This window comes from Rhinopithecus roxellana, chromosome 11 (assembly GCF_007565055.1).
Source record: "Rhinopithecus roxellana isolate Shanxi Qingling chromosome 11, ASM756505v1, whole genome shotgun sequence".
NCBI lineage: Eukaryota > Metazoa > Chordata > Mammalia > Primates > Cercopithecidae > Rhinopithecus > Rhinopithecus roxellana.
This window is the reverse complement of record NC_044559.1, coordinates 35124913-35330981: the sequence shown is the minus strand read 5'-3', so window position 1 is coordinate 35330981 and position 206069 is coordinate 35124913. Positions and strand designations below refer to the sequence as shown.

General features: G+C 42.0%; 4 protein-coding genes and 1 pseudogene across 7 annotated transcripts; 2 read left to right on the top strand and 3 right to left on the bottom strand.

Annotated features, from left to right (window-relative positions):
- Positions 1 to 1451: 1451 nt before the first annotated feature.
- VWA2 (von Willebrand factor A domain containing 2) lies at positions 1452 to 58345 on the bottom strand. Of its 2 annotated transcripts, XM_030941326.1 has the most exons (15): positions 58241 to 58345; positions 56254 to 56456; positions 46139 to 46200; positions 40298 to 40372; positions 38973 to 39106; positions 32702 to 32811; positions 22035 to 22229; positions 21039 to 21172; positions 14043 to 14175; positions 10294 to 10349; positions 7982 to 8089; positions 6423 to 6995; positions 3473 to 4024; positions 2609 to 2734; positions 1452 to 1751 (listed from the first exon to the last, which is right to left on the bottom strand). In XM_030941326.1, the coding sequence occupies exons 3-15, from the start codon at positions 46188 to 46190 to the stop codon at positions 1654 to 1656; spliced, it is 2346 nt and encodes a 781-aa protein (XP_030797186.1). In that variant the 5' UTR covers positions 46191 to 46200; positions 56254 to 56456; positions 58241 to 58345; the 3' UTR covers positions 1452 to 1653. The 2 variants fall into 2 exon arrangements, with proteins under 2 accessions (XP_030797186.1, XP_010361513.2); XM_010363211.2 differs by lacking the exons at positions 56254 to 56456; positions 58241 to 58345 and adding an exon at positions 56003 to 56226.
- Positions 58346 to 61616: 3271 nt separating this feature from the next.
- Positions 61617 to 115841, bottom strand: TDRD1 (tudor domain containing 1). 2 transcript variants are annotated; one of them, XM_030941010.1, is made up of 26 exons: positions 115751 to 115775; positions 106904 to 107234; positions 104071 to 104129; positions 95516 to 95660; positions 93311 to 93416; positions 91903 to 91966; positions 91030 to 91134; positions 90607 to 90786; positions 89995 to 90138; positions 89335 to 89506; positions 87900 to 87986; positions 83122 to 83289; positions 82905 to 83012; positions 81842 to 82012; positions 80289 to 80531; positions 79770 to 79907; positions 76535 to 76645; positions 75614 to 75784; positions 73343 to 73618; positions 72693 to 72800; positions 71469 to 71585; positions 67919 to 68086; positions 66849 to 67076; positions 66200 to 66246; positions 66026 to 66118; positions 61617 to 62781 (listed from the first exon to the last, which is right to left on the bottom strand). In XM_030941010.1, the coding sequence occupies exons 2-25, from the start codon at positions 107226 to 107228 to the stop codon at positions 66026 to 66028; spliced, it is 3534 nt and encodes a 1177-aa protein (XP_030796870.1). In that variant the 5' UTR covers positions 107229 to 107234; positions 115751 to 115775; the 3' UTR covers positions 61617 to 62781. The 2 variants fall into 2 exon arrangements, with proteins under 2 accessions (XP_030796870.1, XP_010361514.1); XM_010363212.2 differs by having other exon boundaries at positions 62339 to 62781; positions 66030 to 66118; positions 115751 to 115841.
- A 5033-nt stretch (positions 115842 to 120874) lies between these two features.
- On the top strand, positions 120875 to 171091 carry CCDC186 (coiled-coil domain containing 186). Of its 2 annotated transcripts, XM_010363214.2 has the most exons (17): positions 120896 to 121092; positions 121831 to 121955; positions 131759 to 132454; positions 137369 to 137495; positions 143947 to 144075; positions 149451 to 149663; positions 150609 to 150728; positions 157854 to 157958; positions 158969 to 159067; positions 159234 to 159320; positions 160158 to 160300; positions 163334 to 163589; positions 164180 to 164369; positions 165874 to 165954; positions 168462 to 168672; positions 169991 to 170210; positions 170880 to 171091. In XM_010363214.2, the coding sequence occupies exons 3-17, from the start codon at positions 131820 to 131822 to the stop codon at positions 170961 to 170963; spliced, it is 2700 nt and encodes an 899-aa protein (XP_010361516.2). In that variant the 5' UTR covers positions 120896 to 121092; positions 121831 to 121955; positions 131759 to 131819; the 3' UTR covers positions 170964 to 171091. The 2 variants fall into 2 exon arrangements, with proteins under 2 accessions (XP_010361515.2, XP_010361516.2); XM_010363213.2 differs by lacking the exon at positions 121831 to 121955 and having other exon boundaries at positions 120875 to 121092.
- A 7909-nt stretch (positions 171092 to 179000) lies between these two features.
- Positions 179001 to 180937, bottom strand: LOC104662235 (annotated as a pseudogene).
- A 4773-nt stretch (positions 180938 to 185710) lies between these two features.
- LOC115900461 (60S ribosomal protein L21) lies at positions 185711 to 186246 on the top strand. The gene has a single exon (XM_030941353.1). The coding sequence runs from the start codon at positions 185748 to 185750 to the stop codon at positions 186228 to 186230; it is 483 nt and encodes a 160-aa protein (XP_030797213.1). The 5' UTR covers positions 185711 to 185747; the 3' UTR covers positions 186231 to 186246.
- The last annotated feature ends 19823 nt before the right edge of the window (positions 186247 to 206069 follow it).

Below are 206069 nucleotides of genomic sequence, written 5' to 3'. Positions count from 1 at the left end.
TAGGAGGCCGAGGCAGGGATATCACCTGAGGTCAGGAGTTTGAGACCAGCCTGGCCAACATGGTGAGATGCTGTCTCTACTAAAAATACAAAAATTAGCCAGGCATGATGGCATGTGCCTGTAATCCCAGCCACTCAAGAGGCTGAGGCATGAGAATCACTTAGAACCTGGGAGGCAAAGGTTCCAGTGAGCCGAGATTGTGCCACTGCACTCCAGCCTGGGCAACAAGAGCGAAACTCCGTCTCAAAAAAAAAAGAAAAACGATAAGGTGTCTGGAGTTATGTCAGAGCTCTAGGAAGATTTCTACTGAAAATCCAACTCTAAACAACACAACTAAGGAGAAGACGTAATTCCTAAATACTGCAGGGATAGTAAGTAAGTATCTAGTTTGCCAGAGAATATTCCAAATATGCCTCTTTGCTGCATAGGTACAAATATCCCTGTTTAGTAAATAACCAACATTTCTTGAAATATTTCTTTAAAAACTGTGTAGAAAAGCAAAGCAAAACAAAACTAAAACCTAGGCAGCGTAAGATCAATGCTTTAGAAAGCAAAATCTCTTGTTAAGTTTCTTTAGCCTATATTTTTAAGTTTAAGAATCTTCTCTTTGCCCCACTAAAAGGAGAATAAGGAAAGAATTCCATAAACACACCACAATCCCTCCTAAGTATTTTTTTTTTTTTTTTTTTTTTGACAGATTTTCACTCTTGTTGCCCAGGCTGGAGTGCAGTGGTGCGATGTCGGCTCACTGCAACCTCCGCCTCCTGGGTTCAAGCCATTCTGCCTCAGCCTCCCAAGTCACTGGGATTATAGGCATCTGCCACCACGCCCGGCTACTTTTTGAATTTTTAGTAAAGACGAGGTTTCACCATGTTGGCCACAATGGTCTCAAACTCTTGACCTCAGGTGATCCACCTGCCTTGGCCTCCCAAAGTGCTGGGATTACAAGCGTGAGCCACAGCCTCCAGCCGTAACCTCTTTTAAAGGAAGACCTTTCACGTGGACACTGCTCACTACGCAGAACAATTTCACGTGGTCCCTCCAGACCTGGGCCAATTGCACACTCAGCTCCTCCCCCATCATCAAACAAGCTGGTTAATTGGTCACATTTCAGTCTGGGACCATTCCAAGTCTCTTCCACACACAAAAGGCAGTCACCAGAAGTCAAAAATGTCCCTCAAGCCCCCTTTCAGACTCAATGCAAATGCATCCAGGATGTCTATGGGGAAGCAGAAAAGCCGCTGCTTTCCATTTTGAAAGGCTGTGGCCTTCACCGTCCAAAGGATGCTCTAGTAAAGGCCTCTGCTGGGCATTACTGTGTCAACAACATTCTAGCTAGCACTGATTGTGGGCAAAGGAATGTCAGGCCACTAAATTTAAGTCTTCGGGACCCCATGTTTATCCTCAAGGAAAAGGTGGCAGATGTCATAGCCTCAACAAGGCACAGCAGATACAGAAAGTCAGTGTTTACTTACACATCAAAAGTTTTCAACATCATTTCTGGGTGACATCAGCTGCTTTCTTGTCTCTAAGCAGCATGGCTACAGCTGGGACATCCTCCTCCCTCCCTGAGAATAGTGGTCCTGGCCGCAGCGGGAAGCAGACATTGTAAGGACCCCCAGGGCACAGACGTTCCAGAAGGCAGGCGCCATTTCAATGCCCAGGCCTTCTCTGTAGTTGCTGGGAGGGGTACGGCTGCTGCCCTCCTGCATGGGAGCCACGTGCCTCGGGGGCGTCTCCTCTCAAGAATCCTGGGGAAGGAAGTGAACTCTGAGGACAGGAGTGTCTGCATCCCCTTCTCAGCCCTCCAACAGCCTCTGAGGACCCCTTCAGGTCCTGATCCTACTCTACAACCCACCTCGCCCCCAGCAGAAGATGCCAGATCAGAGACCCCATCAGATTGTCCTCCAGAGCTTCTCTCTGGCCTTAGGAAGCCAAACTCTGCCCATGGCCAAAAAAGCAAGGCTCCGACTGGACTTGTCTTCTGATTTCTGGCTGTTCTTACTTCAAACTCATGAACGGGAGCCACAAGTAGACCTCTAATGCCTCCCAACAATCACTCTCTAGGCCCTAATCTGTTACCCTTCTCTTGATAGTCATTTCTTTTCTCTCACACCTCTAGCACCTCCTCCTCATCCTCACTTAGCTGTTCTTCCCATTTTACTGAGCAAATAGAACCCCAAAAAGAGCTTCCAGCAGCTCCCACCACTGCATTTACCCATCCCTGCCTCTGTCTGCCCTCCTGTACCCTGGATCCACTGTGCTCCTAACTGTGGCCTCCCTCCTAGTTGTCATGACTTTCTCTAGGGTGCTGAGCACCGTCTAACACACATGTTGTATTACACTTAATTTGCTTATTGTCTGCCTCCCCATTAGAATGGAAGCTCCATGAGGGCAGAGGTTTTATTTGTTTACTGCTATGTTCCTGCACTTAGAACAATGCCTGGGATGCATGAGGTACTCACTAAATGGTTTGTGGGGAAATGATTGAATAATTCCTTCCACTGAACGAATGTTTTAGAACCTGCCTTCAGCTGAGTTTGTGGGACTTGGCAGGGCTCGCAATACCATCCCTGGCTGACACATGCAGAGCAAGAGTTCTACTCACGGTTCTCACAGTGGGGGCCCTCCCAGCCATCCCGGCACTCGCAGCGGTAGCTCCCGTTCTGCAGGACGCAGCTGCCCTCATTCACGCATGGGCTGGGTTTGCAGAGGTTGACTGGCCGCTTGGCTTCTGCAATGGAGAACACACCCACCAGGCCGGCCGGGCATGGGTTAGACCTGAAAACCCCCACCCTAAGTAAGCCCAGTAGAGGTGCAAGGCTACTAGAATCATGTCTCCCTTTGCCCTGGTAGCTCATGGTTGGTGCTGCATACCACTTGGCTAGGTTAGTAAGATCCAGCTGTCCTACAGACTTGTGGAGATTCCATTATTCAGATGTGCCATACACATGGCAGACTTGTTTGTTTTTGAGGTGGAGTCTCCCTCTTGTTGCCCAGGCTGGAGTACAATGGCGCGATCTTGGCTCACTGCAATCTCCACCTCCTGGGTTCAAGTGATTCTCCTGTCTCTTCTAAGAAGGTGAAGAGGAGGTCACTGGATTTGGGCTGGCTCTGTTTGCTCTGGGCTCTGTTACTGCCCAAGTCAGTGTCAATGTGGGATCTGTAGACCCTTAGGAAGCTTGTGGATATCCTAAAAGTGGGTTCTGTTTAAAGGGAATGCGTAAATTGTCAAGTTTGGGAGGGAGTTATCTATGTTAGTTAAACTTTCTATACCTTAAATGTCAAATGGGGATGGTTATACCTACTGTAGGATTTTATGTGAGCATGGGATTTAGCACAGAACCTGGCAGTTGGTAACCAAGTGCTCAGTAGCTGGGAAGAGCTGCCATCCTTGTCATGATGTATGTGAAGGCTCAGGCTGAAGGCCTGCCATAGCGATAGCCCTGAGGATGTGAATTCCCCCACTCACCTCCACACAGCCACTCAATGAGCATGTCCTGGTGGTACCGCAGGTCGGTGTAAGCTGCCACGTGGATCAGGGAATCCCGGGGACCTGCAAGCCTCCGCAGACCCTCACTTAGGACAGGCCCCACGCCCATGACCAAGACAGAGATGCCGTTGTTCCTCAGCTTCTGGGCAGGGACAGCCGCGTCCTCTGTACCTCTCCCGCCTGTGAGCACCACCACAGCTTTGGGGACACCAGGCCGGGCGCCCCTCTGGACAGTCATCACTTTGTCATAGATGTGCAGCAGGGCGGTGCCAGCTGAGCCCACCCCACCCAGGTAGGGGGCCTGGCTAATGGCCCGCAGCAGCGCAGCCTGGGTGGGTTTGGTGTCCAGCCCAAAGGCAGTCTGCACCTGGCTGCCATACACCACCAGGCCAACCTGTGTCACGTCAGGGTTCACCTCAAACTGGAGGGCACAGCTTCTCACAAAGCTCTGCATCTGAGCAAAGTTCTCAGGCCCTACTGAGGCAGAGGTGTCCAACATGAAGACGAGGTCCAGGGCTTGTGTCCGGCACCCTGCAGGAGCAAGCAGAGGGGCTTCAGCAGTGGATCTGCCAGTCAGAGCCCCCCGACGGGACCCAGGGACTGCCCAGTTGGGTATGGCCCAGGTCAGCCAGGGTGCTCTGTTCACGGCAGAATCCACCCCCTATGTCTTCCTTTTAGCCACAGAACAGAACTTTCTTAGAATATTAACAGGAAGATGAGTGCCTGGCCAGACCACATTTCTCAGCCTTCCTGGCAGCTAGGGTGGCCACGTGTCTTAAGTTCTATCTGACGGACGTGATCAATTTCAAATTCATGCAGCTGGAAGCTGCTTACCTTCCACTTCCCCTCTCCCCCTTCCTGCTGGCTGAGAAATGGTGACCTTGGACCTCAAGGTGGAAGCCATAAGATGACCAAGCCCTGCTGGCCCGGGCCACTCACCTCTGAACTGTATGTGAGAGAAATAAGTTCCTGTCTTATGTAACCCATGGGGCTTCTGGGCAACCCTTTGTGACAACATCTTTACCTGTGCCTTCATCTATCCCCAGTATGCAGAGCACTAATTAGATGCTGTATGGACAAAATAGGCCCATTCCTACTGTCAACAGGCTGACAGTCTAGGGGAACAGACATGAAATGAACATAGAATTACAAATGATGTTGGCAGCCTGGAGGGAAAAGCAGGGGACTTATGTTACCAGTAGGGTAACATAACAAGACTGGGAGAAGGGGTCAGAGCTTCTCTGGGGAAGTGACATTTCACCTAAGAACTGAAAGACAAGTAAGTATGAGCCAAAGGCCTGTCCCATGCAGGGGATGCAGAGAGGCCTATGGGGACCAGGCCACGGAGAGCTCTCAGAAGCCAGGGGATAGAGTTTGGGTTTTATTCCAAGTGCAAAGGGGAACCACTGGAAATTCTAAGTGTGAAGTTAGAGGATCTGATGCTCTGATTATTGGTTTTTAAAACCACTCCCACACCAGGAATATCTGAGAAACTATCACAGCTACAGGGAAGGTGGCTGACTACATATACTGTGGGGTCCTGGATGGGATTCTGGAACAGAAAAAAGACATTAGGTAAAAACTAAACAAATATGAATCAAGCATGGATTCACTAAATAATAATGTATCAATACTGGTTCATTAATAGTAACACTGTGCCATATTAATGCAAGGTGTAAATAGGAGGGGAAACTGGGTGTGGGGTATAGGGAACTCTCCACTATTGTCCTTTTTTTCCCCCTATAAATCTACAACTATTATTTAAAAAAAAAATCCAACCAAACAAAGAAGCAGAACAAAAGCACTTAGGCCAGCCTAGAGGGGCAAGGTGGGAGTGGGCAGCCAGTCCCTGTCCTTCCACCTTACAGGAGGGAATGCTTCTCACCTTGGAGAGAGTGGTGGCATCAGGGCTGAGAAGCAGATTCGCATCTGTAGCTTCCCATGCCCACCTACCAAGGGAGAACTCCAGGAGCCCTATAAAGGATGCATTTCACTCATGCCTGTAATCCCTCCACTTCGGGAGGCTGAGGTGGGAGGATTGTTTGAGCCTAGGAGTTCGAGACCAGCCTGGGCAACATAGCAAGACCACATCTCTATAAAACAATTAGCTGGGCATGGTGTTGTGCACCTGCAGTCCTGGCTATTCTGGAGGCTGAGGTGGAAGGATCACATGAGCTCAGGAGTTCGAGGCTGCAGTGAGCTATGATCGTGCCACTGCATTCCAGGCTGGGTAACAGCGAGACCCTGTCTCAAAAGAAAAAAAGGACGTGTTTCAGCTATGACATCTCTGGCCACAGGCCAGGCCTCTGCACGGAAGCAGTGTTCTCTAGAGTGCCTTCCAATAGGGTCATAAAAAATCAACTTCATGGTTTGCAAAACAGAACAGAAGAGAAAAATGTCAGAATCCCTCCTGGGTAGACAGGGTAAGTATCCTCTCAGGAAGCATTTGTTTCCGTTGTGTGTGGCTGAACCAGCGGGTGTGCATGCACGTGCATCTGTGTGTGTGCATACATGTGCATGTGTGCACCAGGAATGCACTTCTTCCTGTGGATTGCCATCAAAGGAGCTGGCAAGCTGCTGCTCTGGAGCCTGCTTGGTAGATTCAGAGGTCTTTGTAACAATAATAAAATCATGATTAATAATAACAGCAACACCTAGAGTTTGCTGAGTGCTTACTCTGTACTAAGCATGTATACCGCCCATCTTTCTTAATTCTCACTAAAGGTCTCTCAGGAGGTACTACTATTAGTCCCATTTTTGTTGACAGGTAAACTGAGAAATTATTTATGTGACTGGTACCTGAAAGAGTGGGGCTGTGGTTTCAGCTCCTAGAAGGGGCACTGGCAGAGAATGATGGTTAAGTGGTGGCCAAAAGGAGGAAGGACCTGCCTGCTGACCAGCGGCCCTGGGTCAGGCACCGGGACCTTACCTGGCCGCTGCCGGCTGCACAGCTTCCCCTGCAGCTCAGGGATTTGGTTGAGCAGATCCTGAGGGTCCGAGTAGACCATCACATGCTTTGGGCTGCCCATGATCTCCTCCAGCTCTGCCTGCACGGCCTCACTGCCTACACCCAGCAGGAGCAGCTCTCGCGCCCTTGCGTATCGCGCTGGGCCCGCGACCTCATCCTCGGAGCGTGACTCAGTGAGCAAAACCACCACTCTGCGTGGCCGGTCCTGCCCTGTCCTGGTGGCGCTCCCAAAGCCACGGTCTGCTGCCTGCCGCAAGGCACTGCCCATCAGGGTGGGGCCACCACGGAAGGGAATGCCATCAAGGCTCCTGACCAGGTCAGGCACATCCTGGTACTCTCCAACAGGCACCACCACCAGCAGCTCCCTGCTGTACGTGGCCACACCCACTCGGGCCCGAGAGTCCTCACTCAGCACGGCCTGCACAAACTGCTTCACGAAGGCTTTGGCCCGCAGGAAGCCGTCCAGAGTGGTGCCCGCAGAGCTGTCCAGCAGGAAGAGAAGGTCGACCCTGCATTCCAGGCTCAGCTTCGGGGCTGCGGGGATCATAGCAACACCCACGGTCAAGCCATGGCCATGCAGCATGTGATCTGTCCCACCCGAGACGCCAAACTACCACGCAGAGCAGGAGAAACTCCGTCCCAGGAGGGAGATGGGGCAGAGAAACTGTGGGCCCCAAGCTTAAGTGACTGGTGCTCATCACGCAGTTAGAGACAAGGCCAGACACGGCACTCCTGGCACTCACTAAGGGTCTCCATTTAGCCACTTAAAAAAAAAATGCCATCTACATTATCACTTTTTTCCATTATGGTTAGTCCAGTGTGTGTCCTGAGAAATCTTTGTCTACCTCAAGATCATGAATATATGCTCCTGTGTTTGCTTCTAGAGGCTTCACTGCTTTGCCTTTTGCATGGAGGTCTATAGCCATGCTAGAATTGACTTCTGGTAGGGTTGTGAGGTACAGGGTCAAGATTAATTTTTTTCATATAGATCTTCAACTAACCCAGTTATCACATTTTTATAAGTTATTATTCAGCAAGCCCTTATATGCGTCAAGCATGATACTAAGCACTTTGCATAATCTTATTTAAAACTCTCAACCACCCAATGAGGTAAAGCCTACTATTATCTTCATTTCACACCTCTAAAATCAAAAGGAGTTGGGGCTCCTTTCTCTGCTTTCATAGAATAGAGAAGAAAAGACTGCCCAGGACTGGGAGCCAGAATTGGGTAGACTCCTGCCTTCAGCTGGGCTGGGCAGCACTCAAACTTCAAGCAATGACCATTCTGCAGCTAATAAGCTGGGAGCCACTGTGTCATCCAGAGCTCAGCCACCCGAATTATCTACTCACGGAACACTGAGAGGCTGCACCACGTGAACCGCAGACCAGTGGTGCACTGAAAAGCAGATGGCTTGAGGGCCAGTTTCTACCCAGAAGCTGGAAGGGTGTGCAGTGAAAAGGGGAGCCTGTCCTCTCCTTGCTCCCCAGTGGTCAGTCTTACAGGGCCGGTGCATACCTACCACAGTTAGCCTCCCCTCCAAAGGCCAGCGGGCAGAGGCATTGGTACCCGTCCAGTCCCTCTGGAACACACGTGCCTCCATTCTGGCAGGGCTGCGAGTCACAGGGGCCTATCAGAGAGATGCCCATTAACCGCTAAGCACCACAGCACAGGGGAGTAGAGGACTGGCCAGAGGTGTGGGTGCAGCTGGCTTCCTGCTCTACCAGTGGCCAGCCCCTTCCTTCCCTCACAGTTCACCAGGAAACCTGTAGCAGAGGGGAAAGCACTGCCGAGTTCATAGAGGAGGAGTTGGGCACGGTTGGTAAAGGATGCTCTGTAGCAGGCTTTGTAAGGTGCCGTGTGATGAACTGGTGTTAGACTGGAGCTTGACAAGGAGGAAGCTCTCCGTGACATCAAGTGTGGGTGCTTCAAGACAGAGAGAGCTGCGGTGCCAATGGGGCCCTGTCTTCTAAGTTCTACACAGGGTTGTCTTAATGGCCTCTGCGCCTGGCACAGCAAAACACACCAGCCTTCGGATCCTGCGGTCAGGCTGCTGAGCACTGAACGTGGCCCTTCCACTTCCTCCAGCACCTTAATTAACATCTCCCATCTTCATATCCTCATCTCAAAAGGAGTGATGGGAACTGAACTTGTTCTGTGGGGTTATTGTGAGGATTAAATCAATTAATCCGCAGAAAATCTCAGTGCTAAAAAAACACTCCCCAACAGGTAATGACAGTACTGACTTTTAGATATGAGATGCAAATTATGAGCAAGGCCTCTTCAAAGCTGAAAGTTTACATGGGAAACCACAGCCTGTGTCAAAATCTGACCCATTCTGAAGTGTCTGATCTATGATTCCCTGTGCTCCATGCCTGAGCATCTCATCACTTTCCTTGTCAATTATTACAAAATGCAGTTAAAACCACATGACCTCCTTCCCAGGGTTACAGAAAACAAACAGGGTCTTCATGTGATTGTGTATTCCAAGGGCTGAAGAAGCAGTTGAGTGTGGTCACAATTGGGACTGGCATTTTCTTGTCCTTTTTGCTTAAAAATATTAATCTGTTACTTGATGGCCACATCATTATAATTAAAGTACAGACTTTTCAAAGGCAGAAAAGATTAAAGCTAAGTCTAGGCACCTCACTGGGGCTGCAGTTGTATCAGCCGGAAGACTGGAAATAACTGGAGGCTCACTGACATTGGCAACAGTGGCCTTTAACTGAGCATCTAGCATCTATTATGTGCCAGGGACTGTGCTAAGCACAATACTCTGCTTTTCTCATTTCACTGTCACAACCTTAGGTAGGAACTATAAAAACCCTATATGACAGATGAGGAAGCTGAAGCTAAATGAATAGAAGTCACATGCCTTAGGTCAGATCATTGGTAAGAGGTAAAGCTGGGATTGAAAGCCATTTCACTCTAGTTCCTAAACCATAAGTCCTCAAACCCTAATTACTGAGCAGAAACAGCTCCACTCTCAGATTCTCCTATGCTTCAGAGGCCGTGGTGCTGGAACTGCAAACCTTGAGAACATACTGAAGGGATCACCTAACCCCAAATAGGGACGCTCACTACCCTGCCTGAGTGTCTAACTGCTCGCTACCCTGCCTGTGTGTCTAACTGCTGGCATTGTTTCCGGGAGACAGGCTACTCATCAGGAGTAGCAAATCCACCCCAGCACTGACACCTACCCATTCAAGTGCAATTTTGAGCTCCCAGGTCAGTGGGGTCACTAGCACCCCAGGTGAGGGATAGTGAGGGACTGTGAGGGATGGTGAGGGACCGTGAGGGCACACTAGGGAACCATGCTGAATGATGCATAATGGCATCGATGATTCCTCATGTTAATTTGGGATTTTACAGCTGAGGGATTACTTCCACGGGCATTATCTACCAAATCTTTACCAGGACCTCATATACGATGCCTCCTTTCATATGGAGGAGGGAAATGGGCTTCCAGACATCGGGTAAACATCACCCCATTTTATAGAGGAGGAAATCATTCACGTATCTTGCCCTGAGTTTGGTGCTGGCTTTGAGGATGTCTGCAAAGCTGGTGCTCAGTGCCTGCCTTTCTCTGCCTCTCACCAATGCACATAACACTGGTTCAGGGGAGTAATCCCAAAGCCGCCACTCCATTCTTAATGAGCAAACACCATGGAGTAAGTGAAGAGCACACTCTCCTCCGCCCGCCAGGTGCCCCAACCCTCTGTCCTAGAGCCAGTCGCAACCCCACCCTCTGTCCCAGGATTGTAAAAGCCCCTTCACAAAGCAGCCTGGGTCCGGGGCCCTGAAAGAACCGGTAATCCAAGAGGCAGATCATACCTGGGCAGGTGGTCCTGTAGCAGGTAGTGGGGTGGGCTAGGAACACTCTCTTCCAGCTACAATCCAAGGAAACAGAACGATAGACAGATCAGAGATGTAAGGGGAGGGCAGAAAACGTAAGATGATTTACAACACCAAAAGCGGATAGAAGATTCCAGTGCAGAAATAAGAAAGACTTCCTGGTTTTCTTTTTGATTCTACCCTAACTTTTCTCTGCATAGAGTAGGAAATGTTTCAAACTATACAGTGACATTAAAAAAAAAAAAGGCTAGGTGTGGTGGCTCACGCCTGTAATCCCAACACTTTGGAGGCCAAGGTGGGCAGATCACTTGAGGTCAGAAGTTCGAGACCAGCCTGGCCAACATGGTAAAACCCCACCTCTACTAAAAATAAAAAAATTAGCTGGGCATAGTGTGCCTGTAATCCCAGCTACTCAGGAGCCTGAGGCAGGAGAATCGCTTGAACCCGGGAGGTAGAGGTTGCAGTGAGCCGAGATCGTGCCACCGCACTCCAGCCTGGGCAACAGAGTAAGACTCCATCTCAAAAAGGAAAAAAAAAAAAAAAAAAACAAAAGAGGTAACATAAGCTAGCTATCACATTTGAAGACAGAGACATCCACATGCAAAACCTCAAACTGTAGCAACAGCTTTTTATTATAAGTTACTTTCTGAGGCTCACAATGCAGTAGGGAGAGAAATATTGGGAAATGGGCAACTGGATTTTGGCTGTGTGACCACAGACATGTTACTTTCCTCCTATGGTCTTCACTTTTCTCTTTGTATAGTAATTCTACCTGCAGTTTCCAACTGTATTTCTCAAAGCTCTGATGGGGAGAGAAGAGGACTGAAGGAACAAGGCCCCAGGCCTCCTGCAGTGCCCCATCCCCTCCCTCCACCCCAGGTGTGCTGCTTCTATCTGCTCTGCACAACAAGTGTCCACATGAGGCTCTGCAGGTCAAGACACGCAAGCCACTGGACTCAATGACTCCTCAGGTCTACTGGAGAACTGACGTTCTGTGATAACACAGCAGCCACCATTCCTGGGCTGGCTTCCACCCACGGGTGTTCCATTAACCACAGCTACCTGAAGAGATGGTTCCCTCCATGTTCCAGATAGGGAAATGGGTTCTGAAGGCTGACTTAGGTCCCCTGAGGTCACATAGTTACTGGAACACAGCAGAGCTGGGGTCCAAATCCTGATCATGACCCCAAATCCCCCCACTCTGCCCTCTGGGCCTCGTCCTCGCCTCTCCTGAGTCTCCGGGGCCACGTGCCCTGCTGCCACAGGAGCAGTTCCTCATCCGGGGGCAGAAAACCCACTCCGGGTTGGCAGCAATTCCTGGGATGGCCTCACCTGAGGAGACTCTTGGGCCTTGGCATAAACGTTCCCTAAAGTTCTCCAAATAAGGCTTCTTCCAACAAGATCCTGCCCTGGGCTGCCCACACCAGGGGCAGGCCAATCAGGTGCTCCTCTAGGGCAGGGTCTTCCCTGGGGTAAAATGGAGTAAAAGCCAAGTCAATTAAGAGCTCATGGAGTTGCTGAAATAAAGGTTGCCAAGGCTGGGCGTGGTAGCTCATGCCTGTAATCCCAGCACTATGAAAGGCCGAGGCAGGAGGATGGCTTGAGCTCAGGAGTTTAAGACAAGCCTGGGCAACATAGTGAGACCCCATATATATTTTTAAAAAAACAAAAAAAAAACAAAAAAACCTTAAAAATTAGCTGGCCACAGTGGTGCGTGTTTGTAGTCCCAACTACTAAGGAGGCTGACATGTGAGGATCACTTGAGCCTGGAAGTTTGAGGCTGCACTGAGCCATGATCCTGCCACTATACTCTATCCTGGTGACAAAGCAAGACCTTGTCTCAAAAAAATGGTAATAATAAAAACAAAGTATGCCAAACTGCCAGCTCATTCAAGAGAAATCGTCTTCTCTTCCATGTCTATCCTAGCGACCTCATAATAAAGCCACAAGTCCTAGCCCAGAAAGCTCCCTGGGCCCCTCCCGCTCCCTGACTCGGGCCTCCCTGGGAATCGGCATTTATGGTGCAGACACTACCCATAGGGCTTTGCAGGGACCTGCACACAGTTTGCTCCCCACCTCCCTCAGGTCTGGATACAAATGCTACATGCTCTGCAAGGCCCTCCCTGGCCACTCCATTTCAAACTGTGACCTTGCCCCAGTGCTCCCGCCTACCCCACCACATCTCTTCCACAACACCTGCTACCACTGAACAGTTTATTTTCTGTATTCATTTTGGAATGGCTGCCTCCCATCACTGGAGCACCAGCTTGTGAGGGTAGATGTGTTTCTGAGATGCTGGTGCTGATTCCCCAGGACTTGGGTGAGTGCCGGGGAGCACAGGACGCCCTCCGTGGGTATTTCTTGAGTGAGGAAATAGATAAAGAGCTCCCAAATGCTTCATTCTAGGAGCCTGCAATATTAACGCATCTACCTATTAAATCACCGCATGCTCTCAACAACCCTATAGGGCAGTTATGATTATCATCACACCCCTTTTCAAACGTAGAAACATGCAGTGGTAAGTTCACAGCTCCCTAGTGGTGCTGCTAGGATTAAAAATTCAGCAGCCTGACAGCAGAGTCTGAATGCAAGGCCCAGGAAGTATACACTGCGGCCACCAGCCTCTCCCACCTGCTCCCAGCTCTGGGCACCTTGCCCACTGCCACGGTTCCAAATCTTGCAAAACTGCTTGAGTGGCCCCTTCTCTGTGACATCCCAGAGAGGACAGACTCCACCCCAGCACCTAGGATGCCTCAGGGTGGCCTCTGGTCTCCTTTTCCAATGCCCTGCTCTAGACCACGATTCCTTGGGGGCAGCAACTGTGCTGTCTCCTTATCACATATTGCCTGGCTGAGCAGGCACTTAGAACGTGGCCACCAAGGAGCAATTCAGCTCCTCCTTTCACTTGAGAGCTTGGGTTCTGAGGAAAGCCTCTGGTGGCCCTGACGTGGCATGAGGCCCCATCTCCTCTGACCCTCTTGCAGGGGACTGACCTTTCCCAGAGAAACAGTCTTTGGATTTTCCATCAGCCCAGCACAGCCCTGAGGCTTCTCAGCCAATCAACTTCACTGCTGTGTGCTGTGCTACGAGCTCATCGCTAGAGGAAGACCAATGGGCAAAGATGTAGCTGATTCAAACACTGCCCTGGCCCCCCAGAGAGGGAGAGTAGCAGGGTCACTGGACTCCGGACAGAGGTGCTGAATGGCAGATAGTCTAAAGAAAGTGCCCAGGAATGGTGTGGGGAGTGTTTGGGAGGGATGGGCTGGCGGCCGGGCAGCAGATGCTCTTGGGTGCCTGGGCTCCAATCCTGAAGAACCCAGCATCCCACAGCCTCCCTGATTGGAATTCATCTTGATCCTCTTGCCTCACTCAGCCCCCATAATGTGGAAACTGGTGCTCAGAGGAACCAAACTACCAAATCAATATCACAAGTGCAGACCACTGCCCTGCAGGGTCAGCACTTGGTTCACTCACCAGCCTTCCAGAATGCCTGTGACCCTGCCACCGGTGCTCGCCCTGGGTGCCTGGGCTGTGTGTTAAGGGATGCTGATACCGAGTAGCTGTACCTCTCCCTGTTCTCCCATGGCTATGTCCTCGGCTCCCTCCCAGGTCTGCTTCAATCCCCGTCACAGTCTCCATGGCGGGGCCCCAAAGTGCTATCCTCCCCGCAGCTCAGGGGTGGGGGCCTTCATCTCCACCCAGGGCGAGCCCAGACCTTGCAGACCAACCTGTAGAAGGGACAGTGTGCAGCCAGCACCGCAGGGGTCCGCCGTGATCCTCTCCAGCACGGGGCATTGCCGGCGAACTCCCGGACCATCTCCAGCGTCCTGCGCTCACAGGGGTGCGCTTCCACCCTGCAGTCTGTCCACAACACACACCCGCATCCATGGAGGAGACAGGGTTCCACTTCCTCCTGCCACACACGCTCCCCCAGCAGCTGCTCCTGCTCCTGGGAGTTTCCACCACACCCCCAGGCTGGCCACCTTCTGCTCTCTCAGGTCAGGGCACATCTCCAGGTGAGCGGCCCTGCTCTGCCTGTTCAGCAGGGCATCCAGTCTCTAAGCATCTCCTCTGCTGGGCCCCACCCGACACAGCTTTTACATAATGTGCACCCATGTACATTCCACATAATGGCATCACTCTGGCTCCTGGGTGGACCCTGACAAGGACAATTAGAATGCAGGGATCTTGGGGGCGGAGCAAGATGGCCGAATAGGAATAGCTCCAGTCTCCAACTCCCAGCGCGAGTGACACAGAAGACCGGTGATTTCTGCATTTTCAACTGAGGTACTGGGGTCATCTCGCTAGGGAGTGCCGGACAATCGGTGCTGGTCAGCTGCTGCAGCCCGACCAGCGAGAGCTGAAGCAGGGCGAGGCACCGCCTCACCTGGGAAGTGCAAGGGGGAAGGGAATCCCTTTTCGTAGCCAGGGGAACTGAGACACACAACACCTGGAAAATCGGGTAACTCCCACCCCAATACTGTGCTTTAAGCAAACGGGCACACCAGGAGAATATATCCCACACCTGGCCGGGAGGGTCCCACGCCCACAGAGCCTCCCTCATTGCTAACACAGCAGTCTGCAGCGATCTATCCGCAAGGCAGCAGCGAGGCTGGGGGAGGGGCACCCGCCATTGCTGAGGCTTAAGTAGGTAAACAAAGCCGCTGGGAAGCTCGAACTGGGTGGAGCTCACAGCAGCTCAAGGAAACCTGCCTGTCTCTGTAGACTCCACCTCTGGGGACAGGGCACAGCTAAAAAAACAACAGGGGAAGCAGCAGAGGCCTGTGCAGACGCAAATGACTCTGTCTGACAGCTTTGAAGAGAGCAGTGGATCTCCCAACACGGAGGTTGAGATCTGAGAACGGACAGACTGCCTGCTCACGTGGGTCCCTGACCCCTGAGTAGCCTAACTGGGAGACATCCCCCACTAGGGGCAGTCTGACACCCCACACCTCACAGGGTGGAGTACACCCCTGAGAGGAAGCTTCCAAAGGAAGAATCAGACAGGTACACTCGCTGTTCAGCAGTATTCTATCTTCTGCAACCTCTGCTGCTCATACCCAGGCAAACAGGGTCTGGAGTGGACCTCAAGCAATCTCCAACAGACCTATAGCTGAGGGTCCTGACTGGCAGAAGGAAAACTATCAAACAGGAAGGACACCTATACCAAAACCCCATCAGTACGTCACCATCATCAAAGACCAGAGACAGATAAAACCACAAAGATGGGGAAAAAGCAGGGCAGAAAAGCTGGAAATTCAAAAAATAAGAGCGCATCTCCCCCTGCAAAGGAGCGCAGCCCATCGCCAGCAACGGATCAAAGCTGGTCAGAGAATGACTTTGACAAGATGAGAGAAGAAGGCTTCAGTCCATCAAACTTCTCAGAGCTAAAGGAGGAATTACGTACCCAGTGCAAAGAAACTAAAAATCTTGAAAAAAGAGTGGAAGAATTGACAGCTAGACTAATTAATGCAGAGAAGGTCATAAACGAAATGACAGAGATGAAAACCATGACACAAGAAATACGTGACAAATGCACAAGCTTCAGTAACCGACTCGATCAACTGGAAGAAAGAGTATCAGCAATTGAGGATAAAATGAATGAAATGAAGCGAGAAGAGAAACCAAAAGAAAAAAGAAGAAAAAGAAATGAACAAAGCCTGCAAGAAGTATGGGATTATATAAAAAGACCAAATCTACGTCTGATTGGGGTGCCTGAAAGTGAGGGGGAAAATGGAACCAAGTTGGAAAACACTCTTCAGGATATCATCCAGGAGAACTTCCCCAACCTAGTAGGGCAGGGCAACATTCAAATTCAGGAAATACAGAGAACGCCGTAAAGATACTCCTCCAGAAGAGCAACTCCAAGACATATAATTGCCAGATTCACCAAAGTTGAAATGAAGGAAAATATCTTAAGGGCAGCCAGAGAGAAAGGTCGGGTTACCCACAAAAGGAAGCCCATCAGACTAACAGCAGATCTCTCAGCAGAAACTCTACAAGCCAGAAGAGAGTGGGGGCCAATATTCAACGTTCTTAAAGAAAAGAATTTTAAACCCAGAATTTCATATCCAGCCAAACTAAGTTTCATAAGTGAAGGAGAAATAAAATCCTTTACAGATAAGCAAATGCTTAGAGATTTTGTCACCACCAGGCCTGCCTTACAAGAGACCCTGAAGGAAGCCCTAAACATGGAAAGGAACAACCGGTACCAGCCATTGCAAAAACATGCCAAAATGTAAAGACCATCGAGGCTAGGAAGAAACTGCATCAACTAACGAGCAAAATAACCAGTTAATATCATAATGGCAGGATCAAGTTCACACATAACAATATTAACCTTAAATGTAAATGGACTAAATGCTCCAATTAAAAGACACAGACTGGCAAACTGGATAGAGTCAAGACCCATCAGTCTGCTGTATTCAGGAGACCCATCTCACAGGCAGAGACATACATAGGCTCAAAATAAAGGGATGGAGGAAGATCTACCAAGCAAATGGAGAACAAAAAAAAAGCAGGGGTTGCAATCCTAGTCTCTGATAAAACAGACTTTAAACCAACAAAGATCAAAAGAGACAAAGAAAGCCATTACATAATGGTAAAGGGATCAATTCAACAGGAAGAGCTAACTATCCTAAATATATATGCACCCAATACAGGAGCACCCAGATTCATAAAGCAAGTCCTTAGAGACTTACAAAGAGACTTAGACTCCCATACAATAATAATGGGAGACTTCAACACTCCACTGTCAACATTAGACAGATCAACGAGACAGAAAGTTAACAAGGATATCCAGGAATTGAACTCATCTCTGCACCAAGCGGACCTAATAGACATCTATAGAACTCTCCACCCCAAATCAACAGAATATACATTCTTCTCAGCACCACATCGCACTTATTACAAAATTGACCACATAATTGGAAGTAAAGCACTCCTCAGCAAATGTAAAAGAACAGAAATTATAACAAACTGTCTCTCAGACCACAGTGCAATCAAACTAGAACTCAGGACTAAGAAACTCAATCAAAACCGCTCAACTACATGGAAACTGAACAACCTGCTCCTGAATGACTACTGGGTACATAACGAAATGAAAGCAGAAATAAAGATGTTCTTTGAAACCAATGAGAACAAAGATACAACATACCAGAATCTCTGGGACACATTTAAAGCAGTGTGTAGAGGGAAATTTATAGCACTAAATGCCCACAAGAGAAAGCAGGAAAGATCTAAAATTGACACTCTAACATCACAATTAAAAGAAGTAGAGAGGCAAGAGCAAACACATTCAAAAGCTAGCAGAAGGCAAGAAATAACTAAGATCAGAGCAGAACTGAAGGAGATAGAGACACAAAAAACCCTCCAAAAAATCAATGAATCCAGGAGTTGGTTTTTTGAAAAGATCAACAAAATTGACAGACCGCTAGCAAGACTAATAAACAAGAAAAGAGAGAGGAATCAAATAGATGCAATAAAAAATGGTAAAGGGGATATCACCACCGACCCCACAGAAATACAAACTACCATCAGAGAATACTATAAACACCTCTACGCAAATCAACTAGAAAATCTAGAAGAAATGGATAATTTCCTGGACACTTACACTCTCCCAAGACTAAACCAGGAAGAAGTTGAATCCCTGAATAGACCAATAGCAGGCTCTGAAATTGAGGCAACAATTAATAGCCTACCCACCAAAAAAAGTCCAGGACCAGATGGATTCACAGCTGAATTCTACCAGAGGTACAAGGAGGAGCTGGTACCACTCCTTCTGAAACTATTCCAATCAATAGAAAAAGAGGGAATCCTCCCTAACTCTTTTTATGAGGCCAACATCATCCTGATACCAAAGCCTGGCAGAGACACAACAAAAAAAGAGAATTTTAGACCAATATCCCTGATGAACATCGATGCAAAAATCCTCAATAAAATACTGGCAAACCGGATTCAGCAGCACATCAAAAAGCTTATCCACCATGATCAAGTGGGCTTCATCCCTGGGATGCAAGGCTGGTTCAACATTCGCAAATCAATAAACGTAATCCAGCATATAAACAGAACCAAAGACAAGAACCACATGATTATCTCAATAGATGCAGAAAAGGCTTTTGACAAAATTCAACAGCCCTTCATGCTAAAAACGCTCAATAAATTCGGTATTGATGGAACGTACCTCAAAATAATAAGAGCTATTTATGACAAACCCACAGCCAATATCATACTGAATGGGCAAAAACTGGAAAAATTCCCTTTGAAAACTGGCACAAGACAGGGATGCCCTCTCTCACCACTCCTATTCAACATAGTGTTGGAAGTTCTGGCTAGAGCAATCAGGCAAGAGAAAGAAATCAAGGTATCCAGTTAGGAAAAGAAGAAGTCAAATTGTCCCTGTTTGCAGAAGACATGATTGTATATTTAGAAAACCCCATCTTCTCAGCCCAAAATCTCCTTAAGCTGATAAGCAACTTCAGCAAAGTCTCAGGATACAAAATTAATGTGCAAAAATCACAAGCATTCTTATACACCAGTAACAGACAAGCAGAGAGCCAAATCAGGAATGAACTTCCATTCACAATTGCTTCAAAGAGAATAAAATACCTACGAATCCAACTTACAAGGGATGTAAAGGACCTCTTCGAGGAGAACTACAAACCACTGCTCAGTGAAATAAAAGAGGACACAAACAAATGGAAGAACATACCATGCTCATGGATAGGAAGAATCAATATCGTGAAAATGGCCATACTGCCCAAGGTTATTTATAGATTCAATGCCATCCCCATCAAGCTACCAATGAGTTTCTTCACAGAATTGGAAAAAACTGCTTTAAAGTTCATATGGAACCAAAAAAGAGCCCGCATTGCCAAGACAATCCTAAGTCAAAAGGACAAAGCTGGAGGCGTCACGCTACCTGACTTCAAACTATACTACAAGGCTACAGTAACCAAAACAGCATGGTACTGGTACCAAAACAGAGATATAGACCAATGGAACAGAACAGAGTCCTCGGAAATAATACCACACATCTACAGCCATCTGATCTTTGACAAACCTGACAAAAACAAGAAATGGGGAAAGGATTCCCTATTTAATAAATGGTGCTGGGAAAATTGGCTAGCCATAAGTAGAAAGCTGAAACTGGATCCTTTCCTTACTCCTTATACGAAGATTAATTCAAGATGGATTAGAGACTTAAATGTTAGACCTAATACCATAAAAACCCTAGAAGAAAATCTAGGTAGTACCATTCAGGACATAGGCATGGGCAAGGACTTCATGTCTAAAACACCAAAAGCAACGGCAGCAAAAGCCAAAATTGACAAATGGGATCTACTTAAACTAAAGAGCTTCTGCAGAGCAAAAGAAACTACCATCAGAGTGAACAGGCAACCTACAGAATGGGAGAAAATTTTTGCAATCTACTCATCTGACAAAGGGCTAATATCCAGAATCTACAAAGAACTCAAACAAATATACAAGAAAAAAGAAACAACCCCATCAAAAAGTGGGGAAAGGATATGAACAGACATTTCTCCAAAGAAGACATTCATACAGCCAACAGACACATGAAAAAATGCTCATCATCACTCGCCATCAGAGAAATGCAAATCAAAACCACAATGAGATACCATCTCACACCAGTTAGAATGGCAATCATTAAAAAATCAGGAAACAACAGGTGTTGGAGAGGATGTGGAGAAATAGGAACACTTTTACACTGTTGGTGGGATTGTAAACTAGTTCAACCATTATGGAAAACAGTATGGCAATTCCTCAAGGATCTAGAACTAGATGTACCATATGACCCAGCCATCCCACTGCTGGGTATATACCCAAAGGATTATAAATTATTCTACTACAAAGACACATGCACACGTATGTTTATTGCGGCACTATTCACAATAGCAAAGACTTGGAATCAACCCAAATGTCCATCTGTGACAGACTGGATTAAGAAAATGTGGCACATATACACCATGGAATACCATGCAGCCATAAAAAAGGATGAGTTTGCGTCCTTTGTAGGGACATGGATGCAGCTGGAAACCATCATTCTTAGCAAACTATCACAAGAACAGAAAACCAAACACCGCATGTTCTCACTCATAGGTGGGAACTGAACAATGAGGAAACTTGGACTCGGGAAGGGGAACATCACACACTGGGGCCTATCATGGGGAGGGGGGAGGGGGGAGGGATTGCATTGGGAGTTATAGCTGATATAAATGATGACTTGATGGGTGCTGACGAGTTGATGGGTGCAGCACACCAACATGGCACAAGTATACATATGTAACAAACCTGCACGTTATGCACATGTACCCTAGAACTTAAAGTATAATAAAAAAATAAAAAAAAAAAAGAATGCAGGGATCTTGCACCAAGCAGAAAGCCTCCTTGTGCTCCTCTGTGTGGACCAAGGCAGGGGGAGGAGACTTGGCTCTGTCTCTTGAGCAGGGGACAGGGAACCTACTACGTCTGAGTCTCAAGCCCTGGGCCTCTCTACCTCCGTGAAGACAAGCTCGGGGCTCCTAGCTGGGAAACCCACAGGGCAGGGCACAGGGAGACAGCAGAGTGCCCAGGGTGGAGGCTGCCGGTCTTTCTCTTGCCTGCCCTCCCTCCCTGGGAGGCTCCTGGGTCCTGACCTCTTGCCTCAGGGGGCCCTCCCCGACCCCACATGGCACTTCCACTCCCTCCAGGCTGGAAGGTCTTACCTGGCGTGGTGCTGGAGCAGATGGCAGAGTTGCTGAGGGTGCTGAAGAGGCCGTTGGTGGCGTCCTCCACCTGCTCAGCCAACAGCACATGCTGCTCTCTCGGCTCGCTGGCCAGGGCATGCAGCTCCTCCCACCTGTGCCAAGGGGTTGTGACAGTTTGTGGCCCTGTACCCACCCTTCTCCTGCCCACTCATCTCCTAGGCCATGGGTTCCTTGTGGATGGCAGCACAGATTTAGTGTCTGGTTTTGTCAGACCCATAGCTGGTGAGGAAAACAGTTAACCAGAAAGGAAATGAAAGAAAGTGGTTCTAGGTGACAGCAAGTAAAGAACAAGCAAGCATAGCTGGTAACAGAATGGATCTGTAGCCTCCTCTCTTCTAGGAAAGCCTATTTGCCCAGCAGCTAGACAAATGGGGTAAAGGGGAGTGGCCAGCCAGACTCCCCCTCCCCTGGCCCCAAGAGTGGGCTCTGCCTCAGGTTGATTAGAGTATTTTCTTGGATTGTTAAACTGTGGAAAGGGGTCTTTTCTCTCCAGGGAGGAGCTCTGAAGACGTGAGCTGGGCGCCATCCGCAGCTCCAGTTCCAGCTTCCTAAGAAAGTCAGCGTAAGAGAGGAGGCAACAGGCAGAGAACAGCAGAGATGTGTGGAAGAATCTGGATCACACTGAAGTCCCTGGCTCCTGCCCACCCCGAGGGACCCCCATCCCACCCAGTGAATGAGATGACTCCATGAATTTCCATTTTTGCCCAAATAAATTTCAGCAGAATTTCTGGCACTTACAACCAAGTGTTCAAACAAAACCAAAGTCAATGCAAATGCTTAGGCTCCCAAAGATTGAAGCTTCCTGTGCCCTGGAGCCAAAATGGCAAAGTGAGGAAAAGACAGATCCCGGGAAGGACCCGGACAGCTCTTCCCGTCCCCTCCCTTCCCATGGCCATGACACGATCCCCAGGCTGACCACCTGAGGGCTTGTTCCAGGGTGACCGAGGCTCTTACCTGGGAAACCTGACCCCCACAGCAAACACAGTGACACCCTTTTCCTTCAGCTGCTTGGCTGGCAGTGCCACATGTCCCTGGGACTTCCCATCAGTGACAATGACAAGGATCTGGGGCACAGAGGCATTTCTGCCTCCAGGGAACCCTCTGTTCAGAAGGTATTTCAGAGCAAGTCCCGTCTCCGTGCGCCCTCCTCTGTGTACACCCAGAAGGAAAAAAGAAAGAAGCAAAGTGAGTGATGCAAAGAGGTGAAGTTGGGATGAGAGCCTGAAATTGATGGGCTCTTCCATTATTAGCAAAAGGTCACCTTCTCCTAGCAGAGGCTCAAAGTGATAGTTCTACCATCTAAACCACAACAACAATGGACCGAAACTACTTTTTCCATGCACTTGAGATTCACCCTGCAAGTCTCTGTTGTATTCTGTAATAATGTCATTCTTCGTGTGTTGGGTGTGTTTATTTTCTCCTCCCTGAGTGATGACTCTGGGCCGACAGCTCTTGTCATTTGTCTGACACCTGCCTCCCATCTCCTCATCCCTGCATCATCATCTCCTTGTTACAGCTCAACATCTTGGGTTGGGAAAGCAGATAACTGAGCTTGGGAAAACTGTGTGAGGAAGGATCCATAAGAGTGAAGGACAGGGCTTCAAGGCAAAGGTGTGATGAGAGTCTTTTCTGTGATCCAGGCCTTTGTGGGCCATGTCCAAATTCAGGGTTGGGAGCTGGTAGGCTGAGCTGTCTGACCACCTCCAGATCAGGGCAGGTTACAGGGGTCCCATCTCATCGGGATGCCAGTGGTGCTCTATTTGCCATGGCTTGAGACGCTCTCATCCTCACAGCTCAGTTATAGGAACTGTTGACCAGTCCTGGAATCCCAGAGCAGTATCTCTGCTAAATCCCAAATTAGGAGACTCCTGTAAGTGTCCTGTCAGAGACAGGACTGCCAGCTTGAGTGTCAGCTGGGCAGAAAGTAATGACTCACTACAATGGATTTTAGGTTACTGAATTGTGAGTCAGTCCCTGTTGCAGCCAAACTATTCAGTGGTTTGTAGCCCGTCCAAACATGATCAACAATGTGAGGCTGATGGAATTACTGTGGTTATCAACTGTACACACAGAAAAAACCGTATGGGAACATTATTCTGAAATAGTGACTAACCACAGACTCTAGATGGGGGACACATTTACACTCAGATTGTACCAACCATAAATTAAGGCAATGCCTACCTTTAATTCAACCCTAACTATGGTCATTCTTCTAATGTGAAAACATCCAACTGACAAGAGGCATGGGCATTGCCTGCTCTGTGTGTGTGTGTGTGTGTGTGTGTGTGTGCGTGTGTGTGTGTGTGTGGTTTTTCATGCAAGTCTGACATGAGTCCTCCTGCCCAGGCATCTCTCCTGGTTGGCTCCCCTCCAAGCAGCTACTCAGGAATCCAGGCTCCTTTCATGTTGTGGTTCCACCTTCCCCTCAGTCTTCAAAATGCTCTCCATTCAGCAGGAAGACAGGCAAAGAGCGTGAAAATCGTGCTTGGGAAGGATTTATAGACCAGGCCTAGAATATTCTTCACTTTTATTGCTTTCTAACATAAGCAAGCTCTTAAAGGGCAGTTTTCTTTGCGGTGCTCCATAAAGTTAAAAAATGTCAACAAGAGCTGACAACTCCTAGAATTAACAATCTTGCCTACAATATATATATTGACATTTGCATCGGTTAAAAATTCACTTACTTGTTTTCAACCCATGAGTATTTACTGTGGATCCACTAGAGGGAAGATAGTGAAATGGAGACCAGGAAGTATAACCACGATCCTGCCCCTTAAAGAACTCCCGGTCTAGTTGAAGATACAGGATCTACAAGACAGCGAGTAAACAGGAATGCTACAAGACAGCAAGTAAACAGGAATGCAAGGATGCAAATAATAGGAATTCGGAGGAGCAGATTCATTGTGGGGTGCAGCTGTCGGGGAACAGACTTCAGAGGGGAAAGAGCTTTTAAATGGGGTCTTGGTGAATCTGCTGATGAGGAAAGGAAGGGGTTACAGGATTACTGGCTCCTGATTACAGGAAGGGGTTAAAGCAAAGACACAGGTGAGCAATACAACCTGTGTTCTGGAGCTAGTGAGCAGAGCTTGGCTTGGGCAATGGGCTTATGAAAGAAAAACAGAGCATACCAACACAGGTGAATCTTCGAAGAGGAAGACTGCACCCACGCCACTGACTCCCAAGCGCCCCTAACTCCTCTCACACCCTGCTGGATCACACATTAGATACCAAAGAGCACCAACCCAATTCTGATTCCCACTAATCCAGTTTCCTTCACCAAAGGGCTCTTATATTTAAAAAGAGTGTTCTTCCAAGGCTCCTGAGAGCAGAATGGCTTCCATTTCTAAAGGATAATATTAGTGCTGACATTTTACTTTATGTCAGACACTTCACACACACACCTGTTACTGAATGTAATCCTTACATCCGTGGTAAAAAGTACTAAACACTTAACAAACGAGGAAACTCCAGAGAACAGTGGTAACTGCTAATATTTCCCGGGCATTTAGCATGTGCCAGACACTGTGCTCAACCCATGTTTATCTATATATGTTTAGCATATTATCATGTAATTCTCGCCACAGCTCTCTAGAATAGGGGAGTCCAGAGAAGGGTCTAAACTAAGGTTATGCTACTCATGAGTGGTGAAGGCAGGACTTGAACCCAGGGCCCTCCACTTCCAAAGCCCAAGTTCTTCAACAGATAGTTACATACTCGTGAAGGCACGTGACTCTCATCTGGCTAGTGGAGGTCGGAATTGGAGTTTTAGCCCAGTCTGGTTGATTTTGAAGTTGATGCTCTTTCCTCGCCAGGAGTCAGCTCAATCTGGCCTGCTGTCCATTTTTATAAAGTTTTATTGGAAAACAGCCATACCCACTGATTTATGTACTGTCTACACAAAGAGCATTGGCCTGAAAATACATACAATTATTTACTATGCAAGCTTTTACTGAAAAAGTTTGCCATCCCCTGTTCTAAACTGTCCTGCCTAAATGCTCACAAAACTTTCTTCTCATCAAAAGCCAAGGTGCTTCGGTGGCTTTGAAGCAACCTGCACCTCTACCCACTGGCCAGTGAGCCCTATGACCTCCTGGCTATGTTCTTGGATTCTGAGGTTCTCAGCCAGGGTCCTTGCCTTCTCTCCCCAAAGCCTTCCCTCCTGTGTGGTCCATCTGATCATTACCACTCCTACAGGCTCACAGCTTTAGGAATGAAAAGAAAAAGTACTTGTTCCCCACACTCTGTTCTGTTTCTCACAGGGGTCTGCCCTTGGGCCCCTTCAGAGTTAAACTGGTTTTCCTTTCCATCTACCACCTTCAGGGGAAGGCTTGGGTTCCATCCAGATTTTGTTTTCTTATTTTTTGAGATGGAGTCTCACTCTGTCACCCAGGCTGGAGTGCCGTGGTGTACTCTCAGCTCACTGCAACCTCCATCTCCTGGGTTTAAGCGATTCTCCTGCCTCAGCCTCCCCCGAGTAGCTGCGACTACAGGCACTCACCACCATGCCCTGCTAATCTTTGTATTTTTAGTAGAGACAGGGTTTCACCATGTTGGCCAGGCTGGTCTCGAACTCCTGACCTCAGGTGATCCACCTGCCCTGGCCTCCCAGAGTGCTGGGATTACAGGCGTGAACCACCACACCTGGCCCATTCAGATTTTCTAGTGGGTCTGGGCTTCCCTCTTCACAACTACCAGCCTGTGGTTACAGAGAAATTAAATTTCAGGGACATGAGAGCCCAGGCTGCCCACTGCACAGGCCTTCACATTGCTCAGCACAGTGATACCGACGCTGTCACCCTCTCTACCTCAGCACCCCTGTGAAGGCTTTCCCACAAGAACCCTGTCTGCTGGCTTGCGACCAAGGTAAGGTGAGATTCCTCATGGCTGGACCTCTGAGACGTGAGAAGAAATCTCTCCGCCTACTCCAGGGAGCATTTCTGCCTGAGAGTCTGTTCTGAGCTCAGGGTCTACTTTCACATTTAACCAACGAGGAGACCCCACTCAGCGAATAGTGGTAATAACTGCTAATAGTTCCTGGCCACTTAGCAAGTGCCAAACGCTGTGCTCAACCTATGTTTATCTACATACGCTTAAGCATATTCTCACATAATTCTCACCACAGCTCTCTGGAATAGGAGTCCAGAGAAGGGTGTAAACTAAGGTTATGTCACTCATGAGTGGTGAAGGCAGGACCTGAACCCAGACAGGGGGGCTCTGAGGCCAGAGTCTCACCAGGATTTTTCTAATTTCTCTCAAATTGGACTAAACTAGGTTACAAGTTGAAAGTTCACAGATCAGCTACTGTCTTGGGGGTTATGACTGCCACGCATGAACTTTTGGAGAGGGGCGGTGGGAGGGCTAGAATCAAAACATTTTGCTATCAGTGCAGACAAGTAATTAAGAACATGAGTTCCAGAGGTGGAGGGGCTCAAGTATTAGTTCTGCAATATCTTAGTAGGTAAACTTGGAAAAGTTACTTGACCTGAGTCCCAGTTTCCTTCCATGTTAAAATGGAAAGAAACAGTATTGTTAGAGGATGAAATGCTGGGTCCAGCACCTCTGAGGACCTAGTGGGTGGCTGTTACCAAAATGAACCCACAGCGGCCTACTGTAAGAAGTTTATCTTTTGAGTCTAGTCTCAAATTCTAGTGTTCATAAAAATCTCTCAGGAGACTTAATGATGTGGATTTTCAGGTCCTATTCCCTGACAGTCCAAATTGGTGGGTCTGCAACCTGACCTGAGAATCTAGATTTCAAACCAGCACTCCCTCCCTCCCTCACCTACCTGCAAGTCATTCTGATGTCAGCAGGCCACAAAACAGACTATGAAAAATAATTCATAAGAGGCCAGGCACTGTGGCTCATGCCTGTCATCTCAGCATTTTGGGAGGCCAAGGTGGGCGGATCACCTGAGGTCAGGAGTTAGAGACCATCCTGGCCAACATGGTGAAACCTCATCTCTACTAAAAATACAAAAAAAAAAAAAAAATTAGCCAGGTATGGTGGCAGGGGCCTGTAATCCAGCTATCAGGAGGCTGAGGCAGGAGAATCGCTTGAACCAGGTAGGCGGAGGTTGCAGTGAGCTGATATCACCCCCACTGCATTCCAGTCTGGGTGACAGAGAAAGACCCTGTCTTAACAATAATAATAATTCATAAAAACCCAGCTTGTGCGGTGGCTCACTACTGTAATCCCAGCACTTTGGGAGGCCGAAGCGGGTGGATCACTGGAGATCAGGAGTTCAAGACCAGCCTGGTCAAGATGGTGAAACCCCATCTCTACTAAAAATACAAAAATTAGCCGGGTGTGGTGGCGGGTGCCTGTAATCCCAGCTACTCAGGAGAGTCTGAGGCAGGAGAATCACTTGAACCCGGGAGGCGGAGGTTGCAGTGAGCCGAAATCGCGTCACTGCACTCCAGCCAGGGTGAAAGTGCAAAACTCCGTCTCAAAACGAAAAGAAAGAAAAGAAACCCCACTGTAGGTACAGTGATGTTAATTACATCTTTTTTTCTCAACAACAGACAAAAATTCTGGAATCAACCTAAATGTTACCTTTTAGGAGATTAAATATATTGTGATAGCTGAACTTGGATTATTAAATAATCATTAAAAAGGATCAACGTGAAAAATAATACAGCTTTATGTAATAGCACATACCAAATAATATTAAGGAAAAACAGAGGACAAAATGCTTTGTAATTCTAACTAACCTAAAAGCCACATTTCAACGTTAATGTGGTTTGAAAGAGGCCAGGGAAGGCCATCAACAGTTTTGTGCTAAGGTAAAGCAGAGACAAAGCTATGGAGGGAGTCCAAAAAATTCAGTCACAGTAAACACAGGGTTGTGTTACTACGACATTAATGAAATGAGCAAGGCTGGGCAGCCAGCAGGCCAGAAGCTCTGTGCATTCAGGAACCAATCAGCAGCCAGGTCTTATCTTGATTTTATGTTATCGTGGGATGCAATGTTGGAAGGTTTGACTGCGATGTTTTTTAAACTTCTTGCAAAGTAGCAGTAAGGTGGCTGTCAGAGTGGTTTCTTAACTACCTCAAAACATACTTTTGGGGGATTGCGTTGGTCTGGAAAGACAAGTGTCCTGGGTTTGGGTCGAGCTGTCCTAATCAGTCAAGCATTTAACATTTCACTGTCACTCGAGGGGATGGATACCCCATTCTCCCTGATGTGATGATTACTCATTGCATGCCTGTTCCAAAACACCTCGTATACCCCATAAGTATATACACCTACTACGTACCTACAAAAGTTTAAAATTTAAAACAAAACTTCACTGTAGAAAAAGAATAAAGTGCCCCGGGAAGGTCATCACTCTCATTTGGCCCATGTTCCTCCGTTCTGATTCATAACAGCCTGTCTTCATTTTTAGTGTCCTCAGTAACCCCACAACTGGGGCCAAAAGTCAGCGCCTCCTTTCCTTGTTTGTTGTCACTTACAGTTGTCCTAGGAAACATAAGTGCTAACCATACACAGCCCCAGAAGAGCTGACCTTGTTCAGACACATAAGAAGTCTTCATTCTCCACCCTCAATGCCCTCAATCTTAGTGTGTCTCTGCATTTCATATGTTATAAATAATGCTCTCAAGCCCTTAGTTATGACCTCAACACAGCTGAAAAGCAGCTCAACTAATCATCTGGGGGGTATGGGAGAGGGAGCATGATAAGAGGTGGGAAAGGACAGCTGGGTGGGGCCTACTGGATTGGCAGTGTAACCCACTGATCCTGGCCAGGGCACCTGTTTCTTCCTCCTCTGTAAAATAAGCGATGGAAAACATACTAGATGATCTCTAATGCTCCTTGCTCCTTTTGTACCGATTCTTTGAGATTCAATTAGTTTTTCAGACAAGAGCAGAGCTGAATTTTTTGAGTCAAAGTCACTCAAATGGTCTTTGACTTTTAGCCTTAAACTTATACCAACAGTCTTTTTCCTCTGAAAATGCATACTGCATATAATGGGTAAATTTTTGTAACTACTTTATTGATATAACTTATATAACACAAAATTCACACTTTTAAAGTGTACAATTCAGTGATATTTAGTATATTCACAAAGCTGTGCAATCATCACCACTAAGTCCAAAACATATTCTTTACCCCCAAAAGAAGCCCTATACCCATTAGCAGCTGTTCCTCATTCCCGTCAGCCCCTGGCAATGACCAATCCACTTTTTAATCTTCATGGATTTGCCTATTCTAGACGCTTCATAAAAAGTAGAATCATGGCCAGGCGTGGTGGCTCACGCCTCTAATCCTAGCACTTTGGGAGGCTGAGGCAGGTGAATCACCTGAGGTCAGGAGTTCGAGACCAGCCTGGCCAACATGGCAAAACCGCGTCTCTACTAAAAATACAAAAATTTGCCAGGCGTGGTGGTGGGTGCCTCTAGTCCCAGCTACTCAGGAGGCTAAGGTAGGAGAATCGCTCGAACCTAGGAGGCGGAGGTTGCAGTGAGCTGAGATCACGCCACCGCACTCCCACCAGGGTGACAGAAGGAGACGCCATCTCAAAAAAAAAAAAAAAAAAGTGGAATCATATAGTATGTGACCTATTATGCCTGGCTTCTTTCACTTAACCTAATGTTCTTTCACTTAACCTAATGTTAAGATTTCTCCATGCTGTACCATGAATCAGTACTTCATTCATTCTTACAGTTGAGTAGTATTCCATTATTTGGATATGCCACATTTTGTTTGTACATGCATTAGTTGAGGATTTTGTATTGTTTCCGTTTTGGAGCTGCTATAAATAGCACTGGTATGAACATTAGCATACAACTGTTTTTGTGTGCACATGTTTTTAATTCTCCTGAAGTGGAATTGCTGGCTCATACGCTAAATCTATGTTTAACATTTTGAGAACTGCCAAACTTTTTTCCAATGTGGCACGCACCATTTACAAACCCAGAAGCAATGGATGAGGGCTCTACTTTATCCACAGCTTTACCAACACTTGTTTTTGTCAGTCTTTGAGCCACCGTAGTGGCTATGACATGGTAGCTCACTGAGGTTCTGATCTGCATTTCCTTAATAGTTAATGATGTTGACAATCTTTTTGTGTACTTATTGGCCATCTGTCTATCTTCTTTGGAAAAATGTCTACTTACAAGGTTTCTTTGTGAGGTGATAAAAATGTTCAAAACTTGATTAGAGTAAAAGTTGCTTAACTCTGTAAATATACTCAAAACCACTGAATTTCACATTAAATGTGTTAACTTTATGGCTATAAAATATATCTCCATAAAGCTGTTTTTAAAAAATTAGTGTGTATAACAATCACAGCGGAGGGTGGGGAGAGGCCTTTTAAAACTGCAGATTCGGCCGGGCGTGGTGGCTCACACCTGTAATCCCAGCACTTTGGGAAGCTGAGGCGGGCAGATCACGAGGTCAGGAGATCAAGACCATCCTGGCTAACACAGTGAAACCCCATCCCTACTAAAAAATACAAAAAATTAGCCGGGCATGGTGGCAGGTGCCTGTGTCCCAGCTACTTGGGAGGCTGAGGCAGGAGAATGGTGTGAACCCGAGAGGTGGAGCTTGCAGTGAGCCAAGATCACGCCACTGCACTCCAGCCTGGGCAACAGAGCAAGACTCTGTCTCAAAAAAAAAAAAAGTGCAGATTCCTGGCTGGACACAGTGGCTCACACCTGTAATCCCAGCACTTTAGGAGGGCAAGGGAGGTGGATTGCTTGAGCTCAGCAGTTCAAGACCAGCCTGGGCAACATGGCGAAACCCCATCTCTACAAAAATAGAAAAATTAGCCCAGTGTGGTGGCGCATGCCTGCAGTCCCAGCTACTTGGGAGGCTGAGGTGGGAGGATGGCTTGAGCCTGGGAGGTGGAGGTTGCAGTGAGCCAATATAGCACCACTGCACTGCAGCCTAGGCAACAGAGTGAGACTGTGCTTCAAAAACCAAGTGCAGATTCCTAAATATACCAAGAGCAGAGAGTGATTCCACAAACCTGGGAGGAAGCCCCGGCACTGTGTGTCTTTGTCAAAGATACGGAGCAAGGCTGAGACTATTCTCTGCAAGAAGCCAATTCTTGGAGGCCCCAAGGGCACAAGCCTCCAGGGGAAGAAAAGCCCAATGTGCACTAATGTATTTTGTAAACACATATTAATGAGCTCTTTCCTTTTGTACTTTCTTGCATGATGACTTGCCCCTTAATCTGTTCAAGGGCTGGGATAGATAGTCCAAGATAAAAGTCAGTGAGGGTTACTCGGACTTTCTTGAGGTCTGCAGGGCTCCCAGAGTCCCTGATGTACCCACTGTGGGGCCTCAGGTTTCCTGAGAGCAGCGACAGAACTACAGAGGCTTGCAACTGGAAAAAGGCCCTCAGAGCTCAGAGCCTTTGCAATGGGAGGAGACAGCCAAAAACGGCTCTGACCATGGACTTTGGGGGACTTCAGTGGACACTAGGACAAGTGGCAACAGGAGCCCAGCGTGGATCCAGAGACCAGAATGGCAAGGGGCAAGTCAAAGTCATTATTCTGTGAGGGCTTGTGAAGAACATTATATTTGTGTATGTATATACATGTACGTGTAAATATGTGCATATGTATATATGTATATATCTATGTATCACATGCGTATAGATTATATGTATGTAAAATATACATAAAATATGTGTATAAAAACATATGAGCATATACACATATCATATTCAGATGCACACATCAGCTAACTTATAATGTAAGTAAACATATCACTATATATATATATTTAGAGGGTGATATTGTTTGGATGTTTGTTGCCTCCAGATCTCATGTTGAACTGTAATGCAGTGTTGGAGGTGGGGCCTGGTAGAAGGTGTCTGGATCATGGGGGCGGATCCCTCATGAATGGCTTAGCACCATCCCCTTGGTGATGAGTGAATTCACATAAGATCGGGTTGTTTTAAAATGTGTGCCACCTCCTCCTCTCTCTTGCTCCTGCTCCCGCCATGTGATGCACCTGCTCCCCCTTTGCCTTCCACCATGATTGGAAGCTTCCTGAGGCCCTTACCAGGATATGTTGGCATTATGCTTCCTGTACAGCCTGCACAACCATGAGCCAATAAAAGTTTTCTTCATAATTTACCCAACCTCAGGTATTTCTTCATAGCAATGCAAGAACAGACTAACACATAAGGTGTGTATATGTATGAGCACATAACCAGACAGTCATAATTTTTAAAGCACTCTCAATAACAGAGGGGCACTTACTCTTTTTAGACCACAAAAATGAGGCTCAGAGAAGTGTGGTGAACTGTCCAAGCTGCAGTGGTCACAAGAGACAGAAATGGGGTTAAGACTCAGTGTTCCTCCTATTCCTCCAGGCTCTTAACCCCATTCGTGACCTTCAATAGCACTTTCTCCCAGGTAATTGACAACTATACATCACAGCAGCCAATTTTTTTACTTGCATTTAAATTCCTACCTGGGACATTATCATGCAATAAGGAGGGGCAGCCTTGAGAATGGAATTCGTGTGACCAACTGTGCCCAGCTGGGCTCCTGAAAGCAGCCCACAGTCCTCTCTGTGAGCCCAGAGCAGGACCAAACCCTTCAATGGAGCAATTTTAAGAGCAGCTGGCATCACCCTAACCACAGCAGTATCTGATCATACCTACTTGAAAACCATCCTCTTGATTTTTGCCTTCACTTCCTGTTGGGTTGAAAATGAATCCAAGGGGAATTCCAGATGAGGAGTGGAACTGAACTGGAACGCTCCCACTCTGACCTGCAGTAGGAGACAGTGGGCTCAGGGCCCCGAGACTGGGGTCAAGTCAAAAACATTCCTAAGAGGAAAGAAGGGGCAAGAAAGGTTAACAACCCTGCCTCCCACCCACTCAACAAACACCAGTGCCAGAGCTTTCTCCTGTCTCCCTAGGAGGAGGTTCCAAAGACCCATTTGGAGAACCTGGAAAAAAAAAACCAGCCAAATCTGTTTGTGTTCTGCACTGACGACCCCAATTCAAGCTTCTTGATTGACCTTCTGCTAGGCAGCTGAACGTTCTGGCAGCGTTCTCAGCTAAGCTTGTGCATCTTTAGGGCAGGGTCTCTGCTCACTTTTACCAACTGCCTCCCAGCTTCCAGTGCTATCTTGAGCAGTTTCATGCACTATCTCATTTAATCCACAGAGTCACTATTAACACCCACATTATGGGTGGAGAAATCCCAGTGTGGAGAATATATATGTCTGGCCCAAGGCAAATGCTTACTTGCCCAAGACTAGTAAGAAAGGCAGCCAGGCCATTGGACTTTGTGCCTATGGTCTTCCCTAAGGCCCAGTTATAACTCCTGCCTTCTCAGCAGCCAGCACAGGCCAGCAGCAAAACACTTACTGACCCAACTGGGGCTGCTGCAGAAGCTAACCACAGCCATCATCATTGATAACTCATGACTAAGCACAGCCACCCCACAACCCAGTCCTTCACTGGGTGGTCAGCCCCGCCAGACCTGCTCCTGCCAAGCTAGAGAAAGTCCAGGTCTCTAGACCATAGTCAGACTTGGAGGACAATCAGCATCCACAACTGAGACGACCAGCATTGGGGCTGAAGTTCTTCTGTAATGAAGGAGAACACTGGTGAATCCACATAGATTTTGTGTCCTAATTGAGGAGGCCATAGGAGATCCAATGCCTTGCAAAACTGGAGAAAGGAAACTGAGTAAAGTCGCTCTCTGCATCCTTAAAGCACTAGCATGTCTTGAGCAGAGAAGGCTACAAACATTCAGGTTTCCTCCCAAGGGCCCAAGGCCTGCACCTAATCATTGGTTCTCCAAAACCCCTGGAGAAACAACATTCTCTGTTACTATTCCCAAAACTAACCCTAGTTCTGGCCAAGAGTGCAAATGGGCCAAGTGAGTCATGTTTAAGCAATGATGCTGCCCTCTGCTCCTCACTTGAATTCCCTCACTGCCGTTCCCTTGACAGGCCTGGGACTTGGGAGTGATGGAAACGCCCTGCCACACCAGGCCAGCGGCATCTGCTCCGGATCAGCTGGGTGGGGTTCCCTTTTGCAGGCAGGGTGCTCTGGGCAGGAGCTCTTCGGCACCTCAAGCAGAATGAAATCTCAGTCTTTAGTGGGCACATGGGGGAGACGGACACAGGAAGACAGACCAGTAGGTGATCCCGGGAAGAAGCTTCTGGGAAGGAGCACTTCCTAGGTTTTCCTTGAAGTTAGTGTGTGATTAAAAAGGGGCATCTCAAACCAGGGGGAAAAGATGATCTAGTCAGTCAATGATATTGGGACAACTGAAGAGCAATCTACAAAAAATAAAGGATAAACTGCAAATGAATTCAAGATTTTGGGGTGAAAAATCTAAACATGAAATTTCTAGAAAACCTCAGGAGAATTTCTAAAATTTCAATGTGTAAAAAGACCTTACTTTCTATTACTTAAAAGCCAGAAGCCATAAAGGAAAGACTGATAAATGTGACTGCACGAAAGAAAAAACAACTTCTGCGGGATGAAACATACCTTAACAGAATAAAAAAATAAAGACAAAATGGAAAAATTATGTGCAATTCATGTTAAAGGGTTAGCTTCCTCAATATATAAAAAAATGAGAATCAACCTACAAAAGACCAACAATCCAACAGAAAATGGGCAAAGGATTTGAACAGAGATCACAGAACAGGAAATACAAATAACTCTTTAATGGAAAGATATCTGGCCTCACCATAATGAAACAGCATTTTTCCCCATCCATTTAGCAAAAAACCATATACAATGTTTCCAGGGTGAAACGAGCATTCTCAAACATTGCTTGTAGAAATGTAAATTGGTACAGCATCCATGGAGGGCAATTTAATATTTATTGAAAATTTAAAAAAAGAAAATTAAAAAAATGCATAGGGCTACTGGAAATGTATCCTACTTGTACGTGTGAAATGATGTTATTTACAAGATCACAGTATATTTGTAACAGCAAATATCCATCAATAGGGGTTAATTAGACCTTGATAAATCCTTATGATGAAACATTTTAATGACCTGTAAAAAAAAATTATACCTGTATACAGATATGAAAAGATTTCCAAGAAAATGTGAGGAGAAAAAAGGCATGAGAGAACAATGTGTGGTAGGCTACCCTTTGTGTAATAAGGGAGAAAGAAGAATATTTATTCATATTGCCTGTATTTGCACAAAGTGATTCTGGAAGAGACTCAAGAACACAAGTTGAGGGACAGGCCAAATGGAAAATGTGTGGGTGAAAGGGAGACTTTTCACTGTACATCTTTTTATTGAACCCATGTGAATGAATTACTTAGTTGAAAAAATAACCTCCCCTGAGACCAACAGCTGGGTATGTTTACTTGAGTTAAACAGGAAGAAATATAACTTCAAAACAAGAAGGAAGCAGCTTAAGCCAGTAGTTAAAGCATTTTGTTTAATTGGTGGTTTGGGAACAAAATAGTTGCCTTTTATCTTCAGTTTACTGTACGCTCAGAAACAGGCCCGCCCAGCTATCTTACCAGCCATAATCACTCTGCCCCAGTCACTACATTAGAGCCAGGAAGTGAACCTCTCAGCTTTTAAGTGTTAAGAGGAAGACTTCAAACACCTTAAATCCACCTTAACAACACAGCATCCATAAAAGTCTTAATTTACAGCTACTTGACATTTCTTCTTGAAAACTAAAGTTAAAGCAAGTAAAACATGGCACAAATGAAATCCCTTGTACACGGAGATAACAAAAAGAGAATACAAAAAAAAAAAAAAAAAAAAAAAAAAAAAAAAGCAGCAGCAAAAACATAAAGCCTGAAGCCACAAGTCAGACTAAACCATCTTAAATCGCCCTCATTCAAAAACCCTTCTGCAGCATGCCAAGGGGTCTACCTGACCTTGGGGGTCAAGACACTAATTCACTCACCCAAGTAAACAATTCCTCTGCTTCTCAAGTCTTGCTGCGAGAAAGCTTTTCTCAGGTTAAGCCTGAATCTAACTCCCTGAACACCCAGATTCTACCCTTAAAAAACAGAGCCATTGTCTGCTCTCTTTCACATGAAAATGATCCTCAGGTTCCCTCATTCATAGAGGTTTCCAGGCCTCTAGCTGTCCTGGCTCCCTCATGGGCACTGACTGGCCCATGTCTAACCAAGAAATCAGCCCCCAGAACCCAATGACACTTTCTAGATGTGGTCCAGCAACGCCCAGATTAAATTCCCCGAACTCTGGGATCTGCTCCCAATAGCATCAGCCAGGAAATTTCTTGTCATGGTTTTCTTACACCACTCCCACACACACACACACACACACACACAGACTGCCACACTGTTGGCCATTTGCTGTGTGATAGCAAGGTGTGAATTTTGAGGGCTAAGACAAATGGACTAATGGAGCAAGTCCTGGGCTGAGAGTCGAGTCCCAGTTCTTCCACACTTAGCTCTCTCCTGAGGTTGCTGTGTGACCCTCGACAGTCACTTAGCCTCTCTGAGTCTGTTCCCTCATCTGTGAAACACACGCTAAGAATCCATAGGACCCTACATTTCCAACTAGCCAACCCCAGGGTCTCCAGGCTACTCATTTCAGGACACACTACATCAATGCCAAGGTCAACAGTGTTTAACTCTTCATGCTACTTCTCTTTATGTTATTCCTCCCCGACTAACTAGTGACACTTTATAAGGAACTCTTTTAAAACAGGGTCCTGTGCAGAGGGTGGTGGGGAAATGGCACTTTTTGGCCCGGCCCTTTCAGGGTCTATGCTGGTTTAACATCATGGTTAGAAAACTTCTGGGCTGCTTGTGCTTAGATTGAATGAAGCTGCTATGGAGTCCTCAGGCACAAGACGGTCTAAGGTCCAGGGAGTGTGCTCCAGCTAATAAAACGACACACCATTCTGCAGAAAATCTGGCCCTCATTAAAAGTCATGTATTCTCCTAAATCCTAGAGGTTTTACTAGGATTAATCTAGGAATTTTATCTTGGAAAACCACTTCCTTCCTCAACCTGTATACAACTGGTCTCTCATCCAAGTAATGACAGCTTTTCCAGGCTACATCCTCTCAATCTTTTTTTTTTTTTTTGAGATGGAGTTTCACTCTGTCACCCAGGCTGGAGTGCAGTGGTGCGATCTCAGCTCACTGCAAGCTCTGCCTCCTGGGTTCAAGCGATTTTCCTGCCTCAGCCTCTCAAGTAGCTGGGACTACAGGCACGTGCCACCATGTCCGGCTAATTTTTTGTATTTTTAGTAGAGACAGGGTTTCACCATGTTAGCCAGGATGGTCTCGATCTCCTGACCTCGTGATCCGCCTGCCTCGGCCTCCCAAAGTGCTGGGGGCGTGACCCACCGTGCCCGGCCTCTCTTAATTTTTAAGTTGACTTTTGAGTAGGTTCACATGATTCAAAATCCAGAAAATATTTAAGACTGTATTGATGAGTCTGTATTGATGAGTCTCCCTCTGGCCTTGTGCTGTCAACTCACTTCCCAACCTCCCCCTTAACGAAAACCACTGTTCTCAGCCTCTTAATAAACCATCCAGAGTATAAACAGATACAGGAAAATATAAAGATAGATTTTCATTCATCCCCCCTTATCTTTTACATAGAAAGTAACATACACAGCATTTGCACCTTACTTTGACACTTCGCTTGTTCTGGTGTTTTCCCATATCAGAGAGCTTCCTCACTCACTCTCTGGAGCTGGCTAGTATTTCAATATATGAATGCATCATAATGGATTTATCTGTCCCCCTCAATGTACGTCTGGATTGCCTGAAATCTTTTACAGTTTATACATATAATGCTGCAATGAATAACTCTGTATGGGTACTATTTTGCATGGGCGTGTGTATTGTAGAATAAATTCCTTGATGTTGAATTGCTGGGTTAAAGGATCCAAGCCTTTGTAACTGGGATGAATACTATTCGACTCCCCCCCGGAGGCTGCACCATTTCACACTCTACCAGCAGTGTATGAGAACACCAGTTTCTTTCAAGATTTGCCAGTGAAGCATGTCACCAAATTCAGGATTTTTTTTGCTAACCCAGTAAGTGAAAAACTGTATGTTAGGCAGACGGTTTGCTGACCCTCTGAGTGAGTGAGGTTGGGTTTCTTTTCGTATGCCTAAAGGCCTTGCGTGTTTCATTTTCTGGGAATTGTCTGTGTTCCTTGCCCATTTTTCTGTTGGATTGTTTAAAAAAAAAAAAAAAAAAAAAAACCCTTTTAGAAATGAGAGCCACCACAGCTACCACACTCTGCTACATTTAAGACCTACTATTTGAAGAATAAGAAATGAGGATACTGTCTGGATCCACTCAAGCAGGAGTAGTTTCTCTCAAGTGCAAGAGAGGGTAGGAGCTGTGCTTCATGTTCAGTCTGCTGAGGTAGTAACAGCTTTAGTCTGCTTAGCATGCTTTCCCTTTCCCACTGTTCTGCAAACACAACCCAATCTCTCTTTCTAGAAGAAAGTCAAATCCACTCCCTACCCGCAAAACATGGCAGAGCTTTTGACTGAGGTCTGGCCAGAAACTCTCTTCCCTCTGACTGCTGTGATTGGTCAGTGGATTATCATGTGACCTAGGCCTGCCCAATCAGAGCCCTCCCTGGGGCTCTGACCAGCTCTATAGAGAAAAAAGTCCCCTTAATTTTTACTGGGGTCACTAGCTTGAGGAACAATGCAGGACAACTTGGCTATGTCTGGAAAACCTATCTGGGAAGGAAGTTAACCAAAAGAAAATAAAATTGAGAGAAGGAAAAAAAAGAGAGAGAGAGAGAAAGATGCCTTATAGCCTCAACTCAGCCCTGGGACCCCAACATGCCAGGAACCAGGATTCAGCCCCTTGGTCTTCCCAGCTCCACAAGCCAGTAGATGCCTCCTCTGCTTGAGACCAGGTTTCTGTCCCTTATCACAGAAGACGCCCTAACACAAACATCTACAAAGACTTGCACTCACCCTCTCGGTGCTGATGTCCAGAGCGTCACAGACTGTGATGGCAAAGTGCTTGGACCTTTCAAAGCTCCCTTTCCCGACGCTGTTAGACCCATCTAACAGAAACAGGATGTCCACTGCAGCGGAGCACCACATCACTAGGGAGAGCGGGACAGACAGATGACAACCGGTAGCAAGTGGGTCTCACTTCCGAAGCAGAGTGAAGGCATAAACAGCCTTGTGATGGGCCAGGCTGCTGCCCCTCTTAGCATGAAAGGGGAGAACTAACCTGCAGAAGGCGGCCCTCCTCTGAAGCAGGAAGCACAGGCACCACGGGTGTGATGCCCACAAATGGGCCCTTACATGAAAGCCTTTGTGTTATAATAATGGAAGAACCTAGTTCAACAATGCCAATTAAGCTCTATGAGGGGGTCTACTGGGCCAGTGAGCAGCACTGAAAAGGCTTGGTCCCAGGCCTTGGAGGGCCACAATCTAGTGTGGACACGGGCACCCCGATATGTGAGGCCATATTACCCAAGAGTTCAGTAGCAGTAACAGCAGTCATGTGGAGGGATACTGATTAAGGTGGAAAAGGAAGGAATATGGTGGGAGATGGGCATGGCAGGTAGTCACTCCATCACCTGGTGAGCAGATAACAGAAAACCTTGAGGCACAGGCCAAGTAATTCAATAATAAAGATTTACTAAGGCTGGGCATGGTGGCTCACACCTGGAATCTCAGTACTTTGGGAGGCCAAGGTGGGCAGATTGCTTGAGTTCAGAAGTTCAAGATCAGCCTGGTAACATGACGAAACCCCGTCTCTACTAAAAACACAAAAAGTAGCTGGGCATGATGCATGCCTATGGTCCCAGCTACTTGGGAAGCTGAGGCAGGAGGATCGCTTGAGCCCAGGAGGTCGAGGTTACAGTGAGCTGAGATTGTGCCATTGCACAGCAGATCCTGGGCAACAAGAGCAAGACCCTGTCTTTAAAACAAAACAAAAAAAGGTTTACTGAGCTATTTTGTTTGTTTTTGAGATAGAGTTTCCCTCTTGTTGCCCAGGCTGGAGTGCAATGGCACAATCTCAGTTCACTGCAACCTCCGCCTCGTGGGTTCAAGCAACTCTCCTGTCGCAGCCTCCTGAGTAGCTGGGATTACAGGCACCCACTTTTGTTTGTTTTTAAACCAAGTAACTTGGTCAGGTCGCTGTTTGGGGGCAATGACTGGCCACAGCATGAAAGAAAGATAGGAAAGGGGCAGAAATTCTCTGGGAGAACACGGTTCTCCTCCAGTCCCTCATGCAGAGGTCTGAATGGGCATCCAGAGGGTCAAGAAGAACCTGGGCTTACTTTTGCTGGCAACTGAAATCTTCCCAATGGTTTCTCTGCTTACATGGACTTCCTGGAGAGGGAGAGATGGGGGCACTAGGAGAGAAAACACCAGAAGCAACCATTAAAATGCTGAGAGGGGAGGAGGCTCAATCTCCACAGTAAGTGACCGGACTGAACAGGTAACAGCAGGGAAAGCTAGAATGTGGGGGAGTGATGATTCTTGCATCTCAAAAATTACCAGATGGATAACATAAAGAAACCCCCCAATTACATCACTTCTGTGAGGTATCTTTGTATTTAAATGTGGGTAGTTTTAAGAGAAAGAATAAAAATAACACATAGTGGGGCTCTAGAGAGCCTGTGATTCTGAAAACTTGCCCCTGGTCAGGTGCAATAACCACAGTCTCCTGCTACCTCTAGGCACATCCTTGGAAGCTCCCTCACTACCCCTGCCAGGCCCCTCAGGAAATACATCTCACTGCCTTAAAGATTAATCTTCATGGCCAGGTGCGGTGGCTCATGCCTATAATTCCAGCACTTTGGGAGGCCGAAGTGGGTGGATCATGAGGTCAAGAGATCGAGATCATCCTGGCTAACATGGTGAAACCCCGTCTCTACCAAAAATACAAAAAATTAGCCAGGCATGGTCGTGGGCGCCTGTAGTCCCAGTTACTCGGAGGGCTGAGGCAGGAGAATGGTGTGAACCCGGGAGGCGGAGCTTGCAGTGAGCCGAGATCACGCCACTGCACTCCAGCCTGGGCGACAAGAGTGAGGCTCCATCTCAAAATAAATAAATAAATAAATAAATAAATAAATAAATAAATTAATTAATTAATTAATTTAAAAAACAAATTAAAAAATAAAAATACAGAAATTAGCTGGGCATGGTGGTGTGCACCTGTAGTCCCAGCTTCTCTGGAGGCTGAGGGAGAACTGCTTGAACCTGGGAGGCAGACGTTGCAGTGAGCGGAGATTGAGCCACTGCATTCCTGCCTAGGTGACACAGCGAGACTCTGTGACAAAGAGGGGAGCAAAGAGGGGAGGGGAGGGGGGAGGGGAAATTGGAAGGCAGGGGTAAGACCCCAAGGAGGTCACAGGATTGCTGAACAGTGAGCCACCCACGATGGAAGTCCTAAAGACAATAAGGGGTCCCCAGAAGGGACGTTTGGAAAGACCAAAATCCTCTCCGCAACTGCAGCTGGTAGGTGTCCAGTGGCAGAAGAGAAGTACACTCAGATGCTTTGTAAATGTCAATGTGCAGCGACTAAACACAGAAGAAACAAAGCTAGAGAGGCAGAGCCTAGGAGCAGCCAGGTCACCGAAGCAGGGCAGAGGAAGGAACACGAGCAGGCCGGGTGTGGTGGCTCACGCCTGTAATCCCAGCACTTTGGGAGGCCAAGGTGGGCCCATCACCTGAGGTCAGGAGTTCAAGACCAGCTTGGCCAACATGGTGAAACCCCATCTCTACTAAAAATATAAAAATTAGCCAAGTGTGTTGGCGGGCACTTATAGTTCCATCTACTCGGGAGGCTGAGGCAGGAGAACTGTTTGAACCTGAGTGGCAGACAAGCATGGGGACTGCTGTGAAGAGAGGTGAAGGAGAAACAGCAGGGAGGACAGGAGGAATCACACAGTACAGGGCACCTGGTCTTAAGGTTTGCACCTGCCAGGAAAGTGATGACAAGAGAGACTCCAAAAGAGGGTTTCAGTCTGGGGGAGTGACAGCAGTGACCCACATTATTGGTCAACCTGCTAACTCAGCACCCTCTTGGCTGGTTCCAGCTCTGTCTTTCCCAGCTCCTTCCCGTTCACTAGTCCCCCATGCAAACTAAACTAGTCTTTCTCCATACCATATCTTTGAGCAGACAGTTCCTGCTCACCTAATACTCCCTCCTCCCCTCAATCTCTACTCATGGAGATTCTAAGTCAATGTGCTGAGCCAGCAGTCAGGTCCACAGCCAAAAGCTGCCAGACAAATCTCTCTCATTAGATCTGGCACAGTCTGCTGCTGCTGTTTTGCCACCAGAGACAGAAACAAGACTTAGACTAGAAAGAAAGACAGTAGACATAATTAAAGAAAAGAAAATCCACCTGCATTAAAAAAATGGCAGCTATTGGGACAGAGGCAGGGGCAGCATCAAAAACAAAAACAAAAACAAAAACAGGCTGGCGGGGTGGCTCAGGCCTGTAATCCCAGCACTTTGGGAGGCCGAGGCAGGTGGATCACCTGAGGTCAGGGGTTCAAGACCAGCCTGGCCAACAGGGTGAAACCTCAGCTCTACTAAAAATACAAAAAATAGCTGGGTGTGGTGGCAGGCACCTGTAATCCCAGCTACTTGGGAGGCTGAGGCAGTTGAATCACTTGAACCTGGGAGGCAGAGGCTGCAGTGAGCCAAGAGTATGCCACTGCACTCCAGCCTGGGTAACAGAGCAAGACCCCATCTCAAAAAAAAAAAAAAAAAAAAAAGAATTACAGGCTTTCTGCTCACTGCATTCAGAGATCACAACCATGCCAACTCCTGGGCCCACTGCAGCCCACCCCATAATGTGGTGCTGTTCCCACGAGCCCCTCACCTGGCTGCCTGGAAGCTCCCCGACGGCAGGGACATTTCCACCCAGTCCTCCACAGAGCCTCGTCCAGCCCTCTGCATACAACACACAGGCCCTAAGCTTTCCTGAACTGAGTCTGTGAATTATTCTCCTGGCAAAGGGCCCAGTAGCTGAGGAATCCTCAAGACCCCACAAAGAACAGAAAAATACAGTTTCTTTTTAAATATGTTACCAGCAAATTCTCCAGCTGAAGGCAGGCCAGCCATCTGCCTAGGATGGGAAAGTAGGGGAGCTCTGTGAGCGGAGACCACTCACTAAAGATGTCACTCAGCTAACTATGCCTCTGTGCCCTGTGCTCAGCTGTCATGGCAGGTGGCAGGCTTCAGGTGAGCCCACCTTGAGCCCGGGTGACATCCCCAATGCTCCCTGTGAAATGTCCTCAGAACTGCAGAGGCTCCCCCTGAACAGGCAGCTGCTTCATGTGTGATTGCTGCTGCTTTTTCCAACGAAGGCAGCAGCCCCCCTGAAGACCAGCTGCCTGGACTCCGGAACGTCAATCTGCAGGATGGGTGACACTATTGAGCTGGCAGGGTTGAGAATCACTAATCTAGTCAAACTCTTTCACTTTACAGATATGACAGCCAAGTCTTAGAGAGAACTTTTGTACATTTCTTATCTTTCCAGAGAAGCCGAGTGGTACGGCCAGCCCAGGAGTAGGGAGAACTGGGTGTTAGTCCCAACTTTGCTACATAGCTGTGTGACCTTGGGCAAGTCACAGGGCCTCTCTGGGCCTCCCCTGCCTCATCTGTACAACCCAAGGATGATGAGATCAAGTGTACGTGATTGCGATCGGGAGGCTGGACAGGGCCACAGAAGGCAAAGGTCCATGACAAGCTGGAACAGAACCTGGACTGTGCCCGGGAATGCAGAGACTTCATTCAGGCCCTGGCCCCAAACACATCTCACCACTCCCCAGCCCCTTGGCCATGAAGCTGCTGTGTCACACTTTCCATCCACCCGACCTGGCTTAGAGACAGAGGGAAACAGCTGGGCTGGGCAGCCAGGCTGGAGCCACCAGCCTTTCTGATCCCCGCGAGGTTCCAGGAAACAGGCAGGTGTTAACAGTAGCCAATTCAGCAGAGAACAAATATCTATCTATCTATCTACTCATGGAAACACAGACCAAGGAGGAATTGCAAAAAAGAATCCCAGAGGCCACTGTGCAACCCCTTGGCTTTACAGAAGAGGACCCCGAGCCTCACGAGGCTGGGACAGCTTGGCCGCCCAGTCCACCTGTTCTTACTTATAAGACAACAATCTGCAGACACATTAATTCCTTCCTACCTTCTCATATTTCAAAGAGGCTAGAACTTGAAAGGGACAAAGTGGGAAGTAAAAAGAAAGTGAATTTGCTCCATTATTTATTCATTAATCTATTTCTGGAGCATAAACTGTGAGCCCTGCCCAGTGCAGGCCCTGAAATAATACAGTGGTGAATAAAGAATGTTAAAGAATGTACAGTCTCTTTCCTTGAGGAGCTTACGTCTTATGGAAAAGACGTCATTTTAAAAAATGCACGCAAAACTCGTATCTGTGTTAAGTGCTACAGAGCAGGGGCTACAAGGGGTTTGAAGAGGGGATGAGACATGATCTAGAGGTCCCAGGGGAATTGTGCTGGGACCAAAGGATGGGGAGGAATTTGCCAGGGTGGCAGTGTTTGGGCGAGGGGGTGATCCAAGCAGACAGGCAACATAATTCAGAATCTTTTTGGTGGCAGGGAGCAAGGATGCAGGGCAGGACTGGAAGGAGAGTGGGCTGCTGTGCAAAGGGCACAGAGGGGACTCACGATGGCCAGGGGTAAGATGAGACAAAGCCTCTTAGGAGCCACAGAAAGTTGGCCGGGCGTGGTGGCTCACGCCTGTAATCCCAGCACTTTGGGAGGCTGAGGCGGGTGGATCACGAGGTCAGAAGTTCAAGACCATCCTGGCTAACACAGTGAAACCCTGTCTCTACTAAAAATACAAAAAAATTAACCGGGCATGGTGGCGGGCGCCTGTAGTCCCAGCTACTCAGGAGAAGGAGGCAGGAGAATGGCATGAACTTGGAGGCAGAGCTTGCAGTGAGCCGAAATCGCACCACTACACTCCAGCCTGGGCGACAGAGCGAGACTCTGTCTCAAAAACAAACAAACAAAAACTAAAAAAAAAAAAAAAAAAAAAAGCCACAGAACGTCACCGAAAAGTTTTAGTTGGGGGTGAAGAGGGGTCCAGACATGATTCGATTTGCATTTTGAAATGGCCGCTGTGAAGATATGGAATCAACCCAATCAATGATAGACTGGACAGAGAAAGTGTGGTACATATACACCATGGAATACTACGCAGCCATAAAAAGGAACGAAATCATGTCCTTTGCAGGGACATGGATGGGGCCAGAAGGCATTCTCCTCAGCAAACTGATGCAGGAACAGAAAACCAAACACTGCATGTTCTCACTTGTAAGTAAGAGCTGAGGGCCGGGTGCGGCAACTCACGCCTGTAATCCCAGCACGTTGGGAGGCCAAGGCGGCCAGATCACCTGAGGTCAGGAGTTCAAGACCAGCCTGACCAATATAGTGAAACCCCATCTCTACTAAAAATATAAAAATATAAAAATTAGCCGGGTGTGGTGGTACGTGCCTCTAATCTCAGCTACCCAGAAGGCTGAGGCTGAGGCTGAAGCAGGAGAATCGCTTGAACCCGGGAGGCAGAAGTTGCAGTGAGCAGAGATCGTGTCATTGCACTCCAGCCTGGGTGACAGAGTGAGATTCCATCTCAAATAAATAAAATAAGTGGAAGCTGAACAATGAGAACACATGGACATGGGGAGGGAAATAACACACACTGGGGCCTGTTGAGGGGTGGGGTGGGGAAAGGGAGAACATCAGGATAAATAGCTAATGCACGCTGGGCTCAATACCTAAGTGATGGGTTGAGAGGTGCAGCAAACCATCATGGCACACACCATAGCACACGTTTACCTATGTAATGAACCTGCACATCCTGCACATATACCCTGGAACTTAAACATAAAAAAAGAAATAGCCACTGCATGGAGAATGGTTTGGAGGAGGTCCAGGGGACCCAGGGAGACCAGCAGGAGGCTTCTGCAGTGATCCAAACATGAGATGACATGGCTTAGACTAGGGAGGTAGCCACGGAGGGGAGATGCAGGTGGATTCAAGAGACCTTTAGAATTGAAAATCAACAGGATTTGAAGCAAGAAACCCCTCCACCCAACACCTCAGTACTTCCCCACCACCAGTCTTACCTCTGGAAAACAGGAAAATACAGACGGTTTCCAGCAACAGGAAAGGGGGCATGTTGATATAACTACAGAGACGGGAAAAGAAGGAAAGAATCAGCAATTAGTTCTGTGAACGCCCCAAGTCACACTGCCAAACAAGATGCCAACTCAGCCTTTTCCAGGTCACAGATATGTCCCCAGAGGCCCTCAGCACAATAACTACAGTGGCCTGGAAAAGTCCCCAATTCCCAAAAAGTCATGGAAGACTTTACTATAATTACTTTCGTTTTAGACACCAATCTAACATCTTCCCCAGGATACCTCTCTCATCCACCCTCAAATGCACCCCACCCCCCACACATCCTGGGAAGGTGTGCTCTCCTGCTCTCCCCGGAGTTAAGAGGCCCGGGGTGTTGGCTCTGCCTGGGTCCTGACTAGCCATGTGACCCTGGGCAAAGTCACTCCTTTCTCAGGGTCTCCATTTCTTGATGAGGAGTTAGAATTCAACAGGCTGAAGATCTGATTTTCAATGTCCTCATCTTCTGAAACCTTCTAATGCGGTTAACAAACCTTTCCCTAGATAAGACAACATCTGAAGAAAGCCTGCACTATCTAAATTATCCACTAGTCATCACTAATCATCTAAATTATTTATAAATCATAATCTGGCTGAAGGAGGAGGAAATTTTTTATTTTATTTTATTTTTTTATTTTGAGATGGAGTCTCACTCTGTAGCCCTAGCTGGAATGCAGCAGCGTGATCTTGGCTCACTGCAAACTCCGCCTCCAGGACTTAACATGATTTTTGTGCCTCAGGCTCCCGAGTAGCTGGGACTACAGGTACACCCCACCACACCTGGCCAGGAAAAATGATTTTTTAAGAAGTTTTTTAAAAAAACACTTCACCACCCAGGCAGCAGCCACACCTGCCCCGTGGTGGCAGAGAGCCTACATGAACCCAGGGACCCTAGTCCTCATCCTGGTGCCCTGTGACCTTAAGAGAGGCTGCGGTTCCTCCCTTACAAAGTGAAGAGAAGGGCCCCGATGTGGCTAAGCTGTCTTATAGTTTTAAAAGTCCCATTGGATCCCTGCCTCCATCGTGAACCTATGATGTTTGGACCTCAAGATACATCCAGCTCCTTTTTTTTTGACGTACTTATTTGCATAAAGTTTACACACATGCCGTTAACTCTGAAGTTTTTTTAAAAATAAGACCTTCGGGCTGGGCATGGTGGCTCAGGCCTGTAATCCCAGCACTTTGGGAGGCCGAGGCGGGAGGATCATGAAGTCAGGAGATCGAGACCATCCTGGCTAACACGTTGAAACCCTGTCTCTACTAAAAACACAAAAAATTAGCCAGGCGCAGTGGCGGGCGCCTGTAGTCCCAGTTACTGGGGAGGCTGAGGCAGGAGAATGGCGTGAACCCGGGAGGTGGAGCTTATAGTGAGCCGAGATCGTGCCACTGCACTCCAGCCTGGGTGACAGAGCGAGGCTCCATCTCAAAATAAATAAATAAATAAATAAATAAATAAATAAATAAATAAACAAATAAATAAATAAATAAATAAAATAAAAATCAACCCTTCGTGGTGGCTCACGCCTGTAATCCCAGCACTTTGGGAGGCCGAGGCAGGTGGATCACCTGAGTTCAGGAGTTCACGACCAACCTGGTCAACACGGTGACTACTGAAAATACAAAAAATCAGCCAGGCATGGTGGCAGGCACCTATAATCCCAGCTACTCAGGAGGCTGCGGCAGGATAATCACTTGAATCCGGCATGTGGAGGTTGCAAGTTCCTAAATGGAGGTCGAGTATGTGTTCCTATTTCATACACTCTCATATGGGAGATGGTTAAGGAGGACTAGAAACCCAACCAGGCCTACCAGGGTGCTGGACAGACACAGAGCATTCCTAAGGGAATGTCACCAGAGAAAAAAATACAAATCTGTACAAAAATCTTTACTTTTTTTTTTTTTTTTTTGAGATGGAATCTCGCTCTGTCGCCCAGGCTGGAGTGCAGTGGCGCGATCTTGGCTCACTGCAAGCTCCGCCTCTCGGGTTCACGCCATTCTCCTGCCTCAGCCTCCAGAGTAGCTGGGATTACAGGCGCCCACCATCATGCCTAGCTAATTTTTTGTATTTTTAGTAGAGACAGGGTTTCACTGTGTTAGTCAGGATGGTCTCGATCTCCTGACCTTGTGATCCCCCTGCCTCAGCCTCACAAAGTGCTGTGATTACAGGCGTGAGCCACCGTGCCCGGCCAAAAATCTTTATTTTCACACTTAAAAAGAATCACATCCTCATTCCAACAGCTTTACTAGGCTTGGCCAACCCAGTATGTTACACACTCATTCAGGTACTTGGAACATTACTGCAGAGCTCCTTAACCAATCGAGTCAGGGCAAAGTGGTCACTTACCCCACAGCCAGACTCTGGATTTGTCTCCTGGGAAGACACCATGCCTGGCACAGGCTGAGGGGGCAGCTGCAGTGGAACTTTGCCCCCAGATTACGAACCAGTGTAAGTAGCACAATTCTCATGGCTAATTTCACTTCAGATTGTCATGTTTATTGATGTGGAGCTTTCTGAATAGGAAGGTTGAGGCACTGCCAGGTGCTCAGTAAAACAAATATTTCTTATAGCGCTCTAGATTGAGGGCAGCAGTCAATGGTAAAATAAATTTCAGTAGCATGTTCCTGACAGGTTATATAGCAGCCCTGGCTCAAGGATTTCTCCCCCTGCACGATTTCTAAGACTGTTTGCTAGTTGATTCTTTGTTTTGGGAATTTGATGGTTTTGATGAATTTGCTGTGATCCAGGGGTGTTCAAGTACTTCTCTGAGCATTGGCCTCTGGCTGGGATTGTGCTTCAACAGTCTTGAAATGAGGTCCCTGGGTCCCTCTGTTACAGTCAGGGAATGTGAATTCAACTCGTGATACTTTTTTTTTTTTTTTTGAGATGGAGTTTCTTTCGCTCTTATTACCCAGGCTGGAGTGCGATGGCACGGTCTCGGCTCACTGCAACCTCTGCCTCCCAGGTTCAAGTGATTCTCCTGTCAGCCTTCTGAGTAGTTGGGATTACAGGCATACGCCACCATGTCCAGCTAATTTTTGTATTTTTAGTAGAGACGGGGTTTCACTATGTTGATCAGGCTGGTCTTGAACTCCTGACCTCAGGTGACATGGCCGCTCGGCCTCCCAAAGTGCTGGGATTACAGGCATGAGCCACCGCGCCTGGCCCAACCCGTGATATTCTTTTGTAGGTCTCTTGGTATGTGTTTGCCTCAAAAGGAGGCTTCCCAACTAAAAATTTATAGCAAAGTACACCAAGGCTCCAGAGATCCACCTTCTCATCATGCATCTGACCTTCAATCATCTCGCGGGGGGTGGGGGAGGGAGTCCAGGGTGCCACAGAGAGTGGTCCTCCTGGGGGATGGAGCATGTACTGACCACACAATATTCTCAGGCTGTATGGTTATTTCCATGATGCCACCAGATTCTACCTAATTCTAGAATATGCACCACTTGGAACAGTCTATAGAGCTCCTTGGATTTCAAGGCAATCCTAAAACAAACTATTATAAAACAAATATCCCCACCAGCCGAGAGTCTTCGTGCAGGGTCTTCCTGCTTCAAATAACTAAGAGGCTCAAGTCTTCCCCTGATTTAAGTGAAAATGAGACACCTAACATGGCAAAAGCCAGGATGTCAGGACCTCTCCAGACATGATCAAAGGGAGAAAGGTGGCGGGAAGGATATTGGCCTGCAGCACACACTTCCTGCTAGCTTCCAGCCCTGCGCATGCCAGCAAGAAAGACTCATGATTTCCCTTTCCCCTAAGGACATGTTTGTTTTTTTTCTTCTCTTACTCCACACCACAGAGGCAGAGCAAGCCCCCACCTGCCACCTGTGAGTCACACAGGGGCGAGGCATTGAGGATGCGGTGAAGAGCTTCTCAATGCTGTCTGTAGTCCTTAGGTTCAGGATGATCTTCTTGAGTTACAGCTTCTGACCCTGGGCACTGGCAGGAGACTAAGGCTCAGGCCTGTTAATTATTTATAAAACAAGGATTCTAGCAGCCACTTCCCCAGGCTGCTGTGAGGATAAAGTGGAAGGAAGTACAGAAGGTTCCTGCCACGTAGGAAGGCACCCAGTAAACACAGGCCCCTTCCCTGCATGCTATGAGACCAACTTAAGCAGCCTGATCTCGATCCACTATGTGCCTCTGCTTGCCCAGCTGCATGTTTTTCCCAAGTCGCCCGTTTCTGCTCATTAAAATAGAATGTATGTTGGCAATCTGCAAATACACACAGGAGGTCAAATGCCTTCTCCTAGTTGTTTGGTTCAATCAGACGGTGTTGACTCTGCAACCTCTGCGGCACCTCCCTCTCCTGTCTCCCTCAATGCAACCCCTATCGTCACACAGCCCATGCTGAAACTACCGGTGATACGTTTGTCTTGACTGCCAGGTGGCAAATGCCTGAGACTACAGACTGCATCTAGTCTCTGCTGGAACTCCAGAGACCTACATGTCTGCTCCTTGCTTGCTAGATAAACGAAACACCAGAATACCTCCTGCAGGAGGGCTAGAGGGACACTTCCAGGGCACTGTTGCACTCACTGTGTTCACTGCATTCTTTTTTATACCAAGATTAATGAAATGAATGCTATTGCAATGCTGGTGAAGTATTGTTTGCACTCTATTCCCACCCAGTCATCTCAAATAGGCAGCTCATTCCCCTCTTATATCAAAATTTTCCTACGATACCAATTTGACCTCCAAAATACAGCCCTACACCTGGAAAGCTTTTTTTTTTTTTAAAGGGTGAATTCCACAGTAAAAATCAACAGCTGCTACCATGTAATGAGCATTTCTTGTGTGCCTGCCACCAGGCTCAGCCCTTCGTGTCTTCTCTCCTAATCCTCGCAGCCAGCCAGGGAGGGTATATTATCCCCATTTCACAGGTGAGAAAGCTGAGACACAGAGAAGTGAAGTGTTCTGCCCCAGCTTACACAGCTTATCAGTGGATCAGACTCCATTCTGGCCTCCTAGCATCACCTTCACGGTTCTGGGGAAAGCTGCCACAGAATGTTCAACAAGGGAGAGGTGCTGGGGCTGCTGGTAAGAGGGGACACTCTGGCAGAAGTCCAGGCTCCAGAAAACAGGCTATGAACTAAGTGCAGTTCAGAAGCACAGTTTTAAAAATCTGTCACCCTGAATCCTGCACGTTGGCAATTCCATCCCCTGTCCCCCCACCCGCCATCCACCCCCCCTCCCGCCGGCTAATACCTGCCAGCAGCTCCCACACTCCATCTGGCACAAGATGAGATTTACCAGGGCCCTCTGGTTTCCTACAAAGTAGTTGGGAGTGATCTGCAAGCCAGGGGCTGGAACAGACCACCCATTCTCAGGTACACCTAGCCAAGCTTTTCCATTACACCTCGCTCATCACCTTGGTCCCCTCTGTTCCATTACTCATGCTAATCCCATGCGTTATTTCTGGCTTCTGGAGTTCTCATCCATGGATATAGATGCTCCCCACGCCCCCGATCTCCTCATCAGAGTGTGGCCTTCGGATCCTGGCTCTACGCAGCACCAGCCGCACTTGGGACAGCAGGCATGTGAAGTCTGTTGCAGGATCCCACAAAAATTTCCACTGTGCACTACCCAGGAATTACATTTCCCATGACACAGGAAGAAATAAAAACCAAAACAAAACTACTTTTTAAAAAAAGAAGAGCTGGATTGGGGATAGCTGAAGGCAGTTTTGCAGGATAATGTCTGCCTTCTCTACCATCAGAAATGAAATGAGTGTAGGGAAAAAGAGGAAACCATTTCTACCTCCTTACAAAATGCAATTCCAGTCCCAAATACATTAGCCCTCGGCAGCCTCCTCCAAATCAGCAGGATGGAAATCGGAGCCCTTTACAAGAACAGCATACACCTGGACGGGAAGGCTAAAGTCAGAGGTAAAAATCTCCGGTGGGGAAGTCTTTGCTGTAACAATCATCTTGTAACCTTTGACAAAACATTTGGCTCAGGCCCAGAGTGTCAGCAGATGTGGAGGACACATTTCTACTTTAATACGGCAGAGAGCATTTTAAAAGCTGCTTGGGGAAAGTCATGCTCCCCCTAAAAGAATTAGTCAAGTTTCAGAACCCAGTGGCCTGACAACCAAAAGTCAGCACCAGGGAATGAACTACATGCCATTTCCCTGGAAATGCGAATTCCCCGGAGGGTTAGGGAGAAAAGCCGGGAAGATAGGCACAGATCACAAGCCCTCCCACACTCTGCATCTGCAGACATTTTTAGCCAGAAGAGAGTTCATGTTTGTTTTGATGGATATCTGAAAATGCTTTAAATTGTACACAATCCGAATTCACTGTGCGGGACACTGGGATTAGCCCTGAGGTGTGGGAGAACACACACAGGACCCAAAGTTGAGAGACAGGATTCCAACCTAGCTCTGCTCCTAGCAGCTGGGTGACTGCAAGCAATAACCTACCCCTGCCTTAGTTCCTCATCTGCCAAATGGGGAGAATCTCAGTTTCATAAACTCCCCCAGTGTTCGTTGTAAAGATTCAGTGAGAAAGGGTAGAAAAGTCTCTGCTAAATAGTAAAACGCTTCTAAATGAGTGATGTTAAAAGTTTATCATTACCTTTAATATATTCGTTTCATTTAATAACACTCATAACCTGTAGGGCAGGTATTACCATTTCCATTTTTACAGATGAGGAAATGATCTTGGAGAAGATGAGAGCCAAGGCCACAGAGCGAGAAAACCCCAAGCTTAGAGTCCAGCCCAGGGCTTCTCAGCTATGACCACAGGCACGCGGTACACAGATGCACCGGTACACAGAGGCACGTGGTACACAGAGACATGCGGTACACAGAGGTACCAGAACGCAGAGGCACACGGTACATATAGGCACCGGTACGCAGAGGCACCCTGGTATGCAGAGGAACGTGGTACACAGGGACATGTGGTACACAGGGACACGTGGTACACAGAGGCATCGGCACGCAGATGCACCTGGTACTAGGAGGCATACAGTATGCAGATGCACTGGAAAGAGCAACCATCTGATGTCAGGACACCCGAGCACAAGCCTCCTGGGTAAATTTCTTCACTTCAGTCTCTCAATTTCCTTCTCTGTAAAATGGAGGTAACACCATCCATCCCATTTTCCTGGAAATGTTGTCGCCAGGATCCCATGAAACCACGATGTGAAGGCTCCCAGGGAAAGGGCAAAGTTTCCTAATTTGAGAGCGGGGAAATCTAGTTCAAGAGAAGAGACTCATGATCAGGAAAGGAAGGGGAGGACTGAGGGTAGTAATCACATTCAAGGGAAGTCAGCAGGTAATGTTGTGGATGGAAGAGGAAAAGTAAGCAGTCCAGAGCTGTTTAGAAGATGAAATGGCACAAAAAGGAAGGACTTCAAATGTATTCAGCTGTCCCAGTGTGCTGCCTTGGGGTTATACAGACACACTTTGCAGGGAATGCACACACACAGTCACCAAGAGACTTCCAATAGCTTCCTCGATGATGGGAGGTGGGGACTTGTTTTATTTTAAAATAGCCTTATTGGATAAAATTTAAAATGAGCAATTGTGTTGCAGCCCTCCCAATTAAACTAGGTTTTCATTTACTGATATGTTAATTCAAAAGTTTGAGGCTAGAAAAGAGGTTGTTCTAAAACAACCTCGTAGTGTTGCTGACCCTCCCCTTGCTATAATTATATGAAATTTCATTTATCCAGTAAAAAGTATTAAGCACCTGCCCTGTGCCCAGTACCCTTCCAGGTGCTGAGGATGCAAGGACAATGCTTTGTAAGATGCACACACGTCAGGGGAGTTATTATCAAAAGGCATTCTCACCAGGAGCTTATCTCTGATGCCATCACTGCCAAATAACGATTCTGTTGTTTATGATGCTCATTAAAAAGCCAGGAGGGGAAATGTCAATGTATATTACTGAGGAAAAGACACCAATCTGAGAAGGCTACATGCTACATGATTCCAATCATAAGACATTCTAGAAAAGGTAAAACTATTGAGACAGTAGAAAGATCAGTGATTACCATGGAGTGTAGAGAGGGCAGGATGCACAGAGGATTTTTAGGGTAGTGAAACTATGCTGTTTGATACTATAATGGTGGATTTATGTCATTTTACATTTGTCCAAATGTAAAATGTACAACAGGACAAACCCCAGTACAAACTGTGAACTTTGGGTCATAATGACGTGCCAATGTCAGTTCATCAGTTGGAACAAATGTACCACTGCAGTGGGGGATGCTGATAATGGGGGAGGCTGTGCATGGGTGGGGACAGGAGGTATATGGGATATCTGTACCTTCTGCTCAATTGTGCTTTGAACCTAGCACTCTAAAATTGGGTCTCGGTTTTCTCATCCATAAAAACATGGGCTTCTGACTATGATTCATCCCAGGGGCTTGTGCCTATTGAAGAGAGGGGAAACAGTGGCTGTAATCTCTGGATGGTAGACCAAAAACCAGATTTAAAGAAAATACACTGATGGTTTTCAGCCAGACAGAGATGATGAGGCAAGCAATCCTCTTCTCCAACCTGGGATTTGCCTGGGGACCTAGTCTGAGAAATTCTTATACTACTAGGAGATGGCTCTGGGCTGGATTTCTACAAAAGAAGAGTAAGGCCTGAGGAGCTCTGTACCCCCATCAGTCACAAGAGAGGATGGCTTCAGTCTGCTGAAAGCCAGCAGCATTTACAAATTCATGCCTGTGGCTTTTGCCAACTCTAGTGGTACCTTTCTGACCTCTTCACTTCTCTTTCCTGACTCTTCAATAAATCAACATTTCTTAATATAGTGTCACCTTGAGAGCAAAAGAGACCTTGAATTTTTGGGACTCAATCTATAAAACACTTAGAGGTTCTGGGATTTTACTTAAAGCAGCTTATAATTTGAAAAATGTACACATTCTAATTATTCCAATCTCCAAGACATCAAACGCATAGCATGGTGTCCCCATCGCAAGGCCCCTCTCAGCTGGAGCCCTTGATTCCACAATCACAAGCGGCAAGGTGCCCTCCTCCCTACTCTTCTGTCTGGTGCCCCCACCAAGTTTTCAAGGTGCAGTTCTGAGACTCTCCCATTCACCGTCCCAGCAGGTGGGAGGGATGTGTGGGAAAGGTCGGCTTAGCTACATAAAGTTTTGTTAGCCTTATTGGAAGGGAAGGAGACACGCAGGAAGCAGGGCTGAGCCAGGTGGGGGAAGTCACCAGAATGATAAATCCCTGGACTTCCCATTGCCCAAGCGCGAGGACTCTCTCAGGGCAGCCCTCTCAGGTTCTGCTTGCAGACACTTCGCTGGGGGCACTCGTTTTGCCTGGGAAAACTGCCCCAAGTCCGCCTTAACACCTGTATATGTCCTGTAATGGGGTGTGGGGTGGAGGCGAGCATGTCACCAAATACTTTATTCAAAGCGCGAGTCTCTTTCCGCGGTCGCCAGGGAAGGAGGCCCCGCGACTGTGCCAGGCAGGCAGCTTGGGTTTAATACATGCCCTTCTCCACCCCTGTACCCAGAGCCGCTACCCCCTTAACCTGCTGACCGCACCCCTCCCAAAACCCCGCCAGCTCGCCCGGGTCGGACCACGAGGGGCTAGGAGGCCGGCGCGCGCCAGGTGCGCTCTTCCCCCGACGCCGCCGTCCCGGGAAGGCCGCACTCAGGTGCGCTCAGACAATGCGAACAAAGCCCGCACCCTCTGCGGGGCCGCGCAGCCCAGGTGCTCTGAGTAGGGGTGACCGGGCTGAGGGGGCCCCAGTCCGGGGAGCTCGAATCAGTCATCGGCAGCCCGCGCTGGTGGGCACCCGGGCGCCAGAGCCAACTCGAGGCTAGGACTCACCCGGAGGAGCGCGGCGACCAGCGTTAGGTGCCCGGGCAGCTCTGCTCACAGGCGCACGCGCGGCTGGGGCCAGGGGGCGCTACCGGACCACAGGAGGGGCGCCCGGGGCGCGGCTGCCACGTGGGACACCTGTTTGTCTCTCCCGGGAGAGGGCGGCACGACCCGACCACTACCGCCAGGGAGGTGCATCGAGCCCCTAGGGTTTTTTTAACGCTGAATCAGCCAAGGTCTGCAAATAAACAAGTACTTACTTCTTCGCGGGTCACCCGGCCTCTGAGCGGTGCAGCAGCGAACACTGTGCCATCAGCTGACTCCTCCACGGGCTTTATAGCTCCTTGAAAAAATGGTGACTTTGGCATCTCTTCTATTTGTCGTGGCAACTGCCTTTAATTACCTGTCCCTCCTATTATTGTAGTTCGGTAATAAGCGGACTTTTTGGTCATCATCCTTAAGTCTGGAGGGCATTTGATTTAAAAAAAAAAAAAAACAAAAAAACAAAGCACAATGCCTAGCATGATGCTTTATACAAAGTAAGCTCTCAATGAACGTTGACTATGACTGCACAATCTATAATTTCCACACTTCATTTAAAAACTGTCAGTGCATGCCTGTTCATTGCATTAAAAAAAAAGAAGAAAAAACAGTAGGCAAACTGATAAATCACTCATTTTCCACCACCCAGAGATAATCACTGTTAACATTATGGTGTATATTCTTCTAATGTCATTCTATCTATGCAAAAATTTGTATATTTTTAGTTCATTCGATACAAAATGTACATTACTCAGATTTTCCACTTCCTTTTTTTTGAATGTCTATGTTTTGAGCCACTATATAATGTTTTAACATACTTAACCTATCTGCTATTGTTGAATATTAAACTTTCCATTTTAATACAATTAGATGTATTTGTGCTTTTGTCCAATTACTTCCTTGGAATAAACTACAAAAAGGTAAATTTCTAGGATACAGGTTTTATACAATTTAAGACTTTTGATGCATATTATCAAATTGTCCTCAAGGAAGGTTGACCTGCTTCCTCTTTTCCATGCTCCTTCCTGTTATTCTTGTAAATGTCAATTTGATAGGAAAATAATTTGCTTTACACCTTTCCTGTCTGTAATTCTCAGTTAATTTCCAAGCCTCCTGACATTGACAGCTAGTGAAAGTGGCCCATGGTGACTTTAATGTTGCAAACCTCATTGAAGGAGGCTGGGGGAAGGACTCATTTATTCCTGTATTTCATTTATCCCAGTAACATTTACTGAGCGCCCAAAAATAAAAACAGGACCACACCAGAGCAGCAGACATAATGTACCACCAGCATGCCATCCCCACAGGGGACAGCAGTTGGTCTTGAGGTCTAACTGCTGGGGAGGGATAGTCTCTGCCTCTACATCAGCAATGCCCCAGAGAAATACTGCACAAGCCACATGTGTAATTTTCAATGTTCTAGTGGCCACATTTAAAAAGAAAAGAAAGTGAAAAGAAACAGGCAAGCTGGATTTCAGTATTAACCTAAAGATCCAGAATATTATCTCAACATGTAATCAATAAAGATGTTTATACTGTCTTCAAAGTCCATTTGTTTGTTTTTGAGACACATTCTCACTGTTGCCCGGGCTGGAGTGCACGGGCACGATCTTGGCTTATTGAAACCTCCTCCTCCCAGGTTCAAGTGGTTCTCCTGCCTCAGCCCCCTTAGTAGCTGGGATTACAGGTGCCCGCCACCATGTCCGGCTAATTTTTGTATTTAGTAGAGACGGGGTTTTGCCATGTTGGCCAGGCTGGTCTCAAACTCCTGACCTCATGTAATCCACCTGCCTCAGCCTCCCAAAATGCTAGGATCATAGGCATGAGCCACCACGCCTGGCCAGTCCTGTTGTATTCTATACTCACAAGCACATCTCAATTTGGAGTGGTCGCATTTTTAAGTGCTCAATAGTCACATGGGGTTAGTGGCCTGTACTGCTCCAAAGGAGATGTCCAACAAAGACAAATCTCAGGGCCTCAAGAAAGTGGAAATTCTACCTATGACAACCCTTTCCCCGCACCCCTTATGCTGTTTTAAGTTACCAGCATACTTTGGCCTAATCAGGTTTACCTTGGAGAAGCCACATTTCAACACTGGTTGCTCCTGAAGTATTTGGCATATCTTTAATTTGGGGGTGGGGGTGGTATTTCACATTTTCATTCTGTGATTATGAAGAACTGAAAGTATAACTACAGTGAAGATACCTGTTGCTTCAGACTTCAATGTATAATCGGTCTGTCCGGGATGTGCACGCCAACAGGAGGGTACAGGCCGTGGTGAGTGATGAGTGATGAGTGGGTGACCAGCAGGGGTGGAGTCTTTTTATGCAGAAAGCTGGATAACTACTTTTGTCATCCATGACATCCCTTCCTTTGTGAAGATTTACAAGGATTCAAAAAACAAAGTTATTATGAATTACCATCATCCTAAGGGGCATGTAAGCTTCTTGCTTCCCAGGAGCTTACCTTACTCATCTTTGCAGCCCAATGCTTGGTAACTTGCACACAGTAAATGCCCTCAGAAATAAATAAAAATCCCATGTCCTCCACTGACTGAAAGGACCCCCTCTTGTCCAAGGGGACCCCAGAGAAATATTTTTGAGACTTAAGTCTTGCTCTATTGCCCAGGCTGGAGTGCAGTGGCTGGATCTCGGCTCACTGCAACCTCTGCCTCCCAGGTTCAAGCAATTCTCATGAATCAGTCTCCTGAGTAGCTGGGATTACAGGCGCCCACGACCAGGCCCAGCTAATTTGTGTACTTTTAGTAAAGATAGGGTTTCACCATGTTGGCCAGGCTGGTCTCGAACTCCTGACCTTAAATGATCCGGATAAATCTTAAAAGCAGAGTTCCCAGATAGGACTGGAAGAGAGGTGGGACACAGCTTGTTATATCTGCTCCTTCACTATCAGCCATTAGGTTTTTTTTTGAGAAAGGGTCTTGCTCTGTTGCCCAGCCTGGAGTACAGTGGTACGATCTTGGCTCACTGCAGCCAAGAGCTGCCTTGACCTCCTGGGCTCAATTAATCTTCCCACCTCAGCCTCCCTAGTTCGAACTACAGGTACATGCCACCACACCAGGTTTTTTTTTTTTTTTTTTTTTTTGGTAGAGATGAGATTTCCTTGTGTTACCCAGGCTGGTCTTGAGCTCCTAGGCTCAAGCAATCTGCCCACCTCGCCCTCCCAAAGTGCTGGGGTTACAGGCATGAGCCACAGTAACCAACCTTCTTTCTTAAGGGTTAAACAGAAACCAACCCTTTGGGAAAGACTTGCTCCAGCCCTGTTATCTTTGAGGGTCTCACTGTATCCCCCAGGCTGAGGGACAGTGGCACAATCATAGCTCACCACAGCCTTGCTGTTCTTGACTAAGAAACCATCCCCGAGGAAACAAAGAGCCTGACTCAGAGGTGCTCAACAAGTGGCAAATTAAGCCAGAGCTTAATTTGGTCTGTGGCTTTTGACTGTGGAGCCGAGAACAAAGTTGCAGGCAGAGACAGACACAGGACGTGAGGAACAGAAATACTGCCATCTCCAAGCCAAAGCCACTTAGGTGTGAAACAGGCAGCAATTGTTCTAAGGGTTAATGCATCCATCCAGGCTCCTACTTAAGACAGTGAGAATTATGCACAAAGTTGTATTGGATTTGCTTTTGGGAAACGTGCTTTCTGGCTGAATCAAGTAAACATGGAACAAAGGCACAGGCTTGTGTAATAATCACTCAGCCAACATTTGAAATTTTGTGTAAGTGCTCTACCTCAACCTGTCAGTACTTCCATGTTATTTCCACCTCCTCTCCAAATTCCCAGTATCATGAATTTTAGTTTTCACATGTCTGCTTTAACTAAGTATTCGTGGAACACATTTAGAGAGGCATCTGGGTGTACCCTGGAGGCAAAGTAGGCACCTGCCTTATAATAAGCATCGGAGTCTGTCTCACTGCCTGGAAGGTTCTCATCACAGGAGATAGGGGCCTCTTCATCAAAGGTTAACACCACAAGGTGTTAAAAACAGCATCCCCTCAGGGTGTTAAGGGAAGCAAGCAAGCATGGAAAAAATGGCTAAGGCTCCACAACTAGCTAATACCTTAAATGAAGCCAGTTTTAGCTTATCCGAAGCTACAGCCAAAATGCACGAACTTTCCTAGGAAAATCAGACTGCAGCGTGTATATAGGGCAATACCAGAACGTTAATGGTTGGTTCTCTGGGAGAGCCATGTGCAGTTCTCACCCTGTGAGATTGGGCGGTAATTTACTTCTAACAGAACTTCACCACCTTAATTCCGGCAAGGAAAACCATTCTACCATTCTTTCTTAACTGCCTGCATGTTTAGAACCACAGGTTACTCTCCAATTTCCTTTATCTGGAAAAACAACCACTCTGACAATTTTGTATTAAGAGCTATTTGGATGCAAGTTGGGCCACAAAACCACCTACTGGTGAGGAGCCCAGGTGTCCTCTTTGGCTGATCCCAGAAGAGCTCAACTTGCCAAATCCAGGCAGCTGTGTTGGTGAGGAGCCTATTAGGTAACACTAATGATCTATTGCTGGTGGCTGACAGTCTCTCAGCAGTGAGCCTCACAACGACTTAATTTCTCTCTGAAAATTTGGCAGCTTAGGGTCCCCGCTGGTGAGGATCTTCATGTGTTGGTTTCCAGAGCTGTTATTACATAGCAAGAGAGATCAATTTCAGAATAGTAATCATCCTCATTCACAATTTTGAGACTTACATTTCTAGCTGCTGCAGCAAAAGAATTTTAACAAAACAAGAAGCGTATCAAAAACGTCCCTTTTCCCCTTGTCAACCCCCAGGAGTTCACTTTTCCTATGATAGAAATCTCCTCCCTGGCAAACGGGATAAGATTTAATATTTACAAGGCCTCCACCCAAGACTAAATCATTTGCTCAGATATATGGTCTCAGCTCTACTATACTTATGACCAAACCAGGTATTTTGAGGGGATCTCAAGACTGAAGCTCTACTGTACTTATAACCAAACCAGATATATTTTGAGGGGATCTGAAGAACCTATCAGCTGGTATGATAGAGCTATGCTGGCCCTAATAAAAAATCTGGCACATACCTTAATGTCAGACTCATAGCGGGAGCTCAATAGTCACTGAATGAAACATGCAGCTGGCACATTAATTAAAATCGGAAACATGTTAAATCTACTCAGAAGGAATACCTGCTGATCTACTACGTCTAATTAATCCAAGAGACATTTAACCCATATCTCTATTTGTGAGGCTAGTGCTATAGATATTAGTCTGTTTTGGAGAACAAGGCAAATTAGCTGAATCAGCAAATAATATTAAATTCCATTTAATTAAAACAGTTCCTATTCAAATGTCTAGCACCATAGGATAAAATGTTACAATCTGAAGACAAATGTTGACTCCTGATTTTTCTGTGTTCCTTGACTTTAAAAATGGCAATTGTGTGATTGCATATTCTTGCACTACCTCCGTGGTTACAATAAAGCAGACGGTATGAACACATTAAGCCTCTAACTCTCCCAGTATGTACAAGAAAGAAAAGGAAATTGGCAAAAATGCCTGCAATAAGAAAACAAGAGAAAGCTGGTTGGGAAGTGAAATAATTTTATTGGGCAAAGCAGCGTGAACTTTTATCTAACAGAAGCACATCAGTGTTTTAACAACTTTTTACATGAGGAAATATTCCATTTAACAGATTAGACAACATACATTGCCAGTAAAAGCAAAAAAAAAAAAAAAGTGTCTTTTAAGTATTTGCTATGAGTTGGTGAGAAACATCTTAGGTTTCATAGTCTGAGGGTTAAATCACGAAAAAATTCAAACTTTGGGGTTGGCAGGAAAGTCAGCCGGCCCATAATTCTGCATATGTGTGGTTTAGGAGAATTTGAGATTATTTTATATGCTTCAGGAAAAATATATACTTTTTTTTTTAAACCTTAAACTGATAAATGTATTTGGGTTTCAGAAACAGTAAATTCTATCTACAACAACAAAAATCTAACTAGCTACAGATTTCTAACTGTGTGGACACAGCAGTAGAAGGAACATAAAGTTCCCTCTCCAGTTAGAGTGGTCCAGAGGTCAGACTCTGTGCCCAAAGGCCGAAAGAAAAGTAACCCAATTAAGGACGGAGAGAAAGAAATTGATGACCTCCGAGTCAACAGGAAAAGAGAGGGTAACAAAACATGAAAGCAAAGGACATTATGTGGAAGAGGCAGAGGACAGAGAATGCAGGGAATATTGCAAAATATTTCAAATGGACAGAAAATAAAACTCATATCCACTAACTACTTATTTTTTCTTTTTTTAAAGACAAAATCTGTCGCCCAGGCTGGAGTGCAGTGGCGCTATCATAGTTCACTGTAACCTTCAACTCCTGGCCTCAAGGGATCCTCCCACCTCAGCCTCCCAAAGTGCTGGGTGTGAGCCACCACACCTGGCCCTTCCTTCAGTATCTTTAAGTAATAAAGTTACATATATAGTAGAAAGCCACTATGTATTCCTTGCCAGTATTCTCATAGATTTGGTATGAATTTTTTATGTAATACTTATTTGGTGGGAGGAAAATAAAAACCACCAACCTAATAGGAGAATGGCAGGCAGCAAAAACAGAGGTATAGAAGGTCATTACAGAGAAAGAGGACAAAAAAAGGTTCCCATAAAGAAAAAAACCAGGTGCTGTACTTTATCTCCTAAAGCTAGCCTTTGCTGTTTCCTGTCTCATAAGGGTTTACCTCCAAGAGAGGCTGTTTCTGAAAAACAAAAAAATCAACTATCATTATGCCTTATACAAAAACTCAATTGCTATGGCCTTTAATTTCAAATACAAGCAAACCAAATATTCACTTTTAACTGAAATTATGCATTTGTCAGACCTGTCAGTTAAGAAAATTAACCACCACAATAACATAGAATAATATACGCTAAGTATAGCTGTTTATACTCCTCTTCACAAATATAACATACAGTTGTTCGCGCTCTCTTTATAAATAAAAGGTATCTGACACTAACTTGTGTGTTGAAACATCACTTGAGCAACAGATTAGAGGATTTTATGTTCTTATCACCACCGCACTTCTGTTTTAGCAATTTTACAATTAAATTAACAAATTAACAATTAAATCTCTCCAGAGAGATGATGAAATACATGTGTTTGTCTTTATTTTTTTTATACAGGGTCTCATTCTGTTGCCCAAGCTGGAGTGCAGTGGCACCATCTTGGCTCCTGGGTTCAAGCAATTCTCCTGCCTCAGCCTCCCCAGTAGCTGGGACTACAGGTGTGTGCCACCTTACCTGGCTAATTCTGTATTTTTTTTGGTAGAGATGAAGTTTCACCATATGGGCCAGGCTGGTCTCAAACTCCTCGGCCTCATTCGATCTGCCCACCTCAGCCTCCCAAAGTGCTGGGATTACAGGCCTGAGCCACCATGCCTGGCCAAAATACATATTTACACCCATTCTACGTCAAATAATTTAAAGGAGTAAATATTCAGCTCTATTTTCACCACAATGAAGTAATGCTTAAGCAACCTTGTACATTGTTTTTTCCTAATAATATAACCCTCTAGTTTCATGCCCTATGGAACTGATCTGATCTAAAAGGATACTGTACATGTAGCAGCTAAGGGAAGTTGAGAGAACTGTTTTGAGTCGTAAGACCTAGTTTCAGCCTGTGTGTGATTTTGTACAGTCTTATAACCCTCTCTGAGCCTCAGCTTCCTTAACTGTAAAATGAGTCCTACTTTCTTTTCAAGGGTATTGTGAAGATTAAGTATGTGAGTAGATGTAAAAGTGCTTTGTAAATATGCACTACCCAAAACAAGGTATTACACTGTATTCAAATGTAAATAAAATTACCTATTTATTCCCACAGTAAGGGAAAATCCAGTTCAACTACTATGCTTTATATCAAATTTTCTTTTGAAAGCTACTAAGCCCTATCTTAAATCTATCGAGAAACAATGAACTTTTACTTTAAGTTGTATGTGTAAGCACTTTCAATATCCTTAGGAAAAAGGCCTATCACACACATAAGAAGAACCTACAGGCCAACCAACTTGGTTAAAAATGTAACGACTTGGTGGCCGGGCACAGTGGCTCACGCCTGTAATCCCAGCAATTTGGGAGGCCAAGACTGGTGGATCACGAGGTCAGGAGATCGAGACCATCCTGGCTAACACCGTGAAACCCCGTCTCTACTTCTCTACTAAAAATACAAAAAAATTAGCTGGGCGTGGTGGTGGGCACCTGTAGTCCCAGCTACTAAGGAGGCTGAGGCAGGAGAATGGCGTGAACCTGGGAGGCAGAGGTTGCAGTGAGCCGAGATCGCACCACTGCACTCTCAGCCTGTGTGACAGCAAGACTTCGTCTAAGAAAAAAAAAAAAAACAACTACATATAATGACTTGGTACTAGGACTAAATTCCAGAAATCCATGTCATTGCATGTTCCTTAATCTATGAAATTAAAATCACCATTAAGTTTAAGATTAGCCAGGCGTGGCAGCGTGCACCTGTAGTCCTACCTACTCGGGAGACTGAGGTGGGAGAATGGCATGAACCTGGGAGGCAGGGGTTGCAGTGAGCCGAGATCACACCATTGCACTCCAGCCTGGGTGACAGAGGGTAACAGAGCAAGACTCCATCTCCAAAAAAAAAGATTAAAAGATTTTAAGCTCAAACACACAAAACAGTATTAAGACAATGTATTAGAAAGGATTGAAAGTTGTAATAACCCAAAATGCGTAAAAGGAAACTTAAGAATCAAGATAGTTCATCTTGTATTAATTACATTTAGCTTATAATTCAGTTGACCTTTCTTAAAAAACAAAGAAACCGTCTATTACCACATGAAAGATATGTTTTAACACAGTTGGTTCCTGAGTCACTACACCCATAAAAGATTCATGAAGAGTAATACAGCCACCTCTCGAACTCTTTCCAGTCTAACATAAACTTGTTAACCAACAAAAGTTCCTTTGTTTTTGGCTGGAACTACAACAACTCAACGTGGTGAGGAGGACAACTTTATTCTGAGATTAGAAGTTGCTTTTGGTTGTTTTTTTTTTTTTTTTTTTTGAGACAAAGTCTTACTCTGTCACCCAGCCTGGAGTATAGTAGCACAGTCTTGGCTCATTGCAACCTCCACCTCCTGGATTCAAGTGATTCTCCTGTCTCAGCCTCCCAAGTAGCTACGATAACAGGTGTGTACCACCACGCCCAGCTAATTTTGTATTTTAAGTAGAGACAGTGTTTTGCCATGTTGGCCAGGCTGGCTTCGAACTCCTGGGCTCAGGTAATCTGCCTGCCTCAGCCTCCCAAAGTGCTGGGATTACAGGCGTGAGCCACCACCCCCAGCCCTGATCACAAGTTCTAACTGGCTCTTAACCAAAAATGTATTTCTGAGAGCCATCTTACAACGAAGGATCCCAGACATTTAAAAAAAGGGGGTGGAGGGGAAGGAACACTGGTTTAAAACTCACCAGTATGTTCTTCAGACACTAGAATCACCACAGCCAAAAGCAGGCAGTATGTTTTGTTTTGAAATAAAAAATACCCTCAGTGCAGCCCACTTTCTGTTCCTGGCCCTTCAGATACCCCTCACAAAAAGTGCTAAACATATTTACAGCAATGTGCACAAGTGAGAGCTGAGTTAATTTCAAATCTAGACAAAAGATCTGAGGCTAAGCTTTATGTCACAACAAGTTTTACAAGTCCCTCCACGTATCAGTAACATAGGCATTCTTCAAATCCAACAACAGTAAGGAAAGGCTATCACAACTGGAATACCCCTGGGGGTTCAGTTCTGTTAGCAGTGGCAAAGGAAAACGATCAGATAAACCTATAAAAACAGCAGAAGCATTATGACCAAACCTCAGGTCATTAAATCACAAAAGTACAGCCTTACAATAGGTTTCACTCCGTGAGCTCTATCCTGACAATATGCCTGAAGATGTCCTGTTGGTGATCATAAAAGAGGCGAAAACATACAATTTAACTTACTTTTTTAACAGTTTTTTCATTTCAATAAAGTTATTTTGATTTGTTGAATTGTTTAAGAGGAAAAGAAGAATATGTTCATGTTTTTCAACCTGTGGGTGAAAAAGAAACCGTATGATTTAATTTCTAAAAACGTTAAGAGTATAATTTCACTTAAAGGAAATGTTACCTACTTGTTTCTGTAACTCTGTGCAGCAGCACCTCATGCTATACATCTTTTCTAAAAGCACAAGAAAAATAAGCCATTAGGTAACATATAATGTAAAGAAGAAACTTGGGAGTCTAAACATACAGATAGCTCTCCCCCTTGCACATGGGTTCCGACTACAGAGACCTGGATGGATCCATTTGGGCTCTGAGACGATCCACTACCGTGGTCTGAATTTGACCACATTAACAACCCATGTCTCCAAGGTTTCGGCTGTCTATCATCTCTTTTTGGTTGAGGCCAGGTCTGTCAAACATACATCTTATGAAGCACCAAGAAGATGGAATCTCAAAACTATGACTTCTCCTTTTGATCAGGATAAAAGTAAATTGGAAATAAGGACATGCAGAATGCCTGGCATTTTCAAAGCCCTTGGTGTCAATTCCCACAGCAGTGCTGACAAGTCTGATCTAAGGACTATCTGGACTCGGAGGACTGCCTCCATCAAGGCGGTCCTCTCAGGCAGCCATGGGAATCAGAATCCCACCACTGGATTTGTGGAGGAGGAGGAGACAGTATGGCACAGGGAGTGAGAAAAGGTCAAGTCAACTAAACTGATTATCTCTTATTCCTCACACTTAACATCCGTTATTAATAACACTTGAAAAGAATACCTCTATTTAAAGCACTCTGCCCTTGAGGTGTGATGTTTTTTGCCAGACCAAACGTCACCAGCTTATCAGCTACATCGACAGTCCCATTCTCAGAACATTTCTCAACTGACACTGTATGGACATTCTTTGTAATTCCTTTCACAGAAAGCATTACATTCTGATTCAACATGAAATTTTTTAACAGCATTATTATTAATTGAGAAGAGCTTCCATTCAATTCCATTAACCCTGGAAAAAATGGATATTATAGTCTTTTAGTCCCTTTTAAAAAGATATAATTTGGATAAATTATCTAATAATAATAAGCAAAAGGCTTACTGGACTTCAGCTGGATTTAGGTATGCTTTGATGTACTACTGCTGTTGCATTACCAAAGGCAAATTTATTCAATACATATTTATTGATCCCCTAACAAGGCATCAAGCACTAATCTTGGACTAGAGGGCACGAAACAGACACATCTGTCCTTCATATATTTCAACAGGAGAAACAAACAACAAAGATAATTTTCCAACTCTGAGTCAAAACCTAAGAGGACCATGAAGCAACTGGTATGGTATTATCTGCAAGTCCTCTGCATAAGGACATCAGGAGCGACAGTAAAAAGCTACTTTAAGTATTTTTGTTCACTTATTCAAATTTCAACTAAGAAGCTGAATATATGAAGATTTATTATGCATAAGGTAGCCAAAAATGGTGTCATCTGAATGCCTTTAGTCCCTAAAGAGATGTGACAAAGCAGAAAGACCCCAAATGAGAGGTCAGACACCCTGTTTCACATCCTGGCCCTGCCACTTACTAGCTTAGCAACCAGGGCCAAAACCGAATCTCTGAACCCTGGCCCTCTGAAATTAATCTATAAAACAAAGACTGATTGAGTACAGTTTTTATGAGAATTCGATAAAGAATAAATAATATGAAACTGATTTGAAAATTCTTAATATTTAAAAACATTAAGGCAGTTACTGGAAATATCCATTTGATTCAGACTTAGAGCTAGGAAACACAAAGAGGAAAAAAAAAGAAACAAACCCCAGACACCTAAATTGGAAAGTGACTTAGCTGTCTACCTTCAAGTGAACATCTAATAATTTGGAAAGGAAGTGCCAGGTGGCTAGAGGTGATTGGTTGCACTCTGCAAAGAGGCACGGTTTCAATGTTTCCATAGTCTGCATAGAGCACTTCCACATCAGTGTCTGATGTCCCCAGAACAACTGCACGATACCAAAAATCATCACCTGAAAATAGAATGAAATCTCAGGTAAGAACTTATAGTCAGTGACTCCTCCTACTTTAAGATGGTTATTCATAGTTATATTTACTTCACTTAAAAATCCATGCCAAAATTTCTGGTTAGACTTCAAATTAAATATAAGCATTTACCTCTACACTCCTATGAAAAATGTAACAATTTTTTTTCTTTTTGAGATAGGGTCTGGCTTTGTAGCCCAGGCTGGAGTGCAGTGACACAATCTTGGCTCGCTGTAACCTCCACCTCCCAGGCTCAAGTGATCCTCTCACCTCAGCTTATCGAGTAGCTGGGACTACAGGTATACACCACCATGCCCAGCTAATTTTTTATTCTTGGTAGAGATAGGGTCTTGCCATGCTGCCCAGGCTGGTCTTGAACTCCTGAACTCAAGCTATCCTACTGCCTCAGCCTCCCAAAGTGTTGGGATTACAGGCGTGAGCCACTGCGCCCAATCCCTAACAGGATTTTTTTTTTTTTTAAATGTGTAAAACCACAAGAATAGAGAACAAGAGAAAAGACCACAGAATATTGGAAGCTGGAAAGCAGATGCCTGAATGAAAATGATTTAATAGAGCCATGGTAGCTCAACCAAAGTTGGCAATGGGGAAGCCAAGAAGCATCCCAGCTCGCATCACAAATCCCCAATCCCTAAAGTCTCAACGATTGGTGTTACTCATTCAACATTAGGAGTTAAGATGGAGTTGGAAATGAAGATTGGCCAAGGAAGCAGAGTTACTTGCAAAGACATCTGAACAGGCTTTGATTCATACACTTATTTACATATAACACCTATTTTTAAGTTGCTAAAGAGAATGGTGAGCTTTACATTCCCATGTTTTAATGATGCTTCTACTTGAGGGCAGAAGACTGGAGGTTTCCTCTCCAGAGACAATGAACTACAGAGGCCATGGACTGGAGAGCGTGAGGCAGAGCAGACCAGGGAGAGTTTAACACTGGCGGGCAAGCTGTGCACTCCAGGCAGGAGGCAACCAGCCCATGTGACAGCCCATCAAGATGGCAACACTGGGAGCCTGCAGTCAAATGGCAGAGCCAGATCACCCACAGTGAAGGCCATCAGTGGATAAGCCCCTGCCCACTCTCAAAGCAACTTCCCAGTAACTTCTCAGTGCCCCATCTTAAATACAGGAACAGCACAGGATCACCAGAGATTTGCAGAAAGCCTCTAAGAGGAGACCAAAACAAAACAGGACCTTAGGGAAACCAAGGCAAAGGAGGAAGATGACAATGAACATTAGAAGACTGACAGTAATATCCTTGGAGAAATGACATTCCACCCTTGAAAGAACAGGGTAGTATTAAAACACATACACATGAAAAACCAAAAAAAAAAAAAAAAAAAAAAAAAGCTATTGAAATTAAAAATGTGCTGGAAATGAAAACCTAAATTTAAAAAGTTGGAAGGCGAAATTGAGGAAATCTCTTTAAAAACAAAAAAGATGAAAGAGAGAAGAGGACATTTAGCAGAAGAGTCCAAATTAAGCATTAGAAGACTTGGAGCTCCTAAATGAACAGAAAACAAAAGGAACTAAAAGCATTAATTCAGGAAAGTTTCTCAAACTGAAACTCATGAATTTCCAGACTTAAGGGGTCCACCCACTGAGTGCCCAGCAAAATAGTAGAAAAAGAAACACCATTCTAAGGTCATATCATAAATTTCACAACAGGTGAAGAGAACACTAACTGTTCCAGAAAGGGGGAAAAAACATACGAAGTTTGTGGAATCCAGAATAACATTAATCTTTTGACCAGAAACACCAACAGCTAAAACACAATAAAAGCAGTGCCTTCAAAACTGTAAGGGAAAAACCATTTCCAATCTAGAATTCTGTATCCAGGCAACCTATCAACATTAGGCTAAAGACTTTTTCAAACATGGGAGGTAACAGAAAATTTGTGTTACATGCACCTTTTCTCAGCTTCTGGAGGACAGGATCCACCCAAATACTGGAGTAAATCAAAAGGGAAGCCAGGGATCCAAAAAACAAAGTGGGAAGAGGGAGGAAGAAATCTAGCTAACACGGTGTAGGGGGCAGAAGCACCATCCAGGAAGTAAGGGGGTCAGGGCTGAAACGATCTCAGCATGGTGAAGAAAAACCCAGGATAACAGCTCAGGTCTGGAGGACAAGCAGCCTGTGCAGAAGCAGACTGGAAGGCTGAAGATGCCTCCAATATAGTAATAGTTGATAAAGTACATATCGTGTTCTTTGCGGGAATTTGCACTAATGCAGAGCACTAGAAATAATTAGTGAAAGTCTATAGAACACTAACAACAAAAGTGGCAAAAGAGAATGTAACTGTAATACACTACACAGCTCAGCTGTGAACAGTGCTCATGCAGTCCTAACGAAGTAAGGCAGAATACTTACAGAACCAAAAATTATGATTTATCCTGGGAAGAAAGGGAAAGTGTAGATCCAGTTCTCATACAAAAGAAAAACAAAACTATGCGTGATATCTGCAAGACCATGAAATTTGAAGGTCCCTAACTTGTGCCCCCCAAACAAAAGCAATTTGATGCCCATCTAACCACAAAAATGCCTTTGTGAGAGGTTTGGGATCCAGATGGGGGTTCTAAAATGCCATTGGAGCCCAAGATTGAGGAAGGCTCTTTGAGAAGGCAGGCCCATGCCCCAATGCAGACTTTCAAGACCCTGTTCCTAGCTACTGACTGGAAGCAGCCCTGTCCCCAAGTGATCTCAGCTCTTGGCCCATGTGGCTGCCATCCTGCCACCAGCCATCCTGCCACTAGCCACCTCTGCCCAGGGACTGGCAGGAGCCATGCTTATCCATGACCCCCAGTAACAGGCCTGCCAATTGGACCTGAGTGCAGACCATGAAGCAGCACTGTAACCTGGCTCCGCTCCCACTTAACCTTGATCCCAGAAGCAAATCCAAGTGTTATTTATATTAGCATAGGAAATTTGTTAAAAAGAGATATTAAAATGGAGAAGGATCAAAGTATACCCTTATCAATGAGCCTGACTCCGAGGCATTTCATCCTTTTTTAGTACATTCACATATGGAACCCTATGAATTCTTTGCAACCCCTCCATAAATAAATGTAATATGACTGATCCATTAGAATAGTGTGATTATCTCGAGCTGGTTATCTGTAAGTACTGACAGATTTGTAGAAATCTACCTATATCCTTGCCTAAAAATAATCTATATAGAATCAAAAAGCTGAATGACCAATATATGAATTAAATCCACAACACTGCCTTCCTTAATTTCTCTCCCTAAACCAAATGAAATATGCAGCTAAAATACCAAAATCTACATAGTATCATGTAAAAGAAAACAGACTAAATACCTTTCCTCTAATATTTTCCCTAAAACAACCTTACTTGTGTATTTGGCACAGCATGCATCTCCAATTCTTGGTCTATAGGGTGGTCGACTTTTCGGAGCATTGCAGTATTCTAATAATTCAGCTGTCAATATGCACAGCTTTTCCTGATTTTCTAAAATATACAAAAGCAATCTTTTGTGAAGAAAATTTCCAATGCTACTATTAACAGTATACAAAAGAATGGCAAGTCTAATCAATCAAAAAACCCTGTGTATTAAAATATGCATACTGAAAATATATACATGTATATAAAATATACATTATATTTGAAAATAAATATACCCACTATTGGTTGCCATTTGCAGAAGGTATGCAATCAATACTGGGAGGGGGCAGAGAGGAAGCCTCCAGTGGATCAACTGCTTGATCAGGGTGGTTATACTGGTTTGCTCACTCTGTGAAAACTTACAAAGTTGTATTTTTACAATTGTTTAGTGTACTTTTCACAGTGAGTGCTATACTTAATAAAATTATCCTCAATAGCATTTCCAATTCATCATACCACATGTTGTCAGAATCAAATAACCCTAAGCTCCTGCTTTTTAGTCACAGAATAAAGATCATTTTGTAGTATTAGAGATAAATTTAAGAGCAGTTATTGGCATTACCACAGTTCTACCTTTGAAAATTTGAAACAAAAGGTTCATTATTTTCAGCTTTAAAAGTGCCTGCAAATTATTCTAAAAAGCACTCAACTTGCACTAACTCATCTTCAGATACTACAAGGATAAAGTCATATACATTTAAGAGATTCCTTAATTGTAACTTCCACGAAAGAACAAAAGAAAATTAAAAATAAATTTTTATATGCAACTTTTCTTCAAGATTCGTTCTAGTATGAAACATCTAAGTCTCTAAGGTGTAGTAAAGCTATGATTACGAACGGATTACAAAGTCTTTCGATATATCTAAAGCACTAAATATGATTCAACATAGATAACGTGTTTTTAAACAAGAAATTATACAGTAATTAAGGACACTTTTGTTATAAAAAGCTGTAGACCAGGCTACTGGGCAGGCAGGTGCTGCCTGTAGTAGGGCTTCCCTTCATGTTCCCACTCGTGTTTCGTAACTAAATTGGCCTTAAGTGTTATGATCAGTTCTTCCTTAAAACAGTGAGCCTCTTCTCCCCTTCATTTCCTAAGGAATTCAAGACTGGCACTTCCATTTTACAGTTTAAAAGATGAGCATAAATATTTCTCAAATTTTGGTTTCTTACCTGGCATCCCGTTTGGTAGAGCATAAAACAAGTTTGGGCTTATGATTTCTAATACATTTGCTTGCACAGTTTTATTAACTGGCAATTCTATCGTCTTCCATTGCTCAGCTGAAGCGGTAGCTGGAAGCATACAAAACACAGGTGTCACACATGGAATAAAAAAAAAAATGTACTATTGTTTTCCTCAGTAACATATTTAATTCAATCATTTGTTCATCAATTGATTATCAACATTTCCAAATCCCCAAAATAAAAATCTGTATTTTCACAAAACAATCTATTCCATTTGAGGGATTGTGTGGGCAGTACAAAAAAGTTCAGTCTACAATGAAATCCTTGAACTATTACATTCCTGTAGTGTATTTCTCTATATTTCCATCTCTGTCAAATATTTAATATAATTCTTACAATTTACTCAAGCTTCTAAGGGAGATTATCTCTGTATAATACATGTTTATCTGATAATTACATTGAAAGGAATGTTTGTTCAATAATTATCTTTCAATAATACAATTAATATTAACCTACTAATCTATGTCTGTAAAGCCTATCTCTACAGGAAAATTGTCATTTATGATAGAAAAATTTTCATAGTCTCTGAGAGCAAAGAATAACAAATTTAAACAAATAATATGGTTTTAAAATGTTACCTTGAAGTCCCTGTACATGAACTTGAAGTTCATGTTTATTAACAAGTCTGTCATTTGGTAAATCTTTATGTGGTGAAGCAGATTTTAAAACCAGATGTTCATCAATCAGAACATCACTGATTATTCTGGGATAACAAGTGGAAAGATCAGTGAGTTCAACTCCTGTCCCATTTTCAGTGACTTCAACCACTCTGGCTTGCAATTTTACCCCAGCAACACACATCTGGAATCTTGTTATGGCTTCTTCAGACCAATGTTTGTTTCTAGACTGTATATCTGGAAAATAAGGACAGCAGTAAAAAGAATCCTATGCACAAGCTTCAGTTTTGCTTTAGTAGTACCCGTACCCAGGACCAGGTCTTTGCCAAGTTTGCTTTCAGGTCAGCAAACCTGAGTATCTTCAATATTCAATTACACACCTACATCTTGCATGCGGATAATGCATTTACTAATACACCCTAGGGTTTTTAGGAGGCTCAGAATCTTTCCTTACTTTCTCTGCTAACATATCTTTACCTGGCATTTTCCAACAGAAAAAGGAGTACTGTTTTAGAATTCACCATCATGTTCTGTTATGTATAAAATCATGAGTTAACCATTATGCTGGTAGAAGATGTCAGCTGATATACTGCCACTTTTGTGGACAGCTTTCTAGTAACATCAAAATGTTTTTCATTATGTAAGCAAAAATTATTTTTCTTGGATAACTTTGGCTTACACCCTTGTTTTCTTAGCAGCAATTTTCAAACTTGAACATGTATCTCAACCACCTAGAGACCTTGTTAAAACACAGACTGTGGGGCCCTACCCAGAGTCTCTAATTTTGGTAGGTCTGGTCTAGGGTGGGGGCTGAGAATCTGCAGTTATTAACAAGTTCCCATGTTGATGTTGCTGGTTTGGAGGCCATAATTTAAGCAGCGCTGGAATAAAATATAGTAATTAAGAACAATAATCTGGGCTGGGCACAGTGGCTCATGCCTATAATCCCAGCACTTTGGGAGGTGGAGGCAGGCGGATCATCTGAGGTCAGGATTTCAAGACCAGCCTGACCAACATGGAGAAACCCCGTCTCTACTAAAAATACAAAAAATTAGTCAGGCGTGGTGGCATATGCCTGTAATCCCAGCTACTCAGGAGGCTGATGACGGAGGAGAACCGCTTGAACCCGGGAGGCAGAGGTTGCAGTGAGTCGAGATTGCGCCATTGCACTCCAGCCTGGGCAAGAAGAGTGAAACCTCATCACAAAAGAAAGAAAAAAAAAAAAAAAAACCAACAATCTGAAACATATTGTAAAATAAATAGAAACAGACTAGCAGAAGAAATAAATCCATCTGTGCTGCCTGACTTTACCACTGTTCACATTTTGGAATCCAACCACCCACACTTTTTATGTGCAGATGTCCAAAATACACACATGCACATATACACATATTCTCTCATATAATCTATTCTAAAGTTTTTATAATAACTGCTACTATAGGTATAATGCCAAGCCCTGTTAAGTGCTTTATATTTTTCTCTTAACAACTCGTTGAGTAAGGTAGGAATAACTTTCAGATAAGGAAACAGAAGCACAGCAAGTTTAAATAATTTGTCTAAACATCTCACAGACAGCAAGCAGCAGTTGGCTCTGAAGTCTGTTGTCTTCATCACAACACTCTTTTATAACCTGTTTTCTTCACTTAAATCATGAACAATTCTTCATATCAGTAACACATATTTAACATCATCCATAATGACTGTGCAATAGACAGTTAAACATGCAGAACTTTGGGTGCCAGACCCTGTCCCTAAGCCTTCATTTAATCCTGCCAAAAACCCTACGAAATAAGTACTGTCATTATTCATTTTATGGATCATTTACCCAATCCGCTATTATTGCCTATTTATGTTATTTTGTCATTATTAACAGCAGCGTAATAATTTTTTTGGTAACCTACTCTGTGCAATTCCCGGATTTCTCCGGGAAAAATTACTAGGAGGAAAGTTACTAAATCAGAAGGTATGAACACTGGAGGTTCTTAAGGAATCCTGCCAATGCCTTCCAGAGGATCAAGGAGTTTTTATTCCCACGGTCAGTAAAGCAGCGGCTTCCCTACTCTGACAACACTGGACGTTTTGGCCAATATTGTAAATAAATTTCTAAGTTTTGTAATATGAAGCAGGATCTTCTAACTCACACAAAATATTAATATTTTAGATATTAACACTTACATTATAAGCCGCAAGTATTAGAAAGTAGTTGAGAAAATTTCTTATGGTATACCATACCTGCTAACCGGCACCGTATCCCCTGAAAGGGGAGGTTTAAAAATGTTGACGATATCATTCGGAGTTCATCTGCAGTAACTTCTTCAATGTTTCCATAATCCACAAAATATACTTTAACATTTCCATTTGGTAAGATTTCCTTGACTAAAGCACGATACCAATTACCATCACCTAGGTTTAACACACAGTTTGTGACATGGAACATTTCCTTTCTATTGGCACTTGAAATACATATCTTGAAAAAAAGCCACCCTTTGTCTAAAAGCAGGTAATAAATTTGCTTATTTCCCCAAATCATGCCTTTCATTTTTCAAAATTCCAAAATCTCTAGAATGAAAAAAGTCTCAAAATCTATTTTTAGACTATCTCCAAAATGTGTAGTACCATACTTTTACATTTGATATGAATTAAAGATTTCATTCATAACCTATCCAATAAACAGAATGTGAAGGTGAAGGTAAGACTTGAATATACTTGTCAGTTTTGGAGATGTGTAATACTCTTAGCACTAATGGCTCAGATTATTTTACTTGTTATGTGGTAAAATAAGTACTAAATAGTAAAAAAAATTATTGTAATGAAGATGTCTCAAATAGATTTTCAAAATACTGTAAACACTTAGAGTGACAGGAAACACCCTGCCATGAACAGCTCTTCTATGAGCTAACTTAATATTACCAGAAATTCTGGAAAAAAAAGCATTAAAATAATGTTTAATGAAGTTTAGGCAACAAAGCATCACTTGGAGGGTCCTTGTTACAAAGAGAAGGAAAAACACATGCCATCGTAAGCATTCATTTAGTCTTGGCCATGAAAAAATATTTGCTTAAACATTAAGAAAATGTGCACTTATAAAAATAAGAGTTGAATGTTAAGAAATGTAAGGTTCTAAAAGTCAAGATTACATCAACTGCAACTTACCTGCAAAAAAAGCACAACAAGGTTGTCCTATCTCTGCCTTGAAACCATTAGGTAACTTCTGCTGGCAATGTTCTGCTAATGACTTGTTCAAATCATTCAGCTTCTTTAAAGCTGAAAATAAAATACATATAGGATTAAAAAATTAAGAACAAATTAAAAAATAAACAACATAGATTTTCCTTTAAAGTCAGAAAATGTCTTGATCATAAAAATCACAGGTACCACCCCAAACTACTATTAAGTCTACCCAATGCTTTTCCTTATTAAAAAACCATTGGGCAAATAAGTTACTTAGTTAATACTCTCAATAAACCCAACACCAACGATTTACTGGGCAAAAAGAAACAATTAGAGCGTGATTATCAGTACACTCAAGTATGAACTTTGCAGAGATAAGAAAACAGCATACAAGCCCATACAGATGCTACATAAAAGCTGTCCTGAAAGTGACTTTAATCACTAAATGGATGGCACAGGTAATGTGTAAGAAGTCAGAGCTCACGAGCTCTGCATGCTGGAGGTTTCATAAAGAAATTCGAAGTACACCACATTTGAAGGAGAGGGTATTTCCAGAAGGAAGACATGGCTCTCAGACAAAGGACAGAATTATGAAATTAGGCAACCGAAAAGTGGGCAGCAGGCTAGCGAAGCACAGAAGTGGAAAAGTGGCCACTGGAGAGTGACATCGGAGCTGTACCTGAAAAATGCAGACCACGGAGAGCTTCTGAATGCGGAAGGGATCTGAATCACTTAGTAGTAGTAAAAGAAAAGCAAATGCCTTTTCAGTATGTAACAAAGGCTCACTTACTAAAATGGAAAATAAATTCTAATGTTTCAGAAGTTTCGCCTTTCAGATTAGCCTAAATAAAGTTTAAGGACACGCTATAGACAATGATACACTCTGCTGCTAGGGGATTGTTTGCCTGGCCTCTGAAGAACACTAGCTCCCAAAAGCACAAACACACATATTCCTTTGACTTAATACTCTAGTTACAATTTCAGCAACTTGTCCCAGGGATCTACTCCTAAAGTAAAAATAACAGTACAAGGATTTGTTTTAGTAATAAAAGCTTGGAAACCACTAATTCTGTATTTATCCACACTTAGTAGTGTGTATTTATCCACACCAAATAGTATTTATCCACACTTAGGTTAAATCTCACAACTATGGGGTGAGAAAGCACCCTATCTCTAGTTTAATGTCCTTATTATCTAGTTTAATGTCCTTATTTAACAAAGAAAAACCAATATTTGGAAAAGTTAAGATCAATGATGCTCACCAGAATGGCTCAAACAAAAAAGAAAACACACAATGTTTGTGAGGATGTGGAGCAACTAGATGTTAACTTAGGTTAATTAAATTAGGATAAACCCACACAGTGGAATACCATGTAGCCATGAAAAAGAAGTGAGACTAAACAGCAATGTGGTATCACAGAGTGGCTCCTGAACAGAAAAAGGACACTAGTGGAAAATCTAGCAAAAACCAAATAAAGTTTGGAGTTCAGTTAATAGCAATATACCACTGTTGGTCTCTTTGTTGCAACCAATGTGTCACGATCACCTGCTAACTACAGGAGAAGCTGGGTGAGGGGCATACAAGAACTCTATGTACCATCTTTGTGATTTTCTGTAAACCTAAAATTATTCCAGAATAAAAACTTATTTAAAAAGAGACTAGAGAAAACAGTATGTGAACCGATATCCAAAATGTAGTGGAAGAAAAAATGCAAAACTTACCATTTTATACTATTTATAGATATAGAAAAGGATTATATGTACTCATACAAGCATATGTATAGAGTATCTCTGAAAAAAATATTTGGAAAATTGAGAAAAGGAACCAGGAAACTTACTTTCCACTATATACACTTTTGTAACTTTTGAAACATGTTTTCATGTTTCCTTCATCTTTAGAATTTTTAGATGATGTTAGTATAATCACCTACAAAAATAAAAAGGAACTTCAAAATTGTAAATTTTATCCTATATGGAATGGTGGCCTACCCACCAGATGATTCTGAATGAAGAAATGACAAATCTCACAACTATGGGGTCAGATAGGGCCTTAGTTATCTAGTTCAATGTCCTTATTTGACAAAGCAAGGAAAAATAAGATACAGATAACATGTAACATACAATGGAACACTATGCAGCAAGGAAAAACAAGGTACAGATACATGTAACAATCTCACAGTGGAAGAGCCAGCAGTAAGGCACAGAGGCTCACATAGTGTGTAATTCCATTTCTAGAAAGTTCAAAACCAGGAAGAACTCATCTACGCTATTAGAAAGCAGGATGTTTACTTTTGGGAAAGCGAGAGGAGGTGGCTGGGCACGGTGGTTCACGCCTGTAATCCCAGCACTTTGGGAGGCTGAGGCAGGCGGATCACGAGGTCAGGAGATCGAGACCATCCTGGCTCACGGTGAAACCCTGTCTCTGCCAAAAATACAAAAGAAAAAAAAATAGCTGGGCGTGGTGGAACGCTCCTATAGTCCCAGCTACTCAGGAGGCTGAGGCAGGAGAATTACTTGAACCTGGGAGGCGGAGGTTGCAGTGAGCCGAGACTGCGGCACTGCACTCAGGCCTGGGCAACAGAGCGAGACTCCATCTCAAAAAAAAAGAAAGGAGAGGTAATGATGGGAGGGGATAGGAGGGAAACTTCTGAGATACTGGCAATGTTTTATTGCTTGATTTAGAGGCTGGTTATACAAGTGTGCGGAGATTGTGATAATTCATTATGTTGTACTCCTATATACACGTGTATCTATATGTTACATTAATACTTCAATACAAGTTAAATTTGTTTTTTTGTTTGTTTTCCAGAGACAGGGTCTAGCCCTGCTGCCCAGGCTGGAGTGCACTGGTATGATCAAGGCTCACTGCACCCTTGAGTTCTTGGCCTCGTCATCCTCTTGCCTCAGCCTCCCAGTGTTGGGATTATAGGAGTGAGCCACTATACTAGGCCGAATTAATTTCTGTAAATGAATTTAGGAGATACTCTATGACATGTAAACTGGTTTAAATATAAAGAGGCATTGTTGAAAACAGAAATAGTGGCTTAAAAGAGAACAAAAGCTAACTACGTATAACCAAATCTTTCTTGGAAATACAAATACCCACTTGGCCCTTCTTGGAAAGAGGTACTTTTATCACTCAGTAACAAACTCCTGTGAAGTTATTATCTATGCCAATGTATTTGTAAAAAGAAACAAATGACAAGGGTCAACTTACCATCCTCTTTAAGCACATGGCAATAAAATTCTCCAGGACTATATATCATACAGACCGCAACATCTACTGTTTGGTCAACAGCAAGCTCAACCCATGTCCACTCCAATGGATCTACTTTTCCTTCCACACCCAAGGGAACTGTGAAAATAATTAAACATTAAATGGACATAGTGGAGGAGGGATGTAGCAAGGTTGGGGTGGCTGGGGAATTCGCTTTTGAAGAACTGAATTTCCACTGACTTTTTAAGTGACTTTATAGGAATATTAACCTTAAAGTCAGTCTTACAATTAATTATCTAAGTGATTTCAGATTTACATTTCTGATCATCAGCTGCTGACAACCTATAAAACTCACAAAATTTTATTTTTCAAACATTCTTACAGGTACTTAGATGAATGCTTGATTTAAAAAGATGAAAGGCTTTCAACATAAATTCTTTTTGTAAGTACAAAAAACTACTTATTTACAGAACCGTCTGAACTCCAGAACAGGCATTATCCAGTAAACATCTGACTTACCAATGGCTTCTTTCATGTCACTGGGTTTATCTGTCACCATCCTCTGTTCTCCCACAGCCAAGCCTGCATCTATGAGAACTCTGCTAACACTGACATGAGGCGTCTCGGATTTATCAATAAGCTCCACCAGGGAACTGTTTTCCAACTTGTCCACCACTTCCACTGTGATTATTTTGTTCTGTACAAGATTTTTCATGAGACAAATAGCTTCTGGAGTCCAAATTTCTAATGATGGCTTCACTCCTAACAAAGAATTTTGAATGAATGTTACAATTATTCTTAAAGCACTTAGAAATTTAGCTCCTAACTGCCCCACGTTAAACTTAAGAAACCTATGGCAAACACTGGAAAGGAAACGTGTCACTTAAAAGGAACATAAAAATGAACACAGAATTAACAAAGAAAAAGACTGCTGGTGTGCAATGGCTCATTCCAGCACTCTGGGAGGCCAAGGCAGATTTGAGATCAGCCTGTGCAACATGGCCAGACTCACATCTCTATCAAGAAAAAAAGAAAAAGCTTGTAAAAAGCTTCTACAATATGTAAAACAAAAACCACGTTAATTCCATTGATATACAATGTCCAGAAACACAAATCTACAGAGCCAGAAAGTAGATTAGTTATTACCTGCAGAGCAAGGACTAACCATAAATAGGCACGAGAGACCATACCGGGTTGATGGAAATGTTCTAAATCAGATTATGGTGATGTTTGTACAACTCAGTAAATTTACTGAGAATTACTGAATTGTATAGTTAACACCTAAAGTGAACACTATGGTAGGTAGGTAAATTATAGCCCAATAAAATAAAGAAAGCCATAAACAAAAGTACGAAACCATCTCTGAAGAAGTACTGGTCCCTTATAAACATATGAAACATTGGTGGCACTTACAACTCAACACTGAAAGGGCACTTACAAATCAGCAATCCAACAGTTATGCTTCAGTCAGTTTATGAAACGCAAGGGCCAAGCAACTTACAAAAAAAAAGTTTAGCCTCACTGGTAATAAGGTGAATTGAAATGATTTCACCTTTAGCTTATCAAAATTGGCCAGGATGAAATAATATGGAAGCATCCCTTTGCTGCACCAATGTGTACGAGAATGGACTCTCTCATACTTTTTTGTTGGCAATGTAAACTAGGTCAACCCCTTCTGGAAGAAAATGTACAACACGTATTACAAACATGAAAAGAAGGAGATTACTGACTTGTTCCACTTGTGGGAATATAGCCTAAGGAAGTATTTTGGGATATAACTACATTTTGCAACATAGCCTAAGGAAAAGATCTTGGATACGCTGCAGATGTAATTATAATACCCTTCTGAGATAGGATATTCTTTCTAAATTATGGTATGTTTGAATGAAACCAACTGACTGACATGGAACGAAATCTCTGATCCTAGTGGGATAAATGACATATACAGTAACTTCTAAGCATCTGATCATGTTGTTTTGAGAGGCAGCTTTTCCCTATTTATCTCTTCATGTTTTCATGTTTCTTCATCTTTAGAATTTTTAAAGAATATGGAGGCTATAAAAATTTCATACCTGCTAGCACACACTTTATAGCTTGCATTGGCAATTCCAACAACTTTGGGATTATGGGACAAAGTCTCATCAAACTAAGGATTTCAAAGTTTCCATAATCTACATATCCGACCAGTACAGATTCTTCAGAAGCGTAAGCCAGAACGGAGGCACGGTACCACTGATCATCCTCTGAAAAAGGGAGAGACTCAATCTCAAATGATTTTTCCACTGCAGATGTAAACAAAAACCTTTCCTCCTCAAATTAGAGATGGTCATTTATAGATTTTTCTTTGATAGATATCAAGCTTATAGAACAATGTTTACTAATTTTGCTTATCAGAAGCCTTCAATTCCTAAGACGTAACCTTTATTAATAGCTTACTACAGTAATTATGTCTTATGCTGTCATTATTAGTTTACATGCCTTGTCTCTCCAGTAGAGTTAGCTCATTAGGACAGAGAACATATCCTGATCATGTGAATCACAAGGTCTCAATAGATGAAGCATTCAATAGCAAGACTAGTTTTAAAACACCTGGCAAATATGGGTCAACCCACTAACCAAGTAATGAGTTTACTGAAGGATTACTGCATCTCCCCTTCCATGAGGCCACTGGGCCTCCCTTCGGCAGACAGTAACAGAACCTGGTTATCACAAGGCAGGACATGTGCCGTCCAAAGGCTGCACCATGACAGCTCCACACTTCCGGGCCCTCTTGCTATTTCAATAAAACCGGTGAAGATATGAACCTGGGAGGCTCCACATCCACCTATTAACTTAAACAGAATTATCTTCACCAGTCCCCAAAAACCGAAAGGCTGACAAAATTATCCAAAACACCTCCTTTATTTCTCCACCTCCTTGACACACACAGACCCTCTGCCCTTACCTAGGTCAGACCACACTCCTTTCAACCAGTTTAATTTGATCTATTTAAAAACATGATTGTTTCACTCTAATATTGAAACTTTAAGTCCAGCCATCAGTGCAAACCAAAGACTCTCTGTTTCAACAGTTTTTACTCAATTGTAAGTAAAAAATAAAAATGAATTTTAAAAATCAGTAATACTCTTTCCTTACCTGAGAACTGAGCACAACATATATCACCAATGGCTGGATAAAAATCAGAGCGTGGAGGCAACTGACCACAGTACTTGCTAAGCGATGCCTGAAGTTCAGCAAGCTTTCCTGAAGATAAAGATGACATTTTAAAGAAACACACATCTATACATTATTTCTACATGTCATCTCTCGAAGTACTTTAGCTTGATAGAGCAAATCAAGAAAACTGACTTACGGCCACTTTGCAGTTGTTGACAAAAGAAGTCTTCTGGTGTTTGAATGTGGGCAACCACACCACAAAACTTATCACCCACATTAAAAGTTAACACTTTCGGGATTAGGTCACTTTTGTCTATGACAATTTTGTTTTCAGTTGTCATTTTTCCAACATCTTCAGGATCACCTTATCAGAAGAAAACGGAAAAGTAAGGCATTTTATTTTCATCCAAAGTAAAAAAAAAAAAAAAAAAAAAAAAAATTATGCGCGCTTTAATCATTTTAAAAAGAGTATGACCATGACTGCAGGGTTCCTGGAAGATGGCAGTCTGAGAGGTCATGGTGTTTCTTCTTCCCAACAATAAATGTTTGTAAGTGCAGTCTTCAATGCCACCAAAAGCTAGACTGGTCCAAGAAAGAAAATCAGCGACTTATAAAAGACAAGTTCAGATCTAATTAAAATGCTCTATAATACACTCTTTATAGTCCCTAAAAGAGTTCAAGAAAATGTAATTTGGAATAGATATCCTCTCATTATACTCAAGTAGAAACACATCAGATTAGATTAGGACCTACTCACTCTAAAGTGAACATGATAAACCCTATAGGGAACAATTTATTAGGATAAAATTGTCAGAAATTTAAAATGCATTCAACAGTTCAAAAAAGATACAAGCAACGTAAGTAACAAGTCAAGAGAAAAATAATTCGGGCTAACCTAAGAGTTTAAGAAGGAAAGGCTTCAAAAGCACAATGAAGAATAACTCAGAAGAGAAAACTCACAGAAATGAAAAAAGTACATGGTTTATAAAATTCCAACTATTCAAGCAATGTATTTTTAGCATCAAGATTTAGAGACATTATGACAACAAATCAGAATCCTGGAAGACAAAAACCACTACTGCTTTAAGGAACTACAGGATAAGATACCATTCACATAAAACTAAGGTTGACTTCATTGTTTTAAACACAGAAATACGAGAAAATAATCATCTAGATTATAGACTAATTAAAGGAAATGGTTCTCACCATTAACCTACAGGTTGACTCTGAAGACCAAGGGGAGGCTGGGATACCCCACAAAAAGTGGAGGGAATTTGCTATCTAGGAATGACCTCGCAGAATGTATTACAATGGATTCTTGATGTTAGAAATCCCACTGAAATGGATAATTGACTCAAAACAGTAGCCAAAGTAAATTTAATGATCTCAAGTGTAAAAGGTAAGAGATAGGCTCAAATTAAAAACCATTTCTTAAAATGTTTCCAAAAGAAATCACAACATAAATAAGGGAGAAGACAAGAGAAAAACTTAATAGCAAGGAAAATGAACCATTGTCCTGTTGTTTCACAGCACAGTATGCATAATGGTGAAAAGAGCACTAAACTAGAGTAAGGGGGCAAGATTCTGGTTCTCCATCTCTGGGCTTAAGGTAACCCACTGGACCAGTCAGCTTCTGTTTCTTCATGTGTACATAGGTGGAGTGGGAGATCTGGACAGTTTGTTTCAGCTGCATGGGTCCATCCTAAGATCCTCCATGAGTTATTGTTTAAGAGACAGGGTCTTGCTATGTTGCCCAGGCTGGTGTGCGATGGCTATTAACAGGTACAATCATAGAACACTGGGGGCCTCAAACTCCTGGTCTCCAAGCCCTCCTCCCATCTCAGCCTCCTGAGTAGCTGGAACTAGAGAAGAAAGCCACTGTGCCAGCTTTTAAAAATTGTATCTGGCCAGGCATGGCTCATGCCTGTAAGCCCAACACTCTGGGAGGCCGAGGCGGGCAGATCATGAGGTCAGGAGATGGAGACTATCCTGGCCAACATGGTGAAACACCGTCTCTACTAAAAATACAAACAATTTAGCTGGGCATGGTGGCGCACACCTCCCACCTACTAGTCCCAGTGACTCGGGAGGCTGAAGCAGGAGTATCACTTGAACCCAGGAGGCAGAGGGTGCAGTGAGCTGAGATCACCAGCACTGCACTCCAGCCTGGTGACAGAGCGAGACTCTGTCTCAAAAAAAAAAAAAAAAAAATTATATCTTAAGCATCTAATGTATGTCAGATGCCATACTCAGCAATGGGGAGAGGTAGTTAAGTAAAAGGTCACAGTCTTTGCATCTAGATATTCTAAATCTTTTTTTTTTTTTTTTTTTTTTTTGAGACGGAGTCTCGTCCTGTCTCCCGGGCTGGAGTGCAGTGGCCGGATCTCAGCTCACTGCAAGCTCCACCTCCCAGGTTTACGCCATTCTCCTGCCTCAGCCTCCCGAGTAGCTGGGACTACAGGCGCCCGCCACCTCGCCCGGCTAGTTTTTTGTATTTATTTTAGTAGAGACGGCGTTTCACCGTGTTAGCCAGGATGGTCTCGATCTCCTGACCTCGTGATCCGCCTGTCTCGGCCTCCCAAAGTGCTGGGATTACAGGCTTGAGCCACCGCGCCTGGCCGATATTCTAAATCTTGTAGGAGACAGAAGATGTTCAAACAAGAGCTACAGTGTGACAAATATCACAAGAGGGTGCACAATCATAATGCCAGGCTGAGTGCAGCTGGGCTTAGGATCACAGTAGGAGGAGAGGGGACAAAAGTATGGTGATGTTGCTGGCTCCGTACGCTGACATTAGAGACCAAGTTGTAAAGGCTTTCAGCTAGGCTAGGCCAAAAAGGGGCAGGACAGGAGGGCTGATTTAATTCTGTGACACAGGCACAGCTAAATTTTTAAGAAGGTGGTTTAAAGGGAACTCTTAATATCCCATATCTCATCTTTTCTGACTTCCAAATCTGATTCTCCCATACCCACCAACATTACTTGAATCCAAAAAACTGAATACAGAGGTGTCTCAAGCCTTCATTCTCTATGTTGGCTTCAGAATCGTGTCCAACCCCCTTAACATAGCTCCTGCGACCTTTAATGATCTGCTCTAGCTTACCTCTCAACCTATACTTTCCCCATCCTACATACACCTCTTCACCAGTGGTCAAATCTAGCTGTACTTATTTTTCAGTTTCTCAGGCCTGATCATGCTTTTTCCCATCTCTAGGCCTTAACACATGTTCCTTTTCGTGCAACATACTCCCCACCTGCAGCACCTGGTTATTTCCTGCTCCGTGTGGCATCACTTTCAGATGGCTTCATTCCAAGTCTTAGGTACCCTCCCACCTGCTTCCGTTGCACCCTGCACTTTCTCTATCACACCTAATTTCTCTATCCCACATAATTTCTTCTGCTTGTCTGTACTGGTCTTAGCCTTCATGAAGGTACCTTCATAGTGCCTTAGTGAAGAAGATACTGCTCAGTGGATTTCTTGTTCCTTCCACTGGACACCTTCATAGCATCTGATATTACTGATGACTCCCCCTCCTGGAAGCATTTACTCTCTGTTGCTCTGGCAAGGTTTTTCCCATTCTGTCCCCACCTTTCCTATTACAGCTCCTCACTCCACGTTGCAGGTGGCCCCAGCTTCCTCTTCCTCATTATTCTTCCTCACTCTATTGCACCAGAACTTACGGTTTCAACCATGACTACCGCAAGACCACTAACTCTTCTGGTTTCCTCCACCAAATGACAAGGAACTGAAAACTTTTCATCAGAGCTGCTCCACCAAGATTTGTGTATCAGGCATATCACATAGGCAAGTACTCTAAGAATAGAGATAGGGAGATAAACTATGACATTGGAAACTTGTTTCAACTGTCCATGAATGATGAGGATTCCTGAGCTAAGAAAATGGTAGTGGAGAAATAAAAAAAGACATATGCAAGGGATACTTGGGAAGAAGAATCAATAAAGACTTGGCAACCAATCAGGGCAAAGGATGGGAGGTAAGGAGGAGGGAGATTCAAGGATGATTCAAGTGTGCTCATGTGATAGGATGTGTCCAACCATGGCACTGTCAATCTAGCAATCACCTCTGAATGAATGAGCAAGAGTCAATGAATTGTATCTACTCCTAAAGCACTCAGTACAGGAGCAAAGGATCAAAAAGACAATACTAACACAGGTGACTAGGCAATGAGGAAATAAAATACTAAAAGCAAAATTTCTTGGTTCTCTTGTTAATCTAAATAAGCCTCACACACAAGTTTTTACAGAAGTAAAAAACCATCAGAAACACCGTCCTGCTGGAAAAGAATTTTACAGCCCTATTAATTACTGGCGGAATACCCAAGAAGGAAGAAAAACAAACTAAGAAAATGTGAGCTAAAAAGCCCTAACTTGGAAGGGAGTGGTGGCTCACACCTGTAATCCCAGCACTTTGGGAGGCTGAGGCATATGAACTGCTCTAAGGTCAGGAGTTCAAGACCAGCCTGGCCAACATGGTGAAACCCTGTCTCTACTGAAAATACAAAAAATTAGCTGGGCGTGGTGGTAGGCGCCTGTCTGTAATCCCATCTCCTCCAGAGGCTGAGGCAGGAGAATCACTTGAACCAGGGAGGTGGAGGTTACAGTGAGCTGAGACCATGCCACTGCACTCCAGCCTGGACAAGAGTGAAACTCCATCTCAAAAAAAAAAAAAAAAAAACAAAAAGCCCTTACTCTCAAGTGTTATAATATTTAGTATGTCAATCTCTGATGATTACCATGTTAAGGATTCGTGTGCAGAACAGACAGAGGAGGAGAACAGGCAGGAAAGATTGAGATTAGAAATGAGATACTAAATACAAAACAGCATATTTAAATCTTTCATAGAATGTTCATCGTTAACAAGTCTTAACAGGGATAAAGTTGTGCCTTTGTTTAACAGCTAGACGGTTTCAATAACTGAAACTTCTATACTGCTCAATATCAATCTATACTCACTTTGATCTGCGTTTTCCTTCTTAGAATCTTGTCCGTTGGGTTTCAAGCCATATCCCATTTCTATAAGTACATGGTCTAAAAGTTTTCCTAAAAAGTGATTAAGAAAATATGCTTCCATTGAGAAACTATACAAAGAATTATGGGAAAAGCATAAAGAAGAAACAAGTCAATCATATGACTCACGTTCATAGCTATTAATAGGCTGACATGTTTTGCCAGTTCAATTCCTATGGGCAAGCTATGGTAATGCCCAGCTTAAAAAACTGAGGCAAAATTACCATAGTCACTTGACAGAATTTTTTCTCTGAAATCTAATTTTTAAAATTTTTGTGGGTACACAGTAGGTGTGCATATTTATAGGTTACATGAGATGTTCTGGCACAGGCATGCCATGTGAAGTAAACACACCACAGAGGAGAAGGTGACCATCCTCTCAAGCATCCTTTGAGTAACAAACCATCCAATTACAGTCTAAGTTACTTTAACACGTACAATTATTATTGACTACAGTCACCCTATTGTGCTACCAAACAGTAGGTCTTATACAGTCTTTTTAACTACTTTTTTTTTTTTTGTACCCATTAACCATCCCCACCTACTCCCAGCCCTCGACTACCCTTCCTGGCCTCTGGTAACCAGTCTTCTACCCTCTATTTGACAGAAATTTTAACGAAAAGGTTTCACTTTGAAATCCTGAAGAACACGAAAGATTCATTTACCACCTCATGAATATGCTTAGAATGACCACTGTTTATGGGAAATAAATTTAAGACATAAGTATGGCTGAAACAAGGGTCAGCATGGACCCAAACTTCAAGTTCCCTGAAATAATATCCAAAAGCTGAAATCATAACATGAAACATAGCAAACAACAGGTTTTTTACTTAATTTCACAAGAGATTAGTTGATTTTCTACCAATTCAGCCATGATGCCAGATCTCTGAAAGCAGAGGGGTGATACCCTGGAAACTGGGAGGCACCCATCACACTGCGAGAAGTCATTTATCAAACAGGTGAAAGGCCAGAAGGGAAGAAGAGAATTCTAAAGCATTTCCATTTCCACAGCTTAGCTACTACGTACTAGCCAAATGCAGTTCGGTGAAGGTTACTCCAAGAACAAGCACTGATAAGGACGAATGAATTCGGAGAACTTCAGGAATTTTCTCAATAAAGGGGCCAACATTCAGGAGTAGATATTATAATGGCTCTATTAAAGGGATAATAGTTATGCTCACATGAAGTCTAAATCTAGCCAGCCACCTAATTCTATGAATTTGTGCCACGTCTTTGACAAACTGCCAATTTCAAGAATGGGTTCAGTCACAATCTGACTCCAGAGGGCAGTTTACCTGGCCTCACTTCATGTTTCCGTTTCTTCTGAGTAATAGGTGGAAACTACATATCCTATTAAGTACTCAATTTAAAAAGATCTTACCTGAATTTGGCAGCTCAACTTCTACAGCAAAGGTAACCACTTCCTCTTCCAAGATGTCGACAATCTTTATGGAGCAGTACTGCTCCATTAACAGTGGTTTAGTAGCTTTGATACAATCATTGCTCCAATTCCCTTCTGCTGGGATAACATTGGCTACAAAGCACTTTATGGCCTGAAAATTTTTATGCAGGTTACTTACAAAAATTGCCATTTAAAAATGATTTTTTCTAATTATTTGTATAAAAAAGAATTTATCTCATGCTGAAAACTTATCACAAATCTTCAAGTACTAATCAGACAATTTTATGTATAATTATTATTAGCCTCTGCTAGTACTGTATTCATAATGCTTACTTTTGGTACTTGAAACTTGAAACTTCGTGAAAGAATAATTATCCTTCAATTACACATAAATTAAGACCACTTTCAGATACTATAATAAACACAGAAATTATTATTTTGAGGAGCAAATTGAAAAGATGTGCCTAAAAATGTTAGTTTCTCACCTTGGGCAGTACTTAAATAAGGTCAAGATAGCCAATGAGTGTTCATTTACATAGTACAGGTACAATAACACAGAACAAACACTGTGCCCATCAAAACATTGAAAACAGCTCCTTTGGGACACTATTAAACATCTAGAAAGTAAAAAAGACTCACACAAGGAGGAAACAAGTCAATGTTCCTGTTGAGGTGGTAAATTCTGTTTAATGGAATTATTTCTTCAGTTCCATAATCAACATATAAGACATGTGCCTTCTTTTGCTGCACATCAACGTTTTGTATGATCACTCTGTTCCAGGTCTGAAAGTGAAATATAAACAGCATTTCACCATCTTAGATTTTAAAAACCCTCAATCGATCTATAGAACATGCAAAAAGTCAACTTAATTTTCTAAGAATCTTGCTAAGAAATCCCTAAAATTGTCTAGTAGGACATGTTATTAATAATATACACAACTATTCCAAAGCTATTTCTGTCCCATGAGACTATCACACACTAATGCCTCAGCTACACAAATAAAACACAAGCTCTAAGACTAGCCAGCCATTCGGCTACAACCAGCAATTCAGGAACCCGTCAACAGAGTTGGAGAGGGGTAAGACAGAGAGGAAGCAAGCTGAACAGGGCATGGGATACTGAAGAGGAACAGAAGTGTGATCAGAGGCTGGCTTTAAGCCTTGCCATGCATCATTAAAAGCTCTGGTGTTCAGTTCATACTACCAAAGTTAGCTCAAACGTTTTAAATAATTCATTTCATTACGGATTACCTGATCAACAGTGTACTTGGCAATACAAACTTCCCCCTTAACAGGAATATAGTCTTTTTCATTCATATTTGCATATGTTTCTTTTAAGCTGGCAGAGAGTTGTTTCATGTATTCTAAAACTTCTGAAGAATATAACTGCACATAGAAGTCCCCTGGGTGTTTGAATTCGGTAACTGTACCCTTTCAAAGATAAAAAAAAAAAAAAAAAAAAAAAAAGGAATAATTCCTAAGGCACAAAAGGAAACATCAATTTCTTCAAGCTTTGTAACTGAGATACAAACAGCATTGTAGATAGTTTTTGCGATGTTTATTAGTTTAATCAGATATGTTTTGTAGCTACCACATGAACTCAAAAGCAGGAAACAAGAGAACAAATACAGTTCTCTGGATCTCTGTCTATGGAGATTGAAGAATAACAAATACCTTTATTTCCATGGTTTTCTGGAGTTGTAGACTTCTCAAATCAGAAAACATTATTCTCTCAGCCCAAATGGCTATTTCCTTAGTAACTCCAAGTGGACAGTCACTCTGGTTTGAAAAATACCACAGAAGCGAGTTACTTAAAAGCACATGTTTCAATGATTCTATGGCCACTACACGCCGGAACCGCAACCACAATATCCTGACTCTTCGGCTTGAATAAAAGAACATAGAAATAGGGAAGGCCTCCAAGAGTCACTGAAACCCACTGTCCACAGGCAGTGTGCACAGCACTGGGGATAACCCAAGAATAAGGCCATGCGGGTGAAGAGAAGGATGACTTTATTTTTAGAAAATGAAAGTGGTGGTGGTAGAGGTTATTATTTTAAATCTGCACTTGTTAATGCTTTCTGTAAGAATGAATACTTGAAGTCACCTTTTTTAAAGTAGATGCTAGAAGCAGCTAAAGAAAGCTAAAAATTATTCATAAATATGAGTTGGACGTGACAGATGTTTTTCAGATTACAAATAATTCAGCCCATGTTGTTGTCTAAATGAGGAACTGCTATCAGAAAGCCTCCTTAGATAACCAGGCCCTATTAGAGTACAGCACATAAAGCTAAAACCTGTGCCCGCAGAGGCTAAAGAGACTCTTTAATCCACATGATTTTACACTGAGATACTACCACATCCTTTTTGAGAAAAAGATTAAGTAATTTTCAAAAACCCCTGATTGTATCACTATGGTGTACATATTTAAATAGGAAACTTACTTTTAAATATTGATAAAATGCAGAAATAAGCCCAAACTATCTCACATCCTCTTAACTCAATAAAGAGGAGTCATTCAAAATTTAAAGACAAAGTATACCATACCTTATTGTTTACCTCCACATCCTTTGTTTCAATAGATGATTTATTATCTTCAAGTTTGTGGAAACTGCAATAAAGCAACAGATTACAATATTTATACTATACAGGCAATTAACATAGGGGCTATCAATCACAATTACGGTAAATTCTCAACGAACAAAATCCTGAAAGAGCAAAACAGCTTCTTCCAGAATCACAGTGGTAACGTCAGACTCCCCACTGCTGGCTATACAGTGGTCCACACCCTGTGTGTGCATAGGTGTGCTTCTTCCAAAAGCCACCTAATCAGACAGAGACTGAGAGTGAGAGAGTATCTTCAAGCCTCAGTTTTCTTATCTGTAAAATGGAGATAATTCCCGGCTGGGTGTGGTGGCTCACGCCTGTAATCCCAGCACTCTGGGAGGCTGAGGTGGGTGGATCACCAGGATCGAGACCATCCTGGCTAACATGGTGAAACCCCATCTCTACTAAAAATACAAAAAATTAGCCGGGCACGGTGGCGGGTGCCTGTAGTCCCAGCTACACGGGAGGCTGAGGCAGGAGAATGGCGTGAACCCAGGAGGCTGAGCTTGCAGTGAGCCGACATCGCCCCACTGCACTACAGCCTGGGCAACAGAGCAAGACTCTGTCTCAAAAAAAAAAAAAAAAAAAAAAGAAAGAGGTAATTCCCTACATTACTTACACAGAATTTTGAGGTCATATGTTAAACTGTTTTGTAAAACTGGTAAATGCCATGTAAGTACAATTTATGTATTTACAAATAAAAACACAACTCAAGAGGCAGTTAAGAGTTCTAAACTTACTAAGATCCAGGAAAGTACACATGATGAAAATAAGGCATTCTAAAGCTCTAAACATTAAAGAAAAACTCTTTCAAGGTTATAAATCTTCACATGTACTACCCAGTAAAACAATACACATGAAAATTAAGTTCACAGAGCTGTTCACTTCAGATTTGTACACTTCATTATAGAGCTTAAAAAAAAGGGCCGGGCGCGGTGGCTCAAGCCTGTAATCCCAGCACTTTGGGAGGCCGAGACGGGCGGATCACGAGGTCAGGAGATCGAGACCATCCTGGCTAACACAGTGAAACCCCGTCTCTACTAAAAATACAAAAACTAGCCGGGCGAGGTGGCGGGCGCCTGTAGTCCCAGCTACTCGGGAGGCTGAGGCAGGAGAATGGCGTAAACCCGGGAGGCGGAGCTTGCAGTGAGCTGAGATCCGGCCACTGCACTCCAGTCCGGGCGACAGAGCGAGACTCCGCCTCAAAAAAAAAAAAAAAAAAAAAAAAAAAAAAAAAAAAAAAGTAACTTCTACTTGGTTGTGGTCTGCTGAACTATTGGATGCTTATTGTATCAGAAAAAGACCTTATACATAATCCATAATGAATAAAAAGACCATAAATCCTTACTTTGGCTGAACAGGCTTGCACACGATGCTGTGTGCAGACCAGTCTCTTCTCTGACATGCTGTGGAACAATAGTAGGTCTGCTTGCACTGAGAGCACCTCAGCGATCCTAGAGAACATCACCCACAAAATAGTTCAGATGAAGATCAAGACATTCTCAAGGTCCACACTTGATCAAATACTCTATTAACCATGGCAAGAAGACTATCTGAAGAGAATTGTGCTATTTAGGATTAAGTATTCAGATTATACTTTTAAACTCTCAGAATACAGAGAAAAAAGGCCTACAAAGATTTAAAAAAGGGAGATCAGACTGGGACATATAACTGAGTTTCCTAAAAATAGACCTCAGAATACATGTTATAAAAGCAGCAAGCAGCCAGGTGCAGTGGCTCACGCCTGTAATCCCAGCACTTTGGGAGGCCGAGGCAGGCAGATCACTTGAGGTCAGGAGTTCGAGACCAGAATGACCAACATGGTGAAACCCCCGTCTCTACTGAAAATACAAAAATTAGCCGGGCACGGTGGAGGCACTTGTAATCCCAGCTATTGGGGAGGCTGAGGCAGAAGAACCTCTCGAACCCAGGAGGCAGAGGTTGCAGTGAGCTGAGATTATACCACTGTACTCCAGCCTGCGTGGTAACAGAGCGAGACTCTAGTCTTTAAAAAAAAAAAGAAAGAAAAGAAAAGAAAGCAGCAAGCAATGGTGCAAAACGTGCAATGGCTCACGCCTGTAATCCCAGCACTTTGGGAGATCAAGGTGGGGGGATTACTTGAGGTCAGGAGTTTGAGACCAGCCTGGCCAACAATGGTGAAATCCCGTCTCTACAGAAATTAAAAAAAAATAAGCCAGGTGTGGTGGTGCACACCTGTACTTGGGAGGCTGAGGCAGGAGAATCACTTGAACCCAGGAGGCAGAGGTTACAGTGAGGCAAGATCAAGCAAAGTAAACAAAACTTTCCTGTAGTGAAAACAGACTTGTACAAGTGACTGAAATGGCTGCGTATCATGAGAAAAACAACAAAAAACAATGAGAATCACATCTAGAAAAACCCAGGGAGATTTTGAAACAAAGAATTTTTTTTAAAAACCCTATCAGTGTTCATGCTAAAGAAACAGGTTATCTAAAAAACAAAAACAACAAAAAAAAACCCACAAAGAAGTAACCACCAACCCAGTCTGGCCTCAAATGCTTCCACACTAAAACTTAAAAAAAAAAAAGTTACATATCCAAATAGCCAGTAATAAACAGAAAAAAACTGCTCAAGATCACTGATCACGAGAGCACTGCAAATTTAACTGTAAACTGGTAAATGCCATGCAAGTAAGACTTATGTACTGAAAAATTATAACTCAAGAGGCATATGACAATTCCAACTTATCCACGAAAAGGGTTATAAAAACACAAACACCAAACGTGGACGAGGATGTGGAATAACCAGAACTCCCTCCCAGGGGGAATAGAAAATGGGACAATACCTTGGAAATGGTTTGGTAGCTTCTTAAACAGTTAAACATACACCTACCCTTTGACTCAGCCATTCTGTGTCTACCTGTGCACCCACAATAAATGAAAACGTTATGTCCACACAAACATTTGTACAAAAACGTTGAGAGAGCTCTATTCCTAACAGGCAAAAGCTGGACACAGCCAAAACGTTCATCAATAGGAGAACAGTTCAACCATGGTATAACCATACAATGATACTAGTCAGCAATAAACAAAAAATAATGGTGCGTGCAACAGCATGGATTAACCTCAAAAGTATTATTGTATATGAAATAACCTTGATACTAAAGAGTCCATGCTGTGTGATTCCACTTAAGCGAAATTCTATGACAGGCAAAATTAATTCATGATTAGAAAACCAATGGTTGCTTCTCAGAAGTAGGGACCGGGATGGGACATGAGAAAACTTCCTGAGGAGACAGAAACATCCTATATTATGACAAGGATGTAAGTCTGTGCATTTCAATGCATGTGAGCTTCCCCTAAAAAAAACTGAGGAAAACGTCCACTGAGGAAGCAGGAAGAATGGGAAGGGATGGGTGAAGAGGAACGGCAGGATGCTGACAGTGGCTGAGGCTGAGATGGATGTGTGGCATGGGGACACTGTTCTAACCACACTTAATGTTTATCATCTGCCACAATAAAAATGATTTTCAAATATGTAGAAGAATTCAGACACCTAAGAACAATATGCTTACCAAACAGGCCACAGCGATGGCAAGTTGTGGACCGAAGAGGAGGTCCTGAGGAGGTAAAGAGCCCTGGATTACTTATGGACAAGGAATTCTCGACCAACTTGTTTAGTTTTTTTGATTTTGCAGGACGCACATTATTTCCAGGCTTCTATTAAGAACAGAGAAGAGCAATGTTAGAATTTGGCAATAACTTTTCCATTTAAATATTAGATTTGGGACTAGATAAGATCAAGTAGATGTACTTTTCCTTATTCCTTCTATTAAGGTAAACTAAAATTCTGAACTTATATATAAAACAAACATAAGGTGACTGTGAAAGTGGGAGAGGAGGAGGTGGGCTGACTGGCAACCTGGAGACCCAAAGAACGACATGGCAGTAAGGTGTCTGGGTTCTCTTTTTGCCTCATATATACCAGACTGGGTGCTGGAGAAGCCAGCAACTCAGAAACACCAGAAGGCAGAGATGATAAAAACTCCAACAAGAAAAGCCCGACTCTCTAGCTGGGTGTGGTGGCGGGCACCTGCAGTCCCAGCTACTTCCGAGGCTGAGGCAGGAGGAACAGTGGAGCCCAGGAGCTCAAGGTTGTAGCAAGCTACGATAGTGCCTGTGAATGGCCACTGCACTCCAGCCTGGCCAACATAGTGAGACCCTCATTATTTTAAAAACCTGCTCTGTCTAGCCAAAGGACTAGGAAAAAAAGGCAGACCAGAAAGACAGAAAACTTAACATTAACTGCTCTACTCCAAACACCACAGACAAAACTGTGGCCCCACTCCCACCCACAGAGGGAGAGTGTGGGGCCAAGATTTCCACCCTCACCAGGCTACAATGAGGTGCCCCAACCTGCTCACAAGTATGGTATCAGAGAAGGCCAACAGAATAGGGTGCCAGCACTTCATCCCCGAAGCGGAAGGATGACATCCCTGCCTATGGAGACCACATGGCGAACCTGGATTTCCACCTGGCAGCAACGAGGTGCCCCCATGCCCACCAACGTGGTGTCAGGAAAGGCCTAGTGGAGAGTCCGAACTTTCCACCACAATTCAATACAAACTAGTCCCTCCTAACACCGTCTCTTTCAGTCGGCCCTCTCTCCACGCGTGTCACTAGAGACCAGATGGGGAGCTGTAATGAGGCACTCACCACTGTCAGCCAGAAAGCAATCATTTGAGGCCTCCTGTGAAGCTGGAACTCCCATCCTCACCCAAAAGAAAGAGCTCCCCAGTTGAATATCAGAGGCCGAGTAGGGAACCTGGACATATACCCGCAACCTGGCAGTAACAAACCAGCAGCCAGAGCAGTGTCGGAGGAAGCCAGCTAAGACAGGAAGTTTAAATAAGATAGAGGCCGGGTGTGGTAGGTCACGCCTGTAAACCCAGCACTTTGGGAGGCTGAGGTGTGCAGACGAGTTCAGATCAGGCCATGAGTTCAAGATCAGCCTGGCCAATATGGCGAAACCCCATTGCTACTAAAAAATACAAAAATCAGACAGGCATGGTGGCACATGCCCATAATCCCCGCTACTCAGGAAGCTGAGGCACGATGATCGCTTGAACCCAGGAGGTGGCGGCTGCAGTGAGCTAAGATCATGCCACTGTACTCCAGCCTGGGCAACAGAGTGAGATTCTGAATCAAGAAAAAAAAGTCTCATAATACCCAAGATATCCCAGTTTCAATAGAATTCAATAGACAATAACTCACTGCACCAAGAATCAGGAAGATCACAAATGAATGCTGGAATAAAAAAAAAAAATCAAGCACCCAACATCAACATGACAAAAACATTTATCTATAAAGATTTTAAGGTAGTCATCAATACGTTAACAAGCAATTACGAATAGGCTTGAAACAAATGAATAGAGTCTCCCTAAAGAAATAAAAGATATAAAGAACCAAATGGGTATTTTAAAACTGAAAAGTATAACCAAAATACAAAACACAATAGCAGGCTCACTAGCATAATGGAGGGAAAAGAGGCAACAATCAGTGAACTTGAAGACAGAACCACAGAAACACCTGATCTGAACAACAGAATGAAAATGAAGTAATAAACGAATAGTCTCAGGGACCTGTGAGACTATAACAAAAGATCTAGCATTTGTGTCTTCAGAAAGGAGAGAGAAAGTAGGGCTGAGAAGTATTCAAAAAATGACTGCTGAGGCCGGGCATGGTGGTGCACGCCTGTAATCCCAGCACTTTGGGAGGTTGAGGCTGGTGGGATCACCTGAGGTCAGGAGTTCGAGACCAGCCTGGCCAACATGGCGAAACGCCATCTCTTCTAAAAATACAAAAATTAGCTGGGTGTGGTGGAGGCCGTCTGTAATCCCAGCTACTTGGGAGGCTGAGACAGGAGAATTGTTTGAACCCAGGAAGCGAAGGTTGCAGTAAGCTGAGATCACGCCACTGCACTCCAGCCCAGGCGACAAGAGTCAAACACTGTTTCAAAAAAAAAAAAAAAAAAAAAAAAGACTGCCAGAAACTTCCAAATTTGGCAGAAGATATAAATTTACTAATTTAAGAGGCTGAGTGAGCCCCAGAGTAAACTGAGACTAAACACCAAGACACATCTTAAAATTCTGAAAATTACAAGCTTGAAAGCAGAAAGAGGAAAAGAATCCCTTACCTGGAAGGCGGGGGGGAGGGGATTTTTAAAAATTCATTCTATTAAGGTAAACTAAAACCCTGAACTTATATATAAAACAAACATAAGATGACTCTGAAAGTAAGAAAGGAGGAGGTGGGCTGACTAGGAACCTGGAGACCCAAAGAGCGACATGGCAGTAAGGCGTCTTTAAAAAGACAGATTTCTCATTAGAGACCATGGAGGCCAGAAGAAAGTGACAAAACATTTTTCAAGTTCTGAAAGAAAACTTATCTGAGAAACTTATCCAAGGAAAATATCCTTTAGGAATGAATGGGAAATCAAGACTTTTCAGATGAAAGAAAATTAAGAGAATTTGTTACCAGCAGCTTTATCCTAAAAGAATGGCTTAAGGAAGTTCTCTAAAGAGAAAAGAAATGATAAAGGCAGGAACACTGAAATAGAGAAGAAAAACAACAGGCCGGGCTCAGTGGCTCATGCCTGTAATCCCAGCACTTTGTGAGTCCGAGGTGGGAGGACTGAGCTCAGTAGTTCGAGACCCGATAAACGAAACATATTAATAAGTACAATAGACTTTCTCCTGTTGAGTGTTCTAAATTATGTTTGAGAGTTTGAACAAACATGATAAACGGTCTGAAGGAGTTGTAAATCTATGAGATAGAATATGTAAGACAAATGGGTGAAGGTAAAGAAATGCACGGGGAGGTTAAGGTGTCTGCACTAAACTCAGATTGGTAAAATGGTAACTGTCATAAGTTGTGTATACATGATGTAGTATGTAGAGCAACCACTGGAAAAGGTATACAAAGACACGCTCTTGAAAACACCAGATAAAAATCAAAATTATAGAAAGTATTCAAGTAACCCACAAGGTGGTAGGAAAAATAAACAGAACAGAAAACAAAACAAATGGCATAAACTCTCAAGTATCAATTACATCAAATGTAAATTGTCTAAGTATACCAACTGAAAGACAGACTGTCCTAGTGAATTAAAAAACATTACCCAAATATATGGTGTCTATAAGAAACTCATTTTATGTATAACAATATAGACCGAAAGTAAAAAGATGGAAAAATATGTAAATGTTAAGATAAATGAGTGACTGTATTAATATCAGATAAAACATTACAGGGAAAGAAAAGTACCAAAGAGAGGGACATTATGATGACAACGAGTCAACCCAACAAGACACGGCAATCCTAAATATGCATGAACCACAGCTGCAAAATATAAAGCCTAACTGAACTGAAAATAAACAACCCAGGATTATAGAGACTTTAATACCTTCTCAACAATTGACATAACGAGATATAAAATCAGCAAGAGGATAGAACTCAACATCACCAATCAACAGGAGCTATTAGATATTTATAGATCGTCTGACCCAACAGACAAGGCACATTCTTTTCAAGTGCCAAGAGAATGTATACCAAGACCACATCCTGAGCCATAAAACAAACCTCAACAAACTTAAAAGAACTGATGTGATTCAGAAGCTGTTCTCTGACCACAATAGACTCAAACCAGTCATCAGTAGCAGAAAAAATACTAATAATCTTCAAACACCCAGAAACTAAAGCACACTTTTAAATAATATGAGTTAAAGATGAAGTTTCGAGATAAATAAAAAGATACACTGGGGCTGGGCAGGGCAACTCAAGCCTGTAATCCCAGTGCTTTGGGAAGCCAAGGTGGGAGGATCACTTGAAGCCAGGAGTTTAAGATCAGCCTGGCAACACAGCAAGACCCCCATCTCTACAGAAAAAAAAAAAAAAAAAAAAAATACCCAGGTGTGGTGGCATACACCTGTGGTCCCAATTACTCCAGGAGGCTCAGCAAGTGGGATTGCTTGAGTCCAGGAGTACAAGGCTGTAGTGAGCTATGATTGTGCCACTACATTCCAGCCTGGATGACATAGGGAGACCTTGTCTTAAAAAACCAACCAACCACCAAAAAGACAAACAAACCCCCCCCCCCCAAACAATGACCAAAAAAATGCCCAAAAGCAGTAGAGACAGTAAACATAAAGAAGAAATTCATTTTAAAAACAGGAATAAAATGAAACAAAGACCTATTTCTTTGGAAAGATCAATAAAACACAAACCTGTAGCGAGACAAACAAGAAAGAAAGAAATTACCAATATCAGGAATAAAATAGGGAACATTACTACAGACACCACTAACACGAAAATACTGGGGACACTTCCACATATAAATTTGACAACGTAGACAAAATGAACAAATTCCTTAAAAAACGCAAATATAATATGAAACAGTTTGAATAGACCTCAATTATCAGTATTAAGGAAACTGAACCATACCTTTAAAACTCCCCCAAAAGAAATCTCCAGGTCCAGATGGTTTTCATTGGAGAATTCTACCAAATGTTTAAAGAATTAACACCAGTTCTATACAATTTCTCTTCCAGCAAACAGAAGAGGGGACACTTCCCAATTCATTTCATGAAACTAATATTACCTTGATACTCAAACCACACAGACAGTATAAAAGAAAATTACAGACCAAAATCTCTCATGAAAACTTATGTAAAAATTCTTATTAAAATATTATCAGATAGAACTCAGCAATACATAAAAATAATTATACACCATGACCAAGCATAGTTCACTTCAGGAATGCAAGGCTGGTTAACCACTCAAAATATCAATGTAATCTACCAAATTAACACACTGAAGGAAAAGAAGTCACTACCATATCAATCAATACAGAAAAAGCATTTGATAAAATTCAACACCTATTCATGATAAAAAGGATCAGAAAAGCAGGACTAGAGAAAACTTCATCAGCTTGATAAAGAACATCTACAAAAACCTACATCTAAACTTAATGGTAAAAGATTGAATGCTTTCTCCCTAAGATTAGAAACAAGGCAAGGTGTCCACTGTCACTCTGATTCAAACCTCGTGTAGAAAGTTCCTACAGTAAATGCAATAAAGCAAGAAAGGAAATCAAAGGCATATACACTGAAAAAGAAAACATAAAACTGTCCCTATTTGCAGATGATATGATTGGCTATGTAGAAAACTGCAAGGGATCTTAAAAGGACTTCAATGGCTGGGCCCAGTGGCTCACGCCTGTAATCCCAAGCACTTTGGGAGGCCAAGGCGGGTGGATCACTTGAGGTCAGGAGTTTGGGACCAGCCTGACCAACATGGTGAAATCCCGTCTCTACTAAAAAATACAAAAATTAGCCAAGTGTGGGGGCACATGCCTATAGTCGCAGCTACTTGGGAGGCTGAAGCAGGAGAATTGCTTGAACCAGGGAGGCAGAGGTTGCAGTGAGCCAAGATAGCAGCCCAGCAGTCCAACCTGGGCAACAAGAGCAAAACTCCATCTCAAAAAAAAAAAAAGAAAAAAAAAAAAAAGATCACAGAAGATAAACATAAAAAACCAATCATATTTCCAGATAATGAACATGGGGACAGAAATACAACAGTATTTACAATTACTCAAAAAAAAAAAAAAATCAAATACTTAAGTGTAAATCTAGCAAAACATGCACAGGACCTGTAAGCTAAAAACTACAAAACGAAAAGAAATCAGAGATCTACATAAAAGGAGAAACACTATGTTCATGGATTGGAAGATTCAACACAGCAAAAATGTCAATAATTCCCCAACTGATATATAGGTTTAATGCAATTCACATGACAATCCCAGCAATATTTTTTGTAGAGATGAGATTATTCTAAACTGCATGTTGGAAGGCAAAGGAATTAGAATAGTTAAAAAAAAAAATTTTAAGAAGATAAATCAAGTGGAAGTAATCACTTTTCCCAATTTCAAAATTTATTACACAGCTCCAGGAATCAAGACTGTGTGGTACTGGAAAGACAGACACATAGATATACAGAAAATGAATAACTTCAACTAGACCAACACAAATATGTCCAACTGAATTTTGGCAAATGTGTGAAAGCAATTCAGTGAAGAGAATTTTCAACAGATGGCACTGGAGCAATTGAACATCCACAGGCAAAAATAAACCTCAACTTAAGTTTCTTAACTTAAAATCTTAAAATTAACTGAAAATGGATCAAAACTTAAATGTAAGAAGTGAAACTATTCGGTGGCTCACGTCTGTAATCCCAGCACTTTGGGAGGCCGAGGCAGGCAGATCATGAGGTCAGGAGATCGACACCATCCTGGCTAACATGATGAAACCCTGTCTCTACTAAAAATACAAAAAAAAAAAAAAAAAAAAAAAAAAAAAAACAATAGCCAGACACGGTGGCAGGCGCCTGTAGTCCCAACTACTTGGGAGGCTGAGGCAGGAGAATGGCGTGAACCCAGGAGGTGAAAGTTGCAGTAAGCCGAGATCATGCCACTGCACTCCAGCCTGGGTGACAGTGCAAGACTCCATCTAAAAAAAAAAAGTAAAACTGCCGGGCGCGGTGGCTCAAGCCTGTAATCCCAGCACTTTGGGAGGCCGAGACGGGTGGATCATGAGGTCAGGAGATCGAGACCATCCCGGCTAGCACGGTGAAACCCCGTCTCTACTAAAAAAATACAGAAGGCTAGCCGGGCGAGGTGGCGGGCGCCTGTAGTCCCGGCCACTCGGGAGGCTGAGGCAGGAGAATGGCGTAAACCCGGGAGGCGGAGCTTGCAGTGAGCTGAGATTCGGCCACTGCACTCCAGCCTGGGCGACAGAGCAAGACTCCGTCTCAAAAAAAAAAAAAAAAAAAAAAAAAAGTAAAACTATCAAATTGTTTGGGGAAAAAATGAACATTTTCAGGATCCAGAGTATCAAAAGCACCAAAAACAATCCATTAAGGAAAAACTTACTTTATTAAGATGAAAAGACAAGCTACAGATTAGGAGAAAATATTTGCAAATCACATACTTGACAAATGACTAATATCTGAAAATTACAAAGAACTTTCAAAACAGTAAAAAAAACTCAGAAAATATATAAAAGACATGAAAACATTTCACTAAAGATGTACAGATGGCAAATAAGCACATGAAAAGATGTTTATCATCAATCATGAGGGAAATGCAAGTTAAACCACAATGAGATAGTACTACACATCTGTGATGAAAATGGGTAGAATAAAAATACTGACATCACCAAATGCCAATGAGGATGCAGAGAAACTGAAGCTCTCATACACCCTTGGTAAGAATGAATGTAAAATGATACCGTCACTCTGGAAAATATTTGGCAGTTTTTTATAAAACAAAGTATGGGACTACTCATCAACCCAGAAATTATACCCTGGACATTTATCCTGGAGCATTAAAAACATGTTCACATAAAATTCTGTACATCAATGGATATAGAGTTTTAGTTTTAAGAGCCAAAAAGTAGAAACAACCCAGGTGTCCTTCAATGGTTAAACAAGTTGTCCATACCATGGACTACTACTCAGCAATAAAAAGGATCGAATGATTGATGCATACAACCTAGATCAATTTCTAGATAATTATGTGAAATGACGAAAGCCAATCCCAAAAGGTTACATACTGTCTGTACGTAGCCTTTTATGTAATATTCTCAAAAATGACAAAATTGTGGAAATATGCTTATCAGTGGCTGCTATGGATTAAGAGGGCAGGGGCAGAAGGAAAAGTGGATTGGCTACACCAGAACATAAGCAACAAGGTATATAAGAGACCCTTGTGGTGATGGAAATGCTCCATATCTTGATGGTGTATCAATAACCCGGTTGTGATACTGTACTATAGTTCTGCAGCATGTTACCATGGGGGAAACAGGCAAAAGACTACACAGGATCCCCATTATTTCTTACAACTGCATGTGAATCTACAATGACCTAAGGAAGTTTTCTTTTTAAAAAATGTACATTAAATAAAAAATGTCTGATCTTGAATGATACCTACAAATTGAACACTTCTTTATTAAATAAATACCAAAACATGTTTAGAATCTTTTACCCAAACAAGCAAACACACAATAAAGTAACTTACAGTATTCACTTCTTTGGGTGGTGAATTACTTTCTACACTTGGTGATGACACTGAGTTTCCTGGGAAGGAAAAACACAATTTTAAACAAAAGCCAAATAATACTTTTTATTGCTAATAATGAAAAATAGTATAATTAGGTGATATTCAAGTAATAGGGCTATACCACAATGACCTTATAGCTACACCAGAACCTAAGCAACATCCTACTTTGCCCAACAGAAAATAAGGACTTAGCCAGGCACAGTGGCTCACCCCTATAATCCCAGCACTTTGGGAGGCTGAGGGAGGTGGATCACTTGAGTTCAGGAGTTCAAGACCAGCCTGGCCAACATGAACATGGGCAATACAAAAATTAGCTGGGCATGGTGGTACACACTTATAATTCCAACTACTTAGGAGGCTGAGGTAGGAGAACCACTTGTACCTGGAAGGTGAAGGTTTCAGTGAGCTGAGACAGTGCCACTGCACTCCAGCTTGGCTGAGTGAGAGACTCTGTCTCGAAAAAAATAAAAATATAAACAAAAGAACTTGTCCAAAATTTTGACTAGTACTCCTCTCATTGTGAACTTTTCTCCATTCACTAAGGCAGCAGTTCTCAAATTTTCTGGATTCAGAAACCCTCTGCACTCTTAAAAACTGAGGAGCCTGCAGAGCTTTTGTTTACACGGTTTATTTCAATCAATATTTACTGTATTCGAAATTAAAACTAAACTTAAATATCCATTTAAAAATAAATGCATTACATGCTGACAATTTTTGAAAACTGTATTTTTCAAAACAAAATATAGAAGGATTACACATTTTTGCATATCATTAATGATTGGCTTAACAGAAGACGGCTGGATTCATATATAGTTTTTGCCTTCACTCTGTGAAAAGTTGCTTCTGGTATTTGAAAAAAAGAAAGTTTGGCCTCCCAGAGACAGGTATTTGCAAGAAGGAGGAATACTTAATGTCCTCCTCTGTTAATTGTGGATATTTGCCTTTAATAATACACCAAAACAAGTGGTACAGGGTTAGAAGCAATGTGAACTCTAAAATCACATTAAGGAACTTTTCATATTGTTACATTAAAATTCACTGATTTATCCCACACTTTGGATTTCTGCCCATGCATGACAGCAGTATCATGCACTGGTCATTTGGAAAAGACAGGTTCACTGAGTTATACAGCATTTCCAAATGTTGACATATTTCATTATGCAATAGCAAAAAATCATGAGTTAGGGCCTGTTGTGGTGGTTCATGCCCATAATCCCAGGGTTTTGGGAGGCTGAGGCAGGAGGATCGCTTGTGCCCAGGGGTTTGAGGCCGTAGTGAGCCACGATTGTGCCACTGCACTTCAGCTTGGGTGACAGAGACTGTCTCCAAAAAAATAAAAATACTAATATTCGTGTGTTAATATCACCATGCATCTCACCAGAAAAGTCTGTCTTGGGAAGTTCTTAAGCTCAAAGTGGCAGACACAAGTTTCCTAAAATCCGAAATTGCTTGAAAGCTTGAACTTTGTCATTGACAAAATACTGTCAGCTGTTTTTCTTGAAGTAAAGGGCTCACTTTAATTTTTGAGAAAACGCTTGCCAGGTAAATCTGAATAACCAGTATGTCATCTTTTCAAGTAAAAAGTATGTTCCAAGAAGAGTTTCTCTTCAGCTCACAACTCAATTGCACACATGCTTTTCCTACTTCAGAAGATAAAAGTTAGGAGTAATTCCCATTTCATCACACAAATACTAAAAATACTGCACACAATGGTCAAGATTTAACAGAATACTTGAATACTTTTTACTGCTCAATCAAGGGCATTTTTAACTGAAATTGCCATTTCTGGTTTTCCTTTTAACTGGAAGTGCATGACAATGAAAAACTCAATGAGCCCTCACCCAGGTTGGCGCTCCTGCCTTAAGCTGAGCTAATAATTTGCTTTTGCACTATCAGTATAAAGCTGGCATAGCAGAAAAGGCAATAATGTAAGGAAAACAGTTTTGACATCTTGCGGAAGCCCAGAGGCCCAAGGGCACATTCTGAGAATTATATCGCCATGTTAAAAGATCACATCTCATATACCTTCACAAAGAAACTAAATTCTACCAGGTCCTAACCGCCTTAGAAAGGTGTTTTTTTTTTTTTTTTTTTTTCTTTTTTGAGACAGAGTATCGCTCTGCCACCAGGCTGGAGTGCAGTGGCATGATGTCAACTCTGCAACCTCTGCCTCCCAAGTTCAGGCGATTCTCCTGCCTCAGCCTCTCAAGTAGCTGGGACTACAGGTTTGCGCCACCATACCCGGCTAATTTTTGTTGTTTTTAGTAGAGATGGGGTTTCACCATGTTGGCCAAGCTGGTCTCTAACTCCTGACCTCGTGATCTGCCCCCCTCGGCCTCCCAAAGTGCTAGGATTACAGGCATGAGCCACCACGCCCAGCCAAAAAAGGTTTTTAGAATTGGAACTAAAGGAATGATAAATCACATGAAACCATTTAAAATCTTAGCTATATCTTTGTGATATATGCATAAAGTTTGCACAGTATTTTTAAGATATGGTCAATCTTTAGAACACCCATAAAAAAGCTACAGTGTTTCCTTTCTGCATTCCTAGTCCTCTGTGGGGGAAAAAACTCATTCTCTCCCCAGGAATTTTCTCTGAGATTAATGAAGCCAAAGGCAGCCACTTGGTATCTGGTTTTTCCTTCTAAATTAATAATTAAATGCAAATACGGTAAGGGAGTCATGTGCCTGTTCTGTTAATAGCCCACTGGTGTGTGGTTATATATACTTCTGGTAAGTCACAGAAACCACGAGAATCAAGAAGTAGGAAGCCTGTGGTTTTCACTCACCTGCTGGCAATTTTTTCCTGTCTGCTTTGGAACCAACCACTTCTCCGTTGATGCCATTAGGCTTTGAAGAAACTGAACTGTCTTCCTGACTAGCCAAATACTGTTTGGTTTGCTCACAAAGCAAAAAATTGTTCTTTTTATTTCCATTCTCTGAGCTTTTCAGCCTGAAATTAGGATGGTTAGGAAGTGTTCCAGGACTTCTTAAAGACTCATGTGGTGGAAGCTTGTTTTCATTTTTCTCAAAATTAAATGGCTCTGTCATCTCAGAAGGAGGTACTTCCAAATTGTTTCTTGACATCATACTAAATGGCGATTTAACACTCATAGAGGCCTAAGGAGAGAAATGTATTGAAAAGACAACTTTTAATTTCAAAATTTCAGAAGAACTGAAGGCTCAGAGGAATTCTCCCAAATATATTTACGTAACAGATAATTCCTATAAAATGATTCCAAAGCAGGTATAACCATGACATCAAAACTTGGCCGACAAGGCACAAGAAAAACACCGATTCTCTGTAAGTATGAACTCTCACAGAAATCAACAGACCAACTCATGAAAAATCAAAAAAGTAAATCTCAGCATTCAACACCATTCCTTACTCGTAAAAGCTTTTGAGGCAACACTAATTGAAAAGGTCTTTCATGTTTTAAAAGAAATATTCCCAACCTAAAGCTTACACCTTAATAGCAAATGCAACAGAAGAGGTCTGTTTAAATCAGGTTGTCACCTACCTTTCTACCTTCTCAGAATCCCTCTACCCTCTCCTATATCCAGTCCTTGAACATGCTGAACGCTCTACCCAGAATGCCCTCGCACTCACTACCTGACCATCCTGCGCAGGCTTCACAATCCATCTCAGCTGACCCCTCCTTCCTCCCATTTTGCCAAGGTCTCTGCTTTTATCATCTCCAGCTGAACTTCCACAAATTGTAATTTATACCTACTGCTTTTAAGGGCCTATCTATGCATCTTTCTCTGAAAGTGAACTGGAAATGTTGCAAGCTTTCCAAGTTTAATTTGTCATGAAGTGTCTCTGAGAAACCTCTATCCAGAAAGGATGCTGGCTTGTTTTTCTATTACTCTTAAAGAATGCTAAGTGCCCTGCCCAGGAGAATTAAAAGGGACAAACACCTCTTCTTTCTCAAGTAGTGACCGATAGCTTTGTCTGCTCCCGGAACAGCTGAGCAGGAGGAAAAATGTCACTGCTGAAACTAGCATGAGTAATATCTAAATGTTGTTTAACATGGTCTTGAATAGAAAAATATAAATAGCAGTTGGTGTCCTACAACTTATCTCATTTCTTACTTTAAATTAGGCCTAACCTAATCTAATGAGAATACAGACAAGATAATGAAATAAAAACAAAAATATACAGGCACACACAAAGGTGAGGAACTCTTATTGGACTGACCCTGAGAAGATCCCTAACAGATTGACTGCAGATGGGTAGCGATGGGGGCGATACTGCGGCTGCCAGGGGAAGTAAAACTGTATGGATAAGCACGCCTAAATCGAAGGGACAGGCTGAGAACTGCAATGTTTTGTGTATAAAAGAGCATTGTCGTTCAATTACAAAAGAAAAATAAAGGCCGGGCGCGGTGGCTCGCGCCTGTAATCTCAGCACTTTGGGAGGCTGAGGCGGGCGGATCACCAGGTCAAGAGATGGAGATCATCCTGGCTAACAGAGTGAAACCCTGTCTTTACTAAAAAATACAAAATATTAGCCAGGTGTGGTGGCAGGCGCCTGTAGTCCCAGCTACTCAGGAAGCTGAGGCAGGAGAATGGCATGAACCCGGGAGGCAGAGCTTGCAGTGAGCCGAAATTGTGCCACTGCACTCCAACCTGGGCAACAGAGTGAGACTCCATCTCAAAAAAAGAAAAAAAAAAAAGAAACTCCAGAGGAATCAGGTGGTGGTGCGGCGGGGGGCGGGGGGCGGGCGGTGGGGGGAGGAATAAAGTGTAGACTCTGTACAAGAAATACAAAGAATGTGCATTAAAATATTAGAGTAACTGCCAGACAAACAGAAACAGATATGTAACTTTAAAATCACAGAAGAAAATCTTAATCCAATAGAAAAAAAAAAAAAATTCAAGTACAGAAAACATCAAATAAGTTGACAGAATCAAGCCCAAGTAATCCAAGTACCAATGAGTTAGTCTTAGTTAAGAGAGAAAAAAGAGATAAACTCAGAAAGAAAATTATTCAGTAAAATGTTAGGCACAAAAGGCATACATATAACCAAATCATATGGTAAGGTTCCAAATAAAAGGACTAAAATATGCTCTATGCAAACAGCTAAAAGATGTAAAGTTAGGCCGGGCACGGTTGCTCATGCCTGTAATCCAAGCACTTTGGGAGGCCAAGGCAGGTGGATCACCTGAGATCAGGAGTTCAAGACCAGCCTGGACAACATGGTAAAATCCTGTCCCTACTAAAAACACAAAAAATTAGCCAGGCATAGTGGCGTACACCTGTAATCCCAGCTACTCGGGAGGCTGAGGCAGGAGAACGGCTTGATCCTGGGAGGTGGAGGTTGCAGTGAACCAAGATCACAGCATCGCACTCCAGCCTGGGCAACAAGAGCAAACTCTGCCTCGAAATAGAAGAAAAAAAAGATGTAATGTTAGTATCAGTAGCACATAAAATCAAACTCAAGATAGAAACTATTAAGACACATGAAGATATTTTACATTGATTAAGAAAACACAGGCTGGGCACAGTGGCTCATGCCTGTAATCCCAGCATTTTGGGAGGCCAAGGAGGGTGGATTACTTGAGATCAGGAGTTTGAGACCAGCCTGACCAACATGGTGAAACCCTATTGCTACTAAAAATACAAAAATTAGCTGGGCATGGTGGTGAGCATCTGTAGTCCCAACTACTCGGGAGGCTGAGGCAGGAGAAGAGCTTGAACCTGGGAGCCAGAGGTTGCAGTGAGCTGAGACAGTGCCACTGCACTCCAGCCTGGGTGACAGAATAAGACTCTGTCTCAAAAACAAAAAACAAACACTCCAAGGAGATAAAGCAGCCAGGAATCTTTGAATCATTATAATGTTGTTTTGAGGTGTGTAAAAAAAATCTGACTGAAGGAGAAGAAATTCAATCCACTATGATTAGGACGCATCTATCTTAGACAACCACTACTCAGAAAACAGGCAGTAGTAAAGACTGTATGAGTTAACAAACTTGACCTAATTGGGACTAATACAACCAAGAACATTCCTTTTTTTCAACACTGAGTGTACACTGGACTGCAAAATCCATCTCGAATACAAAAAAACTAGTATCACACAGGCCACATTCACTCATCACAATACACACAAATCTCCATCTCAGATTATGCTTCACAGAGAATCAGCCTGCAATAGCCACGGGTGAAGGGTTTCTTTTGTTTAGTTTAAAAGTGGTTAAAACAATCACAAAGGAAATGATAGCAAACATAAACACGTGACAATGAAAACTTACCAAAATAGTAAGCAGTCCAGGAAATACTATCACAAAGATGACAAATTTGATACCTTTTCAAAAGTGGGATAAATATTAAGAACCTCCAGATACTGTAGCAGACTCAAACACCATTCCACCTCTAATTTGCCAGCTAGAGTTAGCAACGATACTGGCCACAGAGTTCTCCTGAGGTGGCTTCTGAGAAAGCTCTTCCCTACCCTGCAGAACAGGGACAGATGTGGCTAGCACAGTCCTTCACCCCTTTCTTCCTGCAACACGGTCCTGAGGCCTGGCGACTTATCACACATTTTGTAATCAGGGAGTAACAAGCACAGCCTGAGGATGGTGAAGGAGCAGATGCAGAGCCAGGTGTGTCTGGTGGTTCCTTCACGTCGCCACTCCAGCTCTGGTTTGCCTATGCAGAGACATGCTGAGGCATCAAATAAGCTGTTATTTGCAGGCCAATACAGTAAAATGAATGACAAAAAGGCATGAACAGAATGCAGAGAGGAAGATAAGTTCATAAACACAAGGGGAAAAACATTCAACCCTATAGTTAAAAAAAAATTCAAATTGAAGCAAATATGCAGTTTCCATCTAGTGAGTGCAATTAAAACATTAAGCCACTTATTACTGAAGGGAGTATCAATTAATATGCTCTTTCTGGGAAGCAATTTAGAAATATATATGTATATACCTATGGGTTTTTAAAAAGCCTTCCTAGCCACTGACTTGGTACCTCTACATCTAGAAATCATGCCATTGAAATAATCCTAAATACCAAAAAATCCTATATATAAAAATGTCCATCTAAAATAGCAGAAAAGGCCCGGACGCAGTTGCTCACACCTGTAATCTCAGCACTTTAGGAGGCTGAGGAGTGGTGGACTCCTGTAATCCCAGCTACTCAGGAGACTGAGGTGGGAGAATCGCCTGAACCTGGGAGGCAGAGGTTGCAGTGAGCCGAAATTGTGCCACTGCACTCTACCTTGGGCAACAAAGCGAGACTGTCTCAAAAAAAAAAAAAAAAAAAAAAAAAAAAAATTAACTGTGATGCCTTTAACAGACAGACTATTACACTAGCATTCAGATTCTTAGTTTCCAGAAACACTGTTAAAATGTCTGTTAGAATGGCAAATGAGGCTGGGCGCGGTGGCTCACGCCTGTAATCCCAGCACTTTGGGAGGCTGAGGCGGGCGTATCACGAGGTCAGGAGATCAAGACCATCCTGGCTAACACGGTGAAACTCCATCTCTACTAAAAAATACAAAATATTAGCTGGGCATGGTGGCGGGAACCTGTAGTCCCAGGTACTCGGGAGGCTGAGGCAGGAGAATGGCGTGAACCCGGGAGGCGGAGCTTGCAGTGAGCCCAGACAGCGCCACTGCAGCACTCTAGCCTGGATGACAGAGTGAGACTCCATCTCAAAAAAAAAAAAAAAAAAAACAGAATGGCAAATGAAAAAGCAGGAAAAACCCTGTATATTCAATATAATTATAACTGCAAAAGAAAATCAAAACTGCAGGTTAAAAAAGATGAATGAAACATATTACGTTATAAATAACAATGAGTATTCTGGAGTAGGTGGGTTGATGAGGATATCTTTTTCACTGTCTTTCATATTTTCCAAATTATATTGAATGAATCGTTTTTATAGATAAAAACATTTTTAAGACTGAAGTATCTAACAGTAAACCTTTTTTCCAAAAATGTGGTAACTTAATTCTGAATCAAGTAAAGGATCACAGCAATATTTAAACCATAAAACTAGCGTACAGTTATCTTCTTCTCAAGACACTGAGTTGCATCCTCAGTAGGCTGCTGTGTTACACCTGAGATAGTCTTTCATAACACTATATTTAGTAACTCAGGCTGCCAATCAGTCTACAGTCAGCGCCTCACTACCCTGTATTACAGTTACCTATAGACAGTTATATCTGTCATTTAAATTATTTTAAGTTGCTTGAGTGCAGTACTCTTATTTTTAAAAATCTAAACAAAAATACCTCTGATTTCCTGCAGTATCCACCACGGAGCTTTATAGAACTAGGCATTCAAAAGATATTCATATGATAAAAACTATTTTAAATGCACTATTGCACTGTTTTCATGCCAACCTGTTCACTGAAAATGACACTTGCTGTCTGAAATGACATCTGGCAGTCTTAAGTGATGTGCTTAAGTCTTAAGCACATCAGGCTATGAAGTTTACTGAAATTTAATAACAAACTTCATGTCTCACAACGATTCCTCCAAAATCCAAAAATTAGTAAAAAAATTTGACTTTAGAAACGGCATCAGCGTTAGACTTACTATAAAGTTTAAGTAGCAAATAAAGAGGATTTATACTTAAAAGGTTCACCCTATGGTGGAATATTTGGACAATGTTTGAAGGACTCACCCTATTCAGGAATTTTCATTACAACACCCAGTGCAAATACACATCTACACCTATTCTGGCACCACAAACTTCTGGTTTCATTTGGGACAGCCAATCGTGCTGCATTGGAACCATTTTGTAAAATTGTTCCCTTCCCAACTGTTGCTGCCCTGTAACCACAACCTCTCAAAAACACGAGACTCTTATACTGACATGACTCTCATAATGGAACACAGGATCCCAGACACAGGTTGGCAGCCTGTCAACAGGAAAGTCAGAATGTCCCTGACTTTGAACACTACTACCACTTATGCATTAGCTTTTGGAGCAGGTGGCCAGTACTACTGTGAATCCAGATAAAACGTTCAGTCACCTAAAACCTTTTGGAATTTATTTTTAAATATGCAATTATCATACCATTACACGTACACTGATTTACAGTTTTATGAATGTAATGTAAGCATAGACTTAGGCAGCCACCACAACTGGGATACAGAACAGGCTCTTAATGGTGAATTTATTTTTTTTTGAGGCGTTGTCTCGCTGTTGTCCAAGCTGGAGTGCAGTGACACGATCTCGGGCTCACTGCAACCTCCGCATCACGGGTTCAAGCAATTCTCCTGCCCCAGCCCTCCCAATTAGCTGGGACTACAGGCATGCTCCACCACGCCCGGCTAATTTTTTTATTTTTAGTAGAGACAGGGTTTCACCAGACTGGTCTCAAACTCCTGACCTCGTGATCTGCCCGCCTCGGCCTCCCAAAGTGCTGGAATTACAGGTGTGAGCCACTGCACCCAGCCATAAATTTTTAACATTACAAAACACCAGTAAGACTGAGCATCTATCCCTACTTGGTTTCATCCTGTGTCAACCACTGAGAATATCTGAATCACAAGTAGGCAGGCCCTATGGCATAATACTCTGATTCCCAACCTCACGCTTTAGATTTGATACCCAGGTAAACAAATGTGACAGATTATTGCCGCAAAGGCCCTGAAACCACATGGGTTAACCTCACCCAGTTTTAAAATAAGTAATTTCCCCTATATACAATCTACTACTTTTACATGCTACTAGTGATAAAAATAATATTTAATCATTCTGGAATCCACAGTATTTAAATGTTGATTTAGCTAACACAAAAGGTTAACTAGAAGGGTCTCAACATTTCTTTACGTTAGAGAGTACCTGACTTTCTTAGAATTGGGAATCACTGATGTACCAAAAGAGTAGTGAACTGCCTCATTTCTATAATGCTACAGGCAAAAATGAGGGCTCATATTTCTAGATCTCTTTGTTCTGTACTTCACGCTTTGAACCCACTAAGACCTGAAGCTCCCTAAGGGTAGACCCTCTCTTTTCTTCGGAATCCTACCGGTCCTCCCTGATATTGCTGGGAGCTTCCTAAGATACAGTGGGGGTAAGTCATTTCTTTTCCCTCTAGGACACCACAGGCTCGAGTTATTTTAACATTAAAAGTGCACGCAGAGATACTCAGCTGTCATTTTTTTCCTTCTCTACTGTTTCCTTTCATTTTCCTGGCAATCCTATGTATTTTGCAAGAACCATTCCACTCAAACACTCCGGTTTCGGCTGGACGCCATGGCTCACGCCTGTAATCCCAGCACTTTAGAGGCTGAAGTGGGCGAATCACCTGAGGTGAGGAGTTTGAGACCAGCCTGGCCAACATGGTGAAACGCTGTCTCTACTAAAAATACAAAAAGTAGCAGGGCGTGGTGGCTGGTACCTGTAATCCCAGCTACTCGGGAGGCTGAGGCTGGAGAATCGCTTGAACCCAGGAGGCGGAGGTTGCATTGAGGCAGAATTGCGCCATTGCACTCCAACCTGGGCAACAAGAGTGAAACTCCGTCTCAAAAACAACAACAACAGCAGCAGCAACAAAAAACACTCCGGTTTTAAAGCGACAAAACGCAATGGTTCAGTAAAGCATGAACTCTGAAGTTAGCCAGATAAGTCTCGTCTTCCTCATTTAGCCACACTATCTTGGGGAAATCACTTCATCTTTCTAGGATTCAGCGACTGTAAAATGCGGAGGGCAGTAGTTAACTTCCTCATAAATCCTAATCACGAGGATTAAATGAGAGACGACGTAAATAAATCACTTGGCACAGTGGCTAGTACTTCCTAAGGGCTCAAAGGGCAGCTATTATTTCTGCTTTACTTTTATACCACTCCTACAAGCATAAAATTTCTTCCATTCCTGTGGAACCAGCTTGCAAGTTTAAGATGAAAATAATTTGAGGACTAAAGTATTTTTATTTCGTTATTCCTACAGATAAACAAGGCAGACGTGGGAAGCTGGAATAACTTCCCAAACCCCCCCAGGGCGAGCACCTTACACAGTTCAGATGAAAACGCAGGTCAGCCTCCACGGCCTTGCATTTTAGCACACAGCACCGTGCTGTGCTGCCTCACTAAGGAAGCTGGAAGTATCAGTTCCCTTAGTGCAGAGGCCCAGCAGGGCTAACGTTATTTATAGTAAGGACCCCAGGGCCCAGAAAAGCTATTGGCACACAGCAGGCACTCCTTAAACAAACCAGCGCCAGCTGACCCACATCTAAGTGAATGCCCTAGCGCATCTTCCTTTCCTATAGGAGGAAGGTGGGGGAAAAGAAAGTCTAGTGTTAATATTGTTTGTATTGCAGTTTTTAGTCAAACGAAGGCAGTGAATCCACATGCAAGTTTCTCTTAGAGAGAAGGTGAACGTTTGCATTTGAAGGAGTGATGCCCAGAAGTGCTATTTCCAAACTCAAAGAGAATCCTCCCACACCAAACCCTCCAATCTTAGACCTGCCCGTCGCAGCCAAGGTTCCAAATCTCCTCTCTCCACTTCCATGCCCCTTGTACCCGCTCAACGCCCAACCTCAACGTCCAGCGCCCAACGTCTGGCCCCCAACGACCGAAGTCCCCTCCCTTCCCCTTCATGCAGGCCCTCTCCCTCCCCTATACGCCTGGGAACCCTCACCTGGAAAGGGGCAAGAGGACCAGGGACCCGAACCCGTCTCTGCGGCCTGGCTGTGGTGACGACTGCCTATGCTGGGAGCCCCGCCACCTGGGATGCGCCCGGCACTCCCCTCGCCTCCGATCCCGACTGCGCCCTCCTAGCTCCAGCGCACGCCTGCGCACTCCGCGTCCACGTGCAACTCAATGTGCCCACGTGCTCCCTCCGCCTTCCCCGGAAGCGGCTTGTGGTCTAGTTGCAGGCTCAAAAAGTTCCTTTGCAGAAACTTTATTTTGTTCTAGCTTCTTCTAGAAAGATATCTCTGGCAACGTCCTCGGCACATTTTGGGCGCAAAGATGCAGACTTTGTCTCCTTGAAGGTCACTTGGGTCGCCGTACCCACTTAAAGGTCTTCCAAGGTTTTCCAAATCAACTGCCTCTGCCTGGTCTTAGAAGTTAAACACACACGTGCTCATACTTTTTTTCTTTTCTTCCTGACTGAGGGCATGTGGTTATACCTGTTGGTGTTACTTAAAGACAAGCTTTTTAATTTTTTTTTTTTGCTATGGAACTCTTCTAACAATTTCATAGGAAGGGAACCCTTGTGTACCTGTCATCTAGTTTCTACCTTATCAATTCATGGTTAATCTTGTCTACATCTGCACCCCAAGCACTCTTCCGGCAATGTTTTGAAGCAAATCCGAGAATTGTAAATGTGAGACAAAGTAGCAAACGTCTGCTTCTGGCCCCCAGCGTAGTCCTCCCTCACTGTGAAAAAAGCTTTGTTCATTGTGTTTGTCAGCATGATTTCAGACCGCCTCACTTAGTAACTTCTCAGCCCTCCAGAAGAATCCCTTGAAGAGTGCGTAAGCAGGCTGGAACTCAGGTTCCCACCTCTCAGAATCACTGCATTTTTAGAAAAGATACATTCAGAGATCTAGCCTTTGCCTTTTTCTGTACATAAGGGATAGGATTAATGATGATGCCTAGACTTACTCTCGCACCCAACCTTTGAAGAGATTTTTATCTTATATATAGCTTCTGGGCACTTTTAATGTAACCACTGGGCATAACCTCTACCACCTAATATTTAAAGTGTGCTGACACACTGCTTTGGAGTAGTTTAACAGAAATTTTGTGGGATCTCCCTGGTTGCAGTCCTCTGTAAGACTCTGAATGAAACTAACTTCAATTATTTAAAAGCCTGATTTTTTTTCTTTAGTTGATATATTTTTAATACATTTTATTTTTTAGAGCAGTTTCATATTTACAGAATAGTGAAATTAAAGTGCTGGCTGGGCGTGGTGGCTCATGCCTGTAATCCCAGCACTTTGGGAGGCCGAGGCGGGCAGATCACTTGAGGTCAGGAGTTCAAGACCAGCCTGGCCAACATGGTGAAACCCCGTCTCTACTAAAAATAAAAAAAAAAATTTTAAAAATTAGCTGGGTGTGGTGGCAGGTGCCTGTAATCCCAGCTACTTGGGAGACTAAGGCAGGAGAATCCCCTGAACCTGGGAGGCGGAGGTTTCAGCAAGTGGAGATCATGCCACTGCACTCCAGCCTGGGCAGCAGAGCGAGACTCTATCTCAAAAAACAAAAAACAAAAAACAAAAAAAAAAAAAAAAAAGAAAGGAAAGTGCTGGACAAAGTTCTGACAGAAGTCACATCATTTCCCCTATTATTAGCATGGTCTATTAGCATGATACATTTGTTACAATTAAGGAACCAACATTGATACATTATTAATTAAAGTCCATCCTTTTGATTTCCTTAGTTTTTACCTACTGTCCCTTTTCTGATGCAAGATCTCATCAGGATATCATATTTCATTTAGTTTTCATAGATCCTTAGGCTCTTCTTGGCCACGGGACTTCCTTAGACTTTTTGTTTGGATGACCTTGACGTCAAGCTTCCAGGAGTACTGTCAGGCGTTTTGTAGGATGCCCTACTTTTGCAATTTGTCTGATGTTTTTCTGCTGGTAGCAAAGGAGTTATGGGTTATTGGAAGGAAGATCACAGAGGTAAAAATGCCATTTTTATTGCATCATATCAAGCGTACATCCTATGAATATGATTATGACAATTGATGTAGGACTTGGTCATCTGACTGTGGTAGTGTTTGTTAGGTCTTTCTACTATACTCTTTTTTTTTTTCCCTTCCCTTTTCATACTATACACTTTGAGAGGAAGCTATTATTTGAAGCCCACATTTAAGGAGTAGGGAGTTATGTTGTCCCTCTTTGAGGGTGCAGTATCTACAGAAATTATTTGAAATTCTTCTGCACGGGAGATTTGTCTCTTCTCCATTTACTAATTTAATAATAGACTCATGGATATTTATTTTATACTTTTATAATCCAATACTACTGTATTTCCTTGCTCAGATTTTTCCAGCTTTGGCCACAGGGAGCTCTTTCAGTTGGTTTCTGTTCTTTCATATGCTATCATCAGGTGGTATTTTATTTGTTAAGCACTTTATTACTTTCTGGGATATTGTATCTTTTCATCCAAAAATATTGTAAGTGGGCGTCTTTGAGATTACCACTTTTAAGTAACATCACCAAAACTTATCCCAACTTTAAAAACGGTAATTTCTCTTGCTTTCCTTTCCTTTCTCCTTTTTCTCCTTTCTTCTCCTTTCCTTTCTCTCTGACAGGGTCTTCCTGTCGCCCAGACTAGAGTACAGTGGCAGAGTCATAGCTCACTGCAGACTTGAACTGCTGGACTCAAGCCATCACCCCGCCTCAGTAGCTGGGATTACAGGTGTGAGTCATAGTGCCTGGCCATAATTTCTTAATATCATAAAATTAATACTAAACATTTCCAGATACCTCAAATGTTATTTTTTAATTTTCTTTTTAGAGATGGGATCCCACTGTGTTGCCCAAGCTGGTCTCAAACTCCTGAGCTCAAGCAGCCCACCTCGGCCTCCCAAAGTGCTGGGATTGGAGGTGTGAGCCACCATGCCCAGCCATTCAAGTGTTATCTTAAATTATTGATATGTTCAAATCAGGATCAAAACATCCTGTTTTGCACTCAGTGATTTATTTTTAAAATAGGTTTATCTTTAAATACTGTACTTCTCTTGCAATTTATTTATTACAGTAACTGCAGGGTTTTTTTTGTTTTTTGTTTTTTTCCCATTCAATTTTGTTGATTGCATCCCCCGGCAGGACTACTTCACAGGTGGTGGTGTGCTTCTCTATTGCAGCATTTCAGAAAATACATAGCATGTAGTGGGTTCACTTTGGAGGATATTAAGATTGATCTAGTACGTTCAAGTGGTGTCAGCCCCATCCATCCATTACAATACGAAGCTTCCTATCAGTTTTTCATCTAATGGTTCTAGATTCACAGATGATCAGTACCTAGATCCATTAGCTCGTCAGGGTTTGCAAAATGGTGATCATCTATCTTTCTTTCTGCAATTATTACATGGAGTTCTATAGAGAAGAACTTCCCCACATTGACTATCTGACTGACATTCAGTTTGCAACAGGAAAGGTAGGATGAATGTTTGATTCTTTACCTTTATCAGTTCTCAGATTGTAATGTCTTGTTGTCATCTTTCCAAGAGGGTCAATGACATTAAAAAAATAAATGCACTCACTGATTTTTTACATAATGTATAACCCATTGCTGTTATTATTTTTGAATGCTAAATTTGTCCTGTTTGAGAAGTTGGAGCATCTTTGAACTGCCTTCTGAGTCTTTTGGGCACAGTTCATGTTATCTTTGCTTTCTTCCTTGCTTTCTGCTACAACCAACATGTCCTAGGCTATCTTGCATATTTCTTGCCCCTACTGGGAATCAGCACTTAACCTCCAAGAGGAGCCAAAGTAACTTTTTCTGGGAAATGCTATTTAGAGATCATAATCTGGAGAATAGGAGTGTGCAATGGGTTGGTCACTGTTCTAGGAGTTCTCAGTGGACACACCTTTTTTCATGAAAAAATGTACAATGAGTTAATTCTGATTTTTGTAAATTCAAATATAGGATTGCAGAATTTTAATGTAATGTCTTTGGTTTATATTTGTGTATCTTTTATAGTGAAAAACTTGGTTCACAAAGATATATATACTTTATACTAATTATAAATTCAGTAATATTCAGAAGTAGCAATACCAATGTTATTACTGACAAGTACTGAAAACAGCTTAAGGTTTCTTCAGTTTTTTCCACTTGGATTAATGTCTCCCTAGGAAGATTTGGTCGATTTGTTTTAAAGTCAAATCATTCATTTTCTGTGACAAGACACTTTAACTTCAAAATGTGCTTCAATGTAGTACCTTCATTTGAGGAGTGAGGTGCCATTACACCTCCGTGTGGGTTTGCCAACAGTATCGGAAGAAATTTAACAGAGCAGTAGTAAGTTTTGCTTTACAAACTCTTACATTGCAGAATCGTCTGAATTAGCTATTTTCATTCATGAGATGTGTGTAAGTCCTAAACCAAAGAACACTGTTTCTCCGGACTGAGGAGGTTTGCAAAACCTGCAGAGACTGAACTGCTGACCTTCCTTCTCTGGCTCCGGCGAGGCAACTGTACCCAATACACTTTTTGTTGCCATGCTGCGTGCCAGGTTACCCAGCCGCGAGAGGACACTTCCTACCATCAGTGCGCTCAGTCTGGAGCCAGAGACGAAGGCACCGACAGTTTATTATTAAACAATGGTAGCAGCGCCACGCTGAAGACACGAACGCCCTCTTATGGAACCCCCCGAGGTCTCCCCCAGGGCTGAATCGTCGACCTGGCAGGTAGCCTGCTCCAGCCGATTCCGCCCACGTAAGGTGCAAGGTTTACGCACCAGAGCTGGGAAGCCACCAATTTCAAATTCTCTTTTATTGCTTTATGTCCCTGACTCATGCAGGCCAAAGGGTGAGGAGGAGTAATAGCCAACAAGAGCGTCCTGCAGAAAGAAACAACCTGCGTGACTCGGAAGGAGCGTTAGAGGAAAGACAAAACCAAGGAGCAAGAGAGTCTGCTTTCCAGGTCGCGGGGGCGTGGGTGCCCAGTCCGGTTGAGTGCTGGGCGGGGCCTCCCGGGCGGCGAGGTGGGAGGTGAGCTCCGCCGGCCCCGCCTACTGCAGACAGGTTACCCGGGACCTCAAGGTGTGCCGCGTCACCCCGCCCGCGCTGCGTTGATTGGTTCCTCCAGGGAGCCCCCGCCCCCTCAGCTGTAACCGGGCCGGCTTCAGCGTCGCCGCCATCTTTGTTGATGTGTCAGCTCCGCAGGGGTTTGGGGAAGCAGCGGCTGAGAGAGTGAGGCGTCGGCTGTGTTTCTCACCGCGGTCTTTTCCTCCCACTCTTGGCTGGTCGGACCCCGTTATGGAAAAGTTGGCCCCTGAGCCAGAGCTCCAGCAGCCTCGTTAGGGTGTGGCCTGAGGCTTGGAGAAGTGGGGTGAGTGTCTGAGGGGCGCTCGGGGCAGACCGGGGAGTCGCGGTCTCGGTGCCGTGAGGCTGCCAACCTTCCACTCCTTCCTCAGGTCCCAGGGCGGGGGCGAGGGCGAGGGCTAGGTCGAACCGGCTCTCCGCCGGGCTCCTTCGAGGGCGTGGAGGAAGGGGAGGGCTGGGGAACGAGTTTCTAGCCCCTTCCTCTCCCTGCCTTCCTCCTTCGGTTCCGGGACCTTGGAGGTGGCGAAGGGGGTCAGCGGGGGTCGTGGGGGCTGTGCTTCGAGAGCGTCCGAATTCGAGCCCTTTGCCTGGGCTGCGTGTGAACTGCAACCAAGCCCCACCTGCTCGAGAATCTTTCCTAGACTCAATCGCCGATTTCGCTTCTCGTCTCGAGTTAACCATATGTGGGTGTTCTATGTTTACTGTTGTGATGACTTGTTACCCTCTTCCAAACACTTCCATTACTGTGACTCTAAGTTCCTTAGAAATGATTCGTTTGGAGTGTGGATACTGTTCTTTATGTGGTCTTTCAAGGACATCAAGGCATTTCATAAACCTTGGTTTGTAAGGACGGGGTTTCAAATTTATGTCTCCATCAGTAGTGAAAAATGGTAAAAACAAAACAGAAACCCTTCCCCGTGTCCCTAAAGTAGCAATCTTGGGAAACAGTGCAGGTGTGATTATTGCTTAGCTGTTAACAGTTTAACAACTTCAGCTAATACATTCCCATCTTGATTTTGTTTAGAGGAAAAAGTCCTGGATTTGGAGTCAGAACATCTGGATTAGAATCCTACTTCTTTCACTTGATAATCTTGTTACCTATGGGAATCAGAAGAGAGAATATAGTAAAAATACGCAGTGCAGTCCCAGGTACTTGGCCGTTTTCTCTGCATGTGTGTCATGTTCCTTTGATGCCTAGCTTTTTGTTTCTTCCAAGACGATAGGCCGGGTGTTGTCTTCTCAGGTGTGCAGTAAATTAGGGTTTCAGGAGGTGGGCTGGTAGTCATTCTGAAGAAATTAATCTGCTATTATCTATTTAGGTATGCTAAATAGGTGGGTGTGGCTTTCCCAGCGACTAACTACACCTTAATATTTACCTAAGTGTTCATCTCGTGGGAAGGATTCAGGTTCTAGAGAGATTGATAGTGAAACTGAACTATCTCTGTGTGTAATGTACACTGTTCCCTGTGTAACTTCAATTCTTTATCCAACATTACACAAATAAAAAACAGTAGTGATTGGCCAGGTTCATTTTTCTGTTTTATTTTTGGTCTTTTCATGTTATTTTTAATTCAGTGAAGATATTACATCACGAATCTTTCAGTATTAAGAATTAAAACTTCTTTTTACAGCATAATAGGCAAACGTATAATTACTGAAGATTCTCCCTGGAAATTCATGGATTGTGTTTATTTTTTTAAAGGCCCTGTTAAATTCAGAATAACTGCATATAAACTTAAGGTTTCTTTAAACAGTGGAGATTCCATAGTGTGTCATTGGCTTTTGAGTCCTATTTATTGGAAACGGAAAGGGTTGGCTGGTGTGTATCACAGTGACCACGCTGACCTTTTAGTTTTTTCACCCATAAACTGAAGAGTTGTTCTTTAATGCTATGCAGTGACAGCATAGCTGATGATGATTGCTTAGTATGTTCAGTTTAGAAACATCTATTTGCAGCTTTATGCTGACATCATGGAGTGAAGATAAAAGCGTTGCAGTATACTGACTCTAGGGAAGAGACAGTAGGTTGAAACACAAAGCAGCTTTATTTGGAGATTTAGAAAATAATCTTTCCCTTTGAAGAAGGACTAGTAATCTGCACTAGTTTCTCAAATTCATGCAACGGTTTTGTGTTAAAGAAAGAATCCTTACTCTGAAATTTTTTTTTTAATTTAGTAAAACTTAGGTTTTTCTTTTATCTCTACCTTAAAATAACTAAAGCTGGTTCTTCAGTTTCTCATAAACATATCATTGAGTTTACAGTATTGCAAATGTTATACTTAGTATTCATTTTAGGGGCAGCAGTGAGAGCATAGATAATCTATTGTTTCAAACTTCTTTGAACTTTCTTAGCTACTGAGATTTTAAAAATGTATTTGGGCTAAAAAGTAAAAAAAAAAAAGGGCAAATACTGAGGTGAAGGGACAGTAGACACAAAGTGGAAATCAGCCCCAGCATAGTTTTGATTGGATTGTGAGTTTATTATTAACATTCGTCTATCATTAAGACACATGAACTGATAGTTGTAGGATTATGTAGACTGTGTAACATCTACCACACTTAACTACATAATCCCACAGTAGACTATCAGTTCATGTATTTAATAAACTAGAGCACACCAAATTAACCAACCCTGGCCAAAGGTGGCTTCAAAATTTAAACATTAACCCAAACTTTTTAATATAATGCAGGCTTATAACTTGAAAAAAATTTTTTTAAAAGATGTTAGCCTTCGTTTTGTTTAGTGTTTTGAGACAAGATCTCAATCTGACCCAGGCTGGAGTATAGTGGTATGGTCACAATTCACTGTAGCCTTGACCTGGGCTCAAGCAATCCTCTTGCCTTAGCCTCCTGAGTATCTAGGACAACAGGCACAGGCCACCATGCTAATCTTTTTAATTAAAAAAATATATATTATTATTTTTTATAGACCAGGTCTTGCTGTGTTTCCCAGGCTGGTCTCTTACTTCCTGGCCTCATTTGATCCTCCCATCTCGGCCTCCCAAAGTGCTGGGATTACAGGTGTGAGCCATTTGTTTTACCTTCTTTATTAGTTTTCAGAGTTGGAAGAAAATTAGCTGATAATACTTTTCGTGTTTTCTTCGACTCATTGAAGTGCAAGTGCAGTCTTCAAAATAGATTTCTATATTAGTGGGCAATTATTTCTGATAACTTTCTGCTTTAGTATTTTAAAGTATTTATAGGAGATATGTAAAATTACTGAGCTGATATGACATATATGGCGTAACTTGATAATGTAAACTATGATGTAGCCACCGACCCTCTTTTTCATGGAATTTTGATGGACCATAATTTCTCTTTGTCCTGTTATCCTATCACAGGATTTGGTACTATTTGGGAGTTGGTGGAATTTGGGGGTCTTCCCTCTTCTATTGCTCAAGTCTTTTTTTTTAAAACATCTTTTTGCGTGTGTCTGTGTGTGATATAATGCATATATCATAAAGTTCTTGCCTTGCGCCTTAGGTGTAAAGCTAAACGTACCTCCATAGGGATAAATAACCGTGGTCTCATAAAACAGACTTTTCAAACTGGTGAACTAAAGGAAACTTTCTTATTCTAGTGCTGTGTTTCACTTAAAGGAAACTCAGTATATTACAGTTAAATTTGTGCCAACCATGGTGGCTCACATCTGTAATCCCAGCACTTTTGGGGGGTTAAGATGAAAAGATTGCTTGATGCCAGTAGTTTGAGGTCACCCTGGGCAACATAGCAAGACTCCATCTCTACAAAACATTTTTAAAAATTAGCTGGGTTTGGCGGCATGTACCTGCAGTCCCAGCTTCTTAGGAGGCTGAGGTGGGAGGATCAGTTGAGCCCAGGAATTTGAGGCTGCAGTGACCTCTGACTGCACTCCAACCTGGGTGACAGAGCAAGACTCTATCTCTAATAATAAAATAAAAAGTTAAATTTTACCCAAAAGCTTAATAGGATGTGACTACTTTAAAAATCATGTCTTCCTTTTTGTAGAGCTTACAGTTTTTTGTCAAATAGCCCCCTTGGTTTTTATCTTTTAAAAGCAGAATTTTATCTGCATAAATTCACCTTGTATGAAACTTAAGTGTCAGATGTTTTCATCACATGAAACAACATTTTCATGTTTCTTACACAAGTTCTTTTCCATCCTATTATTCTGTTTTTAAAAAGCTAAGTTAAAAATATTAACTGGGTAAAGTGGCATGCACCTGTAGTCTTACGTACTTGGGAGGCTTAAGTGGGATGATTGCTTGAGCCCAGAAGTTTGAAGCTGCAGTGAGCTATGATTGAACCACTGCATTCCAGCCTGAGTGACAGAATGAGACCCTATTTCTAAACATAAATAAGTAAATAGCTAGCTAGCTTTATCCAGAAAGTTTGTCTTTTAAAGTTAATTATTTATCAAAAATCAGTTATTTGGGGGTTGTGAGCAGGTTACGTTGAACTATGTGCATACTTTGTTGATTTGATTTTAGTTCTGACATTAATTGCAATATCGAAATCTTGATAGAACTAGTCAGAAAGATGTTATTCTTTCGTTTATGCTGCTTTCAAGGTGTTTTTGGAGAATACTTTAAAGCTCTTTTGATGTAGGTACTTTTCCTACAAAGGACAGTAAGCCGTTATATTGAAGAACAGGAGTGGTCTCAAGTTCAGTTTGCTTAATGGATATTACTTGAGAAGTACACAGCTGGTATTATTTAAGAATGGTATGGGCTGGGCGCAGTGGCTCATGCCTGTAATCCCAGCACTTTGGGAGGCTGAGGCCGGCGGATCACTTGAGGTCAGGAGTTCAAGAGAGCCTGGCCAACATGGTGAAATCCCATCTTTACTAAAAATACAGAAATTAACTGGGTGTGGTGGCACACCCCGGTAATCCCAGCTACTCGGGAGGCTGAGCGGGAGAATCGCTGGAATCCAGGAGGCAGAGGTTGCAGTGAGCCAAGATGGCACCACTGCCTTCCAGCCTGGGTGACAGAGTGAGACTCCATCTCAAAAAAAGGAATGGTACTACAGTTTATAATTTAAAAATTTATGGTCTGTGAATGAAGCCAGATTTCTCTTAATAGACTTAAAACACTTAAGCATTTCTTTCTTAGCTTCTGATGCAGCCCTGGCAAACCTTAAAGTTAAAATACTGTAACATTAAATACTGTAGAATTCATAATACTTTAGTGTTTATTGGCAGTAAAACACGAAGAATAAAATGAGGATTTCTATTTTATTCACTGCCATGTTCCCAACACTTAGAATAGTGCTTGCACATATTAATAGATGCTCAATATGTATTTGGTAAAAATGAACATCTAGTTTGGAAATGTGTTTCTTAGTACCTTTGTATGAGACTAGTTTGTTTGATAACCTGTTACTGAGTGTCTGTGAGTTTGTTGTATCACCTCATAGGTTCTTGCCTACTGCACAGATAGAGGCAGTTTACTGAGATAGCAATATTGCAATAGAGAAGGTTTAATAAATGCAGAGCCAGTCAAGTAATAGTAAGAAGTTAATTACTCAAATCATTCTCCCTGAAAATTAGGAGACTAGAGTTTTTTAAGGATAATTTGGTGGGCAGGGGGCTAGGGAATGGGGAATGCTAATTGGTTGGGTCGGGGATGACTCACAGGGGGTTGAGGCTGTCTTCTTGTGCCAAGTTACAAGACCAGTTGAGCCAGTTTAGTGGTCCAGGTGGCAGGCACTAGCTGGTGCATCAAAATGCAGGGTCTGAAAAATACTTCGAACACCAATCTTAGATTTTACAATAGTGATGTTATATATAGGGGCAATATTTGCAATTTATCAAATAAACCTAAATTTTTTGTTGTTTATACTGCTAATTAGAAAAACAGGAAATGGAACCAAAAGACAGTGTTTTCATTTATATGGTTCTTGTGTAGAAATAATTTTGTAGAAATGTGAGTTCTAAAAATAAGTTCCAGAGTGGGTAATGGTTGGCTTTAAGGCAAGTAAAAGTTGTTTCTTGACCAGTTGCCTACAGCTGATGAGCTCCAGTAAGAGCGAAACCAGTTCTCACCCACTGAAATGATTTCGAAGTGTGAATTGGTCCTGTAGTACTGTGTCAGAAACAGAAACAACTCTAGGGGAGAAAAAGTACTTGCGTTAAAAGAAATTTTGTGACTGTACTGTATTAAATACAGTTTCTCCTAATGAGTAAGAGTTGCTAAGAGGTATTATAATCTATAATTGTAATTACTATATATATATATATGAGTGTAAATTTGCTTTGTACAAGCACTTCTTTTTTTTAGAGACCTACTCTCACTCTTGTTCAGGCTGGAGTGCAGTGGTGCCATCATAGCTCATTGCAGCCTTGAACTCCTGGACTCAAGTGATCTTGCCACCTCAGCTTTCTGAGTAGCTGGGACTACAGGTACATGCCACCATGCCCAGCTAACTTTAACAAATTTTTTTTTTTTTTTTTTTTTGTAGAGGTGAGGTCTTGTTATGTTGCCTAGGCTGGTCTCAAACTCCTGATCTCAATCAGTCCTTCCACATCAGCCTTCCAAGGTGTTGGGATTACACACTGCACCCCTGATGTACCAGCACTTCTTAAAATAATGTTACAAATGAATGTCTTGTTTTACATCCTTCCCCTTTAGTCTACTACCTGCCATTCTATCCTTAGTAGCCTCGATGACGGCTCCCCTTTTACCCCATACCCCTCTCCCCCCAAAAAACTTGAATAGCAACCAAATTGGCCTTCATCGGTATTGTCAACTGGAGGCCTACATGAGGACTCAGCCAACTGTTTTTCTTCTGGTTAACTGTGGACATAATCAAGTTCATTGCTTTTTCCCCTGATCTGCTGCCACTCTTGTGCAGCTATTTATGGTGATGGCTTTGTTGCATGTATACACATAGACCATTGTTAACCCCCTCCTTTTCCTTTGGCTGCCAAACAGTATTCATTTGAGCATCATCAGAAGGTGTGCAAGCGGCCAGGTGCAGTGGCTCATGCTTGTATTCCCAGCACTTTGGAAGGCCGAGGTGGGTGGATGACAAGGTCCAGAGACAGACCATCCTGGCCTATATGGTGAAACCCCCTATCTTACTAAAAATACAAAAATTAGCTGGGCATGGTGGCTTGTGCCTGTAATCTCAGCTACTTGGGAGGCTGAGGCAGATGAATGACTTGAACCAGGGAGTCGGAGGTTGCAGTGAGCCGATGGTGCCACTGCACTCAGCCTGGCAACAGAGTGAGACTCTGTCTTTACAAAAATAAAAAAAAAATAAAAAAAATAAAAACCAGCTTGCAAGCTAAGTAGTTATCACATGCCAATTTACATGATTTTCTAAAGGTCGTGAGCATATTGCCGAGAGAAGTTACAGAAAGTACTTGCCTTTTGAGGTTAATCTGAGTCTTCCTTAATTTACAGGAGAAGGATATATAAAACAGATTGTAAGCTTAGGTAACCAAATAAACAGCTTTTTAAATCTAGATGAGTATCCAGCAGGGTGACACATTTTTTGTTGTTCTATACTGTCTTGCACATTGTCATCTTACAACCTGTTTTCCATCCACTGAATGCTGTTTGCTCCCTAGATCACTGTGTAAACCCGGTTGGCCCCACCTTCATTTTTATAACCACTGAAGAGCATTTGCAAAAATGCGTGTTAATGTAGTAGAGAACATGTTTGTTAGATATATTATTACTATTATATTGCATGAGACTTAAGAGTTTGATTCAGTTCAGAGTGAAGTTCCATCTTCATGCAAGGACAAAGATCATTTAAAAGGCTAAAGCTGCCTCGTCAAAAAGGTCACAAGAAAGGCTCTATGTGCTTGATGAGTATAAATGCAGTGTTTTTTAATTTACCCTGAGAGACTATTTTTGTACTTGTGATGAGAAAATTTGGAGGAAGATGTGACATTAGAATTGGTCCTTTAAACATAGGCTTTAGATAGACCTAAGGGAAGAACATTCTAGATGAGAACAAAGCCATTGAAATGTTAATATGCAAATTGGGGGAATCTTTGAGTTAGACTGGTTTGGCTAGTGTAGTGAAGTGCCAGGATTTCAGGAATGTGTTGAGAGATAAGAATGGAAAAGTAGTACAACTGGTTTACTGAGGAATCTTAAATCTGGGATATAAACATGAAATGGTTTTATTTTTTCCTTACTAGGTCTCCAGTCATACAGTGTAAAACACTCCTAACCTCTGTACTTCCTTCTGAAGTGCAGTCCTTTTAAGAATCTCTTGGTCTGATGTAACTATTACGCCACTTTTGGTTACTACAAAAAACTTATTCCAGAAATTAAGACAGGTTCTAGCCATTAAAATAAAAGAAATGAAGTCACAAACTCATTGTTTTCTCTGAAGAAGAGTTGAAGCTGTTCCCAGCTGCTTGGCATGAGGAGGTGTAATTTGACTCAAAGACGTGCTCCTTCTCCTTATTATTTTTTAATTTTTTTAATTGTTTTTGAGACAAAGTGTCTCACTCTGTTGCCCAGGCTGGAGTGCGATGGCGTGATCTGGGCCCACTGCACCCTCCGCCTCCTGGGTTCAAGCAATTCTTCTGCCTCAGCCTCCTGAGTAGCTGAGATTACAGGCACCCACTGTCATGCCTGGCTAATTGTTTTTTGTTTTTGTTTTTTGTTGTTTTGAGACAGTCTTGCTCTGTCTCCCAGGCTGGAGTGCAGTGGCGCAACCAACCTCTGCCTTCCGGGTTCAAGCAGTTCTCTGCCTCAGTCCTGCGAGTAGCTGGGATTACAGGCAGCTGCCACCACACCCAGCTAATTTTTGTGTTTTTAGTAGAGACGGGAGTTTCACCATCTTGGCCAGGCTGGTCTTGAACTCCTGACCTCGTGATCCGCCTGCCTTGGCCTCCCAAAGTGCTGGGATTACAGGTGTGAGCCACCACACCCAGCCCACAAGTTATATCTTAAAGTGAGTTACTTTGGGTGAGGTAATTTAGGTGGCAGTGCCTCTGAGAATTATTTTATTTTGTCCTAGATTTTGGAATACAGAGTACTTACGAGGTCTTTTATTTACTCCCTTTCTTTGTGTTGTCTAAACCAAGCCTTTAATACTAGTGTGTGCTTTGGCTTGGTTATAAAATACCTGCAGCAAGATAATGATAATTTGGTTGTTTGGAAACATTTATATAGAGAGGTAGAGTATTTAGGCCAATGGCTGTATTAATTGATGCCTCAGAGGGCAGTCTAGAAATTAGCATATTTAACAAGCTGGTCTGCTTTTCCTTTCTTACACTTATTCCTCCCATTTTTGAGATTCCTAGAATAATGTTTCTCAAATACTAGTGTTACCATTTCTGTGCTTACAAGCTTTAATTGAACAAATATGTGAGAACCCACTATGTGCTAGAAACTCTGCATTATAATTAAGTATACAAGTCTTTTCTGATTTACCATGATTTGTTCTTAACAAAATTCACTCCTGCTTAGCCTTCTATGGAGTCTACCTGACCAGTCTTCTGTCTCTCTTTTCATCATCCTCTGATAACCACCTTTATCCCAGCCTGATGTAACCATGCACGTTTTGTTACTTAAAAATTTAGTGTATCTCTCCATTAGTTTTCCATTAGTTTATATCTCGTGTATAAACTAGAGGTATTTTCCATTAGTGTTTCTCTCATCTGGAATTATTGCTCTGTTATTTCTGTCAAAACTATGATCTGCCCACTTTTTAATCTAACCTCACATGGTTTCAGTAACTCATGACCTTGTACATGCTTTGTTGATACCTGACAAAAGAAGTCAACAATTTTTTTTTATCAAGATTGTGGAAATATTTTATAATTATATGTTGTAGGATAATATTTGAAGATGACTAATTTTCATGAAATGGCTAGAATAGTAACCTCTGTAAACAATATAAAAATATATTCTAGGCTGGATGTGGTGGCTCACCCCTGTATTCCTAGCACTTTGGGAGGCCAAGGCAGGTGGATCACCTGATGTCAGGAGTTTGAGACCTCTTTTACTAAAAATACAAAAAATTAGCCAGGCGTAGTGTTGGGCCCCTGTAGTCTCAGCTACTCAGGAGGCTGAGGCAGGAGAATTGCTGGAACCTGGGAGGCAGAGGTTGCAGTGAGCCAAGATCTCACCATTGCACTCCAGCCCGGGCAACAATAGTGAGACTCTGTCCCCCAAAAAAAGATACATATATATGTGTGTGTGGGTATATATATGTGTATATATGTATATATGTGTGTGTGTGTGTATATATATATATTCTAACTTTGTCAAATTAATTTTTAAAGTTGTTTTTATTGACCTAGGCAGTGCATATGGGCTCCATTTTATTTGTACTGGACATTGTTTTTTTCCTGATGAGAATGTTTGAAAATCACCATGGTACTTCGTGAATTCCTGCCTGGATGGAAAACTAATTTCTACCAGGGATTCTTCATACCCTGACTTCATTATGGCTCAAATCTAGATCTCTGGGCTATAGATAGTTGTGTCTTGTTATTTAGGTTTCCTTCTTAGTAAATTTTTATCTTCTTTAATGTGCATTGTTTTGTTATCTTGGTTTGTGATTTCTCTCCTCGTGCTTTGATTGGTGTATTATTTCTCCAGTGTTTTCTTACAGATTTATGAGGTAGTCTTTTTTTCTTTACAGAGCTGAAGGAATTCTTAGCATTCTTTGGCACTCATCTTCTAGTTGCTAGTGTTACTCCTTACCTAACATCTTATGGGGATGATTGGAGAATGGCAGACTACAACTGAAATAAATTAATGAAGTTGTTTGAATTGAGGGAGGAAAGACAGACTTTGCAATGGCCTTACTGCTTGTAGCTAGCCAGCTTGGGTTAGCTGTCCTAGTCCTTTTTCTTTTTCTCAAGGAAAGGCTTTTAAAGGAATTATTAGTGATAAAATTTGTGGTGTTAGTTATTCTACATCACAGAGTGTGTTCAAGCTTTTATGGGGTTTTGATTTAAAGTGGTTTTTAATTTTGATGTTTCAATTTCTTAGATGTAAAACGAAGATCAGGAGCAGATTTGAAGAATTACAAAGTGAATTGGTGCCAGTCAGCATGTCAGAGACAGACTACATAGCCTCTGCTTCCTCTGATAAAAATGTTGGGAAAACACGTGAATTAAAGGAAGACTCATGCAACTTGTTTTCTGGCGATGAAAGCAGCAAATTAGAAAATGAGTCCAAACTATTGTCATTAAACACTGATAAAACTTTATGTCAACCTAATGAGCATAATAATCGAATTGAAGCCCAGGAAAATTATATTCCAGATCATGGTGGAGGTGAGGATTCTTGTGCCAAAACAGACATGGGCCTAGAAAATTCTGAACAAACAGCTGATTTTCCTACTGGAAATTTTGCTAAACAGATTTCAAAAACAAATGAAACAGAACAGAAAGTAACACAAATATTAGTGGAATTAAGGTCATCTACATTTCCAGAATCAGCCAATGAAAAGACTTATTCAGAAAGCCCCTATGATACAGACTGCACCAAGAAGTTTATTTCAAAAATAAAGAGCGTTTCAGCATCAGAAGATTTGTTGGAAGAAATAGAATCTGAGCTCTTATCTACGGAGTTTGCAGACCATCGAGTAGTACCAAATGGAATGAATAAGGGAGAACATGCATTAGTTCTGTTTGAAAAGTGTGTGCAAGATAAATATTTGCAGCAGGAACATATCATTAAAAAGTAAGTTTTTTATACCTTTAGGTTATTTTTTTTCCCCCACAGGGATTTGAGATAGAATTCTTTAAAGGAAAATACCATTTTGTCCATTTTTACTTCCACATTAGAATCACGCACATAGTAGTTGAACAATAAATGTATAGTTACTGAATGTATGAGCAAATGTCGAGTTTTTCAAATATCTAATATGTTAAATAGTGTAAATGTATAAATGTGCTAGAAATTTTTATAGACAACTCAAATTCACTTTTGAAAGAATGTAGAAGTATAATATTGTCAGAACTAAGAGAAACTCAAAAGGAAATGACAAGTCATAACATTCCAAAACTTTTTCTTAAAATCTCCATTCTAAATTCATTGGTTTAAAAAATTAAAATTTAGAGAACAGAATAATTGTCATTCAGTAAATAATAATATATTTTTAGACTTTTGGATTTGTGAAGTTCTGTTGTCATGATAGTTTAAAATTTACCATCACCATTTTTATGTGTACATTTCAGTAGTGTTATTATATACTCACACTGTTGGACAACCAGTCTGCAGAACTTTTTCACTTTGCAAACGTGAAACACTGTATTCGTTAAGCAACAACACTATTTCCACTTGCCCTTAGCCCCTGGCAACCACCGTTCTACTTTCTGTTGCTGAGTTTGACTACTCATGATACCTCATGTAGGTGACAATCATAAGCTTGTCATTTCATGACTGGCTTATTTCACTTAGCCTAATGTCCTCATTTATCCGTGTCATAGCATGCCAGAATTTCATTTCTTTTTAAAGCTGAATAATATTCCATTGTATGTATATACCACATTTTGTTTATTCATCCATTAATGGACATCTGGGTTCCTTCTGCTTTTTGACTGTTGTTAATAATGCTACTGTGAACTTGGGTTTGCAAGTACTCCAAGGCCCTTCTTAATACTACCCCCTGCTATTGCTATTCATTACTGAAATACTATATTATGTGAATAAACTATATGCTTTTGTACTTGAACCATCAGCGCTGCTGCTGTTCTTGCATTTTATAGGGTAACTTTCTCATTTTCCTGTAGTCTGTACCTAATCTTTTAGACCTTCCTCTTGAGATTATCTCTGATGCCTCTTCCCACTTTACTTAGATCTAGACTCTTGCCACTTTCATGTATAAATTATAAATATACCTTATAAATTATAAGATGTTTTACATTTAATAATAATAGCGGTAAACATGTATATGCTGATAATTATGTGCCTGCTATATTACATACATTAGTTCATGGATTCTTCACAAGAACTCTCTGTGACATGTATTATTATCCCCATTGTACAGATGAGTTACCTGAAGCTGAGTTACCAGAGAGATAAAAAGTAACTTGTTCAAGGCCATATGCTAACAAATGCAGAGTTAAAATCTAAGCTTTGTTAGTGGGACTTTAGAGCTTTTTAAAATACGGTTATTAGAAATGAGCCAGTTACAAGTTGTTAAATGTATCTGAAAATACTAGAAATAGAGTGGAAAACTGGTTTCTCTTTTTTGCTTCATCCTGTCAGAACAGTGGCAGAACAAGTGAGTAGAATAATCATAATTCTGATGTCTGGTATTTGGAAGATACCCATTGGCATTTGCCAGCTCTGTTGTCTTGGCCAAGTCAGCCTTTTTGAGTGAAAGATTTTTTCACCTGTGACAGTACTTACCTGATGGAATTGTTTGTGGACATTAGGACATTACACAAATGTCAAGTGTTATTTTAAATTGAGGTTAATCTCTGGTTATACACATAGTGTTTTAAATTCCAGATAAAATTTTGTGTGATTCAGGTTAGCTCTAAAACAACTAGATTTTTTTCTTAACTTTTTTTCATCTAATTTTCTATGAAGAAAACTTCCTTTTACTTTCTTTGAAATTTTCATGAATGCATCTATTTCCAGATATCTTTGTGTATACACCTATTCCCCCATTTTTGCCCCAGCTTTATTGAAATATAACTGATAAAATTGTATATATTTAAAGAGTACAATGTGATGAATCGATATACATTGTGAAATGATTACCACAATCAAGTTAGTTAACACATCTGTCACATCACAGTTACCTTTATATGTGTAGTGAGAACATTTAAGATCTACTGTCTAAACAAATTTCAAGTGTACAATATGATGTTATTAACTGTTATCACCATGGAGTATATTAGATCCCCAGGACTTACTCATTTTATAACTGAAAAGTCTGTAGGCTTTGACCAACATCTACCCTTTTCCCTCACCCCCTGTGCCCTCGCAAGCACCATTCTTCTCTTTATTTCTGTTCCTTGATTTTTGAACCCATCAATATTACTGTCTAAGCTTCCAACCAAATTCTTTTTTTTTTTTTTTTTTTTTTTTTTTTTTTTTGAGGTGGAGTTGCGCTTTGTCATACGGGTTGGAGTGCAGTGGCGCAACCGCAGCTCACTGCAATCTCTGCCTCCTGGATTCAAGCAGTTCTCCCACCTCAGGCTCCCAAGTAGCTGGGACTACAGGTGCCTACCACTACACCCAGCTAATTTTTGTATTTTTAGTAGAGACAGGGTTTCGCCATGTTGGCCAGGCTGGTCTCAAACTCCTGACCTCAAGTGATCTACCCGCCTCAGCCTCCCAAAGTTCTGGGATTACAGGCGTGAGCCCCCGCGCCTGGCCCAAAATTGTCCTTTTTTTTTTTTTTTTGAGATAGGGTCTTTCTCTCTCTCCCAAGCTGGAGTGTAGTGGGCGTGATCTCAGCTCACTGCAGCCTCGACCTCCTGTGCTCAATTTGTCCTCCCACCTCAGCATCCCAAGTAGCTGGGACTACAGGTGTGCGTCGCTATGCTCAGCTAATACTTTTGTGTTGTTTTTTTTTGTTGTAGAGATGGGGTTTCACCATGTCACCCAGGCTAGTCTGGAGCTCCAGAGCACAGGCGATTTACCCACATTGGCCTCCCAGTGTGCCAGGATTACAGGCATGCACCACTGTGACCAGCCCAAAATTCTTTTTTTTTTTTTCTTTCAGACGGAGTCTCGCTCTGTTGCCAAGCTGGAGTGCAGTGGTGGATCTCGGCCCACTGCAACCTCCGCTTCCCAGGTTCAAGCGATTCTCCTGCCTCAGCCTCCCGAGTAGCTGGGACTACAGGCACGCGCTACCATACCCAGCTTATTTTTGTATTTTTAGTGGAGACAGGGTTTCACCATGTTTGCCAGGGTGTCTCGATCTCTTGACCTTGTGATCTGCCCGCCTCGGCCTCCCAAAGTGCTAGTATCAAAATTCTTAATTAAGAATAGTTATATGCATTTGGCACATAAGTAACAAATTGAGTGTTTACTGCTCTTCACTTCCCCCTCCCTTTTGTTCGCTTGTGAACTATGGCCAGGACTCTTGTGTGTCAAGCAGTTTTCTTTAGCACATTAAGTGTGCCTCACATAAATGATCTAAGTTAAACCACTGTGTCATAAAAGGCTTGAATAAGCATGCATATATTTGCCTTTTTTCCAAACATTTATATGATTGTTTCCTCACCATATTCCTAGACTCAACTGTCGTCTTCTCAGAGAAGCCTGTCTGGACTACTTATCTAAAATAGCAGCTCAAGTCACTCTCTGGCTTTTCGCTCTCCTTTATTTTTCTTAATAGGACTTAATCACCAGCTGACATTTTGTTATATATCTAGGGTCTATTTTTATTTTATCCCCTAGAATGAATGTAAGTTCCACGAGGGCAGGGACTATTTGCTGACATATTTCCCACATAAAATAGATGCCAAGTAAGTACTTGTTGAGTTAATGAGTGATCTTCAAAGTGGAAGGTGGAAAGTCCTGGGGCTTTGGAACTATACCTGGATCCAAAACAAAATTCAAAGTTCAACTGCTTACTAGCTGTGTGACCTGGAACAAGTCTTAGGCTTCAGTTTTGTTTTGCTATTAATATTTTATTTTTAGAGACAAGGGTCTTACTCTGTTGCCCAGGCAGGAGTGCAGTGGAGCTCACTGCAGCCTGGAACTCCTGGGATCAAGTGCCTCTCCTGGGACTCGTGGCGTGAGCCATCATGCCTAATTAGTTTTTTTTTTAATTTGTAAAACAGAAGGGATAGTAATAATTTCATAGACTTATTTTGAATACTAAATGAAATAATACACTTTTTTAAACTAAAAAAACTAAATTTAACCAATAGCAAATGTGCAATAAGTGTCACGTTACAGCTAAGGCCTCGAGTACTTGCTGTTAACTTTCTTAGGTATCTTAGCACTTTGCAGGCAGTTTTTGAGATTTTGTTTCTGTTTTTCTAGGGGAATTCAAGATGATATTTCTGCCTAGATTTTGCTGTTTTACATTGACTGTACATTATAACTATTAGAATATCATTAAAATAGTGTTAAAATCTGAAGCAGGACTTTTCAGCTTTAGCAGTATTGCGCTTTGGGGCCAGATTCTTTGTTGTTGTTGGAGTTGTCTTGCGTGTTGTAGGATGTTTAGCAGCATCCCTGGCCTCCATCCACTAGATGCCAGTAGCAGCCCCTACCCCTGTTATGACAACCAAAAATGTTTTCAGACAAATTTGCCTGGAAGGGCAAAATTGCCCGTCGTTGAGAACCACTTATTTGAAGAATGTCAGTGCTGACAGGATTGGTGCATAATTGAGATACCCGAAGGTATACATTTGGAAGAGTATGCTTTTCGTTCATCTGATTATATTTTGATTTGAAATATTCATATTTCTAGGGAAAAGTTAATAGCCTAATTAGCCAGAGAATCTTTTGCAAAGTATTATGTTTCACTATAAAATGATTATTTAGGAATGTTAATTTATTAACATTATAATGAATAGTTATAGATATCTATACCCTAATCTGTAAACAAATTATATTCTACATATTATTTTATCTCCATTTTAAATTATGTTTTACATATACTGCCCTTTTTATATTTAGGTTAATTAAAGAAAATAAGAAGCATCAGGAGCTCTTCGTAGACATTTGTTCAGAAAAAGACAATTTAAGAGAAGAACTAAAAAAAAGAACAGAAACAGAGAAGCAGCATATGAACACAATTAAACAGGTAAAAAAGAAAAAAATCTTCAAAGACCATACTTCAATTAATAAAATAAATACATTCATGGCAACTGGTTGTGGCAGCTCTCGCCTGTAATCCTAGCACTTTGGGAGGCCAAGATGGGTGGATTACTTGAGCCCAGGACTTTGAGACCAGCCTGGGCAACATGGTGAAACCCTGTCTCTACAAAAAAAAAAAAAAAACCAGAAAATTAGCTGCATCTGGTGGCATGCGCCTGTAATCTCAGCTATTCAGGAGGCTGAGGTGGATGGACCACTTGAGCCTGGGAGACTGAGGCTATAGTGAGCTGAGATCATGCCACTGTACTCCAGCCTGGGTGACAGAGTGAGACCTTGTCCCAAAAAAAAAAACAAAAAACACTTTTGTATAAGTTGAAGTTCTATAAGGTAAATCATACTCTAAATGCAGAGAATTGCGTGGCATTTAAACCATTCTCTTTTACAAAGTAGGACTCATAGCCTGATGTATTTCCTTTTATGTAAGTTTATTCTTATATGTGTGACTGCTGTACTACATATAGTAGAACACATTCTGTTATGTTCAAAATAAGCAAAAAGACGATTTGAGTTGACAGTCAACTAGACTGTTTTTGCCAACAGGGAGGAAGCAATAGAAATATAAAAGTTTATGTCTGACATTAGGATGTTTTTAAGTTTATATTTTGGTATGGTTCCATTCTCAGTATTTTTAAAAACTATGTTGTGAAGGCTAGATTGCATCTGGCTTACTGGCTTTCCTAGCCTGTCCTTTTCTTTCTTTTTTTTTTTTTTTTTGCTTTTTATTTTTCTTTGAGACAGAGTTTTGCTCTCATCATCCAGGGTGGAATGCAATGGCACAATCTCGGCTCACTGCAATCTTTGACTCCTGGGTTCAAGTGATTCTTCTGCCTCAGCCTCCCAAGTACCTGGGATTATAGACGGCCACCAACCACACCCAGCAGTTTTTGTACTTTTATTAGAGACAGGGTTTCACCATGTTGGCCCGGCTGGTCTTGAACTCCTGACCTCAGGTGATCCACTTGCCTTATCCTGGCCTCCCAAAGTACTGGGATTACAGGCATGAGCCACTGCCCCCACCTCTTTCTAGTTTTTAAATGAACTCTGATGTGTGAATCAACAAAGTGAATATTCAGACTAATAGCAAAGCTGAGCTGCTCTTTATTTTTGAGGTGCTTTTTCTTCTGTGAAAAGGATTAGAAGCATTCTAGCCTTAATAGTATTTTATTTTGTCTCATCTTTCACAGAAAGTTATATAACGAAAATAACAGTAAACAATTGGTAAAACAAGTTTTCACTTGATGCATGATTGGAAGGTGACTGTATTTGTAAAATAGTTTGTATTTAATCCTGATTTTTATGTGCTCTAGGGCCCCCACATATAAACCAAAGTTAGAATGGTAAAGTGTGAGGGAGCCTTAATAACGGGCTGAATCCGTATTTTGGTAGTCAGGTCACTCAGTGACCAGAAACTTCAGACTGAACAGGTAGAATGGAACCAGAGCCTTTCCTTTCACGAGCTTATTTTTGTTTTTTTCCCAGAGAAAATTGGATTCACCTTTCTTTTGCTAGCATTTCAATAACTTTATACTTCTAAATAGAAAATCAGTATAACAGACTTTTCTTTCTTAATTTTATCTCTAGATCTGCACTATCTAATATGGCATCCACCAGCTGCATATAGCTATTGAGCACTTCAAATGTAGCTAGTCTAAATTGAGAGGTGCTGTAAGTGTAAAATACACATGTAACTTAGAAGTTAGTATAAAAATAAAACAACTCATTTTTTTCACATGGATTGATAATATTGGAATGATAATATTTTGGATATATTGGGTTTAATAAACTATTTCACCTGTTTCTTTTTACTTTTTATTTTTTATTTTATTTTATTTTATTTTATTTTTGAGATGTGATTTCGCTCTTGTTGCCCAGGCTGGGGTGCAGTGGCGCAATCTTGGCTCACTGCAACCTCCATCTCCCAGGTTCAAGCTATTCTCCTGCCTCAGCCTCCTGAGTAGCTGGGATTACAGGCATCTGCCACCACGCCCGGCTAACTTTTGTATTTTTAGTAGAGACAGGGTTTCACCATGTTAGCCAGGCCAGTCTTGAACTCCTGACCTCAGGTGATCTGCCCATCTTGGCCTCCCAAAGTGCTGGGATTACAGGCATGAGCCACTGCACCCAGCAGTAAAAAGAATTTTACTTTTTAAAGTATGACTACTAGAAAGTGTAAATTCCACATGTGGCTTGTACTTCTATTGCTCAGTGTTGCTCTAGATAATTTTGTAATAAGGAAAATTAGTATATGTGTACGATAAAGTAAGATTTAGGTCTCTTTCAACAGGTTTATTGAGATATAATTAACTTTCCACACAGTTCACTTATTTTAAGTGTACAGTTCAGTGACTTTTACTTGTACAACCACCACAATTATAGAACATGCCATCACCCCAAAAAGAAATGCAGCACACATTAGTAGTCACTTCTTGTTTCCCTCCAACAGTACTCCCTCAACCCTGCCCTAGGGAACAAGTAATCTTTTGGTCTCTACATATTTCCCTATTCTGGACATTCCATATAAAAGGAATTATATAATAAGTACCCCTTTTTATCTAGCTTGTTTTATTTAACATAGTGTTTTTAAGGTTTCATTCAAGTTGTAGCATGTATCAGTACTTCATTATTTTTAATGATTGAATAGTAGTTCATTATATAGATATATGACGTTTTAATGTTTTGTTTACCCCTTCATCAGTTGATGGACATTTGGGTTGTTTCTGCCATTTGACTGTTATGAATAATGCCTCTGTGAACATTGACGTACTAGTTTTTATGTGTACATATGCTTTCATTTCTCTCAGGTGTATACCTAGGAATGAGTAGAATGAGTTGGGAAGTGTTCCTTTTTGGGGGAAGAGCAAAAATTTGTGAAGAATTGGTATTAATTCTTCTTTAATTGTTTTAAAGAATTTTATCTGTGTAGCCACCTGGGACTGAATTGTTCTTTGTGGGTAGGTTTTTGTTGTTGTTCTTTTTTGTTATTCTGATTCAATCTCTACTTGTTATAGGTCTATTTAGATCTTCTGTTTCTTCTTGAGTCAGTTTTGGTAGTCTGTGTCTTTCTAGGAATTGTTCATTTTGTCTCTAAGTTAAATTGTTCATAGTATTCATTCAATTCTTTTTATTTCTATAAGGTCAGTAGTAATGTCCCTCTTTCGTTTTGATTTTAGTAATTTCAGTCATCTTTCTTTTTTCCTCAGTCATTCCAACTAAAGGTTTGTCAATTTTCGTCTTTTCAGAGAACCAATTTTTGGTTTTGTTTGTTGTCTCCATTTTTCTTTTTCTTTTCTTTTTTTTTTTTTGTTTTTTTGTTTTTGTTTTTGTTTTTTTTTTTTTTGAGACAGGGTCTGGCGCTATCACCCAGGCTGGAGTATGGTGTTATGATCTTGGTTCACTGCAGCCTCTACCTATGAGGCTCAAGTGATCCTCCCACCTTAGCCTCCTGAGTAGCTGCTGCTACAGGCATGCACCACCACATCCAGCTAATTTTTGTATTTTTTTGTGGAGACGGGTTTTCACTATGTTGCCCAGGCTGGTCTCGAACTCGTGAGCTCAAGCGATCCACTGCCTCAGCCTCCCAAAGTGTTGAGATTACAAGCATGAGCCACTTCACCTGGGCTTGTCTCTGTTTTTCTATTCTTCATTTCATTAATTTCCATTCTAGTTTTTATTATTTTCTTCCTCCTCTTGGTATTCGGTTTAGTTTGCTCTTTTTCCAGTGTCTTAAGATGGAAGTTTGGGTTATTTATTTGATACCCTTTCTTCTTTTTGTTTTTGAAACAGCATTTTACTCTTGTCACCCAGACTGGAGGGCAGTGGCGCGATCTCAGCTCACTGCAACTTCGGCTTCCTGGGTTCAAGCGATTGTCTTGCCTCAGCCACCTGAGTAGCTGGGATTACAGGCGCCCGCCACCACACCCAGCTAATTTTTGTATTTTTGGTAGAGACGGGGTTTCACAGTGTTGGCCAGGCTGGTCTCGAACTCCTGACCTCAGGTGATCCTTCTGTCTCTGCCTCTCAAAGTGCTGAGATTACAGGCATGAGCCACCACACCTGGCCCCCTTTCTTCTTTTTTAATATAGGTATTTATAGTTATAAATTTTCCTCTAAGCACTCATTTAGATGTGTCTCCTAAGTTGTGGTATATTATGTTTTCATTTTCATTAGTCATCTAGTACTTCCTAATTTCCCTTGCAGTTTCTTCTGTGTTTATTTAGGGAGTATGTGGTTTAATTTTCACAAATTTGTGAATTTCCCAAATTTCTTTCTGTTACTGAGGTCTCATTTTATTCCATTATGATAGGAGAACATACTCCATATGATTTTAATCATTTAAATTTATGGAAGCTTGTTTGTAACCTAGCGTATCCTCTGTCATGGAGAATATTCCATGTGCACTTGATGAAAGTGTATACACTGCTGTTCCTGGGTGGCGTGTTGTGTAGATGTATTAGATTCCATTGTTTTGTAGCGCTTAAGTCTCCTATTTCTGTGTTAATCATCTACCTAATTCTATTCGTTATTTGAAAGTAGGGTAGTGAAGTCTCCAACTATTGTTGACTTGTCTGTTTTCCCTTTTATTTCTGTTAGTTTTTGCCTCATGTATTTTGATGCTACGTTCTTAGATGCATATACATTTATCTGTTAGATCTTTCTGATGGCTTGATCTTTTTTTATTTTTATGAGCTATTCTTTATCTCTGGTAACATTCTTAATTTTAGTCTGTTTTTTATGTAAGTATAGCCACTCTTCCTTCTTTATGATTGCTGTTTGCATTATATATGTTTTCCACTCTTTTCAGTTTGTTTGCATTTTGAACCTAAAATGCCTTCTGTAGACAACATATAGTTGAATCTTGTTTTTTTAATTAAGTCTGTTAATTTCTGCCTTTTTATATGGTTATTAAATCTACTTTCATTTAATGTTATTATTGATGGTGGGATTTATGTCTGCCATATCGTTCGTTCCATGTTTCAAGTCTTTTTTTCCCCTATTCCTCCTTCACTGCCTTCTTTTGCATTAAGTGAATGTTGTCTAATATAACATTTACATTTCTTTCATGATATTTTCTCTATACAGTACATTAATTCCCCCTTATCTGAGGGGAATTTCTTCCAAGATCCTAAGTAGATGCATGAAATTGTCAATAGCACTGAACCCGATTGCCATTAATCAGAATATGTTTCTGTTTATGTCTGCCCCTGACAAATCAATGCCCTTTTCATTTTCTTTTTTTTTTTTTTTTTCAGAGACATGGTCTCATCACTCTGATGTCCAGGCTGGCGTACCATGGTGGGATCACAGCTCACTGTAGCCTCAAAATCCTGGGCTCTAGCAATCTTCCTGCCTCAGCCTCCTGAGTAGATGGGACTACAGGCATGCACCACCATGCCCAGCTAATTTTTAAATTTTTTTGTAGAGATTGGGTCTTGCTGTGTTGATTGTGCTGGTCTTGAACTCCTGACCTCAGGCAATTCCCCCTCCTCAGCTTTCCAAAGTGCTGGGATTACAGGCATAAGCCACTGCCTGTCTCCTTTCCCATCTTAACAAGGCACTCATGCAGTGTGGCCGTAACTTCTGAAGTTTGAGGTGTGACAGCAAAACTAGCATGAATTTGTTTTTCCTTCACAGTTTCATGGATAGAAGATTCATTCTTACTGTAGATTTTAGCAACCTCAGCATATTATTTTTTTTCTTTCAAGTCACCATTTCACTTAAAATAAGCACTTTAAAGCCTCTCTTTGGCACTTGTGAATCGCCAGCATCACTATTCTTATACTCTGGGGCCACTAATACGTAAATAAATACTTACTTATTTATTAAGGGCTAAGTGTTGCTGCACACAAGCACTGTCATCCTGCCATAGTCAATCTGGTAACTGAGATGGCTGCTAAGTGACTAACTGGCAGGTAGTATGTACAGTGCAGACATGCTGGACAAAGGGATGACTCACAGTCTGAGTGAGACATAGTAAGACAGCACAAGATTTCATCACACTATTCAGAATGTCATGCAATTAAAAACTTGTGAATTGTTTATTTCTGGAAGTTTTTATTTAATATTTTTGGACTGTGGTTGATTGAAGGTTGCTGAAACCGTAGAAAGTGAAGCCACAGATAAGGCAGGACTCTACTGTGTTTCTTTGCGTTATTCCTTAGTGGATATTCTAGGGGTTGCCAGATACCTTAACTTAACGGTTATCTCCAGATTTTTACTAAATGCCAATGAGATATAGAAGCATTGCTGAAAGTTTTTATTTCTATAGCTGAAGTATATTCGTTGTATTGTTTATGTTTATTTACTTTGTTTATATTTGCGGTATTCGTGGTCTGTTTGATATAGCTATAAAAATAATTTGAAAATAATTTTATTTACAGTTAGAATCAAGAATAGAAGAACTTAATAAAGAAGTTAAAGCTTCCAAAGATAAACTAGTAGCTCAAGACATTACAGCTAAAAATGCAATTCAGCAGTTACACAAAGAGATGGCCCAACGGATGGAACAGGTATTTCTCACATCGTTGTCATTATTAACTTGATATTCTGGTGACTCTTGTTTGTTAAAATAAGCTAACACTGTTAGACTATTTTGGACCGCACTGTTATATTAATACTAGGTAATTCTTTTATATAAAAATAAGCCATTAGGCCGGACTCGATGGCTCACGCCTGTAATCCCAGCACTTTGGGAGGCTGAGGCAGGCAGATTGCCTGAGGTCAGGATTTTGAGACCAGCCTGGCTAACATGGTGAAACCCCATCTCTACTAAAAATAAAAAAAAGTTAGCCGGGCGTGGTGACACAAACCTGCAGTCGCAGCTAGTTGGGAGGCTGAAGCAGGAAAATAATTTGTACCTGGGAGGCGGAGGTTGCAGTGAGCCAAGGTTGCACCACTGCACTCCAGCCTGGGTGACAAAGCAAGACTCTGTCTAAAAAAAAATAATAAAATAAGTCATTAGAAATTCTAAATCAATTTGTAAATACATACAGATGAATAAATTAAAGCATATGGAATAAAAAGTGAATTTTTAAAAAATCTCTATGTCTTCTTCCCTTGCCTGCAATCCTTTTATATCCCATTCCTTGTTCCATAGCTAATTATTGGTATTTTGGTTATGTATCTTACTACATATACATGTACAAGTCACACCTGTTTATTTGTGCATGGTCATATACTTTTTTCCCCCTGCTTGATTGGAATAATACTGTACATCTTTTTTGTAACCTTTTTTCCCATACTTAATATACCTTGGTATTCTTTTTGAGTTGGTATATATGATCTCAGAAGAGGTCATTTTAAGCAGTGCTTTTTTATTATTACTTGCCTGAACTCTATGCATGACATCTTTGTTATCTTCATTTCTGTATCCACAAAACATAGCACAGTATCTGACCAACAATTAGTCCTCACGATGAATTGAATCTGAAAGGTTTAACTCACACCTTCATTATTTGACTGTGGTGGATCCCACCCTTTCTACCCTGAAGCTGCTACTGTAGATGGCATTCTGGAAGGAAGGACTTTAGGCAACACATTATCCTCAGCCTTTATTTGGATGATTCTTTAAAACATGCTGACCCCTTGCATTACAGATGTTATGTTTAAATCTCCTCCTATCAGTTCTGGACCCTTTTGTACTAATTGAAGGGAAATAAAGAGCCGAGGAGCTTAAGAAGTAACTGGTTTGAGCAGGCCCAAACATAGCCAGCCAATCATTAGAATCAGCTGGTGAGCTTTCCTTCCTTCCTTCTTCCTTTCCTTTTCCTTTTCCTCTTCCTTTTGCCCTTGCCCTTCCCCTTCTTCCTTCCTTCCTTCCTTGTTTCCTTCCTTCCTTCCTTCCTTCCTTCCTTCCTAAAACTCTCTGAAGCTTAATATTTAAAATAAAATAGTAGTTGGTGTACATGATAACAATTCAAACATTTGAAAAAGTCTTCTTCCAAACATTTTACCCCCTTCCTAAAGGTAACCACTGATGCCAGTTTCCTGTGTATCCTTCCAAAATTGTTTGTTGCATAGACACTTGTGTATTTTTCTTTTTTCCTTCCCTGCCTTTTAAAAAACAAATGGCAATATACTACACTCACTACTACATAGGTTTTCTCCTTAATGATGAAGAGTGTAGGTGATGCTGATAATAGTAGCTGATATACTGAGTTTTAGCTGTGTGCAAAGCCATGTTCAAAATACGTTACAAGTGTTAACTTGCTTGATCTTCACAACCCTAGGAAGTGGATATTATTAAAGTAGATTTTGGAAAACTGATCTATTTAATTATTAATAGATCTGCCTCATTCCTGTTTTCCCCTAACTTTTCCTCCCAGCTTTTTGAGAATTTTCAAGCATATAGAAAAGGTGAAAGATTAGTAAAATGAACACCTGTTTATCTTTCACCTATTGTCACTAAACCTAGTAAGTTTTGTTTAAAAATAGATTCCCATGTGTGTTTACCCATGTTCATGTGCACACACACATTCACCCGCTGTTTAGTTTCCAGATTGAGGTTTCCTCATTTCTTTTTTTATGAGACAGAGTCTCACTCTGTCACCCAGACTGGAGTGCAGTGGCGCAATCTCAGCTCACTGCAACCTCCACCTCCCAGGTTCACACCATTCACCTGCCTCAGCCTCCCGAGTAGCTGGGACCACAGGCACCCGCCACCACACCCGGCTAATTTTTTGTATTTTTAATAGAGTTGGGGTTTCACCATGTTAACCAGAATGGTCTTGATCTCCTGACCTCGTGATCTGCCTGCCTCGGCCTCCCAAAGTGGTGGGATTACAGGTGTGAGCCACTGTGCCCGGCCAAGGTTTCCTCATTTCATAGACCAGATAGGTAGAATGAATTTGAACTCTACTTACTAGAGGGTGTAGCTGTATTATAAAATCTCAGGGACTTGATAACATTTCCCCCACCCACATCTCCCATGGCCTGATATTAGTAAGTATCACAGGGCAGTGAAGGTTTTATAGCCCTAGTATACCATTCTGGATTTCTACTTTGTCTTACATCTTTTAGCCCTGGAAATTTCCCATACTTTCTTGTGAGCTCAACTATATATTAAAAGATATTTGTTATTTTTCATCTAAAACTTTTGGTATTTATGAGGAGGATTTATCTGCCATACTTGTAGAAGCTACACTTCATTTATTTTATCTGTTGGTTATCTTATTCATGTTTTACTTATCTTTATCCAAGTCAATGATAATCATCTTATAGTGGATAAATCCAAATACCTTAATTGGCCTGTCTTCCTTTATTTGTGCCATAAATGGACTTTCTATAATAGCTTAAATAACAGTTATTGTATTGTCTTGTGTAATACTCCCAATAATACTATGAGGTAGGTGCTTCCATTAGCAGAATGGGGCGGGATCCAGGAGTGTGAACTTTAACAAGCACCCCAGATTATTCCTTTGCAGTTGATCTATGGATGACCCCACGAGTAACAGAGCTATTATCTGGTGCACCATTCCTTGCTATAGTAAAGACTCTCATAATGTTTTCCATTTATTTTTTTTTTTTTTGAGACAGGGTCTTTCGCCCAGCCTGGAGTGCAATGGTGCAATCATGGCTAACTCAAGCCTCAACCTCCTGGGCTCAAGAGACCTCCCGCTTTAGCCCTCCTGAATATCTGGGACTACAGGTGCACATCACCCTGCCCAGCTAATTTTTTGTTTTTTTTTGTAGATACGGGGTTTTGCCATGTTGTCCAGGCTGGTCTCGAACTCCTGGGCTCAAGCGATCTGCTTACCTCAGCCTCCCAAAGTGCTGGGATTACAGGCATGACCCCTTGCACCCAGCCAAGACCCTCATAATATTTCACTTTATCTATTACAATTGTCTGTTTTCGATTATTTTCTGCCCCCCATCTCTCAACTTCAGAAAAGCTCCCGTGCTGCTACCAGTTATCTTACTAAAACACACATTTTAATTAGAGCTTCTGATTCATCAATTCTTCTTTGACTTTACGTTGACTATGGAATAAAACCTCAACTGATTACCATGATTACTATGACAGAAGTAGTTCTTCCTTTCAGGATCTAATCTACACTTCTTTTCGTTTTCATAACTGCTTCCTTCCCACTCCAGCCAACACACCAAATTTAAGCCCTATAAAATAACCTGATATCCCCTAAATGTGTCATGCTGTTTTATACTTTTAGGTGTTTGCACATGATATTCACTCTATTTTTAATTCCTGTCCTTGATTCACCCCTTATATTCTATTGAATTCTTCTTAGCCTTTAATACCTAGCTCAAGTATAGCATCTTTTACCCTTCCTGCCAACTCCTCCCAGGGAATGTAAGTATTTTCGTGTTTTGAAGGACTTTGTACATTCATTTACTGTAATTTTTCGTATTATATTATAATGTTTGTTTATATGTCTTTCTCACCAGATGGTGGTCTTTCAGAGGCCACAACTGCTACTTTGTTTCCAATAGCCGATACATTATCTGAATATTAAATTATTATGAAACCAGACTTCTCTTAAAGTTGATCATGAACTATTGACTTTTTCTAAGTACAGATACTCAGTTGTCTAAAAATCTAATTCTGTTGGCCAAGTCCAGCATAATTTTCTCAGTCCTTGTCTACAAGCACATTGTTACATCCTCAGGGGCCTATCATATCCCTAATTCAATGTCTTTCTTAAGTTGAAGATTAGTGGACTATTTCGATGGAAACAAATCCCAATTGGGAGATTTTTAAACTACTTATATGTATGTGTATAGCATTCTCAGTGTTGACTAGATGTGTTTATCAACAGTGCCAGAACTTTATGAAACATTTTTGTCAGCCATTTTTCATCAAAGCATAGAAGCTTTTCCTACATTCTGCTAACTTTAATAATTACCTTCTTCAATTCAGTTGCATTATCAGTGTGTATTTACCACAAAAGATATTGAAAATTCCTAAAATTTGAAGTTCTATCTTTTGTAAAATAAATATGTGCTTCACCGTATTTGCAAACCATGAGTTTACTTCAAAGAAGGCCTATTTGTAGAAGTTTTCATTCTGTGAATTTCAGAATATGGAGTTCTGGTTCATACTAAGAGACAATTTTTAAATGAGTATATAGTTTTCATACTTAATCCAATTAGGTATTTCTTATTAAGTGTAAAATGCTTCAGAAAGCTTTTCATAAATAGGAAATTAAATGGTCATTTGTTAGCATATGGCTACTTAATTTTCGAAGGGGAGTTAAAATTTTAGAAATTGTCAGCTGTACAGTCAGGGTCCTGGCAGAAAACAGATTGCACACTTAAACTGGTGTTGAAGATAACTTAATAAAAAGACTCTTTGTCAAGGTGTGAACAGGATTTAGGGAGCCCAAAAAGGGAAGATGCAGAATTTCAGGGCTGCTGGACAAGGAGCAGGTATTACACCCCAGAGGGTAGTTGTATGGAGAGGCTCTCAGCCAACCTGTGGGAACTCTGGAGGAGCCAGATCTCACTCTGCCTACATTCCCAAGCTTCTGCCTACTGCCTTCTGTTGGCTGAACCCAACTGGAAGTTTGAGGTCAAGAGAGCTCATTGATAGGGTTCATGATGTCATGTTCCTGGGACACCAGGTGGAATAAAAAAAAAGTGGGAAAGGGGATCTGGAGGAGTACATGAAAAATAGCAACCATATTAGCCAAAGTAAAAGAAACAGGAAAGGGTAAAGGCAAATGCTAGGGATATTGTACAATTTTTCTATAATTTTGAATTTTTTCTTTCATTTTAAAATTTCATGGCACAAGTCCTGGGAATGTTGTGCAAAAAAAAAAAAAAATGCATTGGTAATATAAGAGACAAATACCATGTATTTCGATATTTCGATACATTTCCATTTGGAAAATTACTTTTCATTAATGCTAAGTAATATTTTTTTTTGAAGGCCAACAAGAAATGTGAAGAGGCACGCCAAGAAAAAGAAGCAATGGTAATGAAGTATGTAAGAGGTGAGAAGGAATCATTAGACCTTCGAAAGGAAAAAGAGACACTTGAGAAAAAACTTAGAGATGCAAATAAGGAACTTGAGAAAAACACTAATAAAATTAAGCAGCTTTCTCAGGAGAAAGGACGGTTGCACCAGCTGTATGAAACTAAGGTATAATTTGCACTATTTGAAATACGTTGACCTTATTTGAAATTTGTTCTCTTTGCTTTTCCGTATTTAATCAAATAATCATAATTTAACATGGTTAACACTCAAATGTAAAGTTATTTTTATTAGTTTAGCTTCTAAAACCATGAATATTTTAGTAATTCAAGTGTTTTATTACTTGTCTGCAGAGAAAAAGTTTGCTAGGGAAAAGATAAAGTGTTGGCACAGGTTTATTAGATAACTTTTTCTTGAGCTTTCTAAAAACTTTCTTTTAAAATCTGTATGTTGGAGAAATTTGTTTGCTTCTCAAGGGAAGATTATATTTTGGTAAAATATGTATATAGTAGTGTCAAATGTGAATAGTTTTAGAGCCAGAAGTATAATTTTATATAATCTTAATGTAACACTTACCACCATAGAAGAGAATTTATGTTTTTCTTACGAAAAGCATGTCTTTCTTAGATACTGTCTAAAGAGATTTCGTTACTGAGCCACCTATTCAGAACCCTTCCTGTTAACTAGCAGCCTCTCAACGGTCATATTTCCAGTGCATTAGCATTTTTCAGTGATAAATGTTATTTTTTTATTCATTAGCTTTTAGTTCAGGAATATTGTCATCATTCTCAGGAATTCTGACAAAACCAATTTAGTTCATATTTCACCTTAATGCCAGCCAGTTAAGAATCATAAAGGTATGTTGTGTTGACAACACATCCAGTTGGTTAAAATGTAAATGTTAAACATCTTTGTTTCTATTAATTGGATTTAGGATTTTACTACCCTCTCATCATTTGGACTTTAAATCAGTTTTATAGTCTGTGGGCCATAGTTTGCCAGCCCTTGATTATAGTATTACTGGACTGATTACGTTGTGGGAGATATAAAAGATAAACACGTAATTAATTGATTATATAAATGCAAATATATGATCTAGTGATATTATTTTAGGAAGGTGAAACGACTAGACTCATCAGAGAAATAGACAAATTAAAGGAAGACATTAACTCTCACATCATCAAAGTAAAGTGGGCACAAAACAAATTAAAAGCTGAAATGGATTCACATAAGGTACGTACTGTAATACAATGGAATAATGATTAGAGTGAGCTTCAAGAGCAAATGCAATAACAGTTAATGAGGTATGAAGCTTTGTTTAGTGACCCTTGCAAGTTAGTTTGGACCTGAATATTTGGTGATTATGAAAAAGAAATGTCCTCACGTTATTTACATATTAAATGAGGTGGAATGTTAAATTTTACTATCCATAGTTTACAACACCCAAATTTGCCCTGTTCTTTAAGCATTTTTTGATATGCAAAATTTAAATAACATTGTGAGAAATTGGACGAGGGAGAACGTGTGTGAATTTTCAAATTTGATTGTAAACTCTAGAAATTTTTAAAAGTCGATGCTAAGATTTTATACTCAAAAAATATAAATTCTTATTTAAATATAAAGATTTTAAGAATAAGTTGCCTTAACTTTTTTATAAATATAATTTCATTGGTATTATGCCTAGTGAATATAATTAAAAAGCTAATATAAGTAATTATAAAGGCTGATACCTGATGCCATAATTTTAAGCACTAACTGAGCTGATATTAGAGGTAATAAAAATCTGAAGATGATAGAATGTGAAGTAAAAGAACAACTCTGAATTGTGACTTAAGAAGTGCAAGTTTATGGAAATATCAGTTTCCAGGTTTTCACAAACAGGATTAATGATAATGGTTAAAATCATAATCGTGGATTACCTCATTAAATAGTTCTAAATCAGTAGAACTGTTAATAACCTTTGGTTATATTGTATTCTCTGGTACAGCATTATCAGAGAAAACTGTAGGAGGAGTAGTCTCTGTTGACAGTGGTCAAAGGTAGATTAGAGAATAGTGGGTTTCCCTCAAGTCTGAAGCTGACCTACTAATCAGCACATGTGTGTGAGGAAACTACCAAGGCAGAGAAAGAATTTTCAGAAAGGAGGAGGATGACAGTCCCTGGAGCTCAACACAGCTAAACCATTTAAATTTTCCCTTTGAGTTACAGAATGAGGAATTGGAATTCCAAATTCATAAAAACAGTAATGATTCTCAACTGCCTGAGTTGCTTCAAGATCAGAACATAATACTTGGTCATATCTGATATCTGTGGTACTTTCCTCATCTTCATCTAGAGTGCTAAGAGACAGGATCCTGAAACCTGTTAGAATACTAGCACTGAGGAACACAAGAACTATTAAAAGATGTATGTAAGAGATTCTTAATGGCAGTTTTGAGCTCAGATGAAACCAGATACTCTGTAAATAGGTTAGAGAAGTGGTTTAAGGCTGACTTCTGTAAGGTTACGTGGTGCAGATTGCTAGAAAATGAACAAGCATATATTGACTTGGTATGTAGAAATTCACTAGTTCTTTTTAACTAAAGGTGTTTATTAACCAGCAAGCTTTGTGCATAACACTGTGTTAGATAACTTGGAGGCTATAAAAGCCTTAGGAGACACGGTCGTTACTTCGAAAGAGTGTCCGAGATGGGCTCCTGGTTACTTGTTTTAGGTATTTACCTATTGGATGTTGGAAGGAGTCCCTGGATCAAAGGATACAAGATTTAATAATCATGTGGTTAGTATAGTCTACCTCTTGAGATGTGTGCAAGAGACATGAGACACTTAGTAAATTTTTCTTGAGGCACCCTTTCTAGTTTCTGATTCCTGTCCACCAAGTCTTAGGTACTAATAATACTGCAGTCCTGCTGGTTACTGGATCCATTGTGATCAGTAGCTTCTGGTCAGACCCCCTTTGCATATTCCCAGAACTTAAGAGTAGGTGGACTGGCTACCCAGATCATCAGAGTACCCAAGAGAAACAATTTGTTTCCTTCCCTAAACTCCTTTAGCATTTAACTGAAAATGTGTTTTTAACACCTAGCCTCTAAAAACAGAAGCCTTTTATTTTGAGTACAGTGAATAAAGATGAGTTTCCCCCAGTATACGTCATCTACTTGTTTACCTACCTGGTTGCTACTTATTCACCTACCTGATACCAGGATAAGATAATCTCACTTGAACTGTTGTTCAGTAGTTCAGTGGAGATTGAACAATAGTTCAAGTGAGATTATCTTATCCTGATATCAGGATAAGCCTGCTAGCAATAGATGTGGCTGTGGTTCTTTGGCTACCATGGGTTGGCTATGCTGGGTGCTTGCCAGATGTTACTGCTTCAGAGAAAGCTAGAAGAATAGTCTTGGACCCAGCAGCTAGACCAGCAGGAGGCTGTAGATGGTAATATTTTACAGGCCTACTGTGTGACAGGGGCTTGGTATATTTTATATGTTCTGTACACTAGGTCACCCGAAGTAAGACTGTTGCTTAATAAGCTCTTCTCCCGAAGCTGTTGAGGCTGTCTGTCATGTTGTTGCTGATAGTGTCATTCTTAACTGGTTTGTTTACTCGGAAGGCCCAATCATTAGAAACAAGTGGGCTTCCTATTTGCTTTGCCATTTTATCTCAGTAAAACTATTCTATGTCTGTTCTATAACTCTGCTGTTCTATCATTGTATTCTATTGACTATATTGCATTATGGAATAACAAGATCCAGGTTTACCCTTCTACCTTAAAAAACAAAAGACAAAATATATGAAATGAAGGCTTTCAGACTTGAGACAACAGGCAGCACAGGACAGTGATCTCTGAGTGAAGGGAAATAAAGGAGGTATTCCTGCAGAACAAAGAGAAGAACCTAAACAGCGTAGCAGTCTACCTGAATTGAGGAGACAGAGTTCAAAATATGGGGAACGAAGGCAGAGTCCCAGGAAAGAGAAAAATACAATCTGCAGTGAGTTCCCTTCAAGTCTTCAACTGACTACTGATCAGTACATGTGTACGAGTGTGTGTGTGTGTGTGTGTGTGTGTGTGTGTGTGTGTGTGTGTGTGTGTGTGTTAAGAAAGGAAGCTACAGAGGAAGGGAAAGAAATAGGGTCAACAATCCCTAGAGCTCCCACAAGGCTAGGAAATTGTTCATGTTTCCATCAGTCGAAGAGAAATGACCTATCAACACACATCAGGCAGGGCTGCATCGGGCAGCCCCCAGAAGGTAATTGCTTTAGTTGTGAGGATGCATTTGCCTTAGATTAAGTCTGTTATAGATCTGCCTTAACAAAACTTTAAAAGCAAGCTTCAAATAAATTGTTTCAAGTAAATGCACTATGTCCCAAAACAAAGGCCCAAAGTATTTAAATGACTACAGAGAATTCTGGCACCTAAAAGCGTAAAATTTACTCTGTTTGGCATCCAATAAAAAATTACCAGGTATGCAGAGAGGCAGGAAAATGGAGACCATCATGAGAAGAAAGGAAAACTAGATCAATAAGAACAGATCCAGGTGCGGTGTCTTATACCTGTAATTTTAGCACTTTGGGAGGCTGAGGTGGGAGGATTGCTTGAGGCCAGGAGTTTGAGACCAGTCTGGGCAACATAGCGAGGTCCCCATCTCTACAAAAAGAACTTTAAAAGTTAGTCAGGTGTGGTTTTATATGCCTGTAGTACTAGCCACTTGGGAGGCTGAGATGGAAGGATCACTTGAGCCCAGGAGTTGAAGCTATGATCATGCCACTGCAGTCCAGCCTGGGCAACAGAGCAAGATCCTGTCCTGTGTCAAAAAAAAAAAAAAAAAAGATTCAGAAATGACACAAATAATAGAATTAGTAGACAATGAGACAATGATGTTAAAGCAGCTATTATAAATACATTCCATATGTTCAAGGAGATAGACAAAAGCATGAGTATGATACGGAGAGACACGAAAGAAAAAAAACAGATTGACGTAATGTCTGAGATGAAAAATACATTGGATGGAATTAACAGCAAATTAGAAACTGCAGAGGACAAGATTAGTGTACTTGAAAACATAGAAGTAGAAAACTATATGCTAGTGACTCCCAGATTTACAACTTCTACCCAGAGCTCCAGATTCATATATTTAGTTGCTTATTTGACATCTGACATCTTGGATGACTTAAGGCATCTTAAACTTAACATGTCTAAAATTGAACTAATAATGTCCCCTTTCCTCCATTGCTTTCCTGTGTCAATAAGTGACAATCCATCCATCTAATTGCTCAGGCTAAAAGCCTTAGATTCATCCTTAATTTCTCAGTTAGCAAATCCAGTCCTTCAGCAGATCTTCCTGCTCATGTCTTTTGAGTCTGTACTCACCTAGCACCTTCTCAATGGTACCTTCCCTAGGAATTCTATCTAAACTTTCATCTATCCAAACTTTCATTCTATCCAAACTTTCTCATGTCCTTGCTTTATTTTTATTCCTTAGCACTTGCCACTAATGTATTTTACTTACGTATTATTTTTAGTGTCTCCATTACTAGAATATGAGCTTCATGAAGGTGAGATTATGTTTGTTTTCTTATACAGCTATGTCCTTTGAGCATAGAGCAATGCTTGGTGCATAGATGCCCCAGTGAATACTGAATGAATGAATAAGTGAAACACAATCAATACCTTAACCAAAACATTTAATGTGATTCTCACTTTTCCCTTACTCATTTACTTAATATTTATTTGACATACAGGAATTTCTCTATTGCTATTTTTTGAGTGGATGAAGTGCTTACTATGTGCCAGGCTCTTTTTAGTTATTAATGGTATAGTAGTAGAAAAACATATGAAGTTCTTTCTCTCTCTCTTTTTCTTCCTCTCTGTCCATTGAGTCTAGTATTTTAAAAAGTCAGCATTTGAAAAAGTAAATAATTGCTTATATTTTAAAAGTGGTACTAAGTTTTAATACAAGTCAAATTATTAAAAACTAGCAACTGAAAATATATAACTTTCAGTACTTATATGGTAAATTTATTTTTTTTAATGACGTGTAAGAAGCAATTTGTTTTTGTTTTTCTTTTTTCTTTTCCTTTTTTTTTTTTTTCTTTTTTTGAGATGGAACCTTGCTCTGTCACCCAGGCTGGACTGCAGTGGCACGATCTTGGCTCACTGCATCCTCTGCCTCCTGGGGTCAAGTGATTCTCCTGCCTCTGCCTCCTGAGTAGCTGGGATTATAGGCGTGCACCACCACACCTGGATAATTTTTATATTTTTAGTAGAGACTGGGTTTTGCTATGTTGGCAAGGCTGGTCTTAAACTCCTAACCTCAGGTGATCCGTCTGCCTCGGCCTCCGAAAGTGCTGGGATTACAGACATGAGCCACTGCATCCGGCCTATTAATGCAATTCAGATGGTTCAAGAGATGCAGGGAAAGGCATTCCATGTAGAGAAACAGCAGGGAAAAAAGGAACAAAGAGAGATGAGTATTGGGTATTTGGGGTGCCCAGCCTAACTAGAGGCTTATATTAGATATTCCTTTATTAATTCAACAGATACTTGTCAAACAATTAATATGTGACAAGTACTGAGTTAGTTGCTATCGAGAAGCTATATGCTGTATTAGGGGAACATACAAGCTATAGTATAATGTATTGATCATTAGAATCCAGGGCATGCCTAAATTATATCTGTGGAAAAGCAGAGTGAGTGGCATCTGCCTTTTTCTGAAGGGAAGCTACTAAGAGGAGATGATACCTAAAGTCCCATTTGAAATCCACATGATAACCAAAATCATGGATGGGTCTGCTGAGGGAGAATTATGAAGAAAGAGCTGCATGGTCAGGTTGTATCTTGGAAAATCACCACAGGAAGTAAAAGCCAGTCAGGGAACAATGAAGAGGGCAGAAAGAGAAGGAGAGTATTGTCTTGTAATGGAAACAGAGGAAGGATATTGAAAGAGTCAGGGGTGGTCAGAACTGGAGCAAGTTAAGTAAAGAATAACAACAAGAAGAAGTAATTGGATTTAATAAGGGTAACCCCTGAAAACTTTCAGAGTTGCCATCTTAGGAGAATGATTTGGAACAGAAGCCAGATTGCAGCATCAGTCTATAAAACCACAGTTTTACTTTAGGAGGCTGAGACAGGTGGATCACCTGAGGTCAGGAGTTTGAGACCATCCTGGCCAACACGGCAAAAACCCGTCTCTACTAAAAATACGAAAATTAGCTGGGTGTGGTGGCACACACCTGTAATCCCAGCTACTCGGGAGGCTGAGGCAGGAGAATCACTTGAACCCAGGAGGCGGAGGTTGCAGTGAACTGACATCATACCACTGTAGTCCAACCTAAGTGACAGAGTGAGACTCTGTCTCAAAAAAAAAAAAAAAAAGACAGTTTCTATGTTTTGTTTTGTTTTTTGAGACAAAGTCTGACTCTGTTTCCCAGGCTGGAGTGCAGTGGTGTGATCTTGGCTCACTGCAACTTCTGCCTCCCTGCAACCTTTGCCTCCTGGGTTCAAACGATTCTCCTGCCTCAGCCTCCCAAGCCGAGTAGCTGGGATTACAGGTGCCCACCACCATGCCTGGCTAATTGTGTTTTTGTTTGTTTGTTTGTTTGTTTTTGAGACCAAGTTTCACTCTCGTTGCCCAGGCTGGAGTGCAGTGGTGCAATTTCGGCTCACCGCAGCCTCCACCTCCTAGGTTCAAGCAGTTCTCCTGCTTCAGCCTTCCTGAGTATCTGGGATTACAGGCATGTGCCACCACGCCCTGCTAATTTTGTATTTTTAGTAGAGACGGGGTTTCTCCATTTTGGTTAGGCTGGTCTTGAACCCCCAACCTCAGATGATCTGCCTGCCTCAGCCTCCCAAAGTGCTGGGATTATAGGCGTGAGCCCCTGCACCTGGCCAAGTTTTTTATTTTTAGTAAAGACAGGGTTTCACCATGTTGGCCAGACTGGTCTCAAGCTCCTGACCTCAGGTGATCCACCTGCCTCAACCTCCCAAAGTTCTGGAATTATAGGCATGAGCCACCTTGCCCAGCCAAGACAGTTATAAATAGATACCACAGCCGTAAACCAAAGAATTGTCTTTGATGTGTGTGTACAAAGAACTTTTTAACACTTTGCTCATCTTATCAGGTTAGTAACTTCTAGTAATTTGCGCCAAAAACTGTCAAATTTAACTGTATTTAATGGCTATTAGTTAACTATACAAATCATTTTAATTTTTTGTCAGAAACATAAAATACTATTGCTAGAATAATAAACGGCCACTCAGTGACAGTGCTAGGACAAGAACTTTCTTACTTGCCGAACACTTCTTACCATTCATCACATTGCTGTACTCAGCTTTGTCTCTGTCTTTTGTCAATGCAGGAAACCAAAGATAAACTCAAAGAAACAACAACAAAATTAACACAAGCAAAGGAAGAAGCAGATCAGATACGAAAAAACTGTCAGGATATGATAAAAACATATCAGGTATGCATAACTTTTAAAATAGATTAGTATCAAATTTTAGCAAATATCAGTTATATCTTTTTTTTTTTTTTTTTTAAAGTTGGAGTCTCACTCTGTCACCCGGGCTGGAGTTCAATGGCATGGTCTCCGCTCGCTGCAGCCTCTGCCTCCCGAGTTCAAGTGATTCTCCTGCCCCAGCCTCCCGAGTAGCTGGAATTACAAGCTCCTGCCACCACACCTGGCTAAATTTGTTATTTTTAGTAGGGAGGAGGTTTCACTGTGTTGGCCAGGCTGGTCTCGAACTCCTGACTTCGTGAGTCACCTGCCTCGGTCTCCCAGATTGCTAGGATTACAGGCTTGAACCACTGCGCCCAGCTAGTTCTCTTGTTTCGTTAAATTTCCATATGTGCAGTATTCTACTTCTGCATATAGAATGTACTTTGTTGGGCAGGCAGTTAAATAAAATGCAGGTTATTTCCAATGTTAAAGTACCTGCAGCTTCAATGGATTTTATAAGAGAAGTTTTCCAACAAATAAAAACCCTAGAAAATGTCTGAAGAATGAAGAGTGCAAGGAAATGTATAGCTTACAAAAATAAAAACTACTCTACTATGTTACATATTTTAATGTACTATTCTTGTTTATGCAAAATTGACATATTTAAAATCTTTCAATGCAGTCTTCAATTTTAGGTATACTACGTATTTCACAATTAGTAAACTTAATTGCAATGCTTTCTTTTCAAAGTATAAAACTTTAACCCATTTGCTATTTAGAGAAAAAGTGCAGCTTGCTGCCAGCACTCGTTTAATTTTATGTAAACACTCGAGGCTGAAACAAATCTGACTGATTTTCAGTGTGAAGATAAAATAAAAAACTGTTCTTGGAGTTATTTCTAAACAGAACTTGCCTCTCATCCTAATGTAACAGAAATATATATGATGCTACACTAGGATTAGAGAGGAGTAATCTCAGGGCAAACGGGAAATGGGTTAAAAATTGTCACACTTTTTTCATTTTCTTTCCACTAGGAGTCAGAAGAAATTAAATCAAATGAGCTTGATGCAAAACTTAGAGTCACAAAAGGAGAACTTGAAAAACAAATGCAAGAAAAATCCGACCAGCTAGAGGTGAGTAGTTTTGCTCTTTATATATCCTAAGTTGTGTAATAAATACAGAAAGAGAAATAGAACTTATTGCCATCTACTTTTAAAGCCTTTTGGAAAGAGTAGGCAATAAATCCTAGATATAGTTTAGCACATTATGATTTGTTGTTTCTTTTAAACTTTTTTAAAGATGCATCATGCCAAAATAAAGGAACTAGAAGATCTGAAGAGAACATTTAAGGAGGGTATGGATGAGTTACGAACACTGAGAACAAAGGTAATTCAATCTTTAGTCATGAATCCGGAGGAAGGGTAAATATCTTAAATTTTGGATTCATTCTGATTTTTAAAGTGGTGGGGAAAGGACATTAACATAGAAATATTCCATAATAAATGAACTCAGAGTAGAGTAGAGGAGCAATTTCCTAGCAACTTCTTTTGTTTAAAGGAAAATGTCTTCCGTGTTAGTCCCTTTGACGTATTTGCCAAACATTCCTATTTCACAGCACATTTGCTGTGTGTATAACTTATCCTTGGGCCTCTCATCTAAAGACAATCTCATCAATGAATCAACTGGAAAGATAGTTGGACCTTAGAATTGTGTCAGAAAATAATAGGAAGGCTGTATTTTTCCCGGATATATTTAATAGATAGTTTTAATGGCCAATAATCTAGTAAGTCCTCTTCAGTGTTTACAGTCTCTTTTGTAAGATTAGTATCTCTTCCAATATTAATATGAATGTGTATCATTCATTTATTTAGAAATAGTCCTTTAACCACCCTGAATTTGAGATCACTTGATAATTTTAAATTGTTTTTCGTAAACCTTCTTACTTGTTCTTCTTGCTAGTTTTCTGAAATAGAGAAGATATATTATTCTTTTTCAGATAAGGAGATGGTGATTCAGTAAAAAGTGAAGTGACATGCTAAAACTCCCATGACTAAATCATAAGAAACCTGAGACTAAAACGTAGGATTGTAAAATTTGCGTTATATTTTCTTCACGTTAATGGTGCTTTAGAATTTCTAGATTATTCATATGTAACCACTATATAAAATAGTTTATAAAGAACAAGAAGACCTGGTTTGTAACTTGGTTATGATCATCTGATAGGTGAAATGTCTAGAAGATGAACGATTAAGAACAGAAGATGAATTATCAAAATATAAGGAAATTATTAATCGCCAAAAAGCTGAAATTCAGAATTTATTGGACAAGGTGAAAATTTTTGATCAGCTACAAGAGCAGCTTCAAAGGTACAAAATGAGCAACTTCTGTTTGTATTAATAAACAAGCTTTTAAATTTTATCTCGAGATTTTCTAAATGCAATTATTGCATTAAACAAGAACAATTTTTAGAATTTTAGTAGCTGAAATTTTTAAATTTTTTCTCTTTATTTGCACTTCTTTGGATTATCTTTGAGTTCCTTCCTATCATGACTTCTAAAAATCAAAGTTTATATTCCTTAAACATTGGTAGTGGCAATTTATGACAGAATAGGTTGAGTCTTATCCATTCCTTAGCTTTCGAATTCTGTTACTTAGGCACAGTGTTTACTTTTTCTTCTAAAAGGTAAGTCTAGCTCTAGATCTTTGCATGTGTGTAGCTTAAGATCCGGAGCTGACATTATTCCTTGGCTCCTCATAAAACTATTTAAGTAAACTCCACTTGTGACGTTACTTGACAGAACCTGGATTCATTTTGAAGCCAGGTAACTTCTTTTCCACACCTTGCTGATAACTAAGCTGCTGAGTGTTGCTAAAAAAAATCTCTACCATCATTAAGATTGATTCTGCTAATAAATTCATGGTCACTAACCTCAATTGGAAATATTAATGCACCTAATCTTGCCATGTGTCCTTGGTCAGAGATTCTCCACCCTCTTCATAACATCTTTTCTAAACCCTACCGTTTTCTTCACGCTTCAGTTTTTCCTCTTACTTTTCTATTTACTCTTGGCAAGTGTTTACTTCTTCACAGAAAAAATGGGAACTGTCAGGTGACAGTTCTCTCAACTTTTTGCCATCAGTCCCGTGAACTGCCTGTATCTGCAGCCATATTTTCTGCTGTTTTACCATGGAAGAATCTCCTCTGTGAATCAAATTAGTCTTTCTACTTCTGCTGTGGATTTCATCTCTTCTGCCTTCTTGGGTTCTGTCTTGATTATTATTCTTTATCCTTTATGTCTTACCTTTCTCCACTTTCTTTTTCTTTCTACATTTAAACATAAGTGTCTTTTAAAAATATCAAAACTCCTGGCCGGGCGCAGTGGCTCATGCCTGTAATACCAGCACTTTGGGAGGCCGAGGCAGGTGGATCACGAGATCAGGAGATCAAGACCATTCTGGCTAACATGGTAAAATCCCGTCTCTACTAAAAAACAAAATAGAAAAAATTAGCCAGGCGTGATGGTGGGTGCCTTTAGTCCCAGCTACTCAGGACGCTGACGCAGGAGAATGGCATGAACCTGGGAGGGGGAGCTTGCAGTGAGCCGAGATCGTGCCACTGCACTCCAGCCTGGGTGACAGAGCGAGACTCTGTCTCAAAAAAAAAAAAAAAAAAAAAGAGAAAAATCAAAATTCCTATGGCTTTGCCCTACCACCTTATTTTTCTCCTTTCCTTTGCAGCCAAACTTTATAGAATCTTCTGTATTCATTCTCCATTTCCTCACTTCCTATGTTCTGTACCTCTCCACTTCATTGTAGCTTCTACCCCACCATTTCATTAAAAATTACTAATGCCTCCCTGCATATGGTAGACATATCTCAGACACACCCTTGCTTGAATTTTTATCATCTTTAAACACTGTTGAATTCAGTTCTTTCTTGATAGGCTTGTTCCTTTGGCTTCGTTTCCATCACATGCTGATTTTCATCTCACCTTTTTGGCCACCATCTCTCAATCTCCTTGGGAGGCTTCTCTTTCATAAAGCCCTCTTGTTCTAATTTTATTGTAACTTTGGGTGATCCCAACTATTTTTATAGTATGCTGCAGGACTTTTGAATCATTATCTTTAGCCCTTTTCACTAAGCTCCAGGCACAAGTATCAAAGATACCTCAAACCTTAGCATGTCCAAAATCGGTTTCTCTGTCCCATGCTTCTCCTCACATGTTCCTAGGATGAATGATGAGTGCAGCATCCATATGACTGTCCAGCTCAACAGGTTGAGGGCCATCCACATGTCTTCTTTCCTTCCCCTCACGCATCTAGCCAGTTACAAAGTATTAGTGATGCTGAGTCTGTAACATCTGTCAAGTCCATTCACTTTTTACCTCCCCGCTGCTACTACCATAGTCCAAGCTATTATCAGCTCTCACCTGGAAAACTGCCTTCGTTTGTATTTTTTCTGCTTGTATCCTCTCTAATCTATTTTCCACACTATGGTTAATATAATCCTTTTTAAAAAGGAAATCTAAAAACTCTTCAGTGATTTCCCACTGCCTCAGAGATTGTTTAGTGAGTTCCATTGCCTTAGCGTGGCTTATAAGATTAGTGACCTGTCCCTTGCTACTTCCGTGCCTTCCCTTTTTTCACCCTTGTATTTCAGCTGTAGTTGGTTAACAGATGTTAATGGATTGTTTCCTATGTGCCAAACCCTGTGTTAAGTGCTTGGGATATAGTACAGTCCTTCTCTTCATCAATATTGAACATCTGTTAGGACCAACAAGAAGTCCTCTTACTCCCTTCCCAGCTTTTAACACATACTGTTCCCTTTACCAGGAGCATATATTTTTTTTCCAGTAACTTCTGCTTAAGGTCAGGGATCAACCATGGCTTACAAAACAAATCCAGCCCACTTCCTCTTTTAGTAAATGAAGTTTTTTTGGAATACATCCACACTCATTCATGTAATATCTGTGGCAGTTTTCATAGTACAATGGCAGAGTGGAACAATTGCAGCAAAACCATGTGACCCAGAAACCTAACTTATTTACTGTCTGATCTTTTACAGGAAAAGGTTGCTGAGTCCTGCTTTAAGTATTAGTTTGAGCATCACTTAGACTAGTTTAGGCAAACCCACTCTGTGCTTTTATCATCAAAAATGTTTTTTTACACTCATAATTTCTGCACTTGACTAAAAACTCTTCGAAAGTGGAGACCGTGTTGGTCTTGCTCACTTTTCTTTCCAGCTTTTGTTTCCTGGCATATATTAGGCATTTATAAATATTTGGATGAACGAATAGAAGTACCTGTATTAAACATTTGACTAGATGCAAATTCCCAAACCATTAATTTAATGTCTTTTAATGGTTTATTTTTTTCTTAAATACAAATTTTGTTTTTTAGAGGTAAGCAAGAAATTGAAAATTTGAAGGAAGAAGTGGAAAGTCTTAATTCTTTGATTAATGACCTACAAAAAGACATCGAAGGCAGTAGGAAAAGAGAATCTGAGCTACTACTGTTTACAGAAAGGCTCACTAGTAAGAATGCACAGCTTCAGTCTGAATCCAATTCTTTGCAGTCACAATTTGATAAACTTTCTTGTAGTGAAAGTCAGTTACAAAGCCAGTGTGAACAAATGAAACAGACAAATATTAATTTGGTAAGTATAAATTTACATTTATTTAAAAAAACATAACAAGCACAAATTAAATTTCCCTAACAGTATAAAAGTCGTGATAATTGAATTAAGTTCTTTCCCAGGCACTGACTTTCTGACAATTTCAGCTGCTGTAAGAAATGTCAGTTTTTCCTCAACTGTTATAATTTACAATAAAATTTCTTCCTAAAATAATTATGAAGAATATTTTACTTTTGAAAATGAGAAAACTGGTTTGTGTCCTTCCTAACTAGAATCATTATATATTTTTAAAATGTACTTTAAATTTCTGTTTTGTTAATTTATGAGAATGTCTTCAAGTTACACATAAAAATGATTTGAGACTTTAATCCAAAAATTCAACAACCTGTATCACAATGTTGCTTGGTATGTATAGAACGATATGCTCATTAATGTATCCCCCTGCTTTGCTATATGAGAACTGTGAGAAGCTCAAGTAAACAGAAGCTGGTAAGGAATAATAATAGAACAATCTCCACTATCAGGAACCTTAGATTGTTAAGGTAATAAACTGAGTATTAATGGAAACAAACATACTAAAATTGGTGGGTTTTGTTTTACTTACTATTCAGGAAAGTAGGTTGTTGAAAGAGGAAGAACTGCGAAAAGAGGAAGTCCAAACTCTGCAAGCTGAACTTACTTGTAGACAAACAGAAGTTAAAGCACTGAGTATCCAGGTAGAAGAATTAAAAGATGAGTTAGTAACTCAAAGACGTAAACATGCCTCTAGTATCAAGGATCTCACCAAACAACTTCAACAAGGTATAAAATTCTTCCACACTTAGACCATGAATGTGTTTGTTTCTTTTAATCATTAAGGATTTTCTAGAAAAAAAATATTTTTTGTGGTTCTACTACATTGAAGCTGTATGTTCTCTTTATCAATATTAGTAAACCAAATTCTTAAACTTCTTGCAATTTCATGAATAGTCTTTTATCCTAAAAGATATCTTGTATGCTAAAGGACATTTATTCACAGAATCACAAAACATGAGAATTGGGAAACTAATGTTAGGGCATTAGTATCTAAACTTGTGATCACATACTCCTGTCAGTAAGAAGTGCTTAGGCATTTGTTCTCCAATTTATATGTGTTTGTTTATACATTTTAAACATATGTTACTCTTTTATATAAGAAAACATGAAAAATAGAAATTTTTAAACATCTATCTTTAAATATCAGTATAAATAGCAGCTCTGATATCTTCTCCTTTCACATTCCTGTGATTTCTTTTGTGCTGCATCTAGGCTACCGGCATCTAGGGTGCAGATACCCCAGATGCGTCCTCTAACTTGGAAATCGTTGCAACTTAACTCTTCACCTGGGTCTCAAGAAACAGACCCCAAAAAGTTATAAATTACCCAAGCATAACAATTGACTGCTGAACTAGATTCCAGATTTCTTTCTTTTTTTTTTTTTTTTTTTTTTTTTTTTTTTGAGACGGAGTCTTGCTCTGTTGCCCAAGCTGGAGTGCAGTGGCCGGATCTCAGCTCACTGCAAGCTCCGCCTCCCGGGTTCACTCCATTCTCCTGCCTCAGCCTCCCGAGTAGCTGGGACTACAGGCGCCCACCACCTCGCCCAGCTAGTTTTTTGTACTTTTTAGTAGAGACGGGGTTTCACCGTGTTAGCCAGGATGGTCTCGATCTCCTGACCTCGTGATCCGCCCGCCTCGGCCTCCCAAAGTGCTGGGATTACAGGCTTGAGCCACCGCGCCCGGCCAGATTTCTTTCTTTTAAAAAGTCATACAATCATTGGGTGTCTGTGTTATATGCTTGGGATACAAAAATAAATAAGACACGTATTTTAACCTCCTATTCTCCACTATTTCCCATGGCTTTATTTGTGTTAAAATAGGTTGAAACATAATAATAAGCTAAAAGGGACTTAGCATTTACTTAATATGAATATATTCAGATATTTGCCATAGAATTTAGTTTGTTTTTGTAGATGTAATTGAAGGGAAATTTGGAGGAAATTTCTGGTACTGTAAGGAACTTCTAAATCTTTCAGTACTTTAAATAGTTAACTCCACTGTAATTAAGTGATGCCAGTGTCAGTTATAATGTTGTTTCTGTATATTTTGTACTTGTACATTTCCAAATGACATTTTATATGAATGACATAGCCCTCTGCCTAAAGTATGTATTCAAGAACTTTCTCTTGTTTATGCCATTTTTGCCTCAGTGATTTTAGCAATTAAAGTCAGAGATGGTAGGAGCAAATGGTCCTTTATAACTGTGACAAATAATCTTCTTTTTCCTATAGCACGAAGAAAATTAGATCAGGTTGAGAATGGAAGCTATGACAAAGAAGTCAGCAGCATGGGAAGCCGTTCTAGTTCATCAGGTAAAAAACTAGTGGCTGTAGTTGTTATTTCATGATTGATATAAAAATAAATAGCATTTTTGGCCAGGTACAATGGCTCACATCTGTAATCCCAGCACTTCGGGAGGCCGAGATGAGTGGATCACCTGAGGTCAGAAGTTCAAGACCAGCCTGGTCAACATGGAGAAACCCCATCTCTACTAAAAATACAAAAATATTAGCTGGGTGTGGTAGCTTACGCCTGTAATCCCATCGGGAGGCTGAGGCACGAGAATCACTTGGAGGTGGAAGTTGCAGTGAGCTGAGATTGCATCACTGCACTCCAGCCTGGGCAACAGAGCAAAACTCTGTCTCAAAAAATAAATAAATAAATAGCATGTTTATATTTTAAAAAGTATTGATATGCTTTGTTTCAGTTTGAAGTGTGAAAAATAGTGGTTACATATAATTATATTGTAAAAAATGTTTCTGGTTAAATATTTAAGTTCTGTTCATTACCCAGGATTTCAGGTATGTCATGGGGTTCTATGCAGTCTGTCTCCCTACTTTCTGTTTTGTTCGTTGTGTTTTCTTTTTTTTTTTTTTTTTTTTGAGACAGGGTCTTAACTCGGTCACCCAGGCTGGAGTGCAGTGGTGTGACTTTGGCTCCCTGCAACCTCAACCACAATCTTCCCACCTCAGCCTCTCAGGTAGCTAGAACTATAGGCACATGCCAAACGCCAAGCTAATGTTTATTTTTTGGTTTTTTGTTTTTGTGTTTGTTTTGTTTTGTTTTGTGTTTTGTATAGACAAGATCTCACTATGTTGCCCAGGTTGATCTCGAACTCCTGGCTTCAAGTGATCCTTCCACCTTGGCCTCCCAGAGTTCTGTGATGACAGGCGTGAGCCACTGCGCCCAGCCCCTTCTTTTTTCTAGCCTGCTGCTGCTTTATTCTGTGCAACAGCTTCCTCTTCTGTTTTTTAAAATCAGATTTATAAAGAGATTTGGTGTACAGTGGTCTCTCTCTTTTTCTTTTAACACCCAAGAACCAATGAAGATTGTCATCATTGTGTATCAGATTTTTACATATATATGCACATGTATATATTTTTAAATCTTTTAGTTTTTCTCATGATAGATATGCCTATGTTCTAAAGTAAAAATGGGTAGAGTCTATAAAATGATTGATACCATTATGAAAATGATAATTAGCAAAGTATCAGTGTTTGTGTCTTTTTTGGAATGCCAAGAACCATGCTAAGCACTTGAAACATACCATTTACTCTGCAAAAAAAGTCAGGTAGGTATTATAATTCCCATTTTATAGATGAGGAAACCAAGATTCAGAGGCTACATGATTCATCCAGTATCCACAGTGAGAAATCTTTGGCTCTAGAGTCCTTGCTTGGCACTATACTATATTGCCTCCCAGAGGTTGCACATTAGTAGAAAACCATCATCAGCTGTTACAGTAGTGGGAAAAAAATATGTAGTAAGAATATGGATTTGAAATTATAGACATGTATTTAGATCCCAGCTCTGCCATTTATTTGTTATATAACTTTGGATAAGATATATTACTTTGGATAAGATATATTACTTATTGAGAGGCCGAGACGGGCGGATCACGAGGTCAGGAGATCGAGACCATCCTGGCTAACATGGTGAAACCCCGTCTCTACTAAAAATACAAAAAACTAGCCGGGCGAGGTGGTGGGCGCCTGTAGTCCCAGCTACTCCGGAGGCTGAGGGAGGAGAATGGCGTAAACCCGGGAGGCGGAGCTTGCAGTGAGCTGAGATCCGGCCACTGCACTCCAGCCCAGGTGACAGAGCAAGACTCTGTCTCAAAAAAAAAAAAAAAAAAAAAAGAAAGAAAGAAGATATATTACTTAAAGCTATAAAATGGGATTGGAAAAAACTAATCTTTGTAGGGTAAAGAGGATCAGATTCTTCTTACTGATGTTGGTGAAAGTAATACCTAACACTACATAATGCTTACTATATGGCTTTTTCGAAGCATCACAGCATCACAATCCTGTGAGGTAAATAATGTAATTTATGCCACTTTAAGATGACATAACCAAGGCACAGAAAATTAAATACCTTGTCCAAAGTCACACAGCTAGTAAGTAGAGGAGTAGTATTTGAACCTAGGCAGGCTGGCCTCAGAGCTTAACCCACTATATTCTAACCTCTGTTTCTCTGTCTCCTCTCATACCTCTGTTCCTGTCCTCCCTTCCTCCTCCTCTCTGCTTTGTTCTATTATAGTTTAATTTTGGTCTCACTTTAGACTTGTTATTCTTTTTGAGATCCTTGTTTCTCTTATTACCACTTCCTGAGAGACACAGTATAGACCCTGTTGATACCTCTGTCACCAGTATACTCAGAAACAAGAACCTAGGCCACGTTGACCTGTGTTGTCTTCTGTGTCCAACTCTGTTAGAGTGACTATTTGAAATGATGCCGGAATAAATAATATATGAGATGAGAGATGATGTTAGATTAAGCACAGTATCTAAACCAATTTTTTTTTTTTTTTTGTCTTCAGGGTCCCTGAATGCTCGAAGCAGTGCAGAAGATCGATCTCCAGAAAATACTGGGTCCTCAGTAGCTGTGGATAACTTTCCACAAGTAGATAAGGCCATGTTGATTGAGAGGATAGTTAGGCTGCAAAAAGCACATGCCAGGAAAAATGAAAAGATAGAATTTATGGAGGACCACATCAAACAACTGGTGGAAGAAATTAGGAAAAAAACAAAGTATGTATAATATGGTAACATGATCGGTCTTCAAAATACTATTACTCATATGGCAAAGTTACTGTTTTTAAAATTAGTCCTATCAAGAGCCTTTCAAAAAATAATTACAGTTCTTGAGTTCCCAGTCTTTTATGATCACCTATTATGTTCTAGGTTTTGTGAATACTAAGATGAAATAAAACACAGGTCTTTCCTTTAAGGTGATAGAGAGTTCAGTCGATGTTAATATTTTTAAGATACTTAAACTTTAGATTTTAAAAAGATAATGCTTTACTTAGCTTTTTATTTTCATGACTGTGGCTCTAAGAGATATATATGGGGTTGTGGATTTTTTTTTCCTGTTGGGTAGGACATAGTGGGATAATTTATTGAGTACCTAGTAGTACAAGGCACTGTGCCTGTGGCTTAGCAATATCTCATTGATTGCTTACAACCACTCAGTGCATGAGTTCTCTAATTTTGCAGATAACTGGGGCTCAGGTCAAATCACTAAATGTTTCAGGGTCACCATTCATCCCCTGTGTGACAGACCTAGAGCTGAAGATCCAAACCCAGCTCTGACTAACTCTGGGGAGTGCTGCGCCAGATTCCTTTCACAAATACTGTTTTATGTAAATAAAAGTTGTTTTTATGTTGTGGGCCTTTTCCAATGACTTAATTTTTATTTTGAAATAACTTTAGACTTATAGGAAAGTTTGCCTGTGACTTTTAAAAGAAAGAGCATAAAATACAGCAAATTGTAAGTCTAGTAATAGGAAAACAGAAAATATTAACAAATTGGAGCAATAAAGTAATTGCTCAGCTAGGTATGGTGTCTCACACCTGTAATCCCAGCACTTTGGGAGGCCAGAGGCCGAGGCAGGAGGATTGCTTGAGGCCAGGAGGTCAACCAGCCTGAGCAACATAGCAAGACCCCATCTCAAAAAAAAAATTATTCAGGCATGATGGTACACGTCTGTGGTCCTAGCTGCTCAGAAGGCTGAGGCAGGAGGATCGCTTGAGCCCATGCAGTGTAGGCTGCAGTGAGCTATGTTTGTGCCACTGCACTCCAGCCTGGGTGACAGAATGAGACCTTGTCTCTTTAAAAACAAACAAAAAAGCTCAAATTGTGATTAATAAGGAAAGAAATAGAAAAGCAATGTTTATATGTCTTTGAATGCTACAATAGAACCATCTGAATAAGGGGAATTCTTTCCTAATATAGTTAGGTTATTAACCTAATATTTATTTTATGCTTATCTTACTAGTTGACTTTTGCAAATTCCATTTTTTTGTAATTCTACAAGTACACAACTGATACTATCATTTTGTTTTGCAGAATAATTCAAAGTTATATTTTACGGGAAGAGTCAGGCACACTTTCTTCCGAGGCATCTGATTTTAACAAAGTTCATTTAAGTAGACGGGGTGGCATCATGGCATCTTTATACACATCCCATCCAGCTGACAATGGATTAACATTGGAGCTCTCTTTGGAGATCAACCGAAAATTACAGGCTGTTTTGGAGGATACGTTACTAAAAAATATTACTTTGAAGGTATTTGTGTTTCTCATTCATACACCAACCAGTAAACATGGCAAAATGATGCCTGTTTCACAGTCTGATCTAGCAATTAACTGGACTGTTTCTGTAATGCAAGACAGTCATTTTACCCAAAGATGAAGTTTTGTGATTTTCTCTTTTTAAAAAGTATAGTTCTTTTTATTAGGAAAGATGAAAAATAGCAAAAATTAATTTTGCTATTTGATAGACACTAAGATGTCATTAAATTTATATTGGATGGCTTTGACATATAATTAGTTTTAATTACTGAAACAATTTTTTAAGATTATGGCATTTCTGATTTATTTTTCAGCTTTATTTTATTTTTTGCAGTTAATATTTGATCCAACTATTTTATTTTTGCTGTGGGTGGGCCTTGAAAATTAGTAGAGTTTAAAAATAATTTTTAAATCAGTAATAGTAAGAAATTATTTTATGCATTAAAAAATTGCTGTAGCTTCAGTAGGAAGTTTGAGTATTACTTTGAAATGGACAGGAGTACTTTACTGAAAACAGCTGGGTTGGTAGTTTATCTGACATAGCATTTAGGACTAACCACTCTTTCATTTTCAAAATTTAGGCAAAAAATAGTTCAAACTAAATTGTTTTATTTATTATACTTTTGTTTTTCACTTCCCTTTCCCCTCACCCCAATTATTAAAGGAAAATCTACAAACACTTGGAACAGAAATAGAACGTCTTATTAAACACCAGCATGAACTAGAACAGAAGACAAAGAAAACCTAATACAAGCCTCTTGCTCAGTAAACAGACAAAAGCCACACAGGAGTAGGTGCCACTGACCACTACTGTTGGAAACTTTCTTCCACTTTTTGTTTCAGCCAGTAAAAATACTGTTTTGCTTCATCTGTACACAAAAAATATCCTTTTACAATATGAATGCATTGCTATATATACTGTAAAACTGAAAGCTTTAATGAAGTTTGTTTTTGTATGGTGTAATATAACAGCCTGTCATTGAATCTAAACAACTTAATTTGCTTATATTCATAAGAAATATTGAACATTACAAGGGCTTTTATAAAGCCCTTTGTTCATATTTCTTCCCTTTAAAATACATAATGTCAAAAATGACTCACCTTTTAAAAATTATGTATGAAAAGACAGGTGGTAAACATTCAGTAATACACTATTTCTCCGACATCAAGACAGCAAAAAAAAAATGATAAAATTTTTTATTTTCACACTCCAGCGTATTGGGTGAGTTTTAGGGATGCGTATGAATACTTAAATCTTCTAATTTCAGTTTTAATGCAAGCTGAACTTAATAGGAAAGCTAGCTGTTGGTAACTAGCAATGATCAGTCATTATTTACCTCTGTCAGGTTTTTTTTATCTGTTTTAGGTACATTTTTTCAGATTCTGATTGTTTGAGTTAATAGTTGAATTTTTAAAGTTTTTAGTTACTTAAAATATGATTTTAAATTACATATTAATTTATAAAATTTCTGTGGAGTTTACTTATATTTTAAATTGTGAAATGGATCCTATCATGAGAACAGAGAGATGAATGGTTCTTTGAAACTGAAATACTTTAGTTTTACTGAAATTGTGTAAAGATAAATATTTATGAAGAACCAACTTCCAAAAGAAACCAGCATAAGGCACTATAAACTATTTCATTTGAGCACCATTCTTCAACATTGATATATTAATTATGTATTATAGTGGAGTGATCATACAGTTCCCCCACATGTGATGTTTCAGTGTATTTATTTAAAACATAAAATAGGCCAGGTGCAGTAGCTCACACCTGTAATCCCAGCACTTTGGGAGGCCAAGGCAGGAGGATCACCTGAGGCCAGGAGTTTAAGACCAGCCTTGGCAACATAGTGAGACCCCCATCTCTACAAAGAAATTTTAAAAGATTATCTAGGCATGGTGGTGCATGCCTTTAGTTCCAGCTACTCGGGAGGCTGAAGCGGTAGAATCACTTGAGCACAGGAGGTCAAGGCTGCAGGTGAGCCATGATGGTGCCACTGCATTCCAGCCTGGGCAACAGAGCAAGACCGTGTCTCTTAAAACAAAAAACCTCACACATACCTAAAATAAGTATATATCTGTAACCAAAGGAACTTAACTTTTGAGCCAAATTGTTCTATCTTGTTGGATTTTTTACAATATTTATTTAAGATATACACTTAAATGTTGCCATAGTATCAATATTTCTATGTCATTGAATTTTTTCTCACCCCTTATTATTTCTCACAATTTCTGAGTGATTTTTCATATTTCATTATCTTCAGATCATTACTATAATAAGATACCTTGGCTCTTGTGCAGATACTGCAGCAAGCCTTGTTTGGTTTGGATTTTTGCATCCCTTTTTCTTCCATTAAGGGAATTAAGTTTTGGGATGATGGATTAAAAGCCTGTAAAGAATTGTATGGGCCCTAAAAGTTGGGCTCATGGTGGCAATATCCTTTTTATGTGTTTTAAAATTTTTTTTTTTTTTTTTTTTTTTGAGGTGGCGTCTGACTCTGTCGCTCAGGCTGCAGCGCAGTGGCCGGATCTCAGCTCACTGCAAGCTCCGCCTCCCAGGTTCACGCCATTCTCCTGCCTCAGCCTCCCGAGTAGCTGGGACTACAGGTGCCCGCCACCTCGCCCGGCTAGTTTTTTTTTTTTTGTATTTTTTTAGTAGAGACGGGGTTTCACTGTGTTAGCCAGGATGGTCTTGATCTCCTGACCTCGTGATCCACCCATCTTGGCCTCCCAGAGTGCTGGGATTACAGGCTTGAGCCACTGCGCCCGGCCGTGTTTTAACATTTTTTAATCAACATTGTTTAAAAAGATAATTTACTAAGGATTAGATTATTTAATGAATGTCTTTTTTTCTAAATATTGAGTTAGATGTTATCCCAAAACAAATATCTTTTCACTTCAAAATGAAAATATATGTTCAAAGATGTTTTATTTTTAGAATAGTTATAAAAAGTATTAGTCATAACATAATGTGTCTTGTTCTTTTTACCATTAATAATTTATCAAAATGAGAGGGAAAGTGCAATCAAATCTGAATTATTTTATCATTTGTTTCTAGACACACTAAACACTCCTAAAGACTACTTTGAGTAGGCTGCATAACTAAATTTTTCTAGTTTCTTACGATACAGGTTCATAAACTACAGTATTTGGATTTTTTCCTCCAAGGCACAAAATGTATAATGGAGACCAAATAGTGATCAGATCTATAGTATCCTATGCCTATATACTTTAAAACATTTTAGACAAAAATGCACACTCCAGTATTAATGTTTGTGCTACCATCTACTTGGAGAAGTTTAATGAGAAAATTTTAGGAGAAAACTATTATAAACAATATTTTGACTCTATTACCTTTTTTGCCTTACAAATTTTAGAAACTATGGAAATTTTTTAAAGAAAATGCTGGCCGGGCACGGTGGCTCAAGCCTGTAATCCCAGCACTTTGGGAGGCCGAGACGGGCGGATCACGAGGTCAGGAGATCGAGACCATCCTGGCTAACACGGTGAAACCCCGTCTCTACTAAAAATACAAAAAAAAACTAGCCGGGCGAGGTGGTGGGCGCCTGTAGTCCCAGCTACTCGGGAGGCTGAGGCAGGAGAATGGCATGAACCCGGGAGGCGGAGCTTGCAGTGAGCTGAGATCTGGCCACTGCACTCCAGTCCGGGCAACAGAGCGAGACTCCGCCTCAAAAAAAAAAAAAAAAAAAAAAAAAAAAAAAAAAAAGAAAATGCTTTAGTTTTCTTTTGTTCTTCAGTGTCTACTGTGTGCTTTTGTATATGGATCAGGACTGAGCAAAGTAATCTACATGTATCAGAGATACCTATCTCCATACTAATTCACAGACAGCTCCTGATGTAAGGATTTAGAGGGCCTTCTGCCCTCTAAATATATGGCGAGAAGAATGGGGTATCTGGAAAAGGAAAATATCTGGATAAATCTGAAACCTGGAGGGAGGTTTGTTTTATATGTTCATTATTGGTTGTACATATCAAGGCTGTTTTGGTTATTTAGCAATATTTTGGTTTATTTGAGCTGGAATTGATTTTTTCTGTGTATGTATATGTATACACTTCAATAGGTTTTAATTTTGAAGTGAATATTTTCCGTGACTCCATTTTCCCATACCACTTCAGACTTTAGCCTGTTTAGTTTTAAGGACTGAAAATGGTAGATTTGGGCAGAAGAATGAATTTGAACTTTGATGGTGTTTTTTTTGTTTTTACTTTCTATTTTCATAACCATTTAAAGTGATTTAGCTTGAAATTAAATTTTATCAGGCTACCAACATGTTATTTATTTATTTAATAAATGCATTTATTGAAAACCTATATTATTGTATTGGCACCATACAGGGTATTGTATTTATACTAGTGAGCAGACCAGGGCATTTCCGTCCTCATGGAGTTTATGGTCTAATGAAAATAGCTGGGGCCAGGTGTGGTGGCTCACCCCTGTAATCCCAGCACTTTGGGAGGCCGAGGTGGGAGGATTGCTTGAGCCCAGGAATTTGAGACCAGCCTGGGCAACATGGCAAAACCGCATGTGTACAAAAGATACAAAAAATTAGCCAGATGCAGTGGCACATGCCTGTGGTCCTAGCTACCCAGGAGGCTGAGTTGGGAGCATCATCTTAGCCTGGGAGGTTGAAGCTTGCAGTGAGCTATGATTGCCACTGTACTCCAGCCTGGGTGACAGAGTGAGACCCTGTCTCAAAAAAAAAAAAAAAAGGAAAGAAAATAGCTGGGAGAACTGGGAGACAATCAGAGCAGGTCTTGGACTTCTGTGGCTCATCTCAGCCCTTTATAACTGGCCTGAGAAGAGGGTTTATCTACTTGTGCAGGTGGCCCAGAAATCACTCCTACATGAGGCTTTGGAAAATCCTTGCAAAGGTACACTGAGAGCAAATTACTGTTTTCCTGGTGGTTCTGCATGTTTCCTAACTTTTGTCACAGTTTAATGTTTATTATTTAAGAAAAATTTTTAAAAAATCCAAAGACCATAAAATGGCATTAGATTTTTTACCATTAAATTATTAATGCCTATTTGGTGCTCATAAAGGTTAATCATGTCACGCATGTTTCCAAACTTTCTTTTGCAGTATATTATTTTCTAAAAATTGTTATATGCAAATTTAAACCAAGATTTATCAGTAAAAGAAAAAAATAGAATCCTTAATAATGTAAATGTTATTATATATGCTACCCTGGTGAAAATATTTTTATAAATCATGTTGTCATTTATGCTTTATGAATGTTAACTCCAGTAGCCTATTTTTTGATAACCTTTTTTTTTAAAGCAATTTTTTTTGGACACCAAGATTGTTGATTTTTAATTAACACCAGTTGGTGGCACTAGAAACCTGAAATTTTTCAAGGATGAACAAAGAAAAATGGAAAAGGTAATCTAAACATGGAGAATTTTTAGGAAAATAAATGAAAAATATAATTGTATATTAGAGATGTATTTTTCTTCTGGAATGGAATTCTTTTTTAAAATGCAAATGGCTATCCATTTTGACTGCAATGATGAAACTTGTTTGTCTTCCAGAAGACATATATATATATATATATGTGTGTGTGTGTGTGTGTATTGTACAGATAATCTTTAATTTGATTACACTGTTTCTTGTAAATATGTTTCTGTATAAAATGAAGCTTTTCAAAAGGATTCTATGTATATATTGTACTTATTAAATAGGTAATGCCTGTTTACCAACTTGTAGTTTAATGGCATCTTTAATTATTTGTTTATATACACCATTTGCTAAACAGACTGATTATTCAGACTGTTGGCAAGGCTTATTCAAATAGCTTCAATTTTCTTTTTTTAACTAGACTGGGAATTTTTGCTTTCTATAGTTGTCTTTATTCTATCAATATGATTGGAAGTCAGTGAGCAATAGTAAGCAGATTTAAGTTGAATGCTAGGTTGTATTTTAAATTTTTGTTTAAATTATTGATAGCAAAACTTAGCCTTTGTATTCATTGGTTTTCACACTGCTGTGAAGAACTGCCCCAGACTGGGTAAGTATAAAGGAAAGAGGTTTAATTGATTCACAGTTCTGCATTGCTGGGGAGGCCTCAAGAAACTTGCAATCATGGTGGAAGAGGAAACAGGCATGTCTTACATGGTGGCAGGCAAGAGAGAGAAAAGGGAGGAAGAACTTGCGAACACTTATGAAACCATCAGATCTTGTGAGAACTTAACTACCACGAGAACAGCATGGGAGAAACCGTCCCCATGATTCAGTCACCTCCCACCATGTCCCTCCCTCAACACTTGGGAATTATGGGGATTACAATTCAATATGAGAGTTGAGTGGGGACACAGAACCAGACCACATGAGCCTTTTACAGAAGGCTCTGGGCCCATAGGTAATGTGAAAATTTCTTATTTGGTAAGCCAGTGATGTATTCAGATTTTCTGTGAAATAGAACTCACTTGCCATGAAGTCTAGCTTCAATAATAAAGAACTAAGTATGTTCAATAAGAAGACACGAAAAAGGCATTAATTCAATCAAGTGAATATGTGTGGGATGAAATATTTCACATAACAAGGCATTGGTTTCCATTGCTCTAACAGTTCTGGTGCACTTAAATTATGCCATGTAATTTAATGAGTCCTCTATTGGAAAGAATCTCCTGAAATCAAGATCTGTAGAGTTAGTGTAAAATTAATAAAGTAAGTTTTCTGACATACTTAACAGTCTGCTTTCAGTAGCCTGTGGATTTGTTTGCAAGAGAAAGGAAGATACAGGGAAAGAGGGTAAATCGAGGAAAGATATTAGCTTGTGGTTCTTGATTTAGGTCCATGTAGCAGGAGAGTAGTGACTTGAACTGGAGGTGATAATTAATGAGCAGAGGCTTTTAGTGGCTCCTTTATATTCAGTTAACTATATCAAAGTACCATTCACGTGGTCAGTATGAGCTGCAGTCATGAGATAGGAAGGCCATTCTGATGAACTTATATCCAAGTCTGTTTTTCCTTAATAAAAACAGCTTAAGTTAATGAATGCAGAATGAGTACGTGCTCTTCAGGAGCAGCAACTCAGAAGCATTCCTCTGTGATTAACCGATGCTAATGCTGAGTTTTAATGACTGTCTGAGAACAGTGTGACCAGACTTGATGTTTCTGCCCAGTAGAGATACTCTGTTAATTATTAATTTCTAATTTACACTTTTGAAAAAAACGCACACTTTTAAAAATTAAAATTTGGCAATAGTCTGACAATAAAAAAGACTGCTTATGGGATACTGTTATGTTAAACTTCAGTTACAAGATGTTAAATTCTTAGAACTAACTTTTCCCCAGAAAAACGTTAATGGAAACATTAGTTGCTTTTCAGACTTGATAGTTGTTGCTTCAAAAGGTGGATTTACACAAATACCAAGTTAAAAAACAAAACTTTAGTACATAATGAACTGCATTTATTTCTGTATGCATCCACATTTCAGTGTTTAGTGGTCCTGAACAGAAGTGGAAAAACGAAGCAATTTGCTAGGAGGTCAAGCCCGCCAATTTCAGGGATCTACTGTGCACACCAATCCCTACTGAGGATCTTCAGACGCAACCGCAACGCCAAAACCAGAATATGCACTGGATTCAAAGTTTTGTTCCAATTGTCATATTTCAAACTAGATCCCAATGAATTGGAAGGGTGACCAAATGACAGCCCTGTTCAAAACTTCTTTAATTTCTAAAAGCAAAATCAATTACAGGAAAAAAAAATACAGAGGGATTATGTGTGCTTATGAGTGTCTTCATGTGGCCTTTCTCCAAGTTTAACCACCAAGGACTTTGAGAGCTGACAGGTCTGAGTAACCCTGGAGACAATTCACTTTATCAAAACCTGAGCTAAAAACAATGCATCAGCTGATGATGACCGCAGAGAGTGGCAGGACTGAGGACCCAATATTCATTTTGTAGCCTGGTAGAGAGTGAATAGTGAGGGAGGTCAGGGAAACTTTTCAGCTTTACCTAATGGCTTCTGGCCAAAGCAAGGAAGTGTCATGGAAAGCGTTGGGTGGTGATGGTGCAAAAGGAACTTGAGGAGGAGGGGAGAAAAAGCACCCCTCAAAGCTTGGGAAGAGAAGATACGGAGAAAGCCCCAAATTCCTCGCTGAAGGCCAATCTCAGAGGGAGGCATTGGTTCCCATTGCTCTAACAGTTGTGGTACACTTAAATTATGCCACGAAACTTAATGAGTTAACTGTTGGAAAGAATCCCCTGAAACCAAGATCTGTAGAGTAAGTGTAAAATTAGTAAAGAAACCTTTCCAACGTAATAGTCTGCTTTCAGTAGACTGTGGATTTGTTTGCAAGAGAAAGGAGGATTTAGGACAAGAGGGTAACAAGCCCCCAGGGTAGAGGGCTGTTGCAGGGAGGGTAGGAGCTAGGGGGAGGGGTAAGGAGCCAAGGCAGAGAGCCCAGGCCATGTAATCAACAGAAAAAGGTGATTGTGGGATGTGTCTTTTCACAGTTAGATGTGCCCCACCAGTTACAATGGGAGTCAATTTAAATATACTTACCTTGATCCCAGAGTTTCAACCCCGTGGACAGTGGTTACACTTGACAGGATAACTTCTTATAGCACAACTTATTTCAAACGGACAAAAAATGAGTATCATTTAGTATCTTACAATAAATTTCCTTTGAATGGGAGTTTCCTTTCTAGTCCTTTGAGGTCTACAAGACATATCTAGAAAATTTACTGTGGAAAATGAAGACTCCTTAAAGTGAATTCTGGGAAAGCGAAGGGCCCATGGTTTTTCTTTTTAATTAATTGCTGTAATATTGTCCTTCAGGAGGCTGAGGGAGTTTCATATTTTCTTTAGATATTGTTGGGTGCTAAAGCTCTTGCAGGGCAACTTCAATGCTCTAACAATTCTGCCATTTTGCTAGCACTGATACGGATCTTGGGCCCACCACTTCATTGAACTATTAACTCCATATTAATTTTCATTACAAATCTTGCAAAGGGGGTGCTTCTGGGTATTTAGGTCCACATTCTATTTTAAGGCTGGATATTTGGTTTTCATAAATTATTCTTGGTGGCCCAGTCATCATTCCTGTCCGTCCTGTAAGTGACGTGTCTTTGTCATCTTCCAGACCCCAGTTAACTGTGCCATCTGCTCTTTTCTGGCCGCCTTCAAGTTCTTCCAGCAATCGGAAACTGCGAGGGACCTTTTTACTCCCAAGCCTATGGTAGCTGCCACCTTCCGTCGCTGTTGCTCCCTAATTTACATTTAAGAGACTTGAATCTTATTAAAAAAAAAAAAATCTCAAGGTGAAGGGAAGCATATATTTAAGAAATATTTTATTTCTGAGGAATTTCCAGCCTTTTTCCAACAGCCAGGCTTTTTGACAGACTACCTGCCCCTAATTGCACTCCATAAAAACAGATAGGCTATTATATTCAAGAGAAGAATCTCTACCACCTAACCCAGTACAAAAGTTCTGTTGAAAGTTTAAGATCCACTGAAATAACCAAGCTTGTCCACAGTTAACTTCTGGTTACAGTAACTCAGGAAATACATTAAATACTGGAGTAGCTTTCCACGTTGTCCATTTAAATGTGTAGTTTTTTTGTTTTTAGCCACTAAAGCCCCAAGGGTGTGGAGGGAGAGTTTTCAGCATCTTCCCACTTTGCTTGTCCCAAGAAACATGTTAAACCTGCCACACTACCTAATGGTTCTTAGTCTGGCCCCTTGGTGAGTTCTGACTCGGGAGGACACCCCCTCCGTAGTTCCCCCAGCTTGCTGCCCTTGCTCTAGGTCTGGAGCTGTGGGGCTGGCCACCTCTGGGAGAAACACTTGTGTCTTGGTTCTGCTCCCGCTAGAGCTCCTATTGATGCCATCTCCTCCCCAGAAACCAGGTCCCTAGGTGTCCATACCAAAGGAGTGTACTTCTCTGGACTCTGAACTAGCTTGTTCCTAGACTTTGTGTTTTGCTTTGTGTTAATTTGAGATCAGGGTGGAGGGGATTGTGCAGACAGCCTGCTGGGACAAGCAGGCTGCAAAGGGTGTGTTTCTGGTGTCTCTAATTGGAATTCCGAACTCTTTTCTCATAGAAATCATATTTTAAATAGTGGATACTATCTTAAGAACTTGTCCCAGTTTATGAGTAAAAAAGGATGAATGTGCTTGCCTAAAAATGCTTTTCACTGTTTTTCTTTGATATGATTAAATGCTTTCTAAGCTCTGAGGCATCAACTTTCAAAAAAAAAGTTGAAGCAGAAGTACCAGGGACCTTCCAAGATATTGGATGATCCGATCTCACAAAGGTGCTCTGAAGTGTAAGTAGTTAATACTAGTAACTTGTATGTCAAAGCCCAAGATGTTGCTGATGATTTTTAAAGATCATACTCGACCCACAAGTATAGTACAGTTCCCATTTCAGCAACAACTTGATACAGAGCAGGAGAGAATGTTTTCCATTTGTCTGTGCCCACTCGACCCACAGAACAAACACCCTGTCCTAAACAACCAGAACACTTCTCACCATCCAGAGAAGTGTTTGGCTGTGTCTACGTTTCCTCCATTATCCTGTTGGGGTGGGCTTTTATTGACCAGGTCAGTCAGGTGAGTGAGAAATGAAAGGTAGAAGGAACCAAGTTCAGCAAGAGTCCTTGTCACATTTGTCAAATTGCAATTGAGGTGATGGGAGGGCTCCGTGTTACAGATAGGCTTACACATTGGATGGCGGGAGTGCCGCATGAAATAGGACCAGCAGCCTTTGGGCTAATGTATCGTGTTTATGGAGGATATTCCATGTGAATCCATGGTGATTCCTGATGTCGCTTTGTACCTTTATAAATCAACCTACAGATATACCAGCTTGACCTCTCTGTATGTATTTTTTAAGGAGAGGGTTCTGGAAAGATACTAAAGTCCTAGCTATGGTAACCTTGTGTGTATGTGTGTTAGAGGGATGGGGAAGAGGGTACAGGGTTTTTGTGGATTTATGTATTATGTGATTTAAAGTTGACTTTTATGAACTTCTTTTTAAAAGAGCCAGTTCATTTTAAGAAACAGTTATTCAGAGTATACCAAAGCATTTTTCCGGGTTAACCTGTTTTCAGATGCTCATTAACAGATAAATATGCAGCATGGAGTATTGCAATCTGTGGAAATGAAAAGCAGGGACCTTACTAGTTTTTTGCAAGGGTGGAGTGGGGTAAGGACCAAGTTCGAATACAGGTGAGATCTGGCGGGCGTAGTTCTCACTTCCTGGTGCCGCTGTCTACATGATCCATCCCACCAAGAAGTTACAAAGCCCCCAAGTGATTCTGGATACCTGTTCTCAGTGTAAGAAAAGTAGCTCCGTCATCATACATGGACACAGTTTGTTTATCTCCTGAGGTGCTGTTATGCGTTTTCCAAGTTTACTTAATGCTATAGTTACTTACTTAGACTAGTATTTAGCAGCTATTCTGGTCAGAAATCAAATGCAGCATACTCTAGTGCTTTCATATTTTAAGAATGTTTTCCCTTCGAAATGATAACACACATTTAAAGGAAACATATTAGTGGAGGGACAGAGAACAAATACTAATTAACTGCTTTGATTGAGGCTCAGACAACCCTATGAGGTAGGAAACTGAGGCTCAAAGTAATTTACCCCAGAGCTTACTGCTAGGTATTTATGGAGGTGGAATTTGAACTCAGTTTAGGGATTCCTTTTGCTATTCTCTGCTGCTTCCCAAAAATCAAAAGTTCTAACACCTTGGGAAGTGGGGTAAGGTCATATTTAGATTCCTTTTCTATGTTTAATATGCTTTTAACAAAAGTACCAATAATTAGTTTAAAGAAGATGCACATGCATAAGAGCGTGTGATCTAGCAAACTCTTCGTTGGAGACTTGGTGCCTCTATTTTCATCTTTGGATTGTCTTTTGACTTAACTTTTCCTCTAACCACAGTCAAAGAAGGGAACTAAAAACAATCATTTTATTTCCTCTTAAACTAAAGGTGTATGGAGGGGGAATCATAGGTAATAAATCACATTGTAATTTTCTTGACAGTCTGGACAGCGAATAGGTGTTCCTTAAGCTTTTTTTTTTTTTTGAGACAGGGTCTCACTCTGTCACCCAGGCTGGAGAACAGTGGTATGGTCAGGGCTCACTGCAGGTTCAACTTACCAGACTCAGGTGATTCACCTGTCTCAGGCTCCCAGTAGCTGAGATTATAGGCATATGTCACTAAGCCCGGCTAAATTTTTGTGTATTTTTTGTGGAGCTAGAGTTTCTCCATGTTGCCCAGGCTGGTCTCGAACTCAGCCTCCCTCGGCCTCCCAATGTGCTGGAATTACAGGCGTGAACGATTGTGCCAGCCAGGTGTTCCTTAAGTTTTAAATTACCTCTACACATACCTTCCCGTGCACTGCCTTGTGGATGACTGTAACAGAGACTCCTTTTCCTGACCGTCTCCTTCAAGGGCAACTAGAGGAGGCAACGGAGGACTGTAAGGGGCCCTGGACTTGGACTGGGAAGACCTTACCTTGCCACTTTTTGTGAAACCATTTACAAATCACCTCACTGAGCTTCAGTTTTCTCATCTGTAAAATGGGGATGAGAAAGCCTACCTGAGAGAGCCATTCAGTGGAGTAAACAGGACAATGCGTGGGAAAGAACTTTAAAAACTGCAAAGCTCTGTGACATGGACATATTATTAAGCTAAATCTTCAAAAACAGAGGCCTAATTTCTGTTAAAAAAATGTGATTATTAAAAAAGTTGAAGGATGCCCATATATGTGTACTGTCAAAGTTGTTGCTTTAATAACATAAACTTTACAACCAAGCGAAAAAATACCTTTAAATATGCATTCATGTGTATTTGCAAAGAAAAAGTTCTGACTGGATACATACCAGACTCCACAGTAGTTTCTCCTGAAAATCACATTATGGAGTGGTGGACTTTCTATTTGAATTTATATTTTTCTGTTGTTGGAAGTTTTTGAGTGAGTATGTATTACTTTTGCTATAGTTAACTTTAAAAATTACTATTCTAGGAATCATATCCTGATTTTTAGAGGGCTATATGCCTGGCCCTCTAGGAAGGTGAAAGCGGGAGAGTGTGGAGATAGTATGTGTATATATACATTTATTGTCTAGAAAGATCCTAATGTTCAATTTTCTGAATTTTTTGGAAGAGACTGGGTTTGGGAAGAGGTGGGAGAAGGTGATGTGTGTTGCTGAGAGAGCCACGGCCTTCTGAGCAGCATCGCCTGAGATCTATAATCCAATTCCAGTTTCAGACCTTGGTTTGACTTTTCAACAGGTACCGAGAGACACCTGGAGCCTAATCCCATTTCTACAAGTGGATTGGTAGGTGTAGCCACTGCATTTGGAGAATAAGTACTATGGAAGAATGGAAGAATGCTGTGTGTGGGTTCTACTCATTCTCAACCCAGCCCCTTCCTCTTGTGCACAACCACACAAAGTCAGCAGGGGAAGTGTTCAGATGGCTGGAGCTTTTTAATTCATAATTGTCTGACATTCTCAGACACAGCTTCTGTCCTGAGGGCCTGCTTCTATTGTATACATAGTGTGTTGGAGGTTACCTTTTTGTAGGAATGGGGAAGAAAAGAGAAAAAGCACTGTAAGGATAATTCCAACAAAAGGGAGGTGTTTGCATGAACTGCATCTGAACCTCCCTTGGAGGGAGGTCTAGATGTTACATTTCCAGCCACCCTTTGTGTGAGACATAGAGATGGTGCTGATGAAGATGAGCAGCCAGACAAACAGTAGCGTCTCCATACCTGTCACCCTGCCACATGGTTCGCTCTCATTCTCTTAAATGTAATAAAGCTTCCCCCTCAATACTTTGCTGAGGTTCTGTGATGCTTCCAAAGCAATATATATATATATCTTAAGCACCGCTCCTAACTCAAATGATGTATGTTTTGATAGAACGTAGACTCTTTGCTGCCACTTGGACTCAGCCATTATGCTAAGTAAGAAACACCTGCTAGGCCGGGGCAGTGAGTCCTGCCTGTAATCTCAGCACTTTGGGAGGCCAAGGCAGGTGGATCACCTGAGGTCAGGAGTTCAAGAGTAGCTTGGCCAACATGGTGAAACCCCGTCTCTACTAAAAATATAAGAATTAGCCAGGTGTGTGGTGGCAGGAGCCTGTAATCCCAGCTACTTGGGGGACTGAGGCACGAGAATCGCTGAAACCTAGGAGACGGAGGTTGCAGTGAGTCGCGATGGCACCACTACACTCCAGCCTGGGCAACAGAGCGAGACTCCTTCTCAAAAAAAAAAAAAAATTGTCCGGGCACTGTAGCTCACACCTGTAATCCCAGCACTTTGGGAGACCGAGGTGGGCAGATCACTTCAGGTCAGGAGTTCGAGCCCAGCCTGACCAACATGGTGAAACCCCATCTCTACCAAAAATATTAAAAATTAGCTAGGTGTGGTGGTGCGCACCTGTAATCGCAGCTACTGGGGAGGCTGAAGCAGGCAAATCGCTTGAACCTGGGAGGCAGAGGTTGCAGTGAATCCAGATTGTGCCACTGCACTCCACCCTGGGTGATAGAGCGAGACTCCGTCTCAAAAAAAAAAAAAAAAAAAAACAAGACATAGGCGAAATAAGTGTTCCATCTTTGTCCAGATTTTCTGCTTGCTTTTGTATTATTTTATAAAATTTGATTATATTTTCATTATGGCTTTATGAATTATGCCTCTTTTTAAAATGTTTTTGTGGTTGCCGTAGAGTTTAATAAGATATCTTAAAATTATGAAACTCTTCATATATTTGACAGTCATCATTGTGCAGAACCTTGCTGATACTCTGTGACAGACCCAAATTCACTACACATGCTCTGAAGCGGTCACATTTTCTAGAGTTTCTTCTGTCTGCTTTTGAGTTGGATGACAAGAAGCAAAGACCAACAGGTCCTCTAGACCAGCGTCAGAAATGAGAGAGCCCTTCAAGAGAGAGCATCCAGTTCCAGAGTGACCAGACTTTCAGGATAGGAAAACTGAAAACAAAATTCTGAGCTTGCTTTTATTTTGCTAAGTAAGGATGAAATTTTTTTTCCCCTTTACGATCACTATTTCATAAACGACAGGATGTTTTAACACTGAAAATAAAGGTAGAAAGAATCAACTTTTAAATTGAATGACTTCAAGTCTACAAAATATTGTATTTGTTTTCTTCACCTCACAGTAGCCTGGTATTTGACAACCACTGATGTGGTCCAACCCCTTATTGTAAGATAAGGAAAAAAGCTGGTAGGAGGAAGTGTTTTGCCTGAGGTTACACCAGGCCAGCCTTTTCCTGGCTTTACAGGGACTAATGACCTTTGGGTTCTGTAGGTCCTTGGAACCAAATGAACTAAGGAAGCTCTAAAGATGAAGGATGTGTTGCTTATCTATTTATTGCCTCACAGCTCCAAATGCATTCTTCAATACCTGTAATATTACAAGAGAATTCCTTCAAACATTTCTCCACCAAGGGAGTGTGGTGTTAAGATTTCTCGCTTCTTTTCGGCCGGAACCGCCATCTTCCAGTAATTCGCCAAAATGACGAACACAAAGGGAAAGAGGAGAGGCACCCGATATATGTTCTCTAGGCCTTTTAGAAAACATGGAGTTGTTCCTTTGGCCACGTATATGCGAATCTATAAGAAAGGTGATATTGTAGACATCAAGGGAATGGGTACTGTTCAAAAAGGAATGCCCCACAAGTGTTACCATGGCAAAACTGGGAGAGTCTACAACGTTACCCAGCATGCTGTTGGCATTGTTGTAAACAAACAAGTTAAGGGCAAGATTCTTGCCAAGAGAATTAATGTGCGTATTGAGCACATTAAGCACTCTAAGAGCCGAGATAGCTTCCTGAAACGCGTGAAGGAAAATGATCAGAAAAAGAAAGAAGCCAAAGAGAAAGGTACCTGGGTTCAGCTGAAGCGCCAGCCTGCTCCACCCAGAGAAGCACACTTTGTGAGGACCAATGGGAAGGAGCCTGAGCTGCTGGAACCTATTCCCTATGAATTCATGGCATAATAGGTGTTAAAATAAATAAATAAATAAAAGACCTCTGGGCTGGGAAAAAAAAAAAAAAAGATTTCTCAGTAGAGAGCTTTGGAGGCACATTCCAGGACAAGGAGGCTTCCCCAAGTTTCTGGGTGAGGCTGGTGTCAGCCCTGTGAGTGTGAAGATTTCCATCCAGTGTAGCCTACCCCAGCCGTGGGCCCAGAAAACCGTCCATCTACAACCTTACAGCCTCTTCTTGTAATACCCTTTCCATAGCTCTCTTGACATGGAAACCAAAGCTCCTGCCTGGCCCACACACAGGTACTTTTGCCTAGAGGGTCATACACAGGATAGCCATTCCTTCTGCAAGTTTCCATGTGGCCACGTTCTCTGAAGGCCTCTGCCCTGCTGGTGCCCAGGCTCCCACTGCATATCCACATCAGTAGCTGCTGACTGCCTGCTCTCCAGCCACATTCTAGAGGTTAGCTGTTGCTTAGCAACCGGTGGACCAGCCCTGGCCTGGCCAAACCATCTAACATTGCTGCTTATCCAGTGGGCTGAGCCACACCTTCTCCAACGAGGTCTGAACTCCTTCCTTGAGTACTCTCTCTGAACCCTAGCATACTGTATAGGATTTCCTTTTATCTTTTTTTTTTTTTTTTTTTTTGAGATGGAGTTTTGATCTTGTTGCCCAGGGTGGAGTGCAATGGCGTGATCTCGGCTCACAGCAACCTCCACCTCCCAGGTTCAAGCGATTCTCCTGCCTCAACCTCCCGAGTAGCTAGGTTTACAGGCACCCGCCACCACACCCAGCTATTTTTTAAAAATTTTTAGTAGAGATGGGGTTTCACCATGTTGGTCAGGCTGGTCCTGACCTCAGGTGATCCACCCACCTCGGCCTCCCAAAGTGTTGGGATTACAGGCGTGAGCCACCCTGCCAGGCCCCTTTTATCTTATAGATAGTCCTTTATCATAGTAAACAGTTCTTTGTATTAAACTTTGATTTTATCCACTATGTGATTTCTATTTCCCAATTGGACCCAGATCACTACTGAAGCTGAGCATGAAGAGCTCTGTACAGCCTTCTGAAAAGGCACAAAAACAAGAGGTTGCTGTTTGACACTCAAAAGATTCATGCTTAAAACATGAAAGAAGACCATTTCTTCTCATTCTGTTATCTAACAAATTCATGCAACGTCAGTATTTATGTGCGAGGCACTTTGGGAGACAAGTGCATCACTTGGAGCAAGATGGGAAGAGATCAGTGCCCTAAGATGGCACTGATGGGGGTGGGATTTTGGCTGGAAGAGACAGCATTTGTGAAGGATTTTCACAAATAGGAAGAAATCGAACATACCAGAGGAAAATCAGAGGGAGAAGTCCAGATGGAATAAACCTCCATGCCTTTTGCTCAGGGCAAAAGTTGTTCCAGAGGTGGTAACGTGGAATGTGTAGGATGTGTTCACCTGTTAGTTCCATTTGGTTAGAGTTTGGATCATGTTCTTAGCACCAAAAGATGGCATTTGTTTTGCCATTGCCAACCTGTATCGTATTTAGCAAGAAATGGTAAGACCTATAGGAATGGAAGGGACCTTAGGAAGTTATCTAATTAAACAGTCAGGCTGTGAACAATCTTGAATGTCACACGTAAGAAAATGGCTGGGCGCAGTGACTCATGCCTGTAATCCCAGCACTTGGGGAGGGCGAGGCAGGCAGAGCACCTGAGGTTAGGAGTTCAAGACCAGCCTGGCTAACATGGTAAAACCCTGTCTCTACTAAAAATTAGCCGGGTATGGTGGTGGGCACCTGTAGTCCCAGCTACTTGGGAGGCTGAGGCAAGAGAATCACTTGAACCCAGAAGGAGGAGGTTGAAATGAGCTGAGATCACACCACTGCACCACTTCAGCCTTGGTGACAGAGCGAGACTCTGTCTCAAAAGAAAAAAAAAAAAAAGGGAAGAAACTGAGTACTAGGTTTGCCAGAAAAACTGCATTTAAATAGAAGGTCACAGATGAGGATCCCATCCACTCTAGTATGTTGATGATCTGTTCATTATGTCCACACTTAACTTCAGGTTAACGGCAACTCCTGAATAGTTTGAGAAATTATTTTGACATATTTCTCCCCAAAGAGGGTAATTTGTTTCTTCAAAATTGAGTTGACAAACGAATTGTCATCCTGTACCAAGTACGGTACTTCCTTGCATTGCTGTCAGTGACTCACGGGTGTACTAAGAAATCGTGAGCTCCAAATGCCCAGTGCTTTTCCGCAGTTGAGGTGGCACACAGCTGTGAGTGGGGAAGAAGAAACATGAGGACAGGATGTCAATAAGGTAACAAACAAGATGACAACAAAGTGATTTGGACCTGGGTTGCAGTGAGAGACTCAAGAGGGCCTGGTTAGCATATCCAGACTCTTCTGACAGTCTGCCACAAAGCATCCTTGAGTCTCAGAGTTTTCTCAAAGACCATGGGGGAAAATGAGGAGAGTTCAGATCATTCCACATAGCGAGTTAGTTAAATGGAGACCTGTTGAAAGAAATTATGATGGTTAGCAATTGTTGTGTCTTGAAGAAATGGCACAGAATGGTGTAAATAGAACAAGGGGTACCTCGGGCCATTTTGAGAAGACATCTATCAGCCCAGCAAAATACGACCACGTCAAAGGATGCTCTAGAGGGCTCATGGGCCACTCTAAGACATGTATGTGAGGCCAGAGTTGCCATGGTTATGATCATGGCCTTGAACAGCTAATTTTTTTTTTTTTTTTTTTTTTTTTTTTTTTTTTTTTTTTTTTTTTTTTGAGACAGAGTCTCACTCTGTCGCCAGGCTGGAGTGCAGTGGCACGATCTTGGCTTACTGCTACCTCCACCTCCCAGGTTCAGGCAGCCTCTGGGACTACAGGCACACACCACCATGCCCAGCTAATTCTTGTATTTTTAGTAGAGATGGGATTTTGCCATGTTGAACAGGATGGTCTCGATCTCTTGACCTCGAGATCCGCCTGCCTCAGCCTCCCAAAGTGCTGGGATTACAGGCATGAGCCACTGTGTCTGGTCAACAACTAATTAAAAAAAAAAATCAGTGAATATGACAACACTAGCAAACAAATGCCCCCCTGACAAGGGACTCGGAACAATTTCACACTTATCTGTCTCTTCTGATGACATACATAAGGGCAGAGACAATGCCTCCTCTCCAGCCGTATGAATCCACAGCTGTATTAATGAAAATGGCAGGTTTGGAGGTTTTGTCAAAAGAATGATTTTTATGTTTCATTTTATTATTATTATTTTTTGAGACCAAGTCTTACTCTGTCACCCAGACTGTAGTGCAGTGACATGATTTCAGCTCACTCCAACCTCCACCTCCCGGGTTCAAGCGATGTTTGTGCCTCAGCCTCTTGAGTAGCTGGGACTACAGATGTGAGTCAACACGCCCGGCTAGTTTTTGTATTTTTAGTAGAGATGGGGTTTCACCATGTTGGCTAGGCTGGTCTCGAACTACTGACCTCAGGTGATCTGCCGGCCTCGGCCTCCCAAAGTGCTGGGATTACAGGCATGAGCTACCGCACCCAACCAAAAAGAATGATTTTTAGTTATTTAACAAAGTTAGGTCCCTATTTCCTTAGATTGCATACAAGGGGCTCAGCATTTGATTCGAGATCTGGGTTCATATGCTGTAAATCAGGTACTGTTTTAGATGACTCATGTTGATTTAGTTTATTCTTGAAAAAAAAAAAAAAAAAAAAACCAAAACATTTCAGAGATGAACAAGCTAAGTAAGATTAAGCAATGTGCTTGAAGTCATTCGGCTAGTAAACAGCTAGCTTACTAACCAGAGAGCCAGAATTTGAAGTCAGGCTTTCCAATTCTAGGGTTTATGCTCCCAGGCATGACATCAAATTCCTAGTCACCAGGGTCCTCAGCCCTAACACAGTGCCAGGCACAAAGAGAATGCACAGTCACCACTTACTGAATAAGTGAAGGAGTTATAAATTATTCAGTATGCTCCTAGCCACTATTTGTCTAAGCAGTTGCAAGATCAAATTACACAGTGCCAAAGGAAAATTAATCCAGGCGTGTAACACTATTACAATAGATCTCTGTACTGGTCACATTTCCCTTAGGTAGTTCAGATTAATTTGTGCAGCCCAAGATATAATTTACCCTGCAGGTCATTGAAAAAGAATATACTGTGCCCAATTATTATAATATTTAAAAAGTCATGTATTTTCTTTTAAATTTTTTGGGCACGTATTTCTTGCTGGTACATGAGAGTCTCAAGGAATGCTTTTTGTTCTTTGCCAGTTTTTTAGCAAGCAGGATATGGGAATAGACGTTGACTTTAAGAAAAGACAAAAGCTGTCCTGGTAGTGAACTGCCCCTTGATATTTGGTCATATTTCAGCTGAAAGGAAGCAGAGCTTTGATATTACATATTAATATGTAGTAGAAAACAACACTATCTTAGGAACCGCTTCAAGTTATATTTTAAATTATATCTTATAAATATAATTTTTATATTTTTAGAAATTTTGTTTTCTGTACTGAAGAGTTCCCTGTCCAGAAATTTTGCTAAAAACAATAAGATATAAAAGATTTTTTGTATCAACTGCTTCGGTTGACTAATTTACCAAGAGCCCACTAAAAGCTCTCTGAGCTTCCACATTCATTGGCTGGAAAAGGGTTATAGTTTATCATTTTAAAATTCCATTACATATTGTAAAATAAAGATATTGCCTAAATAGACCCAAGATTTCAAGGCCAAGTACTAGCCAATTAATTGTCATGGATCAAACATCTGTGAAAGATGCTGTATTAGGGTTCTCTAGAAGGACAGGGCTAATCGGATAGACGTATATATGAATGGGAGTTTATTAAGGAGAATTGACTCACACGATCTCACAGTCAAGTCCCACAACAGGCACCTGCAAGCTGAGGAGCAAGGAAGCCAGTCTGAGTCCCAAAACTTCGAAAGTAGGGAAGCCGACAGTGTAGCCTTCAGTCTGTGGCCAAAGGCCTGAGAGCCCCTGGCAAACCACAGGTGTAAGTCCAAGAGTTCAAAAGCTGAAGAACTTGCAGTCTGATGTTCAAAGGCAGGAAGCATCCAGCACGGGAGAAAGATAAAGGCTGGAAGACTCAGCAAGTCTGCTCTTTCCATCTGCCTGTTTTATTCTAGCTGCACTGGCAGCTGATTAGATGGTGCCCACCCAGATTGAGGGTGGGTCTGCCTCTCTCAGTCCACTGACTCAAATGTTCATCTCCTTTGTCAACACCCTCACAGACACTCCCAGGAACAGTACTTTGCATCCTTCAATTCAATAAAGTTGACACTCAATATTAACCATCATAGATGCATAGAAGGAACAAATAAATATTCAAGTAGAGATCTATAGACTTAGTTGTTAGAGATGCAAGTAATTACTGCCCTGTATTAGCACATAATCATTAAAAAGGAAAATTTTTTAAAAAAATCTTGTAAACAGCCTCAAATGACATAAGTTTTTCTGTAGTATGTTTCCCTTAGTATTATTATTATTATTATTATTTGAGACGGAGTCTCGCTCTGTTGCCCAGGCTAGAGTGCAGTGGCACAATCTCCACTCACTGCAAGCTCTGCCTCCTGGGTTCACGCCATTCTCCTGACTCAGCCTCCCATGTAGCTGGGACTACAGGCACCCGCCACTGTGCCCGGCTAATATTTGTATTTTTAGTAGAGATGGAGTTTCACCATGTTAGCCAGGGTGGTCTCGATCTCCTGACCTCGTGATCCGCCCGTCTTGGCCTCCCAAAGTGCTGGGATTACAGGCGTGAGCCACCGCGCCCGGCCAGTATTATTAATTTTGACCACTGTCATCACTCTATCCTCAGCAGAGTGTACTTCTTCTAAGTACACAAATTTGTATTAGTTTAGCTAATATAAAACTTCCACTACCTAGATGTTTTAACAACTCTTAGAAGAAGAAAAAAGAAAACAAATGTAAAACAAATTAGTGGCCGGGCGCGGTGGCTCAAGCCTGTAATCCCAGCACTTTGGGAGGCCGAGACGGGCGGATCACGAGGTCAGGAGATCGAGACCATCCTGGCGAACATGGTGAAACCTCGTCTCTACTAAAAAATACAAAAAAACTAGCTGGGCGAGGTGGCGGGCGCCTGTAGTCCCAGCTACTCGGGAGGCTGAGGAGGGAGAATGGCGTAAACCCGGGAGGCGGAGCTTGCAGTGAGCTGAGATCCGGCCACTGCACTCCAGCCTGGGCGACAGAGCGAGACTCCGTCTCAAAAAAAAAAAAAAAAAAAAACAAAAAAAAAACAAAAAAAAAAAACAAATTAAAGAGCACCCTGGGATGACAAGAACATGTAACAGAGCTAGCGACATTAAGTTCATTAAGCCTTAAGTGGCTTTAAAAAATGGGAGCCATAAAACAATGATTTCCACCAGGCGCCGTGGCTCACACCTGTAATCCCAGCACTTTGGGAGGCCAAGGCGGGTGGATCACGAGGTCAGGAGTTCGAGACCAGCCTGGCCAACATGGTGAAACCCCGTATCTACTGAAAATACAAAAATTAGCCGGGTGTGGTGGCGCACACCTGTAATCCCAGCTACTGGGGAGGCTGAGACAGGAGAATCACTTGGAGGAGAAGGCTGCAAAGGCTAAAAGTGTACATTCTAGAATCAGACTGTCTGGTTTGAGTCCTGGCTCCACCATCTCTTCATCTAGTTGCTTGACTTTTCTGAGCCTCATTTTCCTTATATGCAAAATGGGGGTGTTAGGAGGCCCCTTCCTCCTAATATTGTTGTGAGAGTCAGATGAGATAATGAGCATAAAACCTATTTTGTACCTGATCACATAGTACCAGAACTGAACACGACAGCTATTGATATGGTTTGGTTCTGTGTCTCCACCCAAATCTCACCTTGAATTGTAACAGTCCCCACCTATCGTGGGAGGGACCTGGTGGGAGGTAACTGACTCATGGGGGTGGGGCTTTCCTGTGCTGTTCTCATGATAGTGAATAAGTCTCACAAGATCTGATGGTTTTTAAAGGGCAGTTGCCCTGCACATGTGCTCTCTTGCCTACCGCCATGTGAGACATGACGTTGGATAGAGTGATGACGATGGTCAAAATTAATAATACTAAGGGCAACATACTGCAGAAAAACTTGTACTCATGTCATTTGAGCCTGTTTACAACATTTTTAAAAAATTTTCCTTTTTAATGATTATGTGCTAATATAAGGTAGTAATTACTTGCTTTTTGCCACGATTGTGAGGCCTCCCCAGCCATGTGGAACTGTGAGTCAATTAAACCTCTTTCCTTTATTTATTTATTTATTTATTTATTTTTCGAGATGGAGTCTTGCTCTGTCACCCAGGTTAGAGTGCAGCGGCACAATCTCAGCTCACTGCAACCTCCGCCTCCCGGGTTCAAGTAATTCTCCTGCCTCAGCCTCCTGAGTAGCTGGGATTACAGCCATCACCACGCTTGGCTAATTTTTGTATTTTTAGTAGAGACAGGATTTCACCATGTTGGCCAGGCTGGTCTTGAACTCCTGACCTTGTGATCCACCCTCTTCAGCCTCCCAAAGTGCTGAGATTACAAGTGCGAGCCACCACACCCGGCCAACCTCTTTCCTTTATAAGTTACCCAGCCTTGGGTATGTCTTTATTAGCAGCATGAGAACAGACTAATATAGCTATTGCAATGGGAGAGAGTTCAGAACCCCAGCCCTAAACATGACTCTTCAAGGGCTGAGGACATTGCAAGGTCCTGAACACTAGGTAAGGACCAATCATGCAAATGGTGTGATGTGATGAAAGGCGTGGACTTATCCTTATAAAAGCATTCCTAAAGCAGTACAAATAGTAAAGGCACAGTGATGCGCTGATCATGGAACTCCTCACCTCCAGCACCGAAGAGGGCAGAGAATTTTCTTACATGTGTACGTGTAGTTTTGGCACTGTAGATGACATTAGTATGAAGAAACAAGCTGTCACCTGCCACAAACGATCAGGCAAAGCAGTTTCTGGTCATCACCCAATGCACCAAAACAGACTCAAAGTTAGTTCTTATTAATATTCTCCCTGATGAACCTAACGATGGATTTTTAAAAATGTATTTCAGTAAAAAAAAAAAAAAATTTATAAAGTCTAAGTCTAGCAAATTAGGCCTCCCTGACATAGTCGCTCCAAGAAACTGTGAGTTAAGTTTATGCTCTAAATGCCACTAGATGGCGGAGGAATGTTATTAAACCAGCCAATCTTCACAGACAAGTTCCGGGAACAACCGCCTTTCCTTTTCATCATCCTGCCCTGTCTGCAGGATCCTGGGAGGTCTCTCCTGTAACTCCAGCTGTTTTCAGTCCTTGTCTTTCCAGTGTCAGGTGAAAGGCAGATACTCAACCCCTAGAAGAGTCTGCGACCCTGGATGGCAGGCACTAGCTTAATCCAGCGTATCACGAGTGTGATTTTACGGTGGTCCAAACTCCTAATGCAGAAAATATCGAAAGCTTTCCAACCTTTGAACATTTTATTTCTAAGTCTTTCAGAGCCGGACATTTGGAAGAAAGGGCAGCGTTCTCGCAGGCATTTTGCAGAGCCCTTGTTAGAGAGGACGTGCCCGGTGTGCTGCGATACCACCTTCCTGTCGCACATCAGTCAGATGCTCTTCTCAACCTCCCCACTCCCAAACGGGCAAACAACTCCACTGCTACCTAAATCTTTAATTTCTTAATTTCAGAAATCGGCCGGGCGTGGCGGATCCCGCCTGTAATCCCAGCACTTTGGGAGGCTGAGGTGGGCGGATCATGAGGTCAAGAGATCAAGAACATCCTGGTCAACATAGTGAAACCACGTCTCTATTAAAAAAAAAAATGCAAAAATTAGCTGGGCATGGTTGCGCGCGCCTGTAGTCCCAGCTACTCGGGAGGCTGAGGCAGGAGAATCGCTTGAACTCAGGAGGCAGAGGTTGCAGTACCTGGTGACAGAGAGAGACTCTGTCTCAAAAAAAACACAAACAAAAAACAAACAAAAAAATGGTCTCCTGACCTCATGACCTGGATCACGAGGTCAGGAGATCCAGACCATCCTGGCTAACACGGTGAAACCCTGGGCGTGGTGGCGGGCGCCTGTAGTCCCAGCTACTCAGGAGGCTGAGGCAGGTGAATCGCTTGAACCCGGAAGGCGGAGCTTGCAGTGAGCCGAGATCGCGCCACTGCACTCCAGCCTGGGGGACAGAGTGAGACTCTGTCTCAAAAAAAAAAAAAAGAAAAGAAAAAGAAAATAAAAATAAAACAATTGGTTTTTTTGGGGGGAGGAGGGAGATGGGGTAATTATTGAACATAATTATTGAACGTAATTACTGGCATTCCAAAATTTGGAAGGCTAGTTTGGACAACACTTAAGTGATCTTATCAAAGGATCAAATTTTTTAAAATGTCTTTAAAGATACGGTTCTGAATTTGAGCTGCCTCGGCGGCATCCGCTCTGGAGAGAGTTGATAGTGGGATTGCTCAAGCTGTCTTGTAAACAGAAAAGAAGTGTCCTCCTGGAAAAAGAGCTGGGCCTTCATGGCATGTCACCACAGGAAGCAGAAACCCAGCAGGTTTTGCTTTATGGTTTAAGATTTTGTTATATTCAATGTAATTTGCTAAATACGACCAAACTACCCACCCCCCATCATTTATAATTATCTAACGAATCATTCTGACTTCTAGAGAAAAACCAAAGGTAGCTAATGCCAAGGCCCCTGGTTTAAGAACCAAGTCCCCTCTCCCATGTCCACACGGTAGACGCTCATTCTAGATTGCAGCTGGACCTGCTGGCCTGAGAGAGGGCCCGTGGTCTGGAAAGGATCTATGTGAGGGAGACAGGATGAGGACCTTGTAGTCTGAGAGGACACAGTCTGGCAATGACAGGGAGTGGGGATCCCGGCTGGTACGCGAGGAAGGGACTGTCCTGTGATGGATGCTGTTCCTCCTACCTTTACCCCAAGCCACCATCAATTCCTAGCCCTGTGTGTGTGTCGGGCGCTGCTCAGGGTCTCCTCTCTGACAGAGGTGTGATGTTCTCACCGATGAGCCACTGACCTTTGCTATCAGCTGAGACGTTGGCAAAGCACCTCCTCCTCACCCAGCCCCTCTGCAAGTGGTGGCCATGTGGCCACATGGCTTTCTGGTAAAGAATCTATTTCTTGGCTTGGGGAAGAAAGAGGGAGAGAAAATTCAGCTTCCTCCTGCTTCCAGATGAAGTCAACACAATCATTTCCTCCTTCCCTCCCTCCCTGCAGGCCGGGAGCTGGGCGCTTTCTCTCTATGGCTTCCTAGAAAGGGTTATTGGAAACGGGGCCATCTGTGAATCAAAGGACGCAGAGCGAGGAGGGACCTGAATCTGCCAGGGTCAGGGGCGGCGGGAGGCGGGGAGCCCAGGCTCTGCGGAAGGAAAAGGCGGGCGGGGAGGAGCTTCACCCTCTTTTCCGAGCCTGTCATTTCTTTGTCCCAGTGTCTGAGCAGGGCTTTGAACGGTGCCGTCGAAGGGGAAAGCGAGCTGGGATAAGCTCCCGTTTGGAGCTTCCAGCCGCTTCGTTCCGCCCGCAGCTGCCAGCCCCTGTGGCTTCCCAGGTCATCACTGGCTGCGGTTTCCCACGGCGTGAACCACGGCACTGCCCTTCTGTTTCCGTCCAGAGCCCACGCTTCACTGGCTTTGAGGATTTTCCGGGGGTTCGCCTCTCTCCGTCGGCGCCCCTGTCCTCCTCGCCTCCTCCTTCTGCTCCGGGTCCCTGGCAGCTCTGGGATGCGGAGCCAGGCTTCCCTCCTCCCGGAGAACTCCAGTTCCCTCTCATGTCGTTCTCTCCCTCTGTAGGTGCGTTTCTGTCTTGATAGGGAATTTTTCTCACGGAGCTATTTCCATGTGATGTAGGAGAATATTTACTTTGTGGCTGGGTTCGTTTCTGGAGCTTGGATGATAATACTGGGACATATCTAGAAATGTGCAGACTTGCTTTTCACGGTGAGGGAAAAGTACGACTTTTCCTATTAAGGACTCTGTTGTGCTGCGTTAAGAGCTGGAACTGAGTCCTCAATTGAGGACTGTTAGGAAGATGGACAATCACCCAGCACTCCCGGAGGACCACATCTGATGTGTGCATGTTACCATGCCTGCCTGGAGACCGGCAGACTTCAATTTGTCTTAACTTCTAAGGTCACTGGGAGGGAAGTGTGGGTGCCTCACTCATGGTCCGACATATCTGAGTTACACATCTCCCAAGCCACCATGTCACAGCCCGGGTGGGGCACCAGCCTCTCCACTCAGCATGAGGATTACAGGTTTGAAGTTGGCTTTTGTTGACACAATTGGAACCATTGCCAATTGTTTATGTTTTGATAAGGATCTAACGATCATCTTGAAAACTACAAAGATGGTGATCATGAAGACACAAAGGCATATTTCTAATGAATCCAAGTTCATGTATGTTATCTAAATCAATGAGCAGGAACTGGAATTCTCAAAACACTTAGATTTTGGTCTTGGAGCTGGCCAGGGTGTGAAATCATCATCCAGGGCGGTAGTTAGGCGGAACCCAGCTCCAGAACCCAGAATGTGGCCACCTGGTGGCTGCACATATGGATTACGTCTCTGTCACCTTCAGCAGTTACTTTTTTTTTTTTTCTTTAGACAGTCTTGCTGTGTCGCCCAGGCTGCAGTGCAGCGGTGTGATCTTAATTCAACAAACTCCACCTCCTGGGTTCAAGCAGTTCTCCTGCCTCAGACTCCCAAGTAGCTGGGATTACACACCTGTGCCACCACACCTGGCTAATTTTTGTATTTTTAGTAGAGGCAGGGTTTCGCCATGTTGACCAGGCTGGTCTTGAACTTCTGACCTCAGGTGATCCGCCCGCCTCAGCCTCCCAAAGTGCTGGGATTACAGGTGTGAGCCACTGCACCCAGCCCAGCAGTTACTATTTTAACCAAGTAATGCCTAATCTCTGCGCTCTCCCCTCCCTGCTCCCCGCTATCCCCCACCCGCCATAAACTCAGCAGCGACCCTCAGCCCTATATCCCATGCTATACCATTTCCAGCAGGGACAAATGCATTTTCCAGCCATTTCAGCAAGGGGGAGTGCTCTGCCCAGAATAGACCTTCACTCCTCAGCCACCCATTCCCCAGCCATCTAGCACTGAGGGACTCCTGTTCCCACTGCTTCGAGAAATTTCCCCTGAGAGGCCAGACCCAGTTTGGACACTGCAAGCCTTCCGTCCTGAGGCAGGGAGGAGGAGGGGAAATGGCCACATAACGCAAAACATTGCTCACACCCAGGTTTCACTTCCTGGTCAGAACGCAAAGCAAAACCACCTGCTCCAACTCAGACTCTGGAAGGGTCCCTGGGAAGCAGGGAAAGGAGAAACAGTAGAAGTAAAAAGTGGGCCTCCTGGCCCAGTGCGGGGGCTCACACCTGTAATCTCTGCAGTTTGGGAGGCCGAGGTGGGCAGATCACTTGAGGTCAGGAGTTCAAGACCAGCCTGGCCAACATGGTGAAACCCCATCTCTACTAAAAATACAAAAAAATTAGCCAGGTGTGGTGGGAAGCGCCTGTAATCCCAGCCACTCGGGAGGCTGAGGCAGGAGAATCACTTGAACCCAGGAGGTGGAGGTTGCAGTGAGCCAAGATCATGCCACTGTACTTCAGCCTGGGTGACAGAGCCAGACTCCCTCTCAAAAAAAAAAGTGGGCCTCCTGTGGGTGAGCAGGAGATGCACTTTTGTTAAACCCACAGGAAATAAGTCAAAGTCAAAAAGCTGTTTGAAGTGGAGTCAGATCTACCTGAAGAAGTCTAATTTGTGTCAGAATCTTTGTTATTCTCTGCCTGTTGCTCAAATAGGGCAAGTGATTATTGAACAAATCACGAGAGATAAGGAGGGATGTTTCAGCTTTCCCTGGAGGTGGGGTGGAGGTCATAGGGATGGGGGACTGGGGACCCTGTATTATTTCCCAGTGCTGCCTAGGATCGAAGAAACATTTTGTTGTAAATACTAATTAAATCAATGTTGCCTGAAATTAAAGGAACATTATAATTGGTGCCTGTGTGTATAACCCTCAGGCAATTAAACAGTGTAGAAGTAAGTCAATCAGAGACCCACTGCAGTGTTTCCATCCCTAAATAAATTGTTTTATTTGATAAAGAATTTTCAAGCTGGATGCGGTGGCTCATGCCTATAATCCTAGCACTTTGGGAGGCCAAGCGGGGAGTATTGCTTGAGCCCAGGAGCTCAAGACCAGCTTGGGCAACATGGCAAGACCCTGTCTCTACAAAAAATAAAATAAAATAAATTAGCTGAACCCAGGAAGTTGTGGCTGCAGTGGTGAGCTGTGATCATACCACTGCACTCCAGCCTGGGTGACAGAAAGAGACCCTGTCTCCAAAAAAAAAAAAAAAAAAAAAAAAAAAAGAATTTTCAAACCGGGGCATATGGATGGACAAAAGTTCACTCTTCTTACTGAGTGTGAGACCTCAGGTGAGTTACTTAACCTCTTTGAGCTTGTAGTAGTTTGCTAGGGCTGCCATAACATAAAAGATCACAGGCTGAATGCTTTAAACAACAGAAAGTATTTTCTTACAGCTGGAGGCCAGACATTGGACATCAAGGTGTCAGCAGATTTGCTTTCTCCCGAGGCCTTTCTCCTTGACTTGCAGATGGCCACTTCCTTGCTGTGTGTTCACGTGGTCTTCCCTGTGTGTTTGTCTGTGCCCTGATCGCCTCTTCTTATAAGGACACCAGTAGGATTGGATGAAAGCCCACCCTCATGACCCCATTTCAACTTAATTACTTATTTAAAGGCCCATTCTCCAAATATAGTCATATTCTGGGGTTCTGGGGGCTTAGGGTTTCAGCATATGAATTTTAGGAAGATCGAATTCAGCCCATAACAGAGCCCCAGTTTCCTCACTGGTAAAACTGCGATAAAATTTGCCCTCCTTTCTTGTTTTGAGACTCAAATGAGGTAAAGTAAGAAAAACGACTTTAGAGGCTGTCAGGTGCTAGACAAAGGGAAGTGGTGGTCCCATAGAGGTGGGACAGACCGCTTCAGACGATGTGTCTGTGGGCCTGGTGAAAAGCTGCATTCTCTGTACACACCCAAGATTCGGAGACCAAGTTCCTTGTGAAAAGATACATTTGCAAAGAGGCTACTAAATGTCATGCCTTGTTAGGAATTTGAGCCTAAAGTGATATTGCAAATAAAACATTCACTTATTTATCCATCACCATCATCGACTGCACACCTACTCTGTGCTGGGCCCTGTGAGGGCCCTCACCTATCGGTGAGGCAAAATGGCAAGGAGGCTAGGTGAACTTAGGAAATGGAGCAGAGAGTGGACTCCTGGTTTGTCTTCTACACAGCTTTCAGGAAGCTTCACTGAAAATCTCTCTTGCCATCAACAACTTCCCTCTGGCTCTTTCTTCCTCAATCACAAACGACTTCTCAGGAGCCGGAAGTTCAGAAGAACTTGGAGGTCACCCTGGGTCTGGAACTGGGGTCACATGGATCAAACTCAGGCTGGGACAAAATTCACATTCTGTCATTCTTAGGGGCTGGGTGTCTGATACAGTGAGATAAGCCTGGGTTCCATGAAAGACAAGGGCGAATTACACACACCTCTATACACCTCTCCCCACACACATGCACACACACACACACACACGCACACATGCAGAGTCCAGAAGAGCTTGCACCTTGGCTAGAGAAAGCACCATTGGTCGTTTTTAGTGTTAGGAATTTCCAACCTATACTGAAAGAGTGTGCTTAGTTCACAGAGGGCAAAATAACGCCATCGTGCACCATTGACCTCTGTCTCTAGCATTTTGAAATTCCAAAGCTGAATAAGAAGCATAATGCCCACCCCGCCTACCTCAGCTATGGGAACCCCTTTTCTGTTTGGCTCTACTTCATATGATAGGGGTGAAAGAAGATGAGAAACACAGCTATGTACCCCCATGGGCTTCCAACTGCAGCATGGTGACACCTTCATTTCTTTTCGGTGCCAAGTCCTGAGTTTGAAGTCTCACTGTTCAAGAGGAATCCCAAGAAGAAATAAGTCAGCAGCTACAAAGTGAATACTGCAATACACTGAGGTAGACATCAGCCTACAGTCCTAAGGCAGGAAGGGGGAAAAAGAGCAACAGAAAAGTACAGCTTGCTACGTGAAAAAAGCAATCTCAAAATAATGGAAAGCTGGACCTCGGATATTTAAGGTTTTACCTTGGAACACCGAACTATTCTGTATCTTGGAAACACTTTCTTTTTCTTTGGACTTCAATCTTACTTTATTTCCAAATCAGGACTGGAAATGGGAATTATGAAGCCAAAAATATCAAACCGCCTCATATCCTTTGGTTAAAAACATCAGCGGCAACACACGACTGAGCTTACCTCCTCCACTCTTGACATTTCATTATAAGAGGAAAACCACAAGCCGAACTTAGCAAGGGCTGTTATAATTAACTCACAAGCCGTCGTGTGCTTACTAGTGGTTTTTAGGTCTCTCCGGCTTAGATGTAAAGTAAGATGGGTTATTTAATATGCATTATGGAAGGAGGAAACAAAGACACATTTTTATTCCCTTTTGCTATACAGCAGCCTGGTTGGTTCCATTCCATCCATTTAATTTACTGTTTCCAGGCACAAGGGAATTGTTTCCATGTGACATTTATCTATATAAATTTGGGATAAAGGGAATTAACGTGTCAATCGAGGTTCTTAATGGCAAATAACAGAGACCAAGTCTGGCCCTGTGAAGCAGAAAAGGAATTTATTAAAGTGTATTAGGTGACTCAGAATCCCAGGAGGCTGCAGAGTAAAGCTGGGAGACTGTGCATCCCGTGACCATTCCGCAAATCAATTTTAGTGGTGGCCCGGTGGATGGATACCCTCCTGTCTTTGCTCTGGGCAGAGATGCTGCAGCTTGCCCTGAGGCCACCCCAACATTGCACAAGCTGCTGGGTCCTCTGTAAACCGGCTGTAATGGCCACCATCCTGCCAGTGTGTGCGCAAGTCCTAACCAGGCTGCCCTGGTTCTCATTTGGTGCCCCCTTCTCATGTTCCTCCTCCAAAGATCTCTGCTCGAATCCCTCTCGCTGCCTGTTTCTGTTATCTTTACCCAATGGAAGAGGGCTCACACTCTAGAAACACACACACACACAGACACACACACACACACACACACACACACACACACACACACACACATCCTGTACCCCAGTGGCTTTTGCCCAGGTTGGAGTCATTCTATCCGCAGTGGCCGCTAGGGCTTCATGGCCAGTGATGTTGAGAGAGGTGGTCCAGACCCTGTGGTGATCGAGTTGCCCAGGCAGGATCTCCTTGTTCCCAATCCTGCCATGGGCTTGGAAGGAACTCCTGATTCTTTAACTACTTAACCATTTAGAGCAAGCTCACACATGTCTCCAAAGGACAGGTGTCAAGCCTTGGGAGACAGTATAGTCTGAACTAATATCAGGAAAGAAGGGTCTTACATACATTGCAAGGTTCTTTTCTGACATGGTCTGTGAGCCTCATTTTTATGCAGGACTCCTGCCTGGAGTATCAGGCCCACACTATTTTCTATTGGCTACTCCCGTTGGCGGACCTGGCCAGGTCTCCTGGCTGACAATGTATGGCAAGATCCTTCCCCATCTCCCTCTTGGGAGTGGCGGATAGTACAGGGCCCAGCACTGATGCTTCCTATCACCATGTGATGTCACTCCTCATGTGCGGGTGGGGCAAGGCCATGTATGGAACATTTCAGGTGGTGGAATTACCAGCTTGAGAATTAACTGCGCCTACTTTTCTCAAGTTGTAAGCTTGACGACAAAGAACACGAGGTAGCTTTTGTCCCTTTCTTATCCCAAGTGAGGAGCCAGGTTCCATGTCCTGGGTGTCTGGACTTCTTTTATCTCCAAGGAGCATTAGATACCTTTGTTTTCAACAGTCGGAGTTCCTGTGTGAGACAGTACACAACCCACTGGAACGACAGGGCTCTGTGGGGTGAAGAGGAGGAAAAAGGGAGCAGAACACCAAGGCTGGTGGGAGGGCAGGAGAGGAGGTTCTGGAACAGTGCAGGGCACTCCCATGGGCAGGCACTACCTCAAAGAAGGTGACAACTTGGATAATGGCTGCCTGCCTGGAGGCCAGTGAAGGACAGGGTACTGATCTGCCATGCAGGGTCCTGACAGCCAAGGCAATTGTCTCCGTACCGAACCTAGAATACAGGGGCTGGAAAACTTGCTGTATTAGTCCATTCTCACATTGCTAATAAAGACATAGCCGAGACTGGGTAATTTATAAAGGAAAAAGGTTTAATGAACTCCATGAGGCTGGGGAGGCCTCGCAATCATCGCAGAAGGCAAAGTGAAGCAAAGGCACATCTTACATGGCAGCAGGCAAGATAGCTTGTGCAGAGAAACTCCCATTTATAAAACCATCAGATCTCATGAGACTTATTCACCATCACGAGAACAGTATGGGGGAAACTGCCCCCATGATTCAATTATCTCCACCTGGTCCCACCCTTAACACGTGGGGATTGTTATAATTCAAGAAGAGATTTGGGTGGTGACACAGCCAAACAATATTGCTTGGCATAAACTGCCTGCTGGCACCAGGACTGGGCTTGCTGAGCTAGTGAGGCTTGACTCAGACAGAACCACAGCACTGGACAGACAGCTGTAGGCAGTGGGCTACGCCCACAAGCACATAAGCTGATGCAAGGCGAACCAGCTGAGTACGACCCCAGACTTCGAGAATTGTTTAGGGCACCTTTATATTCCCAGAGTTCCTGTACAGCCCAAGAGTAGGGGTGGCAGCATCAGAGAGTAAAATGGATATTGGATTTCTTCCCAACTCTTCAAAAAACACTTATTTTGGAATGATTTCAGATTTATGGAAATGTTGCAAAGATCATACAGAAAGTTTACGTCCTTCACCCAGTTTTTACCATTGTTATATTTCCATGGTATGTTTGTCAAAACTCAGAGATGTCATTAGTACGTTTTATTACTGACTAACCTCCCAACTCTGTTCAAATGTCACCAGTGTTTTCATTAGTGCCCTCCTTCTGTTGCAGGAGCCACTCCTGTGTACCTTAAAGCATCTGGTCGGCATGCGTCCTCAGTCTCCTCTGGTCTATGACAATTTCTCAGGCTTGCCTAGTTTTTCGTGACCTTGACACCTTGAATAGTACTTACGTCCAGCGAGCCTGTGGGTGGAATGTCTCCCAAACTAGGTTTGTGGAGATTTTTCTTACGATTAGATTTTTCTTACAATAAGTGGTGGGATTTGGGGAAATGCCCTTCTTATCCCATCACATGGAAGGTACACTGTATCCACATGGCATCACCAGTGTGCCAGCCCTCATCATTTCATTAGGGTGATGTCTGTTGGGTTCACCACTATAAAGGATTCTTTCCCCTTTCCCAATTCTATTCTTTATAAGCCACCCTTTTAATTTGCAATAGAAAAACAAAGAAGTGCGACGCTATTTGCAACTGAGTGTCGTGGAAGAATTCTTGCCTGTTATATTTGTCTTTGAGCAAGGGTTTTCTTGAAGCCCTCAACCAAAAGTAGTAACTCTAATGGTAGGAATTTCAGGCTTTGTGACAGTTGGGTGTGGGCGTGTGGGCTTCGGCGACAAACATAAGCAGCATTCTCCATCCTACCACTCAGGCAGGGCCCTGCTCCGCCTGGATATGCGGACAGACCACGGAGAGTCTGTTTATAAAACCTTGGTACAGGTTTGAAAACTTAACACTCCTACACACACGAGGGACCATCTTACCGATTATTTTCTAATGCAGGATGTGAGTGCAGATTTGGAAGGGGTGTTGATTGTTTACTCAGGACAATTAAGCATCTTTGGTGTGATCCCTTTCTATTTCAAGTCCAATGAGACGGTCACTCGATTTTAAGAGCAAGACCTTTCCCACACCTTTGAAATTGGAAGCTATTCAAGGATAGCTATGAAGACAAGCATGCAGCAACCCCTACGTCAGTGTTCATGATCTTTAAATAAAGGGATGCTGCCTCCAGAGTCTTGTTGCTGCCAGCTTCAGCTATTTTTCCAACTGCTTTTGATGACCCTGAGAGTTATGGATTTTCAGGTTTAATGCTTTAGACAGAAAGTACTTTTGCAGTTGGAATCAGCAGAGAGTTTCTATGAATCATTCAGAATATCTGAAATGACAGTCAAAGTAGTTACTGGAACATTACAGAAGTTGTTTATGGGGTTTCTGACTTGTGAAGAAGTAATGAATTTTGCAACAGATTTAGAGCCATAAAGCACCGTGACGTTTATTCACACGCTGTGCTGTCAAAATTAAAATTCAGTTCCATATGTCTTTGACTTGGATCTTTAATAGAAATCATCTCCTAGTATCCCATTAATGGGGGTTGTCACAATTGTTCTGCAGTAGGTTAGAATGAGGCGGAGATTTGATGGAAGTCTTTGAAGAGACTGTGGAAGTCAGGATGAGGCCTATGGTGGCTCTGAGTTCTGGAAGGCCTGGCTAAGCTCCCTGAAGTCAAGCTTCTGACTTAAAGCTTCCACTTTTAAAAGGCTGAAGCTTACCTCCCATACCCACCTCCGTCTGGCTCCATTTTGACCCTTGCTTTTATTCAATACCTTTTGTGGATGTTGGGCTGCTTGGCAGAGGATAAGAAGGAGAAGCTGAGATGCTGCTTGTGGTCCCGAGAGGCTTGAAATTTCGAGGAGGTAGAGCAGTGGGAGGGGGGACTGAGGATGAACAACTGGTCAATTAAAATCAGTGGCTGGGGTTACCCAGGTGACAAGGTGGGTTGGGGAGGGCAGGACAATCCAGACAA

What these genes read in the sequence shown, in the direction of transcription:
- VWA2 (XM_030941326.1), bottom strand. Translation starts at nt 46,190, where the DNA reads ATGCCCCCTTTCCTGTTGCTGGAAACCGTCTGTATTTTCCTGTTTTCC. An exon ending in TATTTTCCTGTTTTCCAGAG is followed by an intron (nt 40,373 to 46,138) that starts GTAAGACTGGTG and finishes TTTCTCTCCTAG; the next exon opens with TGCCCCCATCTCTCCCTCTC. An exon ending in GATTTCAGTTGCCAGCAAAA is followed by an intron (nt 39,107 to 40,297) that starts GTAAGCCCAGGT and finishes CGCTCTCCCTAG; the next exon opens with TGATGTGGTGCTCCGCTGCA.
- TDRD1 (XM_010363212.2), bottom strand. Translation starts at nt 107,228, where the DNA reads ATGAGTGTTAAATCGCCATTTAGTATGATGTCAAGAAACAATTTGGAA. An exon ending in TGCAAGCCTGTTCAGCCAAA is followed by an intron (nt 91,967 to 93,310) that starts GTAAGGATTTAT and finishes GCTTTATTGCAG; the next exon opens with TTTCCACAAACTTGAAGATA. An exon ending in GCAGAGTGCTTTAAATAGAG is followed by an intron (nt 66,247 to 66,848) that starts GTATTCTTTTCA and finishes TTGTGCTTTTAG; the next exon opens with AAAAGATGTATAGCATGAGG.
- CCDC186 (XM_010363213.2), top strand. Translation starts at nt 131,820, where the DNA reads ATGTCAGAGACAGACTACATAGCCTCTGCTTCCTCTGATAAAAATGTT. An exon ending in CTGAAATGGATTCACATAAG is followed by an intron (nt 150,729 to 157,853) that starts GTACGTACTGTA and finishes TTGTCAATGCAG; the next exon opens with GAAACCAAAGATAAACTCAA. An exon ending in ATATGATAAAAACATATCAG is followed by an intron (nt 157,959 to 158,968) that starts GTATGCATAACT and finishes TCTTTCCACTAG; the next exon opens with GAGTCAGAAGAAATTAAATC.
- LOC115900461 (XM_030941353.1), top strand. Translation starts at nt 185,748, where the DNA reads ATGACGAACACAAAGGGAAAGAGGAGAGGCACCCGATATATGTTCTCT.